A 282,602-nucleotide genomic window follows, 5' to 3' on the forward strand; every position below is an offset into this window, starting at 1 on the left:
AGTGTATAGATGGAGATATGGGGACCAGCTGAGAAGTAGGTTGTGTGTGTGTGTGTACATACATTTGTATATAAAGCCCATGTAGTGGACTGTATGTATTGAATATATGTATGAAAGTTTTTTTTTTAACAAGATGAGCGATTATACAGATTAACAGATCCCTTTCTTCTCTAGTATTGGTGCCACCTGAATAGATTTAGCTCAATTTAGGGAAGAACTTTTTTGAAAAGTACTGCTCCTTTTTCCTTTTACAAAAGCAATTAATTACAGAAAACCCATAAAATAGAAACATTCAGAAAGGAGAAAAAAGAAATGACAGTCTTACCCCCCACAATTAACATCTTGGTATATGTCCTTTCCAAACATAATCTATGCAAATACATGCAGAAGAGGCACTTCCTTTTTTTTTTTTAAGAAAAGAGAATAACTTTATAATAGCTTTCCTTGATGCTTTTAAAAAAATCCGTGCTCAATATAAACAATCTACACAACAAAGGAAAACTTGTAGAAAAAAGTAAAAATCATCTCTACATTCTTTCCTCTAATGATACCTTCATTATCAAATTATCATTATTGAGGTGGAACATCATTCCAGAAAAAACTTCTATTATCTACGCCTATATTTTTATTGTATAATACACAGGCTTAGGTAAATAAAATTGTATTCTGTATGTCATTTGGTAACTTTCTTTTATTCAACACTGTGGACATCTTCCCATAACAACTAGTAGGGATCTTCAACATTTCTTTACAAATATTTTATTTTATTTATTTATTTTAAAGATTTTATTTATTTATTTGACAGGGAGATAAAGCACAAGCAGGGGGAGCAGGAGACAGGGAGAGAGAAGCAGGCTCTCTGTTGAGCAGGGAGCCTGATGTGGGGCTCGATCCCAGGACCCTAAGATCATGACCTGAGCCGAAGACAGACACTTAACCTACTGAGTCACCCAGGTGCCTTCTTTACAAATATTTTTAATTTCATTTGTTATTTTGAATATTAAATGCATTCACAAAAATAAAAACGACAGATATGGAAAAAGTATGTACAAAGAAAGTCCTCTCACTTCTGACCCCAGCAACCCAATCCTCTTCCTTGAAAGCAACGAGGACTAGTTGTATTGTATCATTTTTAACTACTGTAGGATATTCCTTTGTATAGATGACCCCTTATTTATTTAGCCAGTTCTCTGTTGTTGGGAACAGAATTTATAAATGTACACAAAAGTGTCAAGAACACATTTGTGCTATTTTCTCCCTCAGGGTAGATTGCCAGAAGTCAAAAAGAATATATATTTGGAATTTTGATACATTTTGCTAAACTGCCCCTCAGGAAGTTCTTATCAATTTCCACTTTTGCTCAACTGAGAGACTAAATATGTCTCCTTTTATTTCTTCCATGGTTAGTAAGGTGAGATATCTCTTTATGGATTGTTTTGAGCATTTACATAATTTCTGTCAGTTGTCTATAGTCCTGAAAAGGAAGGGCTTTTTAGTTGTCTAGTAGTGAGTTCCTCAATAGAAGAGGTATGATAGCAACCCTCATGTTGCTAGAAGGGAGGAGAGTGGGGGGATAGGGAAACTGGGGGATGGGCATTAAGGAAGGCATGTGATGTGATGAGCACTGGGTATTCTATAAGACTGATGAATCACTGATCTCTACCTCTGAAACCAATAAACATAGGTTAATTAAATGAATTTAAATTTAAAAAAGAAATTTTCTTTTTTTTATGAATTTCAAAATTATTTCCATAGAATATTTGACAGTATTGTGTTTAATTATTTTAACATTTATGTAGTTATGTATCTCAGCAAATGTTTGCATACTTTACCTCAAAAAAAAGAAAAGAAGAAGAGGTATGATAGTAGAGATTGAAGCATTGTGGAGTGAGTTCTTGCTTTGGGTAAGAACTTTTTTAAACACACAGACCTCAGTGAGGGAAGATTTCATGAAGGGAGCATGGCTTGATCTTACAACTGAAGGTAATCTATGCAGTCACCTCAGAACATATTTTTTTTACAGGCACCTGGCTGGCTCAGTCAGTAGAGCATGGAACTCTTAATCTCAGGGTCACAAGTTCCAAGCCCCACGCTGGGCATAAAGCTTACTTTAAAAAAATAAAATAAGGCAAATATTTTAAAAAGAACATTTTTTTAAAGGGAAGTCTTACTTTCTTTTTTAAAATAATTTTTAAAATTTATTTTATTTTATTTATTTATTTTAAAAGATTTTAATTATTTATTTGACAGACAGAGATCACAAGTAGGCAGAGAGGTAGGCAGAGAGAGAGGAGGAAGCAGGCTCCCCACTGAGCAGAGAGCCCAATGTGGGGCTCGATCCCAGGACCCTGAGATCATGACCTGAGCTGAAGGCAGAGGCTTTAACCCACTGAGCCACCCAGGCACCCCAGGAAGTCTTATTTTCATATCAGAAATCAGCAGTCACTGCTTTCAAACTCTAATTCGATTATTTAGTCAACATATTTATTATTCTTACAAAGACTTATTAGTTGTGAATCCCTGGGCAAAAATTGTAATCTCTCTGCACTTTAGTTTTCTCACCTATAACATAGGGTAATAACTATTTTTAAACATGCATATTGAAACGTGTGTCTCCACTGGGCACTTGCTTTGTGCTGAACTCTGAGATATGATAAAATGACATTTAAACTAAGACTTAAAAACAAAGCAGGAGTTAGCTAAATGAAGGTGGAAAGAATGATCTGGACAGCGAGAACAGTTTATGCAAAAGGCCTGAGGTAGGAAGGCACTTGGAGTGTTCAAGGGATTAAAAATATGGCCAGTATGTTTGCGGTATTGTGTGCGAGGGAAGAGGGATGGGAGCTCATAGGAAGAATGGTGGGAGCCACTTCCTGCTGTGTCTTACAGGCATTGTTGCCTTGCAGGCATTGGTAATGACCATGGGAGTGAGTGGCTCTTCTCAGAGAGAGCAGATCAAGGGACCAGAGGCCAGCATGATGGCAGCATCCTCTGTGGGAATCCTGAGAGGACCAAAAACTAAAACAGGAATAGACAGATGGAGAGGGATACCGAGCCCAGGGGAAAGGCCTTAGGGATGGAGGCAGGATGGGACCCAGGGGTTGGAGATGTCTTCGTTGAGGTGAAGTAAGGCATGTTAACTACACGTGACAAAATTAAAAACTGGGGTCCTTTGTGTGCATGTTGAGGGGAGGTGGAGAATGGCTTGGAAATAACAATGAGGAGTAGGAGGACAACATGCTCGGACCCTGTGGTTTCTACCCTCCCCACCCACCCAGGCTGAGGAAGCAAAAGGGGAAGCCATGGAGAGGCATGCAAGGAGATGTTGGAGGGGATGCAGATTTCTTAGGACGGGAAAGTCCAGAGAAGAGACGGAGAGAGAGGAAGTCCCAATGATGATGGCCTGGAATTCCCGAGGGCAGACTTCCGGAAAGTTTTGAGGAACTGAAGGGGAATCGAAGGCGGGGAACAGTGGAGGGGCTGCCAGGGCTGCACCGGGGACCTGAGTGCCAGAGACAAGGGAGGCCTGAGTGTGGGGCAGGTGGTCAAGGCGGTAGAGCTTCGTGACTGAGCCCAGCAGTTGCCAGTGAACAACAAGAGTGACACGAGCTCCTGTGTTAATGGAACACTTACAGCATGCCAGACCCTGTCCCAAGCTGGGTGCAGGTGTCTCCTCGTGTAGTCCTTGCCATCACCCTAGGAGGCAGAACTGTTTTAGTCCCCTCATTTACAACTGAGCAAACAAGTAAGCAGTCAGCAGCCATCCGTGGTGGTGCAGGATCGCAAGCCCAGGTGATCTGACTCCAGAACCTGACATTTCAAATCTCAGATCTAGGTGTTTTCTAAACATCTGTTGGGTGGGTAAGTGAAGAACAGGGAATTCATCTGACAAACCCACACCCAGCCCTTTGCTGGGCCCTCAAGCCCAGCCTTGAATGGCCCAAAATTCCCACGTTCAACAGTAGGTCAGACCTTAATTTGCTCACGGCTTCCATCCTCTGCTCCTCTTGGAGGCAAGTTTTGTGAAGGGGAGCAAGGGAAACATGGGAAGACGAAGCTGTGGCCCAGAGAGGGTGAGTGAATTCACCACAGACACACAGCCAGGAGTCAGAGACCAACGGAGGCCCAGTGGGCACTAGGATTAGAGGTGGGGCCTGGCCTGAAGCAGCACCCTGAGTCCTTCCTGGAAACCCCCAGTGTCCACCCTCCACAAGCTGTGAGCTGCTTGCTTCTGAGCCTCCTAGGACTCACTCACAGCTTGAGTGTATGGGCCCCTCTGAACCCTTACCCTGCAGAGGGAAGCATGACAGGGCCTCTGCCAAGGTCTTTGCTGAAGGAGGGATCTGGGCAAGAAGCCTGGTGTATATATGAGGAGTAGGCTTAGTAATAGGATGGAAGGGTGCTTGGGGGGCAACAGAGGGCAGACCTAGATGGGCCAGGGGTGTAAGTAGGGGTTCAGGATCTGCCAGGACAGGGAGAAGAGGGTGGGGGAGAATTCCCAGGCTGAGAAAAGAGCCTGTGGGAAGGTCTTGAGTCTGTAGAAAAAGGATCATTCATGGAGAAGTTCTGTGCGGCTGGAGGGTAGGTAATAGTGGGACGTGGGCTCCCAGATCCGGGATGAGAGGCTAAGGACCTGGATGGGCAGCCCCTGGGTTTGCTCCTAGGCCCTGCTCTGCCCTCAGAGGGAGATCAAGGCAGAGATGGGAACAGGGGCTGAGAATGCCTGCTCCCACCCGAGCTCCCCACTAGATGGCGCCTGATCCCCACACTGTGGGGGAGGCCAGGCCTTGGCTGAGGCTGGAGGAGCCTTGGGGGTGGGCATGGGATGCTCTTGTGCTGGGGACCTGCTCTGCAGTTTCTGAGCCCAGAAGTAGGCTGGGGAGTGTGAGTGTGAGTCTGTGTGTGTGCCCTTCAGTCGGGACATCCCCCTGGGACATGGTTGTGAGGTGGCTTTGGCATACATTCTCTCTTTGTGCCTTCTCTCACCCCCAAGAGCTCAGATTTTTATCCTTACTTTCCAGAGAGGAAGCCAAGACTGGAGAAGGCCAGGGACGTGCCCGAGGTGAGGTGGCCACCAGGCCTCCCAGATCTGAATCTAGGCTTCTGCACGTCCCCACGCTGCAGGACCGGCTTCCAGAGAATCAGCTCAGGGTCATAGGTCCTCTGAGAAGAGCAAGGCTCAATAGGGTGGTGCTGGCAGGACACAGATTCTGGGGCATTTACCCATTCAGGATGCTTGTGGAGTGCCTACTACTGCCAGGCTCTGTGCCAGACATTGGGGGACCATAAGGCAATGGATATTGCAGACCCAAAGGCGGAATCTAGGAGTGGAACCAGCCAGACGATGCATGAATATACTGGCCCAGTGCTGTGAAGGAAACAGGCTGACTCAGACTCAAGAAGGTCACAGGGCTGGGCTCGTTCTCTTGGAAGGGGGTGGGGACCAGACTCTCAGACCTGAAAGAAAAGAAGGCAAACAGCCAGAGGGTATAGCTAGTGCAAGGGCTGCCCAGGCAGAGAAGAGCCTGAGAGACTGCCTGGAGGAGGGAGCGGCAAAGAGTGGGGAAAAGAGGTCAGAACATCCAGAAGGCTAGGAGCCTGGTGGGCCATGGAGGATGGGTGCCCTGGGAAGGCAGTGAGGAGCCTGAAGCAGGGCGTGGCATGTTCTGATTTGTGTTTCAAAGTTCACTCTGGTTTTGTTGGAGAATCGGGTAGAGGTGGTCATGCAGGTGAGAGATGGGAGCTCAGAGCATGATAGTAGCTATGGGGATGGGAGGACCAAATCCAGATTTGAGAGATACTTTGGAAGTAGCATCTGTAGGATTTTGAGCAGTGGGTGGATAGTGGGGCCATTTATCAACATGGTGGAGCCTGGGAGAGGTCATGATCTGAGTGGAGGGTGGGAAGCTCAGGCCCTGTTATTTTTGGAGCTAACTGTAGGACCTCCCAGCAGAAAGATGAGGCAGGCAGCTGAGGCTCACTGGAAAGGTCAGCACTGCTGCTTCTAGATTGTTTTAATGTCGAGGGATTGGGGGAGGTCACCCGGCCCACAGTCCAGGTGGCTCTGGCACGGAAGGTAGCTGTAGACGCGCAGGGGAGCCCGGCTGAGGTCAGTCACAGCTGCGGGAAAGGGGAGGCCTCTCTGAGGATGCCCAAGACCAGGACCGGGTGGCCCTGAGCCTTGTGGAGGAGCTGGACACGAGGACACTCTCTTTGTCCAGTTAGAGTCTCCTCGGTGGCACTCCCCGCCCCCCGCCATCTGGCAGGGCCCAGAGATGAGACCCTGGGGTGGGGGTGGGGAGGCCAGCCTCAGGGATGAGCTGTAATTTCAGCTGGGGGCAGGATTTCTCGATTTCAGGGCCACCTGGTGTGAGGTTCCTCTTTCTGTCACCTCCCCACACCTGACTCTGCTGCCAGTCCCTCCTCCCCAGCGACAGCTCCTCAGCTTGCTTCCCACCTGGAAAGGCATTCAGTCAGGTGGCACAGCATGGGGGACGTGGGGAGGGGTAATTGGAGGGGTCTGCCAAGTTTAATTAGTGGTTGTGAGGCCTTGGAAACTGCATCTGAGGGCATCCCACCCCCACCCCCGGACTTTCATCTTCAAAACCTCCCCACCAGCCTGGATGAAAGGGCCAGGGAGGGGCCAGGTATTAATAGTAATTATTAGTTTCACTAATAAAGAGAAGAAACAGGATTATCACCAAGCCTAACTTGTTCTCCCCTCTTTGTCTACCTCTCTCTCCTTCCTCTGGCTCTCTGTCTCTGTTCTTTCCTCTTTTCCTCCCTCTCCCTCTTTCTCTTTCTCTTTTTATCCAGGCCTTGGCAATTCTATGTGTCCTTGTTTCCAGGTCTCAGGATCCTGCCCCTCTGGGTCTCACTGGATCTTTGTGTTGGGATGTCTGGGGCACCAGGATATTTGGGGAGCATCTCTGTGCTTGTCTGGGTTGCAGAAGGAGGGTGGGAGAAGGGGTATGTGTGTGTATGTGCACGTGTGTGTGTGTGTGTGTATGTGTATTAGGCTGTCTATGTCCATTCATTCACTGTTTTACAAATAGTTATTGAATACCTACTAGGTGCCAGGCACTGGGTTGGGCCCCAGGGATTCAATGCTGAACAGGACAGACTTGGGTCCTGCCCATGGAGCCAACATCTGAGAGGGGGAAGAAGGACAATAAACAGTGAACTGAGAAGTATGTGTGAGGTCACAGATTGTGACACACATTGGGAAGGGATACACAGATGGACCAGGGAGGTGGCATTCGGGCTGAGACCTGATCGGGGAGAAGGACTCAGTTATGAGGCAAGATCGGGTAAAGGGTCTACAGCAGGGAGAATGGGCTTTATAAAAGTCCTGAGGTGGGAAAGAGCTTGGAACATTCCGGGGTGAGATAGGAGTGTAAAGTGGCCTTGTGTCAGGAGCAGGGAGCTGGATTTAGGGGGGTGAGCTGAGCCGGGGTGGGGTGGGCACGTGGGCTTGCCCTCTGTACACTCACACCCCCCTGTGCATGCACACCAGGCCGCACCCCTGCTTGAAAGCTCCATGTCACCGTCTTGAAATTCTTAATTTCTGAACAAGAGGTTCTGCATCTTCATTTTGCACTGGCCCATCAATTGTGTAGCTATTCCTGGTTGGGGAGGTCGGCAAAATAAGTATGTGTCTGTGTGTAGAAAGATAAAGGCCACTTGGGTGGTGTTTGGTGAAGGAAACAAAGAAGAGAAGAGATGGAGGAAGGGATGGAGGGAGGGACAGAGGAAGGATAGAAGGAAGGGAGGAAAGGAGGAAGAGAGGAAGGAAGGAAGGAAGGAAGGAAGGAATCTATGTCCACACACATGGAAGCTCATCTGTGAGGCTGTCCCAGGGCCACAGTGGCTGAGATCAGGGGTCCTGTTATGTGTGGAGGGCTCACACATAGGTGTGGCCCCAACATGCCCCGACGTCCAGAGGCACCTGCTACATTTCCCAGGACCTGTCCCCCAAGGGGCTCCCAGGAGCTGTGTGTCCCAGGCCTGAAGCAGCACCATGAACAGGGAGTGAGGCCGGGCTCGGCCCCGGCCCCACTTTGGGAGACAGGATGTCTCCTCTACTTCCGGTGGAGGCAGCCCTGTCTCGCCTGCCAGCTTTGAGACTTTGGAGCCAGATAGACATGAGTTCAAGTGTGACTTCAACACTCTGTCTAGTGGTGGCCAATAACTGAACTTTGAGCAGGCGATGTGCTTCTCTGAGCCTCAGTTTCTTCATCTGTAAAATGGGGGTCACTACTTGAAAGTGTTGAGGAGATTGTAAGAGAAGAGCTCTTGGCCGAGTCAGCTTGGTAGACACTGGCAATAGTAGTTATTATTACCATACAGCCTCTGGAGCCTTGGGTAAACATTTGCTTCTGCCTCTATATGTCTGCATAATCTTGGATAGGCACCTAATCCTCCTGGGCCTCAGTTTCCTCCTCTCTTAAATAGGAGTGATGACCATCTAACCCATCTCTAAGCACAGCGGGCAGGACGGAACCACGTGATCATCGTGAAGCTTCTCTGTATTCCAATGCGTGCACGTGTGCCTGTTGGCCCATTCCCGACCCATTTGGGGGCAGGTTTTGTACAAACCTGCTCACCTGGAGAGACACGCACCCCTGGGTTTTTGGCAGCACGTAAAACTCCGTCCCTGGACTCCCAGACTGGAGTTACTGAGTTCATGCTGGAAAGTCTGCCTGATAGTGAACCTCAAGTTCAAGGTCCACATTAGGCAAAGAAGAGGAAGGTCACAAAGCAGCAGCATTGGTGGGGGAGGATGAGCTGAGGCAGGACAAAGGAGGTGGAGCCCAAACCCCATGGCCTTGCTTCCTGCCTCCCTCTGGGCAGCAAGCCCGCTGGGAAGCTATGAGAATTTGTCTCTGACAAAGGGCCTGGGGAACAGTTTTGGGGTGGGCCAACCCCCGCTTCATCTCCCACGTACACTCCCAGCAGCCGATTTGCAGAGGCCTCTAAAACTCATGGGGTGCCCTGAGCAGCACCAGCACCAGCCAGGAAAGAGAGTCCCTCTTCCAGAGGAGTCCTGGTCAGGGGAACCTGGAAAAGAGAGTGAAAGGACCTTTGGTCATTCTTGAATAAAGACTGTGAGCTCTGGGTCCATGCCTAGGGGTGGCCCCCAACCAGCAAGTTGACCTTGGGACTATTTAGCTGCTCCGTGCCTCAGTTTCCCCATCTAGAACACATCACACCTTCTTAGCGCTGCTGGGAGAACTGAGTGCTCTAAAGTCCTCAGCCAAACCTGACACACAGTGAGTACTTTAGCAACATTGGCTGTTATCATATTCTCTAAAACGTGAGGCCACCCAGGGAGTTGTGACCGTCTGTCAGATATCCTGATAGACTAATTCAAAGCCTTCCTCTATATTTTGCTGTATTTTGGGCTGGCAACCATCCTTCATTCATTTGTTTATTCGGTAAGTATTTATGGAGCATAGTTATGGCAGCAAACAGTGGCAGATGCGGGGGGTGGGGGAGGACCCAGGACTGACTGGTTCCTGGAGGGGCATTTGAGTGAGAACTAACATTTATTCAGCAGGAAACATAGGCACAGTTTCTGTGCACTCAGGTTGCTGTGAGCCCAGAGATGGGCCTTCGCCAGCGGATAGCAGAGAGAGAATCACAGACTCAAGGTCACACGGCAGCACTGGGATTCAAACCCCAGATCACTGCACTCTAAAGTTTATGCTTTTCCAAATCTAGATTCCAGGTCTACCTTCCCACTGCCCCTCCCCTCAACACCTGGTCCTGCCCCGGCTTTGGCAAAACCGCATCCCTAGGGGCCAAAGGCTTAGCTGTTTTCTGTCACCCTCTGCAGGAGGATCTTTGTCATTTCCTCCCTGGTTCTCCTGACCAGGCAGAACAACCTCGGGACTTTCCTCAGAGGGGAAACCCGGCCTGGAAGCAGCCCATGGAAAATGTGGCTGTGGGTGAAACCTACTGTTTGTCTCCACAGAGCGTCTGGGTGCCAGGGGTGGGGGTGGGGTGGGGTGGGCGAAGCACGGTGGGAGGCTGCCTGGATGGGTGCTGAACCAATGATTCCCCAGTGGCCGAGACCCAGTCCTTCTCTGGCTCTGTTGCCTGAGACAGATCATGGCTTCACTTTGGGCCTCAGTTTCCCCACCTATAGAAAATGGAACAGTAGGGGCACCTGGGTGGCTCAGTTGGTTAAGTGTCTGCCTTTGGCTCAGGTCGTGAGCCCAGGGTGCTGGGATCCAGCCCCGAGTAGGGCTCCCTGCTCAGCGGGGAATCTACTTCTCCCTCTCCCTCTGCCTCTTGCCATGCCAGCTTTCCACCTTGACTTTCCCCACAAGCAGAGACAGGAGAGGGAGTTTGGGAGTAGGAAGAGGAACCCTGTGGCTAACCAGAAGGCGTCCTCCTGGCAGAGCACATCACTTGCCTTATGCCTAGATTAGGAAACCCTTTCTGCTCTCCTTCTTCAGTTTCCCCATCTGCACAATTTAAGGCATATATCACATGACCTCAGAGAGCCCTCCTGGGTCTCCTAACCCTAGACAGTAGGCTTCTGACTTCTGCCCTCCCTGGGGCTCCCAGCTTCAACCTCCAGCAAATGGTGACCAGTTCCACCCTCACTGGCCTCCATCTGGGGTTTCAACTGCACTTTTAGCTCCATCTGCTACAGTAGTCTCCAGATGCTCTCCAGAGTGGACAGACGTGAAGGGAGGGAGGCAGGGGCATGCCCCCTCCCCTAGAAGATTCAAAGGCAGGAGGTTCACTTCCAGGCTTGTGCGCATGGATGGAGAGGTGATGAGCCCGAGAGATGGCTGGTGAGGCAGCTCTGCACAGAACGGCCAGCTCCCTGGGCACATGGGCATGTCCACTCCCCTCTTCCACTGGCTGGGCCAGATGGAGGGGGCAGCCGAAGGGAGGGCTCCTTGGCCCCCACCCCCTGGGACTCTGCAGGGGCCTGGATTTCTTTCCACACATGTAGGGGGGAAGCCTTATCCACAAGACTTGGGGAAACATTTCAATCTGGTGGAATCACTATTGTAACATTATAGAACCGTAGTATACTGCAGAATTCTAGAATCTAGGATGCATAGCATTCTGGAGTTTTAGAAAAATGAGGCATAGATTTTGGGTCTCTAAACTGCTGTCTGACACTGTAATCACTAGTCATGTGCGGCTAGTAAGTGCTTGAAATATGACTAGTCCGAACTGAGATATGCTGTCAATGTAAACTAACTATGGATTTTGAAGATTTCATACAAAAAAAAAGAACTTAAAATATCTCATTGATAGTTTATATTAGCTGCATGCCAAAATGCTAATAATTTGGGTATATTGAGCTAAATAAGATATGTTGCTAAAATTAATTTCACTTGTTTCTTTGTATTTTTTTAAAATGCGGCTAGTAGAAAATTTAAAATTCAGTGAGTGGCTTGCATTATATGTCTAATAGAGCTGTTCTAGAACCTAAGAATCACATTAAAAAAATCTCAGAATCTGGGGTGCCTGGGAGGCTCAGTCAGTTAAGCATCCAACTCTTGATTTCAGCTTAGGTCACAATCTCAGGGTCGTGGGTTCAAGTCCCACATCCAGCTGGTCAACAAGGTCAACAAGGCGTCTGCTTGAGATTCTCTCAGTCTTCCTCTGCCCCTCCCTGCCCTTGCTCACATGTTCTCTGAATGAATGAGTGAATGAATAAAATCTTTTTTAAAATTTCAGAATCATGAAATTGTGACCTTTCAGAACCTTCAAGTGATAGAATTTTAGAACCAGATTTCCAGATCTTTACATCATTGACTTTGACTCTTAGTAACTCTCAGAGCCTTGAAGAATCTGAGAAAAATCCTGGTCTTTCTCCCACCTAAAATAGGGATGCTTCTATCCTACCCTGAGTGGTGCTGACACGCTTCTGCCTACCCCTTCCCTGGCAGAAAGTTCACTGGAGCCAAGGCTTCTGGGCTTCTTGAATGCTCACTTTCTTCACGTTGGATGGAATTTAACTCCTGCCCTTTTCTCCACCCTTGAGATCGGTTCCCAGAGCACCTTCCAGGGCCTGCCGGTCAGGTCCCCATGAAAGGTTGGGATTCCGGGTCCTGTCCCTCCCCCTTCCCAGGCTGCTGTCCTCCAGGCTGCAGGGCCTACCCTGACAGCTGTTCTAAAGGTGGGCTTCAAACACCCCCAGGCAGGGACCCTCAGCTCCAGATGGTCCTCTCTGCTTCCCCACCCCTCAGCAGAACTGGTCCTTCCCCAGGTGGTCCTAGCTCTACCACGTCACTGCTCCTCCCTCGGCCCCAATAACAGAGGAGGGGGAGTCCTTCCAGCCTACCCCAATTTGTAGATTACCCTGTCTGTCCACTTGGATAACTGGCCTGTAGCTCATGGTTTCCACCTGCCCTATTTCCAGCTCCAGGTAGGTGGGAAACAGGTGACGGTAGGTATGGGGACATGGGATGCCACAAGAATCAGTGGGTCGATTTAGAGTGCCCCAAATATGCTTGGAAAGTGCTTTCAATCTTAAGGGACTCTTAGAGGAGGAAGGAAGAGCCTCCCCCCCACCCCCCAAGAGAATCAGGAATTCCAAGGCAGGACTAAGTGCCAGTGACTCAGAGGGCCTCGTCCATACAGAAGAAGAAGAGCAGAGGTCAGTCAGGGAAGGCTTCCTGGAGGAGGTGGGACTTAAAGGAAGAGGTGGGAGTTGGAGTTGTGAAGAGGTAGAGGTGAGGGCATTCTGGGCAGAGGGATGCTGGGCAGACATGGCTTGTGCTCAGGCCTTGAGGGGCCCAGGCTGCCTGGAGCAGAGGGATCAGAGGTGGGAGGGCTATGAGGGTGGGTCCGAGGGCCAAGGGCAGCCTGTGAGTCAGCCTCTGAGGACACGTGTATACCACAGAGAGCAAAGCAACTCCGAAGAGCCATAGGCGAACGTTGCAGAAAGTCACAGAAACAACCTTAGCTGCACACGGCCTGGTGCGGCAGCTTCCTGATATCTCATTTACCCTATGAGGTCAATATAACTATCCCCGTTCTACAAATAAACAATGGGAGGCTAGTTAAATGACAGTGAGAGGAGGCTGACCTGGGATTCCAACACAGGACAGTCTGGCTCCGAAGCTCTTCAGCACCGGAAGGAGGGTGGTGGGTGGGGGTACCTGGGCGGGGGGCAGGGTTTATGATTGTGAATGAGTGGGACCTTGTGTAGTGTGCGCAGTGGGGGGACGTGGGAGAAGGTATCCCTGCATCTCCCTCACTCTTGCCTCTCTTCCCCCGGCTGCCTTTCAGAACAGACCCAGCCCGGGCAGGTGGGTGTGAAGAGGGGCCTCAGAAGGATGGATACACCTTCTACGCTTGTTGGTGCAGACAGCCCCAGACAAGAGTCTGACCACCATGCCAGGCATCGAGCCAACTTCCAGCCCCCACCACCATCCCCCCATGCCGGCATGTTTGCAAGGGCCTAGGACTGGTAGCTACACTGGATCCCGGGAGACCTTGCCTTACTGGTGCCCCTTCCTGCTTCTGCTGCACATAGAGTGGGACAACGGGGAAGGATGCAGGGCTGGGTCTTCCCCAGGTGGTCCTAGCTCTACCACGTCACTGCTCCTCCCTCGGCCTCAGTTTCTCCATTTCTGGAAGGAGGCATATCAGATCGGCTCAGGAGTCATAAACTAAGATGTCAAAGGGGCCCATAATGCAAATGAACAAAGTGGGCTGGGCATGTGTATAGAGTGGTGGGGACCAAGGAAAATGGGACGGCAGCCTCCAAACCGGGTGGCCCAGCTGCAGGGTTGCAGGGAGCAGCTACTGGGACCCTGAGCCTCAGTTTCTTCAACTAAAGAATGGCCATGGTAATGCTTAACCCTACCCCCCGGGGGTGGCGAGAATAAATTAAGATAATTGTTGGGAATCTTGTGGAGAAATGCTCCCCCTCCCCACTTTTGATTAAAGCAATCTTTTTATTTGAGTGATGTTAGAAGTATTTAGCTCCAGGGGATCAAGTGAAGAGAACTGAAGAATGAGGAGGCCAGAGAGTGGAGGAGTGGATGAGAAATGGGGCCTCGGGGTAAGGACAAGGCCAGGCAGAGCACCTCTGACCAGCAGCAGAGAAGTCTGGGAAAGAACAGTCCCTCCAGGCCCTTGGCACCTGCCATCTTGATGGTGGCTGAGCCTTCCTCTGGGCTGGCAGGGCATGAACTCAGCGCGGGACCCTGCCTTGCCCTCAGGGGACTTTGAGCCTTTGCAGTGACATCATTTAGAGACCACAAGTCTTTGCGTGTTTTTCTTTCACCAGGTTGTAATTGGTGCATCACAATGAACACAGTAAAAAGGGAAATTAAGCGATTTACATTTGTTTGCAGAAGCCATTACCGCCTGGTGTGGGCATTGTGAAGGTGTTTGTTCACCCTCCTGGGTTGTTCTATCTGTTCTACGAGCCAGACGATCCCTCCAGGGACTTGGAAAGCCTGCGGGCAGGTGGTCTGCAGGTCCAGTGTAGCGACCGCTGGGCCTTTTTGCCCCCTGTGGACATCTCCTCCAAGTTAGCTAAATCTCCATTTTCTCGTCTGCAAAATGGGGGTGAAAAATCTCTACCATGTCTACCTCCTAGGACTGCTGCGTGATCCCCAGGACTCGGTTTTCAGAATGTCTCCCAAACAAAGGAAAAGTACTTCATTTGAAAGGGACTGTGCTAGGTGAGCCATGGGCTAGTGGCTGCTCTAGAGAGTGAGGGATGCTCTGGGGAAGGCGTAACACCTGTCTTTAAGTTCTGCCTGAAACAGGAAAGAAACCTGGCCCTGGAGGTGGGAGTGCTCTGGAAACCAGCTGCAAGTACTCTTCAAACAGCAGCACCAGCAGCTGCGATGAAAAGGGGGTTTACAGCAGAGGAAGGATGGGAGTTTAACGCCTGGAAGTGAGGGGAGGGAGCACAGAACCTAGGCGGTCTTGGACAATGTGGCGGCTCATGGCACCTGCGAGGTGGGGTGGTTAGTGACACTCAGTCTTTGGTTGGATGGCCCTGGATTGGGAATCTCTGCCACTCCTGTCCAGGTGACCTCGGGGGAAGGTGCTTCACCTTTCTGAGCTTCAGGCTGTCTGGGTTGCTGAGTAACAAACAGAAAGCCGGTGGCATGCACCAGAACGAGTAATTAATTGCTCCTATCCCCCACCTCAGACAATCTTTGCTTGGTTTCCAGAACATTTTATGTCCATTGCCCATCTGAAGCATGGATAATCTGCCCATTTCACAGATTTTCTCTTTTATTTGTTTAAGAGATTAGCAGGATCTGCCAGGAAGAACTCAACTGTGTGTGTGTGCGCGCACGCGCACGTGTGTGTGTGTGTGTGTGTGTGAGAGAGAGAGAGAGAGAGAGAGAGAGGGGAGGGAGAGGGAGGAAACTGTTACACCATGTGGTCAATGCTGTAATTACGGTGACTGTATTCTCCAAACCACAAATCAGGTCACGTGGTCGGACAGAGGCTATTTTCTGCCTCCACTGAAGTCCAAACATGAAATCACATGTAGTTACACATTCATTGAATCACCTTTTATTTTTTTAAAGAAGCAAATGACATGGAATTTGGATTGTCCTTGACAAATCCCACTACAGTCCTAGAAAATCACTAAAGCCAGGATGGGGGCCGGTGAAGAGCCTGGGCAGGAACAGGAAGACTTCCTGGGGGAGCTGCTGCTTAAGAGGAGCCTTGAAGGCTGAGTAAGACCTCTCTGGACAGAGGAAGAGGAGGGGAGGCCTGAATGCCCTTAGGACAGGACCTACCTACCCTTCCCACTCTGAAGACAGCTCTGCTAGGAACTGGGGATGCTGGCTACAGTCAGCAACTGTGTCTGTTTTTAGTTACTTTTCACTTTTTGTTGTTTCAAAGACCTCTGGTCGGGGGAGGGGAACAAAATTGTTATGGGCTCGTGTAACAACACACGACTATTGTACTGACTTGTCCTCTCTGCAGTGGACTGTGCATTCCTCCTGGGCAGGAGCCATCTCTGTCTTGTTCATCTCTATGTCCCTCTGCTTGTCCTCCCCCCTAAGAATGGGATGAGGAAGACTACAGGAGAGGTACTAAAAAAATGCCAGATAGAGGTGCCTGCGTGGCTCAGTCGGTTAAGCGGTTAGGCATCTGACTCTTGATTTCTGCTCAGGTCTTGATCTCAAGGTGGTGACAGCAAGTCCTGCCTCTGGCTCCCGGAGTCTGCTTGAGATTCTCTCCCTCTCCCTTTGCTCCTCCCCTACACTCCTCCCTCCCCACCTCCCACTTCCCAGGGCACAGTGCCCTCTACCTCTTAAAAAAAAAAAGAGTCAAATAAATAAATGAATAAAGTACCATTGATGAGCATTCTGTAGTTGGACAGTATGTATCTGGTGCTATATCTGCTGAATTTCATTTCCTCTGCTTTGTTCATCAATGTGTGTGAGTTGCCTACGCTGTGCCTTGGGCTGAGCAGAGCCACGGGGCTCAGCGGTGTGAGACAAACGAGGGCCTGCCCACACAGAGCTTATACTCTAGGGGGAGAGATGGGCAGGGGACAAGTAGCTAAGGGGATGAAGAGGGGATGTGGCATGTAGACCAGGTCCGGATTAGGGGTGTAGGGAAAGCCCCAGGAAGAAAGGAAATTTAGCCTGAAATCTAAAAGATCACAATTAACACTTAAACTAACACTTGGATATGCTGGTCATCCTGGAACACAGACAACCCTGAGGACTTGACATCTTTAACTCATTTAATCCCCCCCAACTACAATACTATTATTGTCCCTATTTTAGAGATAAGGAAGCTGAGCACAGAAACTTTGACAAACAGGCCCAAGGTCACACAGCTTTTAAGTGGAAAGGGCTGCATTCAAAGCCGGCAGTCGGGCTGAGTCCGCGCTCTCATCAAGGAATTAGTCAGGTAAAGGGGAAGGTGGGGTGTACCATTTCGGATGAGAGGTGAGGCTGGACATCAGGGCAGGGAATTTATCCTAAGATTAATGGTAAGGTGTGTTTTAAGTGGGAAATGAGAATGAGGAGGTTGCATCAGAGGGAGCAAAGTGGGAGGGAGGGAGAGAGGGTGATTAAGAGACCATGAACATGGATGATGGCGGAGACAAGATGGCAGCTTGGACTAGGGCAGCAATGGTGAAGAAGAAGAAATGGGGTTGCATTAGATTAAAAAAAAAAAAAGAATCTGAAGGCAGAACCAAGGGACTGCCTCTCGGATGGGATGCGGGGACAAGGGGCTGGTGTCAGATTTCTGGACTGGAAATGTGAGCTGGGGCCACAGAAGAAGGGGGAGAAGCAGGTCTGGGTGGAAGAAATTAGTTTAGCCTCTGACTTGTGGAATCGGATAAAGGTAACCTTGGGACAACCAGAGGACATATCAAGTGGGCAGTGGAGAGGTTACCTGGGGCTGAGGAGAGGATCTGGGCAGGGGGAGTTGTCAGGGCAGAGAAAATCCTGGAAGCTCTGAGAGGTGTGAGTGGATCCTGAAGGGATGGAGGAACCGGCATCTTGACAGTCTTCCTCAGAACTTCCTGGGTGTGGTTAGAAATGCAGGTCAGCTTCTCATAGTCCCGTGGAGATAAATTCTCTGGGTGGGGCCTGGGCCTTGCCTCCTTATAGGCTTTCTGGGTGACGTTGAGCCGGAGGGCCTTGAGGCCATCTTGGTCAACAGCAACTCTGAAGACATGACAAGAGTAGGAAGACATAGCTATCAGTGATGGGGAGTTACCCCAGCTCGCTGCTGCCTTCCAAATGCTTTATTCCACTGATGAGACGCCAGATCTCAGTCAGCCTGTGCAGGAGGATGAGGACTGCGACCCGACTCGCCTCCCTTCCCCTGGGCCTCCCACAGCCTGGCTATCACCTTCTTCACCTTCTTAAGAGCCTTCTTGTTCCACTAAGCTCTCAAGAGAATGTCTGATCTATGGAGCTTTTCCCAAGAGGTCACCTATAATCTGCTCCTAACCCACCTCTCCAGTTGTCTTGCTCGTTCTGGCCTTCCTGCTACCTCCGCCTTCCTCCTCTTGCCCCCTATCTCCCACCCACACAACACTCAGCTTTCCCCCAGCACTTTCCATGGGGCCTTTGCACAGGCTGTTCCTTGTGCAGAGCATTTCCTCTCCCCACCCTGATCCCACCCATTCCTCCTGACCCTGTTCCAACGCTGCCTCTCCCCAGAGCTCCCTCCTTCTGCTCCCCTCTTACTGTAAGCCATAGCACTTCTTGCCCTGGGCCTCTCCAGCAGGCACTCAGCGTAGCCAGCTCCTGGACACAGGGAGGGGCACCCCGATCACCTCCAAACATGTCTATATCCCTCTTGAGTGTAGACCCATGTCTCTTTCAATCCTGCTTCTCCCTTACTAGGACCTCAGTGCCTGGCACAGACAAGATGCTCACAGGACCTCATGTGGATGGAAATAGTCTTCTAAAGCAGAGATTAGCATGAGTAAGGTTCTAGGGGGCTTGTTTAACCTGCCTAAGACTCAGAGCATATTCAAGGACTTTTAGGTCATTGAAGACAGGAATATAGACTCTACAGGATAATTTGCTGGTGGATGCTGATTTTCCTGGCCAGACTGGTGGCAGGACTGGAGTGTGCACTAAGTCACAAGCCCCTCTTTGCAATGGCCGGAAGTTGGGGCCTGGGACCACCACTATAGGCTCATTCCTATCCGATGGTACTCCTTCCAAAGGTGTTACTTGGGCACAGCTTCTTGTTCAGGCCTCAGCATCTCCCCCGCCCACCCTAACAGAAGTGGCCTGGCTGAAAACCTGTTTCCCCCAGGACAAAGTTACTCTTTAGGGGAATGGGACGAGTCTCTCCTACTGTCATATGGGCAGCTCGGCCTTTCTACCTCTTTTGGCTTTGCTCTGGTTGCTTATACACTTTTTCACCTTTGTTCCTGCAGTCAGTCTTGAACTTCAGAAGGTTCTTAGGAAACTACCCATCTATTGTTTTCCAAATTTGCCCCAGCCTCACCCAAGGTCCACAGAGACAGGATCTCCAGGTAAGGGGCCTAGTGACTCCCAACATTAGGAGATACTCAAGGCTCACTATCAAATCGCCCCCTCCCCGCACCCCATCTCTCCTTGTTCTGGATGGTTCACAGAGGGCAAAAAGCCCTTCTGCTTAGAGCAGTCAGATCTGAACACAGACTCCACCCGGCTCTCTCTGAGACTCCCAGAAATCATCCCATCTCTCTGGGCCTCATTGTCCCCATCCATTTAATGAGGATGGCCACTATAGTCTTGCGAAACTTGCAGGGTCCTTGAGATGGTTGAAATGACACTGGGGATGGGAAACTGAGGCTCAGTGGGAGAAGAAATCTGTTAAAGGTCATCCACCCCTTCATCTGCCAGTTCGAGGCCAGGCGCTGGGGATTCAGCTGGGAACAACTTGTTGGGGGAGATGACATCCTCGTAAACAATGAGACCAGTAAATGAACCAGATAATCACGATAAAGGAAATAAAGGGGTTTTCGAGAGTCGGGGGCAAAGGTGGGGTGGAGTGGGGTGGGGAAGGCCTGTCCAGGAGCGCAGGAGGGGTCACTCAGTCAGAGACCGGGTAGGGGGGAGGGAGCCGTCTGGGGAGGTCCTGGAGGGTTGTCATAAGCCCAGCAGCGTCAGAGTCCGGAGGCCCCCTTCGGCCCCGGCCAGGGCGCTCCCCGGGGCCCCCGGAGGCGCGGCGGGCGCGGGTCTTTGTCTCCCTCATTTTCTCCGAAGCCTCTCCGACCCCCAGCGCTGTTCCCTCTTTGACCTCGAATAACTTGTTGGCTTCCCCCGGGCTTTGTTTCCCCGGGGGTCACCGCCTCCGGGACGCCGGGCAGCCGCCGGGGGCCCTCGTGGGTCCCGCATCTGACACCCCCTCCGGCCCCCGCCCCCTACCCGCTCAGAGACAGGGGTCAAAGGCAGCCCGCGTCACGTGGTCGCCGAGCAGCACCGAATCGGCCGGGAGAGCCGAGGGAGAATCCGGGTGGAAGCTGAGAAATCCAGCCCCGATAGCAGCGCCCGGTCCCGCCCCGGCCCCCGCCCCGGGGCGCTCGCCGCACGCCCGCCGGCCGCCGGGCCTCCGGAGCCGATCTCCGGCCGGCACCCACGCTCCATCACGAGATCGAACCCCGCTCCCACGGCCGCGATTCGGGGAGGTAGGCACCGCGGCGGGCGAGGGGAAGGGGAGACGCGCCGGGGGCCCTGGGCGCGCGGGCTCGCCCCTCTGTGCCCCGCCGGCCTGCGGGGCGCATGGTAGCGCGCCCCAACTTCCAGTCTTCGGGGAGACCCCCACCTCCTCGCCGCGGGACCGCGGGGCGGGGTGGGGGGTGCGGGGAGGGACTGCGAGCTGCCCCAGCGCTGTGCAGGGGGCCGGGACTGGGGGCTGGGCACCGGGCGGGAGGGGGAGGGGGACAGCGAGCGGGAGGCGGAGCGGGCGGTGGCGGCGGCTGCGGCGTGGAGCGGGGGTGGGAGCGGCGGGAGGCGGCGGGCGAGGGGTTAACCCTGGCCGGGGCCAGAGCCCCGCGGCGCCCGCACGGCCGTGGGGGAACCCAGGCGTCCCGCGGCTCTCCGGGAGCGCCTCCTCCCCCGGGGGACGCCCCAGCCTGGGCAGGTAAGACGCTGGGAGGGCCGGGGCCAGCCAGTCCCCTGTCGCCGGGCCGGCGGGGCCCGAGCCGGGCGTGCAGGCCGCGCGGGGCCCAGGCGGCCGCCGGCGCAAGTTTAGTGCGGGCGGGCGCCGGGCGGTCGAGCCGAGTCTGCCGGGGCCCGGCGCACCCGGGTGGAGGACAAAGGGGTGGGGGGCCAAGCGGGGGCCGGGGGCAGGCCAGGGTGCAGGCGAGGGCAGCGCGGCAGCTGTAGGTCACGGATAATGTCACTCACGAGGAATGCCCCCTCCCCCTCCCCTCCTCCCGAACAGGGGAAACTTTTGTCTGGCGAGGGAGGGGGGTTAGAGGCCGGGTCCCTGCTCCGGGCAGGGTAGAGGCAGCCGGACCGGTTTTCTCGGGACTGTGCGCGGCCTGGTCTCTAACTCCCTTCCTCCCCCAGCTTCACGGAGCCAGGAGCCTCCGTGTTGAACGCTGCTCTTGAGCATTCTGGGACGGGGTGACGAGGGGGCGCCGGTGGACGCTTGGGCTCTGGGACAGGCCGGGAATCTGGGGACTGGCCTCCTGGCTAGGCTTTCCCGGATTGGAGCACAGGGTCAGCCAGGAGCCACGCCAGGCCCAGGGGATTCAGAACCCCACCCCCAGTCTAGCCCCGGCCCTGTACTCCTCTCCACCGGCTCCCAATCATTCAGAATGGCTCTGGCAGTACTGCCCCCTGGTCTGAGGTGCAGACCGACCTGGTGTCTGTCGCTTCCCAGCTCTGTGACCTTGGGCTGGTTCCTTACCTTCCCCTCACCTCAGTTTCCTTACCTGTACAATGGGAAAAATATAGTATCTTCTAGAATAAGGATGAAATGAGAGTCTGTGGTATGTCAGTAAACGGTGGCATGTTTATATTCAACAAGTATTTACTGCATGTTTACTATGTGCCAGGCACTGGGCTAATTGTTCTACATACATTATTTTATTCAGTTCTCCCACTTGACTATTAGCTGCATTTCGCTAAGGGGGCAACTGAGGCCCAGGATGGTGAAGGTCACACAGGTGGGACGCGGAGGAGCTTGGAGCTCCCCCAGCCTCAGAGCTCTATAAGGTCCTGCTGTGACTATGAGTTCATGTTATTTTCAGTTCAAATTATGAGGACACTTGTCCCATTTCCCCATTACCCTTATCCCTAGGTGATGCTCCTTCTGCCTGTTGCTGGTGCAGCATGAGGTCTGGTGTCCTGGCTCTTGTTATTGTGGGCAGCTGGAGCAGAAGGGACGTCCACTGGAGCCCTGTGATGGTCCAACTTCTGTTGCTGGCTGGGCCGTGGCCGGAATGCTCTCCCAGTGCGGGTGGTGCAGGGAGGAGCCCGTCTCCCTGGCTCCAGCTAGGGACAGCTGGTGGCTTTGTCAACAGGCCTCTCCCCAGCACCCAGGGGACGGCAGAGCCTTTCATCTCCATTCAGACCAGGTCACTTTCAGATCCGCAGGGGGCAGAGGTAGGGCCAAGAAGTGGAGCCCTTGGGGTGACGAGAGACATAAGGCCAAGGATTTATGCCTAGGTGTCCTCTTGCGTGAATCAGCGGCAGGGTCCTTATTGCTGAGCTAATGGACTGTCCTAGATGATCCAGCTACAAAGGTCCCTGAGGACAGTAATGGTGGGTGGACTTTGAGCCAGTGTCAGGATTACAGAATCCTGTTGGAAAATGCATGTACATATGGGGTTTCTGAGCCTGGGACACAGTGTGGGCCCGTGAGTCAATGTATGGGGTGACCCAGACTTCCATGGGCTTCAGTGCCCTGTGCTGGCCCAATCTTTTAGTGGGGGTACCATCTCATGACTGCTGATCGGGCTCTGATTGGAGCCTTGAGTAATCTCTTTTAAATGGAAAACAACTTGCTAATTAACACATGACGTCTTAAAACAATGGAGTGCGGTATGCGGTAGGTAATGAAAGTTCTTGGGAGATGCAAGTTTGTGCATTACTTTTCTAGCTGCTCTGAGGGCTGTGCCATCACTAGATCTGGGATTTGAGGGTCTATAGGCCTTTGCTAGACTGCTCGAATAGGGGATCTTCCTGGGCCGACAGATCTGTTAGCCTGTAGGAACAAGAGTGGAAATTCCACTACTAGCTGGACTTTGAGGGGACTCAGAAATGCAGGGCAGAGAGGGGAGGGGCTGGATGGCTGAAAGGAGTTCTGAAGGATGGGGATGCCCCTTGGCATGTGGCTAGACGGTCCTTAACCATCCAGATCAGAGCAGGAAGAGAGTCCTCTGGGAGAATCAACAGGTGAAGGGATGGAGCCAGCAAGCAAGACAGGATGGCAAGAGGCATTCGAGAAACAGTTTGAAATCACAAGCTGAGGATGCGGCCGAATTGCAGATGGGGGGCTGGCCTCAGCGGAGAGATCTGCATCTGAGAAACATTGAAACGGGCTCTAGTCTTAGCAGCCCTGAGCTCTGACTGCCCTCGGCTTTGGGCCTGCTCGACCTGTCTTCCATACTTTGGGACCAAAGCCAGGCCTGCAAGTCCCTAGAGATTGGGCAGACTTCTGCTGGCTTGGAATTTGGTTTTGGGTATGGCTTGAAATATCTGGACTGTTTGGAGGACTTGGACGTGCTTTACGTGAAATGGAACATTAGGGTAATTTGCTAAATATGTATAGAAAGTGTCTGCGGAGTGGGGTGATGGGGAAATGAAATAGGGTGAGGTGCTGCTCGTTTCTCAGCGGAGAGGCTGCTGGTCTGATGGGGGAGGGAAGACGACGACCATTGATGGTAAAGAGGCAGGACGTGGTCAGTGAGAGATGGGCTTTGGAAGGTCAGTAGAGGGGAAAAGCTCTTTTGGTTGTGAACGTCGGCAGGGCTTCCTGGGGGAGGAAGTGTTTGCGAGGATGCAGCCTAGGGGAAGGGGGGCAGTGGGAGGCAAGATTTGGTTGTGGGCTGTTTGCAGCGTCTTGCTCCAGAGTTTGGATTTTATTCTGTAGTCAATGGAGAGGACGGAGGGTTGTAAGCAGCTCGTTGAGTTGATGCCTGTTACTGTCTCGTGTCAGGCTCCTTCGGACGCTCCGCTGAAATCTCACAGCACCCCTGCAAAGTAGCTTCTGCTGCTGGGACCCCCACCCCAGCCCCACTTTCAAATGGGGCAGTGGAGACTCAGACGGCTTGAGTCACTTACAGAACTGTATTGGAACACGGGCCAGAACTGTGTCTGCCCTAGTGGCTATTTCTCCCAGAAGTCGTTTGGCCAAAGATGATGGCAAAACTGGTGACGTCGAGACCTACTCAGAGATGATGCTAATTGTGGTCCAGCAGAGAACTGACCGAAACCTGACTCAGGCCATGGGGCTGAGTAAAGGAGGAGGAGGCCACAGGACTTGGTAGCTGCTTTGGGGATCAGGATCATTGCAGGTGACCTAAGGTTTAGGACCCTTAAGTGGCAGTGCTACCACTTTTGAATCCCTGCAGGGCTGTCTCTGGGCAGAGGACATAGCCTTGTCTGGTGCCTCCTGAGGGCAGAGAAAGCACCAAGGGAACAGGAGGCTAACAGGGGACTAGGGTGCCCAGGGAGGAGGCAGGGTCTCCATCGCTGAAGATATGCAGTGAGCATTGCTAAAGGTATAGGGGAGAGCATGCAGAGGGCGCGTGCCGGCAGGGTCAGGTCTGGGGGACTTCTCTCAGTTCCCTTTTCTCTCGAGAATCTCAGCAGTTGGGGTGGTGCTTGGCTCACTTCCGCCCCCTGTTTTTCTCATAGCTCTTCTGAGCTGCCCCTTCCTATGCTTCTTGGGAAGTTCCCCATACTTGCCTGGCCTGCAGTGCTCTGCCTGGGAGAGTCCTTACCCTGTGGAACACACTCAGCCCGGCTGGCCGTCCAGGGGCCCCTTGGGACAGATCAGCTGCCAGAGCCTGAGCGGCCGGGGACTGTGGTTTCTCAGAGGACTGGAGCCTTCTGCTTCCATTTTCCAGTCTGTGAAATGGGTTCAGTCTCTCTTTTTTCAAAATGTGTGGAAAGAAGGCTGAATCATGAATCATCTGAATCAGGAGGAGCTGGAGGAAAGGGCTTGAGAGTTAGAAAGTGAGGAGTGGGAGGGCTGGGGAGACCTTCTCTGCAGTAAAGGTTAAAGCAGGGTCTCCTGGTCCTGGAGAGGGGGTGTCACCAGCTTTCTCTTGCCTGTGGGGCTTACAAAGTTCTGCCCATCCTCTTCAGCTTGGAGGCTTGGAGCTTGGTAGAAGGAAAGGACATGGATGTCTAGGACTGTGTGGCCCCTCACCAAGAGCCGGTGTGCCTCCAGAGGAGTCATGGAGTGTTCCAAAGCTCTTTTCTAGATGGAGAGAGTTTATATTAACTTGCCTCCTAGCCCTTTGTATTTCTCCCTGTTCTATTTTTTGATATGGATTGGATTAATCTAATTAAAAAATTTATGTTGCAAATGAGCATTTATTTATTTGGGGGCTAGGTCTGGGGAGTAGCCCACTGTGTGACCCTGTGCCCCATCTCCCATTCCCCCTCAACCCTCAAGCAGAACCTGCCTCTTGTCCTTGCCTGTGTGTAGCCGTCCCTGCTGCTGTGGTCATCTCTGCATCTGGTGAAGGCACTGCACGTCAGTCACTTCCTCTCACCGGCCCCCCACCAGGCCTCCCCCAACCGGGGCCCAGCTCCAGTGCTACCCCTTCCATACAGTCAGCCCTCATGCCGCAGAACTGGCATGGCCTGCACCCTGCATTTGCACAGCCAGAGCCTGTGACACGGCCCCCTCACCAGGCCCTTCACACATCTGGCTTGGAATTCAGATCTCTTAAGGACACATCTCATTTCTTCTAGGATCCATGCTTTGGAGGTGGGTGCTGCCTGTGGGCCATTTCTACACTGGTGGGAGTGGGCGGCATTGCAGAGTGGAGTCAAAAGTTGTGGGTTCAAATCCCAGCTCTGCTACCATTAGCTGTGGGATCTGGGGCAAATTACCTAAATCTTAAACCCCTTTTGGGCATTGGTTTTCTCAGCTGCAAAATGAGGTAATAATTGTCCTGTTTTGCTAGGGGGAGTTCGATGCCTTTCCCTGGGTAAGAGCCCATAGGAACTCTTCAGAGATAACAGTGGGTATTACTATTGTTTATATCTGGGGGGTGGTCTGTCCTTTCAGAGATGGAGGGAGGAATCCTTGGGGTTTGAGTTCCTGACCTTTCTGTTTAATAGCCTGAGAAGGCTCGTTCAGAAGAGGAAACAGGCCCAGAGACTCAGGGCAATTTGTATGGGGTATGGGTGCTGGCATTCTCATCCAAGAAGTCTGACAGGATTTCTTCTCTTTGTTACACCTGTTTTTCCTCTTCTCTCCTTTCATCAAGGATGAGGTGCTCAAGCTCTATAGGCCCAGTTTCCTCTCTGGTGGCCATGTGGAATGGTGTCTGAAACTTGTGTCCAATAAGTTGACCTGGCTGGCAGGTCCTGTGGCCATCCTCAGGATGAGGGACCCACACCCCAGGCTGTGCACACTGTGGGCTGGAGCCCCCAGAGGCCTCCCGCCTAGCCTCCCTGTGCCTTGGGAATGGGGACAGGATGACAGCAGGGAGTGGTGACTCCGGGGTAGGTCTTAAGGCAGGTGAGTAGAACACAGACAGAGCAGAGGCTGGAAGCTAGGCTCTGGCAGTTCAGATCCTTGCTGGGCTGTCTCCCACTGGTGGGACCTCAGGCAAGCTCTTTAGTGTCTAGAAAGATAATGTAGGGGGCGCCTGGGTGGCTCAGTGGGTTAAGCCGCTGCCTTCGGCTCAGGTCATGATCTCGGAGTCCTGGGATCGAGCCCCGCATCGGGCTCTCTGCTCGGCGGGGAGCCTGCTTCCTCCTCTCTCTCTGCCTGCTTGTGATCTCTCTGTCAAATAAATAAATAAAATCTTAAAAAAAAAAAAAGATAATGCAGGAAACATGCTTAGCTTGAAGCTCAGTCCATGTTAGTTGTTGTCCTTGGCAACGTTGTTATTGTTGTAGTTGTTGTAATTGTTATTATTGTAATTGGCGACGTTATTTTGACCACAGAGCTCATGTTGTCCTCCCAACTGCTGTAGGAGACAGGCACTAGTATCCCCCTGCCCCACCCCTGTGCCCCCCATAAGCAGGTGTGGCACCTAGGGCTTGGCGGAGCAGATGGCGCAGCCTGGGGAGGTGCAGACTTGGGGGGTGACCATCATGGTCGGCTGGTGTCTGAGGAGCTGCTCTGGCCAGCTGAAGCTGACCTGTTCTGTGAGACCTGGGAAGAGAGGCAGCACTTAGAGCCAGCCAAGATGTCCGGAGGTGTGGCACAGCATCCCGGTGCGGAGACTCTGGCCTCATTCACACCTGAGGTCTGGCTCCGTGCAGCAGGGCTGGGATCGTCCTCACCCCCGAGCCGGCGGGGGAGCCACCTGTCTGGGCAGGTCTGTGGTGGCCCTCCAGCGGCGGAGGTCTACTTGTAACTGCTCTGTGGCAGCCACCTCTGATCTGTGCTGCCTGCCCAGGCAGAGGCCAGGTGAGGAGAAATGGGTGTCATCATCACAGTGCCTGAGCTCATGCCTCCCTCTCTGCCCAGATTCCCTTCCTCCTGTCCTTACATCAAGGCCTCTCCTGCTCATGCTTTTACAGGAGTCTCAGCATCACGTACTGGAGAGAGCTCTTCCCAATTCCCCTGCAGGTTAAGTCAGTGGTCCTCAAAGTCAGTATCTGGACTAGGCATGGGCATTACCTGGGACCTTGCTGGAGATGCCAATTATCTGGCCCCACCCCAGACCTACTGAATCAGAAGCTGGGATCGGGGGGAAGGAGGGATCTAGCAGTCTGAAGAAGCTTCCAAGGGATTCAGGTCCGTGCTAAAGTTCAAGAAACACTTGGTTAGATAATTTAAAAAAAAAAAAAAAAAGATGCTTCTCTCCTTGGGCTCTCAGCATAGTCGGATACCCAGTAAATGTGGAAGACCCAGAGAAAAGCCCAGTTTCTTTCTACACTGGCTTCAAAGAGCCACCATCTTGTAAGAGCCTTCCATCTCCAGGAAGCAACCTGTGACACAGTAATGAGGTTCAGTAGAACCCCAACACAGATAGAGGAGACAGTGCTGGGGCCACTGGAGGAAGGCAGGATCAGGGGGCTTGAAGGGTGGGGAGCTTTGTGGATGGCAGAAGTGGGGGCCAGGAACAAGCCAGCCGTGTTCTGGGGCTGGAGTCAGGTGGAGTGTGTGGGTTCTGCTTCAGAGAAGCGTGTGTGCTGGGGGCTGAAGGCGCGTGCATGGGTGTGCGAGGACCGTGGTCAGATGTGGTGGGAGAGGGCTGAGGCGCCCTAGCTGTCACCAGCCCAGTGGTGTTAAGCATCTCAGTAATTTTACTGATGATCATATAATTCCCACTCAGCATTTTTTGAGGGCTTACCAGTGCTTACTAGGCATAATCCTATAAGGCAGGCACTATTATTGTCCCCATTTTCTTAGATGAAAATACTGAGGCCATACAGCCATAAGGTGGTAGATGTAGGAATTCCATAGAATTCTGTAGGGGTGCCTAGAAGCACGATCTCCTTGGAAGAAGGGAGGTGGGGGGATGGTCTTGGCGTGTTTGTTTAGTAGGCTACAGCTTAGATTGGTTTTTTAAAGACGCAGAAACATACATACTATCAGATGAGTGAATTAGGTTTTGGCAGGGGTGATGGGATTGCGTTGGGGTGATTCGGGCTGAGGCCTCCCCATTGGGCCTCCGCTGCAGACACTGTCATTCTTACTGTTGTCTGGATGACCATTTGGGGCACACAGACTCACTCAGCGCTGTGTACAGGATCCCACAGCTAGGGCAAGGGAGAAAATCAGAGAGAGAAGAGTGAGTCTCTGGTTCTAGCAGGAGGACTGGGGATGGGGGTCAGGATCAGAGCCTACTGTCTAGCCTGCTGTTCTTTTCTGCCTCGGTGTCCCCAAGGAGCCCAGGAGCTGGAGGGCTTTCCTGACACGTGTGGCAGCCTCTTCATTTTTCCCAGTGGGGAACCAAGGATCAGGGACTTGCCCGCACAGGGCCACACACGGTGTCATGATTGGGACCAGAACCCAGAGCTATCTCCGTTCTGACCAGGGAAGGGCTTGTTTCCCAAACACCGTTCCTGACCCCATCTCAGGCAGTCTGGGTAGCCATCACCCTCAGGGTGGCCCAGAGCGCTGCTGGGGGCAGAGACGGGTGTGTCCTGGGGAGAAAGCTGCCAAAGAGAGGCAGGGAAGCGTCCAAGGGAAGAACACCAAGAAGCCCAAACCCCAGACGGAAACCAAGTGTGTTTTCTAGGTCCTGAGAGGATATCTGGAACAATGGAAGTAGGATGGGGGAAGCTGGACTATAAAAAGGGCTTCTTGATATCCTTTAAAAAAAAAAAGTGGTCTTTAGGTTTGACTTTTGTTTCTCTGAAGGATGTTTATGTAACTTCCTGAAAGCAAGCTTCCAGGGCTCCGTGAAGTTTGTCATGCTGCTGTTTATATACTCAGAGCTTTGAGTGGGAAGGGCTTGATAGGGTGGTCTCCCCGTTTTATAATTGGTGGAACTGAGGCTCTAAGAGGTGGGAGGGGCCTATTGGAGGTCATGCAGTGAGATAGCAGAAGACTGGGCCCTGGAGCCGGGGTCTTCTGGTGCCTTGCAAGGGGCTGTCGTCTTGACTTACTACTCCCCGGGCCCTGGCTGGCATGGAAGCTGGGCAGTGGCTACATAGGAGCCCCCTTGGGAAACACTCAGAGCCATGGAGAAAGGGCAGATCCGGGGCTGGTTTCTATCGAGGTGGGCTCCCTCGGTGCTGACTTGTGGGGCAGGCAGGAGGCTGGGATGGTGTGCTTAGTGATGCCACCCCCATCCAGATGCCACGGCCCAGCTGTGTACCGTCTGCCCAGCAGCTGGGAGCTGAGTCACACCCAGTGGGTGCAGAGGCGAGGGCTATTGTATGTCGTGATTTCTTCTGTTCTCCCAGCCCTGAAGGGATGACTAGGCCCTGAGCCCCGATTCATGCCCACGCCTAGGAACTTAAGCAGCTGTGAGTTTAGGCTTCATGTTTACAGATATGAGGCGTCTCGAAGGGCTTGGGGGAGTCCTCTTCCTCTGCCACCTCCTGTCTCTCAATCCTGCGGATCCTATGATCTTGACTCATCTGTTCTCACCAATGCAGGAGTCTGTGTGCCCCTGAGATCACGCACAGCATTCTGTCGGCATTCCTCTTCATTCTTTCTCTGCAGAGAGAGTCTGGAGGTTTCATCAGGTTGTCAGAGGCCCCAGTGTCCCCCCAGGTGCTGACAGGAGGGCGGGAGGCCGTGGGCCTGCACTACAGCGAGCAGGGTGCTGATGAGGCCGTGAGGTTGTCATATTCTAGGAGACGGTAGCCCTCTGGCCGCAGAGCACGGCGGTTCAGAGTGTGGCCTCGGAGGCCAGGGTAGGGTTCTAAATCCTTCACTTAGGAGCTGTGTGACCTTCGGTAAGTGGCTGTGGCTGTGCCTCAGTTTCCCTCTCTGTCAAGGGGGAAGGATAAAAATAGTTATCTCGTGGTATCCCCGGCTTTTAAAATAAGGTAATCCAGGGGAAGGACTTATCCCAGTGCCTGATACAAAGTAATCACTTGGTAAAAGGGTGCTGTTGTTATTAGTCCCAGCTTTGTGATCCTGTTAAGTGCCTTACTGTGGGGGTCGTAGTCCCCACCTGTGGCTCTGTACTTTGTGTTGGGCTCTCCAGGAGCTGCAAGGCAAGGTGGGAGAGTAGAGGGTAGACAGGGAGGGAGGGAGAACCTTCTCTGTATTTCTGGGACTCTCTGGCCCAGGTCCTCACTTGGTGCCTTGAACATGGCTTTGTCCTGAGGCAGGCTTATGTAACCATCCAGGCCTGGCCAGACAGGACACGATTCTTAACCTTGTTTTGTCCTCCATTGTCTCTGCCTCCGATGGAGCTGTTGCATTAGCTGACCCGTTCCTCACGCTACAGGGATGAAATCGAACCTGTGCTCTGCTGCTGCCCATTGATTTAATTTGGAGGTTTGCTGGGCGTGGGGGCCCCTCCCCCTGCCATCTGGGGACAGAGGGAGCTGATGCCTCTTGCCTGCTTTGGGGGCAGAGATAGGGACTCCTCATTAGGGGGAAAGGAAGGCCATAGGCTAGGGGCCCCTTGATCCATGGCCCCTGTGTTTCCAGCAGGTGTGCCTACCTCTCCCCAGGATTCCCTTGCAGGGGTGCTCTCCCTGTCCTGCAGTCCACACCCCTCCTTCTCTCCCCCGAAGCCTTCCTGGGCCCCTCCGCTATGGGGAAGTTGGCTTCTACTGAGCTTCATAGCATGTTCTGTGGCACAGTATGTCACTTTCCAGAAAACAGAGGCCACAGGCTGGCAGGCCACTTCTTCCCCATGGGCAAGTTCTGCTCAGCCCATGATGAAAATTGAACCGATTGCCAAGAGGAGATTTTACCTAAAAGTCCCGATTTCTGGCTTTACTTCACAAATTCGGAAGATCAGAACCCCTTGAGCCTGAGTTCTTCGCACACGCACCTGGTCTTCCTGGCCGTCCAGGTGTCTGAGTTTGTAACCCTGTCCTGACGGTGTGGACTGCTTTCTCTCCTGTCCTATATGGTGTAGCTCCTCGTCTCTCTGCTTTGTGAGCTCTTTAAGAGTGGCGGAGGATGGGGGGCTGGCTCCTCTCTGCTCAGAGCATCGTGCTAAGGCTCAGGGCCCTGTACACAGCAGGAGCAAATAAAGTGTTTCCTCTCTGAGCGAAGGTGTGGCAGTGGTGCTCCCTGCCAGCTGCAAAGGTTCCATTTAATCAAGGCCTCCGGATCAGCCTGGCCTGTGGCCCTCGAATCCTCCTCCCAGATAAGCCGTGCTGCTTAGCCACTGACCCGGGCAGCTTCTTAAGCTGTGGATCAACAGTAACTGGAACTGTTGTCCCCACGCTGTGCAGCCACAGGGAGGACCATCTCACCTGCAACCGTCCTGCACTTCACTCTCCTGGGGGACTTGGAGGAGTTTCGGGGGACAGGGAGGTGGGGATCAGCAGCCCTCCGATGGCACCTTCTGTGCAGACTTCTGTGTCCTGGGGGGACGGCAAGGGGGAAGGCAGGGCATCCGTTCGGGTGTTTGCCAGCCGGGCCCTCTTCTGAGCCTTTCTTTGCTTTATTCTGCTGCTCAAGTCCATGCGTTATCCATCAGCTCCTTTGTCCAGCTGTCTGTCCAAGGTTCATTTCACTCTTTCATTTGAAATCCTGACCAGCCCCGAGGCCAGCTAAGATGTCTCCCTTTGGATGAGCTCTTGGTTGAGGGGTTGTAATTGTTCTGGGTACAAGAAAAAGCACGGAACTTTAAAAAATTGCATATAGATTTCAGTCCCCCGTCTTTGGTTCCTTCAGTCTAAGGTACAGCCTCCCTCTCCCCAGAAGGCACAGACACGGGGCTCTGTAGCCAGGTTTTGAGGACCTTGTCTTAACTCTTAAAGCCCCAGGCTGGTAGGGAGGACCCCTGGAAGGCAGCTGTGCTGTCATGTCAACATGCTCCTTTCCTTCTCTGGGCTTCTCTTCTGCCCTCTATGTGCTAACATACTGGGCTCCTTTCAGTTGTTGTGGCTGAAAGAGCCTTATGAGCCATCCTTGGAGAAGATGACAGCAGGGATCAGCATAGGAGCCAGTGTCTGGGTGGGGATGAGGGCCCCCGTCACTGGGCCAGGCCCAGAGAGCGTTCACATATTTCAGGTAATCATCGGAAGAGGGAGGCTAGAAGCCAGGGCCAGAGTGGACAGGGGCTGTGCCCTGGCTGTCAGGCCCCACAGGGAGGCCCGAGCGCAGGGAAGTTGGAGGTCTAGCCTGTGTGGCCCAGTGACCTGGCACAGGCTGAGGGGTGCCTCAGTGTGTGGTCCTGTGGCAGGCAACCCAGGGCTTCAAGTGCAGGCCTCGATAAGCCATTTACAGGTGGGTAAACTGAGGTACATAGAAGAAGGGACTCTATCAGTGTCGCACATGAGAGCATAGAAAGTTGGGCCCATATTCAGGTTATCTGACTCCCAGGCAAGGCTACACTCCTCTGTCCCCACCTCCCTCTGCAGGGTCAATGCCAGATCACCGAGCGGGACAATAGTCTGATTGTCTGTGTTGACCTCCACGGTAGGGCCTGGAGAAGTGAAGCCACCATCGTCACAGCCACCCCCCAGAGGCATGAAACCGGTTGGATGTACAAATTATCCCTCATATATTCTCCATTCCATTTTTTTCTTCCTTAAACTGTCTCTGATGGGCCAGCCCCCTTGGTGCTCGTTTCCGCCTGGCACCGGGCTTCATGCTCTTTATTCTGAAAACAAAGCTTCCTTCTGATGGCCCTCCCGCTGGGACAGGGAAAGGGCAGGCGTGGCACTGGGCTGCCCTCCTCCGCCTCCTCTTGCTGGGAGCATGGGGCTTTGTCAGACGCCGGACCCGGGACCGGCATCACTGGGGGGCTGGGAGAGTGGGCATCCACCCCACGGGCCCCGCCATCAAGCCCAGAAGTTCTCCCCCAGTGGCCAAAAGGGTGGGCAAAGGTACCAGACAAGAACCAAAGTAAAGCCCTGCTCTGGTCCAGGCAGTCAGTTGTCCCAGCACAGGATGGAGGTCTGGCCACGAGCTGTTCCTGTGACAACCATCAGGGTTTCAGCTGACACAGGTGATCAGCCTCCAAGTGACAGTGGTCTCCAGGGGCTGCAGAAGCCAAAAGAGATGTGCAGATGAGGGAGGCAGTAATTCCTCATCCAACAATGTTTTTTTCAAGCATTGACTTTGTTCAGGCACTTTTTTCTTATCCTGGGACATGGCAGTGAACAAAACAGACCAAGTCCGTGTTTGGGACTCAGGGCTGACATTTCTGGCGGTGAAGTAGAATCAGCAAAGCAACAAACACTGGTTCAGTACTCGCTATTTGTCAGGTGGCAAGAGGCCCCAGGAGGAGAAATAAAGCTTGGTTTGGGGGTAAAAAGAGTGATTTGAGCAAGTGACTCTGCTGTGTTGGGTGGTAGCCGATGGTCTCCAGAGAGAGGGACAGCAGGCTCCACGAGGGCAGGGGAATCCACAGGTATTTCTGGGGAAGAGCATTTCAGGCACAGGGAACAGCCATGCAAAGGCTTTGAGGCACAGGAAGAAGCTGGTGTGCCTGGGACGGAAGGAAGAGCCATCCTGGCAGGAGATGGGGCCTGAGGGAATGTGGAGGGGCAGACTGCTGGGCCCTCTGGCCCCTCCAGAGTTCTTTGCTGTTCTGTGTGAGGAAAGGGGAAGCTGCCGAGGACTTGGGGCTAAGGTCGTACTCCCTTCAGCACACATCAGGGAAGGATCGACTGGGCCACAGCCTGAGAAGAAGCAGGGTACCTGGCCAGGAGGCTTCTGTAGTCACACGGATGAAGAAGGGCTCGGGGTGACCACTGGGCGGAGGCCACCAGAGGTCAGATTCTGGATGGATTTTATAGGATAAGCTGATGGATTAGGTGTGGGGTGTGAGAGGAAGAGGGTGTCAACAGCAAAGACTCTGGCCTAAAGGACTGGAGGGACAGTGTTGTCAATTACCAAGACTGGGAAGGCTGCAGGGGACAAACAGGTTTGGGGAGAGAAATGGAGATTTCAGGTCAGATGCATTAAGTTGGAGCCCTGGCTGGAGTGGAGGGGCATGTGGCTGGTCCCTGCACCTGTGATCCCTCCATGGGTGTGAGGGGTGCCCTCCCGGACTCTGAGAATCTCTCAAGAACAAATGTTCTGAGCCCTTCATGTTCTTTTCACTCTTTGCAAATCTGCTCCTGCTTTTCCTTCTGAGGAAAAAGGCAGTTTCTGAGGACTCATTGTCATGGTGGTCCTCACCTTTCTGCCCAGTGTGCCTCTTGTCGGGGGGCGGTAGAGGGGAGCTCTGGAGGCCTCAGGCCTCAGGCCTTGTCCTGGCTCTGCTGCCAGTAGAGAGAGCTTTCACTCTGTGCCTTGGTTTCCCCTCTTATACACAGAAGGGTTGAGCTGGGCCTCTGAGGGTGGCAGGGTGTTCTTGAGGAGGCCAGATTGCATGGCGCCTTAGCACCCGGGCTTGGAATCCTGATAACGGGTGTGAATCCTTGTTCTGCCACTTGGCTGTGAGACTCTGGGCCAGTGATAGAACCTCTCTTAGTTTCCTCATCTGTGAAAACAGGCCAACTGCAGCAACTTGTCGGTGTTGCCGTGAGAGTTAAAAGGGAAAATCCACACAAAACACTTAGTTAAGGCTCTGGATATCCCAAACTCTGTTAAACACAGGCTTTTAGTCCCAGTGACCTGGGTGGTGGGTCAGGTTAAAGGGTTTTGTCCAGTGGCAGTAGGAGCCATGGAAGGTTATGGAGTAGGAGCATGCGACATGTGTGCTTTTAGGGCAGCCGCGAGTGTGGGGACTTGGCCTGAGTCCTCTTGCTAAGTCCCTGACTCCTCCTGCCTGCCAGAGTGAGAACTGAAGGCCAGGCCCACTGGACTTGCTCACCCTTCCCCAGGTGAGGGTCCTCACGGACGGCATGAACAGCCTCCGCCTTGCATAGGTCACTCGGGGACGGGTTGATTATTTCTCTCAAGTTCTCCTGCAGGACCCCTTGTGTGTACTTCTCAGTGGCTGACCCAAGGGAATACGAATGTGGGGTTTGCGGGGTGGGTGACATTAAGGGGACTTGAGTTACACGGAGTGCTCTGGACAGGGCCCGTGGGGACAGGGAAGGCTGGGAGTGGCATTCCGCGGGGCACTTGACTGTGCCCTCAGTTCCTGGTCTGGGTCCAGGCTGGGTGGTGCTTTGCTCCAGTGGAACCATGGAGAGGTTGACAGCGGGTGGAGGAATGCGGCCCCTCAAGACCCACCCTTCACTGGTGCCCAGGCATGCCGGCTGAGCTCTGGGCTTTTGCAAGCCTGTTTCTCAGCAGCTGAGCCATGCCAGGACAGCCAGACATTTCAGAGACCCCAGGGCTCACAGCCAGGCTGTCACCAGGCATTGCTTGTTTTCCCAGGGTCCGAGTGATTTTAGGGCTGGAGGGGAGCTCTGGAGATATTCCAGGGACTTTGCTTACGGCGGGTAAATTGAGATCCAGAGAAAGCAAGGCACTTGACCAAGGTCTCACAGGGCCGCCTCCCTACTATCTGTCACCTTCCTCTGTTCCCATGTCCTTTGCTGAGACTCCTGGCCTCCTGCCCGGATGTTTGTAACAGCCTCTGTCTTGTGGGCTCTCTGAGAGCTTTGTTTGTCTTCCTATTCTCATACTCTTGCCTTAACCTGCCAGGCGCACAAGCTGTTTGTGTCTGGTGTCCTCTCCCCTCGGGTCCCAGACAGAGCAATGCAGGGTGGAGGTTGTGAGCTTAGACCCCAGAGCCAGTGCTGCCCCCTCCTAGCATGGTGACCTGGGCAAGGTGCCCATGTTCAGAGCCCCAGTGTCTCTGTGAAGTGAAACCAGTAGTACTTCGTTTATGAGAATGGTTAAATGAGATAGTATGTGAAACGCCAGATATAAATGGAGTGAGCTCTCAGAAATGGTCACTGTTTTAAGTGCTGGTTGAACTGAAAGTCAAGGGCATGGAGGAGTCGACAAAGCTCTGGACCGGGGGGCACAAGAGGTGGGCTCCAAGTTCACTCTCAAACACTGCCTCGCAATGTGCGTGTGGGGACATCACCCCTCCCCCAGGAACCCCATTTTCTTCATTGGGGAAAGACGGAGGAGATCACCGCTGTGTTTTTATGAGGTTATCCTGTGACACTAAAAGCAATGGCTGTGAGAAAGCTTTGCATGTGTATAATGATTTAAAAATGGCCCGGCAGGGGCCACAGCGTGCTGTCAGCGATGAAGACACTGCAGCGATGGTGGTGGACAACTGGCTGGCCCGGAGACTGGTCAGTCTGCAGATGCTCAGCGCCCACGCGGGCTTCCCTTCCCTGCCCACCTGCTCCCGGCTCCCACCAGCCTGCCTTTCACAGTAGCCTCATCGCTGCACAGTAAAAGGTGTGGGAGGTGCAAAGACCCGCTGGCATCTTCCAGGCCCTAGTGGGTTTTGGGTTCTCTGTGGCTGATGCCATGGAATGCAGGATTACAGCCAGACACTGGTTCGAATCTCAGCAAAGCACTGGGAGCCTTAGCAATGCTTAACTTCCATGAGCCTCAGTTTCCATACTTGTGAGAGGAAGCGGTAATGAAGTAGAGGCCAAGCATCCAGCAGAGGCCCAGCACGTGGTTATATTGGGTTGGGGGGAGGGGGTTGTATAATGTGTTTTCTGCCTGGAGTTTATGGACTAACGGGTTTATGGATGGTGGGGAGTGGGGGCCGCTGTGCCCACCTCTGGGGATGAGCTGCAGAGGTCAGTCGCCTAGCTTGGAGCCAGGAGGGCCTTTGGAGCCAGCTGGAACTGTTCATTTTGCCGGTGATTGAAGCAAGTCCTGGAAAGGAGCAGGTGCTTGCTGGGGTCACTGGTGGGTTAGAGGGGAGCTGGGCCTGGGGTCAGGCAAGTGAGGCACCTAGGGGCACACCATAGGGAGCCCTCACTCTCAGGAGCCCCTGGGAGCTGGTGCTCACTCTCAGTGCTGGGCAGGTGCACAGCAACATCTGAGAATGGGTGCTGCCTGCCCGTTCATGCCTGCTCCTCGCCAGCCTCGACAGCCTCGCCGTAGCCAGGGCTAGGACTGCACCTCCGGTCTCCTGATACCAGGAACTGATTCCGGAGCCTTGGAAGTGCGGACACACCTGTAAGGCACCTTCCAAGTGGCTCACTGAGTCCCCCTGGGCCCCTCTAAAAGGAATCTGCAATAAGTAGGTCACTGGGCGCTTTCACTCTGTGCTCTCTGGTTTCTGGGCTCCAGAGAAAGTGAGGCCCTCCCACCTGGTTCCCCTCCCTTCCCCTTCCCTACCAGCTGTGCCTCCATGGAAGCATGTGGGTGGGGGACTCCTGTCGCGGTGACAAGCCCTAGCAAGTCTAGAGGGACGAGGCCACTTCCGTGTGTGTCCCGAGTAAAGCCTCCCGGGTCTCAGCAGGCCCGCGCTGTGCCCACCAGGCTTCCAGGAGATCAGGGAGCATGTGCCGCCCTAAGTGACTCAGAGCTTTCCCTTCCTCTTTATTGCCCCCAACACATCCAGCAGCCCTCAGCTCTGGCCGCAGGGCCTGGAGCCTTTTCGGGTTCCCTAAGGCTTTCTTGTCTTGTGGGCAACCTAGTCCATGCCGCCCATGGGAGGCAGTTTCCCCATCACCCCTGCTGGGCCTGTTGGCTGGGCCTTAGGCAGCCGTGAAGAGGTAGCCAAGGCCTCTGCTCCCTGCAGGGGTTCTCAGTGTTCACGCAGGGCCGGAAGGGTCCTGGGCCACCATTGTGAGGTGACATGGGGGCACCTGGATCATCAGCCCAGCATCCATTCCAGGCCTACACATACAGACACTCTGTCTTTTTCCCTACTGGAAAAAGGGCCTGAAATCCTGCTGTCAGCAAATAGCCTTGTGCTTTCCTTGGTGTCCTCTAACAAGGCAGGTTCCCTCACAGGTGGGCGGTCTCACATGTTTGCGGCTGCTGACCAAAGCCAAGCTAGCCTGGCCCCTTTGCAGCTGCCTGTGTGACCGTGGCCTAGTCGCTTCTCCTCTCTGGGCTACATCAGGCCCTTTTTACCCCACACCTCAACATGCTGGCGTGGGCTCTAGGCCTTTTATAACCTGGCAGTTACCCTGCTTCTTCCTCTGCTGGCTGGGGCAGTAGGAAGAACCCGCCAGCGGAGTTGGCATGGGGGCAAGGCCCAGAAGCCAGGGTCATAAACGCTTTGACCGCCAGCTGGTGCCAGTAGACCATACCAGGCCTTCTTCCTCTCCTTCTCAGGATGCGTGGGGAAACTGAGATCTGGAGGGGGAAGGACCTTGTTTGGATCACGTTGGAAGCTGGGCAGAGCTGCGCCGGCGTGGTCTCTTCGGGTGCTGGCTGCTACCTTTCTTGAGAGCATCTCGAGGGCCCATCAGCCTGAGGGCCAGGGATGTGCCTTCTCCCCTTCCATGGAAGGTGCCTTTCTTGGGGGGAGGGCAGCTCTGCCTGGGTGTGGGGCAGAATTGGGCAGGACGTCCTCTTCCTGAAGTCCAGGAGGGAGGGGGGTTGGTTAGTGGCCTCCAGCAAGGAACTGGTTAGTTAGGGGCCTGGAGGCTTCTGGCAGGGATGGCGGGGATCTCCATTGGTGGCTGGGCTCAGGGTGCCCCAGGGCCCACCCCTCCCTCTCTCCCTCCCAGGGCGAGGGCTGGGCCGAGGGTAATGCCATTTGTCCTAGCTCAGGGATTAGGTGCGGCGGTGTTAAGTGGGGAGTGTGTGGCCATTAAGAGGGCACACTGAAGAGAAGCGGAGCCCAGAGCTGCTGCCTGGACATCTGGTGGGTCTTGTCATTCTCTCCCCGGCCTTCCCGTACCCTCTGACCGTGGCCCCTCACCCCCTCCCTCCTGTCCAGTCCGCCCAGGTCTGTCAGGACATGTGCGCACCTGCATGTTCACAGCCACACGGGAGGGGGCCACTTGGCCTCCAGGCCAGACCCTGGATCCTGCCTGCATTTAGGACCAGAGCAGCTTCCTCAATTGTCCCAGCCCTCGGGGCCACCGCATAGAGATGGTTCAGGGCCAACGGGGTGGATTCCAGATGGAGTAGGACGACGTGGTGGGAAGGAAGGACTCAGTTTATCTTTATTTAGCTTTTACCTTGTAGCTTCACTTGAGCGGGGCAAGTCCGTGGGCCCACTGGAAGCCAATAGGTCTGAGAAGTAACATTGACTGCAGGGCTGTGGGGCGTAGCTGAAACAGTGAGGTCCCAGGGTACTCAGGAAGTCACATTCGTGACTTTGGTCCTGTCCGCACTGTGCAAGCCACGGCATGTCAAAGCCAGAAGGACCCCCGAGAAAGTTCCCATGTCCTTGTTTTGTTGTATGGTGGGCGCCAGTCACAGCCATCCTGATTTGTTTGGAACATGGTATGGTCTCTGTCTAGGGGGTGCTCACTAAGAGTTGTTACAGATTCTCAGAGGGTTCTGTAACTCCAGGACATCACAAATGTCTGATCCAGTCTACATCCCTCATTGCCCAGTAGAGGAAGCAGGGGCTAGAAGTAGGGAAGGGTCTTGTCCAGAGGTGCTTAGGGAGCACATGGAGGGCCTGGGATGCCGGTGTGGACTCCAGGAACCATGTGGATTTTGGCTTTTGCGTCTGTGAGATGGAGGACCCCCCGCCGCCCCCGCCATTGCCTGTTTCTTGGAATCTCTCAGGGGGCATCTAGTGACCTGGGGTGGGCACATGGAAGGACGGAGGCTGGGGCCCCCTGGCATTGCCCAGCTCTCCTGCTGGGGTGGAACAGGTGTTTGGGGCATGATAAACTTGTTTCTACTTCATTGGGAAGAAATGGTGAATAAATGAGGTCATGATAGTACCTGGTATGCAGCAGACCTGTGAAGCCGGATGGTCACTGTTATCCTCTGAACTCGCTCTCCAAGTTGAGATCTCCTGCTTCTGACTCTCACTCCTGCCTCTCTCTCTTCTTCCTTCACACAAGACCTTTGCCTGGGGTATTGGGGCAGCCCCCTTTCTCATGTAGACACCTGCTTGTCAGAGATGGCAGAAGCCCCCGGGGACAAGGGAAGGTGAAGGCCCTCTGGCTGAGGTCTTCTTGCCTTTCTGGGAGTCTGTGGTGTCCTTCTCGGCCAGTGAAGGCTTTCCCATCCCTGGAGAAATTGGGTCAGCCTGCGTTTACACAGCTGGGGCTGGTGATTTGCGGGAGGCCTCTCTCTGGACGTGCTCTAGGCCTCAGACCTGGGTTAAGAACGGTGTGGAATGCTGGGCGTGAGGACTATATAGAGGGGCTACAAACAGGGGCCCCAAGGTGAGCTGGCTTGGGGTCATCCTAACCGCTGCCCAGCTGTGGGACCTTTAGTCAGTTTCTTAGCCTCTCTGAGCCTAAGTTTCCCCATCTGTAAAGTTTGTGTATCAGTGACCCCACCTCTCAGGGTGTGAGGGTTGGGTGTAACAGATCAGGGGAAGCTCTCAGCACAGTCCCAGTGAGTTACCAGGAGCTCAGCCAGAACTGGCTGCTGTCAGCGAGGGAGGTTATGATATTTGCAAGGAAATATCATTCCATTTCTTTTGAGTGCCTATGATCTGAGCCTAAGAAAAATAGGAATGGATTTGACGCTGTCACAGATGGATTTGGGGGTTGAGGGGAGAGAGCCCTATTTGGGGAAGCTTCGTGGGGGGAGCATGCCCTGTGATGACCTGCCCACCCTGGTCTGTGCTAGGAGCTTCAGCGGGGACTGGAGGCCAGTGGGACCTGACCTGCCTCGCTCCTCACTCCGCCCCTCCCCACAAGCTGGTTTGGTTGTTCGCTTGGTAAACCCTTTCTTCAGAGCCAGTGCAAAGGTAAACTCCCAACTCAGCTCTGTTGGAGGAAAGACAAATTCTCAACAAGTGGGGTCTGAGTTCCTGAGGTCTTTTTTGTTGCTCATTCCGTGCTGTGGGGAACTCAGAACAAATCCCAGGCTGGGAACCGGGGAGGGAACCAGCACTTTATGCTTTGTTTGGTTGTTGATTGATGGATGATTTGTGAGTCTTCCTCCGAGACGGATCAGGAGAGGCTGCTTTTGATGTTAAAACACACATAAAATGGATGGAAACAAAAACAGAAAGAGCACCATTCAAAGGGAGCAGAGAGTGGGACGTGCGGGGCAGTGGTGAAAGCCGTGCCAGGTGAACCCGTGCAGGACGGGCCTGGGCTTTGGAGCTGGGTGGCCTGTGTGGGATCCCAGTCACCCACTCATTAGCTCTGTGAGCTGGGGCAAGTCCCAGGCCCCCTCCAGGCCTCACTGTCCTTGTCTGTAATGTGAGGGGAAGGTAGGTCAGGGTGCTGTGGCACGGGTTAATAGCATAGAGCACAGACATATTTGTGTCTAATAAATGAAAGTTCATATTATTAATGCCATTTAGCTTGGAAATATCTCATGGCAGATCCAAAAAGGGGAAAGGAACTGGCAGGGCCCATTTCTCTTGAGCACCTGCCGTGGGTAGGAGAGCACTTCTGCTTTGGAGAGCCTTTGGTGAAGTCGGGGGACCTGTGTTGTAGTCGGGGAGTAGCCGGCATCTGGCAGCATGTGTCCGGCATTGCATGGTGGGACACAGAGCGGGGTAGCTCACCTAGGATTTTGAAATAAAGCCGGCAGAGTCCAGCTCCGGGGCTGAGGCTGGACGTGGAGGAGGATGGGCAGGGTTTTAATGGACAAGAAAATGAGTCTGGGTAGGTGGGGGTGGCAGCAGGGGGTCCTTTCCTCTCTTGAGGGGTCTCTGTGTCCCTGCATGTTCACAGCAGGGTGGGCTGCACACTCTGCAACCCCGAGACTCGGAGCCAGACTGCCGACAGTCCCTGGGTGGCAGCCCTGGACTCCAGGGTGACTGATGGGCAGCAGCTTGGCGCGCAGCCAGGCGGCACTGCGGGCCTGTGGGGGATGGGGTGTGCGGTGAATTCCAGCAGAGGAAGGGATTTGCTTCTGGTGCGGCCTCCCAGGGGTGTCATTGGGCTGGAGAGACTCCGGCACAGCTGGGAAGCAAATGTGGAGGATTTTCTCTGTGCTGTACGTGGTGGGTGGGGCAGGCCGAGACTGGGAGGCTGGCGGAGCTGGGCGGCTGCGGGGTGTGGCTGGGTGGTGGGTGGTGGTGTGATTGTGCTGGGGGTGTGACAGGCTGGGAGGGGCCGGGTCAGCTGTGGGGAGTGGCCCTGGGATTGCCTGTGGGGCTCCCAGCGCCTGGGCCGCCAGCCACCCCTCCTCCCCCAAGCCCGGGTGCCCATTCACAGACTTTTGAAGCTGTTTGCTTCCCACCCTACACTTGGCGCCTGAGGCCCAGATGGCTGAGATGACACCGCTTGAACGTACCGGCACCCTGTGAGTCTGTGCATTCGTGTGCGTGTGAGTATGGGGGTATGGGGGCAGTGTTGGGAATGCCCGAGGCGGGAAATAAAATCGGGGCTCGAAATAAAATCGGGGCTCAGTGAATATGCGGGGCTGCAGGGACCTTCCTGCGTCTGCCCAGAAGCAGCAGCAGCATCACACCAGAGACACAAAACCTCGGGGCCCCCCAAAAAGCCTACATCTTCGGTGTCCAGTGCCACACTTGGTGCCTCATGCTGCTTAGTAAGTACAGAAAAGAGGGGTGGGGACTGGGCTGTTTGCTTGTCCCCACCTTCCAGTGTGCTCCCAAACCTGACCTCCTTTCTTCGCCTGGATCTGCTGTGGATTTGATCTGTGGCCTTGGGCCAGGTGCTTCCCAAGCCTCAGTTTCCAAATCTGTGAAATGGCTAATCATTATATTAAGCCATATCATCGTGTGCCCTGAGCTGTTTGACACACAGTGTCTCTGTTAGTTTTGGCAGCAGCCCTGTGAGATAGTAATTGGTATGAAGCCTGTTTTCCACCTGGGGAAACCAAGGCTCAGAGAGGTTGAGGGATTTGCTCAAAGATCCCAAGGCTGGTAAATAACGGAGGCAAGGTTCAAGCCCAGGGAGGCTGGCTCCAGTTGGAGCTCTTCACCGTAAGGCCCGAAGCTAGCGCACTGCCGCCTCTCCCGGCGGGTGGGATGCAACAGGGAGTGACAGGTGTTGCCCTTCCCAGGAGGTTGGGTGCACACAGTAGACGTCGAGTCCCTGAAGGCTGCTTATTAGGTGCGCCCGCCCCAGGAAAGGCACAGGAAGCTGAGCCTCAGAGAGCTCGCATTCTCACTCCTGGAGTCTACCTGTCCATCTAGGGCAGAGCCAGACCCTAATTTCTAGATAGCTTGGTCTCTGGAAGGCCCTTGGCCTCTGCCTCCTTCCTCTCCAGGTCCTGGAGAGGATTGTGGGGGAAGCAGAGCATTTTGGAGTTGGGGGGGGTGAAGGGTAAGGAGTGACTTTCAACTCCAGAGCAGTGGCCACAGTTACCGTGGTATTTCCCGAAAGTGCACCGTTGCCATGGCATCTCCATGACGACCAGAGCATCTCATTCATTATCCCCAGCACCTTGGCAGGGAGAGCTGGGCCTAGGGCTGGGGAGAGCACAGTGGGAGCCTGGCTCAGGACTCGAGGTCTCGGTCGCTGAGGCCCCCTCCCACTGTCCCCTGTTGTAGCCAAGGTGTCCCTGCCAGGCTCTGGAGCTGGCCGCTTCTGTCTCCTGGGGTCTGGGTTCAAATTTCCGCTCTGTCAGGGACTAGCTGTGTGATTTTGGGCAAGTAACTTAACCGCTCTGAGCCTCATTCTCCTTGACGGTAAATGTAAATGATGACAGTAGTAATTAAAAGGCTTAGATGAGGTTAGGTGTGTAAAAGCGCTAAACATAGTGCCCAGGCTTGTGGTAAGTGCTTGAAACGTGTAGCGGTAAAAATAACAATGATGATGATTGTGACGTTATCACTGTTGTTATTATAAAAGGCCCTTAGGGAGACTCCGCATGGAGGAATGAAAGACCAAATCTGAAGTTAGGAAGGAAACCCATTTGAGTCAAGATTTAGCGGTTTTCTGTGTAACAGCAAGTCGTTTCACTTTGGAGCCTCAGTCTCCTTATCTGTAAATTGGGAGTAATAACAGCTCATTATGCCTCATTCATACCCTGAATACTTAATTAGAACCTATGCCTGGGGAGAGTGGTGGGGGTTGCTGCAATGAATCAGACTTGTCCCTGCCCTTCAGGGCACCCAGCTGTGTGGGGAAAGAGGAGAAATGAAATTAGTATTTGTGGGGGGCCCTCCGTGTGCCAGCTGCCAGATGCCAGGCAGGGCCTGCTCCAGCAGAGGTCAGTAAGTCCTCTTCCTGCTCTGGGATCTGGTGGCTCCAGGGTGCAGAGTTGTGTATGGAGACACCTCGAGTCCACTGTGCGTGGACCTTACACCCAGGTGCACCCAGGGACTGTGCAGGAAGTCAAATGAAGGAAGGAGGAGGTCGGCTATGGGACTGTGTGGCCTGTGGGGATGAGTGCCCAGTGTCAGCAGAACATGCTCTTTTTAAAGAAAAGTTAGAAGTTCTAACTTATATGTGAAATCTCCTGATTTTGAAATATTGATAATGAATCTCAAATTTAAGAAAATGCTGTGCTAGCCAAAGAATGCACATTTGCATCCTGTTTTGGCCCGAGGGGCCTGGCTTTCTGGTTCTGCTCTGTGGAGAGGGGATGGGGCTAGGCAGAAGCCTGAGGAATGGGACTTGGGGGCAGGAAAGGGGGTGGTACATGGGGATGACTTCAGAGAGGTGATGACATAGGAACTGGGGTCTTGAAGGATGAGTAAGTATCCCAAGGGGGAGGGGGAGGCATTCTGTCAATGGGAACTTGGTGAGCACAGGCTTAGATGCATGACCAAGACTGGTGACTGGCTGGGCGAGGCTGGAGTTAGGAAAACCGCTGGCAATGTCGGCAAGACCCAGGCAGGGCCAGGGCAGCAGGGGAGGGAGGGCATTGAGACCTCCGCCTCCAGCTGTCCTGGAGGACTTGGTGGCTCCAAGGGGATTAGAAGCCCCCCAGTTCCCCATCCTTGAACCACAGGGGCCCTGGAATGCAGGCGTGTGTGGAGGGTCTCGAATGGCTGGCTCCAGGCCCTCATGGGGGTTGCAGGGGTGAGGGGCAGTGCTGGAGGCTCCTCTTGCCAGCAGTGTCTCACCCTCCCCCGCCCCCCACTTCAGAGTATTTGGCTTCTCTGGGGACGGGCTAGTCGACCCACTTTCTTTCTCCCTTTACCCTCTCCTGGGCCTGGGCTTTGCCATGGCTTCCTCCCTGGCCTCCTGGCCTCTTACCTATCTGAACTTTGCCCATCCGTGTGGCTCCAGGGAAAGGCCACGGCCTCTGAAAATGGGGATTTGGGCTTCTGAGGACTGGCTGTCAGAGGCTTGAGAGAGCATGGGGCTGACTTGACTGAGCTTTGCAGGCTCAGTTCTTGTCCACACTGGGCCTCCATTCACCAAGCAGCCAACGTGCACAGGGAGAGGGGCTGACCCCAATTTGGTGCTGTGTGCCCAGCACGGTCTATGTGCTTTTTATGTGTCAACTCACTTAATTTTCACAGCTCTAGGAGCATGTCAGACTTTGCTGTTTTACAGATTAGGAAACTGGGAGCACCGACAAGTTAAATAACTTGCCCAAAGTCACACGGCTACTGGGAGGCTGCGTGAGTGTGAATGAAGCTGCCTGCTTCCAGTCTGCGTGTAACCGCAAGGCTTTCTTATGGTAGCGCTTTAGGTCCTCGGGTGGGTTTGAGGGTATGGGTCTGGATTCCTTGAAATTGTTACAGGATTTTGCAGCATATATGTGTATTCTTTTTTTTTTTTATAATTAATTTTATTTTTTATAAACATATAATATATTTTTATCCCCAGGGGTACAGGTCTGTGAATCACCAGGTTTACACACTTCATAGCACTCACCATAGCACATACCCTCCCCAGTTATATGTGTATTCTTTATGGGGAAATGTTGTCAGATTCCCACAGGGGTCTAGGACCTCCAGATGCCTGAGACTGCTGGTTGCATCATTAACAGGGACACTGAAAGTCTGTTCATGCAATCGACCAAGGGCCAGTGATCATAGCATCCAGGTCTGCAGGGGAAGCACAGTTGGGTGGCTGGAGTGGCTAGATGCCCCCAGCGTGGCAGACTGCCAGGGCATCAGCCAGGCTGCTGTACCTCTCCACCCACTGTGCTGTGGTCCTGGACCCAAGGCCGAGAGGTGGGGCCACAGGGCAGAGGGTTGCCCTTATCAGTGGGAAATGGGATGCGGTTGCAAAATGGGAATAAACAGGACTATCACCCCAGCCCTCCAGCTGTTCCAGGAAACCTGTTCCCTCTTGCTTTGCTCTCAGCTAGAGTGGCAAGGAGTCCCTGGAAAGCTCGTCTGGGTCTCTTATCTCCAAGCTGAGGCATGTGCCTTTCCCTATTCCTCCCCCCCCAACTTGTTCTCCTGGTTATTTCAGGTACCACTTCCTCCAGGAAGCCTTCCTTGATCCTACTCCTCCTGAAGAGTTAAGTCCCCCTGAGTTCTCTCAAATGCCCTTCTCCCACTACCACACTCCTCCCCCTGCATTGTAGGTATCTGTTTTCTTGGCTACCTTGGGTTCCCCATGGTGCTGGCATATAGTAGGGACTGAATTGCAGAATATGGGAGGTGGGAGAGCCCCTCTGCGATTGACCCAAGCTCCTTTCTGACAGGCAGGAGGCCCGGAGAGGGGTTAGGGGTGTGCTCCGAGTCACACAGCATGTCATTGGCAGAACTGGGAGTGGCACGGGTGTCTGGGACATATTCTCATTTCCCACTCCTGCCTCTTGCTTCTGAGCACATCTTCTAAAAACATTTTTTTTTAAATTTTCACAAACGTGGTAAACAATGATTGTAGAAAATTTAGGAAACAAAAAGAAGAAAATAAAAATCATTCGGACATAATCATCGTTAACATTTTGGGCTTTTTGTTGTTGTTGTTGTTGGGATTTGGTACCAGTTTCTGGCTTACACATAACAATTTTTAACAGAAATGTGACCACGCAGACTGTTTTTATAAACGTTTTCCACTTTAACAACATGTGTGGCAATTATATTTTTGTGTCAGTAAATGTCCTTCTTCCACATCTTGTAGAAGTTGTAAGTGGCTGCCTGGGATTCTGTCTGATGCTTGCATCATAGTTGCTAAGGACAATCCCCTGTTGCTGGGCATCTGCTATTACGAGCAGCATGGGGATACAGATTCTTGTGGGGAAATCATCACACATGCCTACAGTTACAACCCCTATGATAGTAAGTTCCTAGAACTGCGTTTGTTGGGTCTCTGGTTTGCTGGGGCCAACAGTCAGGACACCAGATAGTCTCTTGGGCCTGGGAGGGATTTTCAAGATCTTCATCCCCTAGTCTGGGCCTGAGGCTTCTATTAACTCCCTGGCTGTGCCCACCCAGACCCTCACACCTTCTGTCCCCATCTCTCTCCTGCTGGCTTCCAGCAGCTACTTCCACTCATGTGTAAGGTGGACTGGGGGCCGTATGTTAGTGGGTGTGGGTGTGTGGTCTCCATTGACTTTCCAGTGAGACCAATACGGGTGGCCTGCTCTGGGCGGAGGATAGAGCTGAAGGGGACCCAGGAACCCCAGCTGCCTGATGAGACGGCTGAGCCCATTCAGAGAGAGAAATGGGTGGGGGGCACTGTGGGTGAGGAGGAGATGGTGAGGATGGGGTGTTCAGCCGTGATTTAGAATTCCGCCTCTGACTCCCAGGCCTTTGCATGTTTGTTTCACTTTGTCCTTCCTGCTTCTGGGGGGTCTCTTGGTCTGGTCTTGGACTCTGTAATTACAATGAATAGCAACCACCATTGCAGACACCGTGTTGTACCCATTATGCACATTAGGACAGGGGTCTTACACCCTGAGCCTCTTGTGAGGCAGGTACTGTTGTCAGCCCAGTTTCACAAGTAGGGAAACTGAGGCTCAGGGAGATTACAAGGCTTGTATGACATTGTGCAGCCAGGTTGGGCAACGGTGCTTGAGTGTGGGCCCACTGAGGTCCGGTCCTGTCTGTCCGTAGTCAGCAGACCCCCCCAGAGCCCACTCTCTGACTTTTCACCTTCGGCTTTCCTCATCTCTCCACAGCCTTGGCCCCGGGGGCCCCACGGAGCGAGCGACATGTGGCAGTCCCGGGCCGGCGCAGCGTCCTTCGGCCCACTGCACAGCACCCCCAGGAGGCCCTGACGCCCTGGGGGCACTTCTCCTGTGCACAGGACCACGTGGGGGTTTGCCATGGTGACATAAAGGGGCACAGAGGAAGGAAGGAGCGCGACCGGCCTGCAGACTGTGCCCCTGGCTGGGAGGAAGGGCCGGGGGCCCAGACCCTCCACTCCTGCCGCCCACCGAGGGCTGCGCTTGCTCAGTGTCTGTGAAACTGTTGCTCAGTGGACGACTCTGGTGTCTCCTCCTGCGTGGGGCCTGGGGGTGGCCAGGGCAGGTGAGCCTCCGGCGGCCGAGGTCTCGGGGGCCAGGATGCCTGCCCTGGCGCGCCTCCGGAGGCTGTGTCGGCACGTGTCCCCGCAGGCTGTCCTCTTCCTGCTGTTCGTCTTCTGCCTGTTCAGCGTTTTTGTCTCAGCCTACTACCTATATGGCTGGAAGCGGGGTCTGGAGCCCTCGGCAGATGCCCCTGAGCCAGACTGTGGGGACCCGCCCCCTGTGGCCCCCAGCCGCCTGCTGCCCCTCAAACCCATACAGGCAGCCACGCCCTCCCGCACGGACCCACTGGTGCTGGTGTTTGTGGAGAGCCTCTACTCCCAACTGGGCCAGGAGGTCGTGGCCATCCTGGAGTCTAGCCGCTTCAAGTACCGCACGGAGATCGCACCGGGCAAGGGGGACATGCCCACGCTCACTGACAAGGGCCGTGGCCGCTTTGCCCTCATCATTTATGAGAACATCCTTAAGTATGTCAACCTGGACGCCTGGAACCGGGAGCTGCTGGACAAGTACTGTGTGGCCTACGGTGTGGGCATCATCGGCTTTTTCAAGGTACGCGGCTCTGGGGGTCCCAGCAGTTCATAGCTCTAGCTGAGTTTGAGTCCCCATTTCGATCTATACTCAGTAGCTGAGTGTCTGACTTTTTTCATCTGTAAAATGGGTATAATGGTAGGCCTACCTCCTAGGATTGTCATGAAGGAGAAGTGGGTGAGTATCTGTAAAGCAGTTGGAGCACACAGTGCCTGCTGTCTACTAAGTGCTTTTTAAATACTAGCTTTTTGGGGTGCCTGGGTGGCTCAGTTGGGTAAGTGTCTGCCTTCAGCTTAGGTCACACGATCTCAGGGTCCTGGGATGGAGCCCCACATTGGGCTCTGTACTCAGCAGGGAGTCTACTTCTCCCTCTGCCCCTCCCCCCAGCTTGTGCAAGCTCGCGCTCACACTCTCCGTCTCTCTTTCAAATAAAATCTTTAAAAAAATACATTAGCTTTTATTAGGAGCACATGGCAGGGGGATTGCCCGGCACACAGCAGGGACTTGCCTAAAGGAAGCCCCCGGAACGGTTGTGAGGTGGGAGAGGCTTGGTGCCGTGAACATCATGGCAGTCTTCCCAAGGGACAAGGTGTGCCCTCATTTTGCAGATGGTCAGACCAAGGTGTGGGAAGGTTATGTATCTGAGGCTAGGTAGCCTGGAAGTGGGAGAGCCAGAATTTGAACTCCAATTTAGGTGGTCTGTGCTCTGGATCCTGTGCTCTTTCCTCTTGGCTCTGGTGGGCTGTGGCATTTACGCACCTCCTGAATAGAGCCATTTTGCATTGGAGGAAAGAGGAGAAAGAAATCCCAATGGGCAGGTGAGCTGCTCTGGGCTCCGTGGGGGCACCCAGAACGACTGCTGGGATCAGAATCTTTGCTGAAAGTGTTGTGAAGAAGCTGTCCATGGGGAGCAGCTGGTTGGGGGAATCTAGAAGCTCTGGCTTCAAGATGGGCAGTAGGGACTCTAGGTAAGTGCTTGGGGACATTCAGCAAACATTTACTGCATGCTGACTGTGTTCCAGGTCCTTTGCTAGGCACTGGGGACATGGGGGTAATCGAAGTGTGCAGAGTCACTGCTGTCACGGAGTTGACATTTCAGTGTAGTGGGGTGGGGTCAGTGACAGGCAATGAACAAGTGAACGCACCATATGGCAAATGGCGATAAGTATGAGAAGGAATAAAGCTGGGAAAGGGCACAGAGAAGTAATGGGTATGGGCAGTTGACACTGTTTTTGATAGAATGGCCACTTTGACAAAGTGACTGGAAGGAGGGGAGACAAGGAGTCACATAGTTCTCGGCACAAAGGGTCTTCTAGGCAGAGGTGACGTTAGTAAGTGTGCAGGTCCTGAAGCAGATTCTTTGTTGGCATGAGCTGGGAGAGGAGCAAGAGTGAGTCAGAAGGGGCGCGTGTCTGCCGGCGGGGCACCCTCTGTCCCTAGGCGTTCGTGAGCACCCTGTGCCCTGGACCCTGTGCTCGGTGTGGGGAGGAGCCTGGTCCAGAGGAGGGTTCCCACGGTGTGTCTTTTCCCACATGAGTGCAGCAGGATGCTCTGCCACTAAAAGAAGGTTTTATGGGCCAAGAAATTGAAGGCCCTTAGAAGTCCTGCAGTGGAGCAAACCTGGTGAGATGGCTTGATCACAGAGGCCTTTATTTCACAGAGCATCCTCTGGAAGACGCTGGCCTGGTTTATGGCTTTTCATCTGCCATAACCTCAGACTGCCTCTGCTGTCTGTTCTTTCTTTTCTCGTGGACTCTTCCGTTCCCTGCCATGAACTTCATTAAGTTTGATCCGGAGCCTCAGGCCTGAAGAACATGACAATGGCTGATACTTACTGAGTGCTGCCCCAGCCCTGTGCACTGTCCGTGCGCTTCGTGTGAAGAATGAACTCACCCAACACCCGCCAGCCATCCTCTAAGGGAGGTGGATATCGTCCTGATTTTAAGAGAAAAGGAAACTGAGGCAAAGAGGGGTGAAGAGATGTGCTTCCACTCCTCTGTCTAATAAGCACAGATCCAGGATTTGAACCCAGGCAGTCTGGCTGCAGAGGCTTTAGTCATAAGCACCATGTGATGAATCCAGGGCCTCAAATGCCCCTTTTGGAGTAGAATTTGCATCAGCACAGAACTCCCGTAGTCTCCAGGGACCAGGCAGGGGGCACGGTTGGTGCACCAGAACTTGGGTCCTGTCTAGTCCTAGTTCTTGGCTCTACAGAAGGTGGACATGAGGCCCCAGGGAGCAGAGGGACAGGCTCACTGTCTCTCTGGGGGGTCTGTGGAAGTTCCAGTCTCCGTGCTCTTCCTACCATATCCTGTGAGATAGGACGACAGCTGCTTGGTCTTGAGCCGGGGGCCTGTGACTTTCTTCTCAAACAGAGCCCTCTGGTGGTCAAGTTCCATCTTTTGGCTCTTTGCGCAAGGCCTGCGTTGGTGCTGTGCCTTGGGCCTGTCAAATCCAGAGGGTCTCTGCACTCCAGAGGTCTGGAGACACTCGCTTGCCAATTGCACAGGTGCTGGATTCCCAGATCAGTGTTAGAGCAGGGGCCAAAGAGTCCAGACCCTTGTTCACATCTTTCTGTCATTTATAAGCAGAGGGACCCGGGGCAGGATCTTCAACCCGTCTGTGAAGCGGGGCCGTGTTGAAGATGACAGTGGGTGGCACCCTGAGCCACCCATTAAAGGGCAGCTAGTCTTGCTTTGTCATCTCCGCGCTCAGCAAACACAGCTGGCAGTCGGTCGCCTCTGTCTGTCTCGTGGCTCTGACGGGCACGCGCCCCTGGGAGGTCCTGGGGGGTCAGGGCTGATCTTCATCGATAGTCTTGGTTCCTGACATCGTTGTGTCTCAACCTCATGACTCCAGGGGCCCTGGAGCTGACCACATCCTGGCAGGGGACTGACAAGGGCTGCCCAACCTCTTTTATCGCACACTTACTATGTGCCAGATGCTGAACGCATTGCTTTGCGGGCCTTATCCTGGGTAAATCTCGTGACCACCCTGTGAAGGAGGCATTTTATTTTCAGGAGTAAATTGAGGCTCCAAGCAGAGTAGCTGTTTGGAGTAACATGGCCAGTAAGTCAGGGCTGAGGTTAGACCACCACACTCCTGCCTTCCAACCCAGCCACGCACGGGCATGTCAGTGCAAACGGACGGACGGATTGGGGGACTGAGACCCACAGAAGACCCCCTTGGGGGGGTCCCAAGGTCATCCATCTGGTTACTAACAGAATCTGTATTAGGCCTCCCGATTCCCAGGTCAGGGCCCTTCCTCCCTCTACCTGCATGATTCCGTTGGGAGATTTGGTACCTCCTGAGTGGGTCCTCAGTGCTGAGGAACAGGAGTGGTTCCCCTCCGGTGGGCTGAGGCCTATAGGTGGGGTCATTCTCTGCAATGCTGAGTCTTGCTCTCCATTCCCTTCCCCAACTGGCTCCTTTGCATTGCTGACTGGCTTTCTGCCTTCCTCCATATCCCCCAGCTGGCCGCTGGCTGAGCTGCCTGGGCCTGGCAGTCAGCTCAGGAATGGGGCTTTGAAATGGGATCCCCCAGTGCCTGCCAGCCAGTGTGGCCTCCCAGGCCATAGCAGGTGAGGGACAGGGCCTGAAATGTCACTGGGCCCCCCTCTTTTGCCCCCACGTAGCCCAAGTAATTCCTATCCTTGGCCGGTGATGGCTTAGGGATCCTGTGGACCTCAGGGCTGAGTGGAGCGGCCTCTCGGGCTGGGGCTCTGCATTGGGTCTCGACTCTTGAGGCTAGTTGAGGACAGGGTGGGCTTTGGCAGGTACTGGTATGTGGAGAAGTGCAGGTCCCTTACTGCATTGTATGAGGCCAGAGCCCTGCAGAGCCTTTGTGGGAATTAGAAACAAGCACTCCTGTGTGAGGGCTCTTAGCAAAAGACACCCTCTGCGCACAGACGGCTCTACTTGGGGCATGTGGCTCCGTCCTCAGCTGAGTGTCCTGTGCAGTGCTCACCTGGCCAGCTCTCCTGGGTGGCCCTGGGTCACCCTCCTAACTTCCTCTCCAGACTCATTGGAGGCCCTCATTTGGTGCCCTTTGCGTTTCCCTACCCCACTCATTTCCACACGGCAACCAGATGGATCTTTTAAAAATGCCAATTGGAACCTGTCATCCCTCTTTGAAACCTTTTGATAGTGTTTCTTTGATGGTTTCCTGCTGCCCCTTGAAGCCTCCAGGATCCCAGTTCTGGTCCCAGCTGACCTTCCTGCCTCGTCTCCTCCTCAGCCTCTTGATCACTCTGCTGGCCTCTTGCTATTCCTTGAGCTCTCTCCTTCCTCAGGGCCTTTGCACTTGCTGTCCTTTGAATGTGGCCCCTACTCTTTCCCTAGTTGATACTTAAGCATTCTTTTTTTTTTTTAAAGATTTTATTTATTTATTTGACAGAGAGAGATCACAAGTAGACGGAGAGGAAGGCAGAGAGAGAGAGAGAGAGGGAAGCAGGCTTCCTGCCGAGCAGAGAGCCCGATGCGGGACTCGATCCCAGGACCCTGATATCATGACCTGAGCCGAAGGCAGCGGCTTAACCCACTGAGCCACCCAGGTGCCCCTTAAGCATTCTTTAAACCTTAGTTTGAAAGTCCCTTCTCTGGAAAGTCTTCCTTGAACCAGCTGTGGCCAGTTATTGACTGTTCTAGAACTATGAACTTGCTCTGTGTAGCATGTGCCTCACTGAAGTTTTGTATTTATTTCTGTGATTTTGATTGCTTTCTCTCTTCCCTGCTTGACTTTAAGGTTCATGAGATCAGGAGCTATGTCTCTTTTCCCTCGCTGTATCCCTGGCATGAAACATAGTAATAGTTGTGGAATCAACAAAAGAAACCCATATTGAACAACTGTCAGGGGCCAGGTACTAAGGATCTGTCTGTCCCCTTTTATTCTTTTAAAAAATCCAGTTAAGTCATGGCTCAGTCCGTTAGGCATCCGACTCTTGATTTCCTCTCAGGTCATGATCTCAGGGTTATGAGATCGAGTCTTGCCTCTCTCTCCCTCTACTTCTGCCCCTCTCCCCTGCCCCCGCCCCCTGCAAAATAAATAAAAATAAAAATCCAGCTCACTCATCAAACGTGTTTGCTGCTTCTGGGTATCAAGCTGGGGGCACCTGTTTAGGGGCACCTGGTTCCAAAGGTGGCAATGATATAGCACTTGCCTTCGAGAGGGCCGACTAGTGGGAGAGAGACCCTGAGCAGATAATGTAGCGGCCAAGGTAAAAAGTACTGTGGATGAGGCTCTAACCTGGTTCCAGGGAGGCCGGTGCAAAGGAGGGTTTTTGGCACTGGGTTTTGAAGGATGAACAGGAGTCTGTCAGGTGAAAGAAACAGAATGGAACTGGCACAGGGACAAAGGCCAGTTGTACCATATCTGGAGCAGGTGGCTAGGAAAGGGCAGGGGTTGGTATGAAGGACGGGGGCTGTGAGTCTAGGGAAGAGGAGAAGGGGTGCTGTGGGTACTGTCTGCAGATCCCACATAGCTGGGCAGCACCAGGCCCCGGGGGAGAAGGGAAGCACAGGGAGCTGGGCTCCTGAGAGGTGGTGGCCTTGGGGGTGCTGGGTGCATATGGAGGATTGGGGATGCTATGGGGCACCCCCAGTAGATGCCTCCTCTTTGATCTCTTCTGCATTGGCATCCACCTAAGATTTCTCCCAAGGAGAGGACGGTGTAGCAAGAGCCAGTTGGGAGAGCCATGCAGAGGGGCCTGGTAGCTGGGCATGTGGGCTCCAGGGGCAGATGGTCTGGCTGGTCACTGGGGCTCCTCCTGGCCCCATGCGGCCGAGGGTAGCCTCAGCTTCCGCCCCCATGAAGTGCGATAACACAGGCACCATGTCCTGAGGCTGGTATGGGGACCGAAGGAGCAACTGTGGTGCTGCCAGCCCTGACCCAAGCACTTCGCCAGGATGAACATTCATCATCCTCTAGCATCCCGTGAGGAACATTTTACAGCAGAGGAAACAGAGGCACAGAGAGGTTACATAACTTGCTCGAGGCCAGGCAGTCTGGGGGCAGAGTCTAGGTTCAGAGCTGCTAGACTTTCCACTGTGTGATTTTGGGTAAGTTACATAACCTCTCTGGGCCTTTGTTTCCTCACCTGTAAGATGGGAATGACAGTGATGCCTCTGTTGTGGGGTCACGGTGATGATTAACAGCATCCCTGCATGCCATGTGGCATGACCTGGGTTCCTGGCTTTGGGAAGTACGTGGTGCATGTTTGCTGGTATATTGCTGGGACCGACAGAGCTGGGTCTGTGCAGCTAGGTTAGTAGAGGGCCAGCGATGTGATAAGGCCCCCCTGAATGTCCGAGAACACCATTGACACTATTGTGACCAGTCCCCACCTGAGATTGTGCGTTCCCTGGGGGCTTCTGGATCTGACGGTTCTGTTGCCCTCTCCCTGCCCTCCTCCCTGGCTACAGGCCAACGAGAACAGCCTGCTGAGTGCGCAGCTCAAAGGTTTCCCCCTGTTCCTGCACTCCAACCTGGGCCTGAAGGACTGCAGCATCAACCCCAAGTCCCCGCTGCTCTACGTGACGCGGCCCAGCGAGGTGGAAAAAGGCGTGCTGCCTGGCGAGGACTGGACCGTGTTCCAGTCCAACCATTCCACCTACGAGCCGGTGCTGCTGGCCAAGACGCGCTCCTCCGAGTCCATCCCGCACCTGGGCGCGGACGCCGGCCTGCACGCTGCGCTGCACGCCACCGTGGTCCAGGACCTGGGCCTCCACGACGGCATCCAGCGCGTGCTGTTTGGCAACAACCTCAACTTCTGGCTGCACAAGCTCGTCTTTGTCGACGCCGTGGCCTTCCTCACGGGCAAGCGTCTCTCGTTGCCTCTGGACCGCTACATCCTGGTGGACATCGATGACATCTTTGTGGGCAAGGAGGGCACACGCATGAAGGTGGAGGACGTGAAGGTATGGCCGGGGGCTGCCAGACAGGTCGGGCGGGGCCTCGCCACCTTCGACCCTTGGGGTTCCCCGTTGTGACTTCGCGGTCTACCTCTCCCCAGTGCTATGTGCGTCCCCCTTCCTCGGCCAGGCGGCTTTAGCGATTAGACAAAAGTGTCACTGGAAATTATATTGAAGCCTTGAATTTTGGGGTGTGGAGCTCAGGAAGGTATCCGCAGTGGGAGAGATTCCACTGTTGAAGCCAAGGGATGGGAGCTCTGCAAGGTTATGTATCTGCCTTTTAATCCAGATGCGATGTTTCACTCTCAAAAATGTTTATGTCAGTCCTAGAGTTCCCACAAAACTTTTTAAACAAGAATTAGAGCTTGAATCGTACACAGGCATATTCTAACCGAGGTCTGTATAAATAGCGGAATGGATGTGTTTATTTCAAAAAGTGTTTACCCAACTAAACTGTATGTAAAAGCATTTTGCAGACCTTGAAATTTTACACACACGCATCACTGCTGAAGAGAAGCCTACAAATGAAGACCATTAAGCAAGCTTTAAAATGCACTTTCATCTAGTCTCTATTTTACTCAGAGTTCTTTGCAAAGAGAACGGTATCGCTAGAAATCAGTACTGGTTGCCATAAATAGAGGGCAGGCACAACAGCAGATCCAAGGAAAACAAAGCCAGGGGATTCAATTCTACAGAGATACTGCTGCCTGATGACCCTGTCCTCCCTTAGGAGATTAGCAGGCGTTAGAACATATTAGCACCAAATCCAGACCTCGCTTTGATGTTCAGGGGGCAAAAGAGACTTAGTGCTCTCCTCCCAAGTGAGCCCTGTTGTGGGCACTGTGTTCCCTGTCCTCCTGAAGTCACGATTGGGGTTGGCCCTGGGGCCTGGGAGGAAAGCAGAGGGGCAGGAGTGAATGCTCTACTCTTCCTTACACCTCCGGAGGAGAACAGCAAACGGTGTTGGGAGGCAGGCACTGTGTGAAGAGTCAAGACCCATTGGACCCTGAATTGACTGGAACTCATGGGCAAGTCCCTTCCCATGTCTGAGCCTCAGTGGGGAACTCCCAAGAGGGGCAGATAGGAAGTTTTCAGGCTGTTTTCCCACCAGGGGTGGGGGGTATTAGTTTACAGAGGGGCAGGCTTGGAGCCCTCCCAGCATCCATCTCATGGGACGGGGCTGTGTTGCTCTGATCTGCTTTGCACATCGTGTCTGCTCCTGGGAGTTCACGTCCTCGAGGGCTGTCCTGTTGAAAGCAAGTGTTGGGATGATGCCTGTCGAGGCTCTCCGGCTCTGAGGCTTCATGCGATGCTGTCGCCGACCTCTCAAAGTAGATCGCTCTGTTTGCTGCTTAGGGCGCTCTTCTGCTCTCTCCTGCTGTACCCTTAGTGTTTGCTGCTGTCCAGGTGAGTCCTTGAGACTGGTGCAGCATTGATCCCACGAGGAAACCAGGCTGCCAGGCTCGCGGCGTCCCCCACGAGCCGTGAGGCTGCCCTGCTCACTTCTTATTTTCCCCACTTTGTCAGTGAGGGATGAGAGCAGGTCGAAGCTGTATCTGTCCCAGGATACTACTAGCGACACCCTCTTCTGCGCTCTCAGCTTCAAGCACACTGCCGATTGCCTAGCCAGCCAGGGTCCCACTTGCCTTAAACATCCTTGTGAGTCTGAAGGGGCAGAGGTTTCCTCCTTCTCCCCGTCCCTTAATCCCAAGCACAGGCTACAACTCAGCCTTTCTTCCAGAGACATGAGTGTCGCCCGGTTAACCTGGACAGCACTGGCGTGCGGTGTGGGTTAAATCACACAGACAGCAGCTGCTTATGCAGGGCTTGGCCAGTCCAGGCTCTGCACTTAGCCCTTCCTGTATATGGCCACAGGGGATCCTCATAGCCGCCCCGTGAGGCGCGTATCATCCTAAGTACCATTTCGCAGAAGAGACCACTGAGGCTCAGAGAGGTGATGTAACTTGCCCAAGGCCACACGGCTAGAGCATGCATGTCTGTCAGGTAGTGCCTGGCCTTGGTGAAATGCTAGTGGGGGCCCCAAGACTGTCCATCTGCAGAGCGGTCGGACAGCATGCTCTTGCAGGTGTCTTAGCAGCCTTGTGTGCTTTGTGCAGTGTGGGGACTTTTGGAGTCCTGACTCCAGAGTACAAGTGTGTGTATGTTCTGCAAGTGTCAGCCTCCCTTTATTGACTTGCCCAGCGTGGGGTGCGCCATGCTTGGGGACATCGCATGTCTGGGGACACCATTTGTCTTTAGAAAGTCAAGATCCTGTGACATCAGCCTTGGCGCTCACCGGGAGAGACCCTCCATGTTTGACGGATGAGGATCTGAGGCTTAGAGGGGCCATGGCCAAAGACATAGTCATGCCACCATTCTACGTTGCTGACTAAAATGTCAGGCAGTTTGACACGCAGATTCTCATTCAATCAGCCCAAGAGGAATTATTACCTTCATTTCATACTTGGGGAAACAGAGGCCTAGAGTAGTCACGAAGCTTTCTCAGGGGCACATAGTAGAGCTGGGCTAGTGACAGATCTTCTCTGGCTGGAGGCCTGGGGCAGGTGGCAGCTCAGGGCTGGCTTCATGGGTATAGGAACCCCGCACACAGAAGGGGCCTGTACAAAGTTAGTGCTCTGCCCTGGCCTTGATATTTGAAACGATTTTGGAGCAAGGGTCCCACATTTTCATTTTTTGCTGGGCCCTGCAGACTCTGCAGCTGGTCCTACAATAGTAGGATCTTTCTGGGCCCTCAGTGGGAAGAACAGAGCCCCTGGCTTTCACCTCACCCTCTTCTTCCTCCTCTGCCTATCCTAGGCCCTGTTTGATACACAGAATGAACTACGCACGCACATCCCAAACTTCACCTTCAACCTGGGCTACTCAGGGAAATTCTTCCACACAGGTAAGCGGGCCTGGCTCTGTACCCAGGAGCAACTTCCAGGGGCCCTCAGCATCTGGATCCATGGAGAACTGTGCCTGAGGGGCTGATGGGCCCATGTTAGGGCCACATTTGACCCTGGTGGCCTCCCCCTGATCCGGCAGCCCACAGACAGTCACAGCCCCTGGGGAAAAGGGCATTTGGGGGCAGCAGTAAGACAACGTAAGCCCTCACTCACCCCTCCCTGCCTTCAGCCTGTGCTGTCTTTGGGGGCATCTTCTCCCTCTTGTCTCCCCCTCTCCTCCATCTTTAAAAATTATTTGTACTATGCCTGCTTAAAAAGGTAATCGGGTGAGTTTTAAGAACACCGCAGAAATACATCGCGTGGACAGTGAGAGTGCCATATCATTGTTGCCGCCCCAGAGACGGCCGCTGCCATTCACTGTCAGGTCTTAAGGGTTGAGGTTGACGGTGCAGGTGGCGGGGTTCATGCCCTCCCTTTTCTTTTGGGCTCTCCCAAGTTCCTCAGATGCTGCCCCTCTGGGCTGAGCAGGAGGGAAAGACTGTCATCTGTAGGCCAGACTCCCTTCCGCTTGGGCCACCGTGCGGAGAGCCTCTCTGCAATTCTAGGAAAAACCCTGATACTCTGCAATTCTGGGTGGGGCGTGGGGGGAATTCAGCAACAGGCTCCCAAAGCCACGTAGCAATACTGCGTCGTCTGAACGCATTTTTTGGATTCTCGGTCCTCAGCATTTCAGAGGTAGTTTGAGTCATAGTATGAGACAGGACTAGACGTCCTATCTGTATACAGAGCGGCTCAGATTGTGACATAGAAGACAGATGACAAATGGCCCAGTAGGCAGACAGGAAGCGGATCAGAGCAGGCCTCCCAGAGCTGGGAGAAAGCTCTGGGACCGCGGATGGCACGCATGGGGCCCCAGGGCCCAAAGAGGAGAGGACTTGGCCACAGCCTCCCGGAGGCCGGGCTGGGCTGAGCAGCCGGTGCTCTGGCTGCAGGTACCGACGCCGAGGATGCCGGGGACGACCTGCTGCTGTCGTACGTGAAGGAGTTCTGGTGGTTCCCCCACATGTGGAGCCACATGCAGCCGCACCTTTTCCACAACCAGTCGGTGTTGGCGGAGCAGATGGCTCTGAACAAGAAGTTCGCTGTCGTGAGTAAGATTCCCCACAGGGCGGAGCTGGTGGGGTGGGCTGGGGGCTGGGGTCCCAACCACTGGCCTCTCGCCACTGTTCGGCAGCTCCATCGCACAGCATTTCGTCAGGGTCTTTGCAGCCCCTGTCTCTCTGAACCCTCGCAGAGACCCTGAGAGGCCATTATCGATACTGTCCCTTTGAGCTAAAACACCAAAGCGCGGGGACCCCCAGCAGCTGGGAGGAGGGCCCGCAGGGTTTAAAGCCAGGCCAGTTTCTTTCCTGAGCTCAAGCTCTGTCTTTAGGCCAGAGTGGGAGGCCCAGGGAAGCTGGAGCTGGTACTCGGGGAGGAGGGAATGAGTCCCAGTTTCAGGCTCAGCCTGGCCCACCAGCCAGTCAGAGGCCCCACGACAGGCAGGAAGATCCCCTGTCCTTGCTCCTCACTCCGGGGTGCTGGAGGGCATGAACACCGGGCTGAGAGTTAAGAGTTCCCCAGCTTAGTCAGTCCCTCACTCCGAGACTCGGGGCCCAGTCCTTTCCCTCCCTGGGCCTCAGCTTTCCCATCTGTACCACGAGGGCGTGGACTCACTGCCCTGCCATTCTAGCCTCTGATTTCTCTCTCCCGTGCTACAAAGGGGAAATGAGACCTGGTGGGGAAGGAGCCCCATACTCACCGTGGCCTGGACCCCCTCTCCCCAGGAGCACGGCATCCCCACAGACATGGGCTATGCGGTGGCCCCCCACCACTCGGGTGTGTACCCCGTGCACGTGCAGCTGTATGAAGCCTGGAAGCAGGTGTGGAGCATCCGCGTGACCAGCACGGAGGAGTACCCCCACCTGAAGCCGGCCCGCTACCGCCGCGGCTTTATCCATAACGGCATCATGGTGAGTGGGCCCCCGCCACCCATCTGGGGAAGCATGGCCTGCGTGCTCAGGTTAGGGTCACAGGCCAGGCTCTGCTGTCCCCTCGGACATCCAAGGAAGGTTCTCCATCTCAGGGAGGATTGGCTGCCGGGCTGGCCCTTTCCTGAGCTCCTTTTTAGCTTTTGTGACAGGGCATTGGGAGCTGAACACTTTTTAAAGGGGCCTCAGGTGAGGATTGGGAACAGGCCTCTGTCTCATTCGTTTGCTTACTTCAACACTTTTAATGAGCTTCTGCAATGTTCAAGGCACTGGGGATGCAGAAGTGTACAGAACCAGTGAAGGTCTCTGCCTTTGTGGACCTGACGTCCTAGTGGCAGGAGATAGTGCACTCACAGATGTGTGACATGCGTAATGTAAGGCCAGTTGGTGATGGAGCCATGGAGAAGAGTCAGGCGGGGAAGGGGAGTGCTGGGGAAGAGGAGAAGTCATTTTAAATAAGGGGAACAGGAAGGGCCTTCCTAGGAATGAGCCATGTTGCTATATGAGGAAAAGCTTTCAAGGCAGAGAGAACAAGTGCAAAGGCCCTGAGGTAGGCAGGCTTTGTGCTAGGTGTATTTGAGGGCCAACTAGGAGGCCAGTATGGCTGGAGGGGAGTATGAGGTGGGGGAAAGAAGGTTAGAGGGGTGATGGGCCAGCCACATCATGTAGGGCTACATGAGGCCATTGGATGGACATTAGCTTTTAGTGAGATGGGAAGTTTTTGCATACAGTGTTATTATGATCAGGCTCATACTTTTAAAAAGGTTTCCCTTGTTCTGGCTGCCTTGAGTTGCAGAGACTGCAGGGGACAAAGTGGGAAACAGGGAGACCAGTTGGGGAGGCCACTTCAATCTTCCAAGATCAGAGAGTGGTGGTTCCATCAGGGTGCAGGGTTGAGACGTGATCAGATTCTGGACTTAATCAGAAGGTTGAGCCAATGGGATCTGCTAATAAATTGGAGATAGGGTGTGGGGGAGAGAGATGAGTCAGGATGACTCCAGGGTTTTGGGCCTGAGCCACTGGAAGGATGAATTGTTGACAGTCCAGATGGGGCATGTGTGGGAAGGCCAGATTTATGCTTTCATCTGTCCATCTGTCCATCTGTCTATCCATCCACCCCTCTCTCCTTCCCTTCCTCCACTGACCTCCTCAATACCAGGCATTCATATTCTCTCTGGGGGGGAGGTGGTGACCAGACAAGCAAGTTCTCTGCTCTCTTGGGGTGCCGTTTTATGAGAGGAGACAGAAGCGACAGTTAAGCCAGCCAGTCACTGGGAGCATCCCTGGGCAGGTTCTAATGCTATGAGGGGTTTGTGAGAGTGACCGGGAGGACTGCTTTGCAGAAGGTCAGGGACCCTCGCTGGGCAAGCATTCTCACTTGCCTATCTCTGTTACTTTGGGGCCCGCTCATTTTGTTAACAGAGAGTAGCGGCGAAGTTTGTAAAACGGCAAGGGCCCACGGGCTCACTTGAGGGAATGCCGCAGGCTGCAGAAGGTCACTGGAGGAGAGGACCCCCAAGAGTGGGGGCTGTGTAGTCACATAAGTGGGTCAGAGCTCTCCTCTGCCCCATCCCCAGGTCCTCCCACGACAGACCTGCGGCCTCTTCACGCACACCATCTTCTACAATGAGTACCCTGGTGGCTCCAGCGAGCTGGACAAGATCATCAACGGGGGCGAGCTCTTCCTCACCGTGCTCCTCAATCCTGTAAGTGCTCATAGCCCGTGGCTGGGGGTGAGGGGCCGCTGCTGGACAACCTGTCTGCAGCCAGGGCTGGCTTTCCTGGGCCTGGGAAGGAGGAGGTGGCAGCCGGTACAAGGGCCGGGAGTGGGGACATCTGCCCTACACCCCTGGCTCTCGCCCTGCTCTGCTGTGTGACCTTGGGAAGAGAATCCGAGTTGTCTTTCCTTTTTCCTTCCAGAATCTTGTACTTCAGTGCAGTAATGTGAGCGTTTTTGTCTGTGTTCTTTTTCCAGTCTTTGTGTGTGTGTATAAATGTATGGATGTTAGGTACTAACAAAAATAGTAAGTCATTAATCCATAAACTGTATCTGTATATATACATTTATTTTGAAGTACATATATTTTAAACTATTCATCTGAGCTTTCTGGCCCTCTCTTTCCTTATCTGTAAAATGGAAATAATCATCCGTGCTTTAATACCATTAAGTAGATACTAAGCAGTGGTGTTACTCAGCTTTATGGGATAACTGAGCCCTCCTTGTCTTCTGTGAACACTCCACTGAAAAAAATACAGAACACGCATATGACTGCACAGTAGGTCAGCTTCCCATTTCAGGGTTGTGCTAGTTGGTGGTCAGTCAGCCAGACCTGGGTTCACCTGGCTGTGCCTAAGCCAAGGCCACTCAGCGAGTCTGCTAACAGCCCCAGGGAGCCTCGGAATGGTCATAGAGTGACTTCTGCAAGCTGTGGCCTGACCAGAAGAGTCAAAAGTGGGGTGGAGGGGGCTCAGATGCTGACCGGCCCTGCCCGCCCTCCCCTGGAGCAGATCAGCATCTTCATGACACACCTGTCCAATTATGGGAACGACCGCCTGGGCCTGTACACCTTCAAGCACCTGGTGCGCTTCCTGCACTCCTGGACCAACCTGCGGCTGCAGACGCTGCCCCCCGTGCAGCTGGCACAGAAGTACTTTCAGATCTTCTCCGAGGAGAAGGACCCGCTCTGGCAGGTGGGTGGGTGCGTGGGTGCGGGGGGCGGCCTGGGTGTCTTGTTGCAGAGATGGAATGCCCACCACTGCCAGGCATACATACCAGGCATGGGCTTGGCTCCACACTCTCAGTCACTCTTGAGTGCAAACTCAGGTGCGCTCTTACACGGGCACACTCGCATGTTCTCACACACAGGTATGTACACACCCCCCCACAGACATGCATGTGTGCACACTCACACACACACCTTCTGAAAAAGCATAATAAGGCTGTAAAGGAGCAGAGTGTAGATCAAGGGCAGATCAAAGCACCTGCCTGGCCTGGTTAGACTCAGTCCTTTATGTCCCTTCGCATGCTAGAAGGCTCTGTACCACGGGAAAGGGGACTGATGGGAGGGTTTGGGGGGGCTCTGCCCTGGGGACTGTCAAAATCTGGAAAGAGCAGCTAAGCTGGAATGGAAGCCATCTCATAGCTCAGACCAGGGGTCTGCAGGCCAGGGCTCATGGGCCAGAGAGGGCCTGCAGTCTGTGTTTGTAAGTGAAGTTTTATTGAAACCCATCCACACTCATTCTCAGACGTACTGGACGTAAAGGGCTGCTTTTGTGCTACAACGGAATTGAGTAGTTGGGACAGAGACCAGGTAGTACTCGAGCCTAAAAGAGTTACTAAACACCCACTTACCCAAGATTTACTAACCTCTGCAGAAGAAGTTTGCTGACCCCTGGTTCAGATGCAGCTCACCCAGTTAAACTCAGCAGATGCCCGTGAGCTGCTGTTGCGTGCCAAGTACTGGGCTGAGTGTTTTGCTAGGACTAACTGGAAGTGGTCCCTGCCTGCGAGCAGTTCAGTGTCCTGAGGTGGGATGTGACAAGGACACACATAGTTACCCTACCTGCCAGTGCTGTAAGAGCCACATATCTGTGTGCAGTGAGAGTCCATTCATTGGGTTTGGGCCTCCCCCTCACATTCCTTCCATTGTTGTTTTAGGACCCCTGTGAGGACAAACGTCACAAAGACATCTGGTCCAAGGAGAAGACATGTGACCGCTTCCCAAAGCTCCTCATCATTGGCCCCCAGAAAACAGGCAGGTCTCTCTGTTCTTGGCCAGGGTCCCTCGCCACCTGCTGTCTCAGCCACAGAATTCCGGGACCACCTTGTCCTGGTTCCAGTCCCCGACAATCTGCCCCCCTCTTTCCCAGGAACTGAGAATGAAGTTGGGATGAATATGAATTGTTGGGATGAACGTGAACTGCCTGTCAGTATGGAGGTGGGGAGAGGGTGGAGGACGGGCATAGAATTTGCTTATCAGCCCTGAACCGCGGCCTCAGGGAGCTCTCTTCCTGGGTCTCTAGTCTAGGCAGAGAAGCCCAGATCAGCTGTTCCACACGTTTGAGCAGTGCCAGGCAAAACTGGTTCAGGGCAAAGAGGACGGCATTCGATTAGTCATGTCTGCCAGAGGTACAAGGGGGAGGAGCAGTGATATGCTTGCTAAGCTTTTGGCGTCTACACATACTGTAAAGCACGAATGGGTATGCCCATTTTACAGATAAAATAACTTGAGGCTCAGAGAAGTGAAGTGACCTCCCCTGACATACTCAGTTAGGCAATGACAGATCTAGGTCTTGAACCCTTATCTCTCTGACCCCCCCAAGCTTATACTCTTAAAGAAACTAAACTCTAGAGTTTCCTTCTCCTCCAAGATGTCTTATTATAGCCTACAAATCATAGACTCACGCATAGGAAAGGAATGAACTCTCTGAAGGAAGGGGTAGGTCCTGTACTGTCGAGTAGGACAGACAGTGTGAATGAGGGAAGGGCTCCCAGAAGAAGACATTTGAGCCAGATCTCTTAGCCCTTCATGAATTTCCCGTCAACAGACTGCAGGGTCTAGAGCTCCCTTTTCTCTGAGCTCCTCCCACGTGTCAGAGGACAGAGGCCCAGACCTGGAAATCTTCTAGTTCTGGGATTATGAGACGACCCAATGATGGCATGCCTCCTGGAGTAGAAGGGTTGGAAGGATTCTGAGGCCAAGTTCTTGGTTAGTGTTTAGGATGCCGTGATGGATTAATGATGTCTACAGTGGATGCAGGAGTTGCAGTTCCCATATGCATGCCCTGTATTTGCTGTCCTGGCTTTCGTGAAGTTAATTTGGATTGCACAGGTGTAGAAACTAAGCCCCAGAGAAGGCAAGGGACTTTCCCAGGATCTCCCCATGAGTCATGGAGAGCTGGAGTCAGAATCCATGATCCCAGCTCCATGTTTGTGCGGGGCTGAGCCCTGGTCTCAGCTATCTTCCATCCCTGCAGGCACCACGGCCCTCTACCTGTTTCTGGGCATGCACCCGGACCTCAGCAGCAACTACCCCAGCTCAGAGACCTTTGAGGAGATCCAGTTTTTTAACGGCCACAACTATCACAAAGGCATCGACTGGTGAGTGGCCCTGTCCGTCCAGAGCTGGATGGGAGCTTGCTGACATGGAGTCTGCCCCGGAGGAGGTCTGCCGTGCTCATGGCAGGAAGCAGCTGGCCCTTGCTCACACACAGCTGAAGTTCCTGTAAACAGGGACAAAGCTCAGTGACCCTTGAGTCATGATGTTGGAGCCTTGTCATGGGCGGGACATTTGATGAGGAAGCCCTTTGCCCCTTTCTGTCACTGCCTGGGGTCAGAGGCTGCTGGAGGTGGGAGCCAGCACCTCCCTTGCTTACGGGAAAACAACCTGAATCCCAGTGGAGGACAGTGACTTGCCCAAGGTCCCAAGAGCTGGGGACAGGGCAAAGGGGCTAAAATCCAAATGTTCTGACCCTGAGAGCTGGCCGAACTTTGCTTGCCTCACCGTGGAGCAGGTGGTGTTCTTGTGAGCCCTTCAGAGGCGGCTTGCCAGCCTGTGGGGAGTTACCTGGGGAGGTGGGAGGTGGTAGCAATCGTAGCTTCTTTCCAGAACCTGTCATCAGAGGTTATGGCCGTAGGGGGTAGGGGTGGGGCACGTGGGGATAGTTTTCCGCTCCAGTCATTTCAGTTTGCATCTTTCGCGACTATTCGCTTTTTCTTACCCTATCCGTCTATTACTCTTATTATTTTCGTGTCAGTGGTTTGCCTGGTGGAGAGATTATGGCCCTTCTTCTGTTGGTTTCTGTACTTTTTCTCTTTCTCTTTTGTCTATTGTCTGCCTGCCTAGCTGCCTACCTGTCTCTGTCTCTAACACGTGGACTATCTCTGGGGTCCCTGAATGTCGCCCTCTGTCAGGTTTTAGGGAGATGACGTGGTACAACACCGTACATTTAACCTCAGCAGGGCCTGGGGCAGCGCCCCATCAGCAAGCACCCCAGCAGCACATACACGCATGAACACGTTTCTAGCAAAGACTGTGACTATTTACACTAAGATTAATAGGTCCGGTTTTGCTGCCAAATGGCTTTGCTCTAAACTTGAGGGAAAATGCTTCTGTTTTCAGAGCTTTCTCAATTTCGGTGTTACAGACAATGGACTGTGGGTGTACAGATGCTATTTCATAAAGAAAATTCAGAAATTGAAACTAACAACGCTGTATGTTGTAATTAGAATTGGAAAAATAAATAAAATTCAGAAATAGGAGAGAGCTAGCAGTTCCTCAGCCCCATTCCCAAGATTTTGGTTTTGTAGGTAGGTATAGGGCGGGGTGAGGAGCCTTAGAAGCCCCAGGGTAGTTCTGACAAAGGGGTTTCTGGGACCTCCCTGGAGTAACCCTGTCTCCCAGGATCCAGTAGGATCCTACACCCTTACCTAACGTGGGCCTGTGGGCTTTGGTTCCCATGAAGCCCTGAAGTTGTCCCTCTATTCTGTATGAGTAGGTGCCCCTGGGAGGCTCTGGAGTGTTCATTTAGCTTCCTGAGGGGTCCTGCAGAGCTGGTCCCAAAGGGCTAGAATGGGCATCCCTTGGGCTGGGATATGGAAGGTTCCTCTGGAAGGCTGTCAGACTGACCTACGTGAGGCCAGGGAGGGGTGTTCTAGAAAGTGATATTCTAGGCCAGTGAAGAAACCCTGTACTCGGGATGGGGCAGAGCCAAAGGGGGCATCTCTTGGGTCCATTCAGGCTCTTCCTGGGGTCAGAGGTGTCCCAGTTTCCCCGTAGAGCAGTGGGTTAAGGCCCTGTCATTTTAACTAGGAATACCTCATTCAAGATTCAAACACACCACGCACCATCCTATGCCTTACAACCCATATCACTTCCATAAGTCTTCCTATCCTCCTGACTCCAAGGTCCCCCCGAAAGGAAATGGATTCCACAAAGGGGGACTGCCCAGTGGCCAACCATCTAGAATCCCTACCAGGAGCGGGTCATTGGGGTCAGCGTGCCTGCTGGCTTTCTGAGCTCCGACCCCCAGCGACCTCTCCCGCCGCATTCCTCCGGCCCCCTTCTCACGAGTCTTGCCTCTGAGCTCTTCCCTCTGGGCTTCCTGCAGGTACATGGAGTTCTTCCCCATCCCCTCCAACACCACCTCTGACTTTTACTTTGAGAAGAGCGCCAACTACTTCGATTCGGAAGTGGCGCCCCGGCGGGCGGCTGCTCTGCTACCCAAGGCCAAGGTCCTGACCATCCTCATCAACCCAGCGGACCGGGCCTATTCCTGGTACCAGGTGAGCTGGGGCTGGGGTGGAGCCCTGGGTAGGGGCATGGGGCTCTGTCCACCACTCAGCTACTCATACATTCATTCAACAGATACTTACTGAGCCCACCTGCCCACCCTGCTAGCTTCACAGGGGTCCCGCCTCTGATTCTGACACCAACAAGGGGTGGAGGCTGGTTCCACTTTGATGAAAGTGAGAGTGGGCGAACAGTGATCTTACTAACTGGCCTCCTCGCTAGGCACGAGGTGGGGTGGGGGTGGAGATTCAGAGAGGGATAAGGCTTAGGTCTCCGCGTTCATAGTAGGGGATGTAGACACCTGATTAGGTAACGAAGTTACCTGACTGTTGTCTGAGCTAGAGAAGGTAATGATTCCTCCTCCCCACTCGACAATGTAAGAACTAGAACTTTCTTTAACTTCAGTGACCTGACTTAATTTCTTCTGAGCACCCATTCCACTAGGCTTACAGGAAAGCCTAGGATCAGGCCTTTTGTGAGGTTTCCTCCCCTGCCTGCCGGTCTTCCTGGGATTCTGGTCCAGGGCCAGGATGTGGGGGGGTGAGTAGCTCGTCCACCCGCTGGTCCAGGAAGGCCTCCTCAGGACTGGCCACTTTCAGCAGCTCCCTGCAGCCCTCTGAGCCTGTCCCTTCCTCTCTGGGGCCTCACTGCATCTGCCATCCTGGTGGCGGGCCAGGTACAGATCCTACTTGCTCTCTGCTCCCCACAGACTGCCCACTCTGAGGGATGTGTGAGCCTCGGTACAGTGGGGAGGCCTAACAGTATGACCCCTGGAGGGCAGGCTCCTGGTCTCTGGATGGGACCAGCCCATGGCATTATCAGGTGGCTCAAACATGGCATTTTCTGATTCCTTTCCTATCCCGTCTTAATCTGTTCGAGCAGCCATAATTACAGTATCATGGACTCGGGCTTAAATAACAGGAGTTTATTTCTTATGGTGCTGGAGTCTCCAAGGACAGGATGAAGATGCCGGCAGATTTGGTTCCAGATGAGATCACTCTTCCTGGCTTTAAACAGTTGCCTTCCCACTGTGTCCTCACAAGGCAGAGAGGGAGAGAGCGAGAGCAAGAGCGGGAGCACCACTCCCTCTGGTGTCACTTCTTACAAGGGCACTAACCTCATCATGGTGGCCCCACCCTCATGACCTCATCTCCCCCCCAGGTACCTCCCCAAGGCTCCATATCCCAAAACCATCATACTGTGGGTTAGGGCTTCAACGTAGGAATTTTGGGGAGGGGACACATACATTCAGTCCATAATAACACCTTCTAATTTCTACAGAGGACAAATTCTCAGTTTAGTATGAATGGTTCTTAAGTCCTTTCTAACGTTGCTAAGCTCTGTTTTCAACAAAAAGAGTGCAAGCTTTGGGCTCAGGACCTGTAGCAGACATTTATTTGTATCTGGCTGGCATTTGCGAACATTCCTTTATTTTTATTGTATGTATGAATGATCACCTTCTTTATGTGACAGCTGAGTCTGGTCTTCTATTTATGGAGGCAGTAGTGAGTTTTATTTTGAAATAGTTTTATGTGAATAAGAAAGATGAGTCAGTGTGAATCAAAGTGTGTGGACCTCGGCACACACAGGTGGCTTGTGGAGATGGGAGACATCAGAGAGGTGACGGGAAGACAGTCAACATGTGGAAACTCAGATCTAGTTCGACTCCTGTCTTGCAAAGGTGGAAAAACTAGGGCTCTGAGAGGTCATGACTCCCCAAAGTCAAAGTGTAGTGAGAGGCAGATCTGGGACTTGAACTTGAACTTGAACCCAAGGCTGCTGGTTCCGGGCAGGGTCTTTGGGCCCCTTCGTGGCTGCCAAAGAGAGCCTCTTGTTTTGTGCCCCTATGTGACACACTGACCCTCTTCCCTTACCTGCAGCACCAGCGAGCCCATGATGACCCAGTGGCCCTGAAGTACACCTTCCACGAAGTGATCACGGCTGGGCCTGATGCGTCCTTGAAACTGCGGGTCCTCCAGAGCCGCTGCCTGGTCCCCGGCTGGTACGCCACCCACATTGAGCGCTGGCTCAGCGCCTTTCATGCCAACCAGGTAGCTGCCTATCCCTGGCCCTTGGGGGGGGCAACTCAATAGTTCTGGCTTGTGGCAGCTGGCAGAGAGCCTCGAATCTCTTTTGTCAGTCACGGGGACCGAAATGTCCTCATTGGCGAGCTAGATCTTTGGGGTCTTTGAAAGTTTCGTTCTTGTGCATCCCAAGGCTAATGTGTGAAAATTCCCTGAGCCCATGTCCTGTCACCAGGCTCTGTGTCCCTGAGAGGACCCCAAAAGCCCTGGGGTAGGCTGCCTTCCTGGGAGGGGTGTGGTGATGTGGAGAGCCTGAGTGGAGAGGTAAGCAGGGCCAGATCGCATGAGGCATTTTAGGGAACCTCTTGGAGGGTTGAGGTGGGAGAGTGACATTGGGCCAGAGGCTTAGAGAGAGGCAGAGAGGGATATGGTAGGGTTGTGATGGGCAGGCAGGAGTGGAGTAATAGCTTCCTCTCTAGGAGAGGGAAGCCGGCAGAGAGCAGGGAGTTGGACTGCAGAAGCCTGAGGTGTAGGGACACCTGCCATGCAGGAGTGGGAGAGGAGGTAGAGACTATGGAGTGAAGAGTCCCCAGTTTGTAACCATGGCTGCTGACAGAAGACCAGGAACCTGTTTGCCCTTGTAGTAAATACAGGTTCAGATCATCCATGTCTCTTCTCTCTTTTCTCCAGATTCTGGTCTTGGATGGCAAACTGCTGCGAACAGAACCTGCCAAAGTGATGGACACAGTGCAAAAGTTCCTTGGGGTGACCAACACTATTGACTACCACAAAACCTTGGCGTGAGTGTCTTGGCTTTTCAATGGGGTGATTTTCTGAGCAGGCACCTGGACCCAAAAACGAAAGGCCTGAATAATTATGGAGGAGATACAGATAAATTAGAGTTAGAAAGTGTGCATATTCCCAATGGCTGTTTAGTGGAAAAGCTAATATTAATATGATTTGGGTCATATTAATAAAGGTATCAACTCAATTAAAAAAGGGAGGTGGTAAATATGTTCCACTCTGGTCGGTCCCACCCCTGGGGTTTTCTTTTCAGTCTGTGCTGAACATTTCCAGAATCTTTTATTAAACTAACTTAGACTAACATTAGGCAGCCCTAGTTCCCACAAGGGCTTCTTAGCATTAGGTCATGATTTAAATATAGTTACAGGAAAAGGAAGCTACAGATAATTGTCGATGGATTATAATCGCACTCACACAGAACCTGGTACAGGTGCACTGAGAATGCCCTCCCAAGACGGGTAGAGGCCAGCCTGTGAGGCAGGAGCTCAGGGCTAGGGAGTAATGTGTTAACCATGGTACAGACAAGTGACTCACACAGCTCTATGGGGTGAGGAGGTGGTCTCAAGAGAGGGAGGAATAAAATCACCTTTCCTGGTTACCTTCTAGGGAAAATCATGCAGCAAGAATGTCCCCTTTTCACTGTCTTGGAGGTAGAAGGGAAAGAAGAGAAGCATTCCTTTACCTTGAGGCAGACAGGAGCAGCAGCTAAGGGTGTGGGGCTGTTGGCATCAGAGATGCCTGGGTTAGGAGACCCATTATGTCTTTAGCTGTGTGACCTTGGACAAGTGTCTTAGCACCTTCAAGCCTCACTTTCCTCATCTGTACATTGGAGATAAAAGTGATGACTCCTGCTTCCCGAGGGCCCCTGTATTGCATGAGGTATGCATGTGGAGCTCTTAGCTCCGTGCCTGGCATGTACTGATGCTCAGAGATCATTTAAGTCTTCATCATCCTCATCTTCCTCCTTTATGCCTGCCCTGTGACCCAGTCAGAATTCCCTGTCTCCTACACTTGCCAAATGTGAATTCTGCTTTCCAGCTGTCCTCATGCCAGAAGCATTCAGCCCTCATCTAGGGCTGAGTTCTGGTGCCAGTGTGCCTCCCCTCCCCTTGGCAGCTTCAGATCTCATCTCCTCCCTCCCTTCAAAAAAAAACCTTCGAAGGCCCAGCATGACTTTGCATCCTGAAGGTGGTCTGGCTCTGTCATTTCTGAAGTTTACTCTAAAAGCCAGAACTTCCCAGTGATGGATATGCTTAAGTACTAGTGCAGACATTGCATTTCTTGAAAAACCGACAGTTTATTAGAACACACGCCCACAACAACGCCACTACGCTTTTGCTTCCCTATGGGGTTCTTGGGTGAAAAAAGGTGCTCGGCCCCAAGTAGGAGAGCGCTTGGGGAAGCTTTCCTCGAATCCCGAAGGATGGGTGGCAGATGTTCTTCTTCCGGGTTGCTTGCTGGAGGGACTTGGGCTGCCCCACCAGGATGAGAGCAACTCAGCACGCGAGCTGCTTTCTGCTGGGAAGAAGGGGGCAGGCGTGTTTAGTGTAGCCCTGGGCCAGCAGAAGCAAACCCCAGCCCCCACACATCTATCTATCTGTGGGTTCCAGAGTGTGCTTAGGGGAGTGGGTTGTGGTCCAGGCTCTGCCACTCCTGGGGCCTGTGAACTTGGCCTTAAGGTGGGAAGGGGATGGGCTGGGCTGGCTCCCATCCATAGGCTTTCCCCACCTCCACAGGTTTGATCCAAAGAAAGGGTTTTGGTGCCAGCTGCTCGAAGGAGGAAAAACCAAGTGTCTGGGCAAAAGCAAGGGCCGGAAATACCCAGAGATGGACCTGGATGTAAGTGCACACACCACCTGTGGCAGCTGGATCCCGGGGGCGGGGGGTGTCCCTGAGCGGCGGGGATCCTCTCTCCTCTTGACCCTGCACTGAGTACCTTAATGGCCTTGGCCTTTCTTGGATGATGGTCTTACAAGGAGGGAATGGAAGCTGGGACATGGTGGGTTAGAAAAGATTTAGTCTAGTGACTATTTATGACCTTCTGCCTAGGGCTGAATGCTGTGGGCTTTGAGGATGGATCAGACGTGTCTTTGCCTTCACTGGGGGGGGTGGTGGGGGTGGAAATAAGTCACACACACCAGGAAGAATACAAGGCAGGATGTGTTTCCTGCAGTAAGAGAGCTGAACTCGAGTGCTAGCGGATTTCCAACAGAGATGGCACTTGAAGCTGGGAGGGGAACCAGAGGGGGAGGGGCTCGGAGCTGGGCCTGCGGCCGGACAGTGTTTGGCCCGAGGTATGGATGGATAGGGGGATAAGCCTTCTTGCGGGAGAGAATGGCATGGCCGAAGGACGTAGGTCAAAGATCATACACCCTGCCTTTCAGTCCTGATTTTAACTAATTCCTTCTTTTCTCCCAATCACAAGAATTTTGACCTTGTAGACCATGTTTTGGTGTCCTGCCATCTAGCTTTATTTCGGAGGCTGCCATTTTGAGGATGGTGGTGAATAGATGATAGGTGTGTGGGTTGACGCTGACAGTGGTAGATTTACAGAGGGGAGAGGTCCCTCTAGAATCAGCACTTCCCTGAGATCTGAACTCTTCCTCCTGTTCCAGTCCCGCGCCTTCCTGAAGGACTATTATCGGGACCACAACATCGAGCTCTCCAAGCTGCTGTACAAGATGGGCCAGACGCTGCCCACCTGGCTGCGGGAGGACCTCCAGAACACCAGGTAGCCGCGGCCACCACAGCCAGACTGAACGTTTGTGACGGCCTGGACGGCCTGCCGCATGCTGAGCCAGACTGACCCGCAGAGTGGGGAGCTGGGCCTGGGCTGGCCGGGTACTTCCAAGCAATACTCAGCTGAGTCCCAGGCAGGGCCAGGAGAAGAGCCCAGGCGGGTCCACAAGCGCCTCGGAGCATCCAGCGCTGGGTCTGTGGCCTCCTGGGTCTGTGGCCTCCGGGACCTCCCTCGCCACCAGAGGTCCGTTCTGTGCACGGCCCTCCCCCTCCGTGGGGAGGCCACTCCCCGTTGGTGGAAGGCCACTTCCTGGTGAGAGGGAGTCCGTGAGACTCCCTTTTCTGTCCCTCACTGTGTCCTACCAACCATGCCCTCCCCTTTATCCCATCACTCCCTGCGCCAGCAGGGTCTCCCCTCAGTATTAGCTGCCATGTTTGCCCTGTCCTCCAGACAACAGGGAGAGGAGCCCAGCTAGGCCTTTTGCCAAACTAGGGAGAGAGACTGGATGCCTCCCTGACTGTTTTGAGCCAGGCACTTCAGAGGGGCCAGCTGGGTGCCCAAAGTCACTGGGCTGGATGTGGTGGGGGGCCTTCAAGAGAACTCTACATCTCTACACCCATTCCGGTTAATACCTTCACATCTCACTTTCCCTTCTGGGGAAGAACCGCTGATTCCTACAGTATCCACCCAGTCCTCAGGGCCTCCTTCGGGACCCCGGGGCACTGCCATGCCATTAGGACCCAGAGACCCAGGCCTCCCTACCCTGTTCCTCATCCTGGGATATGACGTGTGGTATTTCCTGTGGTAAAAGACTGAGGCGGTTCAGGAGTCTGCCAGTATACATGTCCCAATGTACATATGTTGTCCCCATGCCCACCCCCAACCTTGGCCCCTGGGCAGACCCTGGGCAGTGTGGGTGAGACTGCTATCCATGGCTTTGTCCCAGCTACCTACGGCCAAGGGCTCCTAGAGACCCCCTTAACCCGCACCCCCAAATACTAAGAAGCTAAAGTATTTTAATATTTTGTTTTTTGTTTTTTGTTTTTTTTTCTTGGTGCCAGAGTTTATACCCTGGGTGCTGGGGTCGCACTGTGTTTTTATATATATATATATATATATATAATGTGTATATATATATATTATATTTTTTTTGGTTGGGTTTGTTTTTAATTCAGTCATACAAAATGGTGGCAAGCCCCAGTGTCCTATCTCAGTGCTAAAGAATGAGATGGAAGGGAGGGGAGGGCGTGTCCTCGTGTGTCTGGGCCTTGGGGAGACACTGTGGAGGTGCCTCTTGGAGAGGTGTCTGTTCCCTTCCCAAGTGTCGCTGCTACCCTGGGGCTACTGCAGCTGAACAGAGGTGGTGAGGCACCCAGGGAAGACCCGCTCTCTCCAGGACAGCTGGCCTCATGAAGCTCAGTGACCCTGGAGGAATTTTGGCCAAAGGAGACAGCAGGGCTGGGGTGGGAGGCCAGGGGGCTAAAGGCCGGCCTGTCCCCTCCTTGTCACATGGTGCTAGGTTGGGAGCCGCCCTGGGAGCTGGGCTGCCCGCCAGGACCCACAGAACTGTCTCCAGGCCCCCTGCGGACCACGGGATCTCGGGGCTGTTTTCCGGTTAGGGTCTGCTCCCACCCCCTTCTTTAACAATGTGAAATGACTAAGGCTGGGTGCCTCTCCCTGGCCCCTCCCACTGCCAGTCAGCTTCCAGCCAACATCCAGAAAACCCTTTCTGGAGAGCCTTGTCCTGTTAGGAAGACTCTAGTATCTTGGGGCTGGAAGGGTCCTTTGACGGGTATGGAAAGAGAAAGGCGAGGCGGCCTCCTTGGCCAATGTCTCAGAACTGGGTGAGAGCAGGGTGGAGAATTAAATCTGAGGCTCCTGATTCTGGGTCCAGTGCTCTTCTTTCAATGCCACACTGCCTCTGAGCCCATCCTGGGGACCCTACTCTGTGCCAGCTTCCTGTCCCTCCCTCAGTCACACCCGTGGTCATCCAGGATAGGGGACAAACCACTCCTTCCCAGCCAGGGTGCCTTTGAGCCTTCTCCGTTCCTGGTCTGCACACGCAGTCCTGCCTTGCTCTCCCTGAGAGGTCCTCCCCCGGTCTGTGGGGGTGGGGGGGGCCGGGTCTGTCTGACCTCTGAACCCAAGCCCTTTTCTCAAGTTCTTCGCCGGCAGTAGAGAAGAAAGGGGGATACTCAGCGGGACGGCTGCGTGTGGGTTCACTGTCTTCCGAGAGAAGCCTTCCCACCATGCTTCTCACTGGGGCCTTCGAGGCTGGGAACCCAGCTTCAAGCCTGCAGGGGATGAGGAACAGTGTCTGGGGACAGGGTGGCACGCCTGCTTGTATGCTTGTGAAGACTTGCCAGTGCCGTGGAACCTGACCCTCGCAGAAGGGGGCAGCATCTTCCACAGTGCGGACCCCAGGCCTCCTCTCCCATCTTGCGGCAAGGGGCTCGGGTTCTGTGGCCTGTGCTAGACCTTTACAGCTCCCACTGCTGAAATCTACCCTCTGTGTCTGGACACCTGCCCCCCTCTCTGGGAGCTCGGAATGGCCAGTGTGCCAGCAGCTCCATTTCTTTCTGCCTCTGGCCCGAGGAAGGAGCAGGCAGATTGGAGGCCCCAGCGGATGCCTGTGGGAGCAGAGGAAGTGGTAGGGAATGTTGTCTAGGTCCTTCTGGAAGGCTGGGCACTTGACTTGCCACATGTTCTGAGTCTGTCTGGTCCCTACTACTTCTTCCCTTCCCACTCATGAATCTTGCTCGTGGACCCGCTGCCAGGAACTGTAGCTACTGGGGAGGGGGGACAGACAAATCCCTCTAGGGGCCCTCAGCTACTGAGCACACAGATCTTCCTCATGAGAGGGCAAACCCGAGGGCAGTAGGTACGGCATCTCTGCATCCTCAGTGTCCCCTAATGCACTGTGTTTGGCCAGAGAGAGAGAAACAGCTTAAATCATGGAGTGGATGCTGCCGACCATTTTCTCATCCCTCCCATGAGCCTTTGCTTGGGGCAGGCGCATGTGGGATGTCCCCTGTGACTGCCTCAGCCACTTGGGGTTCTAGAACCGCCCATAGTGCACATCTTGTGTGTGGAGGAGTCTGAGGCTTCAAGATGGGCCTTTTCCAGGCCTGTGAGAAGAAGCAGCCGGGGCCTCAGGGGCCCTGCTGAGGGAACAGACATCTGTTCCCCATGGAGGATGACTAGGCTGACCCACAGAGATGGGTGCCCTTAGGAGGGAATGGTCCGCACCGGTTTGTGAGGGAAAGAGCAAGTGAAAACATGTACAATTATTTTATTATGAACACCTACTGTCCTCCATCTAGAGTTAAAATGAACATTCTCCCACATTTGATTTCTCTCTCTCTGTATGTATGAATTTTTTTCCAAACTAGTTTAAAAGTGAGTTGCAGATATCACGAGACTGGACCAAAATGCCTCGGCCTGCATCCCCAGAGAGTTAAGACATCATGGTATGTCTTGGCCGGTATCACACCCGAGACAACAGTGATTTCCTAAGAACATCTGCTATTGAATCCATGTTTGCTCCCCCACCCCCATAACTTTTACGCCTGGTTTTAGAATCAGGATCTGCTCAAGTTGCATACATGACATCTTGTAACTGCAGTTTTGTTCAATCTCTCCCCTCTCTGGTTGCTTTGGTTCTTTAAATGATGTTATTTCTGAGGAGAGCAGGCCCCCTGTCCTATTGAAGTCCCACATCTGGATCTCTGTGATCATTTCTTCATGGTGTCACAGAATGTGCTCTTCTAGCCCCTGTCTTGTCCAGGGTGATTTAGGCTGCATGGATTTCTGCCTTCTGTGCTGGCTTGACATCTTCACTCCAGCCTGAGATGCCTGAGATGCCTCTCTCTTGTCCCCTGTACCAAGTGCCAAACCAGCAGCAGGGCTCGGTGGAGCCCCGGGAGCTCAGGGGAGGGCAAAGGAGGCAACCTTTGCAGCTGGGCCTGCTGGGACGGAGATGCCTCCGGCCCAGAAGAGCCTGTGCTGCCCGCTCTGATCCTGGCGATGGGCCACAGGGCAACGAATAGCATGTCTGTCTGTCTCTCTGTCTGTCTCTCTGTTTTGTGGCCTCCCGGTTTTTACTTCCTGGAGGTCTGTGGTCTGTGTGCACTGGAACAGAGCCAGGCCCCTGGGATGCACCAGGGAAGGGCCTAAGCGGGGAACTGCCTCCCCCAAGCTGTAGTGTGAGGAGGAGAGCCCGGGGCCAGAGGCAGGAGATGTGAAATTTCATCCCAACTGGGTATGTTTAGTAGCTACATCACGGTTTCCCCTCCAGGGCCTCAAATTCCCCATTTATAAGATGTGCAGATGGGGTTATAGCAGGGCTTTTCAAATGTCCAAGAAGAAAGCAGGTCTGCTCTAGTGGAAGTGAGGGTGGAGGGCCCAGACCCCTGCTCTCGAGGCAATGCTGGATGCCTGGTTTGCAACCCTGGGCCGGCTGCCCCCCAGGGCTCGTCTTTGTCAGCCAGAGATTTTTGGAAGGGGCGTGGGCTTTGTGAGGGGGTCAATGTCAAGGGTCTGGGGAGACTCTGGTTGTGTTTTATCCTAATAAGTTCATCCCTCCCTCTCTTCTCCCTCTCTCTGGCTCTTGAGGAGAATGAAGGAGGAGAGAGGGCTTTCTATGACTGCTAGCTTTTATTATCAGCAAGAGGGCTCCTTTTGTAATTTGCATGAAATTCATGTCATTTCCTGGGGAGAGGAGAGGGCTGACTGGAGAGGGTGGGGGGCACGCTAGGGGAGCTGACAGGTTTCCTTCCCTTGTGGGGGTTGGGAGAGGGGGGAGAGGGGGTGCTGCCCAGCTCACCTGATCAGGGCTCTCGAACCAGCCGTTTTGGGTTGTGTTAAAAGTGGGAACCTTCCTCCATTAATGTACAATCTCGAACTAACTGCTAATAAAGTGGGGTTCTATTTGTACGCACTGGTCATGTCTGTGTGTCTTTGAACTTTAAGAAAGGCCTGTAGGGAAGGCGGCCATAGGGAGGTTCACACCACAGCCAATCTGGCCACCCCTGTGTATGGCGGAGATGTCATTTTACTATTTGATCTCCTGTTTCCCTCGTCCTTGAGGGGTGTGGAGGAACTTGGACTCAGTGGCCATTCCTGGAGAATTTGGTGGAAATGCAGATCCCCTGCCTGCATGCCCAGAGAGTCATCACTGGCAGATGTGAGGTAGGGCCCAGCCGTCTGCATTTTAACCTCTCCACGCCGAGGCACCACACTTTGGGAAACTCTCAGGACCCTCTGCGAAGCTTTAAAACAATGTACCTCCCCGGACTCCCCAGAATGCACTCTTTCAGAACCTCTGGGAGTGGGACCCAGTTAAGTGCTTTTTAACCAAGTCCCTGATGCACGGGAAGATGTGGGAACGCTGACCCAGGCCACTGAGTGCAAGGCAGAGAAGGGCCAGAGGAGCGTGGACAGCTGCTGGGGGGCGTGCGAGGACACAGCTGGGAACACCAACACTCCAGCCCTGGTACACGGGAGCAGCACTGGCGGAGACCTCACGGGTCGTCAGCCGGGAGCCTGGAACGGGCCATGTGGCATCGCCCACACTACGTGGCTGGAGGCTACAGTAATGGGAGCAGCTCCAGAAGGCATGATACAGAAGCGTTCCCGTGCCAGTTAAGAGGTCTGGCCACGTCTGAGATTCTTGAATTTTAAAATAGCCGGTATTTGTTTTTCAAAAAGAAACATTGAAAACCGGGTAAAGGCAGGAGTACTCCTGTTGGAATGGGGTCAGGGTCTGGGTTCTCACCAGGTCTCCCATATTATCTCAGAACCCCCAAATCCTTGAAACACAGTGTGAAAATCCAGCCCAGCTGCTTTCAGAGGTCCCAAGAGTCTGCATTTCTTCTTCTTCTTCTTTAATATTTCATTTATTTGAGAGAGAGAGAGAGTGCAAGCCAAGACGAAAGGCAGAGGGAGAAGCAGAATCCCCACTGAGCAGTGAGCCTGGGATCACGACCCTGGGATCATGACCTGAGCTGAAAGCAGACACTTAACTGACTGAGCCAACCAGGCACCCCAAGAGTCTGCATTTCTTCCTTCCTTTCCTTTTCTTTCTTTTTAAAAGATTTTTTAAAATTTATTTGATAGAGACACAGTGAGAGAGGGAATCCAACCAGGGGGAGTGGGAGAAGGAGAGGCAGGCTTCCCGCCTAAGCAGGGAGCTGATGCAGGGCTCAATCCTAGGACCCCGGGGTCATGACCTGAGCCGAAGGCAGATGCTCAATGATTGAGCCACCTAGGCATTCCAAGAGTCTGCATTTCTTTCTTTCTTTTTTTAAAGATTTTATTTATTTATTTGACAGACAGAGATCACAAGTAGGCAGAGAGGCAGGCAGAGAGAGAGGGGGAAGCAGACTCCCCGTTGAGCAGAGAGCCCGATGTGGGGCTTGATCCCAGGACCCTGAGATCATGACCTGAGCCAAAGACAGAGGCTTAACCCACTGAGCCACCCAGGTGCCCCAAGAGTCTGCATTTCTAATAGGTTAAGTGAATAAAGGCAGTCATAAAAAACTGAGGAGTCCACTCAAGGAATCTGGTATTCCAAGAGCAGTCTAGGCTCCCAGAAGTAGGCATCTCCCTCAGAAGCCGTGGATCGTGTGTATAGGGCAGTGTGTTTCATAATAGCAAAATGCTGGAAGCAACCTAGATGTCCATCCATAGGGGATCAGCTACATAGCTACTAGTGTAGCCACACACTGGTATGTGGTAATGAAAATAACTAACTCAGTCTTCAAGTCCTGGGAAATGCCAGGGAAATTTCTATGAGACAGACCTACAGTGTGACCATTTTTGAAAGGAATGCTACATAGTGTGTATTTTTCCTGGGAGTGTAGATAACATCCCTCTCACCACAAACTGGTAACTGGTTACTTCTGGAGGAGAGAGAAGAGACCGGGAAGAGGGAAAGGTTCAAAGGGGATTTAAGCTTTTGCTGCAACACTTTTAAAAAACAAAGACAGGATATTTGTGCATCACTTGAGGAATGAAAGTCTTCATAAAAAAAAAATACATAGAAATGGGTGACTCAGAAAGGGGGCTCCAGGCGCCCAGACTGTTGTAGGGATGATGCCATGCAGGCAGCACAGGTGTCCTTGGCCCAGCCCTTGGGCTCCCATCAGAGCTCAGGGCCGTGGGGCTTGGGGGTGGTTCTTGCCTTGCCACAGCTATCCTGAGCTGTCGTCAAGATCCCGAGCCGAGGATCCAGACTCGATGTGAGACCGGAGGCAAGTCTCCCCTCCCTGTCTGGTCTGCAGAGCCCAGCTCCCACATGCTAACAGGTGGGGGAGTTAGAGCCCACATCATCGGAATTGGAAAACCTGACACGGTATGAGACAGACCCCGCCAAACGCCTGTGAAGTTTCTGACAAAAGCGTAACATGAATCTAGCCAGCGGGTACATCTCTGCTGAGAGACAGTTTGTAAAATAACTGGCCTGAACTCTAAAAAATGTCGCAGTCATGGAAAAGCAAAGGCTGAGAAATGGTTCTGAATTAAAAGAAAGTGAAGACATCTGGCAATCGCATGTCCCGTGTGACCCTGGGAGGGGGTCTTGGGCCAGGAAAGAATCAGCTATAAAGGACACCAGAGGGACCACAGGCAAAATGCGGATGCGGACCGTGTTGATTGGATATAGTGTTGTATCAATGTGAAATTTCTTCATTTTAATGATTATTCTGTTATTTAAGAATATAGAATTTTTCTTAGGTGCACGCTGAAGTATTTTTGGGTAAAAGGGAGAAAAATGGAGCTTGAATTTAGGCTTATTCGATGCAGTCTAGAACTTGTCCAGCAAGGGGCAGTGTGACCTCAGCTTCTCACAGGTAGGGTCCCTGAGAACCTCTCCATAGAACACCTCCACAGCAGCTGGAGGTCGCTGGTGGAGGGGTAATAATATTACAAATAATAATATCAATCAGTTAAATTCTATGAATACTAAAAAGCGTTTCTCACTTCTCAGGCAGGCCTTCTGCTTGTCAAGGACTACCTCTTTCAATCCTTGCAACAACTCTCTGAGGTTAAGTATTAGTATCATTCCTATTATATACATGAGGAATCTGAGGTTCAGAAAGGTTAAGTAATTCTGCCAGGATCACACAGCTGGAGTCCTTGGTCTGGGAGACTCCACAGCCGGAAACCCTCTGGGCTGTACTATGCTGGTGACCGGGCATGGGGCAGGAGAGGAGACTCTACCCTCCCCCACATTCTATCTCTAGCCACCGGGAACTCTGGACCCCAGGCTCCTGAACACCCACCTGTGCCAGACATGGACACTTCTTGACTCAGAATCAACTGAGTGGATTTTTTTTTTTTTTTAGATTTTTATTTATTTACTTGACAGAGATCATAAGTAGGCAAGAGGAGACAGGCAGAGAGAGAGGAGGAAGCAGACTCCCCGTTGAGCAGAGAGCCCGATGTGGGGCTTGATCCCAGGACCCTGGGACCATGGGACCATGACTTGAGCCAAAGGCAGAGGCTTTAACCCACCGAGCCACCCAGGCGCCCCAAGCAGATTTTCAAAATTACCTGGCTGTGTTGCTCCAGATTCTGCTGCAGAAACTCCAGGAAGGGCCCAGGAACCTGTGTTTTAATGAGTTCCCCAGGTATTATGTTGCGTGAGCAGAGGCTGACAAGTCTCGGTCACTTCAATCCAGCGTGTTTTCTTTTCTTTTTTTCTTTTTAAAAAGATTTTATTTATTTATTTGACAGAGAGAGACACAGTGAGAGAGGGAACACAAGCAGGGGGAGTGGGAGAGGGAGAAGCAGGCTTCCCGCCAAGCAGGATCCCAGGACCCTGGAATGATGACCTGAGCCAAGGGCAGATGCTTAAGGACTGAGCCACCCAGGTGCCCCTCCAGTGTGTTTTCTTCCTTTCCTCTACAGCACTAGTCTCTGTGCTTCTGGGATAGAACATAGGTGTGGATCCCAGCCCCAGACATCCTCCCAAGAAGCGCCGTAAATTCCCTCTTCCTCAAGACTCTCCCTTCCCCTCCATTATGACATTTTTGGAGGCTTATTCATTCCGTCTGTCAAATCTGCAGCCCTTAAATCTCTCTTCATACAGGAAGTCTTCCTGGCTTGCCTCTGCATACTCTCTGTTCACAGATATTGATCAGATGGTCATTAAAAAAAAAAAGGAAATATTAAAGAGTATCACACAATAATACATAGTATGATATATGGGTTATGTTGCAGATAATTTTATTATAGTGGATGTTTATGTTATCAAATGGTATATATTGTTATTATACTATTATACTATCAGGTAGATGATAGGCATTTAGTCCCAAGGCATATTTTTAGGCCTGATGTAGTAGAGCTAAGAAGGCCCATTTAGGGGGCACCTGGGTGGCTCAGTCAGTTGAGCATCTGACTCTTGATTTAGGCTCAGGTCATGATCTCAGGGTTGTGGGATTGAGCCCCATGTCGAGCTCTACATTGAGTCCCATGCTTGGTTTCATACTCAGCATGGAGTGTGCTTGTCCCTCTCCTTCTGCTCCTCCCCTGCTCATGCTCTCCTCTCTCTCAAGTAAGTAAATTAATTAAATTAAAAAAAAAAAAAAAGAAGAAGGCTCACTTAGTCTCTTGGCTCTTCTCTTCCCTATTTTACAGATAGGTAAATTGAGGCCCCAGGGCAGGTAATGGGGCTCTCATGATCTTGAAGACCCTTTGTTCCCATACTGCCTGTTCCTGTAGATATAAGCTCCCCCATGTCTGACCCCCCAAATTTCTAACTATCTGGCTCATAGCAGCTTGTGGTCTAAGGAGGGGAGGCAGAGGGAAGTCCTCAGTGGCCAGCCCAGCCCCCATCCAGCACCTAGTGCGAAGGAGGGCCAGGGCCATCTGCACAAGCTGGAGTCAGTTACCAGCTGTTTATGGGTCTTTGCCTCTGGTGTTTATAGTTCCGCCTTTGGGTCTGCTTTGCGTCCCCGCTAATTAGAACAATACTCCAGAAGGCGGCGCGCAGTGGTGGGGGACCACTGACGGGGAGCAGCGGGCTGGACCTGTGCCCTGGCTTCTGCCTTGCCTCGCTCCAACAAGGATTTCAGGCCTTTTTCAAGGACACCGAAGGGACAGCAAAATGGCGTCGATTAAAATCAGGTGAGAAAAAAAAAATCAGGTGAGAGAACAGGCTCGTGGGGGAGGGGAGAAAGTGGAGGCAAGACAAAGGCTAAGAAATGCAGGCATCCTTCCTTTTAAGAAAACACACTTTAAAAAAAAAAATCACCAAAATGATAGCTGTCCAATGTGGAAAATTGAGAACATACAGACAAATGAGAGGAAAATTTTCGAAACGTATCCCACCGCTGCTCATATCTTAGGACTTTGCCCTCCTGTCGGATGCGTGAAGTTGTTTTTGTAGACATGACAATATTCCGACATTCTGTTTTACAAACCTCTTACTAATCATAATAAGTTGTCAACACGTTTACGTGTTATTAAACATTTTCCCGCTACATCAGATGATGCCATTTCCATTTTTATTGCGACACGAGATTGTTGTATAAGAATTGACATCGCGGGTGAGGTGCAGAAACTCTGAAGCACGAGTGTCGCTCTTGGTCTGGTAACACTCCCAACTCTTTGGTGGGACTCCTTCACACACTGTCCTATGCACGCAGCAGAACCTGGGTCGCGGTTTATGTAAATGATCCCCTCTCCCTGGACACTGAGGGTGAGTGAGCACATCGCCGTGGCTTGAAGCCCACAGGCAGCCAGTGTGTTCCGGGAAACCTCCGGATACCACAAGCAGATCAGTTTCTCCAGAAAATCTCATCCGTGCATCACAGTGAGGGACGTCCTCAGGAACATGCTGGAAAACTCAGGCATGAGTTCCGCGGGGCCGCTTCCTTATGTAGTCGCGTTTGTTTATATTTCTTATTTAATACAAGTCATTCACATTTGTTGCACACATTTTTTAAAAAGACAAATAGGCCAGCCTAAGAAAAATGAAAATATCTCAGCGCAGCAATGAGCAGTGCTGTAAGTAATCATTAAAGCTCATGTTTATTAGGTGCGTGGTCTGTCCCAGTCTCAGTGCCCTCAGTGCCATGTACCAGAGGGCCAGTGTCCTTCCCACTTGACACACGCTGCAAGGCCAGCTTTTAGGTTTCGAGACTCATCTGTTGTCTCCTGGCTACAGGGTGCCAAAGTCTGCCTTTGGACCCAGGACTTCTAGTTTCCAAGTCTGTGTCTTACCCTATACCCCTCCTTCATTTACATATCTGCCTAGAGGCTGGGTTTCCTCTTCCAACGTAATGTTTCATAATCTGCTTTTTTTTTTCTCTAGTAATCAATGATGACCATCTTCTGGTGTCATTAAAAATTCCTCTTCATGGGGTTCAGTTTGTGAATATACCACACTTTATTTAATAGTTGAATACAAGCATTATTTTAGATTTTTAGTCTCCTAAACAAAGCCACGCTGAACACGTTTGCCTCTTAATCCTAAAGATGTCCATAGTTACTTCCATGGGGCTGCTTTCCCCAGAGGCCCTCCCTGACCCATCACACCGAAGGGCAAGGAGGTTGAGGATGGCAGGGCGAGGGGTGCCCAGGGAGATGTGCGCACCCAGCTCCTGGGTGAGCTGGTGCTGCCCAGGATGGACACTCTGTCCGTACAGTAGACAGCAGGAAGGGCTTGTTCTTAAAATTGTACTCCAGAGATGGTTTCTCAGTGGAACCACTAAAAGGCTAAGAGCTAGAAATGAACTGCTCAGCAAATGGCCCACACATAGCCGCATGAGTGCATCTCCCTTGATTTCACAGACAGTTGAAAACAAGAGAAAACCAGGCTGAAAAGGCAGTGTCCTATCTCCAACGGACAGGAGAGGAAGCATCTCCTTCCTCCGCAGAGATAGATTCTGAATTTGGGGCCAGTTCCAGAGAAAGTCCATAAGGCCCTAGGGCTGTGCTCCCAGAAACACCTGGGAGGATGTTCTGGAGCCCAGAGGATTGGGCACCCTGGTGCATAGAGGGCTTGGCTGGGTTTTGGAGGACTAGCTAGCCAGGACCGGGGACAAGAGGGTTCCTGGCAGGTGAAATAATGGGCAAAACCTGGAGGTGAGGGATGGAGAGCCAAGGGCTACCGAGCACCTGAGGTGGGGGGGGGGGGGCGGTTAAGGAAGGAGGGGTGATGAAGCCGGAGGCTTTTGCAGTGTCCATGGGCCTTTATCCCAGGGGTAAGGAGACTGCACGTGACTGTCAGGTGACAGGACACACATACTGGTTCAGTACAAAGAAACACGATGAGTTTTTTGCCCCTCCCTGACATTTCCTCCCTCCCTTCCTCCCTCCCCTCCATTCTTAAATACCCAGAGGCCTCTTCTCTGTGCCAGGCTCAGCTGCTAGTGGGAAAGAGGAGGACATGGGTCCTTGGGCCCTTTGGACTGGGTCTCTGGAAGCTCTGTGGACAGGGAAAGAGGCCGAGCAGGGTCACCAGGTAGTGCTGCCCTTCAGGAAAGGAGCTCTCAGCTCTGAGGATGGGTGCCCCAGGCCGGCCACCCAGGCAGCAGGTGGGCGAGAAGGCAAGAGCCGGGGCTCTGAGGCAGCATCTCGAAGCCTCACACCCCAGCTTGCCTTCTCCCCGGCTGTGTGGCTGCAGCCTGGTTGCTTTCCCTTTCTGAGTCATAGTTAAATAATGTGTGAAATGGAAGCACTAATAGAAGGAGGCGGAGGACGGACGAGTAAGACGGCTCTGCCCCGCCTCGTGGAACTGAGGCCCACTTCTCAAGCTCCCTTTGCAAGGCGCCTTTAAGGTGCAGAGGGAGCTGGGGGAAGCAGTTGGTGCCAGCCTTTTCCCTTTGCAAATGAAGTCGCCTGCTCTAAGGCGGTGGGTGGGGGAGTGGGGGGTCCTCTCCCTTGGCCATTAAGTCGAGCTGGTGAGCCTCCTGCCTCTGGGGTTCCCTGACAGGCTAGCTGGACTCCAGGTAACAAAGTGCCTAGTGGGTGCCAGGCCCTTTCTGAGCACTGGGCACCATCTCCTGGCATCCTCGCACTCCCTTGAAGGGGGCCTGGAGATGACGGGTGAGTTGTGGGTGGTAGGGCCGGCCCCCACTCTTCTCTATGTGACCGCAGGCCCGCGCCCCTAGCTCATGCCCCCCATCCCCAGGTCCCCTTGTACTCCTGCCTCCCTGAGGCTGTCCCACCTGGCTGCCCTGTGCAAGGTGAGCCCTGCAGAGCTCTCACAAGGCACCATTCATCCCGCAGGCTGCTGATTGAAACCATGTGTGGTGCAGCCGGCCAAGGTGGCGGCAGCTCCGGAAGCCAGGCCTGGCCCGGGGCCTGTGGGCCCTGGGAGGTTTGGGGGAGGAGGTCCCGCCAACCTCCAGGCCTGCTGGGCTGAGGGGAGCTCCAGGGCAGGACTGACCTCCTGCCCCACTGGCGACACACCAAGGGGACCCCGACCCCTGGGCCCATACCGGGGACTGGGGAAGAAGAGAGGCCCCTTCCAGGTGGGGCGGGGGGGCGGGGCGGGGACTGAGTCTGGACAGTCTCGGGGCCCTTTCCCAGGCTGTCCTTGGCAGGGTTGTCTGGTAAGAAAGGTGCTTGTGGGGGGGGGGCACACGTGTGTACATGTGTGTGTTTCTATGTGCTGAAATCTATGCAGGGCACCCTGAACCCTGAGACTCATTGTCACTTGGGGATTTCTAAAGGACGGTTTGGGGCAATGTTGAATGTAGGCTCTGGAGGCTCATGGATCTGGGTTTGAGTTCCACTTCCACTGCTTCCTAGCCGGGTGACCCCCGGCAAGATGCTTAGCCTCTTGGGGCCCTTCTCATTCACCAAATGAGGACTGAGGCCTGGTCAGAGGGTCTGAGCAAAGACATCGGTTGGGTGGGGCTTTAGGGGTTTGTGGCTGGTTCGGCTGAGGTGCCCTCTCTAGGATTCCCAAAGTCATTCTGGTCCTAACTCCTGACCTCGGAGTCGTGGCCTGTCTGGGAGCTGGGAGGGAGCTAAGTGTGGGTGTCTGTGTTTCCTCTGAGGCCTGAAGGCTCCAGTTAGTAGAGGTGAGCAGGGGAGCGTTGGATCCCCAGCTGGTGCAAGGTGTGACTGAACTAACCGCCACCTCCCAGGCCCAGAACAGAGCGGGCCATTGTTCACAGGGCCACCTCCCTGGCACTCAGGCCCCCACAGGAAGGGGTGTGCAGGCCAGGCTGTGGCCAGCACTGACCACAGTCTTGGCTGAACCAGGACCATTCAGGGGCCTGGTGTCCCAGAAGGTGCTCTGGTTTCCCAAGGAATGCACTTTCTACTGGGCAGCTCAGGCCTTTTCCAGCCTGAGGCTGCTGACAGAGATATTCTGAGGGCAATTGGTCATGGCGGGGTGTCTCCCACAGGATGGCCTTGGGGGATCCCCATGGGTGGGACTAGCCCTAGATTAGGAGCTCCCTAGAGATAGGTGGCCCCGGCTGGGCTCCACCCTGTGTTACAAGGCGTCCAGACCCTTCAACGTCAAAACCAAAAGAGCCTTGCCCCTCCTTACACAGGACAATGCCAAAACCTAGAGGAAGAAGGTGCCTGAGACACACAGAGCATTCAGGTGCAGAAGGTCAGCGTTTTTCCTGGGGGTGGACAGCTGAGGTAAGGGCAGTGAGAAGGTGGCTGTTTGAGGAGCGAAGTCTGAGCAGATGTGGAACCGTCCTCCACTTCCTGGCTGATCGACCAGGGTGGCCATCTGCCCTCTGTGAGCCTCCATCTGCTTCTAAAGGAGCGAGAAGAAGCCCAGAGAGGGCCATGTGAGGGTTGAGGGTGATCAGGTAGTGACGTAGAACTGGGAGGTCCCTGAACAGGGGGGGCGAGGGGGCAGTGAAGAGCCTTTGCTGGGAGCCACCCGGCTTCAAACCCCAGCTCCCTCCCTCTCTGCTGTGTGACCTTGGGCGTGTAGCTTTCTTTCTTTCTTCTCTCTCTCACTCTCTTCTTCTTCTTTTTTTTTTTAGATTTATTTATTTATTATTTTAAAGAGCACGAGAGACAGCATGCGTGGGAGAGGCAGAGGGTGACGGAGAGAATCTCAAGCAGAGCCCGACGCAGGGCTCAATCTCATGACCCCGAGATCCCTACCGGAGCTGAAACCAGGAGTCAGGAGCTCAGCCAACTGTGCTACCCAGGCACCCCAAGTCACTTTCTTCTAGAAAAAAGAGTTTTAGGGGTGCCTGGGTGGCTCAGTCATTAATGTCTGCCTTCAGCTCAGGTCATGATCCCAAGGACCTGGGAACGAGCCACACATCAGACCCTCTGCTCAGCGGGAAACCTGCTTCTCCCTCTCCTATTCCCTGTGCTTGTGTTCCCTCTCTCACTGTGCCTCGCTCTGTCAAATAAATAAAATCTTAAAAAAAAAGAAAATTTTGGGGGCGCCTGGGTGGCTCAGTGGGTTAAGCCACTGCCTTCGGCTCAGGTCATGATCTCAGAGTCCTGGGATCGAGCCCCGCATCGGGCTCTCTGCTCAGCAGGGAGCCTGCTTCCTCCTCTCTCTGCCTGCCTCTCTGCCTGCTTATGATCTCTCTGTCAAATAAATAAATAAAATCTTTAAAAAAAAAAAAAAGAAAATTTTTAAAAAACCTTCCTCGTGGGACTATTGGAGAAATAAATGGGCTGACATGCAGCCATGGGCTTGGCATCCCATTCGGCCCATGCTGTGTTGGCCAGTTTTATGTGCCAGCTTGGCCAGGCTGCAGTGCCCAGCTACCCTGTCAAGCACTGGTCTAGGTGTTACCGGGAAGGTAGCTTACAGATGTGACTGTAGTCCGTGATCAGTTGGGTTTTCATGAGGGGGATGATCCTAGGTGATCTGGATGAGCCTGATTGAGTCACGTTGGGGGTCTTCAGAGTAGACCCACATGTCCCTAAAGAAGTGATTCTACCTGGCAGTTTCAGAGTGTGTCCTCCCTGACAGTCTGCCCTACTGTGTGAGACAGGGTTCCAGAAAAACATACCCAGTGGAATGCATATGTGTGTATGTATATATACAGTCTATTGGTTATATATAGATATATATATACACAAGCTGTTGGTATAGTTCCAATTCTAGTCCCAAGGCCTGAGATCCAGGACAGCTAATGCTTCAGTTCAAGTCCAAGGGCAGGAGAAAGCCAGTGTGTCAGTTCAAAGGCAATCAGGCAGAAAGAAGTCTCCCTTACACCCAGGAGGGCCAACCTTTTGGTTCTATTACCCTTCAACTGCTAGGATGAGGCCCACCCACATCAAGGAAGAGAATCTGCTTTATTCAGTCTCCTGATTCAAATGTTAATCCATTCAAAAACATTCTCAGGGAAATACCCAGAATAACGATTCACCAGATATCTGGATACCCCATGGCACAGATAAATTGACATAAAATGAACCATCACATACCAATTTCCAACTTCTCTAGCCAGCCCCTACCATTGTATAAGCCAGTATCTTGCAGTGTATCTCTTACTGTGTCCCTTCAGGTTCTGTTTCTCTGGCTGAACCCTGACTGTTACATAGAGCAAGCTGAAAAAAGAATAATGATGATTATTATTGTCATTTTCTCTCAGAAGCCCCCAGCAGCATGTCTGGACATAGTGAGCCCTTGACAAACACCATGGGAGCAGAAGTCATACAATTTCTTCCATGACTCCTACGGGATCCAAGCAGCAAGGACAGGTCCCTTCCCAAGACCCCAGCATGGGCAGCCTCATCACCTCCCACCTCCCAGCTTCCCAGACAACTAGGCTGGCATCTGTGGTGGCCAAATGCACAGAAGAAGCAGTACATAGCCCTAATACACACCTCTACTAAACCCTTCACTATTAACTACTTTGATTCTCACAACAGCCCACTGCAGAGGCTACTAGAATTCTTCCCATTCTACAGAAGGGTAAACTAAGTCACAAGGAAATTCACTGTGCACCCCAGATCCCACAGCTGGGAAGCAAAGGAACCGGGGCCCAACCTGAATCAGACTCTTTCTGCTGCTGCCTTTATGACAGCTCTGAGCCTGCCACTTCTAGAAACTGAAAGAGGTTTTGGTGTGACAGTATTGTTTTGTATCTTCCCCCATTATAAGATGACCGGTGTGGGTCTCCTTGAGCTTTGACCTCAGTTTGAGTTCCAGCTTTAACCCTTCAGTGTCTGTTTCATCTAATTATCCTGGGTCTCTGGTACCTCGTGGGTGCTCTATAAATGTTAATCGTTACATCTTTTGGGGGGGGGGTCTCAGTTTTCTCAGTTCTATCGTGGGGCTCAAGGTCTATTCCTTGAGCTTTCAGATATCCAATACATTGATTTCCTTCTTTCTCATTTTATTCTTGCCACTTTCCTTATATATATTTCTCTCCTGATAGCCCTTACCCTCATCCACTGTTTGGGATAGGAGATGAGGAAAAGGAAGCATGATAAAGGAAGGGGTGAGATGTAGCCCAGGAAGAGGAGAAGGGTCTGCTCTTACTTCTTCTCTCAACATTGTTATGGAGATTCTAGTCAGAGTTACAAGGCAAAAGAACAAAAAAAGGCATCCAGATTGGAAAGGGAGAAGTAAAACTAATCTTTATTTCCAGGTGATATGACCTCATACACAGGAAATCCTAAGGAACCTACTTAAAAACTATTAAACCTAATAAATGAGTTCATCAAGGTCGTAGGACATAAGAGCAATATTAAAAAATCAGTTGTGTTTCTATACATTTTCAATGAGCACTCCAAAAAGGAATTTAAGAAAGCAATTATTTCACAACGGCACCAAAAAGAACAAAATACACACAAATAAATTTATCAAAAGAAGTGCAAAACTTCTGTCTGAAAACTACAACACATTATTGAAATAGACTGGGGGAGATCTAAATAAATGGAAAGATATTACTTCATGAATTGGAAGACTCCAGTAATAGTATTACTATTATTATTTTTAAATATTTTATTTATTTATTTGACAGAGAGAGATATCAGCAAGAGACCAAGCACAAGCAGGGGGAGTGGCAGGCAGAGGGAGAAACAGGTTTCCTGCTGAGCAGGGAGCCTGGCACAGGGCTTGATCCCAGGATCCCTGGGATCATGACATGAGCCAAAGGCAGATGCTTAACCAACTGAGCCACCCAGGCGCCCCATCTCCAGTAATATTCTTAAGATGATGGAACCCCCTGAACTGATCTAGAGATTCAACACAATCTCTATCAAAACCCCAAATTACTTCTTTGTACAAACTGATGAGCTGATTCCAAAGCTTATATGGAATTTCAAAGGATCCAGAAGAAACCAAACAACCCTGAAAAAGAAGACTAGAGTAGGAGGACTCACATTTCCCAGTTTCAGAACTCACTGTAGAGCAACAGTGAGCAAGACAGTGTGGTACCAGCACAAGGCTAAACATTTAGATCAGTGGAACGGAACAGAGACTCCAGAATTAAACCCATGTCTCTGTGGTCAACTGATTCTCAACAACAGTGCCAAGGTCATTTAATGGAGAAAGAGTAAGTATTTTCAGCAGGAAGATACTATATAGAGCCAGGAAAGAGCTTGCGTTTGGAGATCAGACACACTCTGCCTTGCTATGTGACTCCACGCGCAAGTGAGTTGACTTCTCTGAGCCCGAGTTTTTTCATTTGTTAAGATGAGGATAATGAGAAAGTGCTCATTTCCCAGCTCTGGAAACACAAAACCACTACGTGAAGTGCTTAACTCAGATCTGGCCCTTTGTGCAAACCCATGGGCAGGATGGAAGAGCAGGGTGGGACATACCGGTGAGGGTTAGGGTCTGGTGCTCCTCCCAGGTCCCCCCTGGAGGACCCCTTTCCTCAAGAAAAGTCAGGGCTGGTGGGGTTTCAATCTGTAGACTGAGCTTGGCGGAGCTCTGTGGGTTAGTAATAAATAGACAGGAAAGGAGATTCCATTACGCAGGAATGTCTGGGGAGGGGGTGGGGAGGGAATCAGCTCCCCTCCTAGCACCAGCCAGCCCTGCAGCCTTGATTGATGTGCCTTGCACCACAGCAGCAGGGCCTGGAGGAAGGAGGCCCCTCCACCACCACTCACCCCTCCTGGAAGAAGGCCAGCAGCCAGATGTTCTTGGCCTTTGGGGAGCTGGGAGGGGGGCAGGGAAGACCAGCAGTGGGCCAGGGGGCAGCAGCCCAGATGTTGAGCCTCTACCTCCTTTTCCTCCACAGCTGGGCTCAGGTGGCTTTGGTTCCATTGTTTGACCTTCGGCCAGTGGCCTTGTCTCCCAGGGCCTTGACTCAGTTCAGAGTTGGGGATGGCGGTCCTCACCCACCCTGTCCTACTGCATGAGGCACATAGCTGCCCAGAAAAGAGCTTTAAGCTCCAGAGAGGAAAGTATCTCACCTGCCTAAGGCTCTTATGTTATTCTGGCCAGAGCCACAGACAGAGATGTGATCAGGGCCCGGACCTTCTGTGGGAAGATCCAAGAGAGCTCCCCGGGTCTGCGGTTCGGGGAGTAGATCTGAAGACAGATTCTGGGTGAGAAGGCGGTTCTCCACCAGCAGGTGCTAAGATCCACCCAAGGCTTATTGCCCCATAGACTCCTCTTAAGAACCATGATTTCGGGGCATGGCTCAGTGAGTTAAGCCTCTGCCTTTGGCTCAGGTCATGATCTCAGGGTCCTGGGATCAAGCCCCGAATCGGGCTCTCTGCTCAGGGGGGAGCCTGCTTTCCCCCCTCTCTCTGCCTGCCTCTCTGCCTGCTTGTGATCTCTTCCTGTCAAATAAATAAGATCTTTAAAAAAAAAGGAACCATGATTGCAACAAAGAGCACAGCCTCATCTCAGGTCTTCTAATGCTTTTCATATTAAATACATAATAATTAAAAGAAAACAAGAAAAACAACATACAAGGAACAACTAAAAAAGAGAGAACTAAACATTACCCCAAGATTCGCCGTGTATGATGGATTGACTGCTAACATGGTGTAAATTCGTCTTTATTGGTATTCTGAATCTGTGGATATAAATATTTATGTATGCTTATTTTTCAAATAAGTGGGCTCACCATGCACGTCTGGCTTTGTAACCTGCCTTCCTCCACCCGGGAGCACGCTGTGAATGTCTGCCCGCATTCAGAAACGTAGGTCCCCATCAACCTTGCCGGCAACTCTTCATTACACAACTGCCCTGTGGTTGTTTGCCTTTTAGGCAATTTTCAGAATTTCCCTAAAATGGACAACTCACCCCTGAATCTCTACCTCTCTACCTTCATACACATATAGATGATTTCCTTAGGATACCTTTAGGATACCTTCCAAGAAGTAAAATCAGTGGGTTGAAGAGTATGTTGTATGGGGGCTTTGAGGGACATGTGTCCCAGCTGACCCAGTGAGAGCCTGAACAATTGAACTCGCACACGTGAGCCCTCCCCCTCCCCAACGCCACTTGTGCACTTCACCCTGGAGGCTGCCTTCCGTGGCCACTCTGCCCCGGCCCCACCTTTGGAGGAAGGTGTTTGGTCCCCACAGAGACACCTGGCTGGGACTGCGGGCCCAGGGACACATCTTTCCCTGATGTTCTCTGGCGGACCCCAAAGAGTGGGGGAGTCCTGGTTTGGAATGGAGGAGAACGTGGATAAATCCTGTCTGGTCCTCACTTTGCCCGCCTGCAAACTGGGGGAGCCAGCACCCCGGTTCTCTCTGGTTCACAGGGACCATGAATGATAGCGTGTCTTCTATAATCCCACCTGCTGGCACAGACTTTCACAACTGGCGTGGGGACTGCGGCAGGCACAGTTCTCTGCAGGGACAGGCCTGCTTACCACTGGGCAGCCGCCAGAAGACCCTGCTGGGGTTAGGGTTAGGGTTAGCCCTGGGGCCTCAGAGGCCTCCCTCCTGGGGTCCCTGGGGAGAAGGATGCGTGACAACCTCTGCGGGAAGCGTCAGTGGAGGGGAATGGACTTGGAGGTGGCCTCCCAACGGTTCCTGGCACCCGAGAATCCTGTGAACTGCTTCGGACCAGCACCCTTTGTGGTATTCACATGTACGCACTCATTCAACTTCACACGCAAACCCGCCCATCAGCTACTTCCGACAACGTTTCAGCATTCTCTTCCTTTCACACCCCCCCCACTCTCCCCAAACTGAATCTTGCACTTGGCCTCACACACACTTGGTCACACTCAGATACGCAGTACTAACAACACAATAACAATTATTGTAAGAGCACATTTATTGAGCATTTCCTAGGTCCTGGGCGCCTCCCATACACCATTTAATGCCCCTAGGAACAGGACCCCTCATGGCCCAGACGAGGTGAGGTCACTTGCCTAAGGTCACAGAGGTGGTAAGCAGAGGAGCCCCACCCTGGGCACACAGGGGCCCCCTCTCCTGCACTCGCACTCCCACGGGGACACACCCTGACCCCTCCGGCTCCCCACCACTACATTCCTGCCCAGGCTGCTGGGGGCCAAGGAGGGAGTGCTTGCCGCCTGAGTCCCTCTAAGCCTCACCCAGCCCTTGGTACACAGCTGAACAGACCAGGCTTGTCCAGACTCAGGCAGCCGGAGACACAGTAAATCCAGGCTGTTAACCACTGTCTTGGTTTCTCAGGGAGAACAAGCACTTTCCCCAGACCGGAGCTTCTAAATGGGAAGGGGTGGCACCGTCCCTTCCTTGACACCCCTCCCTCCCTTCATCTCCCCTCTTTCTCCTCCTTTGCCCTCTCAAGCCAACCTTGAGGCCTTATTTCCGTGTGCCTGGCACTGAGGTTAACACTGGGCCTAGGCGGGGAGAGTAGCCTAGGCTCCCATCATCGAGGGACCGACAGCTTAGCCGGTCCTATGAGGCCGAGAGGATAGCCTTGGTCAAGGTCACCCCAGGAGTGGGCGGCAGAGCCAGGCCTAAAAGCCAAGTCTCCTAAGCCAAGCTCAGGGCTTTGCTTGGGGAGACAAGCTCGGGCCCAACCACAGAGCTAATGGTTGTCCATACCCTGGATACGGGGCTCAGACATGGACCTCCTACAGAGCAGCATGAACAGGAACTGTCGCACCACTGGCTTATCGTTGATGCCGTGGGCTCCAGGCATTTTGTACACTTTCTCTTTTTTACTCCTCCTGATGACCCAAGAAGATAGGTACTCTTATTACGTCTTTCCCCCGTTTTACAGTGAAGGAAACCAAGACTCACAGCTAGTCGGAACTCAAACCCAGGCCTTTTTCTTCAAAACCCAAGCTCTGTCATGAGGCCGTACAGCCTTGGATGAAGAAGGGGTTGTGTCACCCAACATGTGAAGGCTTTGGCAAGCTGGGATTCAAGCAGGCTTTTAAAAGGATGGGAGGAGAGAGGGGAGCGTCCTGTGGGTATAGCTTAAAGCCAAGGTACCTGTGAGCCCCGGCACCAACAAGGGAACAGACCATTCTGAGAGGAGCCAGACAAGCTCTTGAAATCCCTCTGGTCCCTTCCTGAAGGAGGGTCTAATGGGTGAATTTGGCCCTGGTGCTCTGGTCTGGAGTGCCTTAAGAACTGTACAGGATTGGCCCCAGAGAAGCCCCAGGAAACCTTGAGCTGGGCAAAGTTCTCCCTGGCCTCATCAACCAGGTGCTGTGGAAGGAGGAGCCAAGAGGCCCCTAGTGACTGCGCCATCCCCGGAGAAGGACACTGGCAGGACAGGAGCAGGAACCAGACCCCTAAAGTCCTCAGGACCCGTGGACATCAAGCTCCCTGACACATTGGGGCAACTGCAGCCCAAGACGCCAGGCTGGCGGAGGTGAGTGCTAGAGGCTGGCAGATGGAGCAGGGAGAAGGGGAACTCCACTTCTGCTGCTCGTCTCTGTCTAGGGTAGGTGGGCAGCGGAGACCAGCCCTGTCTCAGGTGCTCAGTCGAATTCCCAAATCATAGGCGTTAGAATCCAGCGCGCTGTGGCAGGAACGGGGAGCGATTACATCAGGAACCTCCGAACACACAAGTGTTCCCTTTCCACCCTGCTTTCTGCCTCCTCCTGCCATTCCCAGCTCTGGTGACCCTTCCTTGGGGAAGCTGCCCAGTATCTCCTCTCCAGCTCCTACCACACACCGGAGGTTTGATCGAACTCCTTCGGAATGGCCCTTCTAGACCTGAGGCCTTGCCTAGCGTTGTTTGTAATTATGTTCTCATTTGTGGGATTACGTGATGGCTATTGGGCCCCTTCTAGCTGCGAGCTCCGAAAGGGCAGGAGATGAGTCATTCCCATTCATCAGGGTCCACAGGCCCCAGCATATAGTAAGAGCTATTTGTTGAACAAATGAGTGAGTGGGCAGGTGTGTGTGTGTGTGTGTGTGTGTGTGTGCGCGCACGCGTGCAGTTGGGCAGAAGGGTAAGTGAGTAGAAGGGTGAGTGTGTGGAAGGTGTTCATGAATGGGTGTTGGATGGGTGAGTAGGTGGGTGGATGGGTCGGGGGACAGAGGCACACGTGAAAGGATGGCTGGGTAGAAGTTTGGAATGTTAGACTCTAAAAATATTAATAATCATAAAACTCCAGGTTGCTGAAGTCCTACTTTTAAAAATTGCATTATCCTGTTAGAATAGAAGAGCTCAGCATCATGAGTAGAAGGGGCAACTACAGAGCTCAGCTCCCTCTTATGAGAGATGAGCAGACGAACTTAGAAAACTGATGTAGATTTGCCCAAGACCACACAGCAAATCAGGTGACCCCCGATCCCTATTTCCTAAACACTGTGCAAAACAGCCTCTGGGGAGGGGTCAAAGTCCCGTGTTCCAGTCCCGTCTTTCCCATGGTTTCTATGTGACACAGGACAAGTCATTGGGCCTCCAGTTCCTCTTTAGAAGAAAAGGTTTAAAATCTAGGGGTTTTTTTTGTGCTCTTGGGAAGGCCAGCCTCCCTGAACTTTGCCAGATCTGGGTACAGATACCCTCCCACACCTTTCTCAAAGCCTATTGGAGCTGTCAGAGTGGACGCCAGGCCGCTGGGGTGGAGGGTAGGTAAGGCTCCAGATCTGGAGTGGGAAGATCAGCCTCCATCTCCCTCATGAGCCAGCCTGGCCCTCAGATCTACCTCTGGGCCTGATTTAGCACTCTTGGGGTTCCCCAGGGAAGAGGCTGTAGGGCCGAGTTTCTGGCTCCTCATCCCTTGGCTGGAACGTTTACACCTGCCTGGACACCTGCAATCCCAGCTCCTGAAGTGGGGAGGGGTAGGTTTAGTCGGGGAGAAGCCTCTCAGAGGCAGACTTGTGCTGGTTTGATCCCAGCCTCAAGGAAAAGGGGTTCTACATGTTGGCAAGAAAGGGGGCTTTGCAGTGGCCCTGGACACCCGACAGTGGGAATCAGAAGAGGAGGGGAGTCTGGTTTGTGTGTGTGTGTGTGTGTGTGTGTGTGTATCAAAGGCCAGAGATGGAGTCAGGCAACAGCCCCATGGCAGAGGTACGGGGTGGGTTGCAGGAAGGGGGCAAAGGACAGAAGAGGAAGCTGGAGTAGCAGTCACAGGGACTCCTGGGGCCATAAAGTCAGACTAAAGCCTCTAGACTTTATCCTCTAGAAAGTAGGAAAACTTTTTGTTAAGGCTTTCCCATTTTTTTTTTTTTTGACCTTAAAAAAAAAATTCCTATCGCATATACCTTGTAAAAAAAAAAAAAAAAAAAAAGCAATTGGTACAACTGAATGCTTGCCTAAGTTCCCTCCCTACAAGTGACCCTTATTGCTAAGTCTTCTAGATCCTCCCAGAGATAGTCTCTGCTACATTTATTCAACGGATCCACCCCTCTTTTTGACACAATGGAAGCCTATGGGACACACCGTTTTGTTGCAAAATACGCATTACAGGTCGTTTCCTGCCCAGCGCTGCTGTGCCGTGTGGACACTGCTCTTTATTACCCAGTCCCTCCTAATGAACAGGGACATTTCTTCAAGGCCTTTGGTTCCACAAACAATCCTGGGATGAACAGATCCTCGTGCGTCCACCTTTGAGCACGTGGGCCGGTACAAGCCGCCTACATTCCCAGAGGTGGTCGTGCTGTGTCGAAGGGAACCAGCCCTCGGCACTCCGAGGGCAGCACCAAGCTGCCTCTGGCCAGTTGTGAACAGTGGGTGACAGGTTTCTAAACTCAGATCGATTGTTTCTGAGGGAGGGAGTGGAAAGAGCAGGCTATGCGGTTAGAAGCCGCAAGGTCTCAAGGTCGAAGCGGGGCTAGAAGATCCTCAAGGGAGGGTTCCTCGGAAGCCCCTGTGAGCTCCAGGCACTGGGGCTCCCTGCAATGCCTAAGGGAGCCTGGGAGGAAGGGGCCCCAGTGGACGTGTTCCTTTGCTGTGGGGGAGGCCGCCAGGCCCGCCGCCAGGCCCACCGCCAGGCCCAGGATTCGCAACCCCTCGGGGGCCACAAGCAGCCTAGTGGAGAGAGGACAGGCTGTCGGCAGCTGTGAGGGGCCCGAGTTCAGCCAAAACCCGTGCGGAGGGTTGCCAAGAGTTTCTTCTTTTCATTTCTCCAAGTCTTGTGCTTTGGGCTGGGGCAGTGTCATCCTCATGTTTCCTATTACTTTATAAGACTCCCATCAAAGCCCCAGCCGTGCAGGCCCTTTGATGTCTGGGCCAAGCCGGCTCTGCCTCGGGGAGAAGCATCTTTGCTGAGGATCAAGAGGGGAGTCAAGCTGCGATGGTCCCCAGGCCTTGCCCACCTGATGTGCTCCCCCAGCTGCACGCGTGCTGGGACCGCAGGCTCCCGGAGGGAGAGTGCAAAGACCATCGCTGCCTGGCCCAGGCCCCTGTGGTGGGAGGAGACCAGAGGCCCAGAGAGGGGCGAGGGGCTACCCCAGGCTGCACACAAAATTGGTGAAGTGCCCCCTCTCAGATGCTGTCCAGACTCGGGGGGAAGCCACGAAGGGGATTTCTCCTGTGACTGACCGAACGTGGCGGCCATGTTGGTCCCTCAGCTTCCCCACGTTGCCTCCCAGAACCCTCCTGTGCCAACGTGTTGTTGGCAACTGAGGCAGGAGGGGCAGTTCCTCTGGGAGGGTTCAAATCCTGGACTCTGTCCCTTTGAGCTGTGTGACCTCAATCAAGTTACTTAACACCTCCGAGCTTCAGCTTTCTCCTCTGTGAAACAGGGTGATGACATTCCCACCCCAGACGGTCCCTGTGAGGGGAGCCGAGAAGATTCCTGCAAGCACTTAGCATCGTGTTTGATGCAGTCTCAGAAAGAACAGCTCCTATCCTGGTTGTTGTTGGTGATGGGGTGGGGGAAGGGGTTTCTGAGTGGAGGGGCTCGTGAGGAGTAGCCTTGCTGACACAGGGCCCTACCACTGTCCAGTGGGCTCAAAGCAGGGACCTCGGCCATCACTGCCTCCGGGGAATGAGATCCTCCTAGGCCCCTCCCCTCGTTCCCCACCTCTGACTCTGAGCCTCTGCTGGAGGGTGTGGGGGCAGATGGAAACACCGTGCCAGGCGTGGGGTGGGGCCCTGATGGGGTCTGGGCCAGGAGGCTCAAGAGGCAGGGGAGCGGTGTCTGGGAGGATGTGGCCTTGCAGCCCTCCCTCCCGGAGGCAGCCAGGGTGGGAAAGGGGGGGTTGGTTTCCTGGCAAAGCTGAAAAGCTTTGGATTTGACTTGGAAACACATTGAGAAGTCCCTGGCGGCTGCCTCCTCAGAAACAGCCTCTCTGAAGTTGAGCCCAGGCTGGGGAGGCTGTTTTATATAAAGGGGCTCAGGGGACCTCAGCGATGGAGGACAGGCTGAAGGCTCGCCCCAAGAATTGCAACACATGCTCCAGGCCACTGAGCCTCTACGTCTCCTGAGGAGAGTTCTAGGGCACAGGGCATAGGGCACAGGGGACCAAGGCAGGGAGGAAGGGACCTTGCCTAGGAGCTCACAGATGGGGAAGAGGGTAAACATCTTCTCAGCTAGTCCCTTGGGCTCTGCCTTCCTGGTTTTTGTCATATCTGTGTTTAGCCTGTAATTCCACTTATCTAACATTTTTCTTTAAATCGTCTCCTTTTAAAAATCTGAATACATTTCTTTAGAAAAGAACTTTGTCCTGCTGTTGCAAATGCAAGACTCCCATCCCTTGCCCCACAGAGTGACAACGTCGAATAAAATAAAAGCAAAACAATCTTGTTCAATTCTAGTTAGCCTGAGACTTGCTCTCTCTTTCATAAAAACAAACGAGATTAGCCAATGTGAGAGAAAGACAGGCTAGCACCCAGCTAAGACTGCCTCCTTGATTAGAGCTGTCAGACGAAATACAAAGTGCCCAGTTAAAATTAAATTGCAGATAAGCAATGAAATAATATTTTCATATAAGTATATCCTAATGTTGCATAGGCTATACTCATACTTAAAGAAATTTGTTTTTGATCTGAAATTCAAGTTTAACGGGGAATCCTGTATTTTTATTTGCTAAATTTGGCAACCCTCTCCTTGATGAATGAAAGACAGCTTTTGAAGGAATAACTTTCTCACTGCTGGGAGATTAGCTGTTTCCATGCAGTATCCCCGCGCCACCAAAAATAATCTTGAGAAAAGCTGTCCTGATTCCAGGTGGAATGAGGGCAAGCAACAAGCACACCAGCATGGGGATTTGGAGGTGGGGAAGAGTAATGCCCTTTGGGGAAATTCTGGAAGGTTCCTTGAGCGAGAGGGTGTGGTGCCTGGGTCCTAGCCAGGGACCAATGAATGCAGTTCTGCACCCCCTTCTCCCGTGACCCCCAGGGCTGGGAGGGCAGAGGACACTCCACAGGGTGCAGTCTTAACCCTGCTTGTAGCCTACAAACAGGCATGTGTTTGAGTAGTTGTGGCTTGTGAGCATGAGTGACTGTATGCGTTTGCTCAAATCCCACCATCTCAGGACACAAAAGGGCTTTTGAGGGAGTCTCCTCCAATACCTCCCCTAGCCCCTGCCTGCCCCATGTGGGAATCTGAAACTCACTTGCACTTCTCCAGTGACAGGGTGCTCACTACCTCCTAAGACATCTCTTTCCATCTTTGGGCAGTGTTGGTGGTGAGAAAGCCCTTCCTTAGCCTGAACAGAAATCTGAACTTCTGCTGGGTTTCCGTAGATTCACCTTGGCCCTCTGAACAAAGTGCTCTGCTCTTGGCCAGGACAGTCCTTCAGAGATCTGTCAGTCATGAGGGTAAGCCCTCCGAGTCTGTTCAGACCCTTTTCCCATTTCTTTGAACTCTACATCTGACGGCTTGATTTTTGGCTTCCTCATTTGCAGGGAAAGGCTTAGGACCTGGGATGGGGACACTGCCTGGGGTGGCCCTGACTTGTGCACTATCTATAGTCAGGGAGCAAGGAAGAGGTTGCCCATGGGAAATGCTGGGAGCAGAGGTGGGGACAGAACCGGGACGGGAGGGAAGTGTCTTCCCTGCAGAGGCCCAGCTTGCCTGAATTGCAGACAAATCCCTGGACACCTTGGGTCTGTTCCTGCTCAGCCCCTAGTTCACTGTGTGGCTTCAGGCCAGCCTGCTCTCCTTTCTGGGCCTTCCCTCTGCTCTATGCACCTGGAGCTGCTTGATCTATTCTTATAGGTAAAAACGCTTGTGGCTGTTCTGATTGTTTGGGACTCTGCTCTGGAGTCACAAAGCAGGACAAAACAAGGTGATCTGTGAAGTCAGATATGGGGGAGGGGCTGTCCCTGCTGGGAGCAAGGAGGCACCCTGTGCCGGTAAGCTGGCCCCGGCCCATGTTGGTCCAGCCTGCACACTTGCACAGGGTGTTGGCCCACACCCTGCCACCCAGATGGCCAGAGGACAGAGGTGCTCTGTGGAGTGCTGTGCGCAGGCCAAGACTCACAGGCCAGAGGCTGCTGTAGAAGGCAGCGAGGGAGGGGGGCTGGCTGGGTGGAGCTGGGGTGCAGATGGGGCTTCTCTGTGAGAGGGGTGGTGGGGAAGGTCTTCAGGAAACAAAACTGCGGTCATAGCTGGGTCCCAGAGGCTACACAAAGGGGCTTTCTCCCCGTGCCTTCAGGGCTGGGAGGCTGAGTGAGGGGAAAGCTCAGAGGGCTCATATTGAATCTTCAAGCCGGGCAGGGTCTCCAAAAACCCACAAGTCCCGCCCCCTGGCCTTGGGACAGGCCATCCTCAGAGAGGGCAGATGGTCAGAGAAGAGGGTCCTGCCACCTCCCTGGCTCTCTCCTTTGGCCCCTGTTTCTGCTGCTATCTTGCTGTGTGACTTTGTCCCTGCGCATCTCTCTGGGCCTCTCTGTTTCTCCAGCCGCATGAAGAAGGACCAGACTAGATGGTCCCTCTGAGTCCTCCAGGTCCCACACTGATAAGAAGCTCTTACATACAGTTGGCAGACAGAGCACTTTCCTATTTCCTGCTTAGTTTACCTCCCAACAGCCTGTGGCTAGTGAGGTGGGCGTGGTGGGCGCTACCCCTCCAATTTTTTTCGGATGACAAAACGGAGGCTCGTGGAGAGGAAGGGGTCCTCCAAGTTCACACCAGGAGGTAGTGGCTGAGCCAGGCTCCCGTGGCTGCATCCAGACCTCCAGCTACCACCCTGGAGTTTTGCACACTCCCAGTGTGGGGGGAGGAGGGATGAGAGCATGGGTCAGAGAAGACGCAATCCACCCATCGTTTCCCTTACCTGTTTTCTACAAGGATTTTTATGTAGGAAGTACTTTGTGGGGACAATATTTGCATCCAAAGAGAAATGAAAGCCTTATGCTCTCCTTGGACTCCTCAGGTGAGAGTTGAAAAGAGCCCTCTTTCTCAGCTGCATAGCTTTACTTGGGGTTCAGGCAAGAGCTTCCCATGTCTAATGGAAATGAAGGGGATTTGCACTTTAAAAAAACTTTTTATTTAAATCCAATTAAATGAACATCTAGTGTATGACTAGTTTCGGAGGTAGAATTCAGAGATTCATCAGTCGCATATAACACCCAGTTCTCCTTCCATCAAGTGCCCCCAAATGCCCATCATCCAGTTACCTTATCCCCCCACCCACTTCCCTGCAGGGTTTTTTGTTTTTTTTTTTTTAAATCAGAAACATTTAATGTGTGATGGTGTTTGGGTGGAAATTGGGAATTTTCACAACGCATAGAACCGCTAAGTGTGAAGGTGGTGGTATCAGGAAGGATATTCAGAAACTATCTGGTCCATCCATGCCTCCCTACACTTTACTGAAGGGACACCAAGGCCCAGAAAGAGGAAGGGATTTGGCCCAGGTCACCCAGCCTCAGTGGCAGAGACAGGACTAGAACTCGGGTCTCCTGACTTGTCCCAGTTTTAGCACAGGCCACTCTGGAGAGGCAGTGGGGTAGAGGGCCAGGGAAGGGGAAGAAGAAGAGGGGGCTAGGGGCCTGGGGACAGTCAGACAAGAGGTATTTGGGGTCCAGCCGCCTGCTGATAAGAGACCCGCAATGCCATTCCAAAGGGATATTTTATCAAGATGTCATTTTTCCCACTGCACGCTATTTTCTTTCTCGTGCAGACCATGCCGGCCTTTGTGATAAGGCGCCTAGACATGTTCACACTAAGGCAGCCAAAACATGAGGCAGGAGGAAAAAAATTCCCTTCTTAATCTGTCCTCCCCCAGCCCATTAACCCCCCCTTGTTTCCTCTCATTCTCTGCAAGTTCTCATGCCCCCCCCAACCCAACCCACCCGGCTGGCTGGCCTCTTCCTGCTTTCCAGTAAGCCAGCCCAAAGGAGCCAGGAAGGTATGTGGCCCGGAGGAGGTCAAAGGACAGAAGTACGGAGGGGCCTCCCCTGGGAAAAGAGGCCCAGGCTCTCCCACCACCAGCAAGGGCCAGGTGGGGTGCAGGGGACATGTTGTTTACAGGCTTGTCCTTGGAGCCTTCTCCTTTCCTGCCCTCCCCTCCCCCCCAATCCCTGCAAATGAAACACAGAACTTTCTGGTTGGGGATTTAAGCTGGAGGTGATTAGAGTTTCCCCCACCTGCAGATTCCCTACTCCATGACCCTAGTTCCTGACCTTCTAATCCAAGGGCCGATGGGAAACTCTGGGGAAGAGGCTACTCTGCCTCCTTCCATCCATAAAAACTCCAAGACTTAAGAAATCTGGCTAGATAGGAGATGTGAGACCAACCAGCCAATGTTGGAGCAGTCTCTTCTCCTCTCTAGGATCTCCACACCTCAGTTTCCCCATCTACCCACTAAGGGAGGGGGTTAGATTCGTGTCCTGGCACTGAAATTCTCCTTCTGGCTTTATCATAAAACGATGTTCTAGCCCAGACCCCCTGGGTGCTTGGCAAGTTGGCTGCATGGCCCCCATGTTCCAGTACCCCGCCCCTGCTTTGCTCAGGAAGTCCACCCCGCCCTCCACATCTGGATGGAATTTACCCCCCAAAGCAACTCAATTACCGGAGATCTGATCAGGACGTCTCATGTGTCAGAGGGGGCCCTGGTGAAGGTTGCTCTGCCAGAAATGAGGGCTCCTGTACCTGTGGTCCACCCTTCTCACAGCTGGGGTGCCCGCCTGGGCCCATAAGAGGACAGGGCCTGGGGAGCAGTGTCCTGCTAAACAGGGGGTTGGGGACACAGAAGGGGTTGCCATGTCCCTCTCTGGATCAGGCCTCCCCGTCCATTCAAGACGTGAGTCAGCACATAGAGGCTGGAAGGTGAAGGAAGATGGGGTTTGAATTTTAGACCAACTGGTCTGGCTCCATGTGCAGCTGTGGAATCCGTGAGTGTGTTAACCCATATGGCTTCTCCTTACGTTCCCATCCCTAGCAGGGAGCCTGGATGGTAAAGGCTGGTGTTTACTTGTAAGGCTGTGGCAGTGAGGGTCAGGGATGGAGTGCTGTGTCCCAGGATGCCCGCCTTGGGAAATTCAGGTGATCCCTGCTGTCTTCCTGCAGCTTCTGCTAAGTTGGCAAGTGGGAAGCAATGGGTTTTGGGGTTTCCTCTTTCTTCAAGTCTGCATTTAAAACCTCCTGTGCTGATCCCATTGTTAGTGAACTGTGTTCCTGGACATCAAACCTCCCCAGCCCTCACCATCCACATACACAGAGGGGTCACTGAGCCCTAGAGTACTGTGCTGAAATGAGCTACACCTATCAGTTTAGTAACGGCCGCCAGTTGGGGGCCACCAGATTGCCCGAAGGATTGGAAACAGAGCGAGTCACGGGTATCAGCAGCGGAATCATGCCTATGAGTGCCCACTGCGCTCCAGGTGACCTACCATGGTCATGGGCTCCGCATGAACTGGGCTGGGCTTGCCAGGCTCGGGGGGGTAGTACACACATGTGCACACATCCACGCCCCACCTCCTTCCATCACTGAATCTCACCAGGACCACTCCAGTGTTCAAGACAGCAAATATCACTAATGCCAATTAAGAACATAGCACTGTGCTGTGCTCAGCTATGCTGTGTGGAGAATGAAATGTCTGAGGCCAAATATCCCTCCCCCAGGGGCTCCCACCGTTGATGGGGATAGAAAACATTGACTTGAGAGCCAGTTATGAACAGAAGCTGGAGCCGGGCAGGCCAGGCTTGAATACCAGCTTTGCCACGGCCGGAGGGGGGACGGTAAGGAGGGCTTCAGGCAAACAGCTCAGCCTCCCTACCAGCCTCAAATGGTTGTCTGGTTGTCAGGAATAAACAGGCAATGCATGGTAAGCACCAGCATGGTACCTGACCCAGAGTAAAGTGCTCCATGAATGGCCACTTTATTATCACCCGATGAAACAATTAGCATTTCGACAAGAACCTCTCACTCACCTGGAAACCCTCCTACTTCCCAGAGCCCAGCCAAGAACTCATAGAAAGCTTCCTTTCTAAAAAGGCCTCTGAGGTGTGCCTGGGTGGCTCAGTTGGTTAAGCATCTGCCTTTGGCTCAGGTCATGATCCCGGGGTCCTGGCATTGAGTCCTGCATCGGGTTCCTGGCTCAGTGGGGAGTCTGCCTCTCCCTCTGTCCCTCCCCCTGTTTGTGTTCTCTCTCCCTCCCAAATAAATAAAATCTTAAAAAAAAAAAAAAAAAAAAAAGAGTCCACTGAGCTGTTGCCAGTAGAGGAGCAAGTATTTGCACCAAAGCCCAAGGACCTTTCTCCCCAGTAAGTGATGGTGGAAGTGAGGGTGGTACTAGTTCAGACCACTTGGGGGCAGGAAAGCTTCCCGAGGCCTGAGGGTGCCAGGCTGACATGGGTCTGGGTTGGGAAAGAGTGGAGAGGCAGGGGTGAGGACCAGGTTCCCAGGAGTCTTAACTCATTGGCTGCCCTGGGCCAGTGGGAACTGCTGAGGGGTCACTGTGGGGAGGCAAGACGCAAGGCCTTCTTCAGGAAGCTGACTCTGGGGGCTAACACAGGGTATGGCGAGGGGGCACTGGCTGGCAAAGAAGCCAGTCAGGGCCCGTTGGAACCCAGACAGGATTTAATGCCAGGATCCATCCACAGCATGAAATTCCAGACAGGAAAATCACCACGTACTTGGCAAAGCCCCCGCCCCTTCACATCCTTTATATCCTGTGATCTTCATAATTCAGCGAAATAGTTCTCTTCACTTTGCAGAGGAGAAAAGTCATGTCCCTAGAGAAAGGACTTTGTCTAGGTGTTAGTGGTGCAGCGAGGCCAAGAACTCAGGCCTCTAGCTCCTGCGTCAATGACCCTTCCTCATGGACGGTTCGAGGGAGCTCTGTCTGCCTATGCTTATTAAATGTAGAGGCTTTCGAGAACAGCCGAGCTCTGTAGTCTTGGGACCAGGGTGGAGTATGGGCAATGAGTGAGGCCCTAGAGGGTTACAGGCACTAACTCTGGAACCAGGGAATCCTGGCCGGAGGCTCAGCCCCGTTACTTACTGGCTGTGTGGCCTGGAGAAACATCTGAACCTCTCTGGGCCGCAGCTTCCCTTCAGTGCAGAGCTGCCTGCCACAGGGGCTGCTCTTTCTCTTCCATGGGCCGTGGGAGGGAGTGGACCTGTCTCTCAGTAAACGTCACAGCCCCCACACCTGGCGGGGGGCTCGGAGCACCATAGATACTCAGTCAATGTCATCACAATGGATCATTCACGTTTGTTATGGGCACTTGATCTGTGTAAAGTATTCAATTAAATGGCTGGTGAGACCGTTGGTGAGAAGGGACTGAGCGTAACAGGAGCGGGGAGCAGAGGCCACTGCTGGGGGGAAGAAACATCAGTCAGGGGGACTGCAGAACAGGACGGAGGGGCCCCTGACTTGAAGGAGCTGGGGAACAGCCCACCAGCAAAACATGCCAGCAAACACAGGGTCTGAGAGCCCCGTTCAAGCCCCGTTCAATTTCCCACTCGGCTGTCATCTTGCCATGACTCTGGCCAAGGCCCAGCCCTCACGAGGCCTCCGTTTTCCCTCGGGGAGAACAGATGGAGGGCACAAGGGACTGAGAGCTGAGCTGTCAGGGAGGGAGTCTCCCTCACCTGAGGTCTCCAGGCCTGTTGGGATCTGCCGACCTGAAGGGGATTTCCTGGGGCCGGCCCAGTTCCCAGCCCTGCTGACGTCTCCACTGGATGCGTGCCCAGAGTTGGGGGGGTTGCCCAGAGCAGCGCTCCAGTGGGAAAGGCAGGCAGGCACGCTCCCAGCCCATACCTTGGCCCTCCTTCTGGGGCCCTGGGGTCTCCCCACCCCCAACCCGAGGTAGGGAAGTGGGGGATCCCTTCTCTGGAAAGAAGAAGGCACTGCCCCTGTGCTCAAGACCCCGATTTGCTGTGTGACCTCAGGCAAGTCCCTGCCCCTTTCTGGGCCTTGGTGCCCTTTCTCAGAAATGACGAGGCAAAGATTTCTAAGCTTTTTTGGAACTTGGACACTCTGGGGTCTTGCTGGGAGTTGAGGGAAGTGGGGCGGGGGGAGTGCTTCCTGGGAAAGAGAACTGGGATGGAGGCTGGATTCCAGGGGCTTGTTTCCCTGCTCTGAAGTGGAAGGTAGAGGGATACAGGGAGGGTGGGGGGAGAAAAGGAGCCCCAAGGCCTCCAGGTGGTTATAAGAAGGGCAAGGCGAGCCTGAGGTTTTGGAAACATATTTACTTTTAAGTGTCCGGTGTCACTGGGGGCTTTCTCTTTGGGTTTTGAAATGCTCCAGAAGTCGGCACTTGGCATGTGCATGTTTGCCGAGTGGAATATGGGCTGTATTTATTCATCCTTTAGCGGGAGCCCTTAAAAATATAGACGGCTAATGTCTTCAGTATGTATGAAATATCCCATATGCTCGGAAACAAAAGGGGCTCTGTTATTAAAGTTTCATTTCCACACGCCCCCTCCCCTCCCTCCCGCCCGCCCCCCTGACACCCTGCCCTCCTTCCATCCCGCTCAGCCTGCTCCGAGACAGAGCGAGAGCGAAGAAGCAGGCGGGCAGTCGTGGCCGGAGGCCCGGGCACAGCTAGTGCCTGCATGAGTGGGTGCAGATTCTGGCTCCAGGTGAGGGGGAGACTGTGGGAGAGGAGATCAGGGGTCTTCCAGGGGAAAGGGCCCTCTGGAGTCCCCGGGATGGCCACTGGAGGAGTGGGGGCCGAGGTGGCCCTTCTTGTGGGCGCCTGTGGGGCCGGGGCCCTGGCAGGGCCCGGCTGTCTGGGACGGAAATGCCCGCTCTGCTGCTAACTGAAACCACATGTGTCTCCCAGGCAGCGGGACAGAGACGCCGCCAAGCCTGGGGCTGGGGACTGGGGGCGGGGGACGGGGGCGCGGGAAGAAAGAGGCAGACTGGCCCCGCTGTGTGCCCTTCCTACCCTAACCCTTGGGGTAGGAAGGGTTAGGGTCATTTGCATCTGTACAAATGAGGGCATGTCAAGAAATGTGTGTGAATGTCTGAGTTCTGTGTGTGTGCCTGTTGCATGGCTGAGTATGTGTGTGCGAGCATGTCTGTAGGTCAGTGCGGCCCTGTTCACAGGGTCAGACTGGCCTCCCTCTTGGCCTGCTGTGGCCAGAGTCCTGGGCAGACTCCTACCTATCTCCCAGCACTGGGGAGCCTGCTAGCTGCCCCCTGGAGGGGTCCCCTGGGGTGAGGAGGCACCCAGCTGAGTTGGTGCTGGTCCTTCGATATGGGGACACCCCGTGACTCCTTCCTTTCTTTTCCTCCTACCTAGTTCAGCCTTCCTCACACCTGCAAACTTCTGCCTATTTGCCAGAGAGAAAGACTGAGGCACAGAGCAAGGGCCGAGAATGGCCTCTTCCCCCACGTCTATGGTCCTCTTTTCCAGAGGGCTCAGTTCCAGCCACGTGGCATCCTCCCTGTAGCCAAAGAAGGTGAGGAAGCCAATCCAAGAGAGGGGACAGCTTTCCCGCAGCATCAGAGAGAGAGTAGTGGAGGCTGGCAGCTCCAGAAGGGGTGAGAGGAAAAAAACTGGGACAAGGGCCAGACCTCGGGGAAGAGGCCGGGGGCTGCCCTCAGATACTGTGGCAAACAGGGGCACCTGGGGGCACCAGTGACCTGAGTCCTGGATCCTCTCTCCCTAAAGAGTGAGACTTGCTGGAAGCAGGCCTCCGGATTCTGGTGGTGGCCCTGCACAACCTTGCTGTGGAGGCTGGAGGGTCTCCTCCCTTCCTTGGGCCTCAGTTTCCCCATCCCTACAATGGCAGATTTGGGCCAAGACAGTATTTCCCCAAGTATGGAATGTGGATAGTGCCACATGGACCACTAATTTTGGTTCACAAGGCTTGTGTGTTATTTTCCACCTACATGAGGGAAAAATACATAAAAACATATTAGATGAAAGTATGAACTACTCAAATGAACGAAGACAGGGGAAGGTTCCTGGGGTCCTGTTCATTTTGGCAACAGCTCTCTTGGTGCTTCTCTCATTTTAAATCCCCAGAAGAATGTTTGGTTGGGGTGTCTAGGACCCAGTGTGATCTGTTTATAAACCATTCCTTGGCCCCCACAAATTAGCAGTTTTATAATTCTGTGATAAGAGTGAAAAGCCCAATTGCCACATACTGTGTGTGTGTGTGTGTGTGTGTGTGTGTGTGTGTGTGTGTGTGAAGGCACAGGGGATGGAACGGGCAGACCTAGGAAAAAGATCAGCCCATCCCAAGGTCAGGGCTGGGTGCCCAAGGTCAAAGGCGGAGAGTTTGGGAAAGAGATTGTTCCCTGACTGACATTTTCAAGGGCTTTATCAGGCCTCAGCCTTGCTTTGAATCATAGGGTTGGGCGGGTAGGCGAGGGGCCACCCTGGCTTTAGCCTTCCTGCCATTCAGCCTTGACACCCTGGCTACTTAGCTGTGTTTTATGTGCCAATCCAGGCCTGCCCTGTCAGGGGGGAGGTGCCCTGGGAGGATGCAGGGCGTGTGGGGAGCCCGTGGGTGGAGCCCCTGATCACTTCTCCAGGCTGGGATGCTTAGAGCTAGTGCCATTAAGGATGTGCCCCCTCACATCCCCTCCTTTCTATGTGGCTGGCTGATCCTCTCATTGTTACTCATGACGATGACTATCTGTCCATGGAGCTTCATCGGTGATGGGTCTCAGCAGCAACTCTAGGCAAGCACGACCCTGCCTGGCTGCAGGAGGCACAGCTTCTGAGACTGTCCTTTCTGGTCTCATCCTGCAACAGGCAGAGGGCCCCACAGATCGGCTCCAGGATGTGGACAGCATCTGTGGGTGGGGATGGATTCAGGAGCCCTTCTTGGGGAGACAGCAGGTGCAGAGGAAGGAGCCCAGGGCAAGTTCCTTGCACTCCCAGGGCCTCAGTATCCACACCAGCCTCAGGAGATGTTGCTCCCAGCAAGGCTGCAGTCGTTCCCTAGCTCTGTCTGAGGATGGAGTGACCTCCATCTACTTCTAGGGGGTTCTTGTTTCTCTGGAAGGTTGGGAGTTTTAGGGCTGGGCTCCCTGGAGCAGGGGTGGGCCACATGGAGTTGTCTGCATTCCTATGGACCAGGTTCACTTGGGGCCTGGACCAGCTGTTTCAAATCCTGGACAAGCAGCCGGCCAGGGTCAGGGGCACAGACCCTGCTTTCAGAAATTATCACATTCCCCAGGCGGCCTTCAGTGGCCTTGTGGGTCCTGCAGAACTACCAACAGCTACACCCAAGGCCAAGGACAAACAGAAGCCTACTTTATGAGGCACTGGGCAGCTTTCTGGGAGTCTTTATAGAGAGGTCTGCCTGGCCAGAGAGCGGGAGGTGGGGCCTGCTGCGTTGGGAGCAATGGGCTTTCAATAACAACACTTCCTAAGGTAACATTGCCATTTAGAAGACGAAACTGTTCATACAACCAGCGTCCACTCAGACATGTAACCCTTGCCGAGCCACAGGGAGGCCCTGAGCATTCCACTTCCTTAGACTTCACCTTGATTTCTGGGGGCAGAGTTTGTGTGACAGCAAGGCTCCTTCCCGGCAGAGTTGCGCCCAGGTCAACCGGTGATGACACCAACTTCAGGCAGAGGGAAAAGCGTGCATTTGCTGAGGGGTTAGGAGAAAAGAGAAGGAAGAAAAGTGGTCACGGGGGCCTGCGCTCTGCTCCTGCTGTGGCCAAGGGACCTGGCCGGGTCACTGCTCCTTTCTCAGCTCTGCTTTCCTGATCTGTGAAATGGGTTGTCAGGAAACTGAGCTGACGATGCAGAAGTCAGTGACTCGGCTGACGCAAGAGGGTGTCACCACCACCTCACGAAGGAGAGAACGGGACCGCGAGTGATTCCCCTGGGAGGAGAGGAGAGCACCCACTCTTTCCCAGACTCGGGCTTCAGGCCCAGCCCTGTCTGTACCCACTCTGTAACTTCAAGCAGCCTCCTGACCTCTCTGAGTCTCAATTTCCTCATCTGTAAAATTGGGGCAGTGACAGCACCTGCCTCACCGGATGTCTGTGGGGGTTCAGTGAGCCAACCCAGCAGGTAGTAAGGGCTCAGTGACCACCGCCCTGGCTGAATCCGACCTGGAGCCCTGGGGCTGGGGCCTGGCTGGTCTCAGGGGCCCTCGCCCCTCAGAATGCCCCCAAACAGTCCCTCTGGTCCCTGGGCGGGGCCACAGCCTTTACAGGTAGTATAGTGGGTGTCTGGAAGCTTGGGGAGGCCCAAGGACGGCTTCTGCTTGGGGACTGGCCTCGGATCTAGCCATAGACACTACCAAAAACCCCTCCTGGGGGAACACTGTGCCCCATCCGGGGCAGTGGCGGGGCTAGCCATGCTCTTCCGTAGCATGGCCAGCAGGATCGTTGGGTGCCTTCCTCCAGGAGGGAACAGGAAGACTGAGAACCCCTTCAGGGAGGGAAGGGGCCTGTGTGGGGTTGTAGCAGCAAAGCAGGGGCTAGAAAACCTTGTGAGGAGGGGGAGGGGAAGGCCCTGTACCTACCCTGCCAGGGCCTCCCTCCAGCTCTGCTCCCTGGAAGCAGGAACTGGCTAAAGGGAACCGGAAAGGAGAGAGAGAAAGCCAATAGAGTCGGAGAAAAGCCTGGAGCTTGGAGCACTGGGGTTGTTTGGTCTGGCGGAGCCACCTCCTAGGCCACTCCCAGCAGCATTGCACACAGTCTCCCCAGCCGCCTCACACACGTGCACACACATGCACACACACATGCAGAGACAGACACACACACACAGCTGCACACAGGCGTGCAGACCCACGCCGATGTACAGATAGACACACGGAGACTCACCCATGCATATAGTCACACAGAGAGACATGCACACATATACCCATGCACACGAGACAGATCCACGCACACATGCACACACGTGGTGCGGCAGCTCTGAGCTGGAGGCAGGTGCTGAGATAGACGGTTTCTGGAACCCCTGGCTCAGCCCTTCGCGGCAGCCACAATAACACATACCGTGTACTTACTGGTGAGCTCGAAGCCCTTTACTTATATGAACTGGTTTCAATCCTCACAGCAGCCCATTGAGGTGGGCACTGTAATTATTTCTGGTTTGCCTATGGGAAAACAGATGCGAGAGGCAAAGTGATTCAGCCAACGTCACACAGTTTTTCCAGCGACCCCCCCCCACAAAGCAGACCCCCAGCACATGGGGCCCGTTGGCTGAGCGCTGCCCCCCGCTGTCTCTGGGAGGTGCTAGGCTGTGGCTCTGGGCCAGGCACCATGTTCAGCACTTTGGCCCCCACTGCCCTCACCATGTGAAGCTGCAAGCAGAGGTGGCCCATTTTCTCAGGCCCAGGGAAGGGAAGGGCCCTGCCCTTGGTCACAGAGAGTAGAAGGAGTGGGGCTGGATGACTTGGTGTGAGCTGAGCAGAGGCTTCAGGGGCCAGGAGAAGCGGGAGTTCAGAGAGGGACAGACACCGCATCTGCAGAAGTCAGACTCAGCACCTCCGGCCTCCTCCTTCCGCATCTTCTGTCACAGCTCCCTTTCCGCCGCCTGCCCCGACCCCTGAGACTGTCGCCCTATTGCCCTAGATCTCTACGTCCAGGGCCCCCACGCCTCCCACTTGTTCAGTCAGCCAGCCATTGCTTCGACAAGCGTGTTCTGAGTTTTCTTAATAACAGTTTTGGATAAATGTTGACAAAACATGTTTCCCTTCCATTATTTTATTTTATCCTGTATGTGCATGTATGTGCCGGTGGCTACGGGGTGGGGTAGGTTGTTGGTGGTGATTATTATTTTCTTTTAACTTGACTCCACCCCTCATAGGGAAACCTTTCCATGGAGGGTCAAACTTGCCAAAATACAGATCAGAATCCGCCACTGGGCTCGACATGACACAGCGCAGGTCCATGGTATGGGCGATGTGGCATGAAAGTAGCAGTTGTAGAGTGAGGTCTTTGTGATCCATGGGGACAATGTGACGCAGCAGAGGTACGGCTATGGAAAGAAAGGGAAAAAAGGCTAATGTGCTTGGCCGCGTTGGTGATGATGGAATGCCCAAAGTGAAGGTGGTGATGGTCTGTACTGGTTTGGTTTTCCTGGAATATTGGGGTCAGTTCACTTCCGAGAATCTGATAGACTGGGCTGACAGTAGAGGAGGGTGAACGGGATGGGAAGGGCTCAGAAAACTCGATCCTGGTGGAGTGTTTGAAGGGACTGAGGTTTAGCTTGGAGGAAGGTTAGAAAAGAGGGCCAAAGTGGTTCCATCACGCTCAGACGATGGGATTATGATCAGCGGACTGGGGTGAAAGGGGCTGCTGGAAGAGAGATTTCATCTCAACAGAAAAGGGGCACTCGGGATGGAATGAATGAAATTCCCCTAGGGAAAGCGAGGCCCCTGACCCTGGAGATGAACAAGCCGAGGCTGAGGGCCCTGAAGGAAAGGGAATCCAAGAATCAGATGGGGGCTTTAGCTCTTTCCAGTCCCAATATTTGGCCACGGTACGCCAATGTCTCCTGACTTTGGCTCCTCCCACAGGGGATGCTGAAGCTGAGGGGTCCCCGCAGGGGGTTGGGTATGTTCCCGCAGCCAGCTGTGTCCATGCCACACAGCCTCCACCCTTCCCCACCCACTGCCCTCCAGGATCAAGGCACAGAATCTTGGATGAGGAAGACCCATAGACTTACCAGAGTCGAAGGAACTCTTAGCAAGCATCTTATCCAGCCTCCTCACTTTGGGGAGGGGTAAACTGTAGCAAGAGAGGAGAAAGAGCTTGCCTGAGGTCAGTGGCTCCTAGGAGATGGCAGATCATAACTCTGGCTTGAACCCGGGTCTCCAGACCCAGGTGCCTGTTTCCCTGCCTCACCAGGCCACTGATGGACTGACAGTCTGATTCCCCATGTCAGAGAAAGTTTCCAGGTGGAACCAATCCATCCCTTTTCCACACCCCGCAGTGTCTCTCGTTTGAGATCTGTGCAGCAGGCATTGAGGGAGCCCCTACTGGGTGCCAGGCCTGTGGCCCTGGGGACGATAGCTGCCACATTAAAGCAGAAGGGATGCTCTTTCCTCTATAATTTACAGAGTGCCCCTCACAATCTGTGATTACCTGGCTTATTTAATTGTCTCCTCGTGTATCATCTGTCTTCCCTGTCCTCCCTGCTCTCAACATTTCCACGTCCAGGGTAGTGACTTGTCCTGGCTGCCCTCGCCACTCACAGAGCAGCCCTGGCTTCCAGCATGTGCTCCAAAATTGCTTGCTGAATGAATGAATGAATGAATGAATGAGTGAATGAATGAATGAATGAATGAACGGTGAGCAAAACTGACAGCCCTTGTGGAAGCCCTTGTGATAGCCCAGCTGCCTCAGGCCATCTGTCCACGCTGGACTGCTTGTAGGCAAAACCATGTCTGCTTTACCTTCTAGTGTCCTGAAGGACGCTGGCCCCCAGGGGCACCTGTAAGTCTTATTATATTTAGTTGGGTTGAATGAAAATTTGGGAAAGGGAAGGATATGTTGGAGTGAAGCAGTGTCAGAGCCGGGAGCCATCTTCAAAGATCATCTCATAGTGCCTCCCGCACATATGCCTCCCCACATTCAATTTTCTGGCCACTTCTAGAGCAGCCTGTCAAGGAGTTTCCCAGCTTCTGCTTGGTCACCGCCAGTGACAGGGAGCTCGGCATCTAATGAGGCATGATAATCCAAGGAAGTCACTTAGCCAAGTGCCAGATGGTCCCCTGAATGCTGATTTTTAATGGATTCTTTGTCCGCGCCAGGACGCTAAATCCACACCAAAGTCACAAGAGGTAATTACGATTATTATCCTCATTTGACAGATAAGGAAACTGAGGCACAGTTATATAACTTACTCAAGGCTTCCCAGCTGGTAAGTGTCAGAGTACAGAATAGGACTCAAAGCCCAGGACCACGGCATTGGAGAGTATGTCCTCCTGACCTCCATGCCAGCACTGTTTATTGAAATAATGCAAGTACTTATGTAATTGTAAATTTTCTAGCAGCCACGCTACCTAAGTAAAAAGAACAGGTGGGGAAAAAAGAACTCAGGGGATTTATTTTAATAATACACATTTATTGAAGTCCACGATAGCATCATTTCATCATGTAATAAATCCTTAGAAAGTTATCAGTGAGACATCTTACATTCTTCCTTGGGTACACAAAACCTTTGCGGTATCCTTCCTTGACAGTACAACTCAAGGTAAACTCGCTGCATCCCAAGGGCTCGGTAACACAGGCAGCGCATGGCCGCGGGAACGGAGAGCATAGCTCCATACCAGACTGCAAGGGCCTGATGCGGTATGTCCTAGTGCATAGGAAGAACCCAGTACATACTGACCAGGATATGTTTACTACTGATTTTCATTTTACTACTGCTTTCATTTTCAGTGGTCCAGGGCAAAGCTGGGCTGAGGCCCCAAGCCCTTGGCATAAGCCGGAAATCTCTATTCTTAATCTGAGTCTTCCCAATCGGCAGCTCGCTGTCTCCCAGGCTAAGCCAAACTTCATGGATCCTTGGCTTGTGGGTTGAGAAGAGCCGAGCTCATCCTCTCTAGGAGGGGAGGGAGAGGCCTGGCTGAGGCCTGTTCATCTCCCAGCTGGCCAGCTGAGTACCACATGAAGTGAGGCCTCCTTGGGGTGTATAGGCTTGCGCCCATCGGCTCTGGAGCGTGGAGGGGTGTCCAAGAGCACATCTGGAAAGAAGAGGGCCAAGACCCTCCTTCCATGGTCCCTGGAGGCAGCATCTCCTGCACATTTTAGGCAGACTGGGCCTTTAAATAGAACCAACATATAAGCAAGACTCCCCACTACTGCCCCCTTCTCTTTCCTAGTTCCTGGACAGCTGCTGAGTGCTTGCCAAGAGGCGGGCTATGTGAGCCAGCAGTTCCCAACCCTGTCTGCATGTTGGAATCACCTGGGAAATTTCCAAATACACGGGTGCCCCCGTCCTACATCCCTGGGCTGTAACTGAGTTGGCCCGGGGGATGGCCGGGGCTTTGGCATGTGTAAAAAGTCCTCTGGGGATTCGAACATGAAGACAGGTTTGGAAACCGCTGTGCTAACCCTTAGGGGTACAAGCTTATTTAGCCTGACAGTCGCTATGCTGCCGGTGTGGTTATTGTTCCCACTTTGCAGATGGAAAAAATGGAGGCTGGCAGAGTTCCGATGGAGAACTGGCCCGAGGTCAGCCAGCCAGGAGACAGGCAGAGTAGGGATTCACTAGTTATGGTCATAAGCAGTGGTGGACTGATAAATGTTGACAACTGGCTCTCCAGGGGGAAAAAAAAAGCCTGATCTGTAGCATCTGCCTGTCTCTATGGTGTGACAACTCCCCGCGCAGCCATTTTCGAGCTATCAAAGTTATGTCGCCAAGTGCAGACTTGGGAGGAAATTACAGGTCGGCTGTCGGGTCGGTATGGCCTGCTTCAGCGCAGGGCTAGGCCACGCTGCGTGGGAAGAGTCAGATGGAAAGGGAGGTAGCTACGGTTAGTCATTTCCTGAGTTTTTAGTCATAGAACTCTTTCTCAACTGAAATTTTTGAGAACCCCAATATATCATACATAAAAAGAAATATGTTATTAGCAGAAGCTTATTTTATTTTATTTTCTGCTTATTTTAAGCCGAAGCTTAAATCTTAATGTAATGGGTTTGTTGAACTGGGGAGAGCTGCTGGGCGGGGTAAGGGGTATTTATGAGTGAGGACAGTAGGTGGCGCTCTACTGAGAGCCAGGAGCCTTGAACTCCAAGCCCACCTCAGACCCTCACTGCCCATGTGGCCTTGGGCAAGTCCCTACCCCTGGGGCCTCTGTTCTCTTGCGTTTCCAGGAGACTGGACTGCATGCAGGACGCCCCGGGGTGTGGTTTTCCAGGCTGGCCTTGACCCTGCGGCATCCGCCTCCTGACCCCAGCCAGCCTTGGCCCTGTATTTATAGCCATGACTTCAGTCCCTCTGGTTCTGCCCAAGTTGGTTCCCTGGCCCACATATTTATAGACCCAGCAGGGCAGAAATAGATGTGACGCGCATGGGACTTGGCTGATTTTGTGAGCAGGCTGGATTTGAGGCGTCCATTTGGAACGGGCTCGAGTCCTCCAGCATCCTGGGTGCTGGGACTCATGGGCAATCTGCAGCAGGAGAGCCACGTGGAGCCCCCAAGCTCAGCCCTGCAACTGTGTGGTTGGAGGGGGTCACCGAGGCCCGGGAGTGGAGGGATGTGGCCCCAGGTCACACAGGGCATGGCAGAAGGCAGAATGAGGGGGTTCTTTACACTGACCCTCAGGGAGCCCCCCAGTGGCCAGCTCAGGTCCCAGGCTATGGTTTTTCCCCTCAAGTCCTGGCTAGTGGTTTTCCTGCTCTGAGACCACGGGCAGACTCATCTTCCTGGCCTCCATTGCCCTCCTCTGTTAAATGGGGATAATAGTAGGTACCTGCCTCATGAAGTTATTGGGGGGAATAAATAAGATCATAATTGATATAATGTATGAATTCAGTGCCCAGTACATAGTCAGTATACAATAAATGGTAGCTTTTGTACTGATTATGTCCGCAGTCACCCCCGAACAGAAATAATAATGATTTCAATAGTTGCATCTTATCAAGTACTTACACACATTACCTGATTTAATCTTCACAACACTGTGACATCAATATTGTTATCCTCAAGTTCGTATTTTACATGGAGGAGACACTCTCAATTAATGAACTTGGAAAAGAATGTTTTCAAAGAGATAATGCTAATACGCAAAGTCATATTTTTATATCCAGGATTATAAAAATACTCAATCCTAAACGGTAGGTTTGTTCGTAGTGGAAGATGAGATGAACAATTGCATAATCAAAATATTAGCATAAGAAATAAATCTCCCAGAGGTTTGCAAGGCTTCTGTTCCCGAGTTTGCCACCTAATGTTGATTTTATGTACTTATAATTGCATATGAGAATTTAACTTAATTGTGAACTTGAAATACATGTGCCGTAAAAACACAGAATGGCATCTGTCAAGGTTTTTCATATTAATATCACTGTTTTCTCTGTCCTCCTAATACAGAGCAGTCCCTGCTTCCCTTTCCTGCTTAATTATTTTTCCATTGTACTTATCACCATCTGACATGCTTTCTTATTTACATGTTACCCATCCACCCCAACTAACATGTGAGCATCCCGTGGGCAGAGCTTTTCTCTTTTCTGTTCACTGTGTACCACCAGTGCTTAATATAGCCAGTGGCACATAGCTGGCACCCGTGAGTACGTGTTGAATGAATGAAGGAACAAATGAATGACTGAGTCGCCATTCTAGCAAAAAAACCCAACTGAAATCCGGTGAGATGATGTGACTGGTCCTGTTACCCAGCTATAGGAAGGCTGAACTGAGGTCCGGCTGACACTCATCCCTCCTGGGACCACCCAGCGTGTCCAGCTTGGGGGGCTCTTCCCAGCACCTTCCTTCTCACCAAGGGATGGTTTCCTGATGCCTCCAGAGCTCCCCACCTTCACATGATACCACCCCCCCCACCCTGCCACTGGCTCCTTCCACCCCAGGAGGTAGACGGGAATGGAGGAATGGAGAGAAGTAGGGAGGAAGGAGGAGAGGTCAGAGCAGGCTGTGCAGCGAGGGCAGTGATGGCTGGAGGCTGAGACAGGAAGAAAGGAAGGCAGGATTGGTCCATCTGTCCTGCAGCACTGGAGGGAAGGGTCAGTAATGTGTGGTCACGCTTGCATATCCTTCTGGAACTGACTTCACTCACCGGAAAATGCAGGGACAGGGCCAGTTCAGGGAGGATTTGGGGATAGTTTCAATCTTGGCGGCTCCTACCCCAACCAACCATTCTGCCCAAGGCCTTTTTCAGCTGGGGAAACTGAGGCCCACTGTAAGGAAGTGACTCTTCTGAGAACATACAGCAGGGTAATCGTGAATGCTGGGCTTTCTCAAGCTCACCTATTCCAGAGGTTGGGAGTGCTTGGGATTTCCCCTTTGAGCCCCCCCACCTTGGTTCCCATCACCTCATTGGGAGAGAAATGATAAGGCAGGAACGTACTCTCAGCTCAGATTCTTGAGGACAATAGAAGCTCTCTTTCTAGTGACAGGAGGAACTCGGCTCCAGACAGGCTGGACACTATCGCCCCACTCACTCCTGATGCTGAGGGGCTGTCAGGCAAGGGTGGGGTGAGCAGAGGTACCCTGAGCCATCTGGACCAGTTCTGATTGACTCCTTTCCCCACGGGAACTCCATTTTTGCCCCTCGGCTATGCACACAGTTAATGCCTCAGTCACCCTGCCCTCATTACTGTACTTGACAAATATTTATTGAGTGACTACTATGTGCCAGGCAATGTACCAGGTGTTGGAAATAATCTCCTCCTTCTCTCCCTTCCAACTTTCCCTCCTCCTATCCTTCCTTCCCATTCATTCATTCAGTAACAATCATACTACTGAGGCAGTATAGTCTTATGGGTGAGAGTGCTATTTGGAGCTAGACCATCAGGATATGAACCCTGACTCAGCCACTTACTCGTTGTGTGACAACTTCCTCATCTGTAAAATGGGATAATAATAGTACCTTCCTTATAGGGTTGTGATGAAGATAGGATGGGTTACTGCGCACTAAGTGTCTGGAACAGCACCTGACATAGTAAACACTTCATAAACATCAGCTATTATCGTTGTTTTTGTTATGTGCCTGGCGCTGAGCCAGGCGTTGAAGCATTCCTCTGGCAGGGATCCCTGCACGCCAGCCCTGGTTTCCGGCTCCCACCTTTTCCTCCCGGCCCAACCCCTAGAACTGGGCCTTGCGGTGGCTCCCCTCATCCCATCGGGCTGCCCTTGCATCACCTCTCGAGCCAGGAGGAATGAGTGTCCAGGCAGCTGGAGCCTGGGGATTTTGTCTTCCAGCCTTACCTCCTGCTGCCCTGCCACACATGACCTAGCCTCAGCCTATCGAGGCCATCACATTTCTCCAGATTCATCCCCAAACAGTCCTGCCTTTTTGCCTTCACTGGGCCTTGGTGGATGAAGTACCTTCTATCCATCAGAATGCCGAGCACTTCCTGTCAAGGTCTTTCAAATCCAACTGAAATGTCACCCCCAGGAAGCCCTCCTTCCTTGCCTTCAGCCAAGAATCATGAGATCTTTGAATCTGCATTTCCCTTTGTTGGCAACTGAGCTTTTTTGGTTTTGTTTTGTATGTTTTCTTTTATTCTGTGAGAAATGGGGAGCCATGGAGTGTCCTTGAGCAAGGGAGCACATTCAGGGCTGCACTTTAGAAGAATGGAGTAGACCCAGGAGAGGGTGGAGACAGGAAGACTGCAGGTGGGGAGGCCAGGTACGAAGACTTCTGGGGCAAAAGGGCCTTCAGAGGAATGAGGGTCTAGTCTTTCTGGACTGCTTCTCCCCTCTCTACCTAGTTCCGTCTCTCCACTGTGGAATCAGAGCCTGTGATTTTCCCCCGACAAGACTCACCAAGTCAGTGGAAGAGTCAAAACTGGGACCCTGTGCCCTGACCCCTGCAATGTACCCCCTTAAGCCCAACCCTCACCACTCCTCACTCCCTCCACCTTCCCCTGCAGCAGGCTGTGGGCACTGTGGATGAGGAACCTGGGGAGGCCAGACTGTGCTAACATTCACCCCCAGAGCCCAGCTGCGGAGCTGCACACAATGGTGCTCCCTCATTCCCTGCAGAGGAAAGGAATGAGCCTGTGTTTTTCAATGAATCCCTGCATCAACCCTTTGAAGTCGGCCCTACTTTAACCCATTTTGCAGCTGGGGAAGCTGAAACTCGAATATATGAAGAGACTTGCCCAGGGTCAGGCAGCCACGGAATAGTAGAGTCAGAATCGGAACCCAGATCTGATTCCAAAGCCAGTGCCCTTCCCTCCCATCACATAGCGAACAGCAGGAAGAACATGAGGCTGCCATGGCCATCTTCCCTGGGCCTACCCTCGGGAGATCTGGGCAGGCCCTCAGACTTCGTGGACAGGGACTGTAGAGCATCTGACCATCAGCTCAGCTGGGTACCCTGTTTGGGCTCCCTGAAGTCAGGGGAGGGAGAAGGGAAAGCCTACCCCTCAGGGTAGAGCAGGGCTTAGCTGGAGGCAGGTGCCTGGGCGCCTGGGTCCTAGTGCCGGCCTGGCGTCAGACTTGCTGGACAACCTGGGAGAGCTCTTCGTGGCTCTGGGCTGAGAGTTGCCCTCCCTGATAAGAGGACAACAGGTTTGTGCCTTCTGTGTCACCCCTGCCTGCTGAGGCTCCGTGCCCTTGGAGCCTGTGGCCATGATGAGGGATGTGGGTCTGAGGGAGCCAGAATTAGAAGACCCCTCCCGACCCGTTTCTGCTGAGACTGGAGCAGGCTCTCTCCTGTCCACCTTGGAGATATTCCCACACAGGCAGGCTCTCTGTGGGGGTTCCTGGAGTTAGTCTACAGTCACTGAGAGCAGAGGGTAAGAGCACAGAGCCCAGCAGCTGGACACATGTCCCGCTCTACCACTCAGCCATGGTGTGCTTCTGGATTTGGAATTTATCTCTGCTTGCCTCAGTTTCCTCATCTGTAGACAGCACCCACACACCTGCCATCCAGGAGCATTGGGTGCAAGGTGTGGCCACGCACTAGGGGACGCTCAGTAAGGGGTAGCTGTCATTCCTGTTGTGGGTCCTGACCACCTGCCCCTGCACAGGGCTCCCGAGCTCAGTGGGTGTTCCAGAACTCGGCCGCAAGGGGCCTGCCCAGGCCCCCCAGCTGGCTTGGGAGTCCTCCCTCTTTGGGAGGCAGACTTGCATTGGAGTGCTCCTGCCAACCCCTCCCTCCTGGCTTGGCAGCCCAAAGACAAAGCTGGCCAAAAATATTTGTGTGGGTGGCGGAAAGTTAACTCTTCCGCCTCTCTCTTCTTTCCTGGAAACCGTGGCCACCATCAAATACAGCAAAACAGAAGCAGAGATAGAGCGAGGCGAGGCTCCCGTGGGGTATCAGAGGGAGCCCTGCCCCCCTACGCCCACTCTGCCTGTTGCCATCTGGCTCTGTGATGGTGTGGGTGGCTGTGGCAGTGGCTGGGGGCGGGGAGCGGGGTTCCAAGGGCTTAGAATCATGGCATCCTGCAATGAGACCTGCCCCCATCTGGCTCAACCCCGCCATCGTGCCTTGGGGCAAACGGACTAGGAGTACAGAAGGCACCTGCCCAAGGTCGCATGGCCAGTTAGGTTTTTTTCAGAATTCTACTGGCTCTTCATGAGAGTCTAAGATTCTGTGACACTCTAGTGTGGAAATCTGGCAGCCAGTAGGGGGTGACACGCTAGTGTGAAATCTGGCAGCAGCTGGGGAGTGAGAAAAAGTCCAGAGAGGAGAGAGGTGCAGGATCCATCCCTCCCATGTCTCTGTGTATCCACCCTCATCCTCACGGTCAAGGTGCTAGAGCTGTGTCCAGATGGTGCCCTGCCGCTTACTAGCTGTGTGACGTAGGCCCAAGTCACTTCACCTGTCTGAGCCTCAGTTTCCTCACTTCTGAAATGGTCTAACAGCAGTACTTCTCTCGAAGCATATCTTGGTGATTTATTTCAACACCCTCCATGAATAACCCGGCGTGGAACAGGTGTTCAGTTCTTCTCCGGGAGAAGGTTGGCTCCTTTGTGCTCATTCCACTGCTGCTGAGGCTGCTGTAACAGGTGCCTGTTATCTTTCTGATCCTGATCCTTGTTTGCCTTTCCCTGGTTGGCACTGATTTGCCCCAGGGCCTGGTAATGCCCTTATCTTTCCTCTTGCCTACCGCAAAACACTGGCGCAGTGCCAACCGGAGGCTGAGGCCTTGGGCCAGCTTGCTGGGGTGGGGGGGTGGGGAGGCCTGACCCCACCTGGTGGTGGGGGGCGCGGAGGAGTGACCTCCAGTTCAAGTACCACAGCAGATGAGGTCAGTGCAAGCCCTGAGGTCGCCAGTGTACCCAGACTTGCGTCACATCTCAGGATTCTCACAGTTCATGGCCAGCCTGTGTGTGTGTGTGTGTGTGTGTGTGTGTGTTGTGGGGTGGTTCTTCTCTCTCCATTCCCCGATAGGATGAGATTCAGAGGGTGCACACTTGCCTGCATTACACAGCTAAGCAGTGATGGACTCGCTAACCAAGATCTGTAAATGCCAGTGTTTCCGGCCAGTGTCCATGGCCACTGGCCCTATCTTAAGCTCTAGCTGCCCGTCCAGGGGCATCTTGTCTACCTCCTCTCTGTGCTTCCACAAATGATTTTCAAGCCTTTCTCTCCAGACTGGAGCTCTCCTCTGCTCTCCAGGCCCCTACATGGAGCTGACACACACTCCCCTCCTGCGGAAGCCAAATCAAACTCGTCTCCCTACTCCTCTGGACACCTGCTCCTTCCCATGTACTCCTGATCTCTATGAACAAAGTCTCCCCGTCACCAGAGCGACAAACCTGCCTGCAGCCTGGACTCCTCCCTCTTCCTCTACACCCACTCTCCATCTGCCTCCCAGCCCAGCCAGCTCTTCCGCCCAAGTTCCTCTCCCACGCATCCCCTCCCCGCATCCCGTACACCCTATGGGAAGCCTTGTCCCCTCTCTCTGAAATCATCTTCATTGTTAACATTTATAAATAATCACACTGTTATTATTATGGTTCTTGTTATCATTCACAGCTCCCCCGACCAGATTTTAAGGCTTCGTGAAGCTAGAGTACCATATCTTCTTTTTCCTCCATTGTACTCTGACTTTGTACGGAGTCTGCCATGCAATAAAAGCTCAAGACATTTTTGCATAATAAAAGAACAGCCAACGTGTATTAGATTACATGTCAGAACCCAAATGGAGTCCTCTGCAGGCCTTTTCTCACTTAATCCTCCACGCAACACCACATTGGAGATATTAATGTTCCTATTTTACAGATGGGGAAGCTGAGGTGCAGAGAGGCCATGGGACTTGCTGCCAGCTCCATGGGTGGCAGGGCTGGGGGTCTAGCTCAAAGCCTGGCACAAAAGCACACCGCTGCCCCTGTCCCTGGCTTGGCGCACAGCATCCTCAGGGAGTCCCTGGGCCCAGCCTTATGTCCTCCACCTCATTGTTCCCAGGATTCCTGTGGTGTATGTACCTTTGCTGGCATGTGAAAGAATTCTTTCTAGGCAGTGCCCAGTTAAGTATCTTTAAATAACTAGATATTTATTTAACGTGTATTAGGGGGGAAACGACTTAGCACAACATACTTGTGGTTTTCCTGCCATTCGTACTTAAGATAAGTCTGAAGTAATAGAAATAAGTTATTTAAAGTTGATTTATGGCAAAATAGTAAGCAAACAAGGGGTCATGTGGCATAAGGAGATGGTAAAAATTTGGGATGTTGAATGGCTGAAGCTTGGGATTTTTCCCATGGGTGTGTGAGACCTGTACCCCAAACCCCAGCCCATTCTCACGGCCCCGTCAAGGTGGACAGGTCTCAGGAACTCAGCCCAAAACACCCAGCAGACTGTCTCACGTGCTGCTGCTTTTCTCTCTGGGCAGGTAGATCACCTTGAAGGAGGGCCTCACAGCCCAGACACAGGCTGAGAGGAAGGCTTGTGGGCCTACTACCCCACCCAGCTCAGGAGGGCCCCACAGTTGGACCTTGCCCCAGCTCTGGGACTTGGCTGAGGAAGACAAAGCTTCAGCAAGCCAGAGAGGAGACACCAAGAGGAGAAAAGACCGGTGCTCACACAGGCGGCCAGCCTGGCCCCAGCTTCTCCACCTCCCTGAGGAGAAGCTGCATCATGCTGGGTCCCCATCTCCCACCTCCACCCCATGGACTCAGCGAAGACAGGTCTATCCCCTCCACCTTCCGGATCCCTGATGGCAGCTACAGGTGTCTGGCCTTGGAGGCTAAGGAGAACAGCGGTGGCGAGGAGAGCCTGCAGGGAGAGGCAGGGCTCATGAACTTGGAGGAGGACAGAGTGGCCAGCAGGAATGGGGACAACTCGGCCTGCAGAGCCACCCAAGGGGCACCAGACCTGCCCAATGCCCTGGGCATCCAGCCACCCAGCTGCTCCAGGGAAGCCCAAGGGTGTCCCCAGCATGATAACAGGGTCAGCAAGGACTGGGACACAGTGAAGGCTCAGCAGGTGGTGATAGCCACCCCCCGGCCCAGAGCGGGACCCAGGATTGCCCAGAAACCAGGTAAGCTCGTGACCTTTTCTCCTGGGCTGCCAGAGCCCACCGGGGTCCCTCACAGTCCCATGGACACACTCCAATTAATAGCTGTGAGGAGATGGGGGGCTGGGAGTTCTGTGCAGATCCAGCTGGGTCTCATCTATGCCCACTCTTTCCTCTGCCAAAGAGGGCACGTGAGAAGTCCACGAGAGAAAGCCCTGTGATCGCGCTTGGCCAACGGAAGTCCTTCCCTCACTCTCGTCCCCCCTTAATCATCCGTGGCAACAAATGGCCTTGGATTCCAGGCAATGACAGGGCAGGACCGCCTCACTGAACACATCGTGCGCCGGCTGCCCAAGGGTGCTGGGGACGCAGCGCTGGGCAAAGCCCATGAGGCTGTGGCCCTCGTGCAGTTTTCGAGGTTGAGGCTGTCTGATCCGATTGGACCTCCTGATTTTACAGGTGGAAAAACGGCCCCGGAGTGAGGAAGACACTGCTCCGGGTGGCCTATTGGTGGCTAAGCTGGGCCTCCCCACCCGTTTCCCATCTGTTAGAGAGGACAGAGGCATGGTCGGATCCATCCATATCGCCTGGGCGAAGACCCAAAGACAGTGTATAGGGAAGAGCTCACAGTGCACTGCCTGGAAGGAAGGAAGGATGGAAGGAAGGAAGGGAGTCAGGGAGGGAGGGGGGGAATGAAGGAAAGGAAGGAGGGAGGAAAGGAGGAAGGGAAAGCATTCCCCCCCCGCCCCCCGCCCCCGCTCCCCTCACTCCCCCCCAACCCCCTGCAGGCTAAGGAGACAGCAGAGCAGAGCCGGACAAGGAAACCCACACTGAATCACCTTCATTGCCTGGGCCCATGGAAACCCTGAAGTGAGCCCAGATGGAGAGGACGTGAGCCCAGCCATGCTTGCTGAGGCATGAGCCACTCCCAGCAGATGCTGGGGGCACAGGGCATGTGGGGGACCCAGGCCTGGGAGGGTTAATGTGTCAGGAAACTGGAGGAACACGTCGTTTCTCTGCAGGCATGGCTGATCCCCTGGCTGACAGCCCATGGACCATCCCGCCCACTCTCTTTTCTGAAATAATTCTCACCAGGCCCTGACCACTACCCATGGCCAGCATCACCACCCCCCCATCTCCCTACTCCCCTATGCTTGGGTCACACAGGCAGCTGGGCAGGATCCAGCAGATGCCTTCAATGCATCAAGGGCAAGAAGAAGGAAGACACAGGAGGGCCCTGCAGCCTTGAACTTGGAGATGGGCCCTCATACCAGAGTCAGCCCAAACTCAAGTCCCCAAGAGCCTGCAAGCCCCAGTACCTGCTCCCTTCCCTCTCATAGACCCTGGCCAAGTGTGAGGAGCCATGGGTGCTGGTTCTAGACCTGATACCAACTGGCCAAACCCCAGCAAATTGCATTCCTCTGGTGAGTTTCCCTTGGTTTCCTCATTTGTGAAAACAAAATTAAATATGAGCCCTCTCTACCTCACAGAGCCATTGTGAGGTTGCAGTGATCTTAGATTGGGGTAGTGTTTTGGAAATTTTAGAGTGATCACATGATGGACATTAATAATAATTAAAATGATCATCACCAACTCAACAGTATAAAAGCTATTATTCGTTAAGTAAGCCCTTATGTGCCAAGCCCACTGTGCTTTACATATATCATTTCACTGAACCTCAGAGCAATCTCCATGAGGGACGTACTATGATTATGTCCATTACATGGATGAGAAGACTGAGGCTCAAAGAACATAAGTGACTTGTCTAAGACTCCTGACTAGTAAACCGCTATGCCATGATTCAACCATGGCTTTTTGAGTACGGGACTTTGTTCTTAGCCACCACCGTATCCTAGAGTTACAGGGGGAGAGTGTTGTCTGTGACCTCCTGGAGTGGAAGAGACCGTGGATGAAGGGTGGAGAGGGGCCACCTTTCATGTTCCTATTGGCTCCTTACACAGAGCTTGGTCATTTTGTAGTATCCCATTCTCAACCCTCTCACTATACAGTCTTCTAAGGCAGCCTTCTAAGGCAAAATCTCCCCATTTTACAGGAGACAAGGCTGAGGCTCAGACACCTAAGTCCCTTGCCCAAGTCACATAGTGCGGGAGCTGAGACTACGATCATGTTCTTCTTCCTCGCAGTCTGGTTCATTTCTTCCTTTAATGTCCAGCCAGATGGCCTCCAGTTCTGTCCTGAACATTTCTAGGGATGGAGGGGGCAAGAGTGACCTGAGGACAATGTGTCTCAGGGAAGTCTTCTTGGAGGCGGAGACTGGAAGGAAGCTAGGTCTTGCAGGAGAGTAGAAATCCGGGTGGTCTTGGGTCAGAGCCCACTCTGGCCTTTCTGCTCCCTCGGGAAAGGGAGCAGCCAGAGTCCCTTCTCTCTGCCTGGAGATCCAGAGGGAAGAGGCCTGTGCCACTGCCAGGTTATTAGCGGATTAGGGCTTCCTTTTAAAGCTTCCTCCCAGTACCGCCAAGGGATTATAAGCATCTTCAGACAATTACACCCGTCCTTCCGCAATTATACCTGCCTCTCTTGAGTGCCCCCTGGCAGTTTGCAGGATGGGTCATGGCATCTTCTGCCTTGGGCACCCACCACCTGGGGTGGGTGGGTACTGGTGCCATTTCTCTAGAGCCTGAGTACTAGCTGAGCGGGGCAGAGCTGGGTCGTCGCAGGCTCAAGGGGCAAAGGGTTCAGCGAGATGAGGTGGGCAGCAGCCCGCAGCTTAAGTTTCCTGCCATCAGGAGAGAATATATAGGGGCAGGAATGTGTCGGGTAGGGCTTACGGCTGGGCCTCCGCCAGCAGTAGCTGGTCCACAGCTCATCAAGAGAGCCCAGAGCTGCTGCCCTCACTGCAACGTCTCAGCTGCTCATAATTGGGCAGGGCTGGTTGCCATCATTCTGGAGATAATCTTGTGGCAACCCTGAAGCCCAGAGATGGCAAGCAGCCTGTCCAAGGTCATACAGTACGTTGGTGCCAAGCTAAAGCTAGAACCCAGGGCTTTTGCCATCCCCCTCTGCCCCCCGCCAAGTTCGGCTGCCACACGCCATCCTAAATGCTTTGTATAGGTTACTTCATTTCATCCTCTAAACAACCCTATGAAATTCACATTTTTCTTATCCCTGCTACACAGATGAGGAAACTAAGGCACAGTGAATTTAAGTGACTTGTCCCAGTCTCAGGCCTGTGGGTGGAGGAGCAGAGATTTGAACCCCAGGAGGTCTGGGCCCCTGCTTTCAACCACCTTCTGTGCTGCCTTGTCTCCATGGAAACGAGGCAGCAGGCTGTGTTCTTCCACCCACCTAGGGCTGGAAAAAGGTTGTTCAAGCTCTGGAGGATGGTGCAGGATTCTGCCAAGCCATGGTTCACCCTCCCCCCCAACACTGAATACACTTAGGGAGACCTGGGACCCACTGCTGATGCAGCCCTCCTGTATCTGTGGCTTGGGGAAAGCCATCTTCCCTCTTTTCTAGGCCATTTGCTATTGGGGACCCAGGGTATCTATCTAAGGACTCGGAGGCCTTTCCAACTCTTACCGGACACTGCTCTGAGCCTCTAAGGCTGGGATGAGGGTGTGGATCTGGCTTGTCAGATACACCCTGCCCCTGGCTGTGTCTATACTGTTGGGGCAGAGGAGCCCCTGGCCATGATAAGAGCTGACCTTGGTCACTGGGCCAAAGACAAGGCCCCTGCTCTTTAGGTCTGTGGGAGAGAGGACGGAGCAGATACCGGGCAGGATACCATCCATGCCCCTCTCACTTCCACATTCCACAGTGACCGGAAGAGAAGGGCAATGGTGTGGGAGCAAAGCTCACAGGCTCACATGTACCTCGCATGTGCACACACGCTCACACCCCCGCCCAACAGGTGCATGTGTGCAGTTCTTATGCCAATAGGCACACATATACAATTACACATCTTCACACACGTGTACACATGTGCATGCCCTCAGACACCTATATATCAATGCATGAGGCATACACTAGTACACACACACACACACACACATCCCTCACTCAGGCATGCCTACCTTTCACATGTGGACACATGTGCACACAGAATACACAGATTTGTACACAGAACTACAGTTCCACCTGGAAATATCCAAGCACACATATTCCCTTCCTTACATACAGGTTAAAAGCATGTTCTTCTCTCCATTTTCTTTTGCTCACATACCTATACTTTAAAATCTCTCCTGAATGCACACATTCTCTCCTACAGGCATATCCACTCTTGCACACCCACTGTCACACACCTACGTACAGACTGAACCACTTTCTGTCCTCCTTCCTCTTCCCCATCCCTGTCTCTTTCAACCCACCCACACAGTAATTCTAGCTTCTCCCCTCTCTCTCTCTCTCTCTCTCTCTCTCTCTCTCACCCACACAGTTTGTTTCCTGGTTTCCCACAGGCTGGGCTATAGCCACTTTTCTAGCACATGTACTCATCAGGCAGGAAGTAGCTTACCCGGTGCCAATCCCCAGGACCCCCTCCATGTTTCCCACCTCCACTTGGGACAGCCCCAGCGCTAAAGCTGCCACAGGGCCAGAATAATTCTCTGCAGACCCTGAGGCCCACCAGAGGGATGGGAGCAGCCAGGGAGGGTTTGCCCCTCTGTCACCTGACCTCCTGCATGCTGTCCCCACTGGGGAGAGGGGATGTCCCCCAAACCCAGGCCACCTGCAGCTCTGGGTTTCACAGGACCTCTGGTAGGGTGGGCTCCTGTCAGCACACTTCTAACTTCCTCTAGCAGAAATCTAAACACAGAACCTTGATATGAAAGACAAATGAAAGTGGAACCACCCTGGTTGGAGGGGTGGGGTACTTGGGACCTAGGGAAACTCTGGTGAAAACCCAGGTCAACATTTTTCCAAGCGTAGTTTTGTTTCAAAATTGGTGGGAGTGTGAAGGGTGCTTGTTATCAGAACTGTTTCCAAGCCCACGGTCTCCTCACCACTGGGAGGGTGTGCTAGAAGGTGGGCGTCTTGACTTGTAACAGCATTCCCTTGACTCTGATGCACACTGACCACTGTCCTGGGGCTCTGCTGAGCTCAATCTGAGTGGTGTTTAGTTCAACGAAAAGATGGGGAACTGAAACCCAGGAGCCACACAGCCTCCCTACCCCCTACTGTTGCTGACCTACCCGTTAAGCCCTGGGATGGCCCCAGGCCAGCGGGGAGGTGGCAACCTTCCTCGGTCCCCATTTGCCTGAGTCCTACCGAGGTAGACAGTTATTCTAGTCACCTAGGCTGAGAAGGGGGAGGGAAGACCGCCCTAAGGGGTACAGCATCTGGGTATGAAAGGAAAGGGGCTGGGGAGGTGGGGGTGGTTCAGTTATGGGGAAAGAATCACAAAGACCCATTTAAGAGAGGGGTGGTTGGTGGGATTGAGAAAAGATGGGGAGACAGGAAGAACTGGGTGAAATGAAAGCAGAGGATTTAGGGACCGACCTGGAGATACAAAAAAGGAAGAGGCAACAAAGAGACTCAACGAGACATTCGAGTGTGGCACAAGGGAGGAAAGCGGGAGGAAAGGGGGGCCGCCGGGATCCCCGGGCCGACCTCGCGGGGTGGGGTTGAGGGAGTCGCCCCTCCGGGGGGGCTGGGCGGGGCGGCGGGCGGGGCGGCGCTAGGGCCCCGGGGAGCGAGAGGCAGGAGCGCGTCTCGCCCGCCCGCCCAGCCCTCGCGGCTCTCGGCTCCGGGTCCCGAAGCAGCCCGCTAAGTGGTGGCGGCTGCGGCGGCGGCGGGGACGACGCGGAGGGGGCACCCGGGGCGGAGCGGAGACGGCGGGGGTCTCGGGGGCGGAGCGCACTGACGGACGCGGCCAGGTGCGCGGTGGCGGCGGCGGCGCCGGTGAGCTCAGGGACAGCGCGCGGCGGCAGGAGGTGAGTGAGGGGCGCTGGCGGGGCAGGGGTGCCGGCGCCCGGCGAGCCTCGCCCCTTCCCACCTGTGCTGTTCCCCGCGCCGCGCAGGTGGAGGTGGCACATCTGGACTCCAGTGCCCGCGCGCAGGGTGACCTTGGCCGAGTCGCTGCTACACTGTGGACCTCAGTTTTCCCATCTGTACCGTGGCGGGGGGCCGGGGCGGGGGGAGTCTGAGAAATCGGGAATCTCTGGAGCAGCCCCGGAGAGGAAGGACGCCCCGACGCGGGGAAGCTACTTCCCGGGGCTGCGCGGAGGCATCGGCTCTCGAGTCCCAACCCGCAAGCACCTCGGGGACCGGGACAGCCAGGGCTGACGGGTGGGCACCGGCCGGAGGGGTCTGCGGCCCCTACCCGGCTCCGGAAAAGGCGGGCTGGGCTTGCGCCGGGTTGACCAACATGGGCGCCCGTGGGGTAGCAGAACGGCGTGTGCTGGCCTCGCGTCCCCCTTCCCGCGGGCGGGGCGGCGGCGCGGGCTCCGGCGGCTAGGGCGAGGGCGAGGCTTGCAGGACGCGGGAACCTTCCGACCGCGGGGACCACCGGCCGAGCGCTCTGGGAAAATCGAGGCCCTTCCTGAGCGCCTAGGGGGGCAGAGAAGGAACTGTCTTAAGGGCTCTGTCTCAGATTCGCACAACTCCCGGACCACTACTCCAAGGTGAGGGGCCAAGGAGGTGAAGTGAGGGGAGGGTGGGGCTCCTCCGGAGCCCCTACAATGCGGAATCAGGGGCTCCAACCAGCCCCTGAGAAGGCTTCTCTGAGGGCTCTGGGGAAAGGGTCTGCCTTTCTCCCTCCCCCCACCCCCAGTTATGGGCTTACTCTGGATTGGGACAGGGACCCCTGTATTCCCCGTCTGGGTTGTCTACAAGGAGCAAGAGTGAGCAGGGAAGAGCCAGACACCCAACTCCCCACCTTATTCTGAGTGACAAGTGGCTCTGGAATAAACCAACTTGCTGTGTGATCTGGAGGCAAGCCCTGTCCTCTCTGGCTCCCCATGAGAGAGTGAGCAGAGTGACCCCTGAGGGGACAACTGCCTTGGAGACAGCAGGGACCAGGTGGGTGAAGGGGCAGTTCCAGGGTGCCCCACCCCTGTCATGTTGCAAGGGTAGGATGAGATCAGATGCTGATCAGAGGGACTAGGGTATGCTGGGAGGGACTGGAAGTCATGGTGCCCACCAGGCTGTCACCACCCGCCCCCTCCTGCCCCCGTCCTGTGCTGGGGGACAGAGCCACAGACCAACCTCCGTATCACCTCAGACAGTGGGATGGAGCTCCTCGAGGGAGTTGAAAATGCCATTTGGAGTGGGGTCCCCGGCCTCTGTCTCTATATGAAATCTTGGTTAGGCTCTTCTCCTCTCTGGTCTTCAGTTTCCTCATCTGTACAAGGGGAATGCACAGAATCACATAGTTTGATATTCGGAGAACTTCCGAAAGACAAGTTTTTTGCTGCTGTGCTGCCCCCAGCTCCCACTTTTTTCAGAGTGGCCCCCACTTTGCAGCTCCCCCCACATCCCATGTGGACTCCCCCCACATGTGGACTAGCTCCCCCCACATCCCAAACTAGCACCCAAATTAAGCTGTGGTTGGAATCATAATTTATGGTTAAAATAAAACCTTTAACGCCTTCCCTCTCTTGTTGGCTGCTGCCCTTCCCCTAAGGTGAGAAAAAGGACAAAACCCTGTAGTATTCAGGTGCCCACTTCATAGAGGATCCCCAGCCTCTTCGGTCAGCATTTTATCTAAACTCCCCATTCTAGAGTTGGGGAGACTGAGTCTGGGGATGGGATGAGATAAGATCGGCCCACGGTAGTTCTGTGAGTAGAAGTCAGCAGAGCCACTTTCCTTAGGACAGAGCAGCTCCTTGATAAGGGAGGGGGCAAGTGACACAGGAACAGCTGTAGAGATGAGAGAAGCACAGGAGGAAACTTCTCTGAATGTTCTTTTCCCCCTGGTCGTGCCCTCTTGCCATGGTTGCCACATGTCACCCTGAGCCTAGAAGGTGGACGGGGCATGGGTCAGCACACTCCTTCCACCTGCTGGCGCTGACGTCGCATGGGCTCTACACACCTGCAGGTCTAGGGGCCTGGCCTGAGAGGCACCTTTTCCTTCAGGGCAGCTCCCAGCCTTCCAGACATGAGCTCATCAGAGCTGTTGATGCCAGGAAGGGCGGGACCGAGGGGGGAAGCAGGCAGGGCTGCCCAGCTTGGGTTGGGTGCCTCCATTGTGGAGGGTTTGTAGGTGCTGGCCCCCACTGTTGTGTGGAGGCAGGGACTAGATAGGCCAGCAGAGGGTCAACGGGGGGGCGGGGGTGGGGATGGCCAAGTGCCCTGGGCTGCAGAGCAGGGAGCTGGGTATTAAGCGGATATCTGTGCTTGCTTGCTGTGTGACCTTGGATGAATCCCTTTCTTTTTATGGACTTCAGTGTCCCTGGTGAGCTACAGGATGAGGTGGGTCCTTAGGCACCAGGGTTACAGTGGTGAACAAGACAGATGGGTCCCTGTCCTCAAGGAGCTCACATTTTGATCAGAGACATAGACCAGAAAAACGATGGTAAAGAAATAAGACATTTTCAGATAGATAAAAAGATACATATATATATATATATATGTATAAAAGCCATGCTACTGAGATGGAGGACAGTTTGAAGGGGCTACTTTGTGTTGGTGGTTAGGGAAGGGCTCTCTCACTCCACTGGAGTGGAGACCTGAGCATTATCTGAAGGAGTGGTCATGGCTGGCTTCATGGAGGAGACATGTCCAGGACCTGGATCTAGAAGAAGGGGAGGGATTTGGTTGGGAGGAAGGGCATTTCAAAGGACAATAAATGGTTTAAACCAGAAGCTGGGGCTGGGGTATGGGTGGGGGCGACCATTGGCTGCAGATTATGAAAATGCCTTCATCGCTCATGGCTTCAGGCTGCAGACCCAAAGGAGCCCCAGGCCTGTGATCTGGTCAGAGGGGTGGCTGAGCTCTGCTGAGTTAGGCCTGTGTATGTGTGAGCTCATAGTTCTTTGTGAACTGTCCCCGGACCCTGGGGCTCAGTCGCTACCCAGTGTGGCCAGAGGAATCAATGTGGGGACAGCCTCCAGGCCCTGTAATTCCAGAGGCTTACAAAAGCCCTCTCTCTCCAGAATGAAATCTTTACCAACTGGCCACTGCCTGAAATTCCACCATCCTGGCTTCATCTTTTCCACTCGTTGAGGCAGTATAGTGTAGAGCTGTAGCAACCCTCTCCTCCCCTGCCCAGCCTCCCAGGGCCACTGCAGGTAAAGCAAAATTCAGCCTACTCCTGTGTGACCAGTTTCCTGCATGGCTAACATGCAGATTCGGTGGCTGGACCCCTGGGTTCTCCTCCTGGCTAGCTGGAAGATCTGAAGCACATTCTATAACCTTTCTGGGCTTGCATTTCCTCATCTATAAATAGAAATAATAATAAACCCTATCTTTACTGTTGTCTTGAAATTAAATGATGATAAATGCTAAAAAAGTTAACTATTACTTCTGAGATAGTATTGTCATGTTTTGATCTCTGTGAAAATAGCAAGCCTTTGAGGAGATGGACACTAGCTCAAGATTCATATCAGGATAAATGGCTTTTTTTTTTTTTAAGATTTTATTTATTTATTTGACAGACAGAGATCATAGGTAGGCAGAGAGAGAGGAAGGGAAGCAGGCTCCCTGCTGAGCAGAGAGCCTGATGCAGGGCTCGATCCAGGACCCCGGGATCATGACCTGAGCCGAAGGCAGAGGCTTTAACCCACTGAGCCACCCAGGCGCCCCTGGGATAAGTGACTTTTTGATGTTTAGCCAGAAACAGGTTTTGATGGCAGGAGGATGGGTACAGTGCAGTGGAAAAGGGCCTGGACTGCACTTCGGGAACAAATACTTGAACCTCTGGTCTTAGCTAACTGGTTGGTGGTCTTGGGCAAATCATTCGTTTCCTTTGGGGCCCAGGCTTCGGTTCTGAGCTGCGATGAAATGGGGTAGAAAAGATGTGAGGGGATCATGGGTGAGAAAGAGTTCGGCAGACACTAAGAACGTGGAGCCAGCAGGAGAGGCTAGGAAGGGGCGGGCTGAATGAGCCCCACAGACAGGAGAGGAGGCTGACGGGAGACTCACACATCTAATCTTCTGGAATAAAATCTCTTGGAGACTAAGAGTGTTCGATAGATAAAAACCAAAGTTCTGGGACGCCTGGGTGGCTCAGTTGGTTAAGCAGCTGCCTTCGGCTCAGATCATGATCCCAGCGTCCTGGGATCGAGTCCCACATCAGGCTCCTTGCTTGGCAGGTAGCCTGCTTCTCCCTCTGCCTCTGCCTGCCATTCTGTCTGCCTGTGCTTGCTCTCTCTCTCTCTCTGACAAATAAATAAAAATCTTTAAAAAAACAAAAACAAAAAAAACCCAAAAGTTCTTAAAAAAAAGTTAATGTTTATGGTTACTTAACTGTGTGCCAAGAGCATCCTAAGGTCTTTACATGTAACTTCATGAAGAAAGTGCTGTTATTATCAGTGTTTTACAGATGGGAAACTGAAGCACAGAGAGGTTAAGTGAAGTTCCCAAGGTCACACAGCTGGTAAGTGGCCAGATTCTAACCCAGGCAGTTTTGCTTCTGTACAGAAGATAGCTTCTGTACAAACTCTTCTACTAGATGGTGTGCCAGAGGCTCAGAGAGGCCAGACCACCTGCTTAAGAACACACAGCATTCCTTTTGATCCTCCTCATCTTTGTCCCTCAGGTCCTGGAAAGAGGAACCTGAGGTCTGGGATCTGGAGTTCTGGGGTTGGCCCTTGAGGCAGCTCAGCCTCTTTTCTCCCCACCCCCCTTGTCCCCTGGGAGTAGGTCAGGGAGGATCAAGTGTACCCTGGGAGGGCTGTGGGCCCAGAGGCTCTGCCAGGGCCTGGCGAGTAGGTGTCATTAGTGTCATGATCCCAAGAGTTTGAGTTGAAATGAACTCCTGTGGAGTCTGGCATGCCTCCTCTTACTATACGGATGGGGAAAACTGAGGTCAGAGGGTCCAGGGACCCCCTCAAGGTCACACAGGTGGGAGGTGCTCTTCCTTGCCAGCCCTCCTGCCCTGATGTTTAGTACTTGTGGGCTCCCTGAAGCGATGGGACTTGGGGATCCTCCCCCTAGTCTCCAAGGTGGCTCTGGTCTCAGCCAGGACATGATTCCTGATACTGGGCCCTTTAGGAGGGTACATGGAGTTGGGGGGAGGGTGCTGATTAAAAAATAGACTGTCACGCGCATGGGGAGTCAGCATGCCATCACCCAGCGGGCGCCAGTTGGCTCCCCCAGGCCCAGCTGCCAGGCCCCACTCAGGGCTCCCGCTGGGGGCTCCGCCCACCCCACCCTGGCTCTGGGCCTGAGGCTGAATGCTCTCCCTCCCCTACCCCTGCCCAGCCTCCAGGCAGATGGCGCTCTCACTGAGCCTGGGTGGGCCTGAAGCTCAGCCGTCGGCTTAAGCTGTGAGCCTGGGACCTCTTGTTAGCACATGCTGGCTGTGTGGCCTTGACTGAGGCTCTTTCCCTCTCTGGGCCTCAGACACACCAGAGTGATGCTAGCAGTGAAAGCTCTTGACAGCTTCCCAAGTCTTTGCCAGACTCCATCTCTCATTTCAACCCAGCAGACCATGCTAGAGACCCATCTCAGGGAGCGAGGTGCCCTGCGAAGCCCACTGAGCTGGAGACCAGCAGAGCAGAGGACTGGACCGAGGGAATCTTGCGAACCCCAGTCTTGTACAACTTCTTCAGGGTGAGCAGGGCCAGAAACCACGGATGTTTTTGCAGTAGTGATGTGAGCCATGTTTTGATCCATCTTTTCCTTCATTCAGTTGAGAAAAGTTTACGGAGCCCCAGCCATGCAGGGGCAGAGCAGAGGAAGGACAGCCAAGGCCCTTGCCCTTCAGGGCTGCTAACTGTCATCAGTCAGGGCAGACTGATGCTCAGAAAAATATGATGGAATTACAGATCTAATGAGAGTTTGGAGGAGAGGCAGAGGAATGTGACCTCTGAGGGCAGGCAGCCCTCCCTGAGACCCAGAAACAGACCTGAAGGGTGAGAAGTGTGGTCAGAAAGGGACAACCCAGGGGGTAAGGAAGAAAGCATTCTAGGCTTTCTAAGTAGCAGCTGATGCCAAGGCTCTGGGGTGAGGAGGTGCTTGGGCCCTGTCTGAGCGCTTGAAGGAGGGGCAGCATGGCAGGAAGATAGGGCGGTGAGGCTCCTTTTGGGGGGAGGCTGCAGCAGGGGGCTCACGGGCAGCGGGGCTGGTTATGCAGGGCCTAGAGCCTGGGAAGGGGTTTGAGGCCCATCCTGGGAAGAGGAGTGACTGCCAGCGCTGGTGTGGGAGGCTGGTCTTGCCTTCTCTCTCCTTTCCCTTGAAGCTGCACCCTGAGAGAGCTTCCCCAGGGTCCTTCCTCACTCCCCCAGACTCCTTATCCAATGTCCGGATCTTCTTTGCAGCCTAATGGCCATCAGACGCACCTGCCTTCTAGGAGGTTCTGGTGGTCTATCAGGCCTCAAATGCAGGCTGGTGAGGGCATGTTCTTAGCTACCCACTCAGCTGAGTGCCTCTGTTCAGGAGAATTCTTACTTCCTTTTATTCCTGTGAGAGCCTGTGGCCACAGGAGGTTTGGCGTGGCTAAATGAAGGCCTGCCCCTGGATCTCTGGCCACTGCCTGTCACTGCCTCCTGTCCCCTGCCCCGCTCCAAGCAGCACCATTCAACTCCAGAGTCTGTCCCGGCAAATCCTAGGAGGAGTTGGGGGCCAGTGTTCTGAGCCTAGGTCCGTTGTGTGCTCTTGGGCACATCCCTTCTGTTCTCTGGGCCTCAGCCTCTCCATCTGTATTGTTTGTGTGTTTTTTTAAGACTTTATTTATTTATTTGACACAAAGAGAGAGAGAGATCACAAGTAGGCAGAGAGGCAGGCAGAGAGAGGGGGGAAGCAGGCTCCCTGCTGAGCAGAGAGCCCAATGCGGTCTAGATCCCAGGACCCTGAGATCATGATCTGAGCCTGAAGCTCATGACCTAAGGCAGAGACTTAACCTACTGAGCCACCCAGGTGCCCTCTCCATCTATATCGTAGGCAAATACTGTTTCCTGTGTTCAGTATATGGCCTATGGATACACGATTAGCATCACCTGGAACTTCTTAGAGACTCTCAGCAGGCCTCACCCTCCACCTCCTGAGTCCGAATCTGCGTTTTAACAACATCCCTGAGCAATTACATTGAGTGTACATTGGAGTTTGAGAGGCCCTGTTCTAGGTCGGTCGCTTTTAAACTTAAACATTTTTTTAAAAATTGAAAGCTACAGAATCTTCCTGTCTCTCTGAAGTTTTACATATGAAACACATAAGAGGGGAACCACCCACTCTGTATTTATGCGTCGCACGAACAGGGACGGGGAGGAGTGTGGTGCGGTGGTTGAGGCCTGGGCGTATTAGGAGGGGCATCGGAAGGGAGGAGGAAAAGATAACAGGAAGAGGGTGGGGTGGTGTCCCATCTTCTCTGGCTTCTTCCTTTCCCCTGGAGAGCCCCCGACCAGGAGCCTGGAAGAGCCCTTTCAGTTCTGACGTGCAGGGTCCTTTGTCTCACGGGCTTGGAAAGCTGGGCTTGGAGGGAGGGTGCTTGACCATCCACAGTCTGGCAAGACCTCATTCCCTGCCTGTCCCCATCTTGGTGTCCTGTTCTCTTCCCTGTGGAATTCCTGAAAGGGTAGCCGGTGCTATTCTTAGCATGACAGGATAGTGAGGAGAGAACATGCTAGTGCATTATTTATGCCTCTGAGTCAACAGGATTACATTCAGAGCTCGAAGAACACCACCCTCCGCGGATGGCCGTCATTGTCACTTCCCATGAACCCGTCACCCATCCCTTCTGGCCCTGACCATTCCTGCTCGGAGCCTCCAGCCCCCAAGCTGGGAAATGGGTCATGAAATAGAAGGGGAAGCAAGGACTAGGACAGAGTTGTTTTGGAGATATCATTTCATTTCTGTGTTCATTCAACACATGTTTATTGAGCACACATTATACTCGATAGGTGTGGGTACACAGGTGAATGAGACAGAATCCCTGCCTTCCAGAAGCTTCCGCTTGAGCCTGTGAGTCCACGGCGCTGTGTCCTCCCAGGAGCACCCGTGCTAGGCTTGATGCTAGGTGCTTGGCACATCTGAGATCTAGTCCGCACAACCACCCTGCAGGGTAGGGATGAGGGGAGCCTTTTACAAGGGGGAAAGCTGGGCGTAGCATTTATAGGACGCGCTCAAGGTAGTGATCTGCTCAGCTGGCATTTGAACTCGGGGTGCTGGGAACAGAAGGACCACTTGGGATCAAATGGTAGCATGTAAGGTACCACTGGGGGAATTGGGGGAGCCCCTGCACTGCCCGGTGAGAGGGACATTATGGCTAGAAGGAACCGACCTGTTTGCAGTTGTCCTGTTCTTGGTGAACCTGGAGTTACTGCAGAAGTCATGTGTGTCTGGAGGCTTCGCAAGTCTGTAGGGGAAGGACAGGCACACTGTGGGCCAGAAGTCAGAGCCACTGGGGATGGGGCGATAAGGCCCTGGTGTGGGACCCTCATGATGCTGAGCTGAGGGAGATCTGCATTCTGGGAGAGTCTGTCCAGGCCCCTTGGTCGCTCTCTGCCTCAGTCGTTTGGTCTAGAAAATAGTGTAACAATCCCTGCTCGGCTTCTGTCTCTGACAGATGTGAAGGGGCTGGTAAAATGAGAAAAGGGTGCACAGCCAAGGGATGGCATATTACGTAAATACATGTATTTTCTTAAGTGTATTTTTTGTTAACATTATGGGGTCTCCCTATGTATCAAACTATGTTCCAGCCATTGCCTCATATGTCAATTCACTTATAAACACATTAATAAAAGCATGCGCTCTAAAGCCCAGTGGGTCCCCAACTTGGCAGTGTTTCAGAACCCCTCAGGGGGACTGTTAAGGTGGACAATCTGTGGTCCACGGCTGGGGTGGATCCCAGGAATGTGCCTTTGGGACATACTTCCTGAGGGATCCTTGAGCACCTGTAGGTTTCTGCTCTGGGCCAGAGAGGGGATGGCCTCTCCGCTCATCAGCTGCTCTGTATACCCGCACTCCCCAACCCCGCAACCTGAAGGGACAAAGCCAGGGACGAGGATGGTGACATGTGGTGATGCTGGTGGCAGCTGGTAACATTTACAGTGCCCTGCAAGGCATTTTACATGGCTTTTCTGTTTAATTGCAGCATGGGTAGAAAAGGGGACACTCTCGGCAAGGACAAAACCCGCTGGCACATTTGAGCATCGGGGGTAGATTTTTACATATCGCTGGAAAGTGGAGACCAGGACCGAAGGGCAGAGAGGCTGGAGAGGAGAATTTGAAGTCACGCCCGCAGTGCACTTAACCTTCTACAGTAGCGTGTGTCCTCAGGGCAAGGGCCGTGTGGCAGCTCAGCTCCGCGCCGGTGGACTGGGCAAGCTGGAGGGAGAGGGCTGCATGGGCCCTCCGCCTGCGGCAGGTGGATCTGGGCCAGTCGGCCACCTGGGGAGCCGTGTGTCTGGCTGGCACACGTGCAGGTGCTCAGTGCATACACACTCGCGTGTAGGTTCTGCCCCCTCTGAGGGGGTGCCGGCAGGCCTCCGTGTACTGCAGGCGTGAAGCAGGCAGCGCCTGTGCGTGTTGGCGTGAGCGCAGAGGCGGAGGTGCTGCTGCAGGCCAGGCTGTCGCCAGCACTGAGAAGCTACCGAGAACGCGTGTTGCAGGATGTGTGCGTGCATGCATGTGTGTGTGCACGTGCACAAATGGCTACCATGCAGGGGGTCCCTCAGATCCTGATGGGCCATTAGAGAACTTGGTTTCTTTTCTTTTCTTTTTTTTTTTAATTTTATTTATTTATTTGACAGAGAGAGAGATCACAAGTAGACAGAGAGGCAGGCAGAGAGAGAGGGGGAAGCAGGCTCCCCGCTGAGCAGAGAGCCCGATGCGGGGCTCGATCCCAGAACCTCGAGATCATGACCCGGGCTGAAGGCAGAGGCTGAACCCACTGAGCCACCCAGGCGCCCCGAGAACTTGGTTTCTTCATGCGTGCCCCACATCCACCTTATAGGCCCCATCCTCAGACATGCCAGGTGCGAGCCTGACTCAGGACCTTAACACCCCCTGTTCCCTCCACCTGATCTCTCTTTTCCTAGACAAGTGCAGGTCTCACTCCCTTACCCGCTTCACTTCTTCACACAGGTGTGACTTCTCAGGGTCTTCGGTTACTGTATTTCTCTTTGCAGACCCTCCCCCTCCCCCATGCAGTCAGTATATGTCTCTGCTTTATCTCTTTCTGTAACATTTGTGTTCTGACCTACTGGTGTCGTTAACTCATGTAGGTGTCATCTTGCTCCCCTACCAGAACGCAAGCAGGGATCTTTGTCCATCACTCTTCATGGCTGTGAACAGTGCCATGCCCTTGGCTGGGTACAGTAAATATCGGGGGAGGGAATGAGTCCATCACCACCTCTACTTCCTTCTTTCCTTTAAAGTGTCTAACTTTCATTACTGAAATACCTGCTTTTCCCCAAGCAGGAATACGCCCTTCACAGTTTTGACATGTTCGTTTTACTCCTCTGTCACTACCCACGTGAAACCTACCTACCTAGTATGATTTCAGGTCTCGGGGTCCCACTTAGATCCTTTGGCTTCCGCTAGAGGCATGGGACACCATACTCTAGGAATCATTGTTCCAGTCTGATCCTCTCTTTGGACACATGGACAAACTGATGCCCAAAGACGGTCAGGAAATAGTCCAGTGTCTCACCCAAACTGTGACAGGACAGATCCTGGGGCCAAATCTCTTGGCCTCTAGTCTTCTGTTCTTTTGCAGTTTGAGGGACAAGGGGCAGGCAAGGGCTGGGTGGTCCAGCCTGTCCTCTGGCAGCAGACTCCTCCTGCTGGAGGCGAGCCAGACAGGCCTGGTCACCGGGGGATGGCATGAGCGCATGGAAGGGTCGGCAGCCTCCCGCATGCCCTGGGCCACAGTGCCCTCCAGGCTGTAGGGCAGTGCACTGGGAGGTGGGAGCCAGCCATGGCTGCGCCTTCCCTCCTAGGACTCTTGGAGCTGGGGCACTCCCAAAGGGCCTGGGCACTCACATCTAGCAAGGGGCATACCTGAGATTCAAACCTGGTTCTCTCTGCTACAGCATGTTGGCTAGAGATGGATGCTGGGGTGCCTTTGCCGAGTGGATGCTGGGGGAGGAAGGGATCTGAGAGTGCGGGGCAGTTGGGCTGTGCCTGACTGTGAGCAGAAGAGCAAGACCAGACCCAGAGAGGGCCGGAGAAGGGAGGAAGAGAGACAGGGCCTGGGCCTTGCAGAGTTATGCAGAGGGGGCTTTGTGCAAACAGCTGAGTTCAGTCCCCCTCAGGCGAGTACAGAATTGCATACCACAGGAAGCATTTCTGCATCTCATTTACGCAGCAGCAACTCTGCAAAGCAGATATTATGATCTCTGTTTCACTGATAGGGAGTCGAGACCCAAAGAGGTGAGGCGATCTACGGAAGGCAGCCTGCGAAGGCAGCCTGCGAGTGGTGGTACAGGACGCCTGCTTGAACAGGGCGTAGGAGGAGAACAGGCCGCGCCTCACGCTGGGCTTGGTCAAGGAAGGCTTTCTGGAAAGGGCAGGCAGGCTGAACGGACATGGGAGTGAGAGGCGGGAGTGGAGACCGCATACCACGAACCAGCCAGATAACCTTGGCAAAGCCCAAAAACCTTTCTGAGCCTGTTTTCTCATCTGTCAAATGGGTATAACGGTACCCCCAGGCCATAGCTTGCAAAGAGAAAATGAAACAACATAATAAACTAATGTTATTACTTAAACCGAATGCCTGGAACTTAAGAAGTTCCCAGCAAACAGCAGCTTGAGTGATAAAAGTCAAGTGTGTCCCACCCCAACAAGTTTGCCCTCCGCAGTCACCTGCCCTGACCAAGGGATTCCCAGAGCCTTCCTGGGCAGATGTGAGCAAGCTTGAGACCTCAGAGATTTGGCATGGCCTAGGCAGCCTCCAGGGGCCCGGGGGCCCGGCAGCCTCCAGGGGACAGGCACCGGGTCCACTGTGGCCGGGGGCTCCTCGGGGCGCTCAGGCTCCCTGCACTCTTTACCCTGCTGCCAGGACTCCTCTAAGCCCGGGCCAGGCCATCATTATCATTCCTCCTGCGTTCTTTCTCCCGGGCTATTTATTTTTCTGTGAGGAAGGAATGTGGGGAATTTACCACAGGGTGCTGGCCTTCACTTTCACTGCAGCAGCCTCTTCTGTAAGAGGGAAGTGGCCCAGACAGATGGCTGAGGAGGCCAAGGTGGACACAGAGGAGGGTCAGGCTGAATCCACGGCCTGGACGGTGGGCAGTTGTGTAACCCACGTGGAGGCCCAGGTACCACGGTGCCGCTGGTCCCCTGGGGGAATGTGCCATGTAATATACACAGCTCCAGTGGAACTCCCCCTGGAACACCCCATTCACTCTCAGACTCTGGGCAAGCCCAACGCTGGGCTGTGTTCCTCTCAAAGGTGCCTTCCTCTCCAGCTGGTCTTGATTTGGGGTAGGGGTGGTGGAGGGGAGTGGGGTGGGGATTGCCTTGAGCCTTCCAGCTTCCACTGGGCTGGCACTGTTGCTTGGAATGCCTCCACAGCACCATCTTTCAAGACCTAGAGCATTTATATATATATATATATATAGGTCTATATATTTATATATATATATATATATACCTCTATATATTTATATATATATATATACACCTCTATATATTTATATATATATATACCTCCTCCTCCAGGAAGCCTTCTGGGATTCCTTCATCCTAATTAATTCTCTCCGTGCTTAATGGAATATTCTGCCTCTTAGGTCAAACCCTGTGATTTGAGTTTTCGTCTCCCTCTTCGCCCATAGACATGTTGCTCCCTCCCTCCTTCCTTCTCCCCACTTCTTCCAAGAAGTAACCTCTAGAGCTCTGATCTAGAATCTAGATGAATCTGAGATCTAGAGGTTTCTAGAAATTGGCTCCCAGAACGAATGGTGGGGCAAACTGTGAAGGTGGATTTGGATTTGGGGAGGGCTCATCTTCAGTCATTAATTTCCTCCACACACTGAATGAGTGCCAGCCTCTGTTGAGTGTGGGGGCATTGAGAGAGGATGAAGACCTACTCTGGCCCCAGGATGCTACAGGCCAAGAGAAAGGGCTGCATCTTTGCGGAGGGCACAGTGTGCCAGGCCCTGGGCTGGGTGCTGGAGACCCAGGGATGGACTAGGCCCACCACACCCCTGGCAGAGGCAGTTTCGGGGAAGCCATCTCTCCCCAAGCTGGCTCACCGCCTTTTGTCTCCTGGATGAAACATTCTGTCTGGAAGGGCAGGGTGTGGCAGTCCCTTCCGTATTCAGGAGGCTCCCAGGGCTGGGGTTATGGAGGCTGTGCCTGGCTTACCTGGGCTCGAGTAGGAACTGGGGGCCCGAGTCTGAGCTTGGATCTCTGTGAACCAGTCCTTTCCAGTTTGCTGTGCACCTGGGGAAAAGCCTGCCTCTCTCTGGGTCACCATGTTCAAGTCCCTGAAAATCTAATTGTAGATTGGTGTTTAGGCCAGTAGAGCAGATAGGAGAGGCGTGGTGGCTCCTGGTCCTTGGCAGAAAAGGACCCTACAGCAGAGGCCCAGCAATGAGCAGTGCTTGTGGCCTAAAGGGATTGCTGCCAGCTAAGGCCCATGCCTACCTGACAGCCTTCTTCTTACTTTCCCCCCAGCCCACCCATTCTGCCTGCCTGATCCCAACCCACTTCCAGATAGAGATGCCAGGAGTTAGGCTAGGCCTGCTTCCCCTCAGGTCTTGGCTCCTAAACTTTCTCAGCCTGCTCTGAGGCCCTGGGGACTGCTTGAGCTGGGGGTGGAGCACTGATCTCAGGAGTCTGGATGGATCCATGAGGGCTTCCTGGAAGAAGCAGTAGTTGGGCTGAGCCTGGAACGGGGGATGGGGAAAATGAGCTCTTCAGAACGAGGGGGCCCAGGCTTGATTGGCACCAGACTCCCAGCTCCAACTCTGCTCTGCCTGCCCCTTGCTGGCTGTGGGACCCGGGGTGAGCTCTCTAATTCTGTGGGTCTCTTTTTCCACAACACAGGTCAGGGAGCCTCCCCTATGAGTTGGTGTAAGGTTTCATTGAGAAAATACAGACTCACCCCTTTGCTTAGCAGCGGCTGGTGCTCCTCACATGATGGCTATTGTTGTCTTCATTGACTTTATTGTTATTCTGCGAGCACATGTGGAAGGTGCGGGGGACAGGGGAGAATACAGAAGGGAAGGCTTTGGGGCCCCTGCTCAGGTGCAGACCACACAGGGGAGGCGGGAACTGCCAGGGGGCACATGGGAGCCCTTGGGTTTTCTGTGGCCGCTGGGAGGGCACAGAGAACAGGTTAGTAAGCCCTCAGGCAGGCTCTGGTGGCAGGGGCCCTGAATGCTGTGATGAGGACTTGCTGTTTGATCTTCCACATCCTGGGGAGGCAGGAGAGAGAAATGAGCGAAGCCAGGCAGAGGAAGATGAATCTGGCATCACGGGGCGGGTAGATTGGCGGAGGAGAAACTGGGGGGGCGGAGAGGCCATTTAAAAAGCTCTTGCAAAATCGGTTTTCCTGATAAAGAGCTGGGCTGAGTCATCTGTGGAGGAGAGAAGTCACATCCAGCTCCCGCACTGCCTTCGAAGTGGGATTTTCCTCTCTTTGTCAGCGGGGCAATTGGCTGCCTTTCCCGGAGGCTTTGAGAACCGAGGCCGGCTCAGCATCCAGGGGGAAGCTGGGCTGCAGGGAGGACCCAGCTGGAGTGAGTAAGAGGAGCACACGGCAGTGCCTTTGTGGTTTGGGGTGTGTGACTTAGGGCCTCTGGCCTCCCTCTCTGGTCTCAGCTCCCCTCTGGGCATCAAGAAAAGAGGTATGGATGACTTCTGCCAGCCTGTTAGTGGCAAGGCTGGAGCTAGGTCTGGGGCTCCCTGTTTCTGTTCTTATGCATCTCCCATGTCCTGGCAGTCCTCCTCACCTTAGTATGAATTACTCTCCTGAGAGGATGGCTGGCAGCCTGCCAAGATTCAGTCAGGTTGCACTCCCTGGGACTTTGGCATGGTTGGAGCACTCCCTAGGGAACAGAGACTGTGTCATTTCCTCCTGCGGCCGGGAGAAGATGGGGTAGGGGCTTGCAAGGCGGCCAGGCCATTACTCAGGCCCAGTTCATCTTCCTGCCCCTAGCCGAGCCAGAGGTTGTATAGCAGCCAGCCATTGGTTCCTTCCTGACCCCGGCAGGGGGGCGGTTTACCCAGCCTGCTCACCTGTCCCATTGCCAAGACTCCCAGGCGACCACAATGGGCTGCCTCCAGCCATTCTCTATTCCCTCCTCTGGCTCCCTGTTCCACTCCACCCTCTGTGGGGCCTGGGTACTCCCATTGACCGTAGCCGTGTGAAGAAGCATTTCCTTGAATTCTCTCCCTGTCCTGACCTTCTGCTCTGGCCTCCCTTCCCCTGCCCCACCTCCTTCCTTCAGATCCTCCGTCCAGACAGGCCTGATGGTCAGCAGACCAGGCAACTGCCTACAGGGGTGATCAGGCTTGGAGAAAGGGCTTATCTCTGCCTAAGCACAACTGGAACTCAGGTCTCCTGACTCCCGATACTATGCTCTCTCCACTCTACTGGTCTCTCATTTCCTAGCAGTCATTTCTACCTTAGTAAGAATGAGTTCTATCAGCTCTTCTCCTGCGAGAAAAAAGGGGGAGAGCATGGCTTGTTCTAGGCAGCTGAGAGGGGAGAGGGCACTGCTGGGGACACGGACCGTGAGGTGGAGAAACAGGCCGTCCTGCAGAGCCTTGTCCAAGCGCTCTGGAGCCTCTCTTGGTGTCCTTCCCTCCAGAGTCTGGGTCTAGAGGGCAGAATGGTTAAGGGATGAGACTCAGCAACCAGACTTAGGATTTTGAAACTCAGCTCAGCTACTTGCAAGTTGTATGGACTTGGATAGGTCTTTCTGAGCTGCAGGTTCATCTGCCAACTCGGGAGAATGAGAGGGCCGGCCTCTCAGAGTTTGGCAAGAATTGAGAAGGAGGATGGGTGTAAGGTATGCAGCGTGGCCCCTGGGCAGTGGCGGGGGCTGCGTGACTGCCATTGTGGTCCTCATTCTGACAGCTGTCCTTGGGGCTTCTTGTCTCCCTTACACTTAGGGAGTTACCCTTGTGGGACCCAGGTGCCCTGACCCTGGGCATCTCTTCCTTGTGTCTGCCTTCACCCCTTCCTCTCCCGAAGGCCTGTCTTCAGAACTCCTGATCCACTGTCCAGAATGGGTCTTTCAAGGGCCAGAACCCCATCCTGAGAAGAGGGGGGGCATCGTGGCTGACACAGGCACAGGCTGCAGCTGTGCAAATGGGGGGATCAGTTGAGGTACCTGTCCCCCCCCATGGTCCTTGGTCACCTCCTGCTTCTCCAGCTTCGGGGAGCCCCATCTAGGTCCTGGCTGGCTGGGGCACGGCCAGGGGCACCAGTTCCTGCTCTGGGGGACTCAGGGGCTCCCTCCCCTGGTGCCCTGAAGTGCCGGACTCTGGGGTGCCTGTGGCTGGCCCAGCCCCCCCTTCTCTCAGCTTTGTTTGTGCAGGGTGGCAGAAATCCGCTGGATGGCTGGCAGAGTCTTGCCCAAGCCTCCTGCCGGATTCCTTTTCCGTGGAGTCACCGCAGGCTGGGGGTAGGGGCCCGGGAGCTCTCTCGGGGGCAGGGCTCTCTCACCCCTTGGCCTTTCCTGCTACCCTCCTCTTGTCCCAGAACAGCAGCAGGGGGACTGGGCGGAGTTCCAAGCCCAGCTGGGGGTCAGCAGACAGGGTCCTGGCCTGAGGCCTACTCTGCCACCCCTTTCCCTCTCTCAGCCTCCCAGGCCTGCTTAGCCCCCAAGGGCCCTTCACGCTCTGACATTTTGAGCATTTTCGAAACCCATGGCCTTTAGAACAAGTCTGGGGACAGGATGGAAGCAGAGAAGCAAGGAGAAAAACAGGCAAGTGCAGGGACATTGGGAGGTCTGGATTATTCAAATCCTGAAGCACTTTCTATGAGCCTCAGGCTGTGGGAACGAGTTAGCCAGAAGGCTTGGTGCTCTCCAGAGTTACACAGAGCCCAGGGGAGTCACACAGAGCCTGGGTGAGCCAGCTCTGCTACTTTCTGGCTCTGTGACCTCAGGCAACTCACTTTAACTCTCTAAGCCTTGGTTTTCTTTCTCATTACTACAAAGTGGATAATAATAGTTCATGCTTCATAGGATTGTTGTGTGAATTAAATAAGATAATATGTATAATCAATGTTAGCAGTTGTGTCATAGGAAACACTAGTGGGAGACGGCGGATGTGTATCCTGACCATGCCCCATGGGGAGGGGCATTGTGTCTATGAGTCTCTCAGGTTGGAAAGAAAATGCTTTTCATCCATGTGGCAGCAGAGGTTGGGAGTTCTCATGAAGAGTGACTTTACAGCAGAGGAGTACGCATTAGTAGAAGGCCGCTCTTTAGGGTAGTGAGCTCCCCGTCAGTGGAGTGTGTAAACACAGGCTTGTAACTCAGGGGTGTGGTCTTAGGGACACAGGAATTATGAGGGTAGTTGGACCCAGTGGTGGCCATCCCCAAGACCCTGAGGCTCCGTGGTTTGGGGCAGTAATCCCTGCCTCTCCATAACGCTGAAATCCCTGCAGGTGTGACCTTAAGAGAGTCACATCCCCTCTCAGGATCCTGATCTTAGGGATGAACCTCCTTTGCCAGAAAAATTTCTGATCCCCTCCAGGGAGTAGAGTATGGTCACCACGGAGCAGCTTCTCCTCTCCGGGGGTAGCATGCACCCTCTGCCCTGTCCCCCCGGGCTTGATGCAATGAGTACTGCTGGCATTCATGAACTCATTGCAGCCTTGCAAGACTAACGTCAGAGCTTTTTATCACTGCTCCTCAGTTAAGGAAACTGGCTCTGACAGGTGTGGGGACTTGCCAAGGTCGCACAAGTAGCAAACGGCGGAGCCCGGATTCGGGCTAGGAGTCCTGGTTTCTCGGCAGAGCAGAGGAGGTGAACACTGCTTGAGCCCAGCAACCGCTCAGGGGCCTCCTGTGTGGCCTGTGTGCCCCCACTCAAGACCCCACCCCCAGGCGGCAACCTGGCCAAACCCGCAAATCCTTCATCTTTTAGAGATGACGCAACCTAGGCAGGAGAGGAGTCCTACCAGGAGGGAGCAGGTGTCGGGTGCACAGGGTAGGCTTTTCTGGACAGGTGGGCACAGGTATGTGTGGGTGGGGAGCCAGATCTTGATGAGAGGAGGGGAGAAGGAGGTGGGGACCAGAGAGCCTCTCCTCTGTGTGGGCCTCCCTGTAGACTCTAGTGTGACACTCTGTGCCTCAGTTTTCTCATCTATGTAACGGGGGTGGTGGTCAAATAGTTCCTCTGTAAGGGCCCTTCCAGCTCTGGGAGCCCATGAATTCTGAGACTCGCTGGCAGGATGCCTAGAAAGACTGTCCCTGGAGACCCATTCAGCATTTCATGGCCAGTGCTAATGAGGGCATGGCAGGAGGGAGGGCAGGGTCAGATTCCTCAAGAACTAATTAGCTTCCCACAGTAAGGAGGCGTAGGGGGAGGATGACAGAGGGAGGAATTTTCCCAGCCACTGACGGAGCTGTTGACCATGGCCACAGGCTATCTCGTCCATCTGCCCACTGGTCCTTTTGTTCATTCATTGTTCCATAAGCATAAATTGAGCACCAACGGTGTGCCAGCTGGGCACTGGGGATGTAAAGAGAAGTGGTTGCCTGCAGTGAACTTACGGATTAACAGGGGTCTGACCCCAGCCTGATAGCCTGATCACTGACCTCAGGCCCCAGACTCCACAGCCCTAGACTGAGCCCGTCCCCAACCACTGACTCTGCCTGCTGTATATCCCAAAGGGACCTATTGGGACAAATGGGCAACTCGAGCATGGGTTGTGAACCCAGAAAGAACTGGTTTTGAGCCCAGCCTTGCCGCTCTTTGCCATGTGACCGTGGGTGAGTTACTTACAAAGCATCGGGACCTCATTTTCTGCTTCTGTAAAATAAGGGCAGGTAACATTTGTCTTCCAGTGTTCTTGCATGGACAAAATCAAGTAATGCAGTGTTCTAGTATAGTTGCTGCTGAAGTTAGCTGAATACCCTACTCTCATGATATTAAAATACGAGAATTTTAAAACAACTATTTAAATAAAAGAAGAAACTCTATAAGAAGGAATTGGTCGCAGTTGTTACTGATTTGTGGTGGGGGTGCTCGGGGTGGAGGGACATTTTTTCTGTAGACTTTTTGGTTTTTTAAATTTTTGAATTTTTAGACCATGTGAATGCATTCCCTGCTCTAAAAAGGGAATGTGTTACTGTTAGTGTTAGCAAATGAGTATACTATGAGTTTGAAAGTGAAAAGGACCCTAAGACAGGCACATAGAAAATGTCCTGGGGGTTCATTCATGCATTTGGTAATGCCTACTAAGGGCCCCCTTTATGCCAGGCAGTATTCTAAGGGCAGGGGACAGAATGATGACCAAGTCAAACAAGGTCATTGCCCTGTTAGAGCTTATATTCTAGGTAAGGTGTCTGATGATAAACAAGGAAACGGTGATTCCAAATGATGGTGAATGCCTTGAAGAAAATAAAGAGATGGGATAGGAGGGGAGAGGACTGATTATAGAGCAAGACTCCTCCAGAGAGGGAACATTCAAGCAAATCCTGTGTGGCAAGAAGGAACCAACATGGAATGCCACCTGGGAAAAGATCATTCCAAGCAGAGAAAAGAGCAAGTGCAAAGGTCCTGGGGCAGGAACAAACTTGACATTTTCAAGGAATTGAAAGAATGCCAGCAGGGCAGAGCCTAGTGAGTGAAGGGTGGTAGGGGATGAGTCAGGGATGGAGTGGGCCTCTACTGCGAGGGTGATATGTTCTTGCTGAGTCTGATAAAGTGCAGTATCAACAGCCTTCAGTGGGAAGCCAAATGAGGGGCCGGGTCATGCCGAAGGGGTAATCAGGGGAGGTTTTACACAGGTGTTAGCATTTGAGTTGGGCCATGATTATTGGGGCAGGGATCTTCATGAGGAGAGGGGATTCCAGAAAACAGTGAGTAAAGATCAGATTCCAGAGGAAAAGATCATCAGTAGGAGGGACACGGTGGCCATCTGTCTGTCTCTGTACCCAGTGGCTCGCATTCCCATTTGCTAACTGGATCTCTGTCTCTCTCTGCAGCATTGGGCCTGAGCACTAGCCTCACTGAGAGAGATCTGAAAGAGGCCAAGGCCCGCAGCCAGCAGATCGCAGCCCAGCTCACCACCCCTCCCAGCTCCAACTCCCGCGGCGTCCAGCTCTTCAACAGGCGCCGGCAGAGGGTAAACGAGTTCACCTTGGAGAACCACAGCCGGAGGGGACAGAAGCCCAGCCAGGAGTCCCTCCAAGCGCCCCCTGCCAGTCCCACAGGCTATGCCTCAGGGCTCAGCTTGAGTCCCACCTCACTGCCTGAACCAGGCCCTCCAAGGCACGCCAGCAGCCAGAGCCCCGACCTAGGGGTCCCTGCTCATAGCATGGAGGGATGCTCGGAGAAGGCCAACTTGCTGCGGCACCTGGAGAAGGTGGCCAGCGAGGAGGAGGAGGTACCGCTGGTGGTTTATTTGAAGGAGAATGCCGCCCTGCTGACGGCCAATGGGCTGCACCTGTCCCAGAACCGAGAAGCCCAGCAGAGCCCAGCAAGCCCGCCGACGGCTGAGGTCCATAGCCCGGCTGCAGACGTCAACCAGAACCTTTCCTCACTCAGTGGCACCCTCATCACACCGACCTCGAACAGCAACCACAGCCTGCCAGCTGCAGACATCAACCAGAACCCGCCGGGGCCCGTCACCCCACAGAGCCCGCCACTCTCAAGCAGCCCACAGCCCTCGGAGGCTCAGCTCCCTCCCAACGGCACAGTGTCTGATTCCAAACCCGGCACCCTGTGTTCCGGTGGGCAGCCGCCAGAGCCGGCTGTGGAGGTGAGACCCAGCACGCTCCTAATTGATAAGGTGTCAGTGCCACCTACCACCACCAACACCTTCTCCAGAGAAACAACTCCCCTCTCCAGCTCTGGGACCCCGGCCCCAGATTTCATGTCCAGCTCCCTGCTCATCGATTTACGGCCCAGCGCCCCAGCAGTGTCAGCAGAACAAGAGACGTCTGTGTGGGCAGCCACGGCCACTCCCGCCAAGCTCTACAGCGAGGTCCACTTCACGCTGGCCAAGCCCCCATCAGTGGTCAACAGGACCGCCAGACCCTTCGGGATCCAGGGGTCAGGAAGCACCAGCCAGATAGAGCGGAGCCCCATGGTAGAGAGACGACATCTCGGAGAGAAGGCCCTGACTCCCCAGTCCCCCAGCATGGCAGACAGGAGCCCTCGGCCACAGAGACACATGATGTCCCATAGCCCCATGGTGGAAAGGAGGTCTGTGGCACAACGAAGCCCAGCCTTGGAGAGACGCCCTTTGGGGAACTTCACTCCACCCCCAACCTATGCTGAGACCTTGTCCACGGCTCCCCCGGCTTCCCGGGTTAGGTCTCCCCCCTCCTACTCTGCCCTTTACCCCATCTCTGACCCCAAGCCTTCTCCTCTGAAGGGCCAGGCCGTTCCTGCCAGCAAGACGGGCATATTGGAGGAGTCGATGGCCCGCAGGGGCAGCCGGAAATCCATGTTCACCTTCGTGGAGAAGCCCAAGGTGACCCCGAACCCGGACCTCCTGGATCTTGTGCAGACGGCTGATGAGAAGCGGAGGCAGAGGGACCAGGGGGAGGCAGGCGTGGAGGAGGAGCCCTTTGCACTGGGGGCCGAGGCCTCCAACTTTCAACAGGAGTCAGTGCCCCGGGACAGAGCCAGCCCTGCGGCGGCCGAGGAGGTCCTCCCGGAATGGGCCTCGTGCCTCAAGTCCCCGCGAATCCAGGCCAAGCCGAAGCCCAAACCCAACCAGAACCTGTCCGAGGCTTCCGGGAAGGGGGCTGAGCTCTACGCCCGCCGCCAATCCCGGATGGAGAAGTACGTCATCGAGTCCTCGGGCCACACCGAACTGGCCCGCTGCCCTTCGCCCACCATGTCCCTGCCTTCATCCTGGAAATATTCCACCAATGCTCCTGGCGGCTTCCGAGTGGCATCCCGGAGCCCAGCTCGGACCCCACCCGCCTCCCTCTACCACGGGTACCTGCCCGAGAATGGGGTCCTACGCCCCGAGCCCACTAAGCAGCCAGCCTACCAGCTGCGGCCCTCGCTCTTCGTCCTCTCGCCCATCAAGGAGCCTGTCAAAGCCTCGCCGAGAGCCGCCTCTCCCGCCAAGCCAAGCTCCCTAGACCTGGTGCCCAGCCTCCCGAAGGGGGCCCTCCCGGCGTCCCCAGCCCTGCCTCGGGCCTCCCGCTCCTCACCGGGCCTCTACAGCTCCCCCGGCCAGGACGGCCTCCAGCCCACAGCCGTGAGCCCGACCTACAGCAGTGATATCTCCCCCGTGTCGCCCTCCAGGGCGTGGTCTCCCCGCGCCAAGCAGGCCCCCAGGCCCTCCTTCTCCACCCGGAATGCTGGGATCGAGGCTCAGGTGTGGAAGCCTTCCTTCTGCTTCAAGTAGAGGACCCCACAGGGATCCCACTGCCTGGCAGGACCCCCTCTCTGAGGGCTGGATGGAGAGCAGATGTGGCTGAAAGTGGCACTGAGCTGAGGGTCAAGAGTATGGGGCCTCGGGGCTCAAAGGTCGATGCTGCCACCAGCTAGCTTTGTGACTCTGGGCAAGTTGCCTCTGCTCTCTGGGCTGCAGCTGCCGCAAGGGTCATTAGACTCCATGTCTGAGGGACCCGCCGTCCCATACTGGGTCGGGGGGAGGGCAACGAAGAGGGAGCTCCCCTGGCAGGCCGCAGTGAGGCTGGGGGCTCCCGCAGGCCTTTGTGAGCTGTGGGGATGCCAGCGTCTTGCTGGGGAATGGCCTAGAAGGGGACCCTCCCGTGGGCTTCTGGAACAAACAGTCAGCCAGTGCCTCCGTGCAGCCAGCCAGCCACGGGTCCGCCTCCTCAGCTGCCCCAGCTCCTGGCATCCTTCTGCCTGTCGCTGGCTTCTTACCTGCACTGGCCTGTCTCCTCCACCTCTGCCTTCTGGATGCCGTTTCCTCTCCGCTGCTTCAGAGAGCTCTGTCCCGGCCGCCACGTTTTCTCCTCTCGTGGGTTCTTCTGCTGGATGAGGACTTAGCCTGCCACTGCTGTCTGATGCTTTCCGTCCCGACCCTCTGCTCCCCTGCTTCCCTGTCCTCTCCAGACACCTGGCTCCGCGCTGGGGATGAGACCTTGGTCCCGGTGCCACCTGGCTGGCCCTCTGTGTGCTGGGGTGTACGAGGTCCCAGGGAGTCCCCGAGAGAAGGACGTGCAGGTGTGGGCGTGCAGTGAGAGCGGCCCCTGGCAGCGTACCCATTGGCTAGTCGGGCTTCAACCTCAGCCAAGATCTGCCCCACTAAAAGCAACTATCTCTGCGTAGCGGTGGGTACCACGGAGAGAGGCTGGAGAGGAGGGTCTGGTCCCATCCTAGCCTCCCCTTTGCTGTGTGAGTCTAGCCAAGTCACTTTCCCTTCCTGGGCCTCAGTTTTCTTATTTACCCAGTCAGTGCCCTTCCAGCTGTGACTGTCTGTGAGGATTGAGAGAATAGGCTGGTGCTTTGGGAGAAAGGCCTTGTAAGTGGTAAGACAGTCCCCTGGGGAAAAGACGGGGAGGCAATGGGCTGTTGGCCGTAGAAGGGCTGGAGATGAGAGGTCTGTGAGGGCGTCCTGGGGAGGGTACTGCTGGAGGAAGCCGCTGCAGGAGGCCGGGGAACCAGAAGCCCAGGCTGGGACAGCCTGGAGACAATAGAAGCATAGGAAGCCAGGGCAGGAGCACAGCCTCGTGGTGGGACCGAGGAGGAGACCTTAAGGTTTTGAGGAAAAGGCTGGGATTTAAGAGATCTGGATTCTACCAGATTAATTCCATGTGTATCCTTGAGTCTCGGTTTCCCCATACAGTGAGGATACTGAGTCAGGTAGGGTGAGATCTTCACCACCTCTGACATGTTTGAGGTGGGCCAGCCCTGAAACCAGACTCCGTTTGGGGGGGACGGTGTGAGAATACAGACGAAAGAGTCAGAATTCAGATGGAAGCCTCCCAAGGCTGGGGGCCGAGCACCACCCACTCCCTCTTCCCCGGCCCTATTTCTGGGCTCCCCAGCGGGGCGAAGGGTGGTGGAGGCGGTGCCCGTGCTGGGCTGAGCCTGCAGTTTTCGTGAGCTCTGGGCTCGTCTCCATGGGAACAGGGGGGTGCCTTCCTAGTGAGTTCATTCTGCCCGGAACTGGGGGGCATGCGTGGGGGAGTCATAAGTGAGCTCAGCTTCTTCATACCAGGCCCCTCCCAGGACAGAGTGAAGCCCCTACCCCAGACCCCTGATCCTTTCTACCCCTGAGGGCCAGCAGTGGAAGAGCCCACCCTCCATCCTGCAGCTCCCGCGGCCAGGCTGGCCCAGCTCTTCCCCCAACTTTGTTTTCTCTCCTGTTCTCAATACACTCAACCTCAAATCTGTCTTGCTTCTTTCTTTATTCCGCGCTCCCTGGCTGGTGGTCTGGGCTCTCCCCTCTTCCTCCCTGATTCTGGCCTGGGAAGGGGGGGTTGGACGACTCCGTTCCTGTGTGTGAGTGTGTGGCGTGTCTCCGTGGGCTGTTTGTGACTCTGGTTCTGCTGTGGGTACGGATGTGTGGTGGCTTGGAAGCCAGGGCTGCCCTCTCTCTTCCCTGGGTCAGACGTAGGGAACCATAATCCTGTGGAAATTCTTTTGTTTTCTCCTTCCTCCAGAGTTTGGCCAAAAAGCTTATAGAGCATGGGGGAAAACCCACAGCCCCTTACAGTCCAGGTTTGTTTGAATTCTTTGAAAGTGGAATGTAAATGCCTTTAGCCAGAGCATATACTTTCTGGTTCCCTCAGGCCCCTTCCCCGGTCTCCGTGTTATCTTAATCTGGCAGTTTCCCATATTCATCACCTCCGGGCTCCTGAAAACGGCTTCTGCCCCGGTGGAGAGGAACAAGCTGGCATCAAGAGTCAGAAGAGGGTTGTAGTCCCCACCTGACTCCTTGTGTGACCTTAGACAGCCCCTTCTCAACTCTGGGCCTCAGTTTCCCTTCCCTCCAAGGAAAGGGGCTGCAGAAGGCAATCTGGGAGCTAGTTCCATTTGGTCTTTGATAGTTCCTGTCTGACTGCTCTGCCTAAGCCTTCGCCCCACACACATGTCCTGCCGTGGGGCTGGTGCTGGGTTAAGTGGGCGCTGTTTCTGAGTTTTCACCCATGTGCATTTCCAGGGAGTTCTGGCTTATATAAGACATTGAGGGCTTTGTCAGAAAGTGAACAGTCCTGATTTCTCACAGCTTTTCTGTACTGTGCACCCCACCTCCTGCGCTGCACACACAGAGTCCGTATACCCAGACATGGCAGTTCCGATGAGGTCAGGCTCTGGCCCACCTCCAAATGATGCGGAACTGCTTACCATTGTCCAATAGTCCACCCCAGGCTTGGGAAGTCAGTTCTGTTGCTTCTTCCTTCCACCGGCTGGCCTAGCCATCCCCTCGTGGCCACCGAAGGCAGAGATAACACTTAGAGATTTCAGACAGGTATAACTCTTCCTGCCCCAGCCTGCTCTTTTCCTAGCTGCAGAGCCCTGGTCCTTGTGCCCCCAGACTTGTCAACAGGCTGGGATCAATTACTCTTGGCCGCATTTCCCATAGCTGGGCTGATTGAAAGCTTCCTGGGATGTGTCACAGACAGAGAAGGTCCCAGTGTCTCTGGCTCACACAGACACAGCTTTGATCCTGGGAATGAAAGGGGTGGATCCTATGCTGAGCTTTTTACCTTTTCAAATTGATGATTGGGGTCTTGGTTGTCCCCAGGAGGTCCCTAAGTTTCCCTCCAGCATTACTATCCCATGAAAAATCTCCTATACGAACTGCTGTTTAAGGGACCCCATTCTGAGTCAGGTCATCTAGTAGCTGCTGCATTGTAGGGAGAAAACATAACACTTCGCTACTTCCTTTTGATTGGGAGAAATCAGATTCTGATTGGATGAGAGGCTGACAGGCTTGACAGTGGCTGATTACTGATTGGATGAAAGAATGGATCCATGAATGGTTCTAGATTTTGATTGGGCAGAAGACATTGAAGGGCCTGGCTAGGTCTGGACTCTGAGAAATGACTGCTGGTGAATCTGGATTGGATCGAAGGTTGAGTGGACTGGTTTACTGCTGTAATCTGATTGGATGAAGAGTTGGAAGGTTTAGCAGATACCAGCTGGGCATGATTCCCAAGCCTTCCACTTTCAAACCAGTTCTCCAAACTGCTTTAGCATGGTGTGGCCTTTGAGCAGAAGGTAGTCACACACAGTCACACACACCCATGCACACATCCTCATGGGGCAGAACACACCAGATAGTTATTTACACCTCTGAACTTCATTTTCATTCTTGTAAAATGGGTGTAATGATGCCAGCCACCACATCAGCATGCTGTGAGGATCTAATGGGGGAGAAAGGATGACATGGAAACTTGTAGACTGGAAAGTCCCTAAAGAGGTAGGAAACAGGTGCAGTCGTGTATAGCAGAGTAGTGCTTTATCTCCTCGAAGATGTTCACCAACTCGGCTTCACCGACTCCTCACTCTCTACCCCATGCTGGCAAGAAGTCCAGTCAGGAGAGCGTGCTGCCTAGCGCTGGAGGACCCGACTTCCTTTTGTGTTCCCATCTGTCAGTGGGAACTTCCTCTCTGCTCAAGGCCTACAAGGAAAAATTAGGAGGTGACCATGGCAACATGGCAAGGGCGTTGGGGCAAAGAGGGCCTTTCCCTAAGTCCTTAGTAATAATGGTCAATATTTTCACTTTAAATTCTTATTTAAAGATTTCATTTATGTATTTAAGAGAAAGAGAGCACAAGCAGGGGGAGTGGCAGAGGGGCAAGGAGAAGTAGGTTCCCTGCTGAGCAGGGAGACCCGAGGGATGGGGTGGGGGCTGGATCCCAGGACCCCGGGATCATGACCTGAGCGGAAGACAGATGCTTAACGGAGGGAGCCACCAAGGTGCCCCTCGTTTAAAAATTTTAGAATAGATAATACATCCATAGCTTTCAAAAGCCTAAACTAATATAAAAGGTAATACATGAAACCTTTATTCCCACTCCTGTGGCTGCATACCTTGCCCTATTGGCCCCATGTCCTAACAGCGGCCCACTTTGGTTAGTTTCACGTGTAGCCTTCCAATGTTTCTTTAAGGTAACATCTACTGAGAGCACTGACTCTCCTTCAGGGAATCTTTCAAGACATATCATATTCTTCTACATGAATTATGTCATTTAATCCTCACAACAGCCCCCAAAGTGTAGGTGCTGATATTATACCCCTCTTTCACAGAGAAGGAAACTGGAGCCCAGAGGCTTCTGATTGCTTCTGCTGCTGTAACATCCTGCCCGCGTTCATTCAGCAAGCAAAAGGGCCTGTCTCGGAAGTCAGCGTTCTTAACCACGCGTCCCCTGCCTCCGGGTTAAGCGCAGGAGCAGGTGCTGACGGCTGCGGCACCCTGCGTTTTACGGCAGGCACTTCTTTCCTGGCTTGGGTCGCTGCCCTCCCGACTCTACAGTAACAAAGTAGACGCAGTCGCTCCCGAATCTCGGGTCTAGAGGAGCCCAGCACTAACGCCTGCCCCGCCCTCTGCTCTCTCCCCAGGACCGCCGGGAGAGCCTGCCCACCTCCCCGCCCTGGACGCCGGGCGCCTCCCGGCCCCCCAGCAGCCTGGACGGCTGGGTGAGCCCGGGGCCGTGGGAACCGGGCCGGGGGAGCAGCATGAGCAGCCCCCCGCCGCTCCCGCCGCCGCCGCCCATGTCGCCCTCGTGGAGCGAGCGCTCGGTATCCCCGCTGCGACCCGAGGCAGAGGCGCGGCCACCCAGCCGCCAGCTGCAGGCCCTCCTGGCGCGAAACATCATCAACGCGGCCCGGCGCAAGAGCGCCTCCCCGCGGCCGGCGGGCGCCGAGAGCCTGCGGCCCTTCTCGCCGCCCGGGGCGCAGGCGCAGCCACCTCGGCCGCCGCCGCCGCCACCGCCGCGCCTGCGTTCGCCGCAGCCCGCCCGGCCGGGCCCGCCCGCCGCCGCTGCCCCAGGGGCCACGTTCTCCCCGATCCCGCGGAGCCCGCTGCCCGCCGGGCCCTCGCCCTGCGCCAGCCCCCGGAGCCCGCTGCCCGCGACGCCCCGGCCCTTCCCCTACCGCCGCTCGCCCACGGACTCGGACGTGTCCCTCGACTCCGAGGACTCCGGGGCTAAGTCGCCCGGCATCCTCGGCTACAACATCTGTCCCCGCGGGTGGAACGGCAGCTTGAGGCTCAAGCGTGGCAGCCTCCCCACCGAGGCCTCCTGCACCACCTAAAGCCTCCCCTACTCCGGCTCCATCCCCACCCCGGGAGGGCTGGGCCAGAAGAAGAGTTGTGGGGCATGGTAGATTACAGCATCGCGTGCGGGGGGGCGGGTTGGGGGGATGAGTGTGGGGGGAGGATGGAGGGTGAGGTCTGGCCGCTTTGGACGAGGGGTCAGGGGAGGAGTGCTCCGGACTTGGGGCTGGGGTAGTGATCCAAACTTGGGTGTAGCCCCTACTCTGTCATTCAGTGATTGTGTGACCCTGGGTAAGACCCCTCCTCTGTCCGACCCTCAGCTTTCCTATCTGTTTAATGGGACTTTGGCCAAAACCATCTGCACAGGTCTAAATTCCCCCTCCGCTCCCGTCAATACAAATACAGACACGCACACACACCTGCTTCTAAAGAGTCAGGGTGTGGTGAATATGGACCCCTAGACTCACTCCAGTTCAGGGTTCCATACTCCTCCTTCCCTTCCTGGCTCTGCTGTCTGGAGTCTGGCAAATGAGGGGTGCTCACAAGATCTTAAGCCTAAGTTCCCTATCCAGGCCCTGGCTTGACCATCCGCCTGCCTGGCACCAAGTCCCAGACAGGAGCAGCTGTTTTCCACCCCTTCCCAGAGAAGCTCTATTTTTACCATGATGACCTTTAGAGAGGTCTTCCAGGCCAGCTCAAGGTGCCCTGCTGGCCCCTCGGGAGATAAGAGGTGGAAAGACTTCTCTTCCCAGAGCCCTCTCATGCTTTTTCAGCCCCGGCTCAGACTGTTGGGGCCTCTTATGTGCCGCCAGAGGGGGAGAGCAGGAAGGTAATGGCTGACATCCCCGGCCCCAGGACTTGGGCCTCCAGGAATGCTGTAGGTGCCTCCAACCCACCTATCTCTCCTGCACCCTTTCATGGCAGGTTCCAGGCTCAACGCTGAGCTGGGGAGAGAGGAGTTGATAGGGAGCTATCTGCTCTCCTATGACTTTAACCGGTGGCCCTGAGTTTGAGGTTGCCCACTTGGAAAAGGGGAGGCAAGAGTTCCTTCTTATGGGAGGTATTCAAGCAGGAGCCAGGATGCATAGAGGAGATTCTAGTAGGAAATGGATTGGCTCAGATGACCTCTGAGGGCTCTTCCAGTCCTGAAATGCATTGCATGATGTTAGGGAGGAAGGCAGATGGTGGTGGATTGGCTGGGCAGAATTTGGGGGCAGATGGGCATGGGTGGGTGAGTGAGGGATTAGACTAGAGTCTGCCTGTGCTTTTTGTTCCTTAGGAAATACCCCATGCTTAAGTTAGGCTCCAGTATCCAAATCATGCCCCGATGGCTGGACACTGTTCTGCCCCTTCTCTTTCCTGTTACACTCTGGCCTAGCTTGTGCCTTGGGCCCAGTGACCCTGAGGAGCCTGGCTGCAGACTGGTCTGTCCGTTAGACCTGAGTGGTTCTCATTCCAGTCCCCAGGAGGGACATGGGAGGAATGCGGCTAAATTCTATAGTTTCCAGAGTTGGCTGGTGGTGCCCTCTAGAGGTTCAGCTTCAGGGTACTAAGTGCAAAGGAGGGTGGGGGTGGGCCACTGGACTTGGCTGAGGATCAAAGAAATGTGGGAGAAAGGATACCAGGATGTTGCTAATAGTGAGGGACTGAGTGTGATTTGGGTATAGGGGTAGACTTACCCACCCATCAGGTGATGTTAGACCTGGAGCCCCTATGTAAGACTAGGGAAAGCTGGGCTCAGGGTGGGAGAAAGTTGGGTGGTGGTCTTTAGAATTAAGGAGTGATCCCAGAGGGTGCCTAGGGCCTAAGGCTTGGGAACACAGGCCCTGACAGTGGGAAGATAAGAGAGTGTTCCTGCTTGGTTGATGATGAGTGACCACATTGAAGTCCCCATCTGCTTCAGGGTTCCTAGTAGCACGGGAGACTGGGGCTAAGGGCCGTTTTCACAGAAGAGACCCTATCAGGCCACTGGTTAATAGAGGGGCATAGAAAAATCCACTTCTGCCTGCATTTCCCGAAAGAGCCAGCAGGAGGCAGCCCTGGAAAGCTGCAGTTCTGCCTGGCTGTTCTCGCTGTCACCATCTTCCGCCCAACATCCTCCCCTCTAGCCCACTAGAGACTGCCTGTGTTCTGTCTCTTGCCTCCTGTAGAATTCATCTCTGGCCCTCAATAAATGCTTCCTGCATCCTTCTGCCTCCTGTGTCATTTTCAGCTGCGTCTAAAGCCCCTCCTTCTCCCCATGGATAGTCTGAAGGACTCTGCAGGGATGGGAATGTTTGACACAGGGGGAATGGGCACCAGGCCGTAGATGAGGTCCCAGGGTTGAAGTCCTGATCCTGTCTTCTACTAACTGGGTGACCCTGAGCAAGCCCACTGCGTAGCCAGCCTCAGCTTCCCTATCTGTGCAGGGTGAGCTGGGCAAGGTGGTATTGCCCTGGTCCTCCCTACAAGCCACTGTCACTGGAGCAGGCAGGGCCAAGCTGGGTCAGGGCCCAATGCTGTGGGTGAGGTTCCTTCTGGCAGGTTGGGGCTCCATGCAGGAGGAAAGGTCCCTACAAGCGATCCCATCTGAGTCCAGGTAACCACAGTGAGCCTGGGACCCAGACCATCTGGAGTGCTCCTCACCTGATGGGGGTGTCCTTTGTCTCGAGAAGGGGACTGTGACCCCACTCCCGGGTGAGGCCAAGCCTGCCCTGAGAACATCCCTCACCTTCCTCTCTAAAAGCTCAGGCTCAGCAGAGGCGGGGCACAGGAACCGAAGGGGCAGAGCATGGAGCTCCTGGAGTCCTCAGAGCCCCGGGTTCTTCCTAAGGACATGTCAGAAATACAGCCTTGGACAGTCAGTCCTGGCACATGGGGACAGGTGCTGCCTGCCCTGGACTGAGCGCACCCTTGCCAGCCCACGCTTCCCTGCAAGTGACCCAGTCTTTATCTTCAGCCAGAAGCACCCCCTCCCGGAGCACAATACCGCCCTGCCTACTGGCGATTCCCATCCCTGACACCTCAAATCAAGTTCATCCCAAACTGAGCTGAGAAGCCACCGCCACCCTAAGCTGTGCCCCCTCACCTTCCTCAGTCACTCAAGCCAGACTGGCCTTTCCCTCACTCTCCACATCTCATCTCGGAGCAGGACCTGGTGATTCCCCAACTACCCCTCAGGTCCTCCTCCTCCTCCTCTCCATGGCCTCTGTCCCTGTCCCCCGCAGCCTCCCCTTCTCCCACCTGACCACAGTCACATCTTCCTGCCTCCAGGCTGGCCCCCTCCAACTCATTTTTCACCTGGCAGCCCAGAGTTATATTCGGAAAATGCCAGCCTGACCGCTCCATTCCACTGCTTTAAACTCTTCAGCAGTCCTTTCTAAAGCACACTTGCCTTTGGCAAAGCCTGCTGTGATTCTGGCCTACCTGTCCGGCCTCAACTCTCAGCTCCGACCCATGTCTCGGCTCTGGGGCAAGTTCTGGCTCTGCTTGCGGACCCCTGACATTATTCCACACAACACGGCCTCTGCCCGCAAGGCCTGGGCCCCTCTGCCCACTGAACCCCTCCCACTAACTAGCCTTCCAGGCCCAGATCAAATGTCTCCTCTGGGAAGCGCCTTCCCCATCCCCCACCCCCCCACCCCTAAGGCAGAGCTGGTGGCACCCTCCCCTGGGTACTCCTAGAGCATTTCCCATCATGCATCGCAAAGGCTTATTTTGGGGTCTGACTTGGGCCTGGCGGAGCTCCTTGAGGACAGAGCCCTGCCTTATTTATCTTCCGTTCATCGGGACTCAGTGCAAGAAGGTGGAGGGAGAGAGGGAAGGAGGGAGTGGAAGGAAGAAAGAAAGGCAGGAAAGAAGAAATGAACAAGTCAAGCAAGGATATCAGGGGAAAATTCATTGATTCATGCATCCATCCATCCATTCATTCATTCAACAAATAGCTGTTGAATTCCTATCAGGCCCCGTTCTAGGTATTAAGGATACAATTAGCAAGCTCAAGTGACTGGCAACTGACTCACCATTCCCAGGTGACTCTGGTGTGTGCGTGTGTGTGTGCGTGCATGTGTGCAAGCCCTTCCGTCTGCAAGGGCCTGCTGCCGGGGCACCTGTCTTCCCCAGGGCTTGGTGCTTTTAGCATCTGTCCCTGGATCCTGTTGCAGCCCGAAATAAGGCTGTGAGCCTCAGCAAGGCAGGACCGATTCTTGATTCTCGTCTGCTGAGGCCAGAGCTGGCTGCAAAGGCGTGCGCCGCTCAGACTGGACCGAGGACCACCAGCACCTACAGGACCACTCAGCTCTCAGCTTGCCAACAGAGGTGTTAATCTTGAGGTCCTGACATTCCCTCCTGCACACTGTGGTCCCGCCACTCAGGTACCAGGATCCTAGGGGAGCTTGAGGAGCTATGGGGTGTGGGCAGAGGTGATGAGCCAGCTGTCAGAGCCCCAGCCCCCAAGCAGAGGAAGGGCCCTGCCAAGGGTCTGGGAGCTTGGTGCCTGGTTTGGGAGGGGAGGGATTTAAGCTCTAGATCATTCTAGATTAAATGGGAAGGGATGGCTTGGATTCAAGGTGGGCAGAGGTAATGGCTCTGGGTGGGACTTCAAGGTCTTTAGGCTGCAGAGGGAAGCGGGGCCCCCGACAGTGGGATGAGGGCCCTTCCCAGGGTCTGCGCATGTCTGTAAGGGGAGTGTTTGTCAAGAAACAGACCTGTGCACTGTGGCCTCCTGAGTGGTCACAGTCGGAGTTCAGTTCATGGCCCTCACCCCAGATGCCTGCAGACACGCTCAGATCCGATATGGTTTGCGGGGTGGGGGATTGTGGGTGCCCCGAAGCCCGTCTGTGGATCCCATGATCTAGGCCAACCTTCTTATGCTACAGAGACACGTGAGGAATTGAGGCACAAACCTGGGGAGCGGCTTGCTAACAGTCACAGAGGAGGTCGGGGACAAGGATTAGACTCCAGGTTGCCCAACTCAGTGCCCCCTGCCCTGGGGCCATGTGTGGGTGTGGTGTACAGATGGAGACAGACTGTTTCTTTCTAAAGGAAGGAGTGTAGAAAAACCTGGAAGCAAAGCACAGGGGTAGTCTGTCGGGAGACTCAAGAGCTCTGGCTTCTCTGCTTGGGGCAAGTTAGGGAATCTGGATTTGGAACCTGCAGGGGTTCTCTGGGGCTCTGGACCTCATTCTGTTTGCAAATCTCCTCCAAGGTCTCTGGAAAGTGTCATGAGGTGCAAATGGGGGAGGGGGGATAGAGGAGGAGATAGAGTCGGGGTGAGTGAGAGCACCCTGTAGGTCAGCTGAGGGATGGGGCATAGGGAAGGCGGTGATAGGTCTCTCGGCTTTCTTGGACCAGCCTATGCCCTCACACCTCAGAGCCAAGTACTGGGGACAGAAGGACAGGACCAGCCTTGGAGACCCTAGCACAGCCCCAGCCTAACAACCCATCCTTTCTTCCCCTCCCTGATTTCAACCTCGTTCAGCCTCTGATTAGAGCTCATCTGCATCAGCGGGTGACATTTGTTTGAGACCCCCCATCTCCCCTGCCCCTCATCTCCCAGAGATTGCACCCTGAAGAAAGAGTGACTCCCTGGCAACATGGGAAGCAGATTCGTGTGGCCTCTGGCACCTCCTCTTGCCTTCCCTGGACCTCAGTCTCCTCCTCTGTACACAGAGACCCCCAAAGCCCTGTCCAGCTCAGACAGCCCTTCCTCGAGACTGGGGTGGGGGGGAGTAAGGCAGTTCAGAGCTGAGGCTGGGTGTCCCAGGGACTGGGAGGACATCTGGGGAGGGGTGGAGGGGGGCTCGCCCATTCGCAAGCATCTCTCTTCCACAGGATGATCCCTAAGGAGCAGAAGGGCCCAGTGATGGCTGCCACAGGCGACCTCGCTGGACCAGGTAAGGCAGACTCTGCCCTTGTGCATTCTTCAGACCCCATCCTTTCCTGGTCTCAAAGTGTAGCCACTCGGGCCTGTTGGCCTGAGGCCTGGGCAAACAGGTGTGAGTTCCAGGTCAGCCCCAAGGGAGTGTTGTGGAATCTGCCACTTGGGTTGGGAAGCTTCCCAAAGTATTGGGAGGGGCCTTGCCCTGATGCCTACACACCCAGAGGCTGAGACTGAATGCCTTACACTGGGCCCTGGGCCTAATGAAGTCCTTACCTCAGCCCCAAATTGAGCATGAGGGCTCTGGTCCCAGTTCCAGCCTTAACTATGGTCCCAAGCTCCCCCGCTCCCCCCCACCACGAGTGCCCTTGCTTCCTGTCACTGTGGGTCTCCCGGAGCCGCCCCTGTGGCAGGAGACAATTGTCAAGGGAGAATGGGGACAGGCTGGCCAAAGCAGACTCCCCAGTGTGACTCAGACCATTTCACTTGAAAGTTGGCTCACCCAATGAAGAAATCAGTTAAAATACATGTTTATCACCATATGAGACCCCTCTGGAACTCCCAGCATAATTTTGGAGTCCGTTGATTTGGCCTACTTCAGAGCATTGCAAGTATCTTATTTTCAAAGAATTGTTTAGAAGATTTTACTTATTTATTTGGGAGGGTGATAGAGTGAGTGTGCACACAGAGGGCGAGGGAGAAGCAGAGCAGGGAGACTGACCTGGGGCTCGATCCCAGGACCTGACCTGAGTGGAAGGCAGATGCTTTACTGCCTGAGCCACGCAGGCTTGAAATGGGGATTTCAAGTATTTTAAAAACAAATTCAACCAGGTCAGAGCTCTCACCCTACAGTGCAAATGATAGTGAACGCTGCTGTTGGCTAAAAATGCAGATTCCCAGCATCTACCCCCAGGATCTCGATTCAGTGGACCTGAGGAGGGGGCAGGACATGCACCTTTGAGACAAGTGCCCCGGGGGATTCTGAAGCACATGGACCGTGCCCCGAGCTCTGACAGACTGTGCTGTAAGGACACCACTGCTGTTCTGCCCCATGCAGCTTCTAAGTATTTCATCCTCTTGTATGACTTCATATGGGAGTGGTCCTAACCTATTTCATGTGTTCTTGCCTCCTTTTGTGGGCATCAAGTTTCCTTTTTTTAAATTTCATGATTTTGGGTGCTAACATAAGCCAACTTTGTGAGGTATTGATGCTCTAACTAGAAGAAGCAGGCAATGTGTTCTCTTTTCCCTTGGCTAAGTAACTAATTAATTACAGTCCCCCAAGTGTGGGCACATATCATCTATGCCAGACTGGAAATGCATCCATTGTTGGCTGTTGCTAGGGTATTAACTCAAGACAATTTTGAAACTCAAGTACCATGACAAGACAGCCTCTGTAAGGTAATAATAACACAGACACCGTGATTATGTACTTCCTCTGGGTCAGATCCTGTGCTAAGAGCTTCCCTGCTTCCTGTTATATAACCCTCACAACAATGCTGTACGTTAGCTATTGTTGTCCCCATTTTGGTGATGAGAAAGCCAAGGTTCAGAGGAGCTAGGCCATCCCATATCTAACAGTTGCTAGAGCTGAGATTGGATTCCAGATCTCTCTGTCTCCAGAGTACTTCTTGACTGCACGGTGGTGCAAAATAATACATCCCTTTCATAAGATATTCAGACAAAACAGATGTGAATGACTTTGAAAGTGAAAGTCCCTCATAACGGGACCATCTGGAGATAACCACAGTTAGCACGTCTGTGTAACTCCGTCTTCCGTTCATATATAAACGCATTTATACAAACGCACGTGCACGTGGGCTGAGTACTATATGCGTGCTCTGCAGCTCACCTTTTCCTTCACTTAGCAGCCTAGAGGGGACTCCCTCCCATGCTGGTATGCTGTCTCTCCCCAACCCTTGCCCTCCCGAAGCAAGTATCCTGTTAGGTATACTGATACACCCCCTCTCCTGGTGGTCACGCAGGCTCATCTTGGGTTGGACCCGGAGGAGCAAAGCTGAGCATTCTCACAAGAGTGACTTACTGAGGTCACGCCCTCAGGAAGAGGGAAATGATGGAAGCAGGATAGGGCAGGGGAAATGGCTCAGCAAGCATGTGGGCTCAGCTGTTGGCCCAGGTTCGGCTTGATCCCGCAGGGGCTCCAGAGCCTGAGTGGCTCCGCAGAATTCATCCTGTCCTGAGCGACGGGGCCCTGAGCCCTTCTGCTCAGTGGGGCAGTGCTCAGCAGAAGAGGGCACTTGGGACCCTGAGTCGCAGATGAAGGGCATCTGGGCAGCACCCCTACAACACGGTGGTGTGGTTTTCACAAGCTGAACCCTCAGTGCTATCAACAACCATCTCTATCTTCAGGCATGTTTATTCAACTTTTCTCCCTAAGAATGAGTGCCTAGAAATGGAACTGTTTTATCAGATAGATTTTATCTATAACTTTTTTTTTTAATATTGAGCACAATTCATCTGGTAGTATCTGAAAATCTGATACTAGGGGACTTTTTATTATGTATTTAGATATAGTCTTTCATGCTTTTAGTAGGCAGTATCTTTCATTGTTAAAAAAAAAAAAAAAGTGCAATCTCCAGCCCTCCTCTTCCTACGTCCCGTAAATAGTCACTATTGATACTCAGCGTATCTCTGCGCAGATTTTTCAAAGCATGCATAAACATATAGTACTTGTTTTTCTAAATAAATGAGTGGGATCTTAGAATGCAGATTCTTCTGAAGCTTAACTTTTTTCGCCTCTTAACCTACAATGGATCTCCTTCTGTCCCTACCATGCAGGAGGTCCTCTCTATTTGCTGAAAGAATAAAAAAATCATCAGCTTCCTTTTTTAAAAGCCTGTCTGGATTCCACTGACTGGACTGAACCACAGCACCAGCATGCCCCCACCCCCCACCACATGCTGCCTGGCAGCCCCGTCCATCTCCTTGTCCCATATGACTTGCTTAGAGGATGGTGGCAACCTTTGTCCCCAAACTCCCAATGCCTCCTCCCCCGTCCTCCATCTCAGCAGATGACCTTCTTTCCTATTGCACTGAGAAGAGTGAAGGGACCAAAAGAGTCCAGTGCAAGCTCCCTCCTCCCCACCTGGCTTTCTCAGTTCTCCTTCCCCTTCCCCTTGTGGAGGAGGACCTCTCCCTGTCCACACCCTCCCTTCCCCTCCCTTCGCCTCTGTCCAGCTCCAGGACAGTCTTCCAGTCCTGGAGTCTGCCCTCTCTCTATTGCATTGTCAAAATTTCCCATCAGCTAAAAAACATGCTTTTATTTCTCCCTCTTAAAAACAAACACCTCTTGATTCTGCCGCTGCAACTCCTCAAAGCTGTTGTCTACGCTTTCTCGCCTCCCCTCTCTCCCTAATATTTTATTAAGCTCACTTCCAAACACACAAAAATAGAGAGTGCAAATCCCCATGGTCCTCCCTTCGTTCCTGGAGCCCAAAAAGAGCTTGTCGTTTCATCCCCTCGACACTTCAGGATGCACCGAAAATAATGAAGAGGACATTTCCTTACATACCTCGAAGATGTTAGTACCCTGAACAAAATTAGCAATTTCGATTTAATACCAGCTAATGACCAGTCCCACAGTCAACTTTCTCCAATTTTCTAGTTTGTGTTAATGAGGCTCCAAGAAGGACCACTGTTTATCTGGTGGCCGGGTCTCTTCAATCTCCTTGAATCTGTACATCCCATACCTGCCCCAACCCCCCACCCCCCTTTTTTCTCTTTTTTTTCCCCAGGTCATTTATTCCTTTAAAGAACCCAGGCCAGCTGCCCTATAAAATACTTCACATTCTAGATTTGGTTCACTGCTTCCTCGAGGTATGGTTAGAATGTCCTTCTGTCCATTTTCTCTTAACACTTTCCAAGAAGGTTTTCACACCCAAATACTCCATAGAAACTACTTTTGTGAAGATGACCGATAACAAGGCCCTGACACACGGAGGATGGTCAGTTTTTGGCTCTGTGAGCCCCCCATCTTCCCCAAAATGCTTTTATCACTTGGTTTCCAGGGCACCACTCTCTGGCTTTCCTCCTGCCTCACTGGGCTCCCCTTCCCAGGCTCCGTGGCTGGTTCCTCAGCTCCTGGGTCTGGGCGCCAGAGCCCCAGGGCTCAGGCTTCCGATCTCTTTCTCCCTCACATCCCTGGTGATCTCATTCAGGCTCCCGACTCTAAACACCATTTATAGAGCTGGAACACGAACCTCGGTGTATCCGATTTTAGAGGTGGACAACTCTGGCCATGCTGTCCACACGTATCCTTTTCCTACCGGTGTCCTCACCCCTCTGTCACCCCTTTCCTCCAGAGCCTCCCCTTGTTGGGAAGTGGGTCAAAGTGGGTGTATTGACAGCGGGGGATGGACACAAAGGATATGGATGGGTTCCAAAACTACTAAGAATAGCCATCAGTCCTGGAATCCCTCTATGTGGCTATCACAATGAGTCCTCACTCTGAGAAAAGAAAAAAATGTAATGGTCTTCATCAAACAACAACAACAAAAACCATTTGTAAGCTCACGATGCCCCCAGTTTTTACCTCAGGTCAGTTTCTCCTGTGATCAGGAGGCTCCCATATCTGGCTCCCTCTGTCTCTGCTTCTCTACTTTGGCATTTGCAAGGTTCTTCAAACCTTCTATGCCCAATTCTGCAGGCGATTAGGGGAATTTGAATATGGATTAGGTATTGTATAAAACAAAACAAAAAAAATGTGTCCACTTGCCCAGGTGGATATCTTTAACTGATAAAAGCAAGTTATAAAACATGTATAACTATGACTTCGTTTTGGCTGAAAACTCATACATGGTTATATGGTCTTTTTCTGATAAAACTTATTTATTTTGGAGCACCTGGGTGGCTCAGTCAGTTGGGCGACTGCCTTCAGCTCGGGTCATGATTCTGGAGTCCAGGGATAGAGTCCCGCGTCGGGCTCCCTGCTCAGTGGGGCATCTGCTTCTCCCTCTGACCTTCTCCCCTCTCATGCTCTCTCTCTCGCTCTCTCTCAAATAAGTAAATTAAATTAAATTTTAAAATTATTTATTTTATTTTAGAGAGAGAGAGAGAGAGAGAAAGCATGTGAGGGCTCTATCGCAGGACCCTGAGATCATGATCTGAACTGAAATCAAGCATCAGACACCCAGACACCCAGGTGCCCCTCACATATGAATATATAGTCTTTGAAAAAGATATGAATGGATATACATTAAGGTGTTAAAAGTAGCAACCTCTGGGAGATAGAAATGGTATTTTTCTCTGTTCCCCTTATATCTGTATTTTCTAACTTCCTTCAATGTATATATATACACGCTATTTTTAAAATAATAAAAGGCTATTTTAAAATGGAAAGAACACATGTGTAACCCTGAGCTCCTGATCTTTCCCCATCTCATCCTCCTCCAGCCCTCCCCATCTCAGTGAGTGGCTGCTCCCAGGATGAGGACAGAGTGGCTCAGGCCAGAAACCCCGGCCCCCTTCCCCAGCAGAGCTTGCTCCCCTGGCTTACCTTTAGAAGAGTCTCTAGAATCTGACCATTTCCCACGACTCCAACCACTGTGGGCAAAGAACTGCAGAGGAAATTCATGGAATAAATACAAATGGCCAAAGAGCATCTATCTGAAATGGAGCTCAGTTTCACTGAGTGTCAAACACATGCAAATGAAGCTCTGAGGCGTCATTTCTGCCTACCAGGTAGGCAGAGTCCCCAGAACAGTGACTCCCAGTGTCAGCAAACGTGGGGAGGAACCGGCATTCTCATACACCCTGGCAAGCGCTCGGAGGCCGATGCCCTCAGAGGTAGGCAGCCCCGAGGGCCCTGAGGGTTTGGCGGTAAGAGCTCACTCTGGCCTCTCTGGGCAGCCCCTCTGCTGGACCTGGGCAAGAAGCTGAGCGTGCCCCAGGACTTGATGATGGAAGAGCTCTCGCTACGCAACAACAGAGGATCCCTCCTCTTCCAGAAGAGACAGCGCCGGGTTCAGAGATTCACCTTTGAGTTTGCAGCCAGCCCGAGGATGGTGAGTTCATCCCATTGCGCTTCTAAGGGAACTGAGGCCCAGAGAGGGCCAGTGGTTAGCCTAAAGCCAATCAGGGAGCCAGATGACGATGTCTGGCCCCTGGGGAGTCCCTCCAGCTCCAGCTCCAGCTGGAAAGGCTGTGATGTTCCTATCAGATTGAGCCCCCGACTTGCTGTGTGATTCTAGAAAAGCGGTATCTCCCCTCAGATGCAAAACATGAAGTGGAAGGGGCAGGGCAAGCTGTGGGAGGGAAGGGATTCTGGCTCCTATCAAAAGAGCTCTGGGCTGAATTTGCAGTGCGCAGGATTTAGATTAGATTTGAGCTTGCCCTTAGAGAGAAAACACAAAACTCTTTCTCTTCGTGCCCCTAGCAGAAGGAAAAGGCTCGAAAACCGTCTGCCAGTAGTGACAAGAATGGCTTATCCTCAGGCTTCAAAAACTCAGCAGGCAGTTTCAGTTACTTGAAATGAACTCACACTCTGCTCAGTTTCTGGACTCAACAGAGGGTGACTGAGAGGGGATGATGTGGCAGAATGCAGAAAAGTAAAGACAATAAAACACCTACTTGCTAGCCAAGCAATTCATGTGTATCATCTCATTTAAGGCTCATACAGCCCTATAAGCTAGAGAGTATCAACACTAATCCCATTTTATAGATAAGGAAACTGACACTCAAAAAGTTTATGTGCCCAAGGTCAAGTTTAGAATAGCAACTAACATACGGAGAGCATTTCTCTGTTCCAGGCACTGGGATTAGCACCCTATGTTATTAATTCATCCCTCACCATCCCTGAGATGTGGGCACTGAGATGGTGCACCTCCCCGCCTTTTTTGGTGGAGGGAGAACCCTGGTCCTTTCCCGCACTGAGCCTCCCTGCGGTCTATTTGCCCCCACAGATCGTGGATGGAAGTGCCAAGGAGAAGGTGTTGGGGTCGAAGGTGACAGGATCAGCGGAGCTGGGGACTGTGAGTGTACAGGGAGGGGAGCCCCTGTAAGAGGGGAAGTTGGGGGAAGGGGCCAGGCAGCTCTGAGCAGCAGTCCTTGGCTTCTGAGCACCCACCCCTGCGCCCAGGTTGCCAATGGCCCTGAGGGGCAGAACTGCCGCTCTGAGCTCCACATCTTCCCAGCCTCATCCCAGGGCCCTGAGGATGCCCAGTCTGCAGCTTTCCCCACGGAGCGCGCCTGCAGCCCCAGCACCCTGGCACCAGGTGAGGGCCTCCCCAGGTCCTGGGACCGGGGCTGTGGGACCAGATCCCGGCAGTGCTCCACCATGGGGCAGGAACCAGTGCCCAAAGAGCATCTAGTTTACCTCCCGCATGGACCCCCCACACTCCTCCACAGACCTAACACAAGCCCGGAGAGGTGCAGCAATGTGCCCAAGGTCACACCCCGAGCCAGAGTCTACACCCCAACTTGAAATTCCCCTGCTCCAGTCCTCCTTGCTTCCAGGGATGGGGAAGGATTGGTCCACTTTGCCGGAGCAACTTTGGTGTTATATTCCCCCTGCCTCCCATCCCAGCTCCAGGCTTCCCTCCCCCAACCGTATCTGTGGGGTGGACAGGAGTGGGGGCTGAGGGGAAAAAAAGAACTCAGCCAGCTCCCTCTGCCACCCCCTGCCCCCCATGAGCCCTGCTCCATTTCCAGGCTATGCCGAGCCACTGAAGGGTGTCCCGCCAGAGAAGTTCAACCACACGGCCATCCCCAAGGGCTACCGCTGTCCTTGGCAGGAGTTCATCAGCTACCGGGACTACCAGAGCGATGGCAGAAGTCACACCCCCAGCCTTGCCCAGCATCGAAATTTCAACAAGTAAGGCAGGGGGCGGGGGCAGCTTGGGGATAAATCGCTAGGCTGTGCAGGTACCCATCACAGCATGGCAGGGGCTGCATTTCCTGAGCCCTTTCACATGCCAAGCTCTATTGGAACACTTTCCCATGGATTGAGCTCTTGCTAGAACTCAATCGAATGCTTACCTTGGAACAGAGTAGGTGCTCAAGAAATGTACAGGCAATGAATGGGTGAATGTGCCACACATCTTGTTGGTTTTTCCACACAACAGGGCCAGGAAATGCTGCATTTTTTTTCCTATTCTGCCAGTGAAGGGACCCACTCAGGAACAACAGCACCTGCCCAAAGTCACGAAACAAGGAGGCGGCGGGTGCGGGGTCCAAGCCTGTGTTTGTCTGACTCCAGACCCCGGTTTCTTATTTCCTCCCTGTTGTGTGCCCTCTCTTTGATGCATGTGCCTCTGGGTGGTGCCCCTATCTCACCAGTCCTAGATCAGCTCAGCCTTCTCCTCACTTTCCTCAAAGGTCTAGAGAAGGTCTAGAGATGGTTTTGAAGTGTATCAAAGTGGGGAGTGGCGGAGAAACATCGGCCGCCAGATGTGAGAGCCACAGAGGAGCGGCTGTACTATTTAGAGCCTGGGGTCTCAATGTGGGCTTACATGCATTACATGCTTATCTCATGTGGGCTTACATGCTTACAGGCGAGGACTCCTCGCCTCACTGTGTGACCTTGAGCAAGTGACTTAACCGCTATGAGCCTCTACTTCCCCATCTGTAACAGGAGTCCATTACAGTATCTACTTTGTAAGACTGTCACGAGGATGGCATGAGAAACCATAGGCAAAGTTTCTACCAAGTAATGAGCTCTCAATAAACAGGAGCTATTAGTATTAGTATTGGTATTGGTTACAGGCTGAAATAATGGTTGGGAAAGCTAATAGGGAGAACTGGAAAGGGATAAATTTGGTGTTCTGCCCCAGGGGCCCAAAGAGAAATCCTAGGAGTCAAGACAGGAGCCTGGCCCTGGAGGAAGGCTTTGGGCTGGGGGATGCATTTCACCTGCAGTTGTCTTTCTTGAACTGATGCTATTTTTGAGAAATGCTCCTCTGGCCTGGGTGGCATTAAGTGAGAAAGAGGAGGGCCCACAGGAGGCGGCCATGGTCCAGCTTTTCTGGCACCTGCTCAGACCACATGCGAGACTGTTGGACACCCGGAGATGATGAGCCCTGAGAAGAGACTACTCAGAAGGGAGGGGACTCCCCTCAAACAGCTGATAGCCAGGGAGGGCCCCCATGGGAAGAACCGTGCCCAATAGGCACCATGGGAGCCACGAGCCATTGGCATGCATTCTGGGGTTTCTGCCAAGCCAAACTGTGTTCTCTTTCCCCCTGGGGCCCTCAGCCCCTACCTGTGAGGCTATGTACCCTCAAAAGACATTGAGTCCTGGGTGCTGGCTTCCAGGCTGGCCCCATCCTTCTCAGGCTGCAACTAGGACAAGAGGAAACACATTCCCATCAGCAGGAGGAGGGCTTTAGAATGTCCTCAGCTCAGGCCCCCTTTGAGACAGAAGAGCCAACTGAGGCCGAGACAGGGGTGAGCAACAGTGTAAGTGGCCAAGCTGCGTTAAGGATCCAGGGCTCTGGGCTTCCAGACAAGGGCTGGATCATGAGGCCTGTGTAGCTTGGAAACTGCCCAGCCTGTTCTCGCAGGGCCTGGCTGTTGCCGCCATAGCCGGGGTGGTCTGGGCAGACCCACTTTCCTGGCTGGAGCCCAGGCCCTGGCCCGAGGCCTGCCTTTCTACCCCAGGGGCAAGCACTCCCCCATTCCCACTGCTCCCAGGCTTCAAGGAAAGCACTACATGAGCAATGCTTTTTAAGTTTTTTTTTAGATGACAAAATAGTTTAAAAATAACATACTTATATTCTCTTACACACACACACACACACACACACACACGCACACACACACGAACGTGCACACACAGGCAACTACAAATAAAGAGAGGGCCCTCTGTTCACCATCCTCTAGTCCCAGTTCCCTTCCCAAATTCCCAAAGGTAACACTGTGGTCAGGTTGGTGCGTCCGTTTTCAGGTCATTTTCTCCCAGCAGTTCCAGTCCTATAGTGAATGGCATTGTTTTATATGTATGTGTATGTTTTTAATACTTTGTATCTCATTCTGTAACTTGCTTGCCTTTTTGATCTTTTGAAATCTATCCTACTCAACACGCACAGATCTTTTCATTCCCTTTAAGCGGCTGTATGGTATTCCGCCACGTGAACACACGTCTGTCTTATCGGTGTTCTGCCCGTGGACATCGGGCTGTTTCTGGTTGGCAGCCACGCGCTGCTCACGCCCGTTTCTTTTTGCTGTGCATGCACGTGCTTCCCTAGGCCCTGTGCCTACAGGTGCAACTGCTGGTTCACAGAGTTCACACATTTTTTAGATTGAAAAGATCCTGCAAGTTGTCCAAGGTAGGAGCACTAATTTACCCTCTAACCAGCGGTATCTGAGTGAAACTTTGCCCACCATCTCACCAAATTTGCCGCATTATCAAATTATTTCTTCTCACTAGTCTTACAGGTGAGAAGTAGTGTGTCTGTTATCATGTCCATCTCTGGATTCTCCGTGCTCTTTCTAACCCTCTCTTCCTTCTCTGGCCTGGGTGTATATTGTCCTGAGGGGAGATGAGCAGAGGAAGGAAAAACCCCATTCCAGCTCTACTGCCTTCCGGAACTTACTTAAGAGGAAACTAGAGTTTTGCCTGGGACTAGCCAATTCTATCTTTGAAAATTTCATGCCTATTCCCAAGCACCAAGCCATTCCCACTAGAGACAGGCTAAGGAACGGGCAGAGCTGCAGAAACCCGTTAAAGATAATACAAAGCCTTGCCGTATATAGGTGGGGAAACTAAGGCCTAGAGGGAGGTAGGGAGGGGCCCCCACATGGTGACCTGCATGTCAGCGATCTGCTATCCAGTGCTCTCCCACACACTCTACTTCCCCTGCTGCTTTTCTCTCCCCAGGACCCCGGTGCCCTTTGGAGGACCCCTGGTGGGGGAGACTATTCCCAGAGCAGGTACCCCCTTCGCCCCGGAGCTCATCAGTGGCTTGGAACTCCTTCGCCTCAGACCCAGCTTCAACAGAGTGGCGCAGGGCTGGGTCCGCAACCTCCCTGAGTCTGAGGAGCTGTAGCCCCAGCCCGAAAATTCAATTCCCCTGTCTTGGTGTCTGGGTAACATCTTGGAGTCAAGACTTCTGGATGGCACTTCCCCGTTTATGATGGGGCTCTTCACACACAAAATCTTATTACAAATGGCCTCCACGGCCACAAAGTTTAGTAGTCCCCGGATGGGGTGTGTTTCAGAATTTCCTGGGGATGGTGATTTGCGTACAGATTTCTGGCCTGCCCTAGACTTGCAGCATTCAAGTCTCCTGAGTTGGGGAATTTCTATTAGTAACCACACTCCCAGATGATTCCAGGGAAACTTGTTCATGGTCTGTGTCTTTCGGCATCCGAGCCACCAGTGAATTCACATCCATGCCTCCCCTCCTTCCTGCCATGGACACCAGCTTATACTCCCCCGACAGGCAGCTTGCTAGTGGCTGGTTAACCTATGGAGAACTCTGATAATCAGAAAGACTGCCCGACCTAGAGGAGAGAGGGCAGTCAGGAAGGCAGATTCGTAAGCAGTAATTCGTGTTCGTTTCCCTGACAGCACGCTGCCTGCCGACCGAGGAAGAAAGTGCCATGGTGGGGGTGATGTGCCCCCTGGGGATGGGGTGGGATTCCAGGAACCTTCTCAGAGACTTTGAGTGGGACCCCAGAGGAGGAGTGAGAGCCACCGAGGGCAAAGGGGGTAATGGGGAGGGCATTTCTGCCCAATGAACCAGCATGTCCAAAGTGTGGAATTGCGCACAGGAGGAGGAGGTTATGTTCTGGAGAAAGGAGGGGCTGTGTTAGAGGGTCAGTGAGGGCCAGTTTTGGGGTTTCTTTACTAAGGAGAAGGGGGGCAGGTTTTAAGCTGGGCAGTGATGGGTCTTGCTATGTGGCAAGATTGGGCAGGACTAAGACCGGAGGCCAGGAAGCCTGCAGGAAACAAGGTCTAGACTTGGGTGATGGCCGTGGGGATGGAAAGAAGGGGCACCCCTCACCCCTCTGGGCACCTTATTATAGGTCAGCTGCAGTGTGGGGTACATGTAAGGCCCCCTTCTTTCTTTTCCCCTTCCACTCACCATCTTGTGCAAGCCTCAGGGTAAATCTCGTCCTGGTCTCTGCTGGGGCTAGTTCGGGACTGTATCCAGTTACTAGGAAAGGAGAGAAAGGAATGCCTCTTAGTTCAACTGATGAGGAAGAGGACAATGACAATGCTGGCAGTGGCGGCTCCTTTTTATTGGGTGCCTCAGTGCTTGGGCTGGTAGTAGGGTCCCACATATCTTATTTCTTATTTTCAGTTCAACCCTGAGGGAAAGGTATTGTCCCATTTTACAGGATATGCCTATCCAGGCTAGAAAGAAGTGGCTTGTTCAGGGCCAGAGCCAAAATGGGAATGTCTAGTTCCAGTGGCTGTCCCTTTTTGCCACACTGGGTGGCCAGGCCAATGTCCACTCACTCTGGAACCATCTAAGCATGGTGTCCTGCCTCAGGGCTTTGAAGTGAAAAGTGCAGATTGGGAAGTGAGGCTGGATGGGGTGGGCTATAACTTCTACTGCTAGCCATGTGAACTTGAGCAAGTCATTTCTCATTGGGAGGCGTCCATCCCTCTACCTGTAAGCTGAGGACAAGGCCAGAAGCCTCTGGATAGGGCAGTGGTGAGCGCAGTGATGGACACATACCTAAGAAGCCCTCAGTCGTTATTAGATTTCATACAGCTCCTGCTCTTGCCTGGGAAAGATGTTCCTGTTCTTAAAAGCTGGCTGCAAGATGTCAGTGGGGTCAGCAAAGCTTAAGCCGGAAGGAAAGCCTCTGATTATTGTTGGGCTCCCTGTGGACATGGACGTGGAATTACCTCCCTCTGCCTTCTCCCTGGCTCCCTCTCTTGGGGAGATGAGAAGGTGAGAAATTCAGCTAGTTCCAGAATGCCTGGGGTAGTGATAATATTTCCCTTTGGTTCTGGACTTTCACTGCACCCCACACCATCTCCAGGGCCCAGCAGCCTATTAGACTTGCCTGCCATTGATGTGTTGTCTTGAACTGGGGGCGGGGGTGCTGTTGAAAGCCACATCTGCATGAGCTGAAAACCATCTGTGAAAGTGTCTGACCCATAGAAGAGAGGATCTGGACTCCCCCCTCCCTGGACTGGCTGTGCTGTGTTCTGGACGGTGATGGCCACCACCAGCTACAGGAGAGGAGAGCCTGCTGCACCTGAAAGCAAATCCACATTCTTTCTTCTGATGATGTGACTTTTGCTGATGTTGCTTAAAAAAAAAAAAAAAAAAGGGAATGCTTATTATCTAAATAAACAAATAAGTAAAATGTGGAAGGATTGGACCACATAGCTTCTCCTGTGTTCATAGACTTTCCCAGACTTCTGCATTCGACCTCATCCCCATATACTGGAGGTAACCATGGGTGACAGTTTGGAGCTTCTAGACTTCTAGGAAGCCTTGATTAAATATGTAGTGCATAAAGGTGCAGAGGTGCAAAACTACATCTTTGTTTAATGAGATCATACCTTTTGTACCATTCTGTACTTCGCATCTTTATTCAACGACAAGTGAAACATGGATCCTGAAAAAGCAGAGCATTAACCTTTCATGTAATTTGTGGGCCTAGCGAGCCCTTCATATAAAATCCTATTCTTTGCCTGTTCATATAAAATTCTATGCTTTTGCCTATTCTGTTCCTTACCTAAATGAAGTTGTATGGTGATATGGAAGTGAAAAGGACTGAGACCAGTCAGGATGTTGAGAAAGTGGACACGCACTACGGCAGCGACGAGCGGAGAGGAGCTGGGTTTCACGTAACAGCGCGGGCGCAGCACAGGCACAAATGGGCACACACGGGAAGGTGGATACAAACACGTGTGTGTGTGTTGCAGGGAAGTGTTCACATAAAAGTCAGGATGGGGTTAACTTTGGGAAAGAAGGAAAGGAAAGAAAGGGGGGGTGATTGTGAAGGGATAAAGTGCTCCTGGGGAAAGCTGGACAATTTCTGTTGCTGGATCTGGGTGATGGTTACAGGGGTGTTCACTCTAGAGTATTAAATTTAGTTGTACATCTGTATTTTATGCACTTGTTCTATACATGTGTTATATTTTACCAAAACAATCCCACCTTTTAAAAAGTGAATGGACAAATCAGTAATAGATCAGACGTATCTGATGAGGGAATTAGTGAACTAGAAGTGCCCACAATGTTTCACGGAGAGGTGAGGAAACCAAGAGTATGAGAGAGAAATCAAAAGACGTGGAGAAAAAAATGAAAGCGTCTGACAGTACTGACAGGAATTCCAGAAGATGCTTTAGGATGACTAGGTTTTCTCCAGATTTGGTAAAAGGCACAAATTCACACCATCCTCACCCTGTCGTGAAAAGAGATATTAAATCCACACTTAAGAACCACTTGTTTGAGGGAAGCCTGGATGGCTCAGTTCATTGAGCAGATGCGCCTCTGCCTTCAGCTCAGATCCTGATCTCAGGGGCCTGGGATCAAGCCCCAAGGGCTCCCTCTCCCCCTCCCACTTCCCCACTTGTGTTAGCACTCATGTTCTCTTTCTCTTTCTCTCAAATACAATCTTAAAAAAAAAACCCACTGTATTGAAATTGCAGAACTCCAAAGTCACAGAGAAATTTCAAGAAAGTTGAAATTACCTACAAATTACCCAGATGAAAAAGCTAGATCATCTACAAAAGAACGACATTTCAAATGACAGCAATAATAGAAAAATATCTTCAAAATATCTTCAAGAGGTGAGAGCAAAATAAATTCATTTTCAGACAAATAAATAGTGTGAGAATTTCCCACTAACTCCTGAAAGAACAAAAGAACATGCTTTAGGAAGGATCCAGGAAAAAAGTATAGAATCTAAGAAGCAATGGTGAGCACAGAGATCAATTCTATAGACAGCAGGAATGATGGAACAAGAAGCAATTAAAGGGACACAAATTAAAGTATAAATACATTTAAATATCTCAGTTATCATAATATTAAATATCTCAGTTATCATAATGTAAATGTATACAGCTCAGCAATTTAAAGACTCTCCAGTTTGGGTAAAAAGCAATTCCAGTTCTATGCTTTTCACAAATAGCACTCCTAAAAATAAGACCTGGAGGTAAACTAAAGAAATGGAAAAGGATAAAGAGTTAGATGTTGTCCCAGAGAAATACGATCTAATCTAGTCACATTAACATCAGACAAGGGGACTTCCTGGCAAAGGGACTTCCTTCCAAGGGGACTTTATTGTGATAAAGAGGATCCTTACATAATGATAAGCCCATAGTCATAGCGGAAGATTTAACACAGTTCTTTCAATTATTGATCACAGTAAGGATATAAGAAATTTGTACAATAAGATGAAAATATGGAATCCACACCACCAAATTAGAGAATATTCATTATTTTCAACCTCTATGAAACACATCATAAAATAAACATACAAAATTTAAAACTTTTGTGCATCAAAGGATCCTTTATTTTTAATGTTCAACTAGCTAACATCATTAGTTTTTGATGTAGTGTTCAACAATTCAAAAGTTGGGTATAACACCCAGTGCTCATCATCACACGTGTCCTCCTTAATACCCATCACCCTGTTACCCCTCCTCCCACCCCTGTCCTCTCTGAAACCCTGTTTGTTTCCTGGAGTCCAGAGTTTCATGTTTTGTCTCCCTCTCTGATTTCTTCCCCTTCGGTTTTCCCTCCTTCCCCTGTGGTCTTCCACGCTATTCCTTATGTTCCACATATGAGTGAAACCATACAGTAATTGTCTTTCTCTGCTTAACTTATTTCATTCAGCATAATCCCCTCCAGTTCCATCCATGTCGATGTAAATGGTGGGTATTCATCCTTTCTGATGGCTGAATAATACTCCAATGTATATATGAACCACATCTTCTTTATCCATTCCTCTGTTGAAGGGCATCTTGGCTCCTTCCACAGTTTGGCTATTGTGGACATTTGCTGCTATGAACATTGGGGTGCAGGTGCCCCTTCTTTTCACTATGTCTGTAGCTTTGGGGTAAATACCCAGTAGTGCAACTGCTGGGTCATAGGGTAGCTCTATTTTTAAAGTCTTGAGGAATGGCCATACTGCTTTTCCACAGTGGCTGTACCAGCTTGCCTTCCTACCAACAGTGTAAGATCAAGAGAGTGAAAAGACAATCCACAGAATAAAAGATTATAACTCAAAGAATAAAGTAAATATCCACGAATTCAGTGATATAAATAAATTATTGAATAAATAAATAAACAGGGGAGAAGAGACAAACCTTCTTTCTTCCTCACAAAAAACTTCAAAATAATGTATGTAGAAACTTCCTCTTCAGAAGATGAGATGTAATTCCCATCCTACTGATTATAGATTGGCCTTACCAACTTGCTTTAAAAAATAGAACATAGGAAAGGAAAAACAGTAGATTTATGAAGGAGAAAGCTGGAAGACATCACCTTAACCCAGTGATCAAGGTTAATATCACCGATGCTATTCAAATCCCTGATATAACATGGTAAGAAGGGCACTTCCCCTTGAGATATTATCCCTCAAATCCATAATCCCACACTAATCATGAGAAAACATCAAATAAATTCAAGTTGAGAGACAATCTACAAAATAGCTCACCAGTACTCTTGGGTAATGTGGTAGACTATGTTGGATTCTGGAACAGAAAAGGGATATTAGAGGGGAAAAAGTGGTGAAATTCAAATGAAGACTATTTAATTAATAGTATTATATGAATGTTAACTTCCTAATTTTGACAAAAATACTATGGCTATGTTAGTTGTTCACATCTGGGGAAGCTGGGTGAACAGTAACAATTCTCTGCACACCTTTGCAACTTTTCTGTGAATCTCAAGTTATTCCAAAATAAAGTTTTAAAACTAAAGAAAAAAATATCCCCACAAAGAAATCTCCAGGGCCAGAGGTCTTCACTGGTGAATTGCATCAAATTTTTAAGAAAAAAATAATAATAGCAATGTTATATAAACTCTTTTAGAATATAGAAGAAGAGGTGACATTTCCAAAGGTATTTGATAAAGCCAGAAGGAACCTGACAAAGACATTACAGAAAATTCAAGATCAATATTTCTCATGAACATAAACACAGAAAAACCAAGTGATATATATATGTGTGTGTGTGTATTATATATACATAATTGTATATATTTATATATTACACATATAGGTGTTTATATATTATTATATATTTATATATTAACATATATATGTATAATATATATCTATATATGCAATTCATAAATATAGAGATATATGATATATGAATACGTATATAAAATACATTATGACCGTGTTGGGTCATAGGGCTTCAGATGAAGGTGAAGGTGGTCAAAAGGCACAAATTTCTTACTATAAGATAAGTAAGTTCTAGGGATGTAATGTACAGCATGGTGACCGTAGTTAACAATACCATACGGCATATTTGAAAGTGGTTAAGAGAATAGATCTTAAAAGTTCTCAACACAAGAAAAAATGTAACTATGTGAGGTGATGGATGGGAACTAGACTTATTTTGGTAATTATTTTGCTATGTACAAGTATCAAATTACATGGTACACTGTAAGCTGATATGATGTTATGTGCCAATTACATCTCAATAAGAGTGGAAAAAATAAAATTAAAAAATTTAAGAAAATTAAATTATGACTAAGTTAGGCTTATCCCAGAAATGCAACGTTGCTTTGACATTTAGAAATCAATCAGTGTATCAGAGAAAGACAAATACCATAAGATTTCACTCAGATGTGGAATTTAAAAAACACTATGACTATGGGCTTATCATTATGTAAGGATCCTCTTTATCAAAATAATACTTTTCGCCAGGAGGTCCCCTTGTCTGATGTTAATGCGACTAGATAGTATTGGAGATTGGTGAGGAGTGGGTGTTGACTGGGGAGAATAGGGGAATTCCTGAATAACATACTCAGGATCTGTGCATTTCAATCTATGTAAATTTTACCTAGAAAATCCACAAATATTGAATTCTGGTTAATTATATAAATGCTTAAGTGCTTCAAGGTGAAGTATACTGATGTCTTCAATTTACTCTGAAATGCAAAAAAATAGATTGATGGGTGCATAAAGGAATACAGATCTGTGGTGAAGCAAATATGGCCAAATGTTAATTGTGGATATAGTGAGTAGATACAGGATTGCTCCCATTAAAATTCATTCAGTCTTCCTGTATGTTAGAAAATTTTCATAATAAAATGTTTGGAGAATTCGAAGACTAGAGGATCTCTATGGAGGATAACTTTTTCTAAACTTAGAAAGCTGTTTTGTCCTGTATCAGTGTTTCTCAGAGGGTGGTCTTTGCCTCACCCACTTACTTAGACCCATGGAAGGAACTAACCTACTGAAGTTTAAGAACAAATATTCTAGATCCCTGTCCTGCAGGATTTCACTCCACACCCAGAGCTTCAAATGCTACTTCATCACCAACTCCCAAATCTTGATCTTTCTTAAGCTCCAATTCCTCTTGGGCTGGGAATTGCCACCAGTCTCACATACCAAACCCCACATTGGACTCGTTTTCCTATCCCTACTTTCCAATCTCACTCTCCAACCCTATCCAACATTCTGTCAGGGAACTTCCACCCATGTGAGCAAACCAAAGAACTGGTGGGCTGGGGGTGGGGCGGGGGGCGGTCATCCTAGACCCCTCTTTCCCTTCCATATATTTCAGGTGACAATACAGTGGGTCACTGACTTGGCTTCTAAACATCTGTCACATCACTCTTTGCCCTATGAGCTGCCTTAGTTCAGCTGTCATGATGCTGTACCTTTTGAGCCTTCTCCAGGAGGGGAGGACCTCAAAATACTACAGGCAGCAAGAAGGGTTAGGGGCTGAAGCATTATGACAAGTAGGCAGAGGTTAAGTAATGTGCCCCAGGGCACACAGCTGGGAGGTGCTCAAGTGAGAATCTGAACACAGTAATCTGGCTCCAGAGTCTGTTTAAACCATTACTTGCTGTAAACAAAAATGGGGTTTTTCTTTTTGTGTGTTGAGAGTCAACTACTGTTCTGTTACTAGAGTTAACACTAGCTTCTGTAACAGATAAATCCCCAGGTCTCGACAGCTCACTGTAACAAAAATTCCTCCCATCCCAATGCTCTCTCTTCAAGGCAGTGATAGAGAACAGTGATAGAGAGATAGATAGAGAACCCAGGCTCCTTCCATTGTGACTCTCCCAGCTTCAGCACACTCGGGTGTGTCTAGCCAGACAGGGAAAGAGCTCATAGGATTAAGTGATATGTTTTTACAGACCTGGTCTGGGAATGGTAAAGGTTACTTTTCACCAAGTGTGCCCCCAGCTGTATGCCCTAGAGGAAAAGGAAACGGAGTTGGTTAAGTACTTAAGAGTTTTTGTCAAAATCTAATTGCTCTTAATTCTGATTTACTCAAGGAAGATTGAGCATCATTTCTATACTTCAATTTATGCTGGCATATTATGCTTTTAAAAAAATATCTATCCATAGCCGGATATTGCACAAAATTTAGAACCTCCTCTTTCTCAAAAAGAATATACAATTGGGAGTCATATACTTATACATGTGTATATATGTACAGATATAAATAAACTTGGCAATTATTAAAACACTATATGTAATCCACATCTTATTCACAAATTGGCTCAAAATTTTTTACATGTTAGAAAGTAGACTAAAAACAAAAACAAACCCAACCCCACCCAAAATGGTGTCAAAATACTTGGAAGTACCCTCATTGATTCACATTCAGTATTACTAGAAAGTAAATTTTCTAAGTCCTTCCAGATTTTTAAACTTAAAAAAAAAAATCTTAATATGGGGCGCCTGGGTGGCTCAGTGGTTAAGGCCTCTGCCTTCAGCTCGGGTCATGATCTCAGGGACCTGGGATCGAGTCCCGCATGGGGCTCTCTGCTCAGCAGGGTGCCTGCCTCCTCCTCCTATCTCTCTCTGCCTGCCTCTCTGCCTACATGTGATCTGTCTGTCAAACAAATTAAAAAAAAAAAAAAATCTTAATAAAAAACAACAAAAAAAGCCAAGATGAAGCCCTCTAGAGGAAAAAAAAAATTCTCCAGAGAACCTAAAAACGGGTATTGTATGGGTTATGTCCATCCCATTATCTATTTTAGGTAAACGACATGGAATCGACTTCCAGAAAAAGGGAATTTCAGGTAACTTTTGTTTGTTTCCCTTTAAAAGGACCTGTATAATATGGCAATGACCTTTTAAAGCTACCACTTACCAACCACCACGGGGCAGGTTCTGTGCTGAGTGCCCTCTACGCATTATCTTATTTCAACCTCATACCCGTAAGTACTTACTAAAAAGGCCAGGGCCTTTTTCCCATCATAAAATGGATACAGGAATAAAAATCAAAAGAGTCTCCAGCCAAAAATTTACCGGTTTTCAACGTCTACTGACCTCAAGGTGAGCTACCAAAGGATAAGGAAAACAAAAATCTAGAAATAAGCCTATGACAACGTCTGGAAAATTGACCCGTTTTAATTTTTTAAAAACAAAAAAAACCACAACATCCAATTATTTTTACCATCTACAATTCAGTTATATCCAAACATTCTAAGACCAAACAGAGTCCCCTGGCCAGAAGCAGGGGCTGAGGACGAGACGCTGAAGACACACGAAGGTGAATGCTAGAGGGGACAGTCCCAGTTGCAGGTCACAGGTCTTCCAACACGCACAGGCGCCTTTTGGCTCACAGTTTGTTCATGTGTTTTACAGGAAGCTCTTTCAATTTCATCCCAGACACCAGATTTCTTCAATGATACACAGCTCCACATTTGTGTTTCCATCCAACTGACGGGAATAAAAAGCAATTTTTGTTTTTGTCTTGTTTTGGTAGCGCACAGAGGTAAAACTATCCGCCAGATTCCTTTAGTAATAAATGAGGAAAGGAGAGGTAAGAAAAGATCTGGGCTGTGCTGGGTGCTGGTTTCTACTTGTCTCTTTAATGTTGACTTCTGAAGTGTTAAATCACACTCATGCCACTACAATGATTAGTAATAGTAATCTTTTTGCAGATGATAAAAAGGAAAAATACCCAATGGACATAAAAATGGTCAAAGAGATTTTACTGCAGGTCAATTTTTTCCCCCCAAAGAAGATACAAAATGAACATCTAATTGGCATGGTAACTCCGTTAGACATTCCAATTCACCCAGTTGCTTGTTTGCCATAGAAGTAAGTTTGATTAGTAATGTTATGGCAGTAACCAGATGTGTTAATGGCAGCTTATTTGAGGTCCATCAATCCTCGGAATACGTGTAAGGAAGCACGGCTGTTGTTCTCTGACTGCCCACATCTGAACACATTCAGCTACCATGGAAACTACAAAGGAAGGAAAAATGTATTTATTCCAAGATTCATGTACTGGGATTTTTTTCAGCGCCCTTTCCGCTATAAAGCCCCGGAGTGGCGATAATGTGCTAGGGACTGCTATGTTTCCCGGCATGAGCTCCCATCCTCTGAGGGTCCTGAGAAGGATAGTGGATTGGTCCTGGAGCCCTCATGAAAGGAGGGGGTGGTCCCATTGGGTGGAACATGTGTGGCCCAAAACCTGCAGATGGGAGAGGACAAATCTGTTAGGCTTGCAGTTTCCTTGACAACCTTTCAAACCTCTGGATCTTTCTAAGGTCAAAACTACCTACACAGAAACCATACTGACAAAGGGCTTCAGAACATGTCAGTCACAGAACTGCTTAGGAACTTTATGTATACCTGTAATACCTCCCTGGTTTTAGAAACCTGTCCCCTCACACCACGTCAAAAGAAAACTCCACAGGACTCACGGTATCTGCTAATATGTCACCTGAATCTTTGGTGTCTATCGAACATCCCACCCCTACTGGACAGGATCCAATCAGGATTTGGGAGGGAGGAAGAAATCAGGTGGAGGCAAGACCCTGTCCCCACCACCAACAATGCTTTATCCTCAAATGGACGGTGTTCAGAAAGCAGGACTTCATTAAAGAGGATGGGGACTCTGCCGCAGGAGAACCGGGCACTTATGATTTACCTACACTCTTCACATGGTCACTGGCAGCTTCTAGAGCAGCACGATACTGGAACCATTTATTACTATCCCCTCCACATCCGCTAAAGATAAAGCCATATGTAACTTGAGCCAAAATTTAACTTAATTACAAGACCAAGGACACTATTTAGTTCATCTGACACATTTTTTGTAAAAAGACTTACTCGGCACAAGCTCTCTACCTTAGAGACAGGTAATGAATGTTTTATACAATGACACATACATCCCCTTGAAGCAATGGCACTCTAGGACATCAGTTAGGATTTAGTTTAAAACAGGGGACACACTGATGACAGACCAGTGTAATCCAGTAACTCCCATTCTGATATACATACACTCAGATCTTTAGAACGCTGGCAACTTTCCCCTCGTTGGCAGGCCAGGAAAAAAGAAATCAAAGATCAGGGACCCTAACAAATCAGGTTTACTTGCAGATTTCTATGGGGGCAAGCTCAAAGCATTTAGACATAATAATGAGGTGTGAAGACAGACTCTCACAAGGATTTTTCTAGGCTAAGTTAGACCTATTTACTGACAAGGACTACGGACGTTACCTGGGGGAGGGGGCGGGGCAATACCAGGAGGCGGGGGCAGCGCAATGTTCACTACAGCTGGAGGCCCACTGGGGGGGAGGTTGAAGTAGTTGGCAGATGCTTCTTCTTCTGCTGCAGGAGGAGGAGGGAGAGCTGCAGAACAGAAAAGAGGCAACAGTCAGAGGGAAGATGATTGTGCAACATCGTTTCCCCTCCTGTAAAATCCTGGGCTGCTGCCGGGAGAAAAGGGCTGCTGCAGGAGCCAGAAGCGAGCCAGCAGGCCTCTCCTTGCACTGAGGAACGTCAGGGCAGTGTAAACACCTGACGTGAGCAAGCCACTGGGCGGGCACGAGGTCTGCACTCACCTCCTGGCAGTCCTGGAACAGGCTCAAGCTTGATTCCGGAGTCTGTGGTTCCGTCCTTCTCTTTTTCTTTTCCTCTGGCTGCTTGGGACCTGGGAGACACACAACGTCAGCACTAGGTCCCACCTTCTCTCATACCTCTGCTTCTCAGGTTTCTTAGTCAAGCAGAGATCCTTCATCCTTGCCTCCTCTTCGGCAAACGCTCCTTCTCCATAAAGGCCACAGTGCAGAGTGGTAAAAGCAACTGTTTTTTCAATGCCAGAAAGACCTGGACTCAAAATCTGCAGGAAACGTATGGATGAGAAGAGGCGACCTCTGTGTGCTTGGCACAGTGCTGACTTAGCACACCGGAAGCACTTGGTCTGGGGGCGTTGCTGCTCTTCGAGATCCCCTTCCTGCTTCAAAGTCAGAAACCTGTCCTCCCTCTGAACCTCCAGGGCCTTTCACCCGAGTCTCTCTTTCACAGTCATCACTTTCAAACTGGAATTAGCTTTTCTTCTCCACTAGACAACTGGCCTCTGGAGGACGGACTCTAGGTCTAATGCATTTGTAAACCCTCAAATCCACTTTTCATATCCTGGCATCACATTAGAACTGTAACAGCTGGTCATAAAAAACATGAACCTTCAAAGGAGTAGATTACTACATCAAAACCCTGAATGAATTTCCAAAGCAGGACTTTCCCAATGTCACAAGATTGAAGTGTTAGAAAATGAAAAATTCTTTTTAATAGTCCTACTGATTTAAATCTATTCACCAGAAACATACTAGTCCCCAGATAATGGAACACCTTCTTGAAAATGTCAACGAAGATATTTTAAAGGAGTCTAACTCTCACCTTCCCCATTTCACGTTGAGTCTGCGGCCATTGACAATCAACTTATTAAAGGACTTCTCTGCAGCCACCTCTGCAGCCTGCCTCGTGGCAAACTGGATGAACGCACACTGCTGTCTCTGCACGACAGTGATCGTCCGGATTTCCCCAAACTGGTAGAAGTGATTTCTGAAGGGACACAGGCAGAGAAACGGGAGAGTTAATGAATGTACTTCCAGGTGGTTGTGATGGATTATTCACTCTTCCGCTTGACTCACGAGGCAGGTGGCCCCGTGGTTATCTGTCTACCCACCTGCAGGTAGTCCCCCCAGTACCCTGCCCTACTGTGGGTGCTACTCACTGAGTTTAAAAAAAAAAAAATGAGTAAAACATGGTTTACTAATATCTCAGAGGTTTTTTGCCTGGAGGAAAAAGGGCCCCAGCCGGTTCCTTAGGGACCTAAGGCTGAAATAAGGGTCTGGCAAACTACAGCCCCCACGGCTCACGAACCAAGAACATTTAAAAGTTATATTAAGGTTGTAAAATAACGACAGTGACAATGACAATGACAATGAAACAAAAGGGAGGAGGAGCAGGGAAATGTCTGACACTGCAGGGATGGCCTAGCTCACACAGACCAGGTTTCATGGAGAAGGCCACGGAGGGCGTGTTACACGCTTATAGGAGATTCTTCTTCATTTATCTCTTTGCAAGAGGTAATTTCCATCACTATCTATCCAGAAGTCCCATCCAGCCAAGCAAAATACAAGCCAAGGATAATACAAATACATCAAATACAAATCTCTCTAAAAAGTTAACAATTTAAACCGTACGAGTTTTGTAATTGCCAAGTTCTCCCTCCTTGACATAATTAATCACACTTGGATACGTGCTGTAGTTTAGAAATTCTTATTGGCTATTAGGTCAAACAGAATCTCATGTAGGGGCGCCTGGGTGGCTCAGTCAATTAAGTATCCAACTCTTTTTTTTTTTTTTTTTTTTTTTAAATTTTTTATTTTTTCAGCATAACAGTATTCATTATTTTTGCACCACACCCAGTGCTCCATGCAATCCGTGCCCTCTACAATACCCACCACCTGGTGCCCCCAACCTCCCACCCAAAGTATCCAACTCTTGATTTAAGATCAAGTCATGATCTCAAGGTTGTGAGCGACATGTCAGTGACATGCTGAGTGTGGAGCCTGCTTAAGTTTCTCTCTCTCCCTCTCTGCTCCTCATTCCCCTTGTTCCCGCTCACAGGCTCTCCAAAAAAAAAAAAAGAAATCTCATGTAATCATTACTATACGCAAGGATCAAGGATCAAGTAAGCACTGTTAGCTGATGAACATTACTACTCCGACATCAGAAAGGATAATTTTATAAAGATTCTAGTCAGCATGATACTAACTATAGAGTGGCTAAAGAAAAATGTACTTCGTACCAAATTATCATGCTTGCCTGTGTTTTTGCCAAAAAAGTATTCCAGGGCAGTTAAAAGTAGAAAGAGCTCATGAAATTTTATCTACAAACCTTAGATCAGTCTCAGTAATGGTATCGCCCAGGCCACCAACATACAACGTGGTGATAGTCTTATCCTCTGGTGGGTCCAGGCGAGGCATTGTTGAAGCCCTCTTTAGAAGCTTATCTGCCACAGGATCATTGATTCCATAATATCGGTCTTTAATGTTCTGATCAGCAAGGGGGTCATCTGGATCTGTTGGCTTCTCATGTCTATGGTTCAGGAAAGAACAGTGCATTAAGGTGAAACGAAGGAAAAGAATTTATAGGTACCACCCAATAGTAGCTACATACACATACCCAGAAATGCCTTTTGAACTAGAAACCACAGTCATCCCAAAACATAATTATCACAACAGAGCTAATACCAAAGGAATTATTGTATTACACAAAGACTTGCCAGCCTCCTAAAAGCCATTTAAATGGCCATCTAAGGTAACAGAGTTTCTTTATCAAGAAATTGGCACAATCCATTTCAAAACAAAAAGTAACCAAAATATGGTTACCCTTCTCTAGGTCAATGGTTCTTAATGTATCTGAGGTCTTGCATGCCACTGACGGTCTCATTAAAGCTATGGGCCAGGCCCAGAAAAAAGCACAGATAATTATTTTTGTGGGTGTAAGGTGAACCAACCCCAAATCAAGAACTCCTAGGCCAGATGCTTGGCAGGCTTGACTGAAACATACTCACAAACCTTTGAGAGGCCTGGCCTTCACCGGACTTCAACTACACACGTACACCGTGACAGCGATGACTTAGTTCCCCGGTGGAAACTTTTAGAGTCAACGTATGGCATAACAACTTAGTTTCCCAAGGCTTTTATGAGTAGAAGTCCCATTACAAATAAAAACAGTAATTTCAACAAGCTCTTCTAAATGTAATAGCCCTAAGATGTGACATTTATCATACTAGTTGTATAAACCTATAGATTTAAAATCAGAAATAGTCATTTCTTAATTGACTAAGTATCTGAAAGCCAATAATGAAAGTGCAATTCAGCTCTTGCCTGTATGGGCACTCCTCTCCTCTTTTACATTCTCCTTTTACCCAGAAGGAGCAAATGTGGGGTCGATTCCTCTTGTAGTAGGGTGTGGTCCGGGCCAGCTTGAGCAACATGTCACTGGTGGAGGTGGCTTTCCCCAACATGCCAACTGGCCGCGTTCCATCAGAGTTAGAAATCTATAGAGGGATGACAAGTTCAAAAGATAAATTGTATAGACTGTGTCAAACCACTAGGATTCTACCAAATATAAAATTACATCAAGAAAGCGGCAGCATACTTCTCTCTCCATATTCTGCGTGTAGTACTCTTTGTTAACATCTGACTTTGGCATGTCATCCTTAAAAGATAATCCTGCATCACGGACCTGGATGGGCAGGCCTAGCACAAAGGAAAAGAGGAAAAACCCTCAAGATATATTTTAAAACAAATCCATACTCAACTGCGCGTGGAATACAACGTCATTACTCCCCTCTCCAGCTTCCTAGGTATCAGACGCTTTATTTTTATTCAAAATCTTTATTGCTATCAGGCCAAAACTACCAGAGAGCATTCTATGAAAATGTCCAAATTCCTGAGCTGTCATGAAATTTGAAATCAATGTTTTAGAACATATTTTAGATGAGTAACATTTGGTTACGGTCAGACTTGACCTGTAGTGAATAAGTAATAGCTTATATAATAAACAATAGCTTTTATTACAACAGTGTTTAAAATAAATGTAAAAAGTACGTTGTTGTTGTTGTTTTTAAGATTATTTATCTATTTATTTGACAGAGAGAGAAAGTGCACGCATACACCCGTGCACAGGCAGCGGGGGAGGAAGGCAGAGGGAGAGGGAGAAGCAGCTCCATGGAAGCTCATTCCCAAGACCCTGGGTTCATGACCTGAGGCAAAGGCAGATGCTTAACCCACTGAGCCACCTAGGCGCCCCACAAGTGAGCTACTTTTAAGCCCCTCTTACAGATCCTCTGGATAGCCACATGCACGTAAGGATCACAGTATTCCGGAACCAGAACACTTTTAACAAATATATAAATAATATTAAACAGTATGTGACCAGGACTTCAATTAGCAGCTATCTTTCTGAACTTAACATACATATAAACTTATTTTTCCATTTTATTTTATTGTATAGTAGCAACTCTTATTGAAAAAGTATTTTTTCCATGAACAAAAAGTCACCTGTAGGTAACAACAACAACAACAACAACAACACCCCTCAAAAGCAGTTACTCTTAAAATAGAAGCAGTCACGGTCTATCAGTCCTAAAAATACAGTTGAGACAAAAACCTGAAACACAATTAGCCATTGCTTCTGGTAAGGATTGTGGGAAAGAGCTTTGAATCTTGACAGAAGCCCAAGGCAAAGAAATTACGAAGCACAGGAAAGATGTCTTCCTTTCACTTTGGCTATAGGGATGTACATGAGAGAGATGTGGGCCAATTCTGATCAATTCCCAACTTTTCCTTAAATTCCTCCTATTGTTCAGAAGGGCTCTAGAATGGCCTAGTATGACTCTCCTATTCTAGGAAAAGTAGAGCACAGCGGGCACTCCAAAGTGGGGTCAGAACCAGAGAGTGGGTGAGAAATGGGAAACAAAAAGATTGGTTTGTCATCCAGGACACCTGCATCTACATGCTTTCAGATCTGTTACACAGGGCAGACATACCATATTCCAGATCCAAGAGGCAGGTCTGACAGACATTCTTCAATTTACTGCAGGTCTGGCACACTTCAGTTTTCTTGAAACGCATGCGGACCCCGGGACACCAGCGAAACACTGTGAATGGCCTGGCACAGATCTGGAAAGCAAAATGAGAGCCAGAGCGTTAATGGTGCTGATCTGGACAATAAGGCCATGAGACTTAATAACAATGGGAGACCGAAAGGAGATCCTTGACTCTACGGTTTAAAGGCGACCCTAGCAACCATGTAGTCTAAATACCATCTGATGTTTCAATCCCAGTTACAACACCCTTCCCCAGGAGTTAAAAAATTCACATAGTACAGAAATGAAATATGCAAAAGTCAAAGTCCTCCCAACACCAGAGATAACCACCACTAATAACAGGACCATTAAACCTTTTGGGCAGGGCAATGGGGAGTGCTATACACTCCTTTAAGAATCTTATGACAGAGTGCCTGGGTGGCTCAGTGGGTTAAGCCACTGCCTTCGGCTCAGGTCATGATCTCAGGGTCCTGGGATGGAGTCCCACATCGGGCTCTCTGCTCAGCAAGAAGCCTGCTTCCCTCTCTCTCTCTCTCTCTGCCTTCCTCTCCGTCTACTTGTGATCTCTTTGTCAAATAAATAAATAAAATCTTTAAAAAAAAAAAAAAAAAAGAATCTTATGACAGCTATGACCTTCCTCCTCTGCTAAAACCCTTATGCGCATTGTCAGACAACACTCAGTATATCATCTCAGAGGGTTCAAAGCCCATCCACAGATACCAGGTTAAGAACCTTTACATTAGGGGTGCCTGGGTGGCTGAGTGGGTTAAAGCCTCTGCCTTCGGCTCGGGTCATGATCCCAGGGTCCTGGGATCAGCCCCGCATCAGACTCTCTGCTCAGCGGGTAGCCTGCTTCCCCCTCTCTCTCTGCCTGCCTCTCTGCCTACTTGTGGTCTCTCTCTCTGTCAAATAAATAAATAAAATCTTAAAAAAAAAAAAAAAAAGAATCTTTACATTAAAGGGCTCACTTTCTTACCTCTCACACTAAACAGTTAAGAGTCAATGAGTATATAAATGATAATATGAAAGTTTATGTAGCACTGGCTTTTACTGGAGAAGCCCAGCAAGTTGAAAAGAGAAAAGGAAAATAAAATTAAATCATTATTCTTAAACAGACATACTTACTTTACATTCCTTCCCATACTTCTCTTTGGTCTGAAACAGAAAAAATAGAAAAGAGCAAGTTTACAGAAAGACAAAAATTAGATGTCTGCTCCTTCCCTAAAGACAATCCAAGAAATGTGTCTGGAGATCCCTGGCCTCCTAACAAGGTAGTGGTGGGGGACCACCTACTGGAAGTGTGGGAGAGCAGAGGTACTCTAAGCAGCTACTATGAATCACAATCTCTCAAGAATCTTAGAACCTAAGGCAAATATGTATCTTTCCATTGACACAATTCTGACTCCCAAGTTCTCTCCTAAGAATTAAAATTCCTAACAGTTCCCACAGTCCCCAAATCACGGAGGACATAGCTCTGGCCAGTCCATTTTATAAAGGTTAGTCAGGGGTAACTAGTATAGACCAACCCTGTGCAGATACTCTGTATACATACAGTCAATCAAGATCTCTGAGATCGATCACAACACAGCGTTATTCTAATCATTAAATGTTAATTACTGATTATTTTACCCTCATTTATAAGGATGGGGTTACCTTACACTAGAGAAACTACAAGGGGCAGTGGCCAAAAGGTATGTGATTAGGAGTCAGGACACCTACTATCTAGTCCTGATTCTCCTTCTACCTTGCTAAGGTTCCTGGAGTCAACATATCTGAATTTAAATCCAAGCTCCACTCCTCACCTGCCATATTGAAAAGACATAACTGTCTCTGCCTCGGGTTAACAGACCTAACTGCTAGGTAAATAAACGCTCAACAAATATTAGCTGTTATGTTATCAGTCCTAAACCTCAGGACTGCTACTGAGTTCCAAAGACAGAATAAGCATGACAGTCCTTTGCAAATCGTCCTATGCTTTGGGTGAGTAAAGGAGCATCAATACTCTGGCTTGGCTAAGAGAAGCATTTCATGGACAGCGTGCGAACACCACAACACTGGCAGAACCTGAATAACTTCCGTTTCACACGCGATCACTCACCATTCGGATATACGGATTTTCTCCGAGACACGTCTGGCACAGAATGGGGAAGTCCTGGTGAAAATGGGAAATCTGGTTGAGAGCCGGGCTCCGAAGACCCTACCATCTCGGCCACACTCGCGGGGACGGGGGGAGAGGAGGCGAGAAGCGAGGGTGGGGGACACGGTGGGGCAGGAACCCCAGGTCTAGCACGGGCCAGGTCGCGAGAGGGGGCGCTGTCTGCACTTCCGGCAGGTGGCGGGAGAAAAGACCAGCGCGAAGTGCGTGGAGAGGGCAATGGTGTGAAACGGGCTGGTCCAGGACCCTGGCTAAGCGCTCTCCCTCTAAGCCCCGAGGAGGAGGGCCGTCCTCCAGTCTCCCGCTCTGGCCGAGCTAGGCCGCAGCGCTGGCTCCTGCCCGGAATTCCCTCGGCCGCTCCACCGCCACGGCCCTGCCTGCCCTAAAGAGGCCCAGCTCCGCCGCCTCCTTCGGTCCTCCTCCGGCAGGCATACTCACCGCATCCTCCCAGTTCTGCCTGTTGTAGGTGTTGGAACCCAGAGAGGTCGCCATCTTGAGAGCGTCTGGAGGCCGCGGAGGCTTCCGAGTTGGGAAAGAGGACCGCCACAATCCCGTCAGGCCCCGAGGCTGGCTCCCGGCCCGTTGACGTCTTATTTATGCGTCTTGGGCGCCCTTGGGGGCGGCCCTTGTGCGTCATGACGTCACCCAGGGTGTCTTCGCTTAACAATTGGAGTGCTAGTGGGTTGCAACCCGGTGCTCTCTTGGAGTTGGTCACTGGTTGGGAAGAGGGGCCACAAGTACAGTTGGTTTATTTTTAAATGGAGCGAAAAAATAAGGGAACAAGTGAGGAAAGAGGGGCTGGGACTAAAACAGCGTTAGCTCTCATGGAACGCTTATTATGCCTAATGGGGGGCGAACTGGGCTGTGCCAGTATTTTAATAATCACAATTTCTTTGTAAGGTTGCCAGCTTTAGCAAGCAAAAACACAGAACGTCTCGTTAAAGTTGAAGTTCAGATAAACAACAAACCACATTTTAGTATAAATATGTTTGGGACGTATTTATACTAAAAAGTGATTCGTTTATCAAAGTCCAGTTTAGCTGGATGTCCTGTATTTTATCTGGCAACCACTACCCTCTAGGCAAGTATGGTTGTCCTTTTTTTTTTTTTTTTTTTTTTTAGTAGAAAAGGAAGCTGAAGTTTAGAATTTAGAATTGGGTAACTTGCTTCTTCTGGTCCTGTAGCTAAAATAAATGATGAGACCACAAATCCATATTGTTAACATGTATCAGTAATTTGTTCCTTTCTATTGCTGAGAATTCTAATATATAAATGTATCGGGGATTTAAAAAATCCATATGCCAGTTGATAGACCTTTGAGTTGTTCCGGATTTCAGTGAATATAAATAAAACCATTATAAATATTCACATACATGTTGTACGGACATAGGTTTTCATTTATAAATACAAAGAAATGTGATTACTTGATCAAATGGTAAGTATATATTTTCTCATGTGAGAAAGTTCTTGGACTTACCTAAGCTTGAATCTATGGTTTGTTGTCTTTTTAAAAAAGATTTTATTTTTTCCTAGTTGGGGTGGGGTAGAGGTAGAGGAAGAGAGAATCTTAAGCAAGCTCCATGCCCAGCACAAAGCCAAACACAGGGCTCTGTCTCACAATCCTGAGATCCAGACCTGATCTGAAATGAAGAGTCAGATGCTTAACCAGCTGAGCCACCCAGCCACCCCTTTTTTATTTTTTATTTTTAAGTAAACTTTATGCCCAGCCTGGGGCTCGAACCCAGGACCCCAAGATCAAGAGTCATATGCTCTACTGACCGAGACAGCCAGGTGCCCCTGTGGTTTATCTTTTGTTATGTTTTACAAATTCTTTTAAGTTTTTAAAATTTTCATTTAAGTAATCTCCACATTCTACATGAGGCTCAAACTCACGACCCCGAAATCAAGAGGTGCATGCTCTTCCAACTGAGCCAGCCAGGCACTCGTTTTGCAAACTCTCAGACATCATTTCTTTATTCTTCTGCCTAGTTTCTTCTCCATCTGGGACTCCCAATTATACATGTCAGATATCGTTCCATAGGTTTTTTGGGGGGGGGGGTTGTTTTGTTTTGTTTTATTTATTTATTTGACAGAAATCGCAAGTAGGCAGAGCAGCAGGCAGATAGAGAGGGGGAAGCAGGCTGCCCCCCAAGCAGAGAGACCAATGCGGGGCTCGATCCCAGGACCCCGGGATCATGACCGGAGCCAAAGGCAGAGGCTTTAACCCACTGAGCCACCCAGGCGCCCCCGTTCCATAGGTTTTGAATACTGTGTGGTTTCACTCTTTCTGCAGGGGACTCAGATTGGGTTATTCCTATTGACATAGCTCTAAGTTTCCTGATTATTTCCTCAACTATGACGAGTCTACCGATGAGACCATAGAGGATATTCATCTCTGATCCTGTGTTTTTTTTATTTCAATTTGTCCCTTTCTTATAGTTTCTGCCTCTCTGCTGAAATGTTCATACATATCATATTTTTTACTAGATTTTTCAACATATTAATCCATTCAAGTCCCCATCTGATGATTCCAATATCCGGTCATATCTGTATATGGCCTTATTGTTTTGTCTATGAAAAATGAGTTTTTTCTTGTGTAACTCAAACTTTTTATTGAATGCCAGTCACTCGTTATGTAACACACTGAGGTAGACAAGTATTACCTGGAAATGGGTAGATCTGTTCTGTCAGGCTATTTGTGTGGGATTTCATCAATCCAGTCAGAAACTGAGCTGGGCTTGGGTTTTGTTGTTGCTGTGGTTGCCTTCAGTGCATTACAGACTTCATATCCTCTAGCATTATTTTGTGCTCTAGGATGGGGCTGAAGTACTTTTCTCAAGCCCTCATACGTCACCCTCAGCTGTCAGCTGTCCTGCACACCTGAACCACAGTGGTAAGTCTCTACAGCCTCGCCTGTCCCTCACCAGCTGTTGTTACTAGCTCCTTGCTAGGTTGGTAGTTGGGAATGGGTTGGGGGTTCCTTGCTTTGGTTCAGCCTCAGTTTTTGGTAGGTCCTTTGTGGTCAGGCCTCGGGAATGGTTTTTCTCCACATTCTTGCCCCTTCTGTGGCATCAAAACTATGACTCATGTTTGGAGCTGGCCTTGTGGGGGAGTGTTTCCGGTCCTTCCTGCAGTAGTAGAATTTTAATAGTATTGGTTGGTAGGGAATCCTGGGGCTCAGGACTGAATCTTGTCCCCTGCCCCCAAGAGTAGTTTTTTTTCTTACCATTCTTACCAATGGGTCTTTACCTGTGCCCTAGGAACACATGCTTTTCTGTTCCTCCCTGAGTGGCTTGGGTCTTTTTTGCTCCTTATGAAGGAAGAGCCTGGGCAGGAGGAGGCAAGTGCTCCTGCCTTTCCCACTGTAGCAGCAGATCTCTCCTACCTACCTCCAAACCCAAGAAGCTCTTTAGAGCTCCAGCACCCTCCGCTCCCTGTGGTCTTTCCCATGAATATGTGGCAGAGGTTTTGGGAAGAGCTTGTGAGTACATGCCAGCTCCCTTGGTGTCTTAGGCTCCCAGGGATTTTATACTGTCATGTTAGTCCAAGTTTGGCCTTTTTAACATTGATTTCCTCTTACTTGCCATATGATGGTCAACACTTCTTCCTCTCACGCTGGGTTACAGGTGAGCCAGTCTACAAGTCTGATCTCTCCTTGGAAGGCTCTGTCCCTCCTTGAAATTCAGGCTATTTGGCTGCTCTGCCACATTAGCTCTCTGACAGATCCAGTAAAATGTATGATTTTATCATCTATCCACCTTTTCTTTTTGAGAGGGACGTGACACTCCTTCCAGATACCTATACCACAGGCAGAAGTGGAGCTCCTGAGTGACCTCATGGAATGGAATGGAAAATAATACCACATGTTCAGATGTAGCCTTTAAAAACAAGTACAGTGAAAAAGAAACAGTATTTGTTTTAGTAAGTAGCTACTCTTGTCCGTGGAAGGCTCTGAACTAGAAGCCTAGGTTGAAAAAGAAGAGGAAGTGTTAGATGTTACAAACATGAGTGTTGATACTTTTTTAAACAGAAACGGCTAAAAAGCACGAGGAAAGTATTTTCACTGGCTGATTCGGTATTATTTAATGTTACTTTCATTTAATACTTAAAGTCATTATCTTATGTAGATGTCTCACACTGTGAAATATATTTCACTATGTATGTTCCTGATCGCCAGAAAATGAGGATAAACAAGTTAAGTATTGCCACTGAGGAAGCAACTCAGCTCTGAGGTTTTTTCTTTGTCCAGACTGCTCTTTCAATGGAATAAAGGGCAGACGGTTGTCAAAGGGCCTGAATTTGTCTCTGAAAGTCTGCAATCCAGTAACTGGACTACACGTATACAAAGGCCCACAAAGAAGGAAGGGGTAAATGCACTGAAGAGATACAGGGCTGTCAATCAAGGTCATGTCTAGATGGGAGGAAGGGAGAGCAGGAAAGTAATTCTGGAGAAGGTGCAAAAAGAATGAAGCATATTCTAGGTAGAGAAAACACCAGAACAAAAAAGCTCAAGGCAAGTGGGATATTTGGCTTATGACAAAAAGAGACTGTGTATTTAAAAAAAAAAAAAAAAAAAAAAAGTGCCTGGGTGGCTTGGTTAAGCATGTGCCTTTGGCTCAGTTCATGACCCTGGAGTCCCAGGATCAAGCCCCGCATCAGCCTCCCTCAGAGAGTAGTCTGCTTCTTCTGCTCCTCACCCTGCTTGTGCTTTCTCTCTCTCAAATAAAAAAAAAAATTCTTAAAAAAAAACCAACTAGGGGCGCCTGGGTGGCTCAGTGGGTTAAAGCCTCTGCCTTCGCCTCAGGTCATCATCCCAGGGTCCTGGGATCGAGCCCCACATCAGGCTCTCTGCTCGGCGGGGGGCCTGCTTCCTCCTCTCTCTCTGCCTTGCCTCTCTGCCTACCTGTGATCTCTGTCAAATAAATAAATAAAATCTTAAAAAAAAATAAAGCTAAAAGATCAACAGCTACATACGTAAGGAAAAGGGTGACATTAATTTATTCAAAAACTACCGCGTGCCTAACATTTGTCAGGTGTTCTAGCCTCTGCAGATACAGCAACTTAAAAAAGAAAAAAAGAAAAAATATAAAATCCCCGCACTATAGAGCTTATGCTCTAGTGTGATGTATCAGAAAATAAGGTGTATGTTATGCTGGTGTTTAGTGCTACGGAAAAAAACACAGCCAAGGAGGACAGGGAATGTGTTTAGGGGATGGCCGTTTTTACACCATTAAATAGGGTGGTCAGGGAAAGCCTCACTAAGAAAGAAATGTTTGAACAAATGCTTGATTGCGATGAGGGTGTGAGTTATACAGGTATCTGGGAGAAGAGTTTTCTAAGCAGATGGACAGCTAGTGCAAAGGCCCTAAGAAGAGGCCTGCTGGGGTGACTTGAGAATAGCAGGGACCCATGTGGCTGGGGTTTATGGAGCACGGGGAAGTAACAGATGAACTCAGGGAGGCAGTGGTCGGGTGGGTTTCGTATCATGTAGGATCTCATCAGCCATTGTCAGGAGTTGTATTTGTTTTGCTCTTCAGCAAGCTAAAAAACCGAAGTGGAAAATGCCTTATTCATTCTGGCTGCTGTGTTGAACACTGATTGAAGGGTGGTTTCCAGACCGTTTGGATGCTACTGCAGTAGGTCTGTAAGTCTACAGTGATTTGGCCCAGGACAGTAATTGTGGAGAGGGTGTGAAGTGGTCAGTTTGAAGACAGAGCTGACAGGATTTGCTGACTTACTGCAGGTGGCACCTGAAGAGTCAAGGTTGATGCCAAGATTTTTGTTGTGAGCGACTGAAAGGACACAGTCGCCATTTAGCTAAGGGTGAATGCAGGAGAGGCAGAGGTGGTGAGAGAAAGTCCACTGTGGTTTTGAACTTTCAGAGACTATTTTAGAGTTGGCATGTGAATTTATTTTTCGGAGACAGAGAGAGTGCACTCAGGGGAAGGGGTAGAGGAAGAAATCTTAAACAGGCTCTGCACTGGGCGTGATCTCATGCCCCTGAGATCATGACCTGAGCTGAAGTCAAGAGTCGGTCGTGTAACTGACTGAGCCACCCAGGCACCCCACTATGTAAATTGAATAGATGAAAACACTGAAAACAGTGAGATCACGGTGAGTAAGCAGAGAGAAAAGTGTAAGAAAATGAGATCTGGCACACTCCTTATGAAGAAAAGTTGTCACTGACATAGAAGCAAAACCAGGGGCTTTGTGTTCCAGAAACTAAGTCAAAAAAGGTTTTTAAGAAGGGAGAGATCAGGGGCGCCTGGGTGGCTCAGTGGGTTAAGCCTCTGCCTTCGGCTCAGGTCATGATCTCAGGGTCCTGGGATCGAGCCCCGCATCGGGCTCTCTGCTCAGCAGGGAGCCTGCTTCCTCCCCTCTCTCTACCTGCCTCTCTGCCTGCTTGTGATCTCTGTCAAATAAATAAATAAAATCTTTAAAAAAAAAAAAAAGAAGGGAGAGATCAGCTGCCAGATGCTACTGAAAGATTAAGGAGATAAGGACTGAAAATCATCCATGTGTTTTAACAGTGTGGAATCTTGGAGAACTTGATGAGAGCAATTCTGGTAATGTGCTGGGGTGGAACAGGTTCAGGTGAGAACAGGAGGAGAGGAACTCAAGGGTTTTGAAGGAGTTCCACTGTAAAGGGAGTAGAGATATGGGGTATCAGCTAAAGAGGGGCGTGAGGTCAGTTTCTAAGCTGAGAGAAACCCTAGCACTATGATGGAAAGATGCAGGAGAGCGGAGGGCGAACTGTGTAAGTGACATCCTTGAACAGATGAGAGGATGAGACCAGCTGCGCTCGGTGGTGGGGCCAGCGTCAAACAGGAGCGCCAGCAGTTCATCTATAGTACTGGGAGGGAAGGAAGAGGTCCAGGAGGACAGGGAGAGGGCACGGAGGGGCTACCTATCAGGGGTGGGCCATTTTGGGTTATCTGAAAAGATGTTTTGGGGAGCAATGACCTGGAGTAAAAGCTGATGGAAACCTAACAACATGACATTTATATAATGGTTCTGTGAGTATGTTTATACAGAGCTCAAGCATCACCGACCTCTATGTTACAGTGAACTAACTCGATAGGGGGTTTCAGTTTAGCTCATTTAAAGAAACAGAAGAGGCAGCACACCCCAGTGACCCTCCTACTAACTCTCTTCCCTCCAAGCCAGTCTTCTGACTCTGAGCCATGCTATTCCATTCAGCCCTCCTGAAAGCAAATGAAAGACACTCAAGGTTTGTCTGCTTTATTTCACTACATTAAGTTAAGCTATAAGGCAAAACAGGAGCCTGTAATTCATAAAGGTTAAGGAGTGCCTCCCATTCACAAAAGGGACCAAAAAGGATGTTTCTTCATAAATATACGTGACGTTTATTTAACTCATTACACCTATAAGCACTTTGAACAAAAGAAACCTCAGTGGGCTAATCAAACCACAAAAACATATTAACTTAGCTTTATGTTTCCAAAACTGTAGCTTCTAGTGCTAACGACATTGCACTGGCCAGCAGTGGTGGACTGCCTGTGCGCTGCCAATCCTACACCTGATCTAGTATAAGAAAGCGACAAACAGAATTCTGAATTCACCTCCTGCAGCTGTTGAACCATTTCTACTAAGACACAGAATACTGGCTTGCACTGAGAACTATCTTAAGGAAAGAGTAAAACAATGGCTCTGTTATTCTTCAAGTTAATTTGGCTTCTGAGGAAAAAAAAAAATTCTATGATCAAAAGTGTTTTTGTGTTTCTGTGTTACATGGGGGTGATGAGACCCATTACTTCAACATATTACTTTGGGGAACAAACACTAACTACATGCCGTAAACACACAGTATACAAGCGTAGTCTGCAAATGTGCAAACACAGGAACCATTCTCTCCTCTGACATCCGGGTCCTCCACGGGCAAGCGTGGAGGCGTGGCTTCAGAGCAGACTCTAGCACGTAGTGAAATAAAAACCGAGACACCAAAAATTAAAACTATTTCTCTGGTCTGCAAATTTGTCATTACATGACCCCTGCCCCAACTCCTAAGAGGCTAAACCTTACTTATTACTGTCATAATATTAGAGATATGTGTACTTCTTTCTTATGCTGCAGCATATGTATTACTCTGTGGAACAATGTTTCATAAAGTCAGCTTGACCTTTCAAGTACGATTTAGTGTTCTTTCAAAGGCCTCCTAAATATTTTTGTCTTCCAAAGGGAGCTAGTAAGTTACTATGTCCTGCCTGTATTCTAGATTACTATGTATCTTAATTTTTTTTTTTTTTTACGCTAAAGGCTTGAACTTAAAAACAAAAGGAGGATAAAAAGGAAATTTCTCTTTTCCCCCAAAATGTGTTGGCCACATGCTAACAATACATTTACAGAAAATGTGGTGCAGACAGTGGTCTACTTGGTCAAGTCTCATTTTAGAAAATGCCACAGAAATTAAGGTTGGCAAGCCAGCTCCAGGATACCCAAAGAAAACAGCATGCGTGCTGTCAGGCAAGTATTCTGGGGTACCAGCTGAACTATTCTGTGTTTTACAATCAAAACAGCCTTACTTGACACACCTTTTGATAGACTTTTTTTAAACTCGGGAAGGGAAAAGGTTCTTTATCTTAATACCCAGTTTGGGATTCAAGAGATTGTAACTGCTATTTTCCCCTTCAAATCAATGGAAAGAATATTAGTTTGGATCATGCTAAAAATCTGACCTTTAAAATGTTTTCTGCATTCCAGAAGTGAACTTGTCTACCAAGTTTTCTTTGGCCTCTTTCCAGGTGCCAAATATTTAGAACTTATTGAGTTCAAGAGGCAGAGCAGATGTGGGGGGAGGGAGTAAAACACAGAAGGGCTACCTCCGGATGACAGCGTTAACCCCTGGATATTGTGGCAACATTTAAAAGTGAATGGAATTTGCAACCCCTTGGTATGACATGTGATTGCTTGCTTCTCCAATTCTTAAAAGAAGTTCCATATTCTAATGAGAAAGAAATTTTAAGAGCACCTGATAAATATGCATCCTGTATTTACTCAGAAGACGGCAAATCGGAGCGCCTTAAGAATCTCACAGGTTTTGCCCAACACCACGAAAGGAAAGACAGGGTGACAATTCTATTTTTTCTGTCCAATGGAAACCACGGCAAGATGGGAGCCATATCGGCAGGTGAAGGGATATGTTTAGACTGCTAGATTATAGCTACACGGAATGCGGATAGCAGCTGGTACACTGACATCGGCGCTGGGTCATTAACAGCAGGTCTGCCTTGCGGTTATCATTTTATCTGCGAGATTGTGACCCTTTTTGAGGTCAGACTGGGAGACAGTATGGTCAGAGTTTCTCGGGTGGTAAATCTAATGCCACTCCAAAGGACAGCCATCCCCTCTCTTGGGAGGGAACTGTGCTGCTGTTATTTGACGTGCAGGGTTCAGTGAGGGAGACAGATTACTAGTATGAACAGAAGTGAGAGCAAGAGGAACAGCAGTTAGCTTGAGTCCCTAATGCCTTGCCAGTGCCCCCAACCGCCTAGGAACAGGATTCAGTAGTGCATGGGTACATTACTACAAACAAGGCTTAATGAAGCAGTAGCTTCCACATGTTAACATGGGCTCGTGGTGTCCTTTGCCCCACCAGTGGCACCTTTAAGGAAGAAGCGGGCCCAAGCTGAGTTCCACGTGCTGGGTGAGCCAGATGACTTCTGTGCCCTGGTCACTTTCTTCGATGGGGCGGATGGGGGCCGCCAGGTTTTTAAAATCATGCTTCATCTTAAAGCACACGGTCACTTCGCCCTCCTCCCGTTGTGGCGTCACTTTGATGAAAATGCCCACTTTGTTGGCCTTTCTGAAGGCTATAATGCTATGTAAAAAAGTAAGTACAGTGTTAGGTGGGTCACAGGTCAGCCAAGCCACTAAGACTTACATTTCATCTAATGACAAGTTATGACCATCATCTTGTTTATTAGCAACAGAGTTCTTTCAGCAAAATGTCAATCTACCTTTTTAATATTACAAAAGTAAAATACAGTCCTAAGTAATTGAAATTCAAATGGGAGAAAAGTTAAGTCTTCCCTTATTTTCCCCTTCAGCACACAGAAAAACTACAAACACTTTGGTTCTTAACCTATCAGGTATTTTTCTACGAGTTTGCACCGACACAAAAGGGACACACTATTTGTTCTATTAACCTGGTTTTTTCCACTCAGTTTATCACAAATACCTTTCCATGCTGGTATATACAGATCTTCTCCATTCTACTTAATGGCTGCAGAGTATTTTGTTATAAGTTTACTATAATTGGTATATACTGATGTTATTGCCAATTTTCCTGTCATAAACAATGGTGCCGTGAATATCCCTTTACGTTGATCTATGCGTGCATGTGGTAATGTTTCTATAGGATACAGACTGATATTAACTCAGAACTTTAAAGGAACTTCTGGAACACCATAAAATTAGTGTTTTTATAAACAAGCTCTGTAAATCAGAAATTTCTGGAATAGAAAAATAATCTCTTTAGTTGATATTTCCGTTCTGACTTTCTCTGACGTGCACTTCATGTTTATGCTTTAATAACTTAGCTTCAAACAAAAAGTCTAAGGGCAATGAGACAGAATTTGATCTACTATTCAAATGATACTCCGAGAAAAGTTACTGGATTTAAACATTTACATAGTATCGTATAGTATTTATTTCTAAGTATCTGAAAGTCCTAAAAGTGCAATGTGAAGTATAATTAATTCAATTTTTTATTACTCTATCATATAATCTGACTAGAATTTGATATCTCCAATGATCTTTCCAGCAGCTGACCTTGGCTTAACAAATTTCTATATCTTAATTAATGTCACTTAAGGATCCACATAAAGCAATGATTACAGAAAATGCCTTTTGTATTAACTCAATACATTTTGTACTGTAGTAAATAAACCCTTGATTTGTAGGATTCATTAAAAAAAGTTTTCTTTTAAAATTTAAAAATAGTAAGAAGGAAAAACTGTCTTTCTAGCCTCATTTACCAGGCAACCACTGATAGCTGGGAAGCTTTAAAAATAAAAATAAAAAAATGCAGATTTCTGGTGCACCCCTAGACCTTCCAGAGAGAATCTCTGGGCTGGGGCCTGGAACTCTACAGAATGAAACAAAACACTGGTGCTTTCCAAAGTCAAATCAATTTTGCCAATCATGGTGCTAAACTCATCTTTGCCCTTTATTTACTTATTTATCGTTCTGTTAAAAAAAACCTTACATGTGGGGCGCCTGGGTGGCTTAGTGGGTTAAGCCTCTGCCTTCGGCTCAGGTCATGATCTCAGGCTCCTGGGATCGAGCCCCACATCGGGCTCTCTGCTCAGCGGAGAGCCTGTTTCCCCCTCTCTCTCTGCCTGCCTACTGTGATCTCCCTGTCAAATAAATAAATAAAAATCTTAAAAAACAAAAAAAAAACACCTTATATGCTCCTTGTGCCAGCATATGAAGCTGTTCTTTTCAGCTCCAAGTCCACCTTCTGTATCTTGCTTTGTGACACAGGATTCTGCCACCAATGTCTCTCTGCTTTGTAGGTTGGCTCCCTGTCAGGCTCATGTCCAATGGAAGGGTTCTAACGGAGCCTAGAAACCCGGACGGGGAAGTGGCTTGCTTCTACCTATGAGCTGCCTCTGTGTGTGTGTATATGTGTGTCTGTGTGTGTGTGTGTGGGGAGGTGTTCCTGTGGGCCTCACTCCAGCAATGGTTCTTCACCCAGGAAGGGACAGTACCTGTTGCAGTTTTAGACTGTATCCTAACTGATGTATGGTCATCCAGGCAAAGGTTTGGCTTTTTACTTCTCAGTTATTAGGTAAGACAGAGTCAAATCTATTACTCAAAGGGCAGGTGGGGAGGGTATGTGGAGAAATCTAATGATAAAACTATAGAAGAGAATACTGTATCCTGTAACTATTAAAAATAATGCACTTGAAAATTTTAATTAACAGGGGAAAATATTTACTACTTAAATGGAAACAAAGATTAGAAACTGCTTACAGAATGATCCCAATGATGGAAGAAATACATAGAAGGACAAAGACCAAAATGTTAACGGTGCTCATCTCTGGCAGTGGGATTTTATTTTCCTTCTTCATGGTTTCGTATATATATTCTGCAAATTTCTACAGTAATTTTTTATAAACAAGAAAAAAATCACCTTAAAAAATCAAGATTAAAAAAACTGGGGTCTGTAAGTGGGCCTCCTACATTAGCTAACTGTACTATGTTGGGGGAGGGGGTCACTAAGCTCTCACTCACTCAGGATCGTCCTGAAAGTCCTGGGGTTCTGCCAACTCATCATACTCTGCTGCTGCATCCTTGCCAGCTAGGACGAGCTCTTTGGGAGGCACCACCACCTGCAGAGTAAAAGAGAGAGGGCTGCCTCAGAACGGGTCAGTGTGTTGTAGGACATTCATTCCACAACATATGACACAGTGGTACACCAACCTAAACATACCGAAGGAAGTTTCAGGAAACAGAGTATTACTTCACTTATACAGAGTTTAAAAACTGTTAGGAACACAGACATTTCTAGTGAAAGTACAAGAACAAAGAACAGTTAAGCAGCAGTCTTCAGACTAAGCCTTATGTTGTAACTAGGCCTCAACTTTGCTATGTCAGAAGTTAGCAGGTAATGATGTCAACCACATTTGTAATTACGGATATGAATGAGGATGGGAGGTATAAAGAGAAAGATAGCAAGTCTACAAACTGGGGTACACATCAGGCACTTATTTTTGTCTCACAGGAACAGGTTATTAGCGTTACTAAAAAGAGCAAGGACAGATGAGTGTCACCGCTCTTTGAAAGTGATGCTAGTAAGTGAAATCATTAAAAAGCAGAAGGAAAAAAGAAAAAGGAGATAAAGAAATTCCCTACTAATAAGTATTTTTTCAAATAATAGCTAATTAAAGATATAGGAATCATTTCTATCAATTTTTGTTGTTTCATGCTGAATTACGAGTCAATAATAGATTACCCATTGAGTAAAGTTCTTGATCTAAAATTTCAAATACTAGATGAATCGCCAAGTAACAAAATGAAAAAAAGGCCACATTTTATTCATTCAATTAACATTTACAGAAAGTCAAAATCACCTATTTTAATACTTAGTGCTGTGTATACTGTATGTAAGCGGAGAGCATCTAGAGGAGGCACAGCATTTAGAAGGATATGTTATTTCCTAGGAGTCTTGAGGCCTGAGCAGGAGTCAGACAGAGAGATGCGGGTATGTATGTCAGGAAATGGCACTCGAGCTAGAAGAATAGCATCGGCAATTCCCACCACATCTGCTTGGAGGACATGCATTAATATGTGTAATTTGGAGAATGCTAGATTTGAGGATCTGGGGGAAGGTCATCCTGGAAGAACAGATGGGGGGGGGGAACCACTGAGAACCGCTTATGCTATGTGGAGGAATTTGGATTTTCTCCCTAAGTCAGAGGGATGCCAAATGATCAGTCTACCATTATCAGAGTTAGATTTTAGAAAGATCACTTTGGAAGCAAGACAGACGACAGGCTGGAATGGCAGTGGAGGTGGATTCCGAACAGGTCAGCAAGGACATTACTGGCACAGTACAGGTAAGAAAGGATGAGACCTTCAAACAGGGCAGTGGCAGTGTGATTGTGCATAAAATAAAACAAAAAACAAAGCAAAACAACAACAACAAACTCAGGGGTGCCTGCGTAGCTTAGTCGGTTAAACACTGCCTTTGGCTCAGGTCATGATCCCAGGGTCCTGGGACAGAGTTTCGGGCTCCTTGATCAGTGGGGAGCCTGCTTCTTCCTCTGCCTCTGCCTCTCTCTCCCTCTCTCCTTCTGTCTCTCATGAATAAATAAATAAAATCTTAAAAAAAAAATAAACAAATTCAGGAGGTGAAATCAAAAGAAACTGATAATTGCTTGAATGTGGAAATGGAAGACAGTGTGGAGTCCTTTAAGACACGTCAAAAGGCCCCTCCAGGCAAAGTCACGGTCCCTCAAAATGCTCCTACCTTAGCAGTGCTGTTGATATCATCTGGGTCCCCCTCCTCGCACTCCAGCAGCGTCACGTGGGTGAGGTTCTCCACTGGATTCGTAAGCGTCAGGAGGACCTGGCTCTCCTGGGGAAAAGAACAAGCCTCTCTCAGACATGTTCCACTACTGCCACCTTGGTCCACTTTCTTAGTTGCTGTACCAAGCATTTCACAAAACCGTCACCTCCTGCACCTGCCCCCCATTATTCCTGAGCAGTAACACCCACCTCTACATCACTACATTCTCAAAGTGCTCGCAGATTCCTATTCTACTATTTATATTAGGCTATATATGCTATGGAGCTCCTTAATTTTACATGAGGAAATAGGGCAGATCCCATAGAAAGGGCCAGGTACTAGACTCAGAAGTTCTGAGGAATGTACATTATCTAAGTGATTAAAGTTTACAACTCTTGCTCCATCCAGTCCTCACTTAAGGACTCCTGAGAAACAACTTAAGTCTGCTTAGTCTGAAAGTCCTCATAAAGCATGAGAGCCACAGGGTAGCCAGACAGAGAAAAAAAAATTCATCAGGACTCTAAAAGACTTTTAAGACTTCTTGTCCCATAATTTGCCCTTGTTTGGTACTTTCTTGAGGTTAGCAAAATCTTTCAGAGGAACGTGGACTCCATAAGCAGCATGAAAGGAAAGAACAAAAGGGACTGTTGCAGAATATTCTACACTCATGGTGGGGGAGAGGGGGCATAGATAAGGAACTCAAAGAAGAGAGGGGCTGTGGTAAAGAAATCCCGTTGATTCCTGGTATCTGACACACGCACACACATGGGATGTGGAGAGTCTCCTGGTTGGAGAAGAGCTAAAGATGTCTGTGGGATAAAACACCTTCCTTCTTTCCCCACCCATGAGTTCATCTTTACATAATTTATATGCTGCTCCTTCTAAACGGATGTCAAAGATGCTGTTGCCAAGAATCCCAGCTTAAAGAAGTTAAAAATCCCAATCCCTTTATGACTTCAAACTTTCTTTTCTTTCCCTTGCTCCTGAATCTCATGCTACACACACACAGCCGCCCACATACACACACACACACACACACACACATATTTCTTATCAGTTCTTTATCTTCTTGCTAAAAAGCAAAGTACTAACCTTCATGTAGCGAAGGTTGGGAATTGACATGATTCTCACTTCTGGGATATAATTGCTATGTGTGAATAAAAAATACATTAATGTCCACTGAAGTCTCTTAAAATCATTGTTACTTTCCTTTCAAGCGATTTCAGTGAAGATTTCTTCAAGTTAATCAGAACATGTCACAGAAAAAGAATTTCAAAGAATTATACCATCATAATAAGAACTTAAGACTTATGAAACCAACTGTTGAGTTCTTTCTGAAATCGTATGTACACTTCTACATAGAGCCTATATATCTGTGTGCATCATGGTAGATATCTTCCTTATACATTTGCTAGATATATTTTTTGAGATTTTATTAATTCATTTCTGTACATCTGAAAGGCAACTGGTTACAGGACCCACAACTACTTAGTAACACACTGCAGAGGTTGAAACACACTACCACAAACTTATCAAACACTTTTATAAGCACTGTGTGCTAGGCAATGTTTTAAACACTTTAACTTAATCTTCACTGTGACTGCATGAGAGAGGTGTTATTACCATCACCCCCATTACAGAGATGAAAAAACTAAGCTTCGAAGAAGCAGTAACTTGGTGAGTAGCCAGAATTCAAACTCAGGCAGTGTAGCGCCAGGGTCGTTCCCCTTAACCACTGTTTCGCTGCCCAAGAAAGACAACAGAATACTGTACTCACATGTGCTTAGTCTGAACTCAAAATCACCCAGGGTCAAATCTCAGCTTAGTGTTTATATACCTATTCTTTCCTCCAAAGTCAACAGACCAGCATTTCTCAACATTCTTGACTGCTGGAAGGACTTTTTATTTTTAATTGCTGCAGAATATTCTACAACCTCAGTGTACCGCAATTTAATCAACTATTTGTTAATGGTTAATCAGCTTGACACTGAAATTGTTTTTAGCTTTTTGCCATTAAAATGTTACAATACACATCCTTACATATGTATCTTTAGATATTGGTGGCTTTGTTTCAACAGAATAGATTCCTGAGATTAGTTTAGTTTAGTCTATGTAACTGGTTTAGTCTATGTAACTTTGTCTTGACATTCCAGACCGCTCTCCAAAGACTCTAGCAATCCACAAACCTACCAACAATGTATGCAAATACGTTTCCCCACATGCTCACAAGCACTAAATGCTCTTTATTATTTTAAACTTTTCCTATCAAGTCTCAGCATCTCTCCATGTATTCACTGACCATTTGAATTGAAATTCCTCTTCTATAAACTGCCAGTTCAAATCCTTTTGTCCTACTCACATTTTCATCTTTCCAATCTGTGGGAATTCTGTCTTCCAGGGACATTAAATTTTTATCTGTCATGGAGTAGCAAATATTCTTTCCTGCTCTATTGTCTGTCTCAGGATTCTGTTGTCAAATATATAAATGTAAAAATATATGTAGATATATTTTTTTTATAATTTATGGGTTTTTTGTGTTGGTTTTGTTTTTGTTTTTTGCTAAGGGTCAGCTATTTTCTTCTTTAGTGGTTTCTGGGTTTCCTGCCTTACTAATTCCCTCTAAGCATCTCTTGCCCTGAAGTCAAGACAGTATTTTCCTAATTTTTCAAAATATTTTTAATAAGTAGTTTTCATTCACAAAATTCCCTTCTATTGACAAGTCCCAGTGAATTAACACTAATAATCACTTTTATCCCACTCAATGAACACTGTTGCAGAGATCCTCTTTGATTTGTTCTACTTGGTTATTTTTTACTTAATATTTTGGATCATTATCAAAACTAGGTACGTTTTAACTTGTAATCAATGACCAGTGTCTCTCTGTCCAATAACTAATTAACAACCACCACCTGGAGACCATACCATCACTGTGTCCCTGATGCAAACACCCTTGATTCTAGGTCTGTAATTTGTTTTAAAGTTCAGGGTATAGAACTTGAAACCTAAACAGAAAAAACAGCAAGATAATTCTGATGAAGTTTTTCAAGCCCAGAGTAAATACATTTTGTGTTGAAAAAAGTCAAAGAACAATAACTAAAAACACTGATCCCAAAATACTCACACAGCAACCAGCTGGATTTTGAATTTGATAGATGTTGGATTAAACTCTGGCTTGCTCAAATTATGTTCACATTTCTAAAAAGAAAAATTTATAGTATGTATTAGAGGAAAACAAGAAAAAAAATCTCTGCTGGATCCATACAGCTACTAAATTCAGAAGGACAGTACTGACTTGAGTTTTGTTTTGTTTTATTCTGCTATAAGACCGCATGTTCTGATTGCCAACATTTGCAAAAGATGATGCTTTGGACTTCTCTGGACATAAGCAAGAACCTATCAGATACTATACCTTTGCGGTGCTTAATAACTACTGAAATAACAACAACTAACACATACTGAGAACATACTAAGTGTGCTGAACCATATGCTCCTTAAGTGGATTTAAACATGACACTGACTTTATAAGGTAAGTGTAGGTACCCAAACTGTTATTGTCCCCATTTTACACATTATGAAAATGGGGCACAAGAAGGGTGAGTCATCTCACCCAACTCCACAGAGCCAGTAAGAATTAAAGCTGGGTCGGCACCTGGGTGGCTCAGTCGGCTGACCATCCAACTCCTGGTTTAGGCTCAGGTCATGATTTTTGGATCATGGGACTGAGCCCCCAAGTTAAGGCTCCACACTCAGCTGGGAGTCTATCTGAGATTCTCTCCCTCTGCCCCCCACCTCATGCTCTCATGCTCTCTCTAAAATAAATAATCTTAAAAAAAAAAAAAAAAAAAGAATCAAAGCTGGGATTTAAAATCCAAGTAGTGTGATTTCAGATCCCATGCTTTAAAATACATTAACAATTTTTTACTTTCTTTAACGGGTACTACATACACTTGGTTAAAAAATTTCTTAACAGTACAAAACAGGGACAGTGTAAAGGTACCCATTACTTGTCCCCTTGTCCTCCTCCCCAGAGTCCTACCAGTATCTCATGTGTTTTCTCATTAACAGCCAAAAACACATTGTCTTTTTTACAATAACAAAAAAGGGAGCATTTTATATACTCTTTTGCCCTTTACTTTTTTCCTTATCGATCTTAGAATTCTATACCAGCACACACAGAGCTATCTCTGTATCTTACTGTCATCATTTCTGTACCTTATTCAACCATACCCACACTGATGGATATCTGTGACGTTTCCATGATTTTGCTACTATAAATAAGGCAGCAACGAGTAAGTATTCTTGCATATCAGTCATTTCCCATATGTGTTAACTTGTGCTAATCTGGTTAACTATCAAATGGTATTTCACTGAAGTTTTAACAGACATTTCTCTGATTTCTGGAGGAGTATCTTTCATGTTTTTGGCTATTGGGATTTCCTCTGCTGTGACTTGTATGTTAGTGTTTACTGGATCTTCACATACTGACTGAAGTATGTTTTCCTTACTAATTTGCTGAAGTTCTTTACATGTTCTAGACACTAATCCTTTAATTATATATCTTATAAATTACTTTTCTCAGGTTATGGCCTATCTTTTCATTACTACGGGTTTTCTTTGGAGTGCAGGTATAAGTTTCACTGTGTCAAATATATAGCATTGATTCCTCTATAGTTTGTGATTTGCCTTATTTATGGAATACTCCTTACCCCGAAGTCAAAGATTTTCCTGTCTCCTTCTAGAAGTTTTGCTCTTCATATTTGCTCATTCATGTTTCTAATGTTCCAGGGCACCTGGGTGGCTCAGTCAGTTAAGCATCTGCTTTTGGCTCAGGTCACGATCTCAAGGTCCTGGGACTGAACCTAGCATCGGGCTCCCTGGTCAGTGAGGGTCTACTTCTCCCTCTCCCTCTGCCCCTCTCTCCGGCTCATGCACTCTTCTCTAATAAATAAAAATTACCTTAAAAAAAAAAAAAGAAGTTTCTAATGTTCCTGAAATTGACTTCTGTGAATGGTGTGAGACAGAGACCCAATTTTATTTTCATGTAATTACTTGACCTAGGAAAACCTAACAGGCTATTCTTTCCCCAGTGATCTGCAATGCTGTATCTGGTAAATACCAAGTTTTCTCACACCCATGAGTCTGCTTCTACTTTCTCTACTCTGTTCCAAGTCTGTTAACCTACATAAATGCATATCAAAAAAGATTTTTGTTTATACACACACATATTTCTTTTCCTTCCTGCCCTCCCTTCCTTACACATAAAGTTGTGTACTTGCCACACACCCTACTTTTTGCATTTAAAAATATATCCCATATTAGTACTTTCCTTTTTGGACTTCTAGTACTCACTTCATGGATATACCATAATCTGCACATTTTGTATTTGTGGAAGCCCACCTACCCTGAAGACAGATTGATCAATAGGAAACTGCTTATTTACTTTTGATAAATCTGGTTAATTGTACAGTCAACATGAATCTTGTATAACGTCTTATGAATTTACATATTAAAATTTACTATCATTAATCTCCTTAAAGGAATCAACTTTTTGTTTTATTGCTTTTTTGTATTTTACAGTGGTTTTTTGTTGTTGTTTTTTTTTAAAGATTTTATTTATTTATTTGACCGACAGAGATCACAAGTAGGCAGAGAAGCAGGCAGAGAGAGAGGAGGAAGCGGGCTCCGTGCCAAGCAGAGAGCCCGATGTGGGGCTCGATCCCAGGACCTTGGGATCATGATCTAGGCCGAAGGCAGAGGCTTTAACCCACTAAGCCACCCCTTTACAGTTGTTCTTTTTTTTTTTTTTTTAAAGATTTTATTTATTTGTCAGAGAGAGAGGAGAGCGAGCGAGCCCAGGCAGACAGAATGGCAGGCAGAGGGAGAAGCAGGCTCCCCGCCAAACAAGGAGCCCGATGTGGGACTCGATCCCAGGACGCTGGGATCATGACCTGAGCCGAAGGCAGCTGCTTAACCAACTGAGCCACCCAGGCGTCCCTTTACAGTTGTTCTTAACTCATTAGTATCCTCTTCCTTCATGTTTCCTTGTACTTACTCTGCTGTTCTTTTTCTAACTTCTTGAAATGTCTGCTGAAACACTGATCTTTTATTTCTTCCTTTCTAATATACAGATTTACTTCTAGGCATGGTCTTAGCTGTGTCCTGTAAGTTTTCCTCTACAGGAATAACTAATTCCTAATTTAATTGCACTCTGATCAAATAATATATTCTAATAATATCATCTTTTGAAAAATGTTGAGGGGTGCCTGGGTGGCTCAGTGGGTTAAAGCCTCTGCCTTCGGCTCAGGTCATGATCCCAGGGTCCTGGGATCAAGTTCCACATTGGCCTCTCTACCCAGCAGGGAGTCTGCTTCCCCCTCTCTCTGCCTGCCTCTCTACCTACTTGTGATCTCTATCTGTCAAATAAATAAATAAAATCTTTAAAAGAAAAAAAAAAGAAAAAGGTTGGGACTGACTTTATGACCAGTATACAGTTAATTTTTATAAGTATACTGTGTGTACTTGGAAAGAATGCATATTCTGCAGATAATTGGGTACATGTTTGTTCTCTCGGTTACTAAGCGAAGCATGTTTAATTTCCCCAAATCATTTGTCTAAAATAATGTAATTTTCTCCAATGTTTCGATATTTTGAGTCTACATTATTTAGTGCATATAATTTTAGAACTGTTACATCCTCTTTGTGAATTATTTCTTTCTTTATGAATTATCCCTCCATTTAAAAATTTATTATTTAGGGCGCCTGGGTGGCTCAGTGGGTTAAGCCGCTGCCTTCGGCTCAGGTCATGATCTCAGGGTCCTGGGATCAAGTCCCGCATCGGGCTCTCTGCTCAGCAGGGAGCCTGCTTCCCTCTCTCTCTCTCTCTCTGCCTGCCTCTCTGTCTACTTGTGATCTCTCTCTGTCAAATAAATAAATAAAAAAAAAATCTTTAAAAAAATAAAAAAAAAATTTATTATTTATACGATCTATCTTTCCCATTTATCTTCACTTCCAAGCTTTCTGAATTCTGTTTCTTATGATTAGCATAGAATGGGCAGGCATTTTGTTGGTTTTAAATATTTAGTCTTTTAACAGAAGCATTTACTTCACTGGTATTTATATAAATACTGAAATATTTGGCTGTAAATCTATCTCACTACATGCTATTTGAACCACCAGTTTTATGCTCTTTTCCCTCTGTTCTTTTTGTACATGGCTTTTATCAAGCTGAGGAAGTTCTGTATTGCTGTTTTGATCTACAAGATTTCTTTTCCATGTTCTTTTGGTTTTCTTCTACAATGTATTTATTGAAGAAACTCAGCTGTCTGTTTTATAAATTCAGAGAGGCTGGATTTTGCTGTTTCTTCTTTCTTCCTTTCTTTTAAATTATTTTATTACTCCTCTTTGTTGCCTCTCTATCAGCCTGAAAGTCATACATTCTTTCGCTACTCTTCTAGGGGTTAGTGCTATGAATTTATTGACTTTCAGGTACCTCATTTTCCACATCTGTAGAACAGGGGTAACAACAGCACCTACATCTCATAGTTGTAAGGATTTTTATCTTGAAAGCATTTAAAATGGTAACTGGACACCCAAGTACATTCTCTAAAGCGTATTTTATATTTACTACATTCTGGAAGTTTCGACATTGGCCAGATATCAATGTTTATTTCATTCCTGCTTTTCTCTGGTACAAACGGCAACTCTACAGAATGGAGTAATTACCCGACAGCGCAGGGACCGTTTGATCAGAAGATGTTTGTGACGAGGATAGAGCTGTGAAGCACAGACTGGCTGGAAGTCAGGCTGCAAGAGGCGCTGCTGAAGGGTGGTCACTAGTATGAAAGGCAGAAACCAGGCTTAGTTTACAATGACTCACTCAAAATTAGACTTACGAGATAACACTTGAAACAACACTTCCTTTGTGAACAGTCCTTCCAACACATGAAACAACACTTCCTTTGTGAATAGTTCTTCAAAAAACTACAATAGAGAAATCTGACATTTTAAAGCTCTTCAAGTGATTATATCTATTTCATTTGCTACTGGATTTATGTTACTACTAATAACCATGACGCCATCAAAAAATCTCAAAACTCAGGGCATATTAGTAACAAAAGCAGAATTAGGTGTAAAATAGAAACTAAGGGAAAAAAAGTAAAATATTACCCTCTGTTAAATTTACTGGTCTTGTATAGTAATCTTCAGGTAGAGGTTCCACTTCGTCTACAGCCTGAGCTGGCTCAATCTTTATCTCTTTCTGGTCCTCTCCTTCTTTAAGGCTAAAAGATAAAAAGCACTAATTTCTCAAAGGTCCACTTAATTGCCTTCAAAGTCTACAATATAACTGAAGTATTCTTCTATTGCAGAACATTCTTTCTCTGTTGGGGTCTTTTCTAAGCATGACAATCTTCTTCCCCAGTAGCAAGTGTTTTATGTCACATTCCTCCAATTCATTTGGATACCTGCTTTTCTCCTCAAAGCCATTTAATGTCCAAACTTACGACAGTCCGGCAAGGGTACTGATGGTTGCACCAGCTCGTGGTCGCTGAAGCCTGGTTCCAAGACCATATTTGTCCTAAAAAGAGTTCAGAAATTCCAATTACAAATACTACGTTTGTACATCCTATTTACCACAAGAAAGACTTTTGGGTGGGCCAGCATGAGAAGCTCAGGGAAATAAGCAAAAAAAAAAAAAAAAGCTAATTTGAAAGCTCCTTTTAAAGAAAGTAATTTGTAGCCCCACATCATCTTATTTTTAAAATAATTAGCAAAAGCAGCAAACATGGAGACTGAAACTACATTAGTAGAGTAAAATTGAACTAAATGTGATTTTTTTTTAAACTATTAATCTAAAAATATCTAAGCTATGACTTAGACCAGAACTATGTGAAGTGTCTATGGCAAATGATGAATGTCTTCTTGGAATACCAGTGATCATCTGCTAACTTCTTCAGGGTTAGCAAGAATCATAAAAGAGAACTTACCACTACATGAATAGTGTGTTGCTGTAGGCCCCCAAATAGCAGCAGGTTGCAACAGAGACAAAAAAATGCAGCATAAGACAGAAGCAAACTCATACAGCAGGCAGGTTATAAGGGAAGCTGGAAGAATAATGCCTTTAATTCAAACTCCTCTCCTACACACTAGTGCATATGCTGATTCTACCACTGGGCTATTCTGAAAATTTCATTTAGACTTCATAAAAGTCTCTGGTAATGTAGATGCTTTGAATGTCTTAATGTTTTATTTTGTTCTAAAAAACTAAATATTTTTATATGGACCCCATCAATCCTTAGGGATTCAATGGCTTAACTAATTCTCATATAGAAGCAGTATGACAAGTTACATTTCCTCAGCTGTCAATCTACACCACAGGATTGTTGTGTAAAATATGTGAAAAGTCCTTATTAGAATAGTGCCTGACAAATCACTGTCCTTCAATCAATGTTACTTATTCAATGTCAACCTGCTCGACCCCAAGCAAGCATACAGAAAAGAAACTGTTCTACGAGAGCAAATAAAACGTAGGGGACAATAACAAAAGCTCCATATGCTCATGTTTTGCTTCTGGATAGCACACAGACTGTAGTGAACGACTTCTGTGAAGAATTCCTATCAATGACACTGGCATGTATTACTATTTATTTAACCATGCGAAATGCACTGTGTAAGAGTCAGTGTTCTTCACACTTGAGAACTACAGGAAGGTATCAGAAATAATAAATTGAGCTGGGAACCCATTACTATAGGATGTCAAAGGTGGCCTTCCTGTCTAATATGAATAAAATCTAACACTTGCCTCTCTTCCTCTGTAGTTTTGTCATAGCTACAAAATTAAACACTAGCCCTGGGGAATAATCAGAAAAGAGAGGGCAGTGATAGAAAAAGGAACACAAATGTTCTTAAAACTCAAAGAACTCAAAAAGAGTGAATGATATGGCAAAAGCCTAACTGCTGGACTTAACCACCTATGATTTGAGAAACCTTTCTTTGCTACCCATCATTCAGAAATCTAAGGTCAGTGGCCACCTTCTGAAACGGTCACTGTTCTCAAGGCACACAGGCCTTGTGAACAATGAACTGCACACTCCTTTTTGTACCAAGTCCTCACCGAAAAAGCCAAAGGCATATAGTTTCTACGCCGTGCCAGTTTCTTGCGATCCCGTTCAACCTTCTCCTTCTGAGCAAGCTGCTGGTAATATTCAATCAGTTTGTTCATCTGTAAGACATTGAAAACGCAGTAACTGTTTTCATGAGGAAGCTAACAGGAAGTATGAAAAATTAAGCAATGACACTAACCGGACACAAAATGAACAGAGAAGACAAATTACTACAGTGGACAAATTTGCCCTTTTCCTCAAAAAAGAATTTCTTTTCATTACATTTCTCTGTATAATTTCAGAATTAAAATGGAACCTTTAAGTTTAACAATGGGAAGAAATGGGTAATGAAAAGGCTAGGAAATTTCATGCCCTCCTGTTTTACTTCACTTTTACTTTTTACTTTTTTACTTCCTTTTACTTCATTACGTATTTCGCCCTACAACTACTCCCATTTTTTCTGTATGGCCACAGGCCCATTTCTTTCTTTCTTTTTTTTAAAGATTTTATTTATTTATTTCACAGACAGAGATCACAAGTAGGCAGAGAGGCAGGCAGAGAGAGAGGAGGAAGCAGGCTCCCTGCCGAGCAGAGAGCCCGATGCGGGGCTCAATCCCAGGACCCTGGGATCATGACCTGAGCCAAAGGCAGAGGCTTTAACCCACTGAGCCACCAGGTGCCCCAGGCCTATCTATTTCTAAGAACGTAACATCTTATACTGTGTGTTCTCCCCCACTCATTTGTTTTTATTTTTAAAATGTGTCCTTGGGGCGCCTGGGTGGCTCAGTGGGTTAAAGCCTCTGCCTTCAGCTCGGGTCATGATCCCAGGGTACTGGGATCGAGCCCCATATCGGGCTCTCTGCTCAGCAGGGAGCCTGCTTCCCTTCCTCTCTCTCTGCCTGCCTCTCTGCCTACTTGTGATCTCTCTGTCAAATAAATAAATAATCTTAAAAAAAAAAAAATAAAATATGTCCTAATCCTAAAAGCAATACCTGTTAACTGTGAAAACTTAGAACAACATTAAACAAAGCAAAACTTCTCTTTTATCTCTTGCGTCACTCTCCCCCTCAATAAAGGTATCTGTGATTATCAGCTTAGGTATCTTTCTTACACACACATATGGGTATGTGATTATATGTTGCACACATTAAAACAAAAACCTTGTGTATAGATATATAGCTTTTTTATGTCTGAAAGAAAGTATTTTTCACATAGGGGAAAAAACACATTATTTTATAACTTTTTATTTCACCAAAAATAAACACATACTGTTTTCTTTTTCTGAGTCACAGCCTGACTACAGAACTAAAGCTACAACTAGGTTTCTCTATCAACTTAAGCCAGACTAGAAAATACAGCCATTGTGACTTAATGTCTTATGAGAAGCACTTTCTGTGTGTAACAGACACCAAAATACACATCACAGATTTCTAAGCATATGCCATATCCATGGATAAAATGAAAGATCATCAGTCTTTTTCTCCATCTCTTCTTAGGTCATCCTCTCTCTGATGACGCTTTACTTACCCGTTGTGTGTGAGGGTTTTCAGGTTCCTGCCAACCGCCGCTGGCTGCAAAACAAAGGGACAGTAAACAAATTTTCATAACTTGATATTTTTATTTTCATAAAAACAGTTCATCTGCAGGCCACAAAATGAAATTTAAAAACACAAAATCACAGAACTTCCAAGAAATAGTCCTATGAGTTATATAGACCAGAACACTCACAATGAAATTTTCATTAAAAATAATGAGGGTGACAAAGATAACAGCCCCACCAGCACAACTAAGACATGCATAGCTTCTGTGACAAGCATCTGAAATGTATTACATTTCATCTTATGTAATAATTGTCTGACATCGGGATTCTTATTATTAGTCTCACTTTATAAATGAAATTGAGGCTCAGAGAAGTTAAATAACTTGCCCAAAGTCACATAGATAGTTAAGTGGTAAAGCTGGGATTCAAACTCATACAGTCCGACTCTTAAGACCCCGCTCTTATCTGTAACACTGCAATTTCTATGTTCTATGACCTTGATTCAAAGAAGAATTTCTTACATAAGAAACAAACAGCACAAATCACAATGGAAAAGATTATTCCAGAAAGCTAAAAGTAAAACCATGATGAATACAGCTGACTCCTGAAGAACATGGGTTTGAACTGTGAGCGTCCACATGTATGTGGATATTCTTCAACAAATACAATACAGCACTGTAGCTGTACTTTTAATTTTTTCTAGTTTATTATATTACAAGACTACATATATACAATACATACAACTTACAAAGTATGTGTTCATCAACTGTTTATGTTACCAGGGAGGCTTCCAGTCAACAGTAAGCTAGTAGTAGTCGGTTTTTGGGGAGTCAAAAAGTCACGCAGATTCCCCACAGTTGGGGCTCAACACTTGAGCCTCTGCATTGTTCAAGGGTCAACTGTATATCTCAATAAAGCTAACCCCCCAAAAAAGGGAAAAAGTAAACTACAATGAGATACAGTTTTACAACCATCAGTCTGGAAAAATGAAATAAGTCCCACAACACTACAGTAACCAAGGCTCTGGAACAACAGGTAGTCTACTCTTATGCCTAAGTCAGCTCTGGACGAGGAGCAGAATGCTAAGAGAGAAAAGTTGTAGCAGGATACATATACGGTGTGTTTCCAGGTGTTTCATATTAAAAAAAAACATCTGTTAGTGGCTACAAGCATGCACAGACACCGACGCCGATAAACGTGGAATTCAGGACTGGGGAGGTTAGTGCTCCAGGAAGGTGAGGAAGGGAATGTAGTGGGGATAGGCTACACAAGGGGCTTACACTGTTTGGGTTACGTTTACTATCTGAAGCTGGGTGATAAATACATGAATGTTATTATCTGTTTAAGTAAAAATAACCTTTTTTCAAAACACAAAGGACGCTTGTTAAAGGTGACGCACACCTTGCAAGAAATGGCAACGACATCCTTTAGTATATTAATATTTTAAAGGTTGCCTTACTTAAGACAATCATGAAAATAATTATGTAAAAGAAATGTTTTACTTGTAATATTTTAAAAAATCTAAATGAGTGTTTTACCTAATGCTTTAGAACTGGCAATTTACTCTGAAGAACACTTTGGGAAACATAACTATCTCATTTACATTACAGACACAATGGCTTACTTATAAACAAATAGTTCTGAAGTGGTTTCAGAGCTTCTCAGACACCAACAACATCATGAAAGAAAAAATTATCTGAGCTTCAAGAGCTCCTACTATTCAATCATTATTGTCAAGATACCCTAGAGGAGACAGATTTCTAGAAGTAAACACAGGTTTTAAGCTCTGAAATATAAATTCTCCAACCTTAATGGTTCATAATCTAAAAAGCATAAAACATTCTCTTAAGGGTAACACTGAGAAATCTATTTGGATTTCTGGGCTTTGTTTCTTTACCTTGACAACAAGAGACAAAATACAAACAGAGAAAAATACATTCCAAAAAAAATACTCTTCAATTCACTGAGGCATACATACTCTGCCACTTTGAGGTTCTTTTTCATATTTAACTTGCATTCATAAGTAAATTCAAACAACTAACTTGCTATAGTGATATTAAAACATTAAAACACACATTTACTGACAATCTAAAGGTGCTATAGAATCTTTCTAATAAAAATCACATTTCAGGAAGTATCTATCCATCAATAATGAGCAACAATCAAGAGCTCGAGCATTCTAAACCAAAGAGCAAACACAACAGAACCAAGGACGGAATTTTTAAGAATAAAGAAACCTGACCCATATTTATTTCCAAACTGTGTAAAAATCTATAAGAAGTTTTTACTTAAAGCCCGTCTTCATTTTAGTTATGTCAACTGACCTGAGTTAATTATGGGCTTCATCACAGACTAGTAAGTAGGCTGAAATTTTAAAGGTTTTATTTATTTATTTGAGAGTGAGAGAGAGAGAGCACGAACAGGGTGGCAGGTGGAGAGGGAGAAGCAGACTCCCCACTGAGCAGGAAGGCAGAACCCTGGGATCATGACCTGAGCCACAAGAAGATGCCCAACCAACTGAACCACTCAGTTGGCCCCCAAGATGGGAATTCTTACCAAGTCCGAAAAGTTTCAGAAAATTGAATGAAAATTCAGAAAGAAAAAAGACAATGGGGAGTTAGCAATGCCACTATTTCTATAAAAAATAAATAGCAACTCATGATCTTGAACTGACTTATACAGAGTTTCTACTCTCTGATGTTAACCATGGAGTATAGGAAATGCAAAAATAAAGGAAGTTTCCCAGTCAACAAAACCAAAAGACAACCGACAGAATGGGAGAAGATATTTGCAAATGACATATCAGATACAAGGTTAGTATCCAAAACCTATAAAGAACTTATCAGACTCAACACCCAAGGAACAAATAATCCAATCAAAAAATGGGCAGAAGACATGAACAGACATTTCTGCAAAGACATCCAGATGGCCAACAGACGCATGGAGAAAATGCTCCATATCACTCGGCAGCAGGGAAATCCAAATGAAAACCACAGTGAGATACCACCTCACACCAGTCAGAATGGCTAAAATGAACCAGTCAAGAAATGGCAGATATCGGTGAGGATGTGGAGAAAGTGCAGCTCTCCTACACTGTTGGTAGGAATGCAAGCTGGTGTAGAAACTCTAAAAAACAGTATGAAGGTTCCTCAAAAAGTTGAAAATAGAGCTACCCTACAACCCAAGCAATTGCACTGCTGGGTATTTGCCCCAAAGATACAAATGTAGTAACCCGAAGGGGCATGTGCACCCCAATGTTTATAGCAGCTATGAAGAGCCTAGATGTCCATCAACAGATGAATGGATAAAGAAGATGTGGTACATATATACAATGGAATATTATGCAGCCATCAAAATTTTGAAATCTTTCCATTTGCAACGATGTGGATAGAATTGAAGGATATTATGCTAAGTGAAATAAGTCAATCAGAGAAAGACAATTATCATACGATCTCACTGATATGTGCAAGTTAAGAAACAAGGCAGAGGATCATAGCGGAAGACAGGAAAAAATGAAACAAGATGAAATCAGAGAGGGAGACAAATCGTAAGAGATTCTTAACCTCAGGAAACAAACTGAGGGTTGCTGGAGTGGAGGGGGGTGGGAAGGAGGGGGTGTCTGGATGATGGACATTGGGGAGGATATGTGCTATGGTGAGCGCTGTGAATTGTGAAAGACTAATGAATCACAGACCTGTATCCCTAAAACAAATAATACATTATATGTTAATTTAAAAAAAAATAGAATAGCCCACATAATCTTAAAGAACAACAACACTGGAGAATTCACCCTAGAGAGTTACTAAGATCTATTTTTAAACTTTTTATTTTTATGTATATTTATTATTTTTTTATGATGAATATGCTTTTAACATACAGTGTTAGATAAATGTGTACAATACAGTGATTCAGTAATTTAAAAAAAACCCAGAACAATTCTATAAATTACTCGATGCTTATCACACAGTACTCCTTTTTTCTTTGTGGGAATTCTTTAACACTTAATGACTTCTTAAATTCCAGTATAATCAGTGTACAGTGTTATATTAATTGCAGGTGTACAACATAGTGCTTCAGCAATTCTACGCATTACTCAGTGCTCAAATAAGTATACTCTCGATCCTCTTCACCTACTTCCCCTACCCCACACTCACCTGCTCCCTGGTAACCATCAGTTTGTTCTCTATAGTTCAGAGTCTGTTTTTGCTTGTCTCTTCTTTCCTTTGTTCATTTGTTTTGTTTTCTTTTTTTTTTTTTTAAAGATTTTATTTACTTATTTGACAGAGATCACAAGTAGGCAGAGGCAGACTCCCTGCTGAGCAGAGAGAGTCTGATTCGGGGCTCGATCCCAGGACCCCGGGATCATGACCCAAGCCAAAGGCAGAGGCTTTAACCCACTGAGCCACCCAGGTGCCCCTGTTTTGTTTCTTAAATAAACTTTTTTACTTAAAAAATTTTTTAAAAGATAAATACAGGAAGTTTCCTTTAATAAAGGTAAGTGCCATCTCCACCCTGAAATGCTCAAATGAAGGAAAAGTGATTGGCACCTTAGCTGGTCTTTAGGTCCAAACACACACAAAATTTTTCTGTTTTAATGATAAGCATTTTATGTAAATACATACATCTTTGAGCATGTTTTTAATACTCCAGGATATTTGGATATGGAAATGCTGGGCAGGAGGATAAAAGCAATTTATTTTCAAAAAACGGTGAAGGGGTTTTTAAGAATACACTAACATGATGAACACTGAGTAATGTACAAAATTGTTGAATCACTCTACTGTACACTTGAAACTAAAGTAACACTGTAAGTTAACTCTACTAGAATTTAAATGAATAATGCCATTTATTTTATTAAAATAAAAACAAATATAAATAGAGGCACTTTGGGGCACCTGGGCGGCTCAATCAGTTAAGTGTCCAACATTTTTTTTTTTTTAAATTTAAAGATTATGTATGTATGTATGTATGTATGTATGTATTTATGTATGTATGTATGTATGTATTTATAGAGCATGAGAGGGGAGAAGGTCAGAGGGAGAAGCAGACTCCCCATAGAACTGGGAGCCTAGTGCGGAACTGGATCCCAGGACTCCAGGATCATGACCTGAGCTGAAGGCAGTTACTTAACCAACTGAGCCACCCAGGCATCCAAGCGTCCCAACTTGTGATCTCAGCTTGACTCTTGATCTTAGGGTCCTGAGTTCAAGCCCCAAGTTTGGGGAAAAAGAAAAATGGAGCGGGGGAGGTGAGCGGTATAATCTGTCAAGTGTATGACTCTTGGTTTCAGCTCTGGTGGTGATCTCAGTCGTTAGATCGAGCCCCAAATTGGGCTCCACACTCAGTACAGAGTCTGCTTGAGATTCTTTCTCCCTTTGTCCCTCCCACTTGCATTCTCTCTCTGTCTCTCTCAGATAAATAAATAAAATCTTAAAAAAACAAAACAAAACAAAACAGGGGCACCTGGCTGGCTCAGTGGGAGGAGCATGTAACTCAATCTCAGGGCTGTGAATTCAAGCCCCATGTTGGGTGCAGAGCTCACATAAATAAATATACTTTAAAAACAAAATAAATTAAAAAAAAAAATAAAATTTTAATAAATGTTATCGAACTGCTCTCCAAGGTAAGTAATATAGGAAAGAACTATTTTGCCATATTCTTGCCAACACCAGATCTAAAAAATTTGCCAAATCAATGAAGTTTTAATTTGCATTAACAGTACAAGGCAATTTATGGATACTCAAAAAAGAGTCGAAATAAAAAGGGCTAAAAAATGTCAGGGGAGGGGGCGCCTGGGTGGCTCAGCAGGTTAAGCCTCTGCCTTCGGCTCAGGTCATGATCTCAGGGTCCTGGGATCAAGCCCCGAGTCAGGCTCTCTGCTCAGCAGGGAGCCTGCTTCCCTTCCTCTCTCTCTGCCTGCCTCTTGGCCTACTTGTGATCTCTGTCAAATAAATAAATAAAATCTTAAAAAAAAAAATGTCAGGGGAGGGAAACACAAACTTGAGCTGTAACTTTATGAAAGGTTAAGGTCTTTCCATGAAATCTGCAAGGTTTGGAGGAGTTTGGAGTCAAGATAAAGATAATTTTAACCAAACTATGGGCCCTACCATGTACACATTTTGGTTATTCATCATTTTTATTTCTACATCTGTGAGCTGCTTTTCTTATCCTTTGCCTAGTCTTTCTTTGGGGCTTCTTTCTTGATTTACAAGGGTTCTTCATTTTTGCTTACTTATCATTAGTCTGTTATATATGATCCAAATATTTTTCTTAGTTTGTCATTTTTTTTTTTAAAGATTTTATTATTTCACAGACGAAGATCACAAGTAGGCAGAGAGGCAGGCAAAGAGAGAGGGGGAAGCAGGCTCTAGCTGAGCAGAGAGCCCGATGCGGGCTTGATTCCAGGATCCTGAGATCATGACCTGAGCTGAAGGTAGAGAGGCTTAACCCACTGAGCCACCCAGGCACCCCTTAGTTTGTCATTTTTATCTTTTAAATTTGTTCATGGTGTCTTTCATCATCAGGAGTATTTATGTTTTATGAAGAGCATTAATATTTTGATTGTAAAGAAGTGTCAGATTTATCAACACTATTTTACCAGCTCTAAGAAAACTAAATGGTTTACCCAGTCTTAGATGAAACATTATGGTCCATAAATGTGAGGATTTGGAAACACAGAAGATTGAGCTCTGAATTTAGCTCCCGCATTCCAACAGGTAAAGAGGTAACAGAAACAATCATCTGTGGGCAATTCTAACACTGCCAATTCCATAAAATCTCGTGTTGAAGTCCACCTGACTCACCCACAGATTTGTCTGCCATGCCTACATCTCTAGATGTCCAGCGACAAAATCCACAGGCCAGGTAGTAGGCTTTCTTCATGGTGGTCTTGGCAGGGTCATCTGGAAGCTGTGTGGAGATACTTGTTGCCCGAGTAGAGAGAGTGTGCATACAGCCAGGACAGTCAAAGCAGTTGGCACACCTATAACACAAGACCACTGTTCATTCTCTCGACAAGTCTTTATGAAGCACCTGCTATGTACCACACAGTGTCCTAGGTGTTAGGAATTCAAGAGGGACTATAAGGGAGGACTGTCTCTCAATGAAAAGGAAATTAAAAAGTATTAAAATCTTGTTTTAAAATTTAAGTATTGTATGTTCATTTATTTTTTAAAAAAATGTAATCATCACTAAAGTTCCTGAAGAATTAAGAACCTGACCCAATCCTTTTCCGGAGACAGTCATTGCTAAACAGTCTGGATTTAACCGTTTCAGACTCCATTTAGGCTTGTACAGACCACGAAGATTTCTGAGGGAGAGAAAGGTCACCACTTACGCCTTTAGAAGGACTGAGCAGTTGCACAATGAAAACTCGAGAGGCAACAATATAACAGGCTATGAAACTGGGTTTGGAAAACAACTGCTTGTCTGCTGCGCCAGAGAGCTGACATAAAAACCAAAGAGTGTTCTCAAACTGCAACAGTTCAGGAGCAGTGCCTTTTCAGGGCTTTCTGTTCTCTCCTTAGGCACCACTCTTCCTAGCGCTTCCCCCACACTTCCCCTTCAGGGGCCCCAGTGCCTTCTGCTGCTTGAGATGATCAAAATTTCCACTCCTAGTCCTGGACTTACTCTGAAGCTCTGTTCTACAACTCTGATTATCTGCGATATTTTGCCATCTGGATAACGTCCTCATATAAGGATAATAGTGGTATCTACCCACTGTTCACTGCTCACTGATAGTCTGAGAATTAAATCATAAAATTAACGTGATTTAATTTTATGGATTTAAATTTAATTTAAAATCATAAAATTAAATTTTTAATCATAAAACAAACAGTGTCTGGCTTATTACGAGGTATTTCTCACGTTCAGGAAAGAAAAGTCCTGGTGGTTCACATCCATGCAGTATAAGGGTATGACTGGTAGCAAAGGACTTTCATGCTTAAGCTAAAAACCAAATGGCACCCAGGGGCAATGAGCACACTTACTACCCAGATCTTGGTTCTTAATACCATTTTCCAATAAAGGGAACCAGGGCTCCTTGGAGAAATGGCTAATTCAAGGACTGAGGCAGAGTTCCGGGATTAGCCTGGAGTATCTTGTACGACCAAAAAATGACAGAATGCTCAAATGAATGAACAGCTCCCCCAACCCCCAGCCCATGCAACAACAAAGGTACACCAAAGGGATACAGGAGTCTACCGAAAGAGCTGGCAATGGCCAAAGCTGGAACAATCTGAGCAAAAAAACAAATAAATAAAATGGTACTGGATTATATCCTATGGTATAAAACCAATATTTAAATAAATTATTAAATAAACAAATAGGGGAGGAGAGAAAAATCTACCATTTAAACGAATTCCAAATAATTTACGTAGAGAATCCTCACAGAGGGGGAACATAACTCCCCGCTATAAGAGTGTTTTCCTTCCAAAGAGTACAGTATAAAAAAGGAGAAAAAAGAGTGACTGTGTATTGGAGAAACCTGACAAACACTAGCTCAAGTCAGGTCATTAAGGCTAACATCAACAGTGATAAGTTCTATCGACAGTATGTACCCTTCATGGGATGTAATAAAAGATGCACTTTAACTCTATTGTCTTGTACCCCATAACACATTTCCCCAGCTAACATGAAAAACATCAGATATATTCCAACTGAGGGACATTCTATAAAATATCTTACCAGTACTCCTCAAAACTTTTAAGGTCCTCAAAACCAAGGAAAGTTTAAGAAAATGTCATAGCAAGAGAAGCCAAAAGAGACATGACTATTAAATGTAACATGGGTATCCTAAATAGAATCCAGGAACAGAAAAAGGAGATTAGGGAAAAACTGAGGAAATCTGAATAAAATGAAATGTTTATTTAATAACAAAGTATCCATGTAGTTCATTAATTGAGGCAAATATACCATAATCATGCAAGATGTTAATGATAGGGGAGACTATGTGTTAAGTACACAGAACTCTCTGTACCATCTTCACAATAATTCTTAAGTCTAAAACTGTTCTAAAATAGAAAATTAATTTTAAAAAAATCAAAGGACATTTCATCTTTGGCAAAGGTGATGCTAAAAAATGAAAACCAGCCAGTTAAAAACAAGAGTTAATTCCATGAGTTTCCTTGCCAGCTATTAAAAAAATAGTTGAGGAAAACAGAAAAAAAAAAAAAAAAAAAAAAAAAACAGATCCTAGTCTTACCTATTCTTTTTCAATTTGGCTTCAGCCGATGGCATATTTTCTAAGCAACTGGGACAATAATGGGAGTCCACCTAGAAAGAAACAAGAAATCAAAAATCAGAGGAAAAGACACTCAGTCTAGCTTGTATCTACATCTACGCCAAATAGTGAATTCTAAAATATACTGCACCAGAACATGAGAAACCAATGATATGCCAAAGAACCTAGACTGTTTTCTGCTTAGGGTTTATTCTTCAACCATGTTTTTTCTTATTTTCTGTATTTCCTAAAACCCTTCCAGATTTCCTTTCTGATCTTTCCTCTTCCCTTTCATTAGGATTTTATGTAACAGATGTGTTACAAGTTGTCTTGGAAAAGACATGGAAAAGAAGAACTCTATGATAATCTAATGAACAGACTAATAAGTAAAATAACACAATTTGTGAAGCTCTGATCAAATATCCTTTCATCGTTTTATACTGTTTAGCTTTAATGGACTGTAATAACTTGACAGCACTTACATTGTTAAAGGAAAACTTTAAAAGTTTTCTCATTATTAAAGTATTACATGTTCACAAAAGTTCTCTAATCTCTAATTAGAGATACTTTTTATTATTTTTAAATACTTTTACTTATTTGACAGAGAGAGAGATAGCAAGAGAGAGAACACAAGCAGGGAGAGTGAGAGAGGGAGACGCAGGATGAGCAGGGGGCCTGACTGGGATCACGACCTGAGCTGAAGGCAGAGACCTAACAACTGAGCCACCCAGGTGCCCGATTACATATTTTTAAATGGCAAATTAAACTACTAAGCCAGCAAGATATTCTTACTGTATTTAACTCAAAAACAAAGAAGGAAAATAAATTCACTGTATTTTTAAAGCTCTGAATAATTACTTTCTTTAATATAGGTAGATCCTATTGACAGTTCTAGAACTTTAATCACCTACAGATGTAAAAACAAATTTAAATGAATAGAAATACTATGATAGAAACTGGCTTCTTTTTTTCATCATCTGCTATACACAGGACCACCTTTGAAAAAATAAAGTCGCTGCTCAAATAACCTCTAGGAACATAAAGCACAGTACTGTTAACTAATACTTGCACTTACTCATCATAAAAAGCAAACTATAATTTGTTCCTTCTTGTGGCTCTTTTCAAATTCCGCCTGTCCCTTCATGTGCAGCTCCAATCCCAGGTTCTCCATTAGAACTTTCTGGACTCCTCAAGCCCTTACTGGCCTCACCCTTCCCCAAATCCTAAAGGGCCTCCACTTCACAGGTGGAGGTACACCCAAGTCAGTAAGATACAGTAAGACAGACTGTCCTAGCTCAAGATATCCTTAAAAATCATGGAGACTGAGCTCTCTAATGACCACCACATGGGAATCTAATCCAATAAATTCTGGAAGTGGAGGTGAAGCTGGAACAGGAAAACATCTAAAAGACAAAGGACCTGCTAGAGAGATACACACAGAGAAGATACTAATGGAGAGGAAAAAAAAAAAAAAAAAAACAAGAAATATCCTGTATATAATATAGCAATGATTTTTCTCTTGTATTACATAACTCCTTTCTGTGCCTATTCTTAATATTAAGAAAAATACACCTAATAAAATTTTAATAATATGTAAAATGGGGCACCTGGATGGCTCAGGCATTACACGTCTACCTTCAGTTCAGGTCAAGACACCAAGAGTCCTGGGATCAAGCCCCACATCGGGGTCCTTGCCCAGCGGGAAGCCTGCTTCTCCCTCTCCCCCTGCTTGTGTTCCCTCTCTCACTGTGTCTCTCTCTCTCTCAAATACATACATAAATAAAATCTTTTTAAAAATCAGTAAAATGGCTTAAAGTACAGGACACGTTTTCATATGCATTTTTAACAGTCCAGGTATCTTCAGTGAAGTTCTCTGAATCATGTTTCAAATCCTGATTTGAAAGGCTGCCATGAGTTTCAAATCTTGGTCCTCTCTGCCACCCCCAAATTTTTGACTGTGTAACCTACGGCAAACACTGTGTCTGTTGCTTTAACTATAGTTTTTTGTTGTTGATTTTTTTTTTAATATTCATTCTATTGGCCTGTAGGATGATTAAAGGAGTTTACATAAACCACATGGCGTATAGAAAGCACTGAATAAGCATTAACTGTTACCAGCAGCTTTTCTTTAACTAGACTGTGAGTCACTCAACAGCAGGATTTATGTCTTACTCGTCTTTTAATCCCCAAAGCTTAAGAATGAACAAGATGTGCTAAGTGCTGTAGAAGTTTTGGGATTTTGTTATTTGGTAATTTTTTTTTAATGGGGTGGAGTGTTTTACGTTATGAGCAATCCTACTTCCAACGCCCACTTGTTCCTGCGAAGGACAGCACCATACCCTCTGGAGAAGCGCCATGAGCTTCTTACACGAACAGACGTTATTCTAAGCGCTTTCAACCCAGTTCGCCCCAACCCAACCTCTTCCCTGCTGCAGGCCTTGGTCTGAGCCACAAAACACAGCAAGGCCCAGTTTCTGGCCAAAGTAAGAGCAGAACTTCCAAGATGGGAGGGGCATGAATGAGAACGCCCATGGGCACCACCCTACAGTCAGTCATGGAAAGACGGTATCTCGCCCCTCAAGTGGCCTGAATAATCACCCCCACATCTTCCTCCCCAACCCACCCAATTACCAACCCCCGCCCAAGAGACGGCCAGGGTCCCTAGAGTCAGGTTTGTCCAATCCGAGGGCGCTCTAGAACCAAAAGATCCGCTCAGCCCCACCCAAGGCCGCTCCTTCTTTCCAAATGACAAATTATAAGCAAATTAAATCGCCAGCAAATCTGAGTGACGGAAGACAGAGCCAATCAGCAAACTAGGAAAATGACTTCCCGCCCGTCGCGGTGACTAGGGCGAACCCTTCCCCCCCCTCCTCCCCCAACACATACACACTCTTCACCGGACGAGTGCATTACCTCGTGAGACACACATTCCAGCGACCGCAGCTCGCTGCAATAGCGGCAGAAATAAAGCTGCGATAGCGGGGCCCGAACCTTCTTTTCTCCCTGGACTAGGTAGAGAACCCGCTCCGATTGCAGCAAGGACGCCATCTTGGAGGGGGAGGAGTCAACGACGCTCTCGCCGCGTCACGTGACCCGAGAGCCTGCGTTGCTTCTGCGCCCTTCCTACGTATTTCGTCTGAGACTTTGCGTAAGGTTTCCGAACTCGTGGGACCCGGCGCCGGGCGAAAGTCACAGTGCGCTTGCGCAGCTGGGGTTCCCCGGTTTCTTCCCCAGCGTTTCAGCGAGCGTTGTCTGCCTGGGCGAGGTCCGAGCTTTCTATCACTGAGCACGCAATCCCAGATCAAATCAGACAGGCCAGTGCTCTCCGTTTCCTTGTCTGTTCCGGAAAGAAAGGCTGCACTTTTGTTGCATTTACAACGGCCTCTCCTGCCTTCACCTTCCAGGAAGACTTCCAGAAGGTAGATGGAGGGTCTCAGGGACAGAGTGCCTTGGGAATTGGAAAGTTAATAGTCATACCAGCACTTTCTTTTGACTGCCTTGTCACTGACCTGTAGGAAATCTTCACTGACATTATCTCGTTTGAAATTTCTTAGACTCTGAGTTCCTCCACCCAGAAGCCATGGCTCATTCATTTCCAGGTTTTGAGTACTTAGAATTAGGACTAAGTCTGTATTATAAGCATTTAGTAAGTATTGGTTGATGGAGGAATTAAATCATTGACCAATGTTGCTAAGTATCATGTACATTTTTTCTAGTGCATAAACTAAGGCTTAGATATATAAAATGACTGCTTTTAACCGGCCTAGCAGAGACTGGATCCCAGGTTACCCGCCACCGGTTCTGTGCTCCTCTCATTGTACTAATGCATTCTTTACCTGTCTGATGTTGGAGCTGGTGAAAAGAAGTGGAACTGAATATTAATACTAGCTAACGTCTATTGAATATTTATTGAGTGCAAGGCGCTGTGACCAAACTTTAAACACATTGTCTCATTTAATTTTCACAAGAACTCCAAAAGGCAGGTGCTATCATTTTTATTTGGCTCCAAGGGAAGCAGGCTCAGAGAATTACAATGACTTGTCTAAGATTTCATAGATAGCAGTGGAACCCTGTTCTGACTCCAGAGGGGCATGCATTACACCTATGCATACTGCCTCTAGCATATTTTCCCCCCCAGCTTTATTGAGGTAAAATTGGCAACTTAAAATTATATATATTTAAGGTGTACATCTCGATAATTTGATATACACTGTGAAATAATGAACTCAACCTAATTAACATATGCATCACTTCACATAGCTACCATTTTCTTTTTTTCTCTTTCTTTTCTTTTTTCTGATGAGAACACTTAAGATCTACACGCTTAGAAAATTTCAAGGATATCATATACAATATCGTTAACTAGGGTCACACTGTTACACATTAAATCTTCAGAAGTTATTCATCTTGCATAACTGAAATTTTGTACCCCTTGGCCAACATTTCTTCACTTCCTCTCCCCGCCCCGCACCGACCCCCAGACCTTGGCAACAACCCTTTTCCCTGCTTCTGTGAGTTTGATTATTTTAGAATCCATATGTAAGTGAGATAATGCAATATTATCTTTCTGAGTCTGGCTTATTTCACTTAGCATACTGTCCTCCAGGTTCATCCTGTTGCTTCAAATGGCAGGAGATACATATTGATATATTTATGTTTATATTATATTTCAGTTATTGTGTATATATTTATATATCACATTTTCTTTATTCACCTGTTGACATTTACGTTGTTTCCCTCTTTTGGCTGTTGTAAATAATGCTGAGATGATCATGGGACTGCAGCTATCTCTTTAAGATTCTGATTTCATGGGTGGCTCAGATGGTTAAGTGTCTGCCTTCAGCTCAGGTCATGATCCTGAGGTCCTGGGATCAGTCCCTCCTTGGGCGCCCTGGAGTCTGCTTCTCCCTCTCCTTCCGCTGTTCCCCCTGCTTGTGCTCTCTTGCTCTCTTTGTCAAATAAATAAAATCTTAAAAAAAAAAAAAAGATTCTGATTTCTTTTCTTTTGGCTATAGACCTGGAAGTGGGACTACTGGATCATAAGATAGTTTTATTTTTAATTTTTCGAGGAACCTCCATATTGCTTTCCATAGTAGCTGTACCAGTTTGCATTCCCACAATAGTGTACAACAGGTCTCTTTTGTCCACATTCTGGACAACACTTGTTATCTTTTATCTGATAATGGCCATTCTAACAAGTGTGAGGTAATAGCTCATTGTGGTTGTGATTTGCATTTCCTTTATGGTTAGTGATGTTGAGCACCTTTTCATGTATCTGGTGATAATTTGTATGTTTTCTTCAGAGACATATCTATTCAGGTCCTTTGCTCATTTTTAAATTGGAGTATTTATTTATTTATTTAGCCATATGTTGTGGATATTAACCCCTTATCAAATACATGATTTGCAAATATTTTCTTCCATTGTGTAGGTTGCCTTTTCATTCTGTTGATTGTTTCTTTTGCTGTTAATAGTTTATTTTATTTATTTGATAGAGAGTGAGAGAGCACAAGGAGGGGGAGCAGCAGAGGGAGAAGGAGAAGCAGACTGCCCGGATCCCGGGTTCATGACCTGAGCCAAAGGCAGACATTCAATCAACTGAGCCACTCAGGCACCCCTGTCTGCAAAAGGTTTTTAGTTTGGTGGAATCCCACTTGTCTATGTTTGCTCTTGTTGCCCAGAGCTGTAGGTGAGAAACGCTACAGACTTGAGCTGACTTCACATGAAACATACCTTTTGGAGCACAGCTTTTGAACAATTCAGTTCAATGGACAATTATCTGGTCCCTATGTGTCAGGTACTAGGGAGGGAACCAAGGATAAATGGGACAGTTCCTGCCCTCAAAGGGCTCAGAGCCTAGGCCCTAGGGTATTGTTTCTCAGGTATGGCTCTGGATCACCTACACTGAGAATTACTGTTATAAATGTAGATTCCAGACCCTTATCAAGACCCTTATCAAGGTGCCTGAGTGGCTCAGTCGGTTAAGCATCTTCCTTCAGCCCAGGTCATGATCCCAGGGTCCTCGGATGGAGTCCTACATCAGGCTCTCTGCTCAATGGGGAGCCTGCTTCTCCCTCTCCCTTTGCCTGTCTCTCTCCATGCTTGGGCTTGCTCTCTCTCCGACAAAAAATAAATAAATAAAATCTTAAAAGAGAGAAAGAGCGAGAGAGTGAGACCCAAATTAGAATTTGGGGGTTGGGACCCAGAAATATAAATCTCTGTTAAGCTTCCAGGTGAATCTCATGCCCACAAAATTAGAGAACCACTGTTTTTTGGTAATCATTTGTTTAATATTCTGTCTTTGGCCCCAGGACTGACCATGGCAGGCCTTGTCTCTGCTGCTTTCTGATCACTGGTAGCACTGCCTATCAGATGTTCCTCTTCCTCCTGTGCTATGGAATATGGAAAGTCTCCAATCGCAGAAAACAGAAGCATCCTGCCTATCTCTTGCCAGGCCTCTCTCCCTGCCTTCGGGGGCTGGATTCTATCTCCATGATTCCAGTTCCACAGAGCCCTACCTGTCAGACTCTGAAGATTAGACCTCACTTTGGAGATCTGTGTTCCAGGGCCAACCCCAGTCCCTGGGCCCAGGTCCTCCCCAAATCTTTTTTACTTGGAACTATCTGATTACGACATGAATACCTTCTTGATATCCCTCTGGGAATCCAGTTGGCAAACCTGGAGATGTGAAAGAGTGAGCATTCTATGGGACCATCATTGACCAATGTAGTGTGGGATCTTGTGAATAAATGGCCCCTTCTTCTTTCTCCTAGACATTCTCACTGTGTCTTTAGAGGGTACCAGCAGGATCAAGCCCTAGTTACATGCAGTGGTGACCAGCTTAATAACATGCTCTTGTACTGACCTTCCTTTCAACTGATTGACTTTTGCCAGCTCCCTGCCTGCAAGCTCTGTTGTCTAAGGGGAGTTGAGGTTAAATAGGGAGCCGCAAATGGAGCTGCTAGGTAACCGGGTAACCACATTTAATAGTTATTGGCAGTGAGCCCTTGTGAAAAGACCAGACCAGTTTATACTCTCACCATTAGTATCTGAGACTCCCATTTCCCCATTGTTTTGCCAACATGGAATATTATATCAAATATGGGTGAATAATTTTTTGCTTTCTAGCTATGTGATCTTGAAAAAGCCATTTTTACCTCTGAGTCTTGTTTCATAACCCATAGAATGGAAAGAATAATCCCTGTTTTGGTGTGAATAGGAAAATCACCATGGCTGAGAAAGCAATCTGTAAGGCAGGAAGTACTAGGCACATGTAAGAAACAGTCCCTGATTATTCCAAATATGAAAAACCCGGAAGGGGTTTCCTTCCTCTAAAGAATCATTCAGAGCAAATTCACAATAACTAAGAAAAAAAAAAAAAACTGGAGTTGGTCACACTTTGGTCGAATGAGATCTTGCAGAGAGGACCTGAAATCGAGCCCCCACATCAAAGGCTCAGGGTCCTCTGCAGAATAAGAATCCTGGAGGTCTAGTCTGATCTAGTGCAGGCCTTCAGCCTGGGCCACACTTCGTATTTGGGTTTCCTGTGAGAAAACGGTGTTAACCACAGGTTTCCCTGCATTGAATCTGCACGCTCACCTAAAAGCCATAGTAAGTGAGCAGAGGAAGAAGGGAAAAAGTCCCCCATTTCTTCAGACCCCTTCTGTTTCCCCTGAGGGGCGCTGCCTGGGAAATGTGGTGGTGGTGCTGGCTCCGGCTTGTTTCCACAGGGGAACCATGGGAGAGGGCTGCGGCTGTGCCTTCATTCTGGGAGCATGGCCATAGATTCAACTCAGAATTGTTTTTCCAGTGCTTCTTACCTTGCCCTCATTCCTTGCTTCTCCTATTGTAGCTATTCCCTTACTGTCACCTAGCTCCCCATCCAAAAAGCTGGAGACTTCCTAGGTGACGCTTGCCTTTCAATCCTACATCCTGCGTAGCTCAGCCACTGCCTCTCTTCATTCTCACAGTCACCACCTTCACTGGTTTTCACCAGTTTTCTCTTGGGTGTGTCATAACCTCCTGACTGCTCCTCGGTTTGCTCTCCACACTGAGCCAGAGCAATGTTTCTGAAAGCCAGATTTTGATCTTGATCCTTTTTTGTTGTTCTGCTTTCTCCAATGGCTTTCCAACACCTACAGGAGATACCACCAAACTTTTGGGATAACGTATAAGGTACCCCAGGCCCTGGGGCCTGCCTACCTCTTTAGGCTCATCTTCCAGACACTGCCTACTCAGACTCAAGGCCTATCTAACTCTTGCTGGGCCCCCAACAAGAATATGCAATGTCTTTGTCAGCCGTCATGCCTCTGGATGTGCACTTCCCTTCGCCAGGTGTGACTTTCATCTGCTTGCTGGCTCAAGTTTCATTTCCCCAGTGAAACCTTGTCTGGACCTACAAAGAGGGAACTGGACACACTCGCATTTGTCCCACAGCTGTGTCCCATTAGAGCAATGGACATACTGCATTGTTTTTGTTTTCTTAGCAAATCTGTCTTCCCCTCCAGACCATGGTCTGGCAAAAGGCCCGGCCCAGAATAGGGACTCAATAAATTCTGTTTGATGACATACATCTGGGACTATTTTTACATGCACAAATTGCTAAATCTGCTCACGTTGCCTGATAGGTATTGTTTGCAAGTCACCCAGCATACACATACGACGAGCCTATGGCAGTTACTGTCACTACAAACTCCATCTTATAGGTGAGGAAACAGGCTCAGAGAAGTTAAGGACCTTGCCCAAGTTCACGCCAATAGGTAGTGGATGAACCCAGTCACCTAACTCCATACTCGTACCATCTTACAGATTATGTGATAGCCCATGGGATGGCAAACTTGCTCTGTAAAGGGCCAGTTGGCAAATATTTTGGGCTTTGCAGGCCAAGAGGTAAAATCAAGGATATCATGTAGCTATATAATAACAAGAGAGAAAACTTCTGTTCCATCTCTCTGGATTGCCCATTGCAGGATGCGGGGCACACCTTGCCACAAGTTGGAGACTTTCTCCCAGCAAAGGGAATGGCCAGTGGCAAGGGGGTGGGGTAAAGGACAGGACAGAAAGACTGCCATCGTGCTCAGTTTAACATTCTTCCCCAGTGACCTGCATCTGGGTGCCCTGCTCTCCTCCCAAGAGAGCCTGGCCATCTCAGCTGGGGCAGACTGAGATTCCTCTGCTCAGTGACTGGCAGTCACCAGTAGCAGAATCCCCAGTGTAGGTAGCTACCAGCGTAGACCCAGACAGCAGCAAGGCACAGGTACTGGGCTGGGAGGCAGGCCCTGGGAGCAGTGAGGGAAAGAGGGGCACAGAAGGATGCCTGGCTTGGTTGCCAAGGCTTACAGTGCCAGGCCACCTCAGTGGGGCCTGCAGGCTTCACAGAAACAGACAGTAGCCATGGGTTGGAGTTTACTGTCTCCTGCCTATGATAGCATCCTGGTGTAGCAGATGGATGACTTAGAATCATCACATACCAGAAAGATCCCGCTTGAATCCCTGCATCTTTTGGACAGTAGAAACAAGACACAGAAAGTTAAATATGCCACAGGTTTTCTGATTCCCGGTACAGTATTCCATTTTCTGTTTTCTTTTAAGATTCTATTTATTTGATATAGAGTGATCGAGAGCAAGAGTGACAGAAAGCACCAGCAGTGGGGATGGTGGGGAAGGAGCAGATGGAGAAGGAGAAGCAGGCTCCCCACTGAGCAGGGAGCCTGACGCAGGACTCAATCCCAGGACCCTGGGGATCGTGACCTGAGCAGAAGGCAGATGCTTAACCAACTGAGCCACCCAGGTGCCCCAGTATTATGTTTTCTGATTTTATAAATGAACTTCCCTGCTTCATGCCGCATCTGTTAATTCATATCCACAGCTGAGTAAGAAACCGCTTGCTCCTCTAACAACACTTAAAAAACAAGGAGAGCCTGTTTTTCATTCACTCACATCTCTAGAGTGCTCTCCCCTTGGCTTCCATGGGATTTTCTCAAGCACACCTCAAGCCAAAGCAAAGCTTGTCCCATACACTCTCCCTTCTCTGGGTTTAGTAGACCAACGGAAAGCTGACGTCAGTTCTGTGGCCCCATGGAACATTTCCTCTGTGCTCTCCTGAGGACGCGGAGACATGAGCTGGGTGTCCTCCTTCAGCTGGAGGAGGCACAGGGTGACCTCGGGCTAACCACTGCAGCTGCTACCCAACTGCTGCTAGTGCTTAAGGCAGACCTCTGGCCCCTGAAGTGCTGGCTCATAAGGGACAGACAACTCGTGGCCATGCACTCCACTCATTTCCTCCTCCTACTTGTTTGCCAACTCACCCCTGGGAACTCACAATTAGCCCTAGAGACTGTAGCTCTCGTGAAATACGGGTAAGAGCATGGAACAGTAGAGCCAGAAATGACCTTAAAGATTATTTAGTCTGCTTTCCTTACTGTAAAGATGAGCTAAAGCCATCCCAGAAAAGGGAAAGGATTTGGGGGAAGACCCCAGAGGAAGTTAGAGGTGACGTGAAGGTTTGAACACAGGTCTTCATTCCAAGTTTATTACCTTCATTATGGCTTGGCTGGACCCCCATCTCTACACAGTTCACCATCTAACTCTGAACCTGGCTTCTAGACCACCAGTGTATTGATTGTTGATTTGACTAAAATGGAATTGAAGATTGAATTTCTGCCTAACCCAATGCCTGACACACAGCAGGCACTCGATAAGCATTTGTTGAAGACATGAATATTACCTTCAACTGTCTGGAACTTGCTGGCAGATGGAAGTCAGTGAATTAAAAAAAAATATTTTCCTTTTGATATTTAAGCAATTCCTTCTTTTAGAAGGTAAAGAAAGAAAGGCGGGGGTACCTGGGTGGCTCAGTCAGTTAAGTGTCTGCTCTCATCACAGGTCATGATCCCAGGGTCTGGAATTGAGCCCCAAGTCAGGCTTTCTGTTTAGTGCGGAGCCTGCTTCTCCCTCTCCCTCTAGAGGCCTGACCTTCCCCCTGCTTGTTCTCTCTCTCTCTGTCAAATAAATAAATAAAATCTTAAAGAAAGAAAAGAAAGAAAGAAAGAGAAAAAGAAAAGAAAAGTGGGGGAAGGGAAGCAGACTGTAGTTTTAGATCGCGTGGTCAGGGTAGGCCTGGTGAGAAGGCTGGGTTTGAGCAAATATTTAAAGGAAATAGCAAGTAGGCTGGTGGCTATCTGGAGGAACAGCCTTCCGAGCAGAGGACAGCAAAGTCTCTCAGACCTAACTGAGGAACAGCAAGGAAGCAGAGGGGCTGTTAAGGAGTGAGCAAGGTGGGGAGGTTTAGGAAATTAAGTCTCAGAGGTAAAGGGGAGGGTGCAGCTCATGTAGGATCTTGAAAGGCATTTTAAGGACAATGTATTTTTGCTCTAGGCAGTAGGGAGCCATTGCAGAATTTCAAGCTGAACAGTGACATGATCTAACTTACATTTTACAAGGGTCACTCTGGATGCCATTTTGAAGATGGACTGCAGAAAGACAAAGATAGAAGCAAGGGGTCAGTTCAGAGATTACTGTAGTAATCCAGGCAGGATGTGACCGTGCCATGGACCAGAAATTCTGACTATATTTTGAAGGTAGAGCCTACGGGATTTGCTGCTGCCCAGCTTGGGCATGTCACACACGCAGACTGCCACATGAAGGGTGATTTGGAGTCACGCATCAAAGAGGCCTGTGTTGGGTCTGGGAATAATCCATTTCATGGTTTGCCTGAATTCAGCTACTGGAAATTTATTTCTTTATCAAGACGATCTGTTTCTTTTTTCTGAGGTCAAAATAAAAACATCACGGAAAGGATCGGATGCTTTTATGTTTAAAAGAAGGGGATGAACCTAACTTCTCCGGTCTCTAGTTTACTTTGTTCCAAATGACAAAGCATGAGGGTTACCACACAGGAAAGCATATTTCACAAGAGACCAAGAGAAGAGCCAGTCCGTTGCTAAACACATTCATCAGATCCTCGGAGCTCCAGCACGGGCTGAGGAGGGGACACTGGTGGGGGAGAGCCCAGCCCCTTTGGAACAGTGTCAAGGGCTCTTGCAAACAAGCTTTATCCTTTACTGTGAAGGTAAAACAAGTGAATGAAAGTTAAAGTGGGTAGAGCATAAAAGATACTACGTTGCTAGTAAGTATTTGCTGTTAGGCTACCAAGTTTAGTCTAATGCCTTCATTCACACGTGGAAAAACAGGTTCAGAAAGAGGAAGTTTGTGTGGAGTGAAACTGGATCTCTAGCTTACCAAATGACCACCAAGTTGATTTCTCTTATTATGTTTGGATAATTGGGATTTTCAGTCTTGCCTATACTCCCCCCTGTGCCTCTTGGTCCCCTCTTACGATTCCTATCTGGGGAGCCCTTTTAAATTTTGAGCTGTCAGTGTTTCGTCTGAGAATCTTCCTGCCATCACAGGGAAGTTTTTCTGTTTTTGTGTTTGTTTTAGCTTCTATCTGTAGGACATTCCAGGGCATATCTGTAAGTGAAGAGCTCATAGGGTAATTGTCTTCCTCTGTCTGACTTATTTTACTTCACAAATGCCTGTGAGGTCCATCCATGTTGTCACGAGTGACAAGATTTCATTCGTTTTATGGCTCAATAATACCCATTGTATACACACCGCAATTTCTCTATCCATTCATCCATTGATGGACACTTAGGTTTCTATATCTTGGCTGTTGTATATAATGTTGCAATAGACACGGCGGGGCACCCATCTATTTGAGTTAGTGTTTTTGTTTGAGAGCGTGAGTGGAGTGGAGTGTAATCACAAGGAATACTGCAGCACCCCAGGGCTAGTAAAAGCGGGGTGCTATTTATGGCCTGAGGTCTGAAGGGGTAAGGGGAGGGAGCACTTACTGGAACCTGGAGTTAGAGCAATGTGAAGAGGGCCCCCTGACAGGAGCAGGAGCTGGGACCTTTGGGTCCAGGACAGAGCCGGGCATTGGCATCCTCAGGGCAGAAGGTACAATGCAAAATGCCTCAGCTTCTGCTATCATTTCCCCCTTAGCCGAACCCTGCAGGAGGTCGGACATCAAGGAAACCTATCTTAGTTTTGCTTCCCTCTGAAGCAGACAACCAGATGAGGGTTTAAGTGAAATCATCTATGGAGAGGTTCAGGAAGCACTAGTAGAGGAGTGAAGAACTGGTACAGGGAAGAGGAGGCCGATAAAACTGGGTCGTTAAACAGGCAATCCTGGTGGCTGGAGCTTAGTCCCACAGAGAAACTCTGGGGAACAACATAAACACACGCCTCAAAACATCTCCATCAAAGGGTGAAGGAGTCAAGTGTTTAATCCCTCTACCACATCTTTGGCCAAGGGCTGCTCCTGGGGGGGGGGGTGTGGAGGGTGATTCCAGAGGGACAAATAAAACTTACACGCATATTTAAAGTAAACAACTAGGGGCGCCTGGCTGGCTCAGTCAGAAGAGCATTGACTCTTGATCTCTCTTGATCTCTGGGTCATGAGTTCGAGCCCCGCATTGGGTGTAGAGATACTTAAATGAATAAATAAATAAAAACTTAAAAAAGGGTTTGGGGTTAAAGACAAAAAAAATAAACGAACTGAATAATATTTACCAATACTCTCTAAAATTTAATAGCACTGTTTGGGTTTCAAAAAAATTTTTCCTTTTGATTCCCCCAATTCCTGTCCTCCCCCCTCTATCATAGTCATGCATCTAATGGCCTGACCGAGGTCATACACTGTGCATCACCTGGGGCGGGAAGTACTCCTCCTGGAGCAGAGAACAAAGGCTAGGCTCCAGATGCCTGAACCCAGTAGGAGGCAGTTAGCTGCAAGATACTAGGTACGGTCCTGCCACTTCCTGGCTGAGTAATCTTGGGCAAGTCAGCATGTCCTCTTTGGGGCTCCGTTTTCCCATGTGTACAATGGAGGTTAATAATGTTTGCACCACAGAATTGTTGCAAGGACTCAGTGATATGATGCATGGAAGATCCTTGCTACACAGCAAACGCTGAAGAAGTGCCTTTTTTTTTTTTTTAGATTTTATTTATTTATTTGAGAGACAGAGAGAGAATGAGCAAGCAAGAGAGAGAGAGAGAGAGAAAGCACCAGCCAGGAGAGGGGCAGAGAAACAGACTCCCCATTGAGCAGGGAGCCCGATATGGGACTCGATCCCAGGATGCTGGGATCATGACCTGAGCCAAAGGCAGACGCTTAACCAACTGAGCCACCCAGAAGAAACATTCTTTAGGTAATCTTTTTTTGGAAAAAAAATAAAGACAAAGGCTTTTATTTTGTATATTTTTTCTTCTTCTTTTTTTAAAGGTTTTATTTATTTATTAGAGAGAGAGAGAGACGGAAAGAAAGAGAATGAGCAGAGGGTGGAGGAGGAAGCAGGCTCCCCACTGAGCCAGAGCCCTACTTGGGGCTCGATCCCAGGACCCCAGGATTGTGACCAGAGCCAAAGGCCAATACTTAACAGACTGAGCCACCCAGGTGTCCCAACTTTTTTTTCCTTGAGATCACAGTTTACTTCAAAAATTATACTGGCTGGGGGCACCTGGGTGGCACATCAGTTAAGCATCCAACTCTTGGTTTCGACTCAGGGTGTGATCTCCGGCTTGTGAGATGGAGCCCTACATGGGGCTCCCCGCTCAGCACAGGGTCCGCTTGGGATTCTCTCCCTCTCCCTCTACCCCTCCTGCTCATGCTCTCTCTCTAAAATAAATAAGTAAACAAATAAATAAATCTTTAAAGGATTAAGAAGATTATACTGGTTGGACTGTGATATCTGCCAGTAATAGGCATTCTCTTCCTCTCAGCTACATGAGGGTTATAATTGAACTCTTTGGAATTAAGCCATGCGAGTGAATGCAGATAATTACAACCGCACTCTGGAGACCACGTGACCATCCCTCTGCCTGAAAGCTGTTATGTGGAAGTCTTCTGTCTCCATTTCTTCCTTCCTGTCTGCCTGGCAACTTGTTTTCATCTCAAATGCCATGGGTTTGGAAAACCCTATCATTTTCCCTTCTTGCCTCATCATTAGTTCAATGAGGTCTTTCAACTTCGATAGAAAAGATTGTAATGAAAATAAAAATAATAATTCCTGCATCTAGTTTTTAGGTTAAAGGCACGTTTCTTTTGCAAGTTAGCAAGCCAGAGGGACTTCCCCAAAGAGAAGATGGCATTTGCTTAAGGATCTGTACAATGGAAATGCTCTTGGGAGTTGTTCCGAGGAGGGAGGGGAAAGGAGAGAACAGTTATCTCAGGAGTTCTGCTGCCCAGTGCCTGACTTTTGGGGAAGAACCGAGTTGTTGAGGGACCTGTAAGCAGGAAGTGGATATCTGAGCTGGACATTTCCATAAGTGGAACAAGATGGGTTATGCTGCATGGATATGCTTGTAACTCAGAATTGTAGTGATCTTAAGATCCTGAGTCTTAGCTTTGAAAGGATATTGGAAATGCAAGTGACTTCAAAGAAAAACTAGTTCAACTAGTTCTTTTCACTTTTGGGGCCAAAAGACCCTCAAGAGGGATAGGGACTCATTGAAGGTCTCATGGCAAATTATTGATGAGCCATGGTTTAGAACTGTTTGGTGCTAGTTCAGTGCCCTTTCCCTCGTGCACATGGTGCACTCACTTTCCCCATCTCACCCGCCCCCCACCATTCCAATGGAGTCCTCTGCAATATGTCTCTGCTTGCATACCTCCACTGTTAATGAGCTGATCACACACACACACACACACACACACACACACACACACCCCGCCCAACTGGCTCGGTTTCTTTAAAGAGCCATGACGAATGCTGTAAGTCTTCAAGCACCCAACTGCCTTTAGGCACAACCTCAGAACCAGAAAGAGAAGTCTTCATTGACTTCTCATCTTCCTCTCCACATCCTGTCATTTATTCACCCACAGAGAGCATCATTCTGCACCAGGTGCCGGTGATCTAAAGGAAAATATTGCAACCAATATTGCAACTTCTGAACTGAGGGCCTTGAGAAAATCAGACCCCACCCAAAATCGACAGTGCTGTGACATAGGATTTTGGCTCTGTATTTAGACAGTCCTGGGCTCATCTTCTGGCTTTGACAATGACCAGCTGGTGACCTTGGGAAGCTGCTCAGTCACCTGAGCCTCAGTTTAGTTTCCCCACATGTAAAAGAGAGGTTTGCTTCAAATGGTCTTTAATTTTCCCTTCAATTTTGGACATGCAGTGTCTTAATTTATTGAAAGTGCAGGAAGGGGAGAATTGTCAATAGTATCAGTCAACCAATAAGATGACAAATAATGCTGAAACAAGACTGATAAATAAGATGCAAAATTAGTTAATGTTCTAGAGGACAATAAGACATCTACTTCAGGGCCCAGAAAAAGCCATACATGAATATATGCTCCACACATGTTATGTATAAAAATAGGTAATGCTTACTAGTCACAGGCTCTTTCGCATTTATGATTTCAATTGATCCTACTTCATCCTAACTAAAACCCCTCAAGGAAGGCATTGTCATTCACATTTTGTAGAAAGGAAACCTGAGGCTCATAGACATTAAATACTTGGCCCAAGGTCACACCGTTAGTGGCTAGCAGAATCAGGATTCAAATTCAAATTTTTAAAATCTCTAAACTACATGAGCACACACCTCCTTTTGCTTGCGGATTTGGGGCATTTAGGGAGGATGGCATGAGTTTAAGGAGTCTGGGATCTGTTTGCAGCCCTGAGTTCTCTCCAAGCAGTTTCTCAACGTGTAATTTTGAAAATGTTTGAAATATAAATTTTATACATACCTACAGTGAGCATGCATCAAAGTTTTACTTAAATGTTTAGGGAAGGAACTGGCAGGATGAGAAAAAAATGCTGGAATAAGACTGACAAGTTGGGGGCGCCTGGGTGGCTCAGTGGGTTAGGCCTCTGCCTTCGGCTCAGGTGATAATCTCAGCCTGGGATGGAGTTGGGCTCTCTGCTCAGTGGGGGGCCTGCTTCCCTCTCTCTCTCTGCCTTCGTCTTTGCCTACTTGTGATCTCTCTGTCAAATAAACAAATAAAATCTTAAAAAAAAAAAAAAAGACTGACCAGTTGGATGTAAAATTGGTTAATGCCCTAGAGGGCAATATACACACAAGTTTGGGGGCCATCTTTGTTTTTCCTTTTTCGTATAGCTAAAAGTTTGTCAATCTTGTTGATTTTTTCAAAGAAGCAACTTTTGGTTTCATTGATTTTCTTAATTATTTTTCTATCCTCTTTGTCATTAATATCAACTCTAATTCTTATCATTTCCTTCCTTCTCTTCCTTTCGGTTCAGTTTGCCCTTCTTTTTTCGTGTCTTAAGTGGTAGTTTAGGTTGTTCATGTGAGATCTTTCTTCCTTTTTAATGTAGGTCTTTATACCTATACATTTTCCTCTGTCTGCTGCGTTAGTTGTATTCCATAGGGTTTTGTATGTTGTGTCTTCATTTTCATGCATCTTAAAGCGTTTTCTCATTTCTTTTGTAATTTCTTCTTTGATATACTGGTTATTTAGTAGTATGCTGTTTAATTTCCACATATTTATTAATATCCCAAATTTCTTTCTGTTATTCATTTCCAATTACACGTTGCCTGATTAGAGAACATGCTTGGTAAGATTTCAGTCAGTTTAAATTTATTGAGACTTATGTTATGGCCGGAAATCTGTCTAACATTCTGTGTGCGTGTAAAAAGAATGGGTATTCTTCTGTCACTGGGTAGATCTGCCTTTTGGATCTTGTGTATAATGCTGTCCAATTCTTGTATTTCCTTGTTAATCTTCTGTCCATTTGTTCTATCCAATATTGATAGTGAGGTATGAGAGTCCCTGAAAATTATTATCACATCGTCTCTTTCTCCCCTCAATTCTATCAGCCTTTATAGTGTGTGTGTGTGTGTGTGTGTGTGTATGTGTGTTGCTAGGTGAGTAAATGTTTACAATTTTCTCATGGATTGACACTTTTATTGTTATAAAATGTGCCTCCTTGTTTCTAGTAACATTTTGTTTAAAAGTCTATTTTTTTCCTGTTAGCAGTACAGCCACTCCAGCCTTCTTATGGTTGCTGTTTGCTTTGAGTCATATATTTTTTTCTGTCCTTTTACTTTCAATCGATTCAGGTCTTTGAATCAAAAGTGTCCTCTTGTACATAGCATATAGTTGGATTCTGTTTTTATCTAGTCTGAAAAATCTCTGCCTTTTGATTGGACTGTGTCACTCATTCACACTCAATATTATCATCAATAGAGTTGAATTTACATCTGCCATTTCATTTACTGTTTTTTATATCTCATACGTATTTTTTGTCTTTATTCCTTCTTTGCTGCTTTCTTTAGTATCAAGTGGGTGTTTTCTGGTGTTAATGTTTTAATTATTCAGTGATTGATGTCTTTGCTCATCTATTCCAGTACCAGAAAACCAAAGCTAAAAAATTAATCTCTATCAGGCTCCACTTGCAGTCCCTAAAAGTAAGAGACTTCATCTTTTCTCAAGGTCCCCAACATTTGCTAAGGTTGGTGACCTGCCAGCAAGTGATCTTTTTTACTATCTTACCATCTGTTGGGACTGTATGATCCACAGAACAGGCTCACCAGAACAGTCTCCTGGGACGTCACTGTACACACAGGAAGCACAACTCTTCTTCCTTAATGGTTACAAGATCATAGCCAATTAAATGAATTTTTTTCTCAAATATAAAACCCTTTAGATGGCTTTGTTTGGTAATTGACTTGTCCAGTTACATCTTGGTAAATAGGATGACAGTTTCTTTCAATCTTTACAAATAAATCACATTGCTAGAGACTCAGTCAAGTGCTCACTCTTGAATTCTGAGGGGTCAGTAGGAACAAGATATCATTAAAAAATATTTCCTTTTAGTTTGATAAGCATAGCTTGCTAAATTGAGCCTTATAGTTAGATTGAGAAGAAAGCATAAAAGAAGAAAAAAGGAGAAAAAAAGACTTCCTTATAATAAATACATCAAATACAAAGCATTAAAAACAATCCAATAATATTTTAAAACAAATAACTACAATTACATTCCTTTCGTGAACTTATTTGGCTAATGTGATTGATTCTTGATTCATAAACTTGGGATCAACAGTATACTTCCATGAAGTTTTTTGTCTCTGGTCTAAAAAGAGTCTGAACAATCCCGATTCAGTCCTGTGGTTCAGTCTATAGATAGCTACGTGTGGTCGCAATGCTAGCTTATGGTGAGAAGCCAGACTCTGTAAATCTATTCCAGTTAAGAGTATCTGGTACAATCTTTCTCACCAAGTTGTTGGGACTGTCCTTTGTTGAAGACACTTTAGGACTTCAAGTATATGTGTAAAGAAAGCAAAAACCACTTGTTGCTGATTCGACTGAAGCCTCTGTTAACTTATTAGACTAGACAACCATATCAGAATAGAGTAAAATCCTATTGGGTTATTATTTTTTTTTTTATGTCTGTGTTTTCTCAAGAGTGTACTGTGGACATGGGCACAGCGACAAATCCACTTTTATTTTTATTTATTTAATTTTTTTAGAGAAGGGGAGGGGTAGAGAAAAGGAGGGTGAGAATGCTAATCAGGCTCCACACCCAGCGTGGAGCCCATTAAAGTGCCCGGTCTCAAAACCTTGAGCTCATGACCTGAGTAGAAACCAAGAGTTAGATGCTCAACTCACTGACCCACCGAGGCGCCCCCCAGGACAAATCTACTCTTCAAAATAAACATGGGGAAGTTAGAATGTACTTTTTTGACTGGTTAGTTTATTTCATTTTGTGGGCTTAGCATATAACACAAATCTTATAACAGTATTGAGCCAATTAAGACATATGGAGCATTTCAAACATACCTAATTCTACCTACTATCCCTCCTGATTATGAATGACCAGGTGCGAGACCAAGCCTTTGGTAGTTCAGCTATCTATAAAGCAGCAAAGATGCTTTGATATGTAAAAACACATTACATTTTTGTAAACTATCCAACTGATCTTGGGAAGGTATTTTCAAAGAAGAATCATCCCTAGCTTAAGACAGAAGCATAGATGCTTGGGAACCATGAATGGTTTGTAGCTTGGCTGGCTATTGATCAGAGTGACAACACACTAGTACTAAATAAACACAACTGTAGGTATCATTATAAGGAATGTTAGCTATTTAAGAAATGAGGAACTTCTGTTGTTTTGTTTTTAAGTAATCAAGGGCATGACAGAGCACAAAATACAGAAAAGTTATGCTGATCAGATATAGAATATCTGCTATTTGAGCAGATTAACAGAAATTAAAAATAACTTTCACTCTCTTATTTTTTTTTAAAGATATTTATTTATTTATTTATTTATTTATTTGCGAGAGAGTACCAGCAGGAGCAGAGGGAGGAGCAGAGGGAGAAGCAGACTCTGCGCTGAGCAGGGAGCCAGATGGACGTGGGGCTCGATCTCAGAATGCTGGGATCATGACCTGAGCTGAAGGTAGACACTTAACCAGGTGAGCCACACAGGCACCCCTCACTATCTCTTATTAAGAAGAAACTGAGGATATGAGTGCTGTTTGGCTGCGACACATCACCCCATTGATTGCCAGAGTTGATTCGGCTGATCTAGCTGGCTACGTGGGTGTCCCCTTCCTCCCTCACTGCTCCTTGTGTGTCCTGCCTGGAAGCTGAGCGCAGTGGAAGAGGATGACCTTCTCCCATAGAGAAGGACCATTATTGGATCGAGGGTATATGAGAAGCTTCACTCTCCTGCTAGATCCTCCCAAACAAGATCTCAAGGTCCATTTCTGGGGAACGGCAATGTAGTCAAACTTTCAGAACTCCAGACACATCCAAATGAGGCACTACATGTGGCAATCTGCCTTTCTAAAAATACAAAAACCAGAAACAAAAACAAAAACAAAACCAAACTGAATATTCCAAGGTCATTTTGTCATTTTAACATAGAGAAAAACAAAACCAAATTCTACTCATGCATTAATGTAACAATTACCAGAAAGACCTTTTTAAAGTCTTGTGAGTAAGCCCATTAAAACAGAGCCAGTTTTGTCTAAATTTTAACATATTTCATTGCTTCCTTCTAGACTCATTATTTGTAGGTATTATAAACCAAGGAAACAAAGTTTTCTTTTCATCAGACTTCTACAATTTACCCATTCAAAATTTGTCTCTTGCTAATCTTTCACATTCAGGCATAGTTTTTTTTTTTTTTTTTTTTTTTTTTTACTTCAAGATGAAATTGCTTTTTTCCCCTTGATAACAAAATTGCACTCATAATCTTATTCTATATTTGTATTTCTTTACTACTTCAATTCTTAAGATAGTCTGAATGGCCCATATAAGTTACAATGTTTTTTAGGTTTATGCATTTATTTGAGAGAATTGGCATTGTTAGAAACTAGATTTTTCTTCTTGAAAAATGATATGTTCATACATTTGTTCATATCTTATTTTGTGTATTTTAAAAAGATTTTTAAAGTCTTCATCATATTGAGTAAAATGGGATCCTACCCATTTCTCTTTTTTCCTCCTTTATTGAGCTATAATTGACCCTTAACATAGTATGAGCTTAAGGTGTACAACATGTTAATATGATACATTTACAAATAGCAAAGTGATCACCTCCATGGTATCAGCTACCACCTCCATCCTCTCACATAGTTACCTTTCTTTTTCGTGGTGAGAACATTAAGATCTACTCTCTTAGCACATAAATCACATCTTTTAAGCAATGTAACTACCTTCTATTTCCTCAAGTAGATAACTGCAGGCAAGTAACTGAGTATGGTTTGAAAGATACAAACATTTTACAGACCAGCAAAGCAAGCATTGTAAAACCTCTTATGGCTACACATATCCTATTTGCATTTCTTAAAGTGGCAAAATTGAACGTATACATTAATATACCCCAAAGGTTTATCCACTCGCAAACATGTAAAAGTAAGAGAAAAAGGAATGTGTGTGTGTGTGTGTGTGTGTGTGTGTGCATGCACGCAAACCATGCTTGGTGATGAATGTTTTTGTATTCTATCTTCCTTACAAATTATTCAGGCAATAATTTAATATCAGTCTAAATTCCTAGAGTGTAATGAAATACTTTAGAAATTACATTTAAGCTTATATATTATAGAATAATAGAATCATTGATAATACAAACAATTTAAGAAATTCAGATTAACTACAATCTCCATATAAGACATAAAATGTGCTCCATCACTCTATTAGCTCATCTCATTTTATCTTCTTCACGGTTCCACAAATTGATATTGCTTTACTTTTTTATTTGTTTGCCTGTTTATGGTGAACATTTCCCCCACTAGATGTCAAACGATAAAGAGAATTTGTCTTCCTCGGTACCTAGAATATAAATGAGACTTTCAGTGAATAGTTCTGAATAAAGAAATACAGAATAAAATCCTTACACACAATAATTGTATCAGATGGAAGGAATAGGTCTCATTTTACTATTTATTTATTTATTTATTTGACAGAGAGCGAGCACAAGTAGAGTGAGGGGCAGAGGAAGAAGCAGACTCCCTGCTGAGCAGGGAGCCCGAGGTAGGACTCGATCTCAGGACCTGAGATCATGACCTGAGCCAAAGGCAGATGCTTAACTGACTGAGCCACCCAGGTGCCCTCATTTTACTGTTTTATGAGTGAGGAACTGAAGCATCGATGATCATTTAGCTACTTAGATGGACTCATAATTTTGGTTTCGTGGCTTCCAATCCAATTTACCACATTATTTCCCCAAGCTGAATAAATGTACTTGTGCAAATGAAAAATATATGAAAGAAGAAAATTCTTGCGTAGGTGTGATTCATTGAGAGGGTTTCTGAGATAAATTGTATCCTAGTGGGGACCCTGGTAGGCAGTATTTTGGTAGAATGCTGTTAGGCTACAACTTCTTTCCATCAAATCCCCTCCCCCCCAACTATCAGGGGGATCTCTGGTAAGTATTATTATTATTATTATTTTAAATTCCTTTTTTTTAAAGATTATTTATTTATTTGACAGACAGAGATCACAAGTAGGCACAGAGACAGAGGAAGGGATGCAGGCTCCCCGCCGAGCAGAGAGCCCGACACAGGACCCTGGGATCATGACCTGAGCTGAAGGCAGAGGCTTTAACCCACTGAGCCACCCAGGCGGCCCTATTATTTTAAATTCTTGATGGTTTCCCTTTGGAGTACTTGTAATTGAGGACCAAGGAAGTGAAATGTAAGTTGTTCCCTTGGTTTTGCTGTAACAAAGTTTGGTACTGAAATTGGCTATTTTCCCCCTCCTCCTACCCCAACACGGCATCCATTATTCTTCTCTTCCAAAGCTCCCTCAGCAAAATCAACCCAGCTGAGACAGAGCTAATGTAGTATGTTTCCCATAGGTTATTATTCAATTTTCTCTTTTGGCTCACTTTTGGGTGCCAGGGCAAATCATTATTAAAGAGGTACTGAAAAACTGTGACCTGGGAAAGGCAGACTGTCTTGCTAGTGCTGGCTCTAGCCCTGGGGTTCTGCATTCTCTCCGATGGAAGCCCGCATTCACACCGGGCACAGAGAGTTACCAGGTGTCCATCCAGAGTAATCCCCTACTCCTTCCACTAACCAGGGAACATGTTGTATTAAATTGAGACTGTCCTCCTTAACTTTTTTTTTTCCACTGAGAGTTTTGTATTAAAACATTCAGAATTGTGTGATACTTGTTTGTTTTTAAGTTTTCACACATCTCTTTTGATTAAAACATGTTGGGTGACATTTCCTAGAATTTTTGTCAAATCATTTCTCATGTCAATTCCCTTCATCCTCATTGTTTCCGCTCTAAAAAAAACTGGCATCTGGTAGTGATGATTTAGATGTCATTTCTGCTGATCTCATCCCCGACTCAGAGAAGGCAGTAGGGGCTAAGTTCAGCCCCCACACCATATCCGATTTAGGCCTGGGAAGGCAGTATAGCTAGTTCTCAACTTAGTGGGCAGAGGAAGAAACTGACACACTACTGGGCTCCAAGGCTCCTCAAGGTCACACTGATGGTCAAGGCCTGGGCTCCTGTTTTTTAGAGCAAGACTGAAAAGCACTCGACTGCTGAATTAAAAGCTGTGGGTACCAAGATGGGACCCGAGTCCCTGTCCCCAGTGCATCACAGAGGTTGCAGGAGCTCGCACAGTCGCACTGTCCAGTGTGGGAGCTGGGCCGGGAACTGCGGAGCGTGGAGTCCTCAGAAGCCAGCTCTCCCGGGCCCATGAGCACCCTGGATCGGGCCATCTCACTGCTGTCACAAAAACGAACAGGATGCTCAGGGGAGTGTCACAGCAGACAACCAACCAGCTTCCCACTGGCGTCTAAGTCTGTCCTCACAGCAGGGCTGGGACACAGGTGTCATTAGCCTCACTTTGCGAAGCGGCTCGTCAAGGATCCCACACTCCGTATACCGCCCAGCAGGAGCTGAGAGTCTCGGCCCCTCCCGTCCGCCAGACTTTGGCCGGAAAGGAATTTGGTCCGCCCGACCCTCCGTGTTCACGGTAAGGACAGCGGAGCCCCGACGGCGGAAGAGATCGCGCGGGGCTGCACGCAGGGCGTGCGGGGCCGGAGGGAAAGCCAGGGCGGCCGCGGGGGCGGGAGAGGAATCCGGGGCCGCGGAGGGGGCGGTGGGGCGGGGCGGGGCGGCGCGGCTGCGGCCGGGGGCCCGGGCTTTCCGGGGGCGGTCCCTGGCGGCCGCGCATTCCAGCGCCGCTGAGCGCAGCCCCGGGGCCGAGCCGCGCGTCCGGGCCGCTCCTGCGCGCTCCTGCCGCCGCGGGCTCCGAGGGCCGGGCACGTGCCGCGCCGAGACGCCCCCCGGGGCTGGACCGCCTCCCGCCGCGAGCCGGGGGAAGCGCTGGAGCCGTGGCTTGCCCCGAGCCTCCGGCAGACCCTGCGCGATCCGGCTGCGGCGGGGACCTCGGGCTTTCCTGAGGAGAGGCTCTGCGGATCCCGGGGTGAGTGGGGCTCCGTTCTCCCGTAGTTCCTACCCCAGCGTCCTCCCGACTGTCCTCTCCGTCCCCCTCTTCTGCCTCCTTCCTTCCCCGTCATCACTTTTGCGTTCCCCTTTTCTGTTTTGTTCAGCCCCGAACTTGCCAAAGCCACCTTCTCGGCCGATCTGGGGCCTCCCGGGAGCCGCCGCTCGGGTGGGTGAGCCCAGCCCCGCGGCCGGCGGCTTCTCCCAAAGCCCCGCGTGGGAGGCACCAGGAGTTTGGAGTGGGGTGTGGGTTCCCTTGGTCCCGCACCAGCAGTTTCCCCATCCTGTCTCGCGGCCCTGTTTCTCCATCTGTGAAAGGGAGAAAATAATCTTCTGCGTACAGAAATCAAATGAGAGAGGGGGTTTTTAGAGCATCATGGAGAGGAGCCTTCCTTCCAGGTGCCATCCTCCTCCTGCCTCCTTACTTCGGACTTGGTTGTTCCAGTCGTGGGTTCTCTTGCACCCCTTCTCTCCCCACCCCTTCTCTCCCCACCCCTCCACAAATTCCTTGAGGGTGGAGACTGTCTCTCCGTGGCCCATCTCCGAAGCCTCCTGAACACTTGGCCCAGGACCTGGCAAATAGGTGCTCAGTACTGTTTACGTGTGGAGGAACGAGCGGTGTAAACCTTGAAAACCTGCACAGTTGTGAGAGGTTGTTATTTTGAGTAGCGGGGCTGGACTCCTATTCCTGCAGCCGCACCCTTTCTTCCTGACTGACCCTGGTCCTGCTGGCACCCCGGGTTGGGGGGGGGGGTCGGTTCTCAGGGGTCTTTCTCTATTGAGTCCTCAGAGTTCTTGGCGGTGGTAGTGACCGCATCTCAGACATTGACGTCTCAAAGATTCCTTGAACAGCTGCTAGGACCTGTGGTACCACAGCAGTGGGCAAATAGGAAGGCTTGCAAATGCCCCAATGGGGCTTGGGGGTGGGGGTGGGGTGGGAAGGACAAGTCTCTGGAACTCTGGAGACATTCGGAGTCACTTTGATGAGGCATTTTCCCCATCTTGACCCGGCTCTCCACGTCTGTAAAATGAGGTAGGGATGGAACAGCTGGGTGGCTACGGCTGGGCGTGATGTGCTCTCTTGGTTCCGTGGGCCAGTCAACTGTCCCGTGAGTACACGCAAGACAGCCCAGCCAAGCCCCAGGACATCATGTACTTATGCAGCAGTGACCGAAAAAGCTGAGAAGAAGCACTTCTCCACCGCAGCAGGGACCTCCTGTTTCCAGCTGTCCTGGGGTTATGAGTCATGCCACAGAGCTTACAAGTCATGCTCTCTCAAATGTTCCTAACAGTGACCTCTCAGGGCATCCCAGCTGTGGGCTCCACTGCGTGAAAGGTCTGGGGATCCCCTGTCTCTGGCATAGCCTAAGAATCACTGAGCTGGGGTGAGGTGTTTGAGACATAAACCAAATTAGAGACTTTGGGGGCCTCCTGTGGTTGGGTCACATATGGGACCCAGGTGAGACAGGCCAAGGGAGTAAGTGGCAGTCTCAGTTTCAGGGGCTTTCCTACCTGTATTCTGATCCTTCTTTTAAAAAGCGTGCATCTGTTTCTTCTCTGTTGTTTCAGATGAAGGAAATGTCTCCAAGGAATGAGAATCTTTCTCTTCATTGGTCTTACACTGCCACTGTTGGCAGTGGATTCAAAGATAGACATGTATACTCACACTCACAGTTTATAGGAGTAAATGCTGGTGTTACCACACCCTGCGACACTCTCCCCAATGGGCCGGACAAGCCAAATGTTGTGATGATCATACTTGAGGGACTCCTGGATGGCTCAGTTGGCTCAGTGTCGGACGCCCGATCTCAGCTCAGGTCTTGATCTCCGGATAGTGACCTCAAGCCCCATGTTGAGCCTACTTAAAAAAATTATCGTACTTGACATTTACTGAGTGCTGACTATGAGCCAGGCATTATTCTAAGCATATTACATGTGTTAATTCATTTAGTCTTTACCACAATCCTATGAGGTAGAGACCACCATTCTATCCATCTTATAGTTGAGAAGATGAGCTCCAGAGAGCGTAGGGGACTCACCCGTGATCACAGGAAGCTGCAGTTTACACCCAGGTTTCAGGGCCTATGCTCTGAACCTCTGAACCTCACTGGAATTATGGGGATCTGGGTTCAGATCTTCTTCTGTCACTTACTTGCAGGGTGACTGAGGGGAGGATAAGTAAGAATTTGACAGCCACTGGACTAGTAAATCGCTAGGAACCCTAGTATCCTTCCAACTCACTAGGGAAACAGAAACATCCAAGAGAAAAGCTCAGCGGTGGCCAGGAATGGGCCGGAACTATCCCTGGCTAGCATAGTGGATGACAGCAAACCAGATTCAACAACTACGCTGTGTGCTTTACATCGCTTAGTGGTGCATAGCTTTAGTTTTCTTATGTTAGTGATCTGGACTCCGATTGGCCGATTGGACTTGTGAATTGCTGGTGACCAACTACATAGGATCAGAGAGATTGAAATGGAGGAGGGAGAAGGAATGACAGAGAAAACTAAACTCCCCAAGTCAGTGTCAAGTGCTGGTGACCTACGTGTGGCGTGCCTGTCACCAGTCCTAATCCCCTGCCCCAGGCTGATGCTGACTTTGCACCTTGGAATCTCTGCAAGGCTAGGTAATCCTTAACTCGGTGCTCTGGCCAACTTCTACCAATTGATCCTGGAGATTTTTTTTCTTGCTCTCCCAGATTTTCCACCTCATTCCTCTCGGGGATGGTCAAGAAAGTAACAAATGGCAAAATGGGAGACTTTTTTTTTGACGATGCTGGGTAGCATTTTAGGAAACACCTTGGGGCTTTTAAAGATTCATCTTCTCCACTCCTTGGTCCTTTTTTTCTTTTTTTTCCTTTAATGGCCTTCAACCTAAGACTGTCCTCGACCTGGGTCAGGGCTCTAGAGGAGGTAGGGTGTCAGGGGAGCAGAGTAAGACTTGGGAGAGCCAGCTGGACCTTTAGGGATCACCGTGGCCACCCTTTCCAACTGACTGATGAGAGAAGGAGGCCCAGTTTGAAGGAGGGACTTAGGCTCACACAGTGTAGTCATTTTCTTTCTTTCTTTTTTTTTTTTTTAAGATTTAATTTATTTATTTGAAAGAGAGAGAGGGGGGAGAAAAGTCAGCAGGAGAAGCAGACTCCCTGCTGAGCAGGGAGCCTTATGTGGGACTCGATCCTGGAACTCCAGGATCATGACCTGAGCTGAAGGCGGTCACTTAACCAATTGAGCCACCCAGGCACCTCCATTCATTTTCTAATGCTGTAACAACATAACATCAATTTAGTGGCTTCAAAAAAATCAAATTTGTTTGTTATGGTTCTCCAGGTCAGAAGTCTGATGTGGGTCTTTCTAGAAGAAAATCAAGGCGTTGCTGGCTGAATTTCTTTCTGGAGTCTTTAGGGGAGAATTGGTTCCTCGCTAATTTGAGCTGATGGCAGAATTCAGTTCCTGTGGCTTTGGGACCAAGGTCACCATTTCCTCGCTGGCTGTCAGCTGGGGGCCATTCCCTGCTTCTACAGACCTCCTCACTCCTTGGCTCATAGCCAACTTCCTCTGTCTTCAAAGCAAGCAACGGTGAGACAGGTGCTTCTCATGCCATGTTTCTCTGACCATCCTGCCTTTCTCTTCACTTTTAAGGACTCGTGTGATTAGACTGGGCCCACTTGGTGGTCCAAGAGAATTTCCTGATCTCAGAGTCTTTTAATCACATCTGCAGAGTTCCTTTGCTCCTGTTTTCATGACTCTGCTCTCTGAGTCATGCTTCCTTTTTCATAGTCACGGTTCCAGAGACCAGGACGTGAACATCTTCGAAGGGCCGCTGTTCTGTCTGCTGTCTGTATTTTAGGAGATTGACTGTTCCTTATCACATAGCTTGTAGGGGAGTCACAGCACTGTGGTGCCCTTGCAGCTTTGTCACTGACCTACACTACCCCCTCCCCCTCCCAGCCCACCCCAAGGAGAGTCTCCTTTGTTGGCCCAGCACACAGCACGCACTTAGTCACTGGTAAATAACCGTGATGGATGGTAGAGGCTTAAGCAGGATGCTGTGGATTTGGCCTGGGCTTCTCTGCTGGCTCCCTGTTGGTTTCTAAGACTCTGTGATTGGCTGGGTCCAATGGGTACGTGCAGACTTGAATAGCTCTGGCTGTCTTTCTGATCTCTTTGAAATATCCTGGTGTTTTTCCATTTTTCCAGCCACAGAAGAGCCGATAGGAACTCAGGCAGGGAAAAGGTCTTTAGACTGTTAAGAATTTTGATGGAGACGGAAGCCAATTGGGGCAAAACAAGAACAGAGTGCTCCTCGGGGACCTCGGGTGATTGGAGAAAGTCCTCTGATTTGATTCATTTCACATTTTTGATAGTTGTGTGTCCTGCCCGTCCCTTCCTCTGGCCCCGTCTTTGGAACAGAGGTCCCTAGTGAGATGGCTTGGCTTGGTAAATGCTTGAGGCTATTACAGAAGGGGAAGAGGACTGTCTCCGAGGGTGAATGTGAGATGGGGATGCTCGCCCCCCCCCCCAGGAGTAAGCCTGGGAAATCCCCTCCCTTTTTATCAGCTTTCTGTTCTGAGAACAGAGAAGGAAAGTTTCCTACTGCAGACCGCAACTCCCCCACCCCCACACTCAGCTCCATGCCCAGCTCTGGAGCACAGGGAAACCTAGAGAACGTTCTTCTGAAAGGTCAGCCCTCCTCCCTTCTCTGCCTGGTAGGTACAGTCTAGTCTGGGAAAGGAGGAGCCCCTCATAATCCTTGTGCATGAGCAGAGAGCCCGGAAAGTGATCAAGTTAGAGGATGCATTTTGTTTTCGAGAGGGGATTCTGACTTTTAAGATCATGGGGGTGAGGACGCTTTCTGGACAGCTAAGTCCCACCGAAACTGATGTCTGAAGTTCTCCTGTCTATCTGTACTCACCCCTCACCCATCTTAGGTTTAGTGGGCACACCCTGTGTACCAGGGCCTGTGAGCGGTGCTGGCGGTACAGCCAGGAACGGGAGGCAAGTCTGCTCTCCTGTGCTTGCATTTGAGTGGGTAACGATAGCCAGGAAGAACACACACACCAGCGAACAAACAAGCTAATTTTCAGATTGTGAACAGTGTCTGAAGACATTAAAACAAGGTCTGAGACAGAGCATGATGGCCGAAGGATGGTAGTGATTTAACAAGGTGGTTCTGAAAAGGCTTTTCCAAAGAGGTGACCTTTAAGTTGAGACCTGGACACTGAGACACTGGTCGTGGAAAAGCAAGATCTGCAGGGAAGAGCATTCTAAGGAGAAGGAACAGCAAGCAGGACTGGAATCAGGACAGTAGCTGCCCCAGGCTAGTAAGTGGTCAGTGGAGCCTCTTCTCGGGACTTGCTTTCTCTGTCTGGCCTAGATGCTCCATTCTTCTCAGATGATTGCACTAGCTCTTCCTGAGGGTAGAGCCTTAGGAAGGGGTCCTGTCAGTGGAATGATGCTGGTAAGCCCCCGAGTCTGCTCCCTGGGTGGGAACGGTCAGCCTCATTCTCCCTATTTGTCAGGATGCCCAAAGAGATGGCCCTGACGTCAGTGACTCAGAGCTGGGGCCCACTGCCTGCTCTCTGGCCTCAGTGCCCAGAGCTGTCTGCTCAGAGCCCTGGCAGTGCTGGCCCGAGGCCACACCTGTAGGAAGCCACCTGCCTCTGTCTGCTTTTTCTCCCACTTTGGGATAATTAAGTTTGCCAGCCAGCAGGAAGTCATTTATTTTATTGCCTTCTTCCTCAGTGAGCTCCTTTGTGGTAAAACCGGTTGGATAACCATGGGCAATGCCTCCGAAGTTAATTGCTACCTGGGCTCAGATGCGCAGGGTGTGCTTTTCCTGCCGGAGATCAAAGCCGGGACAGACTCTCAAAGGCTGTGCGTCTGAAACTATCCCTGTCCTTTCCTAGATCAGCCTCCGAGTGGGGCCCCTGAACGCTCTGAATTTAGGAGTTCGGCTGTGTCCCCCAGCTCAGTGTTACGTGGATGAAGCCCTTATGTGTACCAGGCATGGCCTGAAGTCAGTGCTTTGTAGGTATCAGCTCATTCAGACCCCAAGATATCCCGAACAAGTAGCTACTACCAGTAGTTATTCCTGTTCCCATTTTACAGATGAAACAGAAGCTTAGAACGGTTAAGCTTCTTGCCTAAGCCATAAGGGCTTCATATGCCCCCTGGCACGCCCTATATTTTAGCACCCCGGGGCTTCATTGATGTAGCTATTCTATTCATTCTGCCTTTCTCTTTATTTTTTCCTTTTGAACACCTACTTCTCTTCAAAGCCTATATCAAAGTCCCCCCCCTTTTTAAAATTTTTTTTTTTTAAGATTTTATTTATTTATTTGACAGAGAGAGAGAGATCACAAGTAGCCAGAGAGGCAGGCAGAGAGAGGAGGAAGCAGGCTCACCGCTGAGCAGAGAGCCCGATGCGGGGCTCGATCCCAGGACCCTGAGATCATGACCTGAGCCAAAGGCAGAGGCTTAACCCATTGAGCCACCCAGGCGCCCCCAAAGTCCCCCCCCTTTTTAAAAAAAATTTATTTATTTGACAGGCAGCAAGAGAGGGAACACAAGCAAGGGGAGTGGGAGAAGCAGGCTCTCCACTGAGCAGGGAGCCCTATGTGGGGCTTGATCCCAGGACCATGGGATCATGACCTGAGCTGAAGGCAGACACTTAACGATTGAGTCACCCAGGCGCCCAGTCCCCCTTCTTTTTAAAGCGTTCTGTTTTACTTAGATAAGAGCAAAGGAATGAAGATGAGTATTTCTTTGAGCATCTGTTATGTTTCAGGACTATATGCCTGTTGTCTCGCTTAATCCTCACAAAAGTAGAATTCAATATAGTGGCTCTTAGTGTCCCTATTTTTTTAAAGACGAGAAGACTGAGGTTTAGAGATTTTAAGTAACTTGCCCCAAGTCACACCTCTGATAAGGATGGAAAGCAGCATTCAGATCAAAGATCGTCTTACCTGCTTGCTTTCTCTTTCTCTTTCCGCTTCCTTCCTCTTCTCCAAGAGCGTGTGCTTTACACCTTCAAAGTTGGAGTGTTCTGCCTTGTATGGCAACCAGCAGTTTACCAGCGGTGTCTTTTCCCTGCAGAAGAGGGTGAGCTTCTTAGGGACAAACATCTCCATCTCTGCCCCCACTCCTCGATGCCCAGCGTGAATCACGGCACCGTCCGTGTTTACTGAATTGCTGCGCCTTCTGTTTCCTGCTCGGACTGGAGGAATCTGTCAGGTTAATCAAGCATGTCATTGGTTGATTTTTAAAAATCCATTAATACGGACATTAATGGTTGATAAAGGGAAGACATGCACCGAGTCAGGCATCCTAACAAATTCTAACTGCGGGGGTCGGGGGGAGGCTCTTTGCTTGGGTGCACGCGTCCCCCCAGCCAGGAATGACTAATCATGGAGTGAGTGTTTGTGGAGTGCCCGTCACGGGTCAGAATACTGCCAAGTACTATATGTGATCCTCTCATGGACTTCTACTGACCCTATGGGGAAGATACTATTATTTGGCCATTTTTGCTTTTGTTTTCAACTGAGTAAATGGAAGCATCAGGAAGTTTGATAACTTATCTGACACAGGTCAGCAAGAAAGTGGTGGAGTCACATGGATACCCAAGCCAGCTGGCCTCCGAGCCTGGGCTCTTAGCACTGTTGTGGGAGTGTGGAGGAGAATTCCCCGCTGTTCCCGAGTATTCCTTCCGTTCCGATGCACTCCCATAACCCTACAGCCTCCAGGAGCTCGGGCAGTTGTTGATTCAAGAACCGCGTGTTCAGTACCCCTACCGCTGAGTAGAGGGGGTGCTTTCTGAGAGGAGAATGAGCTGTGCTGGGTGAAGTCTGGGTTGCGGCAGAGCTGGAACCCAGGCCTGTTGTCCCATCCTTCCTCCCAGACGCATATGGTGCCTTTCTCCACCTTGGTGGGCTCTCCCACGATGAGTAAGGTGCCCGTGTCTCTTCCTCTTCCCTGATGGTCTCACGGTGAGGGGTGCTAGTTACAGGGTTCGCCACTACCTTCTTCCCTTGATTCATTTGCATTTGGACCTTGAATCAGGATGGAACTGCATTCACCAGAGATTCTGACAGGACTTATTTTTGGTTGAGGGGCATGTGTGTGTGTGTGTGTGTCCCTGAAAAACCATCTCACCTGTCCCACCTACTGTGATGTGGCCTAGGGCTCAGGGCATCAAGGCTCCCATGGCTTTTATGCAGTAAAGAGGTAGAATCAAGAAGCCTGGCTGGCTGTCATTCTGCTATCAGTTTGTTCCCTCCTGTTGCTTTCTCCACCTGGACTCCTTACTTTCTCCCAGTAAACATCTTAAACAGGAGAGCGATGGCATTTGAAAAGAGCATGCTGGGGTGCCTGGGTGGCTCAGTTGGTTAAGCAACTGCCTTCAGCTCAGGTGGTGATCCTAGAGTCCCAGGATTGAGTCCCACATTGGACTCCCTGCTCACCAGGGAGTCTGCTTCTCCCCTCTCATGAGTGCGCTCTCTGTTTCATTCTCTCACATATATGAGTAAAATCTTAAAAAAAAAAAAAAAAAAGAGCATGCAGACCAGGAGGCCTGAGTTTTCCCCTCAGTTCTGCCCTTAACTTGCTGTGTGACCTTGGGCAAGTCATTTCCTTCACCTATAAAATGGAAGGGAGGGAGGCTGTGTGGTTTAAGCTAAGTAGTATCTAAATTCTATGTAGATTTCTAGAATGCTATGACTCTATAGAGATTTCTTCTTCACAGAATAAACCCATTATGAAATAGTATTGCTGTGTTAGTTTTCTGTTACTGCCATAACAAATTAACACCAATTTGGTGGCTTAAAAATACATTCATGACCTCACAGTTTCCTTGGTGGGTCCTTACAAAACTTCAGTCAAGGTATCAGCCAAGTTGTATTTCCCTCTGGAAGATGAATTAGGAAAGACTCTGCCTGCAGGCTCACTCAGATTGTTGGCAGATTTGTTTCTTATAACTCAAGGCCAGCAGAGCAGTGTCTTTGACCTCAGGGAAAGCTTCAGTCCTTGGCTGAAGGCCGCTCACCTGATTAAGTCAGGCCCACCCAGGATGATCTTTCTGTTTACTTTTAAGTCAGGGGATCTGGAACTTTAACTACATCTGCAAAATCCCTTCATGCTTGTTATGTGACCTAACCTAATCTGAGGGGTGGCACCAGGGAACAGAGATTATGGGGCTCATTTTAGAGTTCTACTTACCACAATCGCTTTATAGAAATATCCTCTTTACAGTTCTGAGCATACTAGAACCAACTTTCTGTTTTGTGAGTTAGGTCAAATGACTTAGCATATGAAATCAGTTCTAAAAACCACTTGTTCTTACACTAAAATTATTCTGCTTTCAACTTGTTTTTTAATGCTGTATTTTGTCCTTCCCTTTTTTCTCATGTACTTATCCTCAAAGTTATTTTCTTCCAATACCATTAAATGAATTTATATTACTACATAATTGGGAATTTTATATACATAAATATAGCATAATGTATATTCCCATTATATATTTTAAATATTAAATTTAATATTATAATATATATGTTAATACATAAAAATTATTCCCAAAGATAAAAATTTAAATGTTAACTTTTTATATTTAGTTTTAGTACTTTATATTGGAAATCATATATTATAGAAAACTATTAATTTAAGAACTCTTCTCTGTGCTTAGCTGATTTTAAAAAAACTTTTCATTCTATCACTATTAATTTAAGAACTCTTCTCTGTGCTTAGCTGATTTAAAAAAACTTTTCATTCTATCAGTATTCAGAAGAGTTGTGTTGAACTCCCCCAGTGTCACTGTGGCTTAATCTCTTTCTCCTTAGAATTCTGAAATTAGGTACAGAAAAATTAAAAATCATTTTATTTTTTGGTGTCCCTAGTTATACTATTTGCCTAAAACTCTTTCTCTGACAGTAAGATAATTCTACTAGCTTAAACAACTCGTGAATAGATGGTATTTGAGTCCTTTAACTTTTTTTTTTTTTTAGATTTTATTTATTTATTTGACAGACAGAGATCACAAGTAGGCAGAGAGGCAGAAAGAGGAAGGGAAGCAGGCTCCCTGCTGAGCAGAGAGCCAATGAGGGGCTTGAGCCCATGTGGGGCTTGATCCCAGGACCCTGGGATCATGACCCGAGCCAAAGGCAGAGGCCTCAACCCACTGAGCCACCCAGGCACCCCTATAGTCCTTTAACTTTTAATCTTTCTGAATCCCCATGTGTCTCTTATAAAAAATGTATATTTGCATATATTTTAAAGTTATATATATATGCCAGTGGTTTTTGTTGGTTTAAGTTTAAATCTACTATCTTTCTTTGTGTTTTCTTTATTCAATGTGTTCTATTTTTCCCTCTTTCCCTTTTCTCTGGAAGTTATGTACTCTTTTACTATTTTTAAATGACTATCCTAGAGATTACAGTATATATCCCTGATTTAACAAAGTCTAATATTATTTGGTTCTTCTGCCCTTTCCAGACAATGCAAGAAATCTAGAAAACTTTAATTCTATTTCTTTTACTATTTATTTACTATTTTAATTCTGTTTTGTCTGAAAATGTCTTATTTCATCTTAACCCTTGCCAGTTATTTTTGTTCAGTGCTTTAAAGATATCATTCTGCTCTTTTCCAGATTCCATTCTGTTGAGAAGTTAGATGTCAGTCTAATTGGTTTTCATTTGAAGATCCTGTTTTTTCTCTTTATGGTTCCCAGCAGACTTACAATAATGTGCTCTTCTTTCCCTCTGCTTCATTCTAAGTGTTTTTTTTTCTTTTTAGTTCACTAATTCTCCTTTCTTCTATGTTGCATCTGCTGTTAAGCCCATTTGTTGAATTTTTATTTCTATTTGTATTTTTCAGTTATAGAATTTCTATTCGATTCTTTAAAAAAAAAATCTGTCATGTTCTTTCTTATTGTTTCCAGTTCTCTGTCAAAATTCTCAGTCTCCTTGAACATAGTAAGCAAGGTGATTTAAAGGGTGTGCCTGAGGGACAGCTCCAATATCTGGAGCCCCTGTAGATCTTTTTCTATTGTCTGTTGTTTCTGATGGTTCTGTTCTTGTCATCTTGTCTTTTTTCAGTCCTGATTATTCTTGGTTTTGCATTAGACATTACGTTTCAATAAAAAAATTTTGAAGCCGATTGTGACGTGCCCTCCTCTGGAGAGGATGCAGGTTTGCTGCTGCCTGGTCCTGGGGAGGAACTGGCAGTGTGAGACAACCTTAATTCAGTTCCAGGGACTGTGAGGATTCAAACCTGGGTCGCAGTCTCTGGGGTTGGAAAGCTTCTAGTTCTCTCTTAGCACTGAGTGCCCTTTGAAGTCCCACCTCAGAATGCAGAGGTTTTATTCTCCCTGTCTTGGCAGTTCTTAGATCCCTGAGTCTGTCAGAAACTCTGCTTAGTCTCCATCCTCCACTAGGGGAAATGCTGCTTCAAATGCCAGGCTCATCTCCCTGGATTTCTGTCTGTTTCTAGATCTTAGCCTGGCAAGTCCTTGTTATTTTATTACTTCTTAGTGCCTTCAGGCAGTTTTTTAGGTTTGTTTGTTTGGTTGGTTGGTTGGTTTTTTTGGGGGGGAGGGGGTCCAATTTTTCCAGTTGTCCTCAGTAGGAGGTTTGGTCAAAATGCTCTAGTTTGCCATCACCAGAAGTGAAAGTCCTGATTTTTGTAGACTGCGTGTCTTTTCTTAATTCTCTAAATTCAGAATGCATTTGGCCAAAAGCAATGCGTCTGACTGAGACTTAGGAAAAAGAGCTGTGGGTCTGGCATCTTCCTAGTCCATGCTCTTACTCCTGGGTCTGTGTGGAGGCTGTGGAGATGAATATAGGGACAGGAGACCTGAGTGTGAATGTCACTTTGCTTAGCTTTATGATCACTAGCTGCTTAACCTCTCCTGGCTTTCATTTCCACATCTGTAAAATAATGTATCCAACATAGGATTATTGTGAAGTTTAAGTAAGTTAATGTGTGGGATGAGGCCTTGCACAGTACTTAGCACTTGGTATTTGTTAAATGCTGGCTTGTTTGATCCTGTATTTAAGAAGAGGGATACTTAACTTCTCTGTGCTTCCTGGTAGTGAGTCATATCTTCTGAGTAAATAATGGTAATTCCTAAGAGAGTACCTAGTATATAGCAAGTATTTGAGTGAATGAATCAATGAACAAACGAACAAACAGACATCCTGGACAGAGTTACTTGTCCTGATGGGGCTTAACCAAAACCAATATTACTTCGTCAGAGGGTGAGAGCTGCTTGCTAGGGAGTGAGTCTCGTGATGGAAAGGTGGGTAGATAGCACAGAGTAGTCATCCTGCATTCAGTTATTCTAAAACTATGGACTGCAGGAAATTTTAATATATGAAATTTATATATCTTTTGTTGGAGCTAGAAAATTTGCCATATGGTAGAATTGGCCGGAATGATGATTTTTGTTTTTCCTGCAAAAGATTTTCACTTGCTTATAAAAACTGGCCTCTCACAGGGCTCGTGGTGAAGGGCCCAGATGGCATCAGTGGCTGGTGATGCCAGTGGCCTGTTTGCTTGTCAGTGCAGAGTGGTGTTAACACAGCTTCTTAGACAAACTTACATTGAACATATGTCAGTGCTTACTTATTCACTTAATGAGGTCATTAGGAGATAAAGTATGCCGGCTTAAATTGACAGGAGTTTAGTCCTAACTGCTGTTTTATCTCCCATGGTCATAAAAACATCACATTTTTATCTGTGATACGGTAAAATTTGTGATACGAATCATTTGGGCCACAGTCTGACGTGACCCATTCATCAGAAATAACAAGCAGTGTATCTGCAAAGCAAATGATAAGCAGATTGATCTGTGGTTATTAATTAGATGTGCCAAGAAACAGGGTTTTATGCACTCACAAGGAATCACGCTCCCGGATGCCAGATAGAGGTCAAACAGAAGTCAGCTAGCAGAAGCCTAGAGTCCTGCTTTTCCTCAAGGAAAACTTTCCAGTGTGCCATTAAAGATGCTGGGCATCTGCTTTACGTAGTTCTTATTTTGGGGACAAAACTTGTCTTTCACTGTGGGGAGAGGTGTTCCATGGGAAGAAACAGCCCGTTGGAGGGCACGTTTGAAGACTGAGAAGGTTGAAACAAGGAGTGAGAACTCCCTGTGTGCTCGGACACCTGGCCACGGTCATGGCCAGTCTTGGAACCCTGGAACAGTAGTGGCCCTGGAAGGGCCGTTGGAGAACATCACAACCTGTGGTTTTCAGACTGTGTTCTGAGGAGCCCAGGGGCTTAAGGGGAAGCCGAACAGCTGTGCTGTACCAAGCAAACAGGCTGTGCTGTAAGCAGGGACACCAAAATAACACCTGGGAAAATTAGTTTTAGGTGTTATGGTTTGGTATTGCTTTTAGTTTGAATTGTATGTGGGAAAGGGGTGAGCAACCTAATCTTCTCTATTGCTTATGGCTCTAAGGATATTTATCCAGCCTTAAAGGCTGGAACCCCAAACCCCTCCTTTGCCTCCTGCCTGTCATTCTACAGCAGCTCTGCTTTTTTTTTTAATATATATATATATATATATATATATATATATATATTTATATTTATTTGACAGATCTCAAGTAGGCAGGGAGGCATGAAGAGAGAGGCGGGGGGGTGGGGGAAGCAGGCTCCCTGCTGAGCAGAGAGCCCAATGTGGGGCTCGATCCCAGGACCCTGAGATCATGACCTGAGCCGAAGTCAGAGGCTTAACCTGCTGAGCCACCCAGGAGCCCCTAGAGCAGCTCTGCTTTTGTTCTTGTGATCAGGGTTCTAAATAACGCCATGTGCAAGAGAGTATAATCTAGCGTACAGGTGACAGAAAATGTTTCATTTATTCATCTACGTGTTCTCTTCTGCTTTGTGTTGCTCAGGCAGTGATTTGATCAGATTTATGTCTTTGAATGATTATTCTGGAAGAAGGTGGGGTTAAGGCGGGGAAAGACCTCCAGACCTCCGTTTTTAGCCTTCTGTGAAATATGGCTGGCTGTAGCTGCTGTGATTCGTGGTGGTGAATGAGCCCTGAAGGCTGAGTTCCTGTAAATGACAGGTTTTCCATATGAAAGTCAGCCAAGGAAATTATTCCTGGCATTTGGAGTCACGGAAACTGTTTGATGTTAATGGGTTTACCAGAAAGGGCTTTTGTGGGGTTCTTTTGGCCCAGGGCAAGCTATCTGTTGATGTAATCAGGAGACCACAAAGAATGATTTCTGCCGCCTCTGTCCTTCCTTAGTGCACGGCTCCTGTGACTCATGCTTCTGTGTCTTGGACTTGGGAGTAAGTGATCACATTTCTAAGGCTGAGGTATGGCTAGCCTCTGCCTCTCCCTCCTGGGCAGGCCCCAGCCTGATGATAATCCTGGTCTCCCAGGCTTGCCAGAGGCTTCTCCTTCATCCTGGACCTCGCCTAAATTTGACTGGCTACAGAGCACCTGGGAATCAGTTGCCAAATCACAGTTCTGAAGAGAGTCACAGCAGCCTTAGAGATCCATGGGTCTAGGGGTTCCCAAAGCTGGCTGCATATTGGGGAAAATGGCCCCCTCCTGTCCCCTCTTGAGTCAAATTCAGTAAGTCTGTAATGAGACCCAGAAATTAGTGTTTTGTTTTGTTTTTTAAATCCTGTCCTAAGATGGTTCTCACTTGACACAGTATAGGACATTTGGTGAGCACTCATCTAGGCTCATACTTGAATTTTTTGGACCATTTTACCCTCAGTCTTGACTTAAGAAAATTAAATGTAAGACATGCTCATGATTAGAAATTTCAAACAGCATGAAAACACGAAGAATAGAAAGCAAAAGCTTCTCCCACTCCTAGTCCAGCCCCCAGGTAAGCATTATCGAACACTTTCTTTAGATTCTGCTCATAAATGATTTTACATTTATGTATCATTCCCTGTCTGTCTACTTAATTCTACAAAATCTGAGCCAGAGGAATAACCCTATCCACATTATTCTGCACTGTATCTCCCTCATCCCCTGCTTAAAATATTCAGAACTCACTGTAGATCATTCTTTTTAATAACAACCATTAAATATGTAAACATTTGTGACACACTTGGAACAATACTTGGTGAGTAGTAAGCACTATATATTTATCAAATGAGTGAATGGGGGCAGCTGCATGGTATACCAATACATGGATATACGCTGTTTTACTCTTATGGACACTTGTTGCATTGGTTGCTATAACAAACAAGGTAGAAATGAACATCCTTGTGTATATATCTTGGGGGCTTTGCCTTGGATATGGCTACTAGCACCTTATTTAGCGGAGCAACAGCAGGCATGGAGCCAAAGGCATTAAGAAGGAAAAGGTACTGATTAGAACAAAGCAGGGCATTGGACTGGAATTGGAATTTTGTTTGGACCTAGAATCACAGAAATACAGATCTCAGATCTAGAAGGAACCACAGTAGAATGTTTGGTTCAGCCTTGTGCCCTCTGGGTAGGGAATGGGTTCCATCTGTGGTTCCTAGGTTGTACCCTGAGCCCTGGGAGCCACAGTGAACTCACTGGAAAAGTGTGTGTATGGGGGCTGCGGGATCTGTAACATGTTTGCACAGACACTGTGCAAACAACTAGCTCAAGAAAGTTGACGGTTGTAACGTTAACTTTACTAAGGTCCCTTTGGCGATGCTTTATTTCGTGAAGCTGTTTCTGGAGGGTGCCAGGATACAGCAGCTGGTGTGCATAAATGAACGTGCGATGGGAAGTGGGCGTGGTGTTGTCAAGTCTGACTCCAGAGTCTGCAAAGTTGTGCAGTTCGTAACCACTGCCCACGTCCCATTAGCAAGTAACTGGTGAAGAATGAAATAAAAATATTTTCTTCTTTCAACTTGGGTGCACCATTTTTTTTTAACAGCTACAAATCTTTAGGACATAAATACTTAGTTGTTTGAAGCTAACTCCGCAAGAAATGGAACTGCTAGGTATTTCTTTGGGCCCACAGAGCTGTGAAAAAATTTCTAAGATACTAAGGGTGCTGTGAATTGGAAAAAGTTTGGGAACAACAGATTTACAGCCTGTCCAGAACTCCTAACTGTTAAGTGGGAGATGCCACACTGACTTGGTTTAAAGGCAGGGAATTATTCACTTCTGTGTCTGGGGTGTCCGGCGTTGCACTTGGCATCAGACTGTGTGGGGTTCAGGTCCTGAAGCCTCCATTTCTCCTTCCATCTCTAAGGTGGGCTGTCTGTACGTGGGTGAGACAGCTCCCTGCCCATCCTTTCCAGACTCCTCTCCTTTTGGTTTAGCAATCCGTAGCAGAAAGAATCATCTTTCCCAATAGCTTGTGCATAAAATCTCTGGGAGGACTTTGGCTGCCCCGGCCTGGGTCCCTTGCCCAGCCCCAGAACTGAGGCTTTGATTAGTGATGGCCACGCCTAGAGCACACACCCCGCCATGCTCAGGTGAGCACCCTCAGTTAACCTCACGGGATGGGTAGGTTCTCCACAGAAAAGAGCAGGTTTTGTTACCAGGAGAATGGGAGAAGGGACCCAGGACCAAAAACAGTCTTCCATTTTAACAGACGAGAGGCCGGACTCGTAATGTGGTAGTGGGAGGGTTAGGCATGAAGGCTCTGGAGTCGCACCCATCTGGCTTCACTTCCTTGGGCAGATTCACTACATCTGTAAAGGCTTTGGAGTCCTTGTCTGTAAAATAGAAATAACTGAAGATAAAGTTCAAGAATACAAAAGGCTGGCAGTAATAGTCCTCACCTCATGGAGGTGGTGGTTGGAGGACTAAGTGAGTTAATACACAGAAAGTGCCTAGCACGGGGCCTGGCACGTAGGAAGCGCTCTGTAAGTGAGCTCATTATTCTTACTGGTCAGGTAACCTTAAGAGCACAGGTAGTAAGTGACCCAAGCTTCGGACTCCCGGAGAGGGTGCAAGATAGTGACTTCCTCTTCCCTGTCTGTCACAGAGTGAAGCAGCATGGACGCCGTCAGCCAGGTCCCGATGGAAGCCGCGCTCCCCAAGCACATCCTGGATATCTGGGTCATTGTCCTCATCATCCTGGCCACCATTGTCATCATGACCTCCCTGTTGCTGTGCCCTGCAACGGCAGTCATTATCTATCGCATGCGGACTCATCCTGTCCTCAACGGGGCCGTCTGAGATCAGTCTCCTAAGAGTGATGTGGACGATGTCCCCTCCCCCAACCTCTTCCTTCTCCAGAAAGCAGCAAGAGAGGCTTTGGAGTGTGGGCTCTGGAGCCTGTCCTGTGAGAAGAGACCGGGGTTCTTGTTTGGATTCTGCCACCGGCCAGCTGTGTGAGTCCAAGCAAGGGACCTAATTCTGTGGGTTCCAGGTTCCTTCTCTTTTAAATGGGGATCATGATCCCTGCCCTTCCTACCTCATAGGGTTGCAAGGACCAATGACTTGGTGGAGATGAAAGCTATTTGCGATTGTGAGCAGTAAGGCCGCCACTGTGAGGTGTTACTGCTCAATGCTGAGAAGCTTCGAAGAACCAAAGCACCTAATTGCTGACAATGGCCTTCAAGTGGGTGAAGAAGACGCTGGGGGCAGAACAGCCTTCACCAGTGCCCCCAAGGTCGAACAAAGCAAAGGCATCCTGTCCTCATTCCAAAGGGCCAGAAGCACCTTGGCTCAAAGACATTTTCTTTGTGGTACCACTCCCTCAAGTTATGTAATTTGGAGGGAATTGAGCGTATTAGGGGGAGGGAGTTGGGTGGAGCTTCCCAGGACCTCCTCTGTGCCAGAACATCTACCCCTGTAACAATCTAAAGGAGGCTCCGCTATTTCTTGGCAATGCCAAGGGATCTGGGGTGATGGGCTTCTTTCTGCATTGGGAGTCTCCTCGCTTTGACACTCAAGCAATGTTGGGAAACACAGGGTGGCTGAGTGGCCTGGGCAGCCTTCAGGATCTCCAGCCCCCACCCACTTGTGTGCCCCACATTCGAGGAGCTCTGTACCCCCACCCTGAGCACCCTCTGTAACCAGCTCCATGGTGTAAAGTGTCCACCCTTCATTCCCTCCCACTAGCACTGCAGCCAGTCTAAGCTACAGATTTTAAGAGATGTTCCCAGGATTTTTGGAACTAACTCAAAACAATGGTTATTTTAGATGGTATGATCTATATTTATAGAGAGAGATTTCTGGACCACTCAAGCTTCTTGACCAAAATCAGGAACATCTTGGGATGTATTAAATTATGTAAAAAGATAGCACAGATGTCAGAATATTGTGTGAACTGATGCTTTTATGTGGTCTGATTTCATTGATGTATACAACCAATTTCCAATAAAGTGCTAGAATGAACATGTCTGAGGTCTTTCTTTAGAGAGCACTTATTAAATAAAGCTCAGGAACTCAGGTAAATGATTCCACTGAATTTATGGGCCTTAGAGACAGTTTGAATGTAAGAACTGAAAGGGAAAGAGAAGAATCCAGTCCACTTCTGGGTAGTTGCACAGTTTGCATTTACATGGACATAGGATGCCGAGGGAAGGACATGTTTTATAAGTAAGCGATAAATTTCGTATTAGACATGTCAAGTTCAAGGTGATTGTGATCTTCAGGCAGACATTTTCAGGATGCAACTGGAAACCTGGGGGTGTTCTTTGGCAAAGATTTTATGGCTGGAGTTATGCTTTGGGGGATTATCTGCCCACGGTAGACATGCCCCACAAGTGGACAGGACCACCTAGGCAGAGCACTCAGACTGAGGCGGTAAGGTGCTAAGTGTAGAACTTGGCAAAACTGGTACATAGAAGTGGAAGAGGGATGGATGGGGTGGGGGAGAGAAAAACCAAGGAGATGGAAAAGGTCGTGTGCTAAGAGGTGATGTGAGGGGGATGCAATCATATTGTGTGAGTTAAGGAATGAGTTGGAGGAGAAGAAGTGGAGACAGAACGGACACCTCTTTCCAGGAATAGGACTGTGGTATAGAGGTAAGGGAGGAGGGTTTGGGTCAAGGGGGAATAGGTATATGTGAAAAGATTCTGATTGTTTGCTCAGCATCTCTCCCAACTTTTGCTTTTCTTTTCTTTTCCCTTAATATGCCTTCCTGGGGGACAAAGGCTAGAAAGTGAAAACCTACAATGAACGTGAACAGTGCATTTCCCTAACTAAACTATAGCCAGAGGTTCAGACGTGATTTAGGTTTTGCTAATCATATGCACACACGCGAGGCTTCCGTGTGGGACCTAGTTGGGTGGGGACAGAGACCACAGGGTGCCAAGCATCCACGGTTCCATTGTCAGTCCATAGCTATGGGCATAAGACAGAGCCAAGAATTCTGCGTTTTTAACGGAGCGCCCTGTCCTTTGAGAAGCATAGTACTGAAGTTCCTGGGAACTTTTTCACTGTGACAGCTGTCCAGAACTTACACCTCCTAATTGCTTGCTGGAGAGAAAACTTGGAACATTTGTAACTGATAAGCATAGATCAGTCTCCTGTAGTTCAAGCCTACGAGAAGCAGCTCACTGGGAATTGCTGGACGTGGGATGTAGGCTGTGTGTGCGCTACTTAGCCCTTCCGAGCCTGTTTCCGGGTCTGTAAAGTGGAAGGTAACAGAATTAAATGAGAAAATCTTTCTGATTTTAGGGTGGCGTGTAAATAGGCAGTCCACCAGGTGGCGATACTGCTCTCTCGCTTGCTCTTTCTCTTTTTTTTTTTTCCCAAGTGGAGTAGTTAGCTCACAAGTTTCAGCCATCCTATCACATTCCTAGCAGCTCAGCATTTCATTTTTCTGGTTCTAGTTTCTGAAGGTAACTTAGGATCATCCAGTCCAACCCCCCCTAAAATAAAGTAATCCCCTCTCTAATGAGAGGGTTGCCCCGTGTGGCCTGTTCAGTAATTCCCAGTGTTGTTTTAGATCACCTGCGACAGGTTCGCCCAGGAGAATTCATTTATAAGTGTGGCTCCCAGGGGCAGGCTTTACACTTACTGAGAATCCCTGGGAAAAGGCCTTGCGTATCCGTTTTGTAACAAGCTCCCTGGGTGATCCGTGAGCAGGTTAAACATGGTGGAGAACCCCATGCTGGTGGAAAGGAATCCACGTCTTGCTGAAACCACCCCTCGACCGCTGTGGTATTAAATTTCTTCCTTCAGTAAGAGAGAAGTCAGGCCTTGGGATGCTAGCTCTGCCCTCTTGGGGCCACCCTGAAGAGATCAACTTCCTTTTCCTGGGGACAACTTCTGAGCATTTTTAAAATATATATATATATATTATTTTATTTTAGAGAGAGTGGGGCAGGGAGAGGAAGAGAGAGAGAGACTCAAGCAGACTCCTACTGAGCGCAGAACCCACTGTGGGCCTCCATCTCACAACTCTGAGATCATGACCTGAGCAGAAATCAAGAGTCGGTCACATAACCGACTGAGCCAGCCAGGTGCCCACTTCTGAGATTCTGAATAAGATCGTTGTCATGACTGACCTCACCCCACCACCTTGCCTAGGTGGGAAATTCACACTTTGCAGTACACGGTGGCTGTCATCCTCCTTTGGCAGGACAGCAAGGGCCTGAAGAATCTTGGCTTCACCATGCATTGGCTTTCTGATTGTGGGCAAATTAACAAACTCCTCGAGTCTTAGCTTCCTCTTCTGTAAACTAGGCATCAAAGTAACTCTAGCTGCCTCACAAGTTTGTTACCAGGATGAAATGTGGCCACAGCTGCAAGGTGAAATGGTAGAATACAGCAAGTGCTCAGTACCAGTGATCTGTTGCTGATGAGTCCCAGTTTCCTCATCTGTAAAATGGTGATAACAGTTTCTTCTGAGTGTGGAGAGGATTAAATGAGATCAGAAAGTAGAGAATTTGGCCAGGGCCTGACTCATGGGAGTCTCTCAATACGGGTAGCCAATAACACAAAAATACAAAAAGCCTAATTGGGTTAGATCCTTAAATCGCCAGTTAAAGTAGTGAGATCAGCAGAAAACTTTCTCGCTGACATGCTGTAGGATTGGCACTAAATTCACAGAGGGCCTCAAACAAGTATAAAAGTCCTACCTTTTGTATACTAATCTCCCTTTAGAAATTTTTTTTTTTTTTAAGATTGTATTTATTTGAGAGACAGAGCCCAGAGGGAGAGGGAGAGGCAGAAGGAGAGGGAGAAGCAGACTCACCCCTGAGCAGAGACCATGATACGGGACTTGATCCTGGGATCATGACCTGAGCCAAAGGCAGATTCTTAACCAACAGAGCCACCCAGGCACCCCTAGAAATTATTTCATAACTTATTCACAATTATTTAATAAAACACAAAGTTTTCCATTTTAAGTTTTAACCCTCACAGAAGTTGTTTTCTACAATTTTAAGTGTAAAAAAAAAAAATTAAAAACCTTTCAGTAAGATAAAACTTTCATCAGGTCTTTATGTAATTCTTGCTAAAGAGAGAGTGGAAAGAGGATTGGGATATGAAATGATGATGATAATAAAATTTTGAAATCCTTAATTCCCAAAGTCAATGCAACTTCTAAATTGTGCAGCTCACACAAAGAATTTAATTGAGGTATACGAGAGGCTCCTCAATTCCCATAGATATTTACATACTAAAAAAAAGTTTTTGGGGTGCCTGGGTGGCTCACTTGGTTAAGCATCTGCCTTTGGCTCAGGTCATGGTCCCAGGGGTCCTGGGGTGGAGTCCCATATCGGGCTCCTGGCTGGCTCAGCGGGGAATCTGCTTCTCCCTCTTCCTCCGCACGCAGCCCGCAATGCTTTCTCTCTCGCTCACTCTCTATCTCAAATAAATAAAAGCTTTTTTAAAAAAACGTTTGTGTTAGCAGGTTTCTAATAACATTATTTGTCAGCATCCAAAAAGTTCTTATATATATTTAAAGTTGGACGACTACTGTTACATAGTGAATTGTTTATATGTACGAACTTCCGGTCAAGACGACTGAATTCCATGTGGCGCCACCAGCATGTTCTGTTGAAAACAACTGTCTCTGGGAGCCTGGGTGGCTCAGTCATTATGCGGCTGCCTGCCTTTGGCTCAGGTCATGATCCTGGGGTCCTGGGATCGAGACCCACATCAGGCTCCCTGCTCGGCGGGAGGCCTGCTTCTCCCTCTCCCACTCCCCCTGCTTGTGTTCCCTCTCTTGCTGTATCTCTCTTTACCAAAACAAAACAAGACAAAACAAAAAACCAGCTGTCTCAAAGTCTCACTGCCCTCACTTGTAAAAAGGGAGATCATGCTTATCTCTGTGGTGCCGTTGAGCTTAAGCAAGACACTGTATCCCAATATTTACAGAGACCCTGGCTTGCAGTAAATACTTAGTGCTTCTATGTTACCTAAAAATGGAGGCTCATGAGCTCTATCTTTTCTATACAGATATGGGTGGGGCAAGTCTGTTGGATTGGTTTCCCTTCTGACACTCTCCACCCAGAGAGAGAGCATCAGATCCCAGAGGTAAAGGGTTCAGTCCCATAGGACTGATCTCCACTTCACAAGCCAGTCCCAAGCCCCCATTGTTACCTGTGCCATCTGACCTGGGGCTACAAATCGGAGGCTCCAACAACCCCTCTCCAACTGCGGGCACCAGTGTCAAGTCCAGGTTGCTACCTGTACTTCTGACTGGCCATAAATCAGAGGTCCCACAACCTCCTCCTTGGCTTCCATTAATTGGCTAGAGCGGCTCACGGAACTCAGACAAACCTGTTTACTCCTTAAGGTACTGACTGATTACAAGGGATATTGTTGGAAATGAATCAATAGCCAGATGGAGGGATCCACAGGGTGAGGTTCAGAGCAGAGGAGCTTTATCCTTCTGGAGGTTGGGCCTGGCACGGGGGGGGCGGGGGGGGGCACATGGAAACTCCCTGAACCCCTCCTTTCAGGTTTTTATGAAGGCTTCATTACATAGGCATGACTGATTCAATCACTGGCCATTGGTGATTGATTCAACCTCCAGCCTCTCCCCGACCCGGGCCCTCCGGCGGAAATCAGGGGCGGAGACTGAAAGGTCCGCCCCTGTATTCATGGTTGGTTTCCCTACCCAGCCACGGGCAACCAGCCCCATCCTCACATGCCTTTCACAAGTCACCTCACTAACTTAAATCCATTTGTGGTGGAAAAGAGCTTGTTATGAATAGCAAGACCTTCATCTCACCTTTATGGCTTTGAAGCAATTTCAGGAGCTGAAGCCAAGAGACCAAATATGATGACAAAAGATGCTCCCATTTCTCTTATCATTCAGGACATTCCAAGGAGCTGTGAGGCAGAAACTGTGGACAATGAACAAATATATATGAGAAATATATGTTGGTTGTCTGACCAAATCTATATATATTTTTTATAAATCACAATATCACAACAACTAAACACTCTAAGGAGAAATTAGGAAATAACATATAAAGCTAATTCAAATAACAATTATCCTCATATTCTATTTACATATTTTTCTTAAAATTATTTTAATGATCAAGTTTTCCTGCTCAGATTTGTGCCTTAGTGACATTAAAAAAAAAAACCTCAAAATTATAATATGACTGTACAGTGAAAATTTAGCAGTGGTCGGAACTCAGTGTTAATGAAATGAAGACACAGACAAAGGCAGAGAGAAAAAAAAACCAGATAGTTTTCACCAAAAAAATAGTTTTTATAATTTTTCATTTCAACAACAAATTTCATAACAAAACATGAAGAATATATTCATTATGAACTTCAGAATTCCTACCAGTGACTTTAGAATTTCCCCTACTGGAGTTCTGTATACTTCTATTTGCCTTTACTCAAGACTTGTACCTCAGAAAATGTATTTAAAATTTTGTTGTTGTTGTTGTTGTTAGAAAAAAACAAATGAGGCATATTCCTGTCTCGTACATAGCAAATGTTTGTGTTGTGTGTAATAATTGCTATTTACTCTAAAAATGAAGACAGTTGTGTTCTAGGAATTGAACAGCAATTGGCCAAAGAATGATTTGTGGACTCTCTGGACATCAGTGTGGTAGATTACTCTTATGTTTTTTCTTTTTTTCATACTTAGTACTAAATTATTTTAAATTTATGGGAAGCTAAGGTAAATGAGCCATAACTTCTCATTTTGTTGCAAGGGGCCTGACAGTTAAAAGGGACTAATTTCGGGGTGCCTGGGTAGTTCAGTGGGTTGGGGCCTCTGCCTTCGGCTCAGGTCATGATCCCAGGGTCCTGGGATCAAGCCCCGAATCAGGCTCTCTGCTCAGCAGGGACCCTCCCTCCCCCTCTCTCTTTGCCTGCCTCTCTGCCTACTTGTGATTTCTGTCTGTCAAATATATAAGTAAAATCTTAAAAAAAAAAAAAGGGACTAATTTGAATGGTGGCCCTGAAAAGATTCCTGCAACCTGTGACTGTGCATTTATTTGAGGAAAAGGTCTTTATTGATGTCACTAAGTTAGGGACTTTGAGATGAGAAAAGATCATCTTGGATTATCTGGGTGGACCATAACCCTGAGTTCCAAGGACCCTGGGATCATGACCTGAGCCAAAGGCAGACGCTTAACTGACTGAGCCACCCAGGTGCCCCTTGACTTGAATTTTTAAAATGAAATAGTAATTAACTAGATGGAGACAAGAGGGAGGGACATTCTAGGCAAAAGCAGCAGCAAGGCCGAAGGCACTGAGGTATCCTATATCATGTGTGCTTGAAAAAAAGTTCTTGGTACCTTCAGGCTGAGTTGAAAGAAAGCATGTGAAATGTGTGAGCAGTAAGGATAGAATGTTAGGTAGCATTCATAGTATTGAGTACTCTGTTTCCTAAGTCCCAGAGCTCTGGTTTTAGTCTTTACATCAGAGACCATTTATTAAGTACAATACAAGCTCAGTGAAATCTGGGCTGCCACTCATCAGTCCAGCCCAACGTTGTCATGGAGCAATGAGAGGGCCAGCATGGCCAGGCTACCCAGGTTGTCAAGAGGCGCTTAAATCTCGGACGTAAGTAAACTATAATTTTTAAATATTGGTAACTAATTAAGGAAACATGTCAATTATCAAGAGATCTAAACCAAACTCCATTTCTGTTGGGCGGTAGGGGCCATTGAAAAGCTTAAGTTTTTAGATAATTAATTCTCTAATTATGGGGTGCAGCATGGAAGGTACAGTTCTGGGGTGGCCATTGTGGCTGGAGGTCAGTCCGTGAGGAAACTATGCTGTCATGCTGGGAGGCAGTTGGAGCAGTGGGAATGGGGAGGTGGAGACAGTATATGACTGGAGATAACTTGTTGGTTTATTGTCCTGAACTGGAGAGAAAAGGGGGCATGTAGAATAGATCCTGGATTATTTAATTAGCTGGGTATAAAGGTATGATACCCTGAGATGAGGAATAAAAGCAGAGTTTGGTGGAAAATAAGTTCAGTTGTGGAAATTTTGAATCTTTAGTGGCTTTCACTAATTTGATTGGAGATGTCCAGGGCAACTTAAGATATATGTGTGAATCTTATAAAAAAGACCTAGACTAAGAATAATATGTTATGTTATATTTTATGTTGTATTATATTTTTAAAAATTTCAACAGGAACTACGTATACTTAAGTGTTTATTGGATGAAAAGAAAAGAGAGCCTAGGCCAGAGCTATGTAAAACTTGACTTTTTTGGAGCATGTAGGGTTCCAGAAGCACTACGAGAAACAAAAAAGTGACTAAAAATCATGCATGAAAATCAGGTGAGAGCTGATATACAAAATCCAATGAGGGATTGATCTTTAAGGAGGTATAAATGTCAAATATCTAATAAAGATTAAACAAATGATTAAGCAAAAGATTAAAAAAATGACCATTGTTTTTTTTTTAATTTTATTTATTTGACAGAGAGAGAGATTACAAGTAGGCACAGAGCCAGGCAGAGAGAGGGGGAAGCAGGCTCCCTGCTGAGCAGAGAGCCCGATGCGGGGCTCAATCCCAGGACCCTGAGATCATGACCTGAGCTGAAGGCAGAGGCTTAACCCACTGAGCCACCCAGGTGCCCCTTGGCCATTGGTTTTGACACTACTAAGATAATTGGTGAAATTAGAATATTTTTAAGTATTTCAGTAAGGAATGTAAAAGAGTTTTAGGAAATGTG

The 282,602-nt window shown here is 49.4% G+C and overlaps 7 protein-coding genes and 2 long non-coding RNA genes across 21 annotated transcripts; 4 read left to right on the forward strand and 5 right to left on the reverse strand.

The window, feature by feature from the left end:
• The first annotated feature begins 19,921 nt into the window (after window positions 1-19,921).
• Window positions 19,922-78,630, forward strand: NDST1 (N-deacetylase and N-sulfotransferase 1). 4 transcript variants are annotated; one of them, XM_047730566.1, is made up of 15 exons: window positions 19,922-20,119; window positions 48,112-49,011; window positions 55,411-55,905; window positions 58,717-58,804; window positions 59,798-59,952; window positions 60,632-60,817; window positions 62,413-62,541; window positions 63,344-63,526; window positions 64,494-64,590; window positions 65,813-65,936; window positions 67,946-68,120; window positions 70,008-70,178; window positions 70,842-70,951; window positions 72,692-72,794; window positions 73,571-78,630. In XM_047730566.1, the coding sequence occupies exons 2-15, from the start codon at window positions 48,499-48,501 to the stop codon at window positions 73,688-73,690; spliced, it is 2,649 nt and encodes an 882-aa protein (XP_047586522.1). In that variant the 5' UTR covers window positions 19,922-20,119; window positions 48,112-48,498; the 3' UTR covers window positions 73,691-78,630. The 4 variants fall into 4 exon arrangements, with proteins under 4 accessions (XP_047586522.1, XP_047586523.1, XP_047586525.1 ...); XM_047730567.1 differs by lacking the exon at window positions 19,922-20,119 and adding an exon at window positions 20,431-20,574; XM_047730569.1 differs by lacking the exon at window positions 19,922-20,119 and adding an exon at window positions 25,366-25,386.
• LOC125100399 (uncharacterized) lies at window positions 72,244-107,476 on the reverse strand. The gene is made up of 3 exons (XR_007127537.1): window positions 107,360-107,476; window positions 93,559-93,629; window positions 72,244-72,470 (listed from the first exon to the last, which is right to left on the reverse strand). It is a non-coding gene; the product is annotated as an uncharacterized LOC125100399 (long non-coding RNA).
• On the forward strand, window positions 96,258-162,932 carry SYNPO (synaptopodin). 6 transcript variants are annotated; one of them, XM_047730560.1, is made up of 4 exons: window positions 96,258-96,382; window positions 125,766-126,413; window positions 152,567-154,920; window positions 160,087-162,932. In XM_047730560.1, the coding sequence occupies exons 2-4, from the start codon at window positions 126,011-126,013 to the stop codon at window positions 160,777-160,779; spliced, it is 3,450 nt and encodes a 1,149-aa protein (XP_047586516.1). In that variant the 5' UTR covers window positions 96,258-96,382; window positions 125,766-126,010; the 3' UTR covers window positions 160,780-162,932. The 6 variants fall into 6 exon arrangements, 5 of the variants coding, with proteins under 5 accessions (XP_047586516.1, XP_047586519.1, XP_047586517.1 ...); XM_047730561.1 differs by lacking the exon at window positions 96,258-96,382 and adding an exon at window positions 108,929-108,945; XM_047730563.1 differs by lacking the exon at window positions 160,087-162,932 and having other exon boundaries at window positions 96,260-96,382; window positions 152,567-156,910.
• LOC125100398 (uncharacterized) lies at window positions 140,302-160,759 on the reverse strand. Of its 2 annotated transcripts, XR_007127535.1 has the most exons (7): window positions 160,621-160,759; window positions 155,436-159,145; window positions 148,133-148,219; window positions 147,350-147,445; window positions 146,500-146,812; window positions 140,728-140,802; window positions 140,302-140,501 (listed from the first exon to the last, which is right to left on the reverse strand). It is a non-coding gene; the product is annotated as an uncharacterized LOC125100398 (long non-coding RNA). The 2 variants fall into 2 exon arrangements; XR_007127536.1 differs by lacking the exon at window positions 148,133-148,219 and having other exon boundaries at window positions 140,303-140,501.
• Window positions 162,933-164,479: 1,547 nt separating the features above from the next.
• On the forward strand, window positions 164,480-179,860 carry MYOZ3 (myozenin 3). 3 transcript variants are annotated; one of them, XM_047730570.1, is made up of 8 exons: window positions 164,481-164,751; window positions 164,950-165,093; window positions 166,553-166,614; window positions 172,467-172,621; window positions 173,519-173,587; window positions 173,695-173,830; window positions 174,267-174,429; window positions 177,433-179,860. In XM_047730570.1, the coding sequence occupies exons 3-8, from the start codon at window positions 166,554-166,556 to the stop codon at window positions 177,599-177,601; spliced, it is 753 nt and encodes a 250-aa protein (XP_047586526.1). In that variant the 5' UTR covers window positions 164,481-164,751; window positions 164,950-165,093; window position 166,553; the 3' UTR covers window positions 177,602-179,860. The 3 variants fall into 3 exon arrangements, with proteins under 3 accessions (XP_047586527.1, XP_047586526.1, XP_047586529.1); XM_047730571.1 differs by lacking the exon at window positions 164,950-165,093 and having other exon boundaries at window positions 164,480-164,751; XM_047730573.1 differs by lacking the exon at window positions 173,519-173,587 and having other exon boundaries at window positions 164,481-165,093.
• Window positions 179,861-187,060: 7,200 nt separating this feature from the next.
• RBM22 (RNA binding motif protein 22) lies at window positions 187,061-197,335 on the reverse strand. Its single transcript, XM_047731012.1, has 11 exons — window positions 197,180-197,335; window positions 196,685-196,738; window positions 195,712-195,741; window positions 194,527-194,659; window positions 193,134-193,234; window positions 192,860-193,032; window positions 191,865-192,065; window positions 190,359-190,523; window positions 189,524-189,612; window positions 189,180-189,311; window positions 187,061-188,148 (listed from the first exon to the last, which is right to left on the reverse strand). Exons 1-11 carry the CDS (start codon window positions 197,231-197,233, stop codon window positions 188,018-188,020), a joined length of 1,263 nt encoding a protein of 420 aa, XP_047586968.1. The 5' UTR covers window positions 197,234-197,335; the 3' UTR covers window positions 187,061-188,017.
• Window positions 197,336-203,967: 6,632 nt separating this feature from the next.
• On the reverse strand, window positions 203,968-234,712 carry DCTN4 (dynactin subunit 4). Its single transcript, XM_047730240.1, has 13 exons — window positions 234,550-234,712; window positions 231,619-231,689; window positions 229,220-229,398; window positions 222,404-222,447; window positions 220,888-220,995; window positions 219,278-219,351; window positions 218,943-219,055; window positions 218,499-218,608; window positions 213,898-213,971; window positions 211,869-211,923; window positions 210,738-210,845; window positions 209,000-209,097; window positions 203,968-206,579 (listed from the first exon to the last, which is right to left on the reverse strand). The coding sequence occupies exons 1-13, from the start codon at window positions 234,682-234,684 to the stop codon at window positions 206,366-206,368; spliced, it is 1,383 nt and encodes a 460-aa protein (XP_047586196.1). The 5' UTR covers window positions 234,685-234,712; the 3' UTR covers window positions 203,968-206,365.
• A 4,794-nt stretch (window positions 234,713-239,506) lies between these two features.
• Window positions 239,507-257,511, reverse strand: LOC125101143 (uncharacterized). The gene is made up of 4 exons (XM_047731779.1): window positions 257,008-257,511; window positions 256,109-256,891; window positions 255,695-255,859; window positions 239,507-239,771 (listed from the first exon to the last, which is right to left on the reverse strand). The coding sequence occupies exons 2-4, from the start codon at window positions 256,654-256,656 to the stop codon at window positions 239,507-239,509; spliced, it is 978 nt and encodes a 325-aa protein (XP_047587735.1). The 5' UTR covers window positions 256,657-256,891; window positions 257,008-257,511.
• On the forward strand, window positions 255,684-274,882 carry SMIM3 (small integral membrane protein 3). 2 transcript variants are annotated; one of them, XM_047731144.1, is made up of 2 exons: window positions 255,684-256,109; window positions 273,525-274,882. In XM_047731144.1, exon 2 carries the CDS (start codon window positions 273,536-273,538, stop codon window positions 273,716-273,718), a length of 183 nt encoding a protein of 60 aa, XP_047587100.1. In that variant the 5' UTR covers window positions 255,684-256,109; window positions 273,525-273,535; the 3' UTR covers window positions 273,719-274,882. The 2 variants fall into 2 exon arrangements, with proteins under 2 accessions (XP_047587100.1, XP_047587099.1); XM_047731143.1 differs by lacking the exon at window positions 255,684-256,109 and adding an exon at window positions 256,429-256,562.
• Window positions 274,883-282,602: the final 7,720 nt, after the last annotated feature.

Source organism: Lutra lutra, chromosome 5 (assembly GCF_902655055.1).
Source record: "Lutra lutra chromosome 5, mLutLut1.2, whole genome shotgun sequence".
Classification (NCBI taxonomy): domain Eukaryota; kingdom Metazoa; phylum Chordata; class Mammalia; order Carnivora; family Mustelidae; genus Lutra; species Lutra lutra.

Coding starts and splice junctions, on each gene's coding strand:
- SMIM3 (XM_047731144.1), top strand. CDS start 273,536: ATGGACGCCGTCAGCCAGGTCCCGATGGAAGCCGCGCTCCCCAAGCAC.
- MYOZ3 (XM_047730571.1), top strand. CDS start 166,554: ATGATCCCTAAGGAGCAGAAGGGCCCAGTGATGGCTGCCACAGGCGAC. Junction 166,615..172,466: donor AGGCGACCTCGCTGGACCAG/GTAAGGCAGACT, acceptor CTCTCTGGGCAG/CCCCTCTGCTGGACCTGGGC. Junction 173,831..174,266: donor CCCCAGCACCCTGGCACCAG/GTGAGGGCCTCC, acceptor CTCCATTTCCAG/GCTATGCCGAGCCACTGAAG.
- DCTN4 (XM_047730240.1), bottom strand. CDS start 234,684: ATGGCGTCCTTGCTGCAATCGGAGCGGGTTCTCTACCTAGTCCAGGGA. Junction 219,056..219,277: donor AGTACCCTTGCCGGACTGTC/GTAAGTTTGGAC, acceptor TTTATCTTTTAG/CCTTAAAGAAGGAGAGGACC. Junction 209,098..210,737: donor ATATCAACAGCACTGCTAAG/GTAGGAGCATTT, acceptor TTTACTCTGCAG/GTGGTGGTGCCTCCCAAAGA.
- RBM22 (XM_047731012.1), bottom strand. CDS start 197,233: ATGGCGACCTCTCTGGGTTCCAACACCTACAACAGGCAGAACTGGGAG. Junction 192,066..192,859: donor GGAGAGGAGTGCCCATACAG/GCAAGAGCTGAA, acceptor CCTGAACCATAG/ACATGAGAAGCCAACAGATC. Junction 188,149..189,179: donor TGCCCCGCCCCCTCCCCCAG/GTAACGTCCGTA, acceptor TCCCATCTGCAG/GTTTTGGGCCACACATGTTC.
- NDST1 (XM_047730566.1), top strand. CDS start 48,499: ATGCCTGCCCTGGCGCGCCTCCGGAGGCTGTGTCGGCACGTGTCCCCG. Junction 55,906..58,716: donor TGAAGGTGGAGGACGTGAAG/GTATGGCCGGGG, acceptor TGCCTATCCTAG/GCCCTGTTTGATACACAGAA. Junction 60,818..62,412: donor TTATCCATAACGGCATCATG/GTGAGTGGGCCC, acceptor CCCCATCCCCAG/GTCCTCCCACGACAGACCTG.
- LOC125101143 (XM_047731779.1), bottom strand. CDS start 256,656: ATGACGGGGAAGGAAGGAGGCAGAAGAGGGGGACGGAGAGGACAGTCG. Junction 255,860..256,108: donor GGGGCTCCGCTGTCCTTACC/GTGAACACGGAG, acceptor TTTTTGTGACAG/CAGTGAGATGGCCCGATCCA. Junction 239,772..255,694: donor GGGACTCGGGTCCCATCTTG/GTACCCACAGCT, acceptor TATCTCCTGTAG/GTGTTGGAAAGCCATTGGAG.
- SYNPO (XM_047730560.1), top strand. CDS start 126,011: ATGCTGGGTCCCCATCTCCCACCTCCACCCCATGGACTCAGCGAAGAC. Junction 126,414..152,566: donor CAGGATTGCCCAGAAACCAG/GTAAGCTCGTGA, acceptor CTCTCTCTGCAG/CATTGGGCCTGAGCACTAGC. Junction 154,921..160,086: donor ATGCTGGGATCGAGGCTCAG/GTGTGGAAGCCT, acceptor CTCTCTCCCCAG/GACCGCCGGGAGAGCCTGCC.